The 250,000-nt window shown below is 46.1% G+C and overlaps 1 protein-coding gene and 1 non-coding gene across 2 annotated transcripts; both read left to right on the forward strand.

Moving 5' to 3' along the window:
- Positions 1-89,920: 89,920 nt before the first annotated feature.
- LOC126545432 (uncharacterized) lies at positions 89,921-224,299 on the forward strand. The gene is made up of 8 exons (XM_050193309.3): positions 89,921-90,227; positions 166,465-166,737; positions 175,932-176,026; positions 176,951-177,107; positions 177,229-177,406; positions 210,903-211,898; positions 215,579-215,678; positions 223,425-224,299. The coding sequence occupies exons 1-8, from the start codon at positions 90,183-90,185 to the stop codon at positions 223,441-223,443; spliced, it is 1,863 nt and encodes a 620-aa protein (XP_050049266.1). The 5' UTR covers positions 89,921-90,182; the 3' UTR covers positions 223,444-224,299.
- TRNAP-CGG (transfer RNA proline (anticodon CGG)) lies at positions 186,805-186,877 on the forward strand. Its single transcript has one exon. It is a non-coding gene; the product is annotated as a tRNA-Pro (tRNA).
- Positions 224,300-250,000: the final 25,701 nt, after the last annotated feature.

The raw sequence follows: 250,000 nt of genomic DNA on the forward strand, positions 1-250,000 counted from the left end.
TTCGTTAAATAAATAAAGTTGAAATAAAGAAGCAGCAATTTCATTGAATGATTGAATCTATCATTTTGCAATTTTGGATGAAGAAGAAAAAAAGAAAGAAAGCATCTGAGAGCCAAGATTATGCGAACAAATAGGAGAAAAGCGCGAGGTGATAAAAATCGACAGAGTATCGCTATTTATTTGCTGTATACGTGCAGGCCTACTCTTCAATCATCTGAAAAATGAAACGTATCACGGACTTACGGCTCCGCTCAACCCCTGGTACTGCTTTTCCAATTGGAAAAGCAGTACCAAGGGTTGAATGGAGCCGCCAGGTTCCGTTTACTATCCGCCTATCTTAATTTTATATAGCGCGTAAACTTTAAAGTCTGCATGTACAAGGACACCCAGGTTAATTTTCTTCTTCTCCCCTTTCTTACGAACGGCAATTCGTGTGTGAAAAATTTTCACAATTACTGATTTCGTTTTCCACCTGATATGTCTTTAAGTCATACTAATATACGATATTGAAGCGTAGCGGAGCTGTTGAGGTGAGCTGCAATAGTGACCTTCGTCATGCCGGTTTCTTCTGTCTTAGTAAATCCATCCCCATCTTAGTCCTTATGAATTCTTGGTAATAGAACGGAGCAACGAAAACAGAGAGTTTCATACCATGGGACGCATGCGCTGTGCGTTTCGCTTGTGTACGGAAATCGGACAGGCAAGACCAAAACTGAGTTTGGGTTCTTCCATACGCAAGGCACTCACGTGTCCTAATCTAAAGTTTTCCAATGTGTTCATAGCAAGTTTTAAATGTGTTCGTCGACTGCTGTTAGTAAACACAACACACGTGCTCCAAGATCACTTTTTGACGCAAGGCCATATACACAGGTCCGCGTATTAAATCTATATTGAGCACACTAACATTTGGAGCAACAACATAATGGAGAACTATACTGGCACACTATACAAGACCGTGTGAAGATGTAGTCTAGAAGTGTCGGCGAAGGATGTCTGATGGACGTTCATATAGTTCCGTTTACTACCATGCGCGTTTCCTTGTGTGTGTGTGTGTGTGTGTGTGTGTGTGTGTGTGTGTGTGTGTGCGTGCGTGCGTGTGTGTGTGTGTGTGCGTGTGTGTGCGTGTGTGTGTTTCTGCTTCACTCTCTTTTACTTCTTATTTTCCGGCACCTCTTCTATGTTAGCCGCACATGGAATGTGTTCGAAAATCCTTGATTAGAACGGTTCTCTTCAAAAATGAGAAGCCACCTCGGCACGGGCTGAGCGCGCCCGAAAAGGGCGGCGCCCATTGCCGCTCGCGTTGCATGCCGGCCCCCGCACCCTGCGCCACGAGCGGCGCAGTTTACTTAACAGCAGGTCGCTAAAGCGTTCCGTCAACAACAACGAGCCTCGGCGAAGCGCGCGTGCGCGCAGCCGTCCCTCCAGAGCTGCGCGCTGTCGTGTAAACAGGGTCGTGCCTGGGAGGCGACACTGTGACACAATCCGGTCCCCGGTGCTCAGGAGGCGTCGCGCAGGAGCTCGCGCCGCGGCGTCAACTCGACCCGTGGCAGTGACCCGTGAGCCCCCGTCGCCGAGCGCCGGTGTCAGACGGGCGCCGCACGGCAGCCGCCCGTGACTGATGGGCTGCCACCCCGAACGACGGAAATGCGGCGCCACGCTGGCTGACAAATTAACAGGGCCCGGCAGCCGAGGAGCTCGCGTTTAATCACCGCCGTCTCGCGGCTTACTCGGGTGCAGACCTCAGTGCGTCCCCCCCCCCTCCCTCCGTGGGCAACTCGCGTACACAGGCTGACGCCTGAGCGGCGACACCTGCCCGCGCTGACTCTCGGGCGCGCGAGAACTTCTTGGTGTGTATATGCGCCGCACCGAAAAACGCGATAAACGCGCGTTGTCCTCGCTGGCGTGTTAGCAACGCCCGTATTCGTATAAGTGATTCAAACCAGGGAGAAAGAGTAAATAAAAAAAAATTTTAGCTCGACCGTTATTATACTGACGCGACAAAACACCTTACAATGAGGATGGCGGTGCGCATGATTCCGTTTATCCTCGGAACTTCCCATTTCCGATACCTTCGTGGTCATACTGCTTGCGAAGAGTGACCTACGAAGAAAGAAAAAGAAAGAAAAACAAGTGCGTGTGCGTGTGTTTGTGGAGGGAGGGGGGAGTGAGAGGGGAGGAGAACAGAAGAAATTGATCATGATACACAACATGCTTACTTGAGCCAGATTTCATGGCGTAAAAAGACGGCAGTTGATTGTGTGTGTTCAGTCTTTTGTTCGCAGTCTGGGGCGATCCAGAGGCAGACAAATAGCTTATTACATTTACTACCAATGCGTAAATCTACATATACTTTTTAGTAGTGTGGGTTGCTGGGCCAGTTGGCGCATGCTGGCAGTACATGCGGTTCCAGCAAGTGCAGAGGCGAGCACAAGAAAAAGGAACGAACGGGACAACGCTGGACTCACAACTGAAGTTTATTGCGAATACAGGGAACCCTTGCATTGTATAAAATGCGAATGCCGACCAGTCTGTGATAGTGTTCAGATTGTGGGGAGAGAGCGCAGTAAACTGCAATGAGAAATAAACGAAGCGTTCCTCATCAGAAAGTTGGGCGCGCATATTAAAGATGTGAGTGAACCTTCGGTCCATCTCGCTGAGAATGAACTTCAATTTCTGAATTTACCACGGTAATCCAAGTGTCGTGGCCCTTGTGGGGAGGGGGTGTGCCTAGTTTTTTTTTTATCTTCGACTATAAACCCTGTTGTTGTTCATTGTTTTCTACGCATGGGTGGTGGAGATTTGTGGAATGTATTAGCAATAAACTTCAGTTGTAAGTGCAGCGTTGTCCTGTGCGTTCCTTTTTCTTGTGCTCATGTCTGCCCTTGCTGGAACCCCCTGTACTGTCTATATATGCTAAATAACCTCTAAAATACATCTAAGGTGGCCTCATGCCACATATGCGTATAATGAAACATAGGTTGTAAGATGTATAATTACGCTCAATGCAGTAGTAAACAGAGCTGCCTTAACTTCATTTTTATTCCAACACTGTAACAGAACGCTTAAGAAACTCGAAACGGTTGGTGCGGTAAGGAGGCCATTTTTATTAATATAAAAGCGTGAGAATGTGCGTCGGGGTGCACGAACTGAAATATCCGCTACCAGCCTCTTGGGGGGGGGCATGGAATGGGGCGGGGTGTGCTTGTGAAAGTTAAGCTGGGGCTTGCAATCGTATACGACCACGTGGTTCACGAGGTTCACGTGATAAGATTGTTCATGTGACAACAAGGGTTGCTGAAAAAAAATGGCTGGGTAATCGGCCTCTTCGTCTGTTGCTATACTTCCAAAGAGGTTCCTGCTCATACAACTACCCTGACAGACTGCAATGAGATATAAGAATATGACCTTTCTTGTATTTCTTATACTTACCAGTACCGCGAAATGTGCACGCAAGAGGCACCATCTCAGAGTTATGAAAACAACGGCCCACAGTTAGTTAGTATACCTCTATGTTCTGTTACAGACCCACAACTCAATGAGTGACTCCAATGCGCATCATACCCCATTTCTAAACAAAATAACAGAAAACATAAAATTTGGCTTAATTTATTCATGGTCAGGCAAGTTATCACGGTCTTTGAAAAATCTTACGCCTCATTTTACGGGAAGCGCTTCATAAGAATTATTTAGTTTTTTTCTTTAATTTCCTGTGGTGTGGTGAAGAGCGACAAAAATTTATGTCCTGCAGCAGGACCCACATTATTCTCGAGGAACTTGCACGCTCCTTAAGAGGAAGTTTTAGCTCGGCCCAAACTCCGACGCCGCTTATTCAAATACATGTAAAACGCAGAAATGCTTTTCTGAGAGAACTCCTGGGCCGATTTTAATGAAATCTGCGGCATTTGAGAGAAAGAAGTTAAATTCTAGTGACTGTTTGAAACGTAATATTGATTTATGGCCTGAAACGTTTTACAAATATTTTTATATAACTGTGTGTTTAAAAAAATGGAATCTCGAAGTTTACAAATTTATCTCCCTCATCAAAAACAGATATCGCTGTTTTGTAAATTACATCCATCAAAACATCCAAAGCGGACAAATTTGATTTATTAATTTCTATCTTACGTGAATTTGTTACAATTTTTACAAAGGTGTTGCAAAAGTGATACTCACATATAAGTGGTGGAGTTGACAACCATGTACAATATATGAAATTTGTCCGCTTTAGATGTACTATTAGATTCAATTGATAAAACTACGATATCGTTTTTCGTTGTTGAGTTAGAGTTGTAAACTTGATAGTTTCGTTTTCTGGAAATTAGTGATTTTTGTCAATTTTTATAAAAAATACAACAGCCTGAGTAAAAAATCCGCTTCCGACAGTCACTAGGTTTCAGCTTCTTATATTAAATGCAACAGATCTCATCAAATTTGGTGCAGTAGTTGCCGAGAAGACCGATTTCTACTTTTCCATGTATTCAAATACGAACCTCAAAGCTAACGCTTCCTCTTAAATTCACTGCAAGCTGTTTTCACTTACAGTTATACTTGCAACTACTTGCTCCAGATGGTGTTTCTTTCTCAGCCCCCCCCCCCCCCCCCCTCATTATTATTATTATTTTTTGCGAACATACAAGTTTATTTAAATCTTATTCAGCAAAAGAAAGAGAACATATGAAAGCTACAAAGGTTATGGGACGGGTTTTCCCGAAAAGTGTGCTTGATGCTGGAAGGTGAGATGCGACATTGTTCTATCCAAAAAAGGAATAGTAGTTTGCCCTTTCCGAGGCGTAATGATGAAAAATGCAACCGTAGTTTTGCGCTCTCACATGCCGCATGCATGGTGCGGTTGAAGAAATTCATTGCCATGAAATTCAAAAATTGTGCAGCCCTAATTCTTTAAAGTAACCTGCAACTGGCCAGCACACCTGTGGAAGTTGCGGCGCATGTACTAACATTTGAGTATCGGTACAGAGATGCGTTAGCTTGTATACAGCTGCCAATCGTGATTGCGAACCAGATGATAGCGCGGGCGCCCGTCAATGACCATAAAGGAGATCTGAAAATACAAAAAAAGAACTAAAAGAAAAGAAAGCTTTGAGTATGCGGTCCCTGCTATACATTCGCTGAACTTAACTTACTATTGACGGTTAAACAGGAAATTTCAACGTTGTCTCGACAGAGACAAATTAAGCTAAGCGGTCGACGCTGTGCAACAAGCACATGTATACGTATACGTATACGTGTGACCCGACGCACCGTGTGTGGTTGCGGTGGTCGAATGCCATTACATTATCGTACATGCCTATTTCGTTTGAAGAAATCCTTGCATTTTAAACGCGTTTTCTTCATTGTGTTTATCTACACCTATTCCCCCCCGCTAGCGCATGACGGCTGCGCAACCTCTGAGATCTGTGCAGTTTGGCAAGCATTTGGCGCCGGAACGCGAATGGTTTATTTCGAAGCGAGTGCAAAAGAAGTGGGCACAGTCCTCAGTGCTTCAGAAGCGTGTACCGCTATCAAAGTCCAGTTCCGGCCCAAATAAGACGACAGAGCATGTAGATACAAAAAGAATGTACTTGAAAAAACTTTCAAGGCACCTTCAGCGCCAATGCAGTGCTATTTAAATATTTTCCCGATTAGTTCTGCCTTACTGCGCTGGAATAAGGACATCTTAAAGCAAGAGACAAGAAAGCATTGACTTATGTGCGTTAACGTTTAAAAGCAAAATTGGTGTAATGAAAGATGATGAGCATATAATAACGTTTGAGATACCGTAGAAGATTGTAGAAGGCTCAGTTTACAACATGTGGAGTTCATCATCATCATCATCATCATCATCATCATCATGCTTTGTGTCCACTGCAGGACGAAGGCCTCTTCCCTGCGCTCTACAATTACCACTGTCCTGTGCCAACCGATTCCAACTAGCGCCCGCGAATTTCCTAATTTCATCGCTCCACCTAATTTTCTGCCGTCCTCGACGGCGCTTCCCTTTCTGTAACCCATTCTGTAACCCTAATGGTCCAAGGGTTATCTAACCGGCGCATTACATGACCAGCCCAGCTTCATTTTTTTTCTCTTGATGTGAATTAGAAAGTCGTCTATCCCCGTTCCAAACCGCTCTCTTTCTGTATCTTAACGTTATGCCAAGCAATCTTCGTTCCATCGCTCCTTGCGCGGTCCTTAACTTGTTCTCAAGCTTCTTTGTCAGTCTTAAAGTCTCTGCCCCATATGTCAGCGCTGGTAAAATGCACTGATTGTACACCTTCCTTATCAATGATAATGGTAAGCTTCCAGTCAGGAGCTGACAATGTCTGCCGTATGCGATCCAACCCATTTTTATTCTTCTATGAATTTCCTTCTCACGATCAGGGTTCCCTGTGATTAATTGACCTAGGTAAACGTACTCTTTCACAGACTCTAGAGGCTGACTGGCGATCTTGAATTCTTGTTCCCTTGCCCAGTTATTCATCCTTATCTTTGTCCTTTTGCATATTAATCTTCAACCCCCTCTTACACTCTCTTTGTTAAGGTCCTCACTCGTTTGTTGTAACTGGTCTACATTGATGTTGAATAGAACAATGTCATCGGCAAACCGAAGGTCGCGGAGATATACGCCGTCGATCCTTACTCCCAAGCCTTCCCAGTTTAATAGCTTGAATACTTCTTCCAAGCACGCAGTGAATAGCCAGCCTGTTTCCTTGGTTGACTAAAGTCCAGTGTTGCCCTTATTCAATTGGAGGTTATTTTGGTGAATATTTTATATAATACTGGGAGTAAGCTAATGAGCCTATAATTTTTCAATTCTTTAACGTCTCCCTTTTCGTGGATTAGTATAATGTTTGCCTTCTTCCAGTTTTCTTGGACCCTTACAGTCGATAGACAATTCGTATAAAGAGCCACCAGTTTTCCAAGCATTATGTCTCCTTCATCTTTGATTAAATCGACTGTTATTCCATCTTCTCCTGCCGTTCTTCCTCGTTTCATGTCCTGCAAGGCCCTTCTGATCTCATCGCTAGTTATAGGAATAGTTTCTGTATCCTGTTCATTACTGTTTCTAATAGAGGTATCCTGACTCATCTGGGTACTGTACAGGCCAGTATAGAATTCTTCCGCTTCTTTTACTATATCTACGAGATTGCTGATGATATTACCCTGCTTATCTTTCAGCGCATACATCTTGGTTCGTCCGATGCCAAGTTTCTTTCTCACTGATTCCAGGTTGTGTCCATTTTTCACGGCTTCTTCAGCCTTTCTCACGTTATAGTTACGAATGTCCCTTATTTTCGCCTCGTTGATCAGTTTTGACAGTTTCGCGAACTCTATTTTATCTCTTGAGTTGTACACTTTCATTGTTTGTTGTTTCTTTATTAGGTCCTTTGTTACTTGGGACGGGCTTGCCTACTGGTTGCCTTGGTGTTTTGCCTCCCACTTCAATTGCTGCCTCTGAAGCCAGTCTAGTTACGGTTTCCATTCATTATCTCTATGTCATCTTCATCTCTCTGTTCTAAGGCTGCATATGTGTTTGCAAGTACCAGCCTGTATTTGTCTGCTTTTACCCTTACTGCCTCTAGGTTTACCTGTTTATTCTTCACCAATTTCACTGTTTCTCTCTTCAAATTGAGGTGAATCATAGCCCTCACTAACCTACTGTCATTGCACTTTACCGTACCTATCACGTCTACATCCTCCACTATGCTGGGATCAGCAGAAAGTTTGAGAGAGAGAGAGAGAGTAAACTTTAATGAACACCAGCAGTTCTGTCGGCTGGGCCTAGGCCTCCCACGATTGAAGTGAATTTCATTTCTTGTTTCAGCATTAGGGCTTTTGCAGGTCCACTTTCTCTTGCTATGCTTCCTGAAAAAGGTGTTCGTTATTTGAAACTTATTCCTTTCTGTGAATTCTACCAGTATCTCTCCTCTAGCGTTCCTAGAATCGACGCCGTAGTTGCCAATTGCTTGTTCACCAGCCTGCTTTTTCCCCACTTTTGTATTGAACTCGCCCATTACTACAGTATACTGAGTTAGCACTTTTCTCATCGCTAATTCAACATCTTCATAAAACAGATCTATTTCCTCATCATCGTGACTGGATGTTGGAGCGTAGGCTTGTATTACCTTTAATCTATAGCTCTTATTGAGTTTGATTACGACTACAGCTACCCTCCCATTAATGTTGTAGAATTCGTCAATGTTGCCCGCTATATCCTTATGGATCAGGAATCCTACCCCGTATCGCTTCTTATCTGGCAGACCTCTATAGCAGAGAACATGGCCGTTATTCAGCAATGTATAAGCCTCACCAGTTTTAATCTCACTAAGGCCGATAATATCCCAAACAATGTCTGATAGTTCATCAAAGAGTCCTGATAAGCTAGCCTCACTCGACAGAGTTCGGCAATTAGAGGTTGACAGGGTCAGTTTCCATTGGAGTTCTTTAACGTTAGCCTAAATCTACGTCAACGAACTTTTTTGCTTTTTGCCTCCATCGAATTAATTAGCGCATTATATTTAGATTATATTGAGTTTACATAAAGTTTGTGTACCAATAAAAAGAAATCTTTGGGGGGGAGGGGCAGTTTTCAGGCTTCAGTAATTCCCTTCGCGAGTATCTCGGTCATGTTTCATCACGCTCAATTATTGAAATTGAATTAAGCGAGCTGGGAAATTCTTTAGGTATTTCACGTTAGGCAATGTTTTGTAAGGATTATTATTATGCATGCAGGACGATATATAGAGTTCAGGGCCGACGTGTTTTTTCCAGTTAGCAAGCAATAGGTTGTGAAGAAATTGAGAGTTTTTAAAGGTACGAATAAAACGTACTATGACGTAACGAGTCCAGTGGTCACAACGGACGTATGCGCTAAAAGGAGCTAGAGCGATAGTTTGCATTTTGCGGTCTACGAGCCTGCGAGGTAGACTGTGACAGTGACGTGTACAACTTCTGATCCTCACGTGCCCTATTTCCGTTTCCAAACTCATACATATTTCGCTATTCTCATCTCTTCATACTCACGTACCTTCCCCCTTATACAGGGCAGTATAACTGGACTTTCTCCTGGTTAACATTTCCTGCCTTTCATCTGTTTCTATGTATCTCTCAGCGTTCTTGTTCTCAATTCCTCCCGAATTGATCCTGTGCATCTTTTGGGTTACAGGTGCATTTTTGAATGAATTTAAGGAAAGCCTTTTATTAACCACATTCACTGTACTAAGCTCAATATAGATAAAGTGGGAATCCACAACTGCCATGATGCTACCAAAGGGGCACGTAGCACGTCGCCTACACTCAATTCAGTTGAACGTCGAGAGCATTACTTCCACACTGTAAGCGAAGCTATGAAATTGGTTGCAGCGTATTTGCGGGCGAGAGAAACCAGCATAAAAGATGTAGTAAAGGAGCAGCAACCTCTTCAGTTGCTGGGGAAGGCGTTGGCTGAACCGCCGCAGTAGCTTAATTAGGGGCTGTTGCGTTGCGCTGCTGAACTCGAGGTCACGGGCTCGATCCCGTCCACGGCGGCCGCATTTCCATGTTGGCGAAATGCAAAAACGCTCGTGTGCTTAGATTCAGGAGCAGAGTAAAGAACCCCAGGATGTCAAATTTAATCCTGAGCAGGGTGTCAAACCGAGCAGGAACAAAACGGAAAACCGGAGCTGAACCGTCATTTTCAGCAAAACCGGAACAAAACCAAGCCGAAATATTTTTCGCCATCTTGGAACGGAAACCCACCGGAATATTTTGGAGGAATAGTTCCGAACCGGCTCGGCCACCTGTTCTCGATGAATATTTATTTATTTTATTTATTAGTTACCTGCATCGCCCCGTAGGGCATTACAGCAGGGAGGTTACAAACTTGAATGAATACATCAACAAATTATTTCAACGCGTGGAAAAAAGCATCATTTTCTGTAATATATACAATGCTCGATGGCAAACTGTTCCAATCTCGAACAGTTCTAATAAAAAAAGAATAACGGAAGACGTCACCCCTACAAGAAAATTCCCTGACCTTCAAACAGTGGTCAAGTCGCCTAGATATATAGTGTGGTGCCTGGATATTTTTTCGCGGTTTATGCCTGTTTTAGAATAATAAATATCGTGGAAAAATTTTAATCTGATATGCCTTCTACGATCCTTCAGCTCTTGCCATTTAAGTTTAAGTTTGCTTTCTGTCATGCTAAGCTGCCGGCTATATATAGTGACCAAGAACAAATCTAACTGCCCTATTCTGGATTTTTTCTAATTTGTTTGTAAGCTCAGATGTGTGTGGGTCCCAACAAACACATCCATATTCAAGTATTGAACGTACATGACTGAAGTACAACTGCGTCTTTAAGTTACTCGGTAAATGACTAAAATTGCGCCGCAAGAATCCCAAAACTGATGCTGCCTTATTTCCAATATAGTTAACATGCTTGTTCCATCGTAAATCAGAAGTAAAAAACACACCTAGATATTTAAATTCCTTTCTTATTTTTAGAGTTGAATCATGAATTCTATACCTATAGGGATGAATAACTCGTTCTCTTGTAAAGGTGACGTGAACAGTCTTACTTATATTTAATGACATATCCCAACGCACACACCAGTCTGCTAAGTGTTTAGGTCAACTTGCAGGATTTGTGAATCGGAAATGGCATCTACGACTCTATAAACAACACAATCATCGGCAAACATCCTGAATGAAGACTGTATACCAGCTGAAATATCATTAACATACAACAAAAACAACAGTGGCCCCAACACTGAGCCTTGGGGAACTCCCGACGTAACTGATGCATACTGCGAGGATATACCGTTCAGAACCACAGCCTGTTTTCGCAATGACAAATATTCGGCAATCCACGCTATTATTTTACCATCCAAGTTATAAGCTTTTAATTTGGAGAGTAGGAGACTGTGTGCGACTACATCAAACGCTTTACTGAAATCCAAGAAAACGCAGTCCACAACTTGTTGCTTATCAACTGCCGAGGCTAAATCATGAATAAACTCTACCAACTGTGTATTGCAAGATAAACCACGCCTGAAACCATGTTGGCAGGGACTTAGGAGATTATGCTTAGTTAAGTGGGCCATAACACAACTGTATATTACATGCTCCATAATTTAGCAGGTTATACTAGTTAAGGAAACGGGCCTGTAGTTCTGAACGGAGTTACGCACCCCACTCTTATGTATGGGCACGACTCGCGCTAATTTCTAATCATCTGGCATATCAGTTTCATTGAGGGACTTCTGAAACATCCGGACGAAATAAAAACATAACGCGTCCGCACAGTTCCGTATGATAGCGGCAGGAATGTCATCAGGGCCGCATGCCTTAGCCTGGTTCACATCTTTTAATAATTTACGGATACCATCGACACAAAAGGTGACTTCTGGCATGGGGTCTATTTCAGCAGGTAATTCAAAACAGACAGTACGTGAGCTAGACGGCAAAAAGACAGATGAAAAATAACGGCTAAAAATTTTAACTTTAGACTCATTATCATGAATAATAGTTTCCTCATTTTTCAAAGCAGGTATTGATCTGTTGTCTTTACCATTACGCTTCACATACCTCCAAAATTCTTTGGTATCCCTGACAAGTCTTTCTCCTAGATTAACGAAATAGAAGTCCTTAGCGATGTCGGACTTTTGCCTAAATTCAGTTTTTGTTGCTTTCAGCAAGGCCAAATGCTCTGGCGAATTAGACGCCTTATATCTTTGATAGTTTCGTCGCTGTTGTCGAACAAGGGCACGTAACTCTGTGTTAAACCAGGGTTTGTCTCGAGCTCGCCTACTTGATATAACTCGTGATGGGACAAAAGCTTCACGTAGTTCGAACAATTTCAATTTGAAAGTATTCCACAGTTGTTCGATATCTAGATTATCTGCGAGTGCATCAAAAGTTGGAAAGAACGACTCGAAAGCAGCGCTAATCGCCTCGTAGTTGGCCCTGCTGTAGGTATAAATCTTTCGACTAGGTGTTTTTGCAACCTTCACATACAGAACTGATAAATCTGCTAGAACAACGTTGTGATCGCTCAAGCTTGGCAACACCCGTACATTGTGTACAACATCAGGCACGTTATAGAGCAAAAGGTCGAGTACGTGACCTGTTCCGTCAGTGCGTGATGGCTCGTGCACATACTGATAAAAAGTGTTCTGATCTAAAATATCAAAGAAAGTTGAGTATAGGCTCCCTCGAGCAGTATCCCTTGGTTCCCCAGCTGACCAGTCCCCAGACCAGACCAGACCCCTAGAACAAGGCATTCATTGTTAATAGTTTCAAGAAAATTGGCTAAATGAACTAGTGGTTCTACAGAAGCACCAGGAGGCCTATAAAATGACCCAAGAACAATTGCTTTCCCATTCGGTAGCCTTACTTTACAAAAGATCGATTCAGTTTCATTATCCGGAAATTCCATTTGCACGCTTGGGATACTATTGTGGACAAGAATAAACACCCCTCCACCACGTGCACTATATATCGTGCATATATCAAATTTAAGATAAAAACTCCAAGCTCTACTCATCTCTTTTGATTCCACATGTGTTTGCGGCAACCGACAGTATTTCACCAACTCAAAACTCATAACTTTGTGACGTTAATAAATAAAAATTATTTATTTGAACAAAGCCCGCGTGGCGACCGCACCGACCACGCCCGATCGCACAGCACTATGCTCTCCAGTTTTTGTGCCGTCAGGAACCCGACACCGCGGCTGAATCCCATTGCTGTATCAGTCGTCATCTGCCGGCGATTATCACAAGCGCCATCAGATCTGGAGCACCACTGCAGGCGCCTTCCCTGGCATGCCGTCTCGCGCAGTACTCGTGCCACGCGACCACGCACGCAGCCACCCGCCACGAACACATACGAACACAACAAACCAGCTTGGAGAAAAAAAATTGGCAGTTTGAGATGAAACCCATGCAATGAGATGAGAACCATGCAATGCAAAGTCCTACTCACAATCACAGGTTCATTCCGCATAACTCGTGCGGATCACCTATATAGTTGTGAGGCGAGCAGCTATCCAGACGCCTTTATCGACCTGTTTTGTTGTCATGCTCGGTTTTTAGCTATGGATATTTACCAATCAGCCGAGTAGTCTGTTTTTCTGTATATATAGATATTATGGTACTCATCAATACAGGATTATGTGCCTTTTTTATTAAACTCAAATGACTATGTCTTGCATTTGTAGTTAACAACAGGTTAGGAATTTTACTTCGTTTTGTACAGTATGGACAAAGAGCGCTGGCATATCAAGAATCCAGTGAAGGAGAATATTGACACGTGTACTTATCTTTATCGGGCGACCACGTTTCGCCGCTAAACAACTGTAATCGCACAGCGACGGACGCGCCTGCATGTATCCGACGTTTCTGGAAAGTTGTCGATGCTTCTACCCGGCTGTCTGTTGTCGCCGAACCTTATGTTATCTGATTTCATCGCCTGACGCGAATGGCGTAGAACTTTGTGGAAGGCACGCGGGTCCCAACGATTAGTCTGGAACATTCGATGACTGCTGTATAAAAGCTGACGCGCTGGACCCGCTGATCAGATTTTCGACGATCGCCAAGCGTGTTCGCCGCTATCATTGTGCTATAAGTGTAGCCTGTTTTGTGGGCACAGGTTCGCCCAATAAAAGTTAGTTTTGTCGTTCACAGTACTGCTACTGTGTTATTCAACGTCACGACCACGTGACATCTGGTGGAGGTGCTTGTGCGTTCATGTACCGAACGCCCCCGCAAAGCCGCGATCCAAGCCCGAAGCCCGAGGACAAAACCAACGTCGCCCAAGACCAGCGAGCTAGCCGCCGGCTGCAAGGACTGCCCCCAGAGCACGGACTCCTACCTGAGACGTGCAGGAAGATTGCCATCAAGTCCTCCCCAATGGCAGCCCCAGCATCCCCCGTCGTGCTGCAGCAGCCCAGGGAGCCCCCCACGTTCCGCGGTTCAACATTCGAGGACCCGGAAACCTGGCTCGAGACGTACGAGAGGGTCGCTGCATTTAACAGCTGGAACAGCGACGACAAACTGCGACATGTCTTCTTCGCATTGGAAGACGCTGCCAGGACGTGGTTCGAGAACAGAGAAGCCACGTTAACGACCTGGGACCTTTTCCGAAGTGGCTTCCTGCAGACATTCACAAGCGTCGTACGCCGAGAACGAGCCCAAGCACTACTGGAAACCCGAGTGCAGCTGCCCAACGAGACCACCGCGATTTTTACAGAAGAAATGAGCCGCCTATTCCGCCACGCCGACCCGGAAATGTCCGAGGAAAAGAAAGTCCGGCTACTAATGCGTGGTGTTAAGGAGGAACTTTTCGCCGGTATGGTACGAAACCCACCGAAGACTGTCGACGAGTTTCTTCGCGAGGCCACTAGCATCGAGAAGACACTCGAGATGCGAAACCGGCAATTCGACCGCCGCACCAACGCTACAAACTATGCCGGAGTTCAATCACTGGCCTCCGAAGACCTGCGCGAGGCTATCAGGGCAGTCGTACGAGAGGAGCTTCAGAAGATCTTCCCGTCGTCGCAGCCTCAAGTGGCCTCGATCGCTGACATCGTCAAAGATGAGGTTCAGCGGTCGCTTGGAGTTCCGGAGGTGCAACCTCAATTACCGCAACCCCAATCCGAAGCGATGACCTACGCCGCCGTCGTACGCCGTCAAGGCCCTCCTCAGCGACCGCGCCAGGGCCCTGTAACGCCGCAATTCCGTCGACCAGCGCCGCCGCCGCCGACAGCGCGCCCACCCGTCGCCCAGCGGAGCTACCCGAGGAAGACCGACGTTTGGCGCGCTCCTGACCACCGCCCGCTCTGCTACCACTGCGGGGAAGCGGGTCACGTCTACCGACGATGTCCATACCGGGAATTGGGACTGCGAGGTTTCGCCGTCAACGCTCCGCGCCCGCAGCATGGTGAACGCCCTCGCGATATCGCTGACTACCTCGCGGCTACTCAGTGGAGTTCTCGACGACCGTCGCGTTCACCATCACCAGGCCGCTACCTGTCGCCGCAGCGCCGACCATACACTGGCCCAGCTCGGGGCCGGTCAGCGAGCCCATATCCGGAAAACTAAAAGCAGCAACCGATGGAGGTGCGGTTGCTGTCCGTCGAACTGTCGAAGATCCTCCGCCGCCGACGAAGACGCCGAAGAAACTACCTCGACGACATAACGACACGCCGCCGTCCCGACGAAGTCTGGAAGGAAAGAATGCGACGACGAAAGACGACCTGACGACGTCACATACCAGCCACAAGTCAACGCGACGCAGTCGTGATCCGACGCCAAGACCGAACTGTAATGCAAGACAAAGAGCCACCGACCTCGACGTGCTTCTCGACGGCCACGCAGTCACCGCCTTAGTCGACACAGGGGCTGATTACTCCGTCATGAGTGGACACATCGCCGCCCAGTTGAAGAAAGTTAAGACTACGTGGGAAGGCCCTCAAATTCGTACCGCCGGAGGACACCTCATAACGCCGACTGGAATGTGCACGGCAAGAATTACCATTCACGACCGGACTTACCCTGTCACCTTCGTTATCCTCCAACAGTGTTCACGAGACGTCATTCTCGGCATGGACTTCCTCAACCAACACGGCGCAGTCATCGACCTGAAGTCGAAGTCAATAACTCTGTCGGAAGACCATGCGATACCGTCGGAGAACCCTCGTAGTCACCACGCCTTGAGTGTGCTCGGAGATCAGGTGAGCATCCCGCCTCGCTCCAGCATTGTTATTTCGGTCGGCACCGAAACACCCGCTGACTTAGAAGGTGTCATCGAAGGCGACCAACGTCTACTGCTAGACCGTGAAATTTGCGTCGCAAGAGGGATCGCTCGACTGCACGGAGGAAACACGAAAGTGTTGCTGACAAACTTCAGCCAGGAGTACAAGCACATCAACAAGGGCACGACGATCGCATACATCGAGGAAATTCTGGAAAACAGCAATGCGTTTGTCCTCTCGGATTCCGCCGCATCTACCCCGACGACCATGGTTGCCGAACCAGACTACGACATTAATCCAAGTCTCCCCGTGATTAAGCAACAGCAGCTCAGAAGTCTGCTCTGGCGATACAAAGGCTGCTTTTCGACGTCATCGAGGATTCGACAAACACCAGTCGCCAAGCATCGCATAATCACCGAGGAGTACGCTCGACCACTTCGCCAGAGCCCTTACCGAGTTTCGCCGCGAGAACGTGAAGCTATAAGAGAACAAGTCGACGAAATGCTGCGCGACGACATCATCCAGCCGTCGAAAAGCCCGTGGGCATCTCCTGTTGTGCTGGTGAAGAAAAAGGACGGAACCCTTCGTTTCTGCGTCGATTATCGTCGTCTGAACAAGATCACGAAGAAGGACGTATACCCTCTCCCACGGATAGACGACGCATTGGATCGGCTCTGCAACGCTAAATACTTCTCCTCGATGGACCTCAAGTCTGGCTATTGGCAAATAGAAGTCGACGAAAGAGATCGTGAAAAGACCGCCTTCATCACCCCAGACGGCCTCTACGAGTTCAAGGTTATGCCATTTGGACTGTGCTCGGCGCCTGCAACGTTCCAGCGCGTGATGGACACGGTTTTAGCAGGATTGAAGTGGCAGACCTGTCTCGTTTACTTGGATGACGTCGTTGTATTCGCCGAAAATTTTGACGATCACCTTAGGCGGCTTGCCACAGTACTAGAGGCCATCAAGTCATCAGGGCTCACTCTGAAGCCAGAAAAGTGCCGCTTCGCTTACGATGAGCTTCTATTCCTAGGCCACGTCATCAGCAAATCCGGAGTACGCCCCGACCCGCAGAAAACAGCTGCCATTGCAAAGTTCCCGCAGCCCACCGACAAAAAGGCAGTGCGTAGATTTCTTGGCATGTGTGCCTACTACAGGCGATTTGTCAAGAACTTTTCACGCATCGCTGAGCCGCTGACACAGCTAACTAAATGTGACGTCGAGTTCAAGTGGGAAACGCCACAGGGCGACGCATTTCAAGAACTCAAACGACGCATGCAGTCGCCGCCCGTACTTGCGCACTTCGACGAGCACGCCGATACCGAAATACACACTGACGCCAGTAGCCTAGGCCTCGGTGCCGTCCTAGTCCAGAGAAAAGATGGACATGAACACGTGATAGCTTACGCTAGCCGATCATTGTCAAAAGCAGAAGGCAATTATTCTACAACCGAAAAGGAATGCCTCGCCATCGTTTGGGCCACAGCGAAATTTCGCCCTTACCTATATGGCAGGCCATTCAAGGTGGTCAGCGATCATCACGCGTTGTGTTGGCTAGCTAACCTAAAAGACCCCTCAGGACGGCTGGCACGGTGGAGCCTTAGGCTACAAGAATACGACATCACTGTAACCTACAAGTCCGGACGAAAACACTCAGATGCCGATTGCCTATCCCGCGCCCCCATTGACCCGCCGCCGCAAGATGACGAGGATGACGACGCCTTCCTTGGAATAATAAGCGCGGAAGACTTCGCCGAACAGCAACGAGGAGACTCGGAGCTAAAAGCCCTAATCGAGTATTTGGAAGGGCACACCGACGTTGTCCCAAGGGCATTTAAGCGTGGATTATCTTCGTTCACGCTTCAAAACAACCTACTCGTGAAGAAGAACTTCTCACCAGTCCGCGCCAACCACCTTCTTGTTGTTCCGTCAGCGCTACGTCCAGAAGTACTGCACGCCCTACATGACGATCCGACCGCTGGGCACCTCGGTTTCTCCCGGACGCTATCGAGGATACAAGAAAGGTATTACTGGCCACGCCTAACCACCGATGTCGCCCGTTACGTCAAGACATGCCGCGACTGTCAGCGACGCAAGACACCACCGACAAGACCAGCGGGATTACTGCAGCCGATCCAGCCTCCTTACCGACCTTTTCAGCAGATCGGGATGGACTTGTTGGGACCGTTTCCGACATCAGCTTCCGGAAATAGGTGGATTGTCGTGGCGACGGACTATCTCACCCGCTTCGCTGAAACTAAAGCTCTACCGAAAGGCAGCGCAGCCGAAGTGGCTAAATTTTTCGTCGAGAACATCCTGTTGCGACATGGTGCTCCAGAAGTCCTCATCACCGACAGAGGAACGGCCTTTACAGCGGAGCTCACTCAAGCCATTCTGAACTACAGTCAGACAAGGCACAGGAGGACAACGGCCTACCATCCGCAGACGAATGGTCTTACGGAGCGGCTGAATAAGACCCTCGCCGACATGCTAGCGATGTACGTCGACGTCGAGCACAAGACGTGGGACGCGGTCCTACCGTATGTCACCTTCGCCTACAACACGGCGGTGCAAGAAACAACACAGATCACGCCATTCAAGTTGGTTTACGGCAGGAACCCGACGACGACGCTCGACGCCATGCTGCCGCGCGTCACTGACGAGGAGAATCTTGACGTCGCTACCTATCTCCAGCGCGCCGAAGAAGCCCGACAGCTCGCCCGCCTACGGATCAAGACCCAGCAGCGTACCGACAGCCGACACTACAACCTCCGACGACGCTTCGTCGAGTACCAGCCCGGCGACCGTGTTTGGGTATGGACCCCGATACGCCGGCGAGGACTCAGTGAGAAGCTGCTGCGACGCTATTTCGGACCCTACAAGGTCATCCGACGTATTGGCGCACTAGACTATGAGGTCGTGCCAGACGGCATTTCGCACTCACAGCGGCGCCGCGCACGATCTGAAGTGGTCCACGTGGTGCGCCTTAAACCATTTTACGGACGCTGATGAACTTCCTTAGTTTGTTGTTTTCTTTGCTACGAGTGCTTTTCTTTGTTACTTTCGTTTGTTAGCAGCATCGGGGCGATGCTTTTTAAGAGGGGGGTAATGACACGTGTACTTATCTTTATCGGGCGACCACGTTTCGCCGCTAAACAACTGTAATCGCACAGCGACGGACGCGCCTGCATGTATCCGACGTTTCTGGAAAGTTGTCGATGCTTCTACCCGGCTGTCTGTTGTCGCCGAACCTTATGTTATCTGATTTCATCGCCTGACGCGAATGGCGTAGAACTTTGTGGAAGGCACGCGGGTCCCAACGATTAGTCTGGAACATTCGATGACTGCTGTATAAAAGCTGACGCGCTGGACCCGCTGATCAGATTTTCGACGATCGCCAAGCGTGTTCGCCGCTATCATTGTGCTATAAGTGTAGCCTGTTTTGTGGGCACAGGTTCGCCCAATAAAAGTTAGTTTTGTCGTTCACAGTACTGCTACTGTGTTATTCAACGTCACGACCACGTGACAATATTTTGAGGAGGGGTAAAGCGGCAAATTATTGCGTAGACGCACAGGGCGCCACGAAGCCCACTTAACTTAATTTTTGTAGTTAAGGAAGGAAGGAAGGAAGGAAGAAGTCGAGAAGGAAAGGCAGTGAGGTTAACCAGTTTAGCTCAACCGGTTTGCTACCCTACACATGACAGCGGGATGGGGGATGAAAGATGGGGGAAGGGAGAGAGATAACACATAACACAGCACACACATCGTCAGTTAGAGTCCCTTCCTCTTGCGTGGTACGTGACATCACTGTCACAACCGCTTGTCCAATCCCGTCTCTTTCAAAAATCGAAGTATCCCTTCGTCGCCTTCCGCTGCGATGTCTTCTGTCGGCGACATACGAAAATCGTTTCAAGTGAGAATGGTCTATTGTCAAGGTGCGCTAGAACGGACGCCAGGGACTGTCGCTGAACATTATATACAGGACAGTCGCACAGAATGTGCGACTGTCCTGATTGATGATGTGCATTCACGAAATCTTTCTCATTTCGCATTGGAATGGCCAACAACGCTCTCTGCAATGCCTGTCTTTTTGTAGTTAATGTCGGTGCAAATGGAAACGGGCTGCAATTGCTTTAGGCGGCTAGCAGCCAAGTAAATTGGTATGTGCCTCGAAAGCACCACACATATTTCAACCGCATACCAATCGAATGTAAAAGCGCGAACCCGAACCGTACCCGAAATGTTTCGGTTCGACACCCTGAATTCCGGAGTTACCCACTACGGCCTGCCTCATAATCATATCGCCGTTTTGGCATGTAACGCCTTAGAATTCTTTTTAACGCGATGAATGCTCCATGTACTGCTTTCGCGTGAAGGGCGAAAAAAAAATTGTGATGACCAATGGCATACGAACTTAGATAGTGTTGGCTGAAGAAACCAACTTGCACACACATTGCATGCAAAGCGCACAGCGCCTTCTAAGAAAGCAAAATACAGACAATTGTCGAGCTTTCTGAAGAGGCCATATAACTTATCCAAGTAATATTACACGCCCCTTCTTCCCCAATGTGGGTAGTGGTGCGCTTTAACCAGTCTTAGTGTAATGGGATGCCCCCCCGATGTTTTGGAAAAATAAAATTTGCAACAAACGATTGCTCCGCTTACTGGTGTGTCCCTCTCCAGTGCCCTTTATGGTCATCGGAGAGTTTGACACAGGGCACCATTTGGCAAACTACGCCTTTTCAGAGGCAGTAATACGTAACATGCGTTATACAGTGTATGGCGAAAAGAGTCTTTGGCGATGTCATGGAGACCCTCCAATGAATGAAAGCTCTCGGTGAATCACAGACTCCAACTCAAAGGCCTGCTTCCGCAAAAGTGTACACTAAGATTTCAGAGTACCCGGCTCGTAAATATCATACTAAATATAAAAACTGCGATTAGAGACATGTGCGCACAAGTCCTTTTGCGACCAGCTTGGTTTAAGACGCTTATCGCCGACAAGGGTTTGGAGCCCTGTTAAGATGCAGCAACAAGCTACCACCTACTGCAAACGTCCATGTCAACTCGACAGAAAGAAGGCGTACGTTATCGTTTCATGTCCCTTGAGAAGGCGAATCTGAAGCGCAATGAGTGCTAAAGAATGATAACGCTGTGAGCTTCACGTTGCCTTTTGCGAGTTGTCACAGATGAAACGCCATCTGGAAAGTTCAGGGTTACACTGTGTGCGGCGAACATCGTATAACAAGCCACACAGAATCGCTCCCTGCTTCTATGCAGGCAGGACAGCGGCCATGAGGTGACGCTGCGACTGGAGTGCACTGCGGGCGCCGCGGCAGTTGTCCGGGGGGAGGGGGTGACTCTTCCCGACGCAGACCACGTTGGCGCCTGTGGCCGCAGGAGAGAAACGAGAAGGGGCAAGACGAGCTGAAACAACGTCCAGACAAGCGCGCGCTTATCGATCCTGAGCGGGCTCGACTAAGCCGACAGAAGGCGCGCAGTCAAGATCTGGGCTGCCATGACGTCACGGCCCGACTCCCCACCCGAAGTGCTCACGAGGAGCACCGGATACGGCCCCCGGTGTCAATGTGTCCCGACAGCCCCACCGTGCTGGGGCCTCCCAGGGGTCGCGGAAAACCGTGGCGGCAGCCTGTCGCCGAGGGGCCTGGGACCCATTAGAACACATGCAGCCAACACGTCCAGTCAGAAAAATCTATACCGCGCTCCCATGTTCTGCAAAAAAGCGAAGAGGAGGTATGTAGCACGAAGTGCCACGAGGGAGCCAGCTCCCCCGAAGTACAGAGTACGAACACCTAACCCCATTTGCGAGACACGGGGTAACTTTGTAATAGCCATTTCAGGGAGCACGACGACTCGTATGCATATATAGCGTTGCGCCGGGGACAAACGCCACCGTGTGGTCAGTACCACGACGTACGTGCGGGAGCTGGCGGTGCACTTAGCATAGTTCCGGGGCGCACATCCGAGTGTCCGCCCGTAATGGCCCGCTATCTCCGCTGCCGCAAAGCTCATCATTCTCGCTTAAAACAGGAAAATCAGGCTCACAAAGGAGAAAAAAAAGTGCCCTTACAACAAGAAAGTCAGTGTTCTTTAAATTTCGATACTTTGAACTCTACCGTTTTCGAAACGGGTCCTTTGCGCAGTAGACCACTGCGCCTGACGGATACTGAGAGCAAGCATTGAGACGACCATGTCATATATCTATAAGATATATGTGGATGCTTTTACGATATAACATCTTTAATAAATGTAACACAGCCTCCCAACGGAGAAGCTTGACGGTGCGCGGTTATGTGAGTATTTTTGTGAAGGCACATTGTTCGCAGGTTGTGGTGTAACTTGTCATTTTCTCAGTCTGCGCACCTGCTCATATGAAGCTGATGCTCAGAAACGACCGATAGCTGAGGGCTTAAATGACCCTCGTGAATCTGCGTTGTACTCGATTGCCTCGAGAATAAGTAGTGTCCTCAATCAATCGCTGCGATGACTTATTGCTAAGCTACCCATACGGGGCACTGCGCGACCACATGTTCGACCCAATAGCTCTTCTCGGCTTTCTTGTACAGACAGTGGGCTAAATAAACACCCTTTAATGATGCTTATAGCCAATATTTTGATTCATTCACAACAGTTCATACCATTTTTTTAATGGCATACTTGCGACCCCCAGATTTGCATTTATGGGTTGGCGAACGTGAGCGCGCGTGAGTAGTGTGCCTTTGTGTGTGCGTGTGTGTGCGTGCGTGCGCGTGATCGTTCCCCACCTGCGGCAATTGTTTCGTCATCCACTTTCATTTCTATTAATTTATAATTTCTTTAATTCAATTAGTAGGTACAAGTAATTTCCCCTGTGTTGTCCTTGGCATCTTTGTTGGCTTCTTATGATACATACATACATACATATCTATAAACATATATATATATATATATATATATATATATATATGTGTTTACTAGTACGAATGTGAATGGTGCCCACCGTTCGCTTATATATATGTATATAAAGACACGCAAACCCGCAAAAAAGAAATAAAATAAGGTGTATCTCACAGGTATACGCCTGTGAGATACATCTCTCCTTTGCTTGACAAACAAGGGACCCCATTAAGTGGACTCGCGCAGGAAAGAAGCGCAGGAAGAACACTGATAAGAATAGGTAAACAAGCTAAAGTGTAAAACGAAGATATCTAGTAGCGTGTTTTTTTAATCAGCTCTGGAAGAAATATAGAGAAATACATATGTGTGCAACAATCACAGTTCTTCTGTATCCCTCGTTTACTGCTCTACTAAGTTAAGGGCCAAAGCCGACTAGTATTGTTATTTGGGAAGTTGCGTAACGATGCGTGGGCGCCAGCCCCGCACTCTGCGGTTCTAGACGTACTGCGCCCACCGCGGAAGGTTAGAAAAATACCCACACAAGCATAACAAAGAAGTGGCTACGTCAGGCAGTTAGACTGATAACGGTAGAAGCGTCATTGAAAATACACGGAATTTTTCTGCGCTCAAAGCGGCGTTTTCTCAACCTCCTTTTTAAAGAAAAAGATGTTGATCCATAAATATTCTGACAAAAAAAAAAATGGTTAAATTTGTTAATTTTCGTTTTTCCTTTCTGTTTGGCTGTTTCCTCGGCTATGTCCCTTAGCAGATCAGTTGAATTCTCAACTCCATGTGGCTCTTGTTTCCAGTTGCCAATTTTGCATGAAAAGTGCTGTACAATTAGAGAAAAACCAGGCGATGTAACGGGTGACATTTATATTGCTTATGGGTTTAATGGTTATTGCAGGGTTTGATGATCGACGTTGTTTCGCATGATTTTATTTTCCACCTTATCTGACCTCTATCATGGGTATATGGTTCCGAGGGTATGCCAGCGTCATGGTAAGCCCTCACTCGAGGAAATAATGAAGGAAAAGGAAAAGTTAAAAACGCAACTGGCGTTTTCTCCGGCCGCGACTCGTTCTACGAGCATACAGATAAGCTGATTACGAACTGAATCCTTTTCCTGGTCCCTGGATCAGTCTAAACAAAGAAGGTTGAACTAACGAAGCAATAGCGATGCGCGTGACCGACCGTTTCAATACATGGTGACAACTGAACGCATCTCGAGTTAAGCACGCGGGCACCAAATCGATGAGAAAACTGGCCTTCACACCCCAGGAGATGCCGATAACTACCGCCATCCAAAAGGAGTGAAAAAGGCAGTAAAGTGTTGACCACCGAATGCTGTCAAGTCTCAAGAGATTTGGCGGCGCTTTAGGGATGTGTGTGAGGAGTGGTGGCGCGGGTGGGGAGAGGAGGGTATGCTGCTTATTTTCGGGAGAGGGGTGCCCAGGCGCCCCCCCCCAATCACACACACACACACACACACACACACACATGTCATATATATATATATATATATATTTGTAAGAAAACCTTACAAGGCCTCTACATGGGGCCTTGAGTAAGGGGGGCATAGGCTTAAGTAAGCACATACAATTTCGTAACAATATGAAGGTAGAGAAAAAAAAAAAACACCAGCCAAGTGCACAGCCTAAAAAATAGAGAAACATATTAACTGCATACAGCTGCGTATGAGCACAAAAAGAAAGGAACTCGATAAGTTTATAACAAACGTATTACAGTGCAAGGAAAATGTAGGAAAAATAAACCAAACAGTGAGTATGATAGCAATGGTTAACAAGGGTTATGCGAGTTCAGTAAGTGCCTGAATTTTTCACGGTCAGTTTCCGCAACTACGTTATCGGGGAGCCTGTTCTAGAGACGAATGACACGTGGAATTGCGGACGAGTTAAACGCTTCAGCTTTACCATAGATGCGCGTGAAGCTAAGATGATTGTGTAATCTGTGCGATGTGTGCGATGACGCTTCTAGGTGCAGGGAGGGTTTGTTAGTGTGGTGGGCGTACTTATGAAATAATGGCAAGAGGGCTATGTCGGTACGATTACTTAGCAGCTGAAGTGAAAGGTGTGTGCGTATATATATATATATATATATATATATATATATATATATATATATATATATATATATATATACTATATATATATATATATATATATATATATATATATATATATATATATATATATATATATATATATATATATATATACTACAGACAGAAGAACAAGCAGCGCGCACTCGTTGTTTAACATGATCGAGAAACTAAGGTTGACTTTTGACGTCATGAACATTGTTGTATGAAGGCGCAAAATTAGGTGGACGGGTATCGCGAACGAAAGAATCCTTCAGGCAGTTAGGGCAGGCACAATGCAAGGTTATAGGTTAGGTATTGCAGCCATTACACGAATTACAACCGTTATACGTATTGCAGCACTAGGATGAAAATAGTAAAATCCTGACCAAACCGAGCATTCTGACACAAATACGCGCTAATACAAGTTGAAAGGTTACAGAACCGTGACATAAATGTGCGCTGCACAGCTATCCCACAACACGCTTGCGCGAGAATGGCCAAATAGCAACAAAACATACGAGGTGCTATACACTGTGCACCCGAGGCCACATAGTCCGCGCAGAAAGGAATTACTTCGACCTCCGCGATTTAGCCCGAAAAGAGGAACAGGTAGCCGGTTCCAGAGGTATCTGGCATATTGAGCAGCCGCTGCGGACACGCCCCGGCAATTCTCGGGTTAGCACGTCGCATCGTAAATTTCCCGAGTCGCGGAATGAGCGAAGCCCCGGCGTTCCAGCGCGGGTGAACTCTCCGGCAAGTCCCTTTATCCGCGGCCACCGTGGCGAATTCATGTTGACAAAATATTGAACGGCGCGCAATTGCTCTGCTCAAAAGTACCCGTCCAGGCGTCACAAATGGACGCTTCCCTTTCACGGCCACGACCACAACAGCATCGCAGCGAACGAAACGCTGCTGACATAAAACTCGGCATGCGCGACACTGAGAAGCCCGGCGATGAATGCGCTCATGTGGTGGCTGCCCCTCGAGGTGTAGGTACCATTGCAGTTCCTGCGAGCGACCATCGTCTTTTATTTTTTACTAAGATCCTTTCTATCCCCACCCCCTCCCCCTTCCCCCTTCTGCTCCGCCTCTTCACGGTTCGCTTTTCAGCGTGAATCCAGCAGTGCTAAAAAGAAGGAACACTTACGACCGAGCCGTGACACGCCTTTGGCTTTGGAGAGCGCGGGAAGAGCACGCTGACCGCGGTTGTGGGAGGCGGCACCGGGAAGTAAGGAGAGTCTTTCGAAAGAAACTGGTGGTTTATTGTGGCGTGGGGCCAAGGCCTGCGACCGATAATGCCTCGGTCAAGGATGCCAGCAGGAATAAATAAAACGATCGCCTTTTCTATTGCGCTGCCTCGGGCTTTTGTGCCAGTTACGCCAGACGACGGTCTCGTGGGTCCGGGCCGGCTCACTTGAAGCGAAAGGTAAAGTTTGATGAATTCACGCGCGGCGCAACGAAGCATCGCCGTGTGGAAACTGTGCGCCAATCATGAGCAAACACGCACAGTGTGCGACAAAGGCGCCCGCCCCGTGAAAAGGGCAACGGGGACCGACAAGGGACGGGAATGTTTACAACTTTATTTCCGCCTATGCGGTTTGCGCCATTGTGCGACCCGCGCTACGCAGTTTCTCCAGACCGCACCAGGGTATCTTTCCATAAAGGGACCGCGAAGTGTGCTCAGCACAGTTACGTAGCTTCACTCCGGTTGCTCAGAGAAGCGCCAGCGCTTTAACCAAGAAGGCAATATAGTGAGTGAATGTGCTGTCCGTTTTTGAAAAAAAAAATAAATAAATCAAAGGAAATCATTTTGCCTGAAGGTAAATGCATTAGGAAAACGCCGCTTTCCCGAGGGCCAGTTATATCACGTGTGTTTAAGCCAGAATATCTTCGAAAATAAACGTCGGCTAGCGCCACACGACTAACCTAAGAAGATGGTCATACACATTGACGTTGCTCGGCACGTATCGTGATAATAATGTTGCTGCTGAGAGAGGCCGAATTGATCGACTTACGGTGACATATTCACGACATGGAAAGAGACGCTATATGCCGGATCAATTGCTCCCAAAGCCTGCCAGGCTGATCCCGACTGCAGCACCATCACAACCACCGATTTCACAGTGGCTTGCGTTCCGCGGGCTGTGTGTGTTTATCCTCAAACGTAAACTGCAACAAATCCACAAGAGACACTGACAAGCCCCACAAAGTCCATATGGAAGCTGCAAAAGTTATTGCACGATGGCACAGCGCACTAGAAGGAAGAAGATGTGCAGGAATTCTCTGTATATAGAACTGGCTTACGCAGAGCAATCTGTTCGCTCGTAAGCTTGTAGTATGAACGTTAATACAAATGAAGCCCGGAGGTGCGGGATCAAATCCCTATCGCGGCGGCCACATTTCGATGGGGACGAAATGGAAAAGCACCTGCGTGTACCGTGCAATGGGTGCACGTTAAAGAATCCAAGGTGGTCAAAACTGATTCGGGGGTTTCCAACTACAGCATGTCTCATAATCATATCGTGGTTCTGGCATTTAAATTCCCTGAATTTAATGTTTAATACAAATGTAAATAAGTAAGTAGTAATTATTATACACTTCCAAGTTCACTATTGCTTGTGGAATCGAGGTGACGGTCTGATCAACGATGCCGCATTACAGTCATGCGAAAGACGCGTCCCCACTTTTTTACTCCTCGTGTTTCAACTTAAGCTCATAGTACATATACACACAAATACGGCCCTCAACGCGAGGTTACGTTACTGCAACCCTTGCCATCTGTCACGCTTCACAATTAATGTAAATGCAGGCTGCAGCGCTGGAGGCGTCAACGGCAATGGAAGCATTGACGAATAGCCGTGCATTCAAACCAAATCAAAGAAAAAGCTTATTGCATGTATTGCAAGGCAGATTCCTGCATTATAAATAGAAGTGCGCGTCACCTGCGCGGTCAGTGAACTGTCAAACCTCTATCTGCCTTATACTAAAGAAAAGAAGAAAAAAAAAGAAAGAAAAGGCAGGAAATCACCGTCAACACGTATACATATGCCTGCGCTGTCACGTGCTATTCATTGAAAATTGTCGTTACGCTGCTGGTCTAGAGCGTATGATAATAAGTAGGAATCATTAGGCGCTTGCAATTTTTTTTTTCAACTGAGCTGCCCTTCAACGTTGAGCAAATGATCTAACAGAGTTCAATTTGTGGCCATCGATGCGTGAATAGAGCGAACACGTCAATCTACGTGACCCTCAGGCATAACCAAATAAAGACGTAAGCTACGTGTAGACAAGGAGGAGAGAAAGGAAGCGGCTGAAGAGGCGTCTTCGACGGAGACCGCGTCCGAGCAAATCGGCCTTATCGTAAACATTTACCAAGGCTCCAGCGACGCGAGGGAGCTAATCACCACGCGGAAGGCGCCGTGACGAAAGTTACAATTATCCTGCCACAATGACTGCTTAGTGCCCACGGGCGCGGGGGACTGATTGCGCCGAACAGCCGGTGGTCCTGCGACGCCGGAAAGACAGCAGGCCAACATGCGCGCGAGGCATCGCCAAGCGGCGGGCTCAGACAGAGGAGAAGGCGGCGTTTCCTTCTTTTTCTTTCTTTTATTTGGTTCTCGCCAGTAGAACACCTGCACGTCAAGCGTAATAGCCGGCCGTGGCACGCGGGCATATTTGATTTAATAAAGGACGCCTCTTCGTCAACGTCACCGTGGGTTCGGCGCAATGATCGGTGCTCAACATGGCCGCGGGCAAACAAGAAGAAAATGAGACGCCGCCGAGTCAGGCGCCCGGGGTCAACAAAGACGGTGGTGACAACGGAGCCGGGCTCGCACCCACGGGAGCCTCCTTACCGCGCGGCTCAAGCACGGATCGAATTACCGCTCCCGTGAAGGTCGACAAGGGCTCAATCAGTGCTCCTAAAGACAAACCGGGACGGGGTGTCGGGACGTGGCTCGGGCGCCGCCTTGCACCCTTTTCACGCGACCACCGCCGCCGGGCGACGCTATATCGCGCCGCTTCTGTCGGAGATTCCAGTCCGTCACGTCGAAAACCGCCCGTTTCTCGGGCCCTTCGCCAGCTTCACCAGAAGACACGGCATCTCATTCGAATTAGTTTTTCGGTGCACTGCAAGAAGTGACAATAATGAGCCAAGAATAAGACAAAAAAGAACAAAAAAAAGTTGAATCCCGAATAACGGCCATTTCTTTCCACAGTGCGACCAACATCACAGGTATATATTTCGTTCCATTGATATATATATATATATATATATATATATATATATATATATATATATATATATATATATATAGTAGTAACTGGATTTTGCAACTGGCCACACGTATTTGGAAAGATGAGAAGCGCCACTTCGCGGTTGCCTTTGGTTTATTTATCCAACAGTTTCGGTCGGTGGACCGACATTTTTCGAGGGATGTAGTAAATTCTCGCAACAGTCTCTTCATACATTTAGGTAGAGAAATGCAAAAAGGCAAAAAAGAACGAAAGGACGGAAAAAAAGAGAGAGAAAGAAAAAGGAAAAAGAAAATGTAGAAGGACTGAGGGAGAGAGTCTAGGGCCAGAGAGATTACTCGTCGGTAACGGTGTTATTCACGGCGCATTCGTCACCCCTCTCATCATTGGCAGTGTAGAGGTCGTTGACACGGTCCCCGTTATGCGTGCTTTTATAGGATCGACGAACACGCATGATGCCATTTAGTGGTGGCCTGATCAAACCGAGTAGAATGCGTTAAAACATAAATAAACCTACACACACACACACACACACACACACATATATATATATATATATATATACATACTAGGGGAGGTGGACCTAAGTCATCGCGATCAAGCAAATCAACAGTTTAGAGCCTGACGAACGCCCCGCAAAAAAGGCGAGCAGGTTATTGATCACCACGGCCCGAATTCACAAAATGTTCTTACGCTGAAAGCGTTTGTGCAGCCAATAGAGATGTAGGACATATCATTAGTGAAGGCGATCAACCAATGAAAAACAGCACTTGCGAACGAAAAGCTTTGTGAATTCGGCTCCTGCATTTTACAACCGAAATTTTGGCCGATGTATCATGTCGTCTTTAGACAGTGACCGACCATGCACGCCAAGGACGCCAGCACATGTCGATCAAACACTGTCATAGTACAGGGGCCAAACAAAGAGTCTTAAACGTTCACCTTTTTTTAACCATTATCAGGCCCTCGACTACATCAAGTAGCAGCGGGTACGGAAATTAAAAGGTCTTTTTTTTTTTTCGCGAACGAGTCATACACATGAGGTACACACTAACGCGCCTGACACACACAAAAAGAAAAGAAGTAAGAAAAAGCAGAAATCTTGCCCCCCACACACGTGCAGCCTTGAGATTAGCTTGTTTCCTTTCATTTCTGTATTTCTGTATTAATTTACTTATTTTGTAATATCATTGTGGCACTGAAAGCACTTGTGTGAACCTTATGCTTTCTGAGGTGATCGATGCACATCATCGGGAAGTTGCTGAGGCTGCTTTGTTAGACACGTTTGCTTTCAATGTAACGCCATGAGATCAACAAAATAAAGCCGCACATTTTCGCTATCATTGTCATTGCGGCACGAGCCTGAAAAAGTTGCCCACGGCAGGAGTTGCAGGAATTGCTATAGAAGATGATGCTACTAGAGCAAGATGGCAACAATTTCAAGGTCTGCGATGTAGGCAGTATGCAAACTTAAACCCTTTGCTAAGCATGTTGCCATGGAACGGGAAATACAACGGATAAGCGACTGCTTATCAAACGGCACTAAACTGTTTCTAGCATGGTTTAATTTACAGAAGCTGCAACCATTAGTATGGCATAACTTTCATGCTGTTTTAGCGCAGTCATGTTATTTTCATTGAATAATATATCGGTAAAACCACAACGTTTCGTTCTTATTCAATTTAATAATCTTTTTTTTTGGTTTGAGATTTCAAAAATGGACGTTCGCGTACTTCACGAATGGATGTTCGCAGACTTCCCGATTGCTTTCACGCAAACCGGACAATAACTTAGCTTGATGCACCCCTCAAATAAGTATTTCTTCAGGCCACGGGTTCTATATAGGTCCGACGGTGGCGGGCACGTTTGGATGTGGGAATCATAGCATTAAATATAATAAGAAACAAAAGTAAAAAAAAAACACGAAGAATAGAAAGAAAGAAAATGTCAGTTTTATTCAATTTAGATACACGTCGAAGAAACCTAAGCGGTCAAAAATTTTTCTGGTACCTTCCACTATATATAGCGTTTCTCATAGCTTTCGAGTATACTAGCAACAAGACCGTCATAACTGTCCCCCTCATCCTTCGCTTAATAGGGCAGATGCCGCTTCCTGGCGGCAACTGCAGACCAATTCCTTTCCTTGTCTCCACGTGCTACATATCTTTCATCCCACCTGTTCCTATTGTTTCTACTGTGGGGCCAAACCCATGGTGTACCCTCCACATGAATTGGTTCCTCCTATACCCAACCCTACCCCTTCCTTTTGGAGTCTGCGCTGCTCAGCACAAGCCGGCAGAAACAGCAGCGGCTGATTCAGCGCGCTCGCGAAGTAGCGCATGGCAATGGAGCCCTGGACTGAGGGCCCCACTCATCGAGGAAAATTTCCTACTTGTTTGCCAAATAAAAATTTATTATCTTTCTTCTCTCTGTGTTGATTTGCGACATTAAACCCGATGAATCAGTTAATTAAATTAATTTCTCCAGAACTACGTAATGACAACTAGAACTCCTCCGAATATAAAAATTCAGACTTGTCATCTTGCCGCCTCAGTGGCAAGATGGCGCGCGCGCGCACGCACGCACGCACGCACGCACGCACACACACACACACACACACACACACACACACACACACACACACGCACGCACGCACGCACGCACGCACACACACACACACACACGCGCGCGCACGCAATACACACATACACGCGCGTGCATGAATACATTGCACGTGCCGTTGTGTTAAACCACGTAGCGCCTGACTAATTAAAAATCACAATAAATAATTTTCTACGTGGTTTCATTTTCTCTCACTCTTTTTCTTCTTTTTTTTCCCCACTCAGGTTAGCTTGCATTTGCCGTGTTCATGTCCCCGAAAGAAACTTTGATTCGTTTCATCGACTTTATTCGTCCATGTTTATGAGTTTTCTGTCTGGCGAAAATCAGCTTAGAAAAATAAAATGCGAAGTGTTTTTATTCTTCAACCTAGACATGGGACAAATAACTTGTCAGCATGTCGATGATGTCATCTAGTAAAGCCCAACCGATGCACCCTCTTAAAGAACAGCTCGGGTACTTACATGCGTCTCTGCCCGTCGAAAACCTGTGCACTTACGCAGCGCATAAAGTGGTGGCGCCATCTAGAAACTAAAACATACACTTGTTGCTATTGTAGCGCCATCTATCAAAAAAAGATAAAACTACTAACAAGTGCTGGGAGAAATTTTGAAATGTCTCTCTAGCGCGCCAATTACAAAGCGCCTGGCTCCCCAAACCACCCACACAGCCACGACAACACGCTCTACGTTGTAGAAACACAGCGTTATTTTTTTAGAGTGTATTTCTTGACGACATAAAAAACCATGACGGCACCGCATGCTAGTGAGGGAACTTCAAGGAGCGAATGTCGCTACTCGTATTTTGCATTTGCGTCTTTTCGGTCTTACCAGACGTCTACAAATTGTAAGATGGACCTTACTGTTGTTCTAGGAGTGTAAGTTACCAATCTAGATTAACTTAATATTCGGTTTAGTGTCCTTTCAATTATTACGTACGTCAAAAACGATTCGACAGAACAACTTTTCATTGCAGATCACATGAGAGGCGGGAAAAAAGGTGGGCTTGCCATCGGTTTGTCGCGGTCGTTTATCGCCCATCAACATCACGCGAAATAAGCTTCACAGCTTTCTTTTTGCATGCATACTCAACGCAACCATGCGCAAACAGTCGATTTTTTTTTTTTACGTGTGTTGTAAGACTAATGAAGGGAATGGAACAATTCAGCCGGGCTGCACCATATCCGACGGCTGACAAATGAACATCGGCCAGCAAGAAGGAGGGTAAAGGGTTCAAAGTGGACATTCGCCTTTATTGCGCTGTTTCTCCGCATCGGTACATATGTACCCAAAGATCGGACCGGACGCAGCAGACGCATGCTAGCGCACGTTCGCGTTTATTTGATCCCTGCACTCTCCACCTTGGCAAAGGGGGAGGTCTATATATCGTAACTGTTCTCTTCCTTTGATTCCCCTCCTTTGTTTTCATCCGTCGTTACAGAGTGGCCGCTACCTGGCGGCGCGACGAAGAGCGCGAGCAAGTTTTCGTTCGCTGTTCACGCTCGTGTTGTGCTCGTGTTGAGCGTAGCCGTCTTGGAAAGGGGTTCGACTGCGGTGCTGCTACTCGATCCAAATGTCCAATGGAGCTATAAAACTAAAATTGGCTCAACTAACTCACCCGTGATAGCTGTCAAAACGCGCTGTCAAACGGGACACAGGAGGGCAACCTGAACAACCGATAGAATCGGTGATATCCTGAGACACTAGACATTAATCCGCGCCTATTCGGAACCAGAAAGTTGATGCAAACGAGCCAGTAATCACTTTGTAAGTCTCTACTGGTAGCTGAAGCTATATCGGAAAAACTCACAAAGTCGGGTCACATGTCTCGGCTATCCCAGCTCTAGTGTATTGACGCTGAGGATTCTTTGTCGCGTAACCGTTCTGTAACCGAAAGTCCGTGGTTCACAGGCCGTCTCAACATGCTCTTCGTATCATTACTAGTAAGTGTCCAGAATAGAATTGCTGCTTTAAAGCGAAGGCACTAAAAGGTGAGCGACGCCGATGTCAGTTAATACGATTCTCAGCCCATTGCCCAACTTGGAACTAGTGGTGAGCAGGGCACTTTATAGTAAATTTCTTAATCCTTTCTTCAATGCTTTTCTGAAAATAGATCTGCTCTCTTGATACCTGGATTTCTCAATGCAGCACAGACTGCAAAATGAACTTATTTGTTACATACATTTGAACATTCGGCAGATTGCAGATGGACATTTTAGCCCCAAACACTGTCCCAGCGACCTAGTGATATAACCACCATTTTTATTGAACACGAGCTGTCACACATCCAAGAAAAGAAGGGGGGGGGGAGGCGGGGGTAGGAAAAAAGTTGCGGCATTTTTTAGGTGAATGCATGTTCTAACTAACGTGCAAAGAGGTGTGTCAACGTCTCGCTTCAAAAATGTCGTTAACCCTTTTCTGCTGTCTTGTAGACCTGAATAGAACACGTTTGCCGTGATTCACCATATTGTTTACGATATATGTAAAAACAAAAAAAAAACTTTTTTTCTGCGTGTGTGGTGCTATTAATCTTCGCTTATTTGCTGTGCATCCGCTATCATTTTTTGTAGAACGTTCACGCTACCGCTGGACTATGCATGGATGGTAGGGCCATCGCCAATTGCCAGGCAGTGCAATCTGGCAGACCTTCGTAACGAAACAACTGTTCCTTACGAGTTGCACCCAAACATGGTGTTTGCGGGCTGGCACCGCGCAACAGAATGTGCAGGCTCCAGAAAGCGCGCGACGGCGCACATCAGCCAAAGGGAAGCCGTTCCCCGCTTTGGAGTACTAATGTAATAAGCCTCCCGTGCCGGCCAGGGTCCCACTCCCGCGTGACGGGCAAGCGCCGGCTCTTCCTGGACTGTGCCTCTTTCTGGGCAGCTTAGCGAAGTCGGTCCCAGAATGGTTTGGTGGTTGGTTCTGTTTGAACCCTCCACGTACTTTCTTTAACGGCACGCGCGCGCACACACACACGCACACACGCACACACGCACACACGCACACACGCGCACACACGCACACGCGCACACGCACACACGCGCACACGCGCACACACACACACGCGCACACGCGCGCACACACACACACACACACACACACGCGCACACGCGCACACACACACACGCGCACACGCGCACACACACACACACACACACACACACACACGCACACGCACACGCACACACACACACACGCACACACACACATATATATATATATATATATATATATATATATATATATCAGGACCAATACACTGAATTAATGAAATGAATTATTGAAAATTCCTGCGCCCTCGCCACGTTGTCATGGTATTCGGGAAAAATACTTGTAGTTGGGCTGCAGCTATTGCTGCAAAATCATAAAAAATTATTTGATCGTTACTTTTGCGACTCTTACCTCTATTCTTGATTGAAAGGTCGATGCCAATTTAGTTATAAAGTGTTGTTTCGGGAAACAAGAAATAAAGTCATATAATTGAATTGAATTGAATTACGGGGTTCTATGTGTCGAAACCACGCTTTGATTATAAGGCACGCCGTATAGTGGGGGAATCCGGCATAATTTTGACCGCCAGGGGATCTTTAGCATGCCCTCAATGCATGGGATAAAAGTAGTAGAATATGTACGCGAAGTTCTGACACAAGCAATATTCACTCTAACTCTATTTGCAAGCATCTAAAAGCTTAACTTAATGAAGAACGCAATCATGCCAAACTTGATCTTAAAAATGACAGGGCTCAACGCTCAGACATATATTTACAGTTAGGTCAGTCGAACTGTTCAAGCATAGAATTTCTTCAATACATGCAAACAAATAAAACGAAACAAATGCTTTTGCCTCCTGCTCGCATAAATCGAAAGCAAACTTTGCTTGAGGAATTCTTATATGTTTAATTAGACGCATGTGTAAAGATGTCGAACAAAACAACGTTTCATAAAACAAAGGGGGTACGTACGTCACGAGTACAGTCGGAGCGCGCGCACACACGCACAGCGCAGTATTCCGCGCCAACTGCTGCGCATAGTTTCTTTTTCCATGATGGTGATCGATTCGGCAGCGCTACCTAACACTAGATCATTCTGACCCACTGATCCTCAGTCAGTCAGTAACATGATCTTGGAGATGTCGCTGTCTCGTTCATCGTCGCTCACGTTGTCTTGGCCCAGGTAGTTCCAAAGCAGGTGAATCGGCGTTACCCTCATCACTGTCAACTTTGTCGACGGACACTTTGTGGAATGGCTTCAACAAACTTGAATGTGCTGTCGTGGAATACAAACCGGCGTTCTCAGCACAGAAGTTCATGTCAGTAGGAAGATGTATCAGCAGGAAGTACCTGCGACACAACAAAACGGTCGCGATATTTTACTTAGTAGGCTTCCCAGTGTGCGTGCACTGGTGGACATCTCACCAATACCACATAACCCACCGCTTACCTTAATTCTGGACACTTCTTTCTATCATAATGGCTCAATCCCTTACGCTGTGCTTGTTCGATATCTTTCTTGGCTGCTCGTAAAAGCTGGAAGTTTGATGGCTCATATGCCATGGGAGTGATCAGGTGAACTATCAACTAGTCGACTATCTTGCTCTGACACATATACGTAGAGTAGTTCAAATGCTGATTTTCCTGTTGTATTGCTGACTGACGAACTCAGATTAAATTGAACCTTGCGCAAGTGTGCATCCCAGTACCGATGGGTCGCATACTCCAAAGTACTCGATATCACAGGCACTATATAAAACTCTGTTGATGCGTTCCACCTGCCCATTTGCCTGTGGGCGTTGCGTTGATGTGAATGTGTTCTTGATTCCTCGCGAGGCACAGAACTCTTGAAACAGCTTCAAGGCGAAGCATTATGAATGGTCAGAGATTATTCTGCGAGGAGCTCTATACGCGTCAATAAATTATTCGATGAACTTCACCACATACTCAGCTTGGCTGCTGGGTAAGCACGTAAGCGCACAAACTTAGGTTGCCAACGAGAACTAACAACAACTGATTCCTGAGTGAGCTCTTGATGAATGGCCCTAGATAGTCCAGGGGAACGATCTCGAATGGCTTCTTCCTTGGCGGAATTCGGTTAAGATGTCCCTGACCCTTGCAACTTGGAGTGTTGAGGGATAAGCATTATACACACTGTCGTACATGTTGCTTCACATAGGAGGCCATTTCCTGGGAACCAAAACTTCTGTCTGATCCGTGCGACAGTCTTGTCCGTAGCGAAATGTCCCCCAATCTCGTGGTACTTTACCACAATGAACTTCCTCATGCTTTTTGGCAGTAGAAATAGCTCTTGCCTTCACTGTAAACGGAAATAACTCCGAGGTGGGAGTAGAACGCTTGTCCTCTAGCGACCCCCCGGTTCGGAGTTTATTATGCTCCGTATGATCGGAGTAGAATTTTTACTCCGTGCGAGCGGAATTTTTGCGTGGAATTATGGGAGTTTATTTTTCTGCCTTTTCTTTATTTTTTGCTTTGTAATGGACGGAGTTTTTTCGAGGTGCAACGGGAGTATGAAAAGAGGCATCGCGTGAGTTTGCGTGAACATCTTTACATGCAGAGGCTGCTGGTCAAATTTCGAAATACGCACACGAGACCGCGTCAAATTCGACGAAACAAGTCAATGAAAGCACGTATATGATGACATACATAAACATTTCAGAAATACCCAATGCAGAAATTTGAAAGACATCCGTACACGCGATACTCAAGAAGCAACGGTGCCAGTATATATAGCCACGATACTGTGTGCCTCGAAACCGCCTAGGGAGCAGCTGTGCTGTTTTCAGAATTACGACTCACATGCTCGTTCATACGAGATCTGCCTCGCTGAAATTAACAGAATACCTTAATCAACACAAAACTGTTAATTCAGAATAGTGACAGAAAAAAAATGAATGGCGTAATTTTTCAAAATTATCATGCCATTCTGTGAGTGCTGAAGCGACTTCGCACACTGCCGGCGTTCGCGGCCAAAAAGTAGTGCGTTAGTTACAGTAAGCAAGTAAAATTAAGTGCGTGTGCTTCATAGCAAAATTAAATTTTTGCGATATAGTGGTAGCGTAGCAAGAAATTATTACGTGTGAGCATGACCGCAGCAGCCGACGTAACACCAAAAAATGCGCAGTCATACATGTTATACACCGCACTACTTGCTCTGCGTCCAAGCAATCTCTCTCGGTTGTGAAAAGGAGCAACATTGCTGATCTGTCGAGTGAATCCTTAAACTCGGAGCCAGCAGGCATGCGTCTAAATCAGTGTCTCGGATAGAGCGTAATGTTAATGCAATATAGGAAGCAACGACGTGACCAAAACCTATATGCGCGATAACAATTCGATTCACATCGCTCAATAAGAAGCTTTATTTACAGTACGCTTACTTATGTCCTACCGTTTTTTCTTCGGGCGAGGATATCCGTTCAGAGATACATAAAAACAGTTGCTTGCACTCCGGTCTTTCTCACTGGCAACACAGCACCGCAACGAACTTGGGGTACGCCATTCGTGCGCGACTATAGCATGGATGTCGTCGCTCGAACAGTGGCTGCTGTTGCCACTGCTACGCGGTCCTTTCAAACATTACACCGGACGTTGTCACCATGTATTCTCAAGGACATCCAAGTCGCATTTCACGTACTGAAGAACACAAGCTAGGGTCACGCAGCACGAAAACACAGTCAGAACCTGAGCCGACATCACGAGCCAGTGAGCAGCTTCGATGTAAACCTAAGCCTTTTTCCGCACTTGAAAACGTTGCTCTTGCATTCATCGTTGTCAGCAAAGTGATCAGAGCTAACGTACTTGAAGCTGAGCTACAGTGAGCTTCAGGCATGCCTATAACACTTTCTGGAAGGAAATACTGGAAACAAATTGACGAAACGCTGTCACGGAACGACACTTCACAGATGTAAACAAACCGTCAGCCATGAGCACTGCCGGCTCCGCCGAACGTACCCGGTCGCTGGCAAGGCGCACAGCCTCATGGGAAGCGCCACGTGACCAACCAGTTTCGGCGGAGGGGAGTTTTTTAAAACTCCCTGTCGGAGTTTGACGGGAGAACAAGATATTGAAGCGGAGTAAAATCGCGTCATGTCGCCTTAATACTCCTGCAGCTAGCCAGCGGAGTGAAACGAGGGAATGGCGCTGTTTTGCTCCGATACATCGGAGTAAATATTTCAGGAGGGGAGGTTTTAGGGCACATCACCTGTTAAAAACTCCCAGGTGGGTTTATTTTCGTTTACAGTGAATTGTAGCTCCACGGCTGCTACTGACTTATGCGTCGCGATCGATGGTAAACCGACTTTCTTCAGTTCACCAGGTTCACAGAGTGGCACAGACCTCGTGTTACCTTAACACAGACCTTTTGGTATCATAGAGTACGGCCTCGGACAGGATGGACAGTGACTATTTCCAGATCTTCACGAACATCACCGGATTTCAGCCTGCTGGTCGACAGCTCTGTACTGTCACACGCTGGAACACACACAGAGAAGCACTGGATGAATCCCCTGGTGAGCCGTACACAGATATGTCGTGGAGCAAGACAGTGGCTACTTCAGTGTTAAAACTGCCAGGTAATTTTCCTACTCCTGACTTGAAAATAAAGAACCCCTGCGCAGCTCGCGGGAGAGCGGAGCGTAAGCTAATGAGAAAAAAGGGAAATTCCTCTGCGAAAAGTGAATATAACTGGATAAATGCTGACATGCGTCGCCACAAAAAGAGATTAAGAAGGGTTCAATGGGCTGCTTTTTTGTGAGAGCTTATCGGCGTTTACTCCCATGAGAAGGATATGGGAATTAATCAATAGCCATTCCGGTGTGGGGTCTTCGGTCTCACAGGTTTACCGAGCGCAGCGGGTTCGAGCTTAGCGATCCATAGGGCCGCGTCAGCCGTCAGCCTCTAGCGCCGCTGCGCGCTAGCTCAGGCCGCAAGGGGCTACCGAGCGACGCACGCAAGAACACACTATTGCCCTGAGTTGACGGAACCCCTTTATTGTATCCGGTGGCACCCGACACTGCACAAACGCCCGGTCCCAGGGCGGCGGGGAACCAAAGGGATCCCGCACCAAGGGCGAAAAATACAGTCAGGGGCGCCTGTAGCACGTCGCTGCGAGAGCACTTGAGCCTGTGCTCTCATGCACATGCCGCTAGGAAAAGTCCCGGCGGCTATGCTACTTGCTCTCGCAATAACCAATGGTCCAACTCGCGAGAGCTCGGGCAATCTCCTTCGGCTTGGGCCTCCGATAAGTGCGGCTCGGCGTGGTATGACCTCGCGCGAGCCCCAGGCACCCATTCTTCTGCTTATCGTCGGGACAGGATCAACACAAGGTACGCGCTCCCCGCACGGGAAAATGCACCGTGCGTGAGCTCAAGTCCTCGTCTCAAAGGTGTCGCCGGACGAGAGGAAGCATGTACGTCATGGTGTACGTACGTACTCGGCGCCGTCCCGAGGGAGAAGAGACACGCTACCGCCACCAGAGTAGCCGCCAGGGGCCGCCTCATGACGTTTTACCCCGCCCTCGCCGCGAACCATCGCGAGTGGAGCGCCGCCACTGACAACTGGTTCGGAGCGAGGAGGGAGCGAGGCGTAGGGATGGCAGAACAGGTGAATGCGCCCGCGCAATGGCGCATAGAATTCTCCAAATCCCTACACCGGAAAGATTTGCCCGCACAAGGTTAACAGCTCACAGAACATTTCATTTGGCTATGCCCGCAGTTCGACCCAATGAAAAGCGATGGTCGACAGTATGCAAAAGAGTGGCCTTATGCACATGACCTTAGAGGACGTTGTTTTCCCCGAAGGGCCGGCGGCAATCAGGAAGAGAGTACGACTCCTCATTACCATCCTGCGAGGCACGGAGATCATCGGCGCCTGGTGCCCCACCCCCGACCTCAACTCGTACGAGGCTCAGGCGGAACAATTGTCGGCTTTGTAGGCCAGGCTAACCCCGCCTGCTGCAACATCATCACCACCACCTATAAATAGCTTTCTTTGCGTCACCATCTTTATAGCCATAGTAGAGGAGTGAATTCCTTAGCTTGAAGCCTTTCTAGTTACGTTATTCTATTGGTGATCGTTCAGCTTGTGGCTTTCGTAGTATGCCAATCTTCTGGCGCCATTCAGAGTCTTGCATCTGGATCATGGCAACCTTTTTTTCTACAAGCACAGTGCAATGGACTAGGGCACTACTCGGGGTGCCCAGCAGGCTGAAACAATTCAGCAGGAGCCTCTTCACGTTCCTCGATTGGTCCGCGACTCAGACCATCCACATGCATCATTTTTGCACCTGATCGATGCTTAATTGTGTAGTCATACTCATTTAGTTGTTCGAACCACCTCGTAACTTGTGGTTTCACAGAATTCCACGTGTCCAGATGAACTGTAGCACTGCAGCCTGTCACTATCGTGAACTTCGATCCGAACAGAAATCATCTCATCCTTCCCACCACCCCCACGGTGGCTTAGCGGCTATGGTGTTGCGCTGCTAAGCACGAGGTCACCGAATCGAATTCCGGCCGCGGCGGCCACATTTCGATGATTGCGAAATGCAAAAACGCCCGTGTCCCGTCCATTGGGGGCACATTAAATATCCCCTGGTGGTCAAGATTAATCCGGAGTCCCGCTACTACGGCGTGCCTCACAATCAAACAGTGGTTTTGGCACGTAAAACCCCAGAATCCATCTATCCTTCCCACGACCCATACAGCAGCCACTAGTTATTCTGATGTGTAAAGATGTGGAACAAAACAACGTTTAATAAAACGAAGAGAAATACATCACGAGTACAGTCGGAGCGCGCGCACACATGCACACAGTAGCATTCCGCGCCAACTGCTGCGTATAGTTTCCTTTTCGATGATGGTGATAGGAGAGCAGATAGTTGGGCTAGTCGGTTTAAATGCATACTGAAAAGGTGGCTCGGAGACACGAGGACAAGCCGAGAAATAAAAAGCACAAGCGCTAACTCACAACTGAAGTTTATTCCAAGCTATATATTCCAACGAATAAATAGGAAAACCGAAACAGAACAAAACAAGTCTATCATCTTGAACATCCCGTCTTACCCCGTGCACCCGATTCAGTTGGCCAAGAACCGAAACTCTCTATCAGAGAAGCGGACGGAAGTCTGACTGACGCGCTTATCTCCGCTGATACGCATATATGAAAGGCTTCCTACCTAGCGCTAACACATGTTCGAGCTTATGTTTTGCTGTATCGTAATTCCGCCCAGTCCTTGTGTTAACTACTTGCTGCGAATCCCCATAATACAGCAAACAGTATGGTCGCCTGGCCCCGCCTCAGCAATTGAGCGACTGAAGGTATCTGCAATATTCTTAGCCGACTTAAAAAAACATACAGTCTGTTTTCATACTTCAATGACATGCTTGTTTTTGCCTGCTACGCTTGCATAACTGAATAACTGCGATATTCCGGTGAATCGGCGAAATTAAAAGTGGAATTAGAGAGTCTGCCCAGCAGCTACATCGCCCTCATTGAAACAAATACCGTAACAAGTTTCAAAACTCAATTTTCCATCATGCGAACAAAAGCAAACTTGAAATGAAAAATAAGAATTTCGAGCTGCAAGTGTAACAGTTCATGATTTCATTCTGACAAACTAAGCTAGAATCACTATACTTGAAACGTTGAAGCGGAGTCGAAAGACTTTTCGAAAATCTAATATCCTGACAGATCAGTAGCACTAGAAACGCTAAGCCCACGACGTGAAAGGAAAGTCGAGAAAACTGTTATCGAAATTCTGAGCCCACGACGTGAAATTCGAAAAAACTGTTATCGAAATTCTGAGGTTTGCAACGAAAATGGGGAACAAATCCAACAACGGCGCGCAGGACACGGTGCGCCATCTGGCAACTTGTTCTAAAAACATCCCGAGAATACTTTGAACTATTGCCGCTAGATGGCAGGAGAATAGAAGGTTCTTGAAAGTTTAGAAACGCGCGCGATATGAACCGGTTTCCGGACGTGTGATCAAGACCACTGATTAGTGTAAGGTATGCGAGTATCGAGGCAGAAGATGAAGCAAACCACAGTTTTAGGAAGTCCAACAGCACGAGGGGAACATAATAACAATAAATTGAGCCTTGTTCGTCTGATTGCGTTGGTTTGACAGTGTTTCCTTGCAATTCCGAATCAATAACAGAATTCTAACAAGCTGCGTACAAAGACTTGTCTTGATTATACAATACATAGGCGCCGATCATGGGGGGGGGGGGGGGGGGGGGGGCCTATTTATGCGACAGCGCTCGGGCGACACGAACTGCTGCGGCAGGCGGCGCAACGCGAACTGATGAGGCAAGCAAACCACTGCAGGTGGCGGCGCCAGGTGCGCTCATGGCGTTCCGATCCGAAGCCACGGCTTATTCCACAATTCTGGCGCGTGGCTCATTGTACACGTCACGTGGTCACACAGACGCACTCGTGCCCACCGCTCGCGCGATCGTCGTCGTCTACTTCCACAGCGGGCTGGCTCTATCGTGAAAGCGCTTGTCTTACGTCAAAGAGGGACGGACAGATAGTTTTCTCGTCGGGTAACCATAGAAATGCTTACACATTTAAAAAAGCTTAAGAGGGCAGTATTTCTTTTTGTTTTTTAATGACACGAGCTCAGACATTATTCCTTCTATTTGTAACATTCTCTTAGCAGTGTGACCTGCAGCGACCGGCCGTACTCTGTTGTTTTGTCATTGTTTTGCCTTATTCTTTGATATCTGTCTTCTAGTTCTTTCTTTCCTCCTTTCTGAAGAGTAGGCAGGCGTTGTGCCTCCTCTGGTGGCAGTAGTGAGCCTGCTGCTCACTTTCCCTTTCCTGTCAAGTGTGTATATATATATGTACATATATATATATATATATATAATAACAGAATAATAAAGCTATGCTTTACATCGTGCAAATCATCAGTGATCAATTCTAAGTTTGACGAAATCTTTATAAATCGCCTGTGGCAGATAGCGTAATTCTTGTCGTTTAGCTGTGTTATTCTGAGAGGCGGCCATTACTAGCGCGAGAAATCGGAACACATGTTGAACAAGTTAACGAAAGTTCACTAATTAACTTCTTAATTAATTATTTTACGGCACATATTGCAATTTACGAATTCCTGCCGTTGAGCTTGCAAGACGTATCCACTTGAAACGAATTTCCAGGGTTAGACCACTCTGCAGGTATTATTTTCCAAAGCGTGGGGCGAAATACATGGGCATTCCAGTTACTTTTGCGTTTCAATCAGTGGCGTAGCTAGGTCGTCTGGCACCCGGGGTCCTTAGCTATTCTGTCACCCCCCCCCCCCCACCCCCCCCCCCCCGGGTGTAGTCGAGGAACGCGAGGATATCTACAATTTTCGAGTGTCTTCAGACGTATATGAAACCCCCCCCCCCCCCTTACTGGCCCCGTGCACCCGGGGCCCACGCCCCCCCCCCCCCCCCCCATTGCTACGCCACTGGTTTCAATGCATAAAAGAGCGTTTCGTTAAAAAACGAGATGGCACAACAATGCATTTTTGCGGCGAGTTCGATGGCACATATCTCCAAACTGGTTTCATTCTGGAAATGCATTCTAAGTGGATATGCCTTGCCAACTCACCGGCTACAATTCGTGAATTTCCATATGTGCCATAAGGTACATAATTAAGACGTAAACCTGCGAATTTTTGTTAATTGCAAATGTGTTTCGATTTCTCATGCAAGTAATGTCTGCCTCTGAACAAGCAAGCTCAAGGACTAAAATGATGTTATTTGCAACAGAAGATTTGAACAAAATTCACACACACACACACACACACACACACACACACACACACACACACACACACACACACACACACACACACACACACACACACACACACACACGCACACGCACACGCACACGCACACGCACACGCACACGCACACACACACACACACACACACACACACACACACACACACACACACACACACACACACGCACACGCACGCACACACACACGCAGGGCACCGACTCTCAGCACGAGCGGCGTTCCCCGAGCAAAAGGTGCTGGAGAGGATAGCCTATTATAACGTTCCTCTTCTTCGCAACAATTACCTCCGGGAACGAAAAGGGAGCCGTCCGACGACCTAACAGCTCCTCACTATGAGTGGATCATGGTACGGCTTGAGGCGCTCGAGGTTCACAATGTCGCGTCCACGACGGGGCATGTCCGAAGACGGTTCATCGGGTTCGGTCACGTAGTTGACGGGTGATGCGCGTTGGACGATATAGTAGGGCCCTGTATACTTGGGCAGTAGTTTTGAAGAGAGACCAGGTGCAGCAGAAGGAATCGAGAGGCACACAAGCGCTCCAGAAAGGAAGGTGGGCGCAGAAGTGATGTCACTGCGAGTGCTCTTTTGGCGCTCTTGGTCATTGGAGGTAAACGCTCATGCGAGATCGCAAAACTCTTCAGCATGTCTTGCCGTGGCAGAAATTGGCGCACATTCAGATGTATCCGGCCGGTATACGCCTCGTGCACCACCTATAGAGGCGCCACTGAAAGCCACCTAGCGGACGCTTCCAACAGTACACGCGGGAGCAGTAGCAGACGACAACCCTTTGCAGCAAGGATGGCTGAAGTTCGCGGCTGCGATTTCTCCTTTGTTCGGGTGCCAGGCTGCTTTTTCTGCGGTCACAGCTGTAGGGAAGATGCTGACCTCTTTGCGGGCGGGTATGAACACGATGTTACCGGTGTTTGGGACAACATGGTCCACATACGTGCAAGGTGTGTCCCGCAGACAAACGCCATGAACCGCATTTACATGACGTGGAGCTCATGTTCACTAGCCGATAAATTTTGTTGAGTGATGCGATCTCTTGATGTTTTTTTTTTATTCTACCCTTGCCGCAATGCTGCTTCTGTACCTGAATAATAAGCACCCGTCGTTAGTGCAGACTTATATCAAACAAATCCGCACGGTGCTATCTCTGCATATGCCGTTGTGATTTTTCTGCCGATGAATACATGTGACATTGCCGAATAAGTGCAGTCGTAGTCGCTTCAAGAAGAGTAATTGCCAATTTATTGATGGAAACGCGTGCACTAGCCAACGAAGTCACCAAACACACGGGTTAATAAAAACGCGTGTTAGTGCTGTACTGCCGATGCAATTCTGCTGCACACGCCGATGAACTACCGTTCTCGCTGCAGTTCGTGCAATTTTAAATTCCCCAAGGGAGCTGCTTGGAAACGTGCAAAGCTAAAGACTGACTAACTTTTCAGTACTTTTTTATATTACTAGAGAGAGGTGCCACATGATATATCTAAAGGCAGAGCAGCGCCAGTCAAAGTAGATGAGCGCTGGCAGCAAGGCCTGGTTTAGTCGTCTGCAGCGTAAGTATAAGAAAGAATTCAAATGAGTACAAAACTCACATGCAAGAAGGGACTGCGTTGTGAAACAAACAAATCACTCGGCGTGTTAAGTTTGCTCAGGCAGCATCGAGGTGTGATGACTTCCCAAACGGGACGCGAACTTTTCAGCGAGAAATGGAACAAAAATACCATATGCAGCAGCTATTAGCAATTCTCACCCTGAACTGCATATTTTCTAAACACATTTCCAAAAACGCAAACAATATCTAAGATGCCCTCGGGCGAAAAGAATAAAGCTGTTAAAGAAGCACTTCCTTGGTATCATTCCGATAAGACACAGCGTGATTTATACCCTTTACAAACAAGGCAGGGTGAAAACTTCGCAGCTCAAAAGAATCGACAAAAGTTATGCATGGAGCAACTAGCAACAGTTAAACATGTGCGAAGCCACGCTTAAAATAGATGTAAAAACATGAAGTGCGCGACAGCTGGTGCGAGGATTTACCGCGCCACATGAAACCAACCAATTTCAGTTTATTGCAAACTTCAGTAGCTTTAACATACAACGCAATGCGCTCGTGCAGTCGTGCTGCCTAGCTAGCGCAACGCGGTAAAGAAGCGGAAAACAATATAAGCTGCAAACAGCATTCCGAACTTTAGCGAAATGACTTTAAACCTCATGCTGCACTGCAGACGAACTTCGTTGCTCACGCGTCTAATTATGATCGAGTGGAAAAAAAACACCGACGAGACAAAGGAAAGGATGAGAACAAGAAATTTCCCTTCGAAGCGACGATCTATTTTTGCTACCATTGCTCCAGCTGATGAGGCTTTGCCGGGAATGATTAGAACCATATCGCCGGCAGGTTTTCACCGGTATTTGAGCCCCCCACCCTGCAACAATTATTCTTCGACATTCCTTGAAGCTTTGGCAATCCCACACGTGCGAATGGTGTTGTCTATCTTGCTCTGAAAACGTGAATAAGACATAGAAGCACGATCAACGGCACAACGAACTACGGCGCGCGCCAGGCTCCTCTCCCGCGTGTTCTGCGCAAGGCCGCCACCAGTGGCGCGTCCGTCTGCGTGCACGGCGCGTATAGAGTAGAATTGTATCGATGGCGGGCGACGGGTTCGTGCCATACAGTACGAAAAAGAGTGAATAGCTGGTGGTACTTGGAGTAGCCGTGTTGTCGGCGTAGGTTATGAAGAGCAGAATGACGTCCCAATTTGTGTGGTCAGAGGCGACGTACGTGACAAGCATGTCGCTGAGCGTATCGCTGAAGCGTTCTGTAAGGCCATTGGTTTGGGGATGGTACGCCATAGTTGTACGATGAATGACATGGTACTTTTCAAGATTGGCTTGAGCTACTTCCGACAAGAAGACACGTATTCGATCACTGAGCAGTTCCTGAGGTATCCCATGATGCAGGATTAATCGACGAAGCATGAAGGAGACAACATCACGCGCTGTATTTGCCGGGAGGGCGGCATTTTCGGCGTATCGCGTGAGGTGGTCGACTGCCACAGTGGCCCAGCGGTTTCCAGCCGATGTCAGGGGAAGGGGCCCATACAAATCGATGCCGACGCGCCCAAACTGCCGGGTAGGGTAAGGTAAAGGTTGCAGAATGGCTGGCGAGAGGCGGGGTGAAGATTTACGGTGCTGCCAATCGGTGCAAGAGCGAAGGAACTTCTGAACGTAGCTGTACCGGCGCAAGGAATTCAACGTAGCTGAACGGTGCGGCCGCATGCAGGAAGATGTTGGCGCTGGTCTGTCAAGACTGCGACGATTTCCTGCTTGATCGCGCGGCGGAGTAGAGACATAAAATTCAAGGCAGGCTGTTGTACATGCGGCAGCTGAGCGATGGTCATCAAGAAGAGCTGGCATGCTACTTACGTCCGGAAGAATGCCTTTATTTTTGCAAGCAGCTTTGACTGGTCGGAGATGGTAGCAATGGTAGCCAAACCAGCAATGTGTTCGGCGCGCAATGAAGGGCGACGTGTCAGCGAGCGCTGCCTGCGTAGCTCCTCGTAGCTTTGGCATAGGGTGACGATATCAGTCACGGACTGAGGATTCTTTGCAAGTAGCATGTTAAAAGCATCGTCCTCTACCGCTAACGCGATTCTGCACGCCAGCTTGCGCACAGCAAGGTGACCAAACACAGCCACTAAATAGGTCTTGAACGAGGACCACGTCGGAAAATCGGACTCGTGGTAGTTGAGGGTGACTTCTTCCGCGTGCATTCGGCGAACAAAGTCGGCTTCATCGTGATTGGCGACGGGGAAGCCGCAGGGTGTCCTTTATATCCTCGGCAGCGCTCAGCCAGCAGCCTGCATTTGTGCGGTCATTCAATGGGAGCCGACCTTGTTCACCGAACGTACGCTTGAGAGCAGCCCGATACAACTGCGCAATCGCTCAGTCAATGGATTTTTTCATACTTCGCGGACTTTCTTTGCAACCCAGAAAAAAGGACTACGTGAGACGTATCGTACAAGAAACAACTGGATCGGTGGTTTCTGGAGGTGCTCTACAAATCTGCCTATAATACTTGGAGTCCTCAGCCAATAATTAAATAGCTAGATAATTAAACTTTATTAGTGAGTTATGGGGAAAAATTACCTGGTTTACTATAGGCTATGGCGAACAGTATGTGTTCGGTTCAATTCGCTTCCGACGTGCCTTTTATTTTTAAATTCCTGGCTCAAGTTACGTGGGACACCCTATATAAGGTCTGTACCAAAGGTTCCCGCACGCAGTGATTCTGCAAAAAAGTGACAGCGGCTGTACAAGCGCCGCTATCTCGCTTTCTCCACTCGAATGGGAGCGGTTAACCTCTAGTATGAGCTGCATGGTTGTCTGTATGGCAAGGCATACTAATATCATCATCATGTCTTCAGTATGTCGAAATGTAGATGGATGAATAAAGGGAAAAAATGAGCATTATGAAAATTTTGTGAAATTGGACAAGAATGGAGCAGAAATTCAGTAGATGTTACAAAAGTTCTATGGAAAGGATGGCCTAAAGGAAAGAACCGTGTTCAAGTGGGTCCAGCGTTCTTAGAAACGCATTGAAGATCTCAGGGATGATGCAAGGCCAGGACGCCAATCCGCCTCGTGTGAAGACGAAAACGTTGATCGTGTGCGCTCCCTTGTGCTCAGTTGCTAACCTCCCTGTCTTTCCTTCTCTTTTGTCTCTCTTCTGCTCAGTGACGCAGCGAATGACTGTTAGAAGGATAGCAGAAGCACTTGGTTTGGGAAAGTCGTCGGTTCACAGGATTTTGACTGAAAACTTTGGAATTGAACTTGGAACTTGGAAACTTGGCACATAGTCAGAAAACATTAATAATTTAGTTCGAAGGGCCACGCTTTCTTATACCCCTGACACACGGGCAAAACTAAAGTCCCTTCCAGTAAACCCCTTTTGCTACTCTGAAGGACCCTTTGCAGAAAGGAGTTGCGCCGATGACACACGGCACCGCACTGAACTTCTTTAGATAGTTCCTCAGATGAACGCCGCAAGAAAAATAGCGCTGGCTGTTAAAGCCACAAGAGAGGAAACATTCTTAAAAAGCTGCGTATTTAATTACACTTAGCTACTGTAGAACCTAAAAATATACTGTTTTCATTGTTGATGGCTAATAATGCTTATAGTCGTTTATTTTATTCGCGTTTTTGCGTTGTTAGCAGCCATTTAACTTGGTCCAGCAACTATGTGCAGCCGGAGTTTTGCTGTGCGTCACGGCTGTGCGTGCTGTTTATGCTGGTGATGCCCACGTTTCTGTCGTCATTTTTCACGTCTTTGTCGTCCCTTCCTTAGTGCGCGCAGGCGTAACGCGTTTTATTCAATATGTTATTCCAACAACTGTGGTTTCTTCTGGGTATTTCCTGCGGGCGCTGATTGTGCAGTCTCCATCTCGCGACGTGAACACACCCCATGCGCGCAGCAAACGACGACGACGACACTGCCGGAATTCAACATGGCGGCACTAGCGACGTTATGCGAGCGTTTGAGAGTATAGCTAGAGGAAATCTTCACTATTCGACAAATTGTATCACCGCTAACAATGAAAACATTTTCGCAAGGTAAAAAAAATACCTATGGGCACCGTAGTTGTGTGGCAGGTTTCCTTCTATTGACGAGTTGTGCACGCTGTGTGCGAGAGTAACTCCTTTTCCGCTCGAAAAGTAGTTGCGCGATCTCCTTTCCCGAAAAGGAACTTTGCCGTAAAGGAGATACTCCTTTGTCGTGTGTCACTGCACTTGAACGCCTTTCCGGTAGATGTCCCCTTACCTAAAGGACTTTAGAGTGCCCGTGTGTCAGGGGTATTAGTTTTTACAGCGAAGCTGTTTACGGCTAGGTTCTGGAGGATCTCGTCTGCGTGGACATAGGCGATTTTTCATGCGTGGGATGATCCTGAAGATAGTGCAATGCAGGGCGGACCCGCAGTGGAGAGTGAAGCAGGCGTTAAGCACTCCCCATACGTGGGCCGATCTCGAAGGTACTGCAATTCCGGGCCGACCCGCGGCGGAGGTGAAGCAGGCGTTAAGCACGCCCCATACGTGGGCCGATCTCGAAGGTACTGCAATTCCGAGCCGACCCGCGGCGGAGGTGAAGCAGGCGTAAGTACTGCCCATACGTGGACCCATCCCGAAGATAGTGCAATACCGGGCCGAACCGCTGCGGAGGTGCAGTTCGCCATTAAGGGGCCCACATTCACAGCCTCGCTGGTGAATTCACAGCTTCGCTGGTCATCCTTCATCACAGAGTGGAAGGGCACTGAATTTTTTCAAAGTGTAATTTAACACGTCTAAGTAAAGAGGTAAATCAAGTGGGTCATAAAACATATGTGTTGCCTGTCTTAGAATTCGTAAGTCCTGTGAGGGATCTTTTTCAGAGTGTACATTTTAATGCTCTTGAACTTACACAATCTGTCACTGGAATGTTTGTCTTGGAGAAATACAACCTGTATTTAAGCGTTACGAAAATGTAGGAAGATCTCGGCTAGGTGTCTCTGGCGCACCGGCGTAAGAACCTGCGCCTTAAATGAGTACTGAGATGGTATTTTCGACTATAACATTTTTCTTGCGTTAACTGAAGGTCCTAGACCTCTGAACCCTATAAAGAATAATGACAAACATCGGATAACCGTAAATAATTTAATAGCTTTTCTAGAGACGGTGTCACTTTCGTTTCCTAGGAATATACCACGTCGTGACGTTACGACACAGTATGGGATTGCGTGGCAACAGGGCATTGTGATGTATTTAACGCGATAAGCGTAAGTGGTTCTGTGTCGCAGCAAATCCGATGTCCGCGTCGGCGTCGGCCTCGGCGGCGTTGTTCGTTAGAGAAAAATCGTCCCAAACCACGCAACCCCAACCACGAAGTCTCTCCGCGTGGCGCAGAGGCGTTACTGAACTAACTGAATTTCTCAAGGAAACATTCGTGCGAAAATTCGTAAAGTACGACTTACATGCGACCTACAGACACGCTAGCGTCGGAATGTAATTTGAATATACGAGAAAACCTAATTTTCTTACGAGGAAACTCAAACACAAACCCCTTTTTTTCAGCAGCCGTTTGAGGCCTGTCATAGAGGCCGCGGATGCTAGGTGTGGATACTAGGGGGACCTAGTGAGTGGGTTGTTGTCTTTAACGTAATGAAGTGTGTTGGAGACATGCACTGCTGAAAGCTATAGCGTGCCGCTTTTCAAGGCGAAGTTTAAGCATCCTCCAAGATCTAGACATTCGCTCCGGCTTGGTCGGTCGCCTCGCATATATGCTGCTATATACGTTGTGAAGGACCGAGCGAGTCGAAGAGAGCGCGAAAATGTCGCAATGCCCTGCTCCTCCATACTGTGTAGTGACTTCACGACATAGTATCCTCCTGGAAACGAAACCAAAACTCGCTGTAGAAAAGATATTATATTAAATTATTAAAGGTGATCTGAGGCTTGTCACTATTGTTTGTAGGGTTTAGAATTCTAGGACTTTCATTTAACGCAAGAAATGAATAATCGAAAACATCATGTCAGCCCCCCTTTGAGCTCTTACATTCAATATACCCCAATAAATCGGGATTCTTTTCTCAGAACGTACGTTTACAACCTGCATTATCTTTAATTATGCAAATATCATGCTTGTAAGGTTAGGTCATATCACTCCAGGGCAGACATGTTTAAGTATTTATAGTTTTTCCGACCATCGAAGAGTGGAATAATTAGTTAGCTGGATTGAGCAGACTGCAAGAAAGTTGACTTGTTTCATGAACAGTTTGTCCCCCGGAACTGTGCCTTAGTGGAGCTGCGAACTCTCTGGATAAAAAATAAAATAATGAGAAAAATTTGCGCTAACATACTGTCGAAACTCCTGACTCAATCCTGAGCGATAATGAACAAGTAACGCACTCCGCAAAATACTGCGAAGTAGCAACAAATACCAGAATCGGCAACAAAGGACTCCTGGGCACAAGTTGCGACTAAAAGAATGCTGTATTGATAGGAAAATTTCACACGACAGCGATGAATTCTTGCAAAGAGTTTTGGCCAGTGACGGAACTTGCATTTACGAATACGACACGAGCTGAACTCGCAGAGTAAGGAGTGGAAAATGAAGCATGAGCCAAGGCCAAGAAAATCGCGGAAGAACAAAGCAAAAATTAGTGTGTTTTTGTGACTGCCATGGAGTTGTCCACCACGAGTTTGTAACTGCATGAAAGTCAAACTGCCATCGCCACTTTTTATACGTGGAGGTTCTGAATCGTCTGAAGGGACGTGCGCGCCATGTGCGACCAACTTTGTCGATAAAGGGGCACTGGGTTCTGCACCACGATTGAACACCAGGGCACGCTGTTCCATCACTGAGCTTGAACAACAGCCTCCCTGCTTACTGGATTTATTTTTTTCTTGCTTCTCAAATGCAACTTGGTGTTCTAGAGGCGGAATTTCGGAGACGTGGCAATAATTCAAAAGGAAACGACATCGCTGCTGAAGCGCTTAACAGAAGAGGACTTCCAGGGGTGCTTGCAACAATGGAAGAGGTGGAACCAGTGATCATGTCTAATGAGGAGTACTTTGAAGGTGGCGGCGTTGATATATCTGAAAGCTAGTGAAATAATCTTTTTTTAAACGTGCTGAATGAACTTTTGGGACCGACCTCACATATATACGGTGGTTCAGCTAGCTTGTGCCAAGCTTTTAAAGAAACCCACCTGTGCGCTAGAAGACTGCAAACAACTCAGGATTGTTCAACGCTCCCTTGAGCAACTACAAGCATTTCTATACTATGAGCTAGACGATTAATTAACAATAATTAATGAACACACTTTTAAAGTATTGATTTAAACACAAAATCTTCAACAAAGAAGTCGTAGAGTCTATTGAGGAACATCCTAATAATTTCTTTCTGTGGTGATAGCTGCTGTGGCGTTAATTTTTCCACGCTGTAGAGTGATCGCGCGAGATTTGAAAAAGTAATGCGTGAGTAGGCGCTAGCATACAGTGACATTAGTAACCTCAAACACGCTACCAGCGGATGAACAATTTTGTAGGCAGACTGAACACGTGAATAGGCCTTAAGCAAAGGAAATGAATCGAAGACAGTGGTCATGAATTGAACTTTTGTAGATATATCTTGTCTGTTACTTGAACGTCAAGCTTGGGTGCACGTTGCCCCAGGGCATGCCAGCAATTCGCTGGAGTGCATGAAGCCTCTGCATTGATGTTTCTGATACATACTCCACAGCTCGTCGGCATAAGAGCCTGCTGTCCAAGAGGACACCCAGGAAGAAGACACTAGGAAGCACGCCGGATTGGATGACCTCCCAAGCTAACCTGTAGCCACGCAGCCTTCCGTCTTAGCCCAGGAAGGAGCTTAAAAGACGATTTCTCCGCTGCTCTTGACAGACCAAGCGCAAACAAATGGGTCGGGATAGAAAAGATTCCTGTTTGGGTAATATGTGCAAGAGGCTTGTGACTGTATGCAGAGACCGCATATGTCGTTCGCATATACTGACAGCCTTAGCCGCATGTGGCTACAACAGACTGCATGTCGGCTCAAGTGGCCAACCGGATGCTTCATCAATTGCCGCTGACGTGCCCAACAGAAACGAAATCTGGACGCCTATGAATATCATACATAGGATAGGTCTCCGCTTATCTCTGGGCATTCCATGGGCATCCTCACACAGGAAAGTTATATACGAGGCTCAGTCTCTACCACTACGTCTGCTGACCACCAAGCGCTGCTGACCCAACTCCTCCGGATGGGTGAGCCTTTCTCAGGAAAAGCACTTCTTAGAAGACTCAGCACCAGGCACTAGGCCACTGTTTAATGGATCGCGTCTCGCATTACTGCATGGCCTGGCCGTTTGCACCGCGTATAGTCTCTCCAACTATAGGGAGAGAGCACCGCTATTGCTGCTTTCTTCGTAAACTGAAGAACGGACTCGCACAGCAAGCTGTCATACTCTGGGACTCGAACTAATCAATTAAGCAACTGTCTCGTGGCATGCGTCCAAACAACTACTGCCCTCATTCACTGGCATCACCTAAAGAAATCCCCCCAAAAGGGGATCAAGATAAAGTTTCTGTAAATAACTTCGCATTTTGGCATCACTGGTAACGCAAGAGCAGATGCCTTCGTCAATGAAGCGTTTTCAAGGCAACTAACAGTGAAAGCTCCGGTGAATCACCAACTTCCCTGCCACTTTCGTTCGCTTTGGAAACCACCGCATCAGTCCTGTGTCGTAAAGGGACTTAGCCGCACGGAAGCCACCTTCCTATACAGAGTAAGAACAGGCTCAGCCTACACTCCTGCATGGATGCTCAAAGTCAGCAGTGCTGGTTGTCCATATTGCAGAGAGTGCAATGAAGTTGGTGATATAAAGCACTTAATCTGGTCCTGCAAGCGCTTTTCTCCTCGAGGCTTCTAGACAGCCACGGGAAGAAGAGGGTTTCTTCACGAACGCGTAGAACAATTCTTTCAGGAAGGACCGCGGACAGTGGGTGCAAGGGCGTGCAGCGCATACTTCTCCCATTTCTGGGAGAAGAATGTGCGATTATAGGCAGAAGTAAAGATGCAGATGCACGTGAATTATTAGAAGCCTACCACATTAGGAAACTTTGGGTCTCTTGTATCAGTGACACGTCAGTTGCCCCCTTTCCCTCTAGGAGTCGTTTTATTCAAATAATGTTCCGGGTGCTGTAATGCCCCTTTTTTATGCAGGGTTTTAAGAATTCTTTTGTATAAAATCGACGTACCTGTGTGCACAATAAACACTCGAGAGATAGCGCTCACCTCTTTACCATCCTCCACTTATTTTTGTCGATTTGCGCTAAGTTCATAGTTACTGTGGTTCGTAGTACAGTATCAACCAACGAGCCTAGCAACAAGTATTACTGAGTACGTTTCACTTTTTTTTGACAAAGATCAATTTGACGAAGACCACTTCAAAATGTGCGCTCTGCCCTCCCAGTGCTATAATAATATATACCCTTTCATTTGGGCCCTGTTGTGTCTCTCTCAGAACCACAGCTAATGGGCCACACCAGAGTAGCTAAAGAACCGCACCAAACGCTACGTGGAACATGTTAACATGAGTAAAGACTAGCTCTCGCTAGTCATGAGCAGCTGCTTGACCACTTCTCTCAATGCAAATGCGAAGTGATCAAAGCCAGGCTCACGTCTCTACATCCATAATAATAATAATAATAATAATAATAATAATAATAATAATAATAATAATAATAATAATAATAATAATAATAATAATAATAATAATAATAATAATAATAATAATCAATTAAGCAATCAACCAAACGTTGATTATAGTGCCCAGGAATATCTACGGAGCCTTCGAACTGGTGTACTTAAAAAGTAATATGCAAGATGAAATTTGCAGAGAAGACAAATGGAGTAGATAAAACAATCTGAGATAGAGGAACAAAATAAGGAAGCAGAAAACGAGGAGGTGGCGTAAAAGGGAGCTAATCATGCAACATCATTATGAACATACGTATACAAAACACAGGAAACGAACTCTGAAATTTTTTTTTTTTTTTTTTTTCTGAGTCGAGCCATGGGGCCGTCTCTAAAGCAACAAGGCCGCGCCGCCGGAAACGAGGAATGCTGCTTGGTATATTTTTGCGGCAAGAAAAATTGCACATGATTAAGAAGCTTTGGACAATGTATAATGCCATGGACCACCTGTTAGAAGAACAAAACGTCGGATTTAATACGCCCTAATGTTAGGGGTATGAGTTGAGGCATATTTGGGAGGGCTGGACTATTGTCACCATTGCAAAACGGCAAGAGTGGTGCTTAAAGTAGATATAAATTTATTCTGGGCGCATTTAATGAGTTCTGCATAAGATTTGCACGTTTTGTCCACAACTGGAGAGGCCTAATCTACTAGTGGAAAGCGCACAGTATACCATTTTAACGAGGCAACAGGGGACGGGTAGTCAAGCGATATGTGACAAACAAATATATCAAAGGCGCGAAGGGTATGTTGCTTCGCATATTTAGCACGGGAAGCGAAGCTTGGCGTTTGGTCGTGGCACACACCAAAATCTTTCATTTCATCCACCCTAGACATTGGAGCATCCCGAAAGGTGCATGAAACTTGCAGAGGGTGTGTTTTCCGTGTATAACTTAATACTACCGTTTTGCAATAATTTAAGAATCGCTTATTGTCTGGGCACCTGTTTGAAAGCGAGAAAACTTTTTTTTTGGAGTTGAGTGCAGTTGTGAACACTGTTGACACTCTTAAATAGCTTTAAGTCGTCAGTATAGTGAAGGAAAGAAGAGTGTTGAATTGCTGACGAAATGTCATTAATGAACACTAGGAAGACAAGAGGGCCAAGAACGGATCCTTGAAGAACTCCGCCAGTGATCTCATAGCTAACAGATCTCAGTCCATTAATGCCAACGAAGCACGATCTATTGCTTATGTAATTAGATACGAGGGCAGGAAAAGGTATACCCATTTGCCTGAGCTTTGTAATAAGGAGCTCAATGTAAACTACATAAAATGTTCTACTGAGTTCAAAGTAAACAGCGTTTAATTACAACGTACCAAACTGGAAGCATGGGTCATAAATGTTACCAAATTCGTTGTTGTGGAACGCCTTGATCCAAAGGAATGCTATTCATCGATTAAACTGTTCTTAGCATTGACAGAAAGCAGGGAGTGCAATACAGATTCAAACCCTTTGGATGAAGGCGCAGAGGATGAATATAGGCCGGTAGTTATTAACTGCAGTTTTAGCACCAGATTTGTGCACTGGCACTACCCGTGCTACCTTCCAAGCGCTATAGGAAAGGTCCAAAGTTTTGGGAATTGTTGGAGATGCTTGGGAGAATAGGGACAACTATGCTTCCATACGTTTTAAGCAGTGCGAAGCGATACCTTCAACACCAGAAGAAAGAGATCGCTTGCGGCGCTTCATGTACTTGAAAACAAGGTTTTCCTTGACTGATAGAGTACACACTGTACCAGACTGAGAAGGAAGGTTACTTTAGGTAGAAGCGTCTTTTACACCAAATACAGGACAGAAATGTCCTGCAAAGGCATCAGCAGTGTTCGAGACAACATCGCCATTTTCATCAACAGAACATACATCTTTGACGCTCTTTGTACAAGAGTGAGAGAGCACGTAGCTACAAAAATATTTTGAATTACGTGTCACGCTGGCTTCAATACGTTCAATGTGGTTGTAGTGATCATTGTTATAATAAAAATTGCAAAGACAACGACATCACCTAAATTCTAGTTTCCAGTTACCTAGGCATGTTTGCATCGCTTTTCTGTGTGCGCGGTCTTTCAGCTTTATTGCCGTTTTCAGTTCTTTAGAAAAGTAATGAGGGAACTTTTGCTTCAATAATAATGAAGTACAACGGTTGGAGGAAACGAAAAATGCTGCAGTAATTCTGAGAATCGTTTACTAATGCGTGAGCATTCTTTGACTCGGCTGTGACTTCGCTTTTGATTACTTGTTTAGCTTATGCATGTCTACCCATCGCTACCAATCATCTACTATTACACTATTATAACGATTACATGCGTTAAATTCTTTATTTTCCTTTTTTGTTACGAACTTGACGGGGCGACGGCGGCGTAAGCAGTTTCTTATTCTATTCTTTTGTTTCTTTTTTCTAACGCTACGAATCATCTACCATTACACTATTATAAGGATCATATGTGTTAACTTGACTAGTTATGCATTTATTTTGCAGATATAAGTACCCACGGGACGGACCGATTTTGCTGGGGTACAAGTCAAAGAATGCTTACGCATTAAGAAAGTTAGGTCGGCAACTTGCTTGGAAGCAGTCATCTGAGAGGGTGAGAGCGGCACAGGTTTTACGATTTCCAATATTCAGCTCATCCTGCCCACGGTGGCCGCATTTCGATGGGGGTGAAATGCGAAAACATGCGTGTATTTAGATTTAGGCGCACGTAAAAGAACCCCAGGTGGCCCCAATTACCGGAGTTTCCAGCTACGGCGTGCCTCAATATGAGATCGTGGTTTTGTCACTTTAAACCCCATAATTTAAGATTGAGCTCATATATACGGAGTGTTGCAATGCGTGATTCGACAAACAACTCTACTTTTTATCGCAGCATTCAGCTCTGACCTTCACGTTTTCGCCGCTCTTCACGGACAGTTTACGCGCGTCACATGCGCAGCAAAGGCAGCAAACACGAAACACATCCAATCCAAGCAGCGCAAACAGCAACGAAAAGGTCGCGTGCGCAGCCGCCACGCTGGGGGCGGAATTAAAGCGGCCCTCGGTCCGGTACCCCCGACGTGCGGCCGGACAAGACGGGGGTGCGTGCGGTCGATCACAAATGGTCAATTTCCGCCTCGGAAGGAGAGAGCCACGCTTTCCCCGCACGGCCGACCCGTGGTCCTTGCCTTGCCAGGGGCTGGCGTCCACCAATGCAAAGGGTTAGCGGGATTAGGATTAGCGCTCAGGGCTTAGGCTTCCTTTTGTGCTCCGTCACAGATGGTGATCCGCGACCCGGCGCTCCTAGCACGGTTGGTTAGACACTGTCACTCAGCGCTCGGACCGTAGCTGTTGTGCGCTTTTGATCTTTCAATAAGGGCAGAATGAGAGTGCGCTCGTGCAGAAAGGCTATGCTTTGGGACTCCGCGGCCTCCCCGGGCCGGCCTGGACAGCGGCTTTGGCGCGCTTGAAAAGTTGGGTGGGCTGGGTAGAGATGTTGCTGCCGGACACTACACGCCGCTTGCGGCGCGCTGGTCGCTCGCTGCCGCAGCTTACACGCTCGACGGGGGCAAGTACAGCTGCGCGTCGTTCGAAGACGAGCGAGCGGAACCTGCCACACGTGAAACGCACTTCCCTTCACGATTATTGATCGTTATCGCCTGAAACGGAGCTCATTCGACAAGGCAGCCGTGAAAGCAGCATCTATATTCATGTGTACATAGGATAAGCATCGTTGAATTACCAAAGAGTAAGCCGCGGTCAGTGTTGGTCCAGAAATGCCCAGCGAGTCGAAAACTAATCGCTTACACTTCACCGCCTGTGGTAATATGTAGCAAATTTGTACAGCGTCACTCTAGCAACCGATGATTAGAAAAATCACATGCGATTGAGCTTATTTATTTATTTATTTATTTATTTATTACAATCCGAAGTGAGTGGCAGCGTCGCTGGAAAAAATCATAACACCAAAGAACTAACACTAAATTTTCTCGCTGCATGTTACTTGTACTTCTTTTGAAGATACAGATTTTGCGAAAATGAATCCAATATGAAATGTACATAAGAAAGTGCACGTATATACATGGTAAGAGAAATATCCACAAAACCAGTTCGGCCGCTTGTTACGCTCCTGTAACATGTGAAGGTGAAAGCCTGCAGCACACTTGGTAAATCCGAGGGGTTAGACTTCTTGCAAGTCATAACGAACCGCAGTGTGAAGACCACCTACGGAGCTTTGGGTCGACCTCCTCAACGACACTTGCGAGCAGTTAATGCGCCAAGTATAGGTGCAGCATGCTTGTCGCCAGTAAGTGTTACGAATGTGTGACACAACCTGAACACAATTAAAGACACATATGATTGTTGTACCTCATGACTGTTTACCTGTCAAAGTCAATTTTTAGTGTCGTCCGGTGGTAAGAGATCCTCTAACCACGCACCGTTACTGGGGCTCCGCGGTGGCTTCTCGACGTTCACAGGCATAATCATGGTCTTATGGTCTGTAAAGTAGCAGGACATGTACTGCAAGACTTTAATGGCATTGTAGTTGTGGAACACCAAATCTATGCCCGTTCTCCTGTTTGTATTGACACTCTTCTTGGGAGTGACCAAGTCAAATCCCAGCTCTCGCTCCACTTCGGTTAGAAACACCGCGTTAGTGTGAGCGTTCTGGTTGGAATCACCAACTAGGAACATGACTCGCTGTCTAAGCGTAAGGAGAAGGATGCATGTCAGGAAGCGACTTACTTTTGCTTCTGAGACGTTCGGAACGGCCATGGAACATAATTGTGCGAGGGAGCTTCTATTTATTTCCCGTCTAGACGCCGCGTTTCTGTATACGTTGTATGCGTCATTCTAGTGAATGTAGGCACTTTACGCTTCACTTTGCTGAGACCTTGTAGCCTCTGCGTTACGAGAGGGATGAGCCTTACATTTTTTGCATGCTTAGGGTGTATGAGAATGATAGTTTTGTACTGTTGGAGGGAACGACGCGTTTTTTGGGTGTGAGCCATAGATTTTGTACCATTGGACAGGACGACGCGTTTTTTTGGTTTTTTGGGTATGAGCCATTGCAATGAGCCACTTAGGGCTTTCGCCTTAATATGCCACGAAATATGTCACGAGATATGCCACGAAATGTGCCACGTAATATGCACAAGAGTTGCGCCAATGGCTATATGTATGCAGCCAGTCGCTTTTTCAGTTTTCCTTAACAGGCAGAGAGAGACGAATAATTAAGAAGGAAATCCAGGGAGGTTAACCAAGGACGTGGTTGGGGAATGGGAAGAGGGAGAGAGAGATGAGAAAAAGGAGAGACAAGAAAAATAATAGACCGGCAATCAGTGTGAACACACGTTCACTGACAGTAATAAGCGTTCGTACACTCCAGTTGTCTTCGAGAAGCCAAATTGGTCTTTTGTCGCCTCGCGCATACAAGAGTGCTTAGGCCAAGGTCCCAGGACCTTTTCCTCCCAGAACAGTCTGTCATTCAAGCGGCTGATAATAGTTCGCAGAGCACGTCGTTGAGCGTATAATGATGGGCAGTGCCACAGAAGCAAAGGCATGGAGCTCAACGAGACGGACATCGGGTTTCCTACAATACGCACGGGGAAGGGAGTTGAGGGTTGAAAAGAAAGAATAAGAGGGAACAGTGAGGCTGTTGCTTCATTCGAAGGTGCTCATCGAAACTACAGTCGCTCAGTGAGGCATGTCGACTTTGCACGTATCGCTTTCTGGGCTTGCGACGCATGTGGCCACAGTCCAAGTAGTTATTTCACCGGGAATGATCTCGAATCCGAGTGCTCTAACCCGGTACGGATAGAAAGCACTGGTCGCCACAGCGAGGACAAATGCAGAGATGTCCAATAGATTATTCATAGCCGCAACTGTAGCCCATCCCGATGAGGAATGAATAGGCCTTAAATTGCGAATGCCACACTCTGCCACGAGTGACACAACAAAGTTGCATCGTAGCGGAAGAGGCCATGTTGTGTCTAGAGCTTCAATGAATGGTAGATGTTTCTCAGGCGGCAGTTACAATGACATGGGAAGTCCCAGTCAGATTGAGTGGCGTTACGGGCAAGTGATGCGAATTTTCTGGCATCATCCGTTCTAGACAGAGGTATCCGATGTGTCTGGGCGGTGTCGTGGGTGGAACGATGTCAGCGATGTCGTTGTCGGCGATGCCGCAATAAACCGGGACCACTGAGAAATGATGTACGCTTTGGCCATTTTTGAGAGCGCGATGGTGATCCTCTCGGACCTCGGACCAGGAGGACTGGTCGTATATGTAATGTGATGTAGGCTTGATAGCAGGCTCTGAGGGCTAGCTTGGAGGGCCTGAAATCAATTTCTTTATTCGATATCCTGATACGAATTGATTATTTGAACATGATGATCTGTGGAGCGCGAGCATTATGGGCGATTTAAGCGACAAATCATCTATTCTCGAATTTTGCCACCAATGCGAACCTTTCATGAACGTAAAAATTGTTTTTGTAATCGATGCGATCATGTGTTCAGTAGAGCCAGCTGATGCCCAAAACACGTCCTGTATCTTTCGTTTTTTGTCTTTCGTCTGTCTTGGCGCTGTAACTATGTTCCATAATCGCATTAACCAATTCGCCCAGCTTCCAGTGAAGGTGTCTGCACGTGTCCGCGAGCGGAGGCACGCACGCACACACGCGCAGACGCGCGCACAAGATCAGCAGCACTCCTCAATGTCACCTTCCTCTTATATTCAGACTCCACGCCAATAACTTATCGCTCTTATCCCTACAAAAAAAAGTTAAGGAATACAATCATTTTTGTTCATTCGGGTGTGGCAGTGCAGTACATGTACGAGGCCGAATCACAAAGTCTTTGCCCCTATATCTTTTAGCTGAATTACGGCTGTAAATGCGAAGTCAACACATCCATTCCCAGTGGTGGACCTTCTTGGACCGGCCTGGCCTTATCTGCAGGTAGCTCCGCGGCACGGCGCTGCTGTCAGTTGTTGAAGATGGCGGTTATGCTTCACACTTCCACGGCATTCGAGCAACGAAGTGTGATTCGTTTTATATGGAGCAAGGGACGAACGCACATCAAAATCCACAGGGAAATGCAGCCCACGTATGGGGAAAGGTGTCTCGCTTTGAGAGGCATAATAAGGTGGTAGTGTTGTGAGTTCGCAAAAGGCCGTGAAGACTTGCATGACAATGAGCGTTCGGGGAGGCCACGTGCGTCGCTGACTGACGACACAGAGGCATCTCAAATTTAGTGGTGCGATGGGTCAAATGCCTGAACCGGTGTGGGGACTACGTGGAAAAATAATGTAAGGTGCATAGAATAGTACATATATTTGTAATTACCTGCATCTACCTTATTTTGGCTAATAAAAAATAGGGGCAAGGACTTGCTGATTCGCCCTCGTATATGCGACTGACCCCGTGACTGGTTCTGCACATTCTGGCAGGCTGAAGTCATATACAGCTCCTTCCAGAATGTCCTGGATTTGCTGCTGAGCGCAGGTGTCTCCTTGACAGACTTTAACATAATGAAGAACAGTAGAGTAGTAGCGCAGGCATAACTTTTTGCATCGTAGAAGCAGAGTCCTTTCGTACTTAAAAAAAAAAAATATGAAAAAAGAGTATTCAAGGACTCTGGCAGAAGTGCCCAACTCGCCATTCTGCTTCATTATTTCCCCCCAGAAGGAACCAGCTTATTTAGGAGGGATGTCTCAGCTCTTGCATAAGCTCCTCACAGATGTCGATTTAGTAGAGTGTGGTAATGATCATTGTCATGATTTGTTAGCGTTCGGCAGCCTTGCGGGCTGACCAACGGCGTAGAGGCACCTGGATGACTTGCATACACACTGAAAGCTTGAGCCATGTCTGCATCGACATGTTCGCTGGCTTTGTCCTCATGTTTAGTGTTTAATGGTGCACCTATAAGTTTCATGTTCACTGACCGCACACTAGTTATAACGTTCGCGTTTTTGCAAGGTTGCGAAGTTATGGAGCTCTCGCAGGGCGCCCTGAACAAATTTATTTGTTTATTTATTTATTTTATTTATTTATCTGTACTGCCGCGAAAGAAGCACTTTAGCAGGAGTGGGTTAGGTTAGGTTAGGTTAGGTTAGGTTAGGTTAGGTTAGGTTAGGTTAGGATATAGACAGCAAAATAACATACAGCAATAAGGATGGTGTGCTAAGACCGTACATCTTAGATGGCAGATACAAAACTTCGGGACGGGCACGAGGGAATAGAGCCTGGTAAGGAATTCCACTCTTCTATGGAACGAGGGAAAAAGCTGAATTTGACCATATTAGTAACATGCAAAGTAGGGCATCAAGTTTAAGTTGTGCTGTCGTCTCATCCATGACTCTGGCGCGAGGTTAGTAAAGTTGTTCTTTCGAAGTCTGACCGAAGAGTTGAAGACGCTGTGCAAGAAACCTAATGATGCTGTGAGGTGACGTGAATAGAGCGAAGTTAATTTCAAGGAACGAAGTACAGAGTAGGGTGAAAAGTCACGATCATAATGGTGACATATAAATTTTACATATTTTTTCTGATTTGCTTCTAGCCTCCTAATCCCACACTGCGTATAAGGGTTCGAAACGACAGATGCGTCAACAACAGGACAGATTAGCGATTTCTATATTAGTAGCTTAGTATCTTTTGGACGACGCAACGAGCTATAGAAAGAAGAATGATAGGTGTAACGTAAGGAATCAGAAAAGAGCAGATTGGGTGAGCGAACAAACGCGAGTTAATGACATCTTAGTTGAAATCAAGAAAAAAAAATGGGCATGGGCAGGACATGTAATGAGGAGGGAAGATAACCGATGGTCATTAAGGGTTACGGACTGGATTCCAAGGGAAGGAAAGCGTAGCAGGGGGCTGCAGAAAGTTAGGTGGGCGGATGAGATTAAGAAGTTTGCAGGGACAACATGGCCACAATTAGTACATGACTGGGATAGTTGGAGAAGTATGGGAGAGGCATTTGCCCTGCAGTGGGCGTAACCAGGCTGATGATGATGATGATGATGATGATGATCTTTTGGAGAGTTGGATGGTGTACGACGTAGGTAACCTAATTTTTTAGTGCTTCGTTATATAAGTAATCAATGTGCTTAGACCATGATATGTTATGCGCAAATATGACACCGATATACTTATACTCAGATACCCTACCCACAGTACGGTTATTGAAGGAGTGATCAAAAAGAGAACATTTGTTACAGCAGGACATCAGGATGGTTTCATCAAAATCAATGTTCATTTGCCAGGCGTTGCACAAACTGCAAAACCTAGCAAATGACTCCTGGAGGCGGAAATGATCATTAGAACACTTAATCACTTCATATAAAACCCAGTCATTGGTATGAAGATGAATGTTAGAAGAGATGATAAAAAGAAAATTATTTATGTAGATTAAGAAAAGCAGTGGCCCAAGAATGGAGCTTTGGGGCCCTCCAGATGTCGCATCAATACCGTTAGAGTCGGTCATCATGTAAGAGACGAACTGGGAGCGAAGCGAAAGAAAACTTGAAATCCCTTTAACTATAGTTGAGGGTTACTTAGTACAGCGTTAAGTTTAGCAAGAAGTTTAGAAAGTAATACTGTGTTAAATGCTTTCAAGAAATCTATAAAAATAGCGTCAACCTGGTTGCCTACATCAAGATTAAAGAATATGTAATGCGTAAACTCAACTAACTGCGTTGTCGTACTAAAATTACTCGCCGTGGTTGCTTACCAGCTATGGCGTTGCGCTGCTAAGCACGAGGCCGTGGGATCGAATCCCGGCTGCGGCGGCCGCATTTCAATGGGGGCGAAATGCAAAAACGTTCGTGTCCCGTGCTTTGGGGGCACGTTAAGTACCTCCAGGTGGTCAAGAATAATCCGGAGCCCTCCACTACGACGCGCCTCATAATCAAAGCGTGGCTTTGGCACGTAAAACCCCAGCATTCATTAAGGTTAAAAATACCTTCATTGTTTATGTCAATGTCCCTGATTGCTTCAGAATAAACTATATTGGTGAGAGAAGGACTGACGTTGTTGTCGGGAACAAATACGCATTGGAAATGCTTGTTGGAAGGATCTGATAGTAGTGAGTAAAAGTGATAGTAATTGATTTCGCAAGCCGAACGCTTGCGAACTCAATTTGAATGTTTTTTTAAAGGTTTATATAATATGTACGAGGCTAAATGAAACGCCTTGAAATGTATTCCAGTAATTGTTTCTATTTGGGATAAGTTATTTGTTTGATGCATGATGTTCCCTGCTGTTGCCTGCTGTAAAAGGTGTGAGACCTTCGTCAAGCGTTTCTCGGTTTTAGTCTCATACTTTACATCAACCCCTGTATTGATGGGAAATAATAATAATAATAATAATAATAATAATAATAATAATAATAATAATAATAATAATAATAATAATAATAATAATAATAATAATAATAATAATAATAATTAGAATTTACGACGTTCTTAACAGATCATGCAGTTGAACGCGAAAAAAGAAACTTTAGGCCATTTGCAGCTTAAAATTAAGTTCATTCCTTGCCTTGCGAAATCTATCCAGGGTTATGAGATCGTTGGTTCGTTTAGGAAGCCTAAGTTTACGGACATGACGAGACAAATGCAAAATGTCAGGAATGATCCAGGGAAGCCTTAGCATTAATTTTCTTAGTTTTAACAGGCACAAATAGTTGGATACATGACTTGACAAGATCCTGAAAGTAATGAACAAGACAATTTATATCCTGTTTGCCTGATAGAGTACGAAAGGTATTGAAAGGATCAGCTAAGAGATCAGTAATGGAATTGTCGCCGACACGAGTGAAGTCAGGGAAACTAGCAAACTTATAGGGTGATTTGGAGGTTGGAGGAGAGAGCGATAGCAAAACGCGTTTATGATCTTAGAGTCCCTCAATTACCTCGCAATTAAGGTCATTTTCGGCTAGACCAGCGCTTAAGAAAACTAAGTGAAGGATAGAATTCAACCTAATTGCACTAGAAACAACTTCAGTGAGCCAAAAAGGACAAGAAAATATTTATTAATTCATTACAAATTGCTACGTCACGACCTGTTGTATTACTTGATGGCCAGTGGATGCCAGGGGTGTTGAAATCACCCATGCAGATAAATCGTTATGAAGCAATGTTAGTCTTGCACATGAAATTTGCAATAGCATGAAGGACACCAAGGGAAGAACCGGGCGGCGATATATAACGCTAATTACGATATACTCATTATTCAGGAAAATCTTAGGCCACACGTATTCTGTATCCGAGGACGAAGGCAAAACTGAGAAACGAAGGTCGGAATGGATAAGCAGTGCGACGCCGCCGCCAGTGCCGTGAATCGTGACTAGGCGCATGGCAATAAAACCGGTTGGAGTGAACTCGGAGTCCTAAACATTACTATGTAGTCATGACTCAGTGATGCCAATAACATGAAGGGAATAAATAGAAATAGGAGAAAGTAAGTCTGGAAGTTTTTTAACAGTACTGCGAGCGTTAATGATCAAAATGACGAGGTTATCGAGATGGCCAGAACGAGGTCAGGTAGTGGATGAGCCGGGAGTCGAAGACACGGGCACGTTAGGTAATGGTTGATTAGATACTTTTACTAATGTGTCTGAAGTGTTGATGCGATTAACTGAAGATGTTTTAACTGAAGATGTGATATGAACCATCGTCGGGTGTCCCGTGTGCAGCCGAGTTTCCTTGCTTTCTGCATTTGTAATGTAACGATTATAAATCCGATTGTCACTGGTAGTTGGCTATAAATCCGCCAACATCGCCAACTTTTGCGCAGCTATTGCGGCTATGGAACGCGCTTCTACTACGATGTCACGACCCCTGTCCTCACGTTACCGGCAGCGAGTGATGAGGCTGTAGGAGAGAACACACGTAGTCTTTCGTTCGAATGTTTCTAGCCGAATATTACCTGCGCTCAACACCGCTCACGTGATCCACTCAGCTGCACGGGAGAAGCAGCAGAGGAATCTGTTTTAGCTGAGAGTTTAAAGCGCACGGCAGGCGTGCGGTATGTGCTGATCGAGCATACAGGTTCTTTATCGCACCACCTGGTTCTAAAAACTTGGACTGTTAAAAACAGTGTAACACATTTAGTACTTCTTGGCCCGAAGTAATTTTTTAAGTTATTTTAATAATTTAATAATGAGATTTTTAATAACTGAGGCGAAGAGAACTTCATCTGTGATATTGCTGGCCACGAACCAAGGGCGAACTGCCTTAATTGCGGCTACCCCAACCTGTCAAACTGTTGCCCTCTGTAAATAGGCAATGCTACATTTTGCTGGAGGTTCGCTGTACTGCTATATGCTTCAGGTTGGAGCTTCCAAGCCGAACATTACCACCGACTACTGCTGTTCCTACCGTGTCCACCGACGTTTTTGAGCAATCAACGCGCTCGACGGTCATCTGTAGTGGCGTCATCAGCGGTACTGAGGTGGAGGACTGGTTGGGCTCCTTTGAAAGTGTAAGCGCCCATATCAAGTGCGATGATTCTATTATATTTACGAGCATTTCTTTTTGTTTTTTTTGCAGCGCAGAAGTTGTACATCTCTTCTCTCTCTCTTTCTCCATTTTTCAGCCACGAAGCAGATATTCCAATTTGGTCTGCGTTCAAGGCTACCTTGATGGCATCATTGTCTTCGCGCCCGATTTCTCGATCCACCTCCTGCGTATCCAGGGGTGGGTAGGTGCCACATTTTACTGAAACTCTGCAACAGCAACCATAAGTGCGAAAGTGCGCTAATGTTAGTCAAGCTGATGGCCGCCGTCATCACCATCAAGTCATCGTCAGGCGTCTTCCTCGTCTTTAGCGTCATCCTCGTCATGGGGGAAAGAAAAACAAAATTCTACCCACCACAGCAACAGGAACACATTACGCGGCATCCGGTTATGTGCAGTCGGGAGCTGGATGCACTAACCACTGCATTATCACGCGGCTTTGACGCTTGGTAATTTGTGCAGAGTTTTGCATCCCGCAAACTTTGATAGTGGTGGCGCCTGTGCATGTATTTCGGCGGCCACAACAGGCAAACTGAAGCGGACCAGGCCGAAGTTGTGTGCATCACAAAGATGAGGTTGGATGGTTGTTCCTCAGTGAGATGGCGCAATCTACTCCGAATGAACAGCCCTCTTCTTGCGTGTCCGTTGTGAGAGCCTGCTGCTGTCACGGCAAATAAGTTCAGAGCCAGACGAAGTGCTCAAGTCTGATTAAATTTTGTTTGTTTGTCTTCTTCCTTCACACTCAACACCTGAGTCTAGTCCACTCCTTATCCTGATCTTGAAAAAGTTAATTGCCCTGTATCTATTCTTCATGCCCGAACTCAACTAGCTAAAAAGGTGTCGGCTGTCCTTACCCTCAATTCTTTTGCGTTTCAGTACTAAATTTAATCTTTATAACTGTGCTTGTCCTGCAAGTGAAATCTGCGGAGCTAAATGGATATTGGTAAATAACAAACATAGTTGCATATACTCTCATAATTTAGGTGCAGAGCTGGGAACTCTACACTGGTAACTTAGCATGTCACATGGACTTTCCTAGTACCTTGGCCCTGTTACGACGTGCCACAATTTATAACTGTTGCAGTACAGCAGCAGCTTTGTTAAGAAATATGCGCTCTTTCTAGCTTCCTACCCTGCCAAACACCCTACATTGTGGTTGCATTATTTGTAAATGAATGAATGAATGAATGAAACTAAATAATAGTTTATAAATAAATGCCATCCCAAATATCAAAACATCCAACAGAAACCCACACCACTTTAGCGCTTTGCGAATTGATGCACTGATCTGAAGATTAAGCTGTACGTAAAGCATGTAGCGAGATCGCCGCTCCTGGTGCTTTTTAATAGCTAATGGAGTAAATGTTTTCTTTTTAATTTTTGTCTTTGGCTTTCATGTAGCTGAGTAATGGCAAGGAATCTTCATGCAGGCAACTAACAGGATAAATGAGGAAAATCAGAAACGATAACGAATATTCATTCAAACGATCAGTAAATGTAGAAACGATAGGTAGTTGGGCTTTTGGGAACAAGCGATTAAATGAGAACCACTTAAATGAAGTTTGAAAGGTCACTTTTATGTTTGTAAGTCGTAAAAAAAAACCTCGTCACTAGGAAGGCTCAACAGAAATAGGTCCAAAAATTTGTAGCAAATGGTTCAATAGTTGAAGAACATGGTTAAGACAATAAAATTTAGTTGGACATGGATTATGTGTCAGGAGAAAAGCTTCAGGTGACGGGAACGTTAAGGTATGCGTAACATAAGGGCACGCATTTCAGCAGAATATTTACATGTGATTTGTAGAGAGATATATTATTCTTCGAATACCCTACGCATGACAACTGACATATATCTCCTAATTTTCAGAGTGAGCTACTTATCTGGAGATTGGTGCATGGGCGACGACGCTGTATTTTTGCGACTCACTTGGATAGCCTCCTTTAATCGCCATATGCACTTGAGTGGAATTGAAAGTTAAAATGCTTTTGAGAACGAGCGTGATATCTATTTAAGAATTACTGCATAAACATTTCACGCCAATTATGGTAGAAAATGGGAAACAAACTGTAGGATTACTCCGTGACATGACGCCGCGAACAGATGGTCGAAAAAAGAAGAAATACCGCGATCAGAAAAGTTCGGTTAGGCAAGTATGCATTGAGATTCGCTGTGACCATCGCTACCGTTTCATTGTCAGCTTTCCCACCGTCCGTATCTTGGCTAAGTACAACGCGTACTTTCCTGTGGCAGCGAACGAGCTATGTCGCTCAAAAGTGAAGTCTTCGATAACGTTGGGGCTCCGGTCACTGGAACCAGGCTTGCGGACCACGCACGTACCGCCCAAAGTATCAGCTCCCACGTTGAAGGTTAATAACTGTCCCCTGTTCCCACTCTCTTCATTTACCCCCGTCACCTTCCACCCTTTCCAAAATCCATTCACCCCAGGACTACAAGGACAAGAAATTGAGTCAAGGATTAAACCACAACTAAGAGAGAGATAAAAAATCTGGCACCGAAACACTGACATTCGCGCCACTTTCTTTATGCCCCCCCCCCCCCCCCTTTTTTTTTTCCAGAAAAAGCAGTATGCATACTAAATCACTGTGCTCACAAGCGCTATCTGCCATAGCGCCGCAGTTTTACTCTCGCGCTCAGGATTAACCCAAGAGCATTTCATGAACTTCACGGAACGTTGGCATGGGTTAGGTTAGGTCCTGCTAAAGTCCTGCAAACGTAGTTTCGACAACACCTCCTTGATGACAGGTAAATCGTATGACTGTTAAAAAGAAAGAGAGAGAGCGAGAGAGAACCCAGACGACACCTTCCAGCGGGATGTTGAACGCCAAAACACTGCAGCTTATTGAGTGCACATGTTATTAATAAAAATGCTGAGGAAAAGGGCAAAACTGCTGATGTAACGTGCTTGAAGGCTTTATCCACCACTGTCCTGATTAACTCACGGTAGCTTCAAGATGCGTGGCACCAACCAGCAACAAAATAACAAATTAGAGGAGAGAACAAATAAAGCTAGCAGGAACTTTGATTTCCGCGACGCTGCATGGTTTTAGCCCGAGAAGATGGCGCGAGGGAGCAGTTCTGGTGCATTCGGGGACCGCTTTTTCTTTTTTGATACCTTTCAGGCACCAGTTGATTCTGTTGATTGAAATCTTAGTTTCACTGCAGTTCTTTCATCTTCGCTGCCATAAAAAGCAGACATCTGCATAATAGATTAAGAACTTTGAATCCTTCAGTGAGTTTTGTCAAGATTACATAATGTGGATTCTATTTGAAAATTCCCTACTAGAACAGAACATATGAGAGCACCAACTATTCAATGTCTAGCACTCTTGAAAATAATCTGTCCAGCCACTTGAAAACTATGTCAGGTGCAAGATATTTTGAAAAATAAATGAAAAATATTATCCCGCTACATACACTACGTACGACTACTGACACCAAGCTAAAACATCCAACTGCCTACATTTTTACTCGTCTTACCAAAACATTTTGCACATGTTACCCGAACTTACAGTACTTGTCCAATGAGAAGTGTTTCAAGATGTATGCGACACATTTTAATTATCATTGCTTTCAGGAATTGCGTTTGCTGTTGATACACTATCTCGATCTCGGCGTACCCGGTGCTCGGTCGGTAGTTTTGTTCTGGCGCTCCAGTTTTCCTCTATTTATTTGCTTTTCGTGTATCAGCAACAGGCAACGACGTTTTTGCTGAACTGTTAAGACTCCTACTCTGCTGGGAGATCCTCCTCGCGGAGCTTGCTGTGGAAGACATGGTCTTGGACTCGTCTGGCGGCCAGCACAGACCGCCCTCGGTTCAGAAGCGCTTCATTTCTTCAGTAGGATAAAACGCTGCTGATTGTGAGCTTTCTGACTCAAGATGGGAAGGTTCGGAGCCTTTCATACCTGCCAAGCACCGCCGTCCAAGGCGGATGTCTCCGGCATCATCCTCAAGCGAATCGACTATCATATACAGCAGCATCAAGACTACGACAGTAGCTTTCGAACCCGTCGACGTGATGGTAAGTGTGAATGCTATCTCCCGACAGAACCTTAATGATTTCTTCTTCAAACTTGCCCCTGGACTAATCCAAAAGGTTCGCGTGAACCCCTGGAAAAATGTCATTGCCGCCGACACAACAGATGATAAGATGATGCAAAATTTGTCTGGTTTGTTTGAAACCTGTGGTGTCCACACCCTATGGTGTGCTATATGCACTCCGCAGGGTGTGCATATAGCAGCTGGTGTCGTATCTGATGTCGACTTGCGTCTCAAAGGCGACGTTTTAAGAGCATGATCGTTTGCATGTCACCATGCAAAATAATTAGCGTTCGAAGGCTGGGTTCGTCAAAGTGTATGAAGATACTGTTTGCCTGTTGAAAGCTGCCTAGTCATATAAAGGCTGGATTTGTGCGCTATCCTGTTCGACCTTTCGTACCATGGCCCTTACGATGCCATACGTGTTTTAATATTGGTCATGTTCAGGGCTTTTGCGCCAGAGATCTGGTCTGTGCCAAATGCGGTAGGAATCACCATGTAGATTTCTGTGAAAGTCAGGCATATCGGTGCCCTAACTGTAATGGCGAACATTTGGCAACAGATAAAGGATGTCCCTCATTGAAAAATGAACTAAAGGCACTAAAAGAGAAAGCCAAAAGGAGTGCAGCAGGATAGGAAAGCTCGCGTCGCCGTAGTTCTGGTCCAGTGACTGGAAAAGCAGCGCGTTCAAAGAATGACAGACACAACGCATCGAAAAGTAGGGGGCGGACCTTCTACCTCTCAGACTCATCGTGGCCAGCACTACCATCGAAATCGTCGGAACAAGTTTCTACAGAGACTGTGACCACAGTGGAAAGCGCTGCAAACACAGTACCTAAACGGGTCTCAGCCAACGATGATGTGCAACTTGTCAATCTTCTGAAGGTGCTTGTCAACATCATCAGATCTCTAATCACCGGTCGTCAGGCACCAGTAGCGTCAGCAGCAGAGCAACTTTTGGAGGCCCTCGTTCCAGTCATCGACGGCTTTCACTGGACGTTTAACCGGAAAGGATTTTAACAGTTGTCAGCAGCCTCGCCCATTTGTGCTGCGATGGAACGTCCGGTCGATGCGACCGTGGCACGGTGATCTAAAAATTAAAATTAAATTATGGGGTTTTACGTGCCAAAACCACTTTCTGATTATGAGGCACGCCGTAGTGGGGGACTCCGGAAATTATGACCACCTGGGGTTCTTTAACGTGCACCTAAATGTAAGTACACGGGTGTTTTCGCATTTCGCCCCCATCGAAATGCAGCCGCCGTGTTCGGGATTCGATCCCGCGACCTTGTGCTCAGCAGCCTAACACTATAGCCACTGAGCAACCACGCCGGGTGCACGGGGATCTAGTTCTTCGACTCATCGCTATGAAGACTCCATCAGATGTTAGAGCGCTTCAGGAAACTAACGTAAGGAAAGACGAATATCGACTGCCAGGCTTCGTGGATGTCCACAGTAACACTCGATGAGCGGAACCAACCTGTGCTCTATCCAGTGTGTGGACGCGGCGCATACACGAAATGCTTTAAAAGCATCAGTGTACGTACGTGCTGACTTGGATTTCACAGTTCTTAACACAGACGACATCTGTGATGATGAGTTTGAGTTTGCAGCTGTTACTGTCAGCCTCAGAGGCGTGACTACGACGGTCGCAAATATATACAACCGTTAAAACTCTTGCTTGGGCTACAACCTGCCTACACGTTATTCAGATACCTCACTACTTGAGTGCTTAGTGCCTCGGTGTGGTGCATCGTTTTCGTTATGCGGAGATTTTAATGCCCGCTATCCACGATGGTGCAGCCGTTCCCGAGACAATCGTGGGCCAGAGATTAACGAGATCCTTATCAAGAATGACCTGCAAATACTGAATGACGGTTCACCTACATTTATAGGTAGAGGAAAGTAGCATTTCACTATCGACCTTGCGATATCAACGAGAGATGAGCGCTTAGCCTGGTCATGCGAAGCTGACCCGTGGGGCTCAGATCACCTACCCATTTGGTTAACACCAACACCCACTGCGGGCCGCCAGACTGCCGTGTATACAGTGACAAACTGGGACAAGTTCCGTCAGCTGATCTCAGAGGCCCCATCTCATACAGCCTGTTCAAACTGATAAGTGAGTGTTTACGAGAAGCTACAGTACAACTAAGATCGAGTATCGGCAATCCAAACCCCGATCTAAAGCTTTTGCGGCTTCGCGCATGTCGACGCCGCGCTTATAGGCGGGCACAGAGCGCTAAACGACACACCGACTGGACTATGTATAATCGCATTGATGCAGCCATACGGCGGCATACAAAACAGCTTCGTCGCAATAGCTGAGCAGCCTTATATTCTCGAGGACAGTGGGTTGGGAGGTTAGTCGGTAAGACATCTTTTGCGTATTTAAACTGCGCTAGGGACGAGACACCGAGGTAGAAGAAGACAGACGAACGCAATCCACCGTGTTCGTCCTGTGTTCTTCTACCTCTGTGTGTCGTCTCTAGCGCAGTTTAAGTTCACAAAAATAGCTTATGTAGTTCGCTGCATACTGGAAGGGGTAAGTGTATGGCGCATACCAAAGGCTCTGCGCACTCCGGAAATCTGAAAGAATCCTACGGCTGCATTGTGCATAGCTACTGGCCAGTCACCAAAAGTTCTAGCGGAAGCATTTGCAGACCTTTTTGTCTCCCCTGTATCCAGTGGCACCACAAATGGTGATCTTCCTTCTTTGACAAGTCAGACTACCAGAATGGCTTCCTATACGGTCCAGCCTGGCAGATGGACGAGGCAGACTTCACTTTTGAGGAGCTGCGACACGCGCTCAGCCTCTCCAAACGCCGCACTACTCCAAGAGAAGACGGTGTGACGTATTAAGCATTGCGGAACATTAATAAGAGTTTTAATGAGCGTGTATTGGATGAGTATAATGAAGTATGGAGAACCACTGTGATCCCTGCTGAATGGCAATCGTCCGTGGTGATATCACTTTTAAAGCCCGGGCGCCCTGCAAGACACCTACAGGCCAATATCCCTAACTTCAGATGTCATCAAGTTAATGGAACGAATTACACTTAGATGTCAGGCTAGAGAAGCTGAATATTTTTCCTGATGTCGTAAGTGGCTTTCATCGCCGCCGTTAAGCTCTGGACAGCATCTCAGACCTTTTCTCAGCGTTTAAACTTGCCATAGGAAACAAGTATTCCACCTACATGCTCTTTCTAGACATACAGTAAGCTTTCAACTCGGCTCCGCATAAGGCGATTATTCTCGCTCTTGCAACCGCGCGAATTTCGGGTCGCCTGCTCTATTTTGTGCAGAACTTTCTGTCGGAACTCCGGATGAAAGTGCGTGTCGGAGGAATAAAAGCGAATCCCGAAAAATGAAGTACGGTGCTCCACAGGGCAGCGTTTTATCACCGCTTCTGTTTAATACCGTACTCGCCGCCCTTCCAAGTCACTGGCCTTGGGACAGTGACTTCCCTGTGAGCATAGCTGTATTTGCAAATGATATTGCTCTGTGGATAAGCGGACCTTCGCACCTTGGTCCGCGGCTTCGTGCAACCTTGCAAAGAGCTCTAAACGCGACTTCAGAGTACTTGGGTGAAGCTGCTATGCAGATATCACCTGCTAAGTCGGCTGCAACAGCATGTCACGCTAAATAACACGCTCTTCGAACAATGAGCCGAATGTACCTTGACGAAACGCCGATAAGCTGGGTGGGACAACACCGTTATTTGGGCTTAATTGTGGATGGTCGCACCTCCTGGCGTCCTTCTGTTAAATTTGCACGACGCCAATCGCACTCCCTCCTTAAGTATGTGACCGCCTTGAGTGCTAGAGGTGCTGGCTGCTACCAAACAACGGCTCTCCAGGTGTACCAGTCATCATGTACTCTCAGGCATGATGTATGTTTTACCAGTCCTGAACGTACCACCTAGTATGATGGCCCAACTGTAATGAGATCATCATGCTGCCCTTGATGATGATTGGCGTTTATTGGCGCAAGGGCCAGAAATGGCCAAAGAGCGCCAATGCCATGTTAATAGACTGAGTGCCCTTGGTAAATGAATAATGATAATCGAGGAGTGGATGAAACACGGCTGTATAGAAGGCTAAAAATATTCGTTGGAAAGTGCATAAATATATTTGTAAAAAACTAGACAATGATACATGACATATGCTATGGAGTAACGATGTACTACGTAGGGGTGATATCCTATAATATGCTGCTACAGGTAGCACTACAGCCTCACCATGGCCCTTAAGCACAAGGGCCCGGAGGCCTGTGCCATACAGGTCGCTACTATCGCAGCATCAGCCTCTTGTGAGAGGATGTGCTATGAATATCGTGGGCTTATAACGCGCAATAAATCGACATCTTGTAAACAATTTTAAATAGATTTATGATTAAAAGTTGGTTCTACTTCAAGGAACAAAACCGATGAGGATGTATCGCGTTTAATGGCGCAAGAGCCAGTTATGGCCAAAGAGCGCCATGACATATGGTAATGAATTCTGTAAGTAATATGCATGAAATTATTAAATTGAGTTGTAAATGCATATGTGATCTGGCTGTAAGGAGGCCTAAAAGACGGGTCGCTGTAAGCTGCGTAAAATAATAAGCACTAAAATAATGACAATGACTCATCATAAAAATGGCATAAAAGATTCGGTATGAATAAGTGATATGAAAGGATGCATTCAAGTACTCCTGCCTCCACAAGGCTCTTGAAGTAAAGCAAGAGCTGAGAGACACGTGCTGTAAAAGCTTATGTCAGGGCAGCTACGGCCTCAAAGGCGAGGCTGTGCTACACACGACTCGGCCAAATGATTTCTAACATATTAACTTCATCTAAAAAGCTAAAAACTGTTTCCAGGTTAAAAAGTGGCTCGTTAGTAAGAAAAAAAATTTTGGTTGAAGTGGAATAGGCTGATGATACGCATGATGAAAGTACTATTTACACTCAGTTTGTCTTTGTCTGCACTGGATGCGGATATGGAGAACATCACGTTGCCCTTCGACTGATGCTTGGATTACCTCGTGAGGCGCAATCTGTTGCACTATACTCACTGAAGCGCATCAGTTACCCTCACCCGCAGTGGTTGCTCAGTGGCTATGGTGTTAGGCTGCTGAGCACGAGGTCGCGGGATCGAATCCCGACCTCGGCGGCCGCATTTCGATGGGGGCGAAATGCGAAAACACCCGTATACTTAGATTTAGGTGCACGTTAAAGAACCCCAGGCGGTCGAAATTTCCGGAGTCCTCCACTACGGCGTGCCTCATAATCAGAAAGTGGTTTTGGCACGTAAAACCCCATAATTTAATTTAATTCAGTTACCCTTGAGGCTGCAAGCAGACCAGAGAGCTCTATATCATATTGAGCGTCTGCACCACGCATCGAATGGTCAATCGCTCCTTGATCGTCTCATTCACCACCTGTTATCTCGCATGGGAGAAATGGCAGCATTATTTATGAATATCGCTGACATTTCTGAACATGCTGCTGCAGTTATGCCCTCGCCTCCAAAAGATATCACCAAACACCTTTTCCGCATTTACCTCACAATCCCTGACATACACAAAAAGTCTGGTATGCCTGTTTCGGCTATATTCCAATTGGCTCAGTCTCACATGCTCTAAATATTTCCAGAATATCTTCAAGTATTCACAGATGCATCCGTACACAGCGATGGTCAAGGTGCCTCTGCAGCTTTTTTTCTGCCCTTCGACTAAAGTACGACGTATCTTTCAAATACCCAATCCAGCCTCGTCAACAACCGCGGAGCCAGCAGCGACTGATGTTGCACTGAAATACGTGCAAGAAGAGTTTACCGCATCGAAGATTGCGATATTTACGGACTCCCGCACTGCCCTTAGCAGGTTACAACGCAGGCAGATTGATTGCCCAGGTATGTGCAACACTATTGACTCTGCAAACAAAAGTTCATCACGTGGGGTATCTCTCATTGCTCAATGGATACCTTCACACGTAGGAACTGCATTGAACTTGCGCTCATAACAACTGTGACTGCCCAGGAATTTTGTGCAAGCTTGATGACGCTCGTCTGCTGATTCGTTGCCACGTACTCAAGCAGCATCCAGACCAGCGCGTCGCGAATGGAACGTTCCCGTCCCGTGTTCACGGTCGAGGCTTGCCTCGTCGCGCTAGAGCGCAACTACTCGAGCTGAGGGTTGGCTGTGTGAAAGCATGCGAACGTTTATACAGACAAGGACGTGCGGCCAGTCGATGGTGTACGTCTTGCGGCTGCTACAAGACACTTCATCACCTGGTATTGCAGTGTCCCGCTTTGAGTGCGCAGCGCATGTCGCTAGTGAGGGACTATAATCTCCTTGGCCTGCGGTGTACGACACTCTGCGAATGTTTGTATCCGGGTGGTTGTGCGTCTCAACGCGATCAGGCTCATCGCACTCTACTTACTTATCTAGAACTAACTGACTAAGGTTAACTTTTGTAGATCAGACACTATTTCTTCTATTTAACATTCTGTAGTAGCATGAACTTCAGTGACCGGCCCTACCGTGTGTTCTACTTTATTCTTTTAGATTTGTCCTGTTCTCTATCTTTCCTCTTTACTCCTCTCCTTCCTATCTTCCGTTTCTATGTTTCTGTTACCTTCTTTCTGAAGAGCAAGCAGGCCTTGTCCCCCTTCCGGCGGCAGTTGCCAGCCTACTGTTCGCTTTCCATTTCCTGTCAAATGATATATGTTTTCAAAACAAATAATAATAATAACCAGTTGTGTACATAGCGCCTTAAATACGCGAAGCTTTCTTTGCCTTGTTCTTTGCGATAGGTATATGTCTGTTCTTTTCTCGTCTCGCTCGTCTACTATCTATGTTGAGTCAAGAATCGCCGTGTCGTAGGCTCACGTCGAATGTTCCGCGTAGAAATCATGCCATTGCAGTCGTACGATAGTTCACAACGCGGTTGTCGTCGAGCGTTGGAACACGGTAAAAAAATGTCAGTTTCGTTGTCTGCGCGTGCGACTGAATGACATTGGAACAAGCAGACGAAACGGAAGCTATACGGTACGAAGTAGAACAAAAGCACGCATACATTCGGTTTGTATATTCTATTATTTCTCTAAACTTTATTTCGCCTGTTGAAGCAACAGATTACACAAATAAGAGATGTTGCCTTGAATAATTCTCGAAATCACGTGTCACTATGGGCGACGTCACAGCACACAAATGTACGCAGGCGCACTTGCGCATATACGTCACCTTTCCGGCTGGTAGCGCGGCGCCCGCGAGAAGGGCTAACGGCGTTTGGTTTGAAATTCCAGCTCTTTCCGCGGCGCGTAGCGATAATGCTTAGCCGACACGATCGTTAGCGCGCTTTGTATGCACTGCGTCTGTCAGCTCAAAATGGCTAGAACTGGTGAGGGGCCCTTTAAGGGAAAGAGAGAGGCAGTGCGAAAGATGAGCAGTGAAACGAAAATTACTTCCCTAAATTTTTAGGTGACATACGTCCCTGTCACAGTGTATATCGTAGGCCCTCAGACTGCAGTGCCTTGGCTGCCTTTAGCGCATACATCAGTTGTGACTATGCTGTCGTAATATTTTTTGTTCTCATAGTGGGCAGCTGTGCAGTGTCTCTAACGAGGTACGCAACACCTGCATCTCTGTGCTGTATAACTCGGGTGCGATTGTTTCATCACAGCCGCATGTGTCCCAGACAGGGCTGCCAAGTTGGCCCATCCGATATAGGAAATGAGTATGACTTGATAAATGCGACACCACGCCAAAGCCGGCATCCAGGTAGTAGATAGATCTTCAAGCCAGGAGCCTGTGAATCTAGGTGACTGTTTGTGAAACTGGCGGGAAGTTACACAAGACCAATGTACATTGATGCACCATTGAGTGAAGTGTAGCTGCTGCCTCCGTTCTCGCGAGTAGAATTCAAACATATCCAATGAATGACAAATACACGATATGAACGCAATGACAACTTATGAATGACACAACAATAAAGTGACGAAGACAGTCTCCACGCAGATACATTGAAGAGATGTAATGACAACTAACCTTGCCTCGTGGCGTAAACAGCGAACTAAACTCGATGCCGAAATTGATGATGATGATGATGATGATGATGATGATGATGATGATGGTGGTGGTGGTGGTGGTGGTGGTGGTGGTGGTGGTGGTGGTGGTGGTGGTGGTGGAGATAATAATGATGGGGATGAGTGAATTCCCCTGCAGAACAGGGTGGTGGCTATGTGCCACCACACTCCAGCATACACTATTTAAGTTCACATGTAACCATACTATAGCTAAGAAAATTTTAATCCTAACTCCTTGATGTAAATGCATTATCATTCTAAGCACATGCGCTATCTTTATTTGACATAAATCAGGTTCTATACTTATGCGCCACCAATATTCCAAACGTCTCTTGCTTCTTTACTGCGTTTATGTTTGCCCGTTCATTACAGTCTTTAAACTTCAAGGCTTCATGGAGGCTGACCAGATTTTTATTTACATTTGGAGGTATATACTGACATTCTAGCAAGATTCGGATAATTGTCTCCATGCTACACACAGATACTGGTCTTGGGTAAATCTCCTCTTTTAATTTTGTGTACTTAGTCTGCCATAGCATAAAGAAGAAATGAACTGCCCCTCCAGTTATCGCACTTGGGCTGCTAAGCAAGAGGTCGCGGGATGAAATCCCGGCCACGGTGGCCGCATTTCGACGGTGGCGCAATTCGAAAGCACTCGTGTACTTAGATTTAGGTGCACGTTAAGGAACCCCAGGTGGTCCATATTTTTCCGGAGTCTCTCATTACGGCGTGCCTCATAATCATATCGCAGTTTTGGCACGGTTTTGGCATCCCGTGTATCCTTGTACCGCTTCATTTTTAGTTTTTTCGTAGGTTCCTATAATGCTAATCTGCCTACTGCTCTTTGGTTTGCTTCAAGCCATGACTGTACTTCCGATCTTAAACATAGCACAATTCTGAATGTAAGTCCCGGTGCAATTCCACCATTCCACAGTCTTCTGACTACTCAATATTTGTTATAACCCCATAATGATCTGTGCTTCATCATCGCTACATTTTTTCTGATTTTTACTTTAAGTACATCATCGAAGGTTTTTAGATACATTGTTTCATCGTTTATCTACACTCCCTGGTAATTGTATTCATTTACTGTAGGTAACTGGCAAGCCTATATTGTGACACTCTGATCTGCATTGCCATTAAAAACCACGAGGCGCGATTTTTGTTAAATAAATGTGACCCCAGCTTCTCTCTCCTGTACTCAGATGTAGGAAGCGGTTGAATATCACTCTGGTTACCTGCTAATAAGACAATTTGGTCTGCATTCACTAAGCCCGATAGCCATTGTTAAACCACTACTCCATTTTGTTTATGTGAGAGGTTAAACCTTATTTTACTCTTCCCTAACGTTTTCTCCGTTCTCCTTGAATAGATTATAAAACGGAGTGCCGACAATCGACAGCCCTGTCGTAGATCTTTGTTAATATTTACTGTTTCATTTTAATTAAGCCCTGCTACGAAATCAACTTTATTTTTTCTGCATTTGTCCTTTAGTAGTTCTATTATGTCTTCATTCACAAACTCTTCTCTCAGGCTATTTCACAGAAGCTTCCTGCTTACATTGTCATATGAACCACTTGTCTTCAAGAAAGCTACGTATATAAGTATAGTTTCACCCTTTACTGTTTCTATACGCTATACTACCACAAATGGGTTACTATCTAATCACCTGCCCGCTCTAAAGCTATTCGGTCCGAACCTCGAACCAGGACTAATTTTCTTTCAACTACGAAGCTTTGTTTCAAGAGAACCCCATGTGGGTTTCCTTTGTAGCTTCATGCTACATACGGGTGGATGTAAATTTTTCCTTTCGTGAAGCTATTCTGTAGTTCTCCTAATACTCCGTCAAGCTCCGTCCAAGTCATGAAACTTTCACGTAATCAGCTATATTACTGACATTATAGCAAGAAGCCAGTGCGATTTAATGTTATCTTTGTTTCATTTGCTTTGTAGATCACATTCATTAAGCTACGGCACCAGTTATCCGGGATTTGTTTAATGGTTATACTCTTGTCCAGTGCTTTTCCTGGCTTTCTCCCCTAGCTCGTTAATTATTCAATCAGGAATTTTGTCTTGTCCTGTCACTTTGTGCCTAAGAACGCTCCACATTCTCTCATTTATCTTTCTCAAACTCCTCATTCTCTTAGGTTTCTATTCTGAAAGTATGTCCACAGACTCAGATTCCTAATATTGTTACCTGTGCTGATGAATGTCTCCTCTCTGGTTGTCCTTATGTATACATATGTGCCTCATCACTTCATCTGCAGTTAGTTTAATCCCCTAGCAATCTGTCACATATTGCTGCTGAGTTTCTGTATTCCTTCCCAATGTTTTCATACCTATATATATACTCGGGTAACAGCATACTAGGATGCATCAAATAAATAATTACTACAATGTATGCACCCATGACATTACCCGCTGTGGTTCCTTATTGACTATGGTGTTGGGCTGCTAAGCACGAGTTCGCGGGATGGAATCCCGGTTGCAGCGGCCGCATTTTGATGGGGGCGAAATGCAAAAACACCTTCCTACTTACATTTAGGTGTAAGTTAAAGAACCTCAGATGGGGCTCAGATCGTTGTTTTAGCACGTAAAACCACAAAATTTAATTTTTTACACATCACATTACGAGCGACTTCGGTAATAAAACAACAACATGAATAGACGATATCGCCAGTAAGCAGTATCGGTTGTCTCGTAAGATGTCAGAGCCATCAGAGCTTAAACAAGAAAGTTTAAGTTTGGTATTTCATTCCATAAAAAGAAAAAGAAGAAAAACATATTGCCCTACATATAAAATCGGAAACATTGGAAACCGGCTTTAGGGAAGTGTAGTGTCTCTGAAATTTGTATTCAAAGGGCGACACAGATGAAATAACAATTCCTAAAAAAAAAAGCTCTTCCACACACGGACCATGCATGTCGGCCATGCTCGAGCATAAACGGTGCCATCGAATTTTCTATTAAGAATCAATGGTATGACCACCCTTGTTGAATAGTTGAGATACGATCGAGTGCAAACCGCTCACCTAAAAAGACATTCGGCCATGCTCGAGCATAAACGGTGGTATGGAATTTTCTATATAGAATCAACGTATTCCCACCCTTGTTGAAGAGTTGAGATACGATCGAGTGAAAAGCGCTCATCTAAAAACACATTCCGCCATGCTTGAGCATAAAGGGCGCCATGGAATTGTTTATTTAGAATCAATAGTATGCCCACTCTTGTTGAAGAGTTGGGATACGATCGAATGCAAAGCGCTCACCTAAAGAGGCATTCGGCCATGCTTGAGCATGAACGGTGCCATGGAATTTTCTATTTCTTTCTTGTTTTTTTTTAGCGTTTTCCTCTCTGTCATCTTTCTAACCCCTATCCCCCATCCCCAGTGTAGGGCAGCAAACCGGAGACTCATATCTGGTTAACCTCCCTGCCTTTCCTCTTCATTCTCTCTCTCTCTCTCTCTATTAAGAATCAACGGTATGCCCACCCTTGTTGAAGAGTTGAGATACAATCGAGTACAAAGCGCTCACTTAAAAAGACATTCGGCCATGCTCGAGCATAAACGGTGGCATGGAATTTTCTATTAAGAATCAATGGTATGCCCACCCTTGTTGAAGAGTTGAGATGCGATCAAGTGCAAAGCACTCACCTAAAATCACATTCGGTCATGCTCGATCATAAACGGTGCCATGGAATTTTTTACTAAGAATCAACGGTATGCTCACCCTTGTTGAAGAGTTGAGATACGATCGAGTGCAGAGCGCTCACCTAAAAACACATTCGGCCATGCTCGAGCATAAACGGTGCCATGGAATTTTCTATCAAGAATCAACGGTATGCCCACCCTTGTTGAAGAATTAAGATACGATCGAGTGCAAAGCGCTCACCTAAAAAGACATTCGGCCAAGCTCGAGCATAAGCGGTGCCATGGAATTTTCTATTAACAATCAACGGTATGCCCACCCTTGTTGAAGAATTAAGATACGATCTAGTGCAAAGCGTTCACCTAAAAACACATTCGGCCATGGTCGAGCATAAACGTTGCCATGGAATGTTCTATTTAGAATCAATGGTATGCCCACCCTTGTTGAAGAGTTGAGATACGATCGAGTGTAAAGCGCTAACCTAAAAAGACATTCGGCCATGCTCGAGCATAAACGGTGCCATGGAATTTTGTATTAAGAATCAACGGTGTGCCCACCCTTGTTGAAGAATTAAGATACGATCGAGTGCAAAGCGCTCACCTAAAAAGACATTCGGCCAAGCTCGAGCATAAACGGTGCCATGGAATTTTCTATTAACAATCAACGGTATGCCCACCCTTGTTGAAGAATTAAGACACGATCTAGTGCAAAGCGTTCACCTAAAAACACATTCGGCCATGCTCGAGCATAAACGTTGCCATGGAATTTTCTATTTAGAATCAATGGTATGCCCACCCTTGTTGAAGAGTTGAGATACGATCGAGTGCAAAGCGCTCACCTAAAAAGACATTCGGCCATGCTCGAGCATAAACGGTGTCATGGAATTTTCTATTAAGAATCAACGGTATGCCCACCCTTGTTGAAGAATTAAGATACGATCGAGTGCAAAGCGCTCACCATAAAAGACATTCGGCCATGCTCGAGCATAAACGGTGCCATGCAATTTTCTATTAAGAATCAACGGTAGAAACCGCCAACATTGCGCTCATGGGCAGCATTTGTGTGGGCATGCCTTGGGTTTCCCTTCCCCCGAAATTCACTTCCTCACGTCATGATGTCCAAGGAAAAAATGGAAATTGTATTTTGATATACAGCCTTGTTCTGTCGTTTATTTTCACCCTCACTTTTCACTCTCACTCCAACATCCCGATGTGGCATGAGGCACGCCGTAGTCGGGAACTTCAGATTAATTTTGACCACCTGGGGTTCTTTAAAGGGCATCCTATGCATGGTACCCACGGGCGTTTTTGCATTTCCCCACCATGGATATATGCGGCAGCCGAGACCGGAATTTGATCCCGCGTCCTCAGACTTAGCAACGCCACGCCGAAGCCACTACGATAGTTTTTGTCGTGGTTTTATTGCGATAGCAAATATACGGACACTGCCGGCGCATTTCTGCCTTCGGAATTGCCGTGAGGTCCCGTATAAAGTCCAAGGGCGATAAAATCGTCGCCGCGCGCCGTATACCGTATGTGCGGGTGAAAGCTTGCGAGGGTGAGCCAGCGATCGCGGCTCAATCTCGCACATGGAAAACAGGAAAGTGGGGAGGAAGCGCGCCGCCTTTCGTCGCGCGCCAGGCTTCGGGGGGAGGGGAGGGAGGTGGGCACGGTCTACTTCAGCCGGGCCGCTGGTACAGAGTCCGCGCTGCGCTGTGTATTCGCGGCCTAGTTCGCGTTGATGCGAGCGGCAGCACGAAGGTCAATTCGCTCGCTGCTGCTGCCACGTTTCCTAAGTACAGCGATTCTGACAGAGAGCGAGTTTACGCGGTCATCGAGAGAGATGTGTTCCTGTCTACTTTTGCGCACGTGACACCATGCTTTTTAATTTATCCTGCCTATGTTTACAAGTTAATACGCCCGAGAATACTATCCTTACTTCGTATAGCTGTCCACTAGCTTGGATTCGAATCGATGCTTCACCTTTCGGGAGAAACTGCGACATTTTTGTTGTTTTTCTTAGTTAACCCTTTGAAATAGCCAATCCTTTCTGTGGCCGGACTTCCCATATATATCGCTGCTGATAAAGAAGGAGGAGGAGGAGGAAAGCTTCACAAACCTCCCAATTAATCGTAAATTAATCGTAAATTACTTCTTTATAAATCGTTAGTTCGTACTAAACTGAAATATGCTGCATCGGTCTGGCATCCCAGTCAAGAGACGCTCATCTATCAACTTGAATCTGTCCAGAACCGGCCAGCTCGCTTCATTCTTTCTAATTATCACCGTAACTCCAGTGTCACTGCTATGAAAGCAAGCGTATCATTACCACTGCTATAACAACGTAGGAACATATTCTGTCTTTGCCTGTTCAATCAGATATATCATGACAACCCCATTCTTAAGAATGAATTGATAACCCCCTCTTACTACGTTTCAGCTCGCATCAATCATCGTCATAAGGTTGATATTCCTTCATGCCACACCAACCATTTTTACAATTTATTCATCCTCTGTACGTCAGCAAGCTGAAATCACCACCCCCGATCTGTCATCGAAATATATGATAATTCTCAGTTCAAAGGTCCTTTAACTAAACTTCTGTTGTCATAAACACAAGGCTATTTTATTACACCAATCTTATTAAAAACAGGTTTTCCTGTTTTGTAGGCATATATCATGCTTTGAGCGTCATTTATCTTGTTCTGTTTCTTTGTTGCAAAAGATCTGTTTATGCTTTGTATGCTCAGCTGACTTTTTTCTCTCCCTGTGCTGTGCGCTATTTATTATTAATTTCCTTCATTCTATTGCCGTAACCCTTTCGTTCTTTATGTTCACTTTTATATACTTTTACTGCTGTTCTTTTCCCACTTACTCGAATGTAGCCCACTCTCCTCTGTAATGTCCTTGGGCCTTGGGGTAATTAAATAAATAAATAAATAAATAAATAAATAAATAAATAAATAAATAGTGGGGAAGTTAACCAGTATGGCAAATCTTGTATGTAACCCTACGCTGAGGGATGGATTAGGGAGAGGGGGACAGATAAGAAGAAAAGAGAGAGAAGTAGAAAGACAGACAGTAGTGATAAAATCATGATGTAGGAAAACCATCATGGCAGAAATTGATTTGGGAAGGTACTTTCAGTATTACGGTTGCCTTTAAATGCCTGAATGGAATTTCTGGAATGGATGTTCTGCCATAGAGGAATATAGGTTGCGACAGAGTCACATAGCCTTATAGCTGCGGGGCTGAGTGGACTCGATGGACGCGTCCCACAGTTGCCTACGTTATTTTACTAGAAGATGTCTGCAATACTGCTTCTCAAGAAGAGTGCTGCCCTACTCAGCAAGCATGGTACGCAATTAATATGTATAACGTCTTATAGTAATTTGTCGATGACATTTGACAGTCCTGTTTCTTGTACCTTCAAGACTACGCCTCTTATTTGCTGGCTTAAAGTTGCACAGCTATTTGGCATTTTCGACGTATCATATACTTATCGTTAATTGAAGTTCTAAACAGCTAACCTCTCGAAAAAATCGCAAGCGCCAGAGCGCCTTAAACAGTTTACTAGGGGTGCGATCTTGTACGCGTTCCAAAATAGAACGGAGGCGGTTCGTTCTTTACGTCACGAAATAGGCGGTATGTTCCGTTCCGTTTGTCCGATAGCAGACGACACGGAATGATTGACAGCAGATATCACGTCACACTTGACGTCATGGCGTTCGGCATGGTTCGAATTGACGAATCGTATTTGGCTCGGTGGAACGAACCGCCTCCGTTCTATTTTGGAACGCGTACAAGATCGCACCCTAGATTACTAGTTTCTAGGAGCCAGTTTCGGTTTCGCTTCCCAACAAGTGGATGCGTCAGGAAGCCATGAAACACTAGCTGGCTCCGTTCCTCCGATCACTGGGGCTGCCACACGCAAGCGCACCCAGAAGGCACGTGACCAGCACTCTAGTTAATTTTTACAGCGACGCTGTCTATGGCTAAGATCTGGTCCGCACGTAGACCAACAATTTTTCATACGTGGGCCCATCCTGAAGATAGTGCAATACCAGGCTCACCCGCGGCGGAGGGGAAGCAGGCTTTAAGCACTCCCCGTACGTGGGCCCATCCCGAAGAGAGTGAAATACCTGGCCGACCCGCGGCACAGTTCGCAATTAAGGGGCCCACGTACACAGCTTCACCGGTCACCCTTCTTTACAGAGTGAAAAAAAAAAAAAGAATTATGGGGTTTCACGTGCCAAAACCACGAACCTATTACGAGGCATGCCGTAATGGGAGACTCCAAAAATTTGGACCACCTGGGTCTCTGACCATTGACGAAGCGCGACGAGGAGTGGCATTGGAATGGAATAATTACATTATCCCGGCCCTGCTATCACCTCTGAAACTTAAAGATGTTCGAATAGTGAAATTTTCGAATGGAATTGAATACCAATATTCGAAAAATACCAGATTCGAATATGGAATCGAATACCGTTTAGTTTCTTCATAATAATAATAAAATACAACAAAGAGGATAAAACTGTAAAACGTTTTATTTTCTTTCAACGCACGTATTTCTATGCTTCTAAGTCTGCTCATTTGGGCAGCTTGGTAGTTCGAAAAAGTCGCGATACTTCCAGTTTAGCTTACAACGGCAACTTCAGGAGGCCGGGGTGCCATATGCATCCACCCTCTTCCATAAGGCATTCAGGCTGCAATAATTATAGCAGACATGTATGCATGATGGAGTATTCGAAGAAATCAAATATCAGAATTTCGTATGAAAGACTTCAATTCTAAACAGAAATGTTCTATTCGTATTCAAAATTTCGATTGTTCGCACAACCGTACTGAAACTCCGAAGTCTCATATGGCGGACGGTGAATCAAAAGCTGCTCACCATCAGTGTCCTTCTATGAACTATGAAATTATTTCCTGTAAAAGACGACAGGTGATTCCCTGCCTTGCTAATGGAATATAATTGGAAAGGCTCATATTTCGAAATATAGCATATGATGTAGCAACAATATAAACATACTTGAAGTAACCCAAAGGAGCAATGACCGAAGGATCGAGAACATTGGTACAGAAGAGCGAATATGGATACCAAAAAGACCCTTGCTCTTTTGTCACCCGTAGTACAAAACGCCCCAGTATGCGTTGGCAATATTTGTAGAGAACGCTGTGATTTCGACCCGACCGCAGCATTCGCAGGGGTAGAACGGGGACGCCATATCCAACACGGGACATGCTTTCTATATCCTACGTACAAGTGCGGGCAGCTCTGCTTTCGCACTTGATCTCTTTTGCCCTACAAAAACCCGAGCTTGTACCACTTGAGGGCACAGGAACCTCTGCAAAGAAAAATGAACAGCAGGGGAGCCAACCGAGAGGGCATCGTAGCCCCACTGCTGAACCATCAACTCCGTGTCCCAGGCTACGTGAGACGAAACAGCGAAGCAGCCGCACCGAAAGCCTAAGCTCTGTACTCTATCAGCCATGCCCTTGACACCTTGTACGCATTGTACGCCAGGCGGGCGGCAGCGCAAGGCTCAGCAAAGAACCGCAAATCCCAACTTTTCATTTTCTTGTTCCCTCTCCCAACACGCCGTTCGCGCGAGGCTCGCTTCCCTCCTGCGCCCATGGCACAAGCGCCGAGACCTCGCGTTGCCGCCGCAGAGCCCGCCGAACGCACAAACACGGCCGCGCCGGCGCTGCTGCGTGGGCGGTCTCAGGCGACAGGCGCAGGCGGAGTCTGCGGTTTGCCGGCCGTCAGTCAAGCGCGCCCGAGGCGTGGCTTTGCCTCGTGCGGCGTCAATCAAGGAGCGCTCGAGGCGACGCCCCGCCTCCTGCTTTCCCCCCTCGCTACCCCCCTCTCGGAGGAACAACACCGCGCGACACGGCAACTTGGTTCCCGGTTTAGTTGGCGGCCAGAGTTTTATCCACATGTCGCGTCGGTGTCCCGACTCAGCTCCGAGTGTATCTGCTGCTCGTCAAGAGCCTCAGTGACCGGGCCTTCTTTTTATATTGCTGCCTTCCTCTTAGGCCGCTCTTTCTGCCCACCTCGCGCCTCTGGCTGGCCGGTCCATGCGCCAGGTGTTGCCGAGAGAACTCGGCCGCCGACCGCGCAGCAAGCGAGACTGACGAGCCCAAGTTGGGGCTCCCGGCAGCTTCTAGATAACGGCCGGCACGTAGATGTCCTACGGCCAATTCGGATACTCCTACCCCGCATCGTCACAGGTGAGTGACAGCGTCCAGGCCGCGTCCTACCGTCGGCGCAGCGCCCCTGGCCGCGTTGCGCGAGTGCCGCAGACGGAGAATCACTCGCGCGCAGTGCTTCTCTGCGCTGCGCGCGGCGCACGCCGCCGGTGCTCGGCCATTCCAAACACGTGTCGCCGGTGATCGCAATCTCTCCACGCCGCGCCTCTTGACCACAACCGACGTGTCGCAAGACCGGTTTTCAACACGATTGCTCTCCCCAGCAATGCTCGCGCCGGCACGTCGAAGGTTGATAGCCGACGCGGTAAAAATGAATGAGTGTGCCCTGCGAAATTATCCCGGTGCGCATGTTGCGAATGAAGCTGGTGCCGAGACAGAGCTGCGCTTGTCGTTACAGTCTGACCTCCTGTCACAACACTTGTTTTCCTCTTAGTATGTCGATACAGCGATTTCGTGCCTCTTTGGGAACCCTGTTTTCTCACGTTTTCCCCCAAAACTGTTAACGGACTTGCGTCTACGGATTTGCGCTATCTGAGTCTTAAGGGTATGCACGCTATATGCTTCTGGTACAGTTTGAATGCTACAATGTGCAAGTTGCTCGAGGTAGCCCAGGGCTAGCCGAACCACGCTTAGCAGTGCAGTTCATTTCCGAACGTCCATTCATGAAAGAATATTCATGAAGACAGACGCGAGGTAAAATGAATGCAAAACATTGAACGGGAAGTCAAGCAGCGTCTTGCTGAACTGAATGAAGGGAATAGTGCACTGCCTTGCTCCTTGCACGCTGTTTGCAAATTCTAACACACCTGCTCATTCTACAACTATCCGAGGCGACGTAAGCAACTATCCGACGCGACGTTTGCCCGCTTTTGCAGAGGGTCGAGCTAAATATGCGCGTCTGCTTGTCTGTTATCACGGACATTTGCATAGTTAAGGCGCGCACAGTAACCTCCAATGCTGAAAATTTTCTTTCATACAATTTTAACATGTGTCTTTAAAAACGACAAAACGTTAAACGGAATGTTTCTGTGATTGTTGAGAAAGACGAACTGGCAGGGAAAAAGAAAACTTCCATCAAATACAAGCAGGACTAACGTTTCGTATATGCATTGAAGAACCCTGATCTAGAATATTGAAAGTCTGGCAATGTTGTCACAGCCTTCCGTGTTCCTTTTTACTTTATCGTAAAGAATATTTGAAAACTCCATAGTCAAATTTAAACCACTTGCACAAAATTATGAATAGTTTCACCACGCATGCAGAAAAGAATGCGTACTTTTCAGGCGATACCGGTGTCATGAGGAGCCCTCGAATCTGTTCATATCAGTTGAAACAACGTGCAGACGGCAATGTGGAAGGTAACCGAAGTATAGACGCGCGGTTTATTCTAGAATCACCCATGCTTTTACACCCCTGAACGATACGTAACTACGGGTGAAGAAGGCCTGTGCATCTCTCCCACAGGCTCCTATTTCTCCAGATAACAAAAAATAAGACGCATTTTAACGCATGGGCCCGGTTTCGCGAAGCACACGAAAGAAGTTGTTAATGCTGTATGCGAATCAGTATACACATGGTATACCTGATACGGTCTCCAAAACGAATATGCAGGGCTAAAGCTATCGAAAATAAAGGAAGCTGCAACTCGCGCAGTGAACCAAGTTTTAAATCGGCACATGCTATATAGGCAAGAAGCAAGCCGGGCGAAGCAAGAGAACTGTGCGAGACATATGCATGCGACACTGACAGGAATCCCGGTCGCGTATATACGAACAAATCTTCTGACTCATGATGATTCGTTCTAACTTCCCATAACGGTGGCGATTCAATGCGAAAATGTTTGTGAGGCTTAAAACCTGTAACAAAAGAAAGAAAAAGCCAACAAAATCAGAGAGAGGGATGGACGTTCTTGAGAAATGACAAAGCTCCATGCCGAGGCGTGAAAACTATTGTACGAATATACTTTCGGTGGACTTTCTGAAACAAGTACGGCCGTCCTCATCGGACTAAAGTAAAATTAGGCTTCAGAAAGGGCATTTCTTTTTTTAGCACAGGATTAAACTTTTCGCTATTTTTGAGAAAGCCGAGATGCAACCGACCATCCTGAGCTATTGTATGGGGCCCATACACGTGCATAGAGCTTACGACAGAGTTCCGTCTCAAGTTTAGCCCACCGCTCAGTGCGTGAATCCTTATTTGGCTTGTGATATAGCGGTAAACGAACGCCCCCCCCCCCCCCCCCCCTCTCCGTCCCCTAACGAAAATGTGCAATAACTGATATATGTACTACCACAAGACTATAGCAGTTAAGCACGTGATTTCTTTGTAATAAACTCTTTTAATTAAACTTCTAGAAGTGATGTTCTAAGCCACAATTTTTCCTGCACTGACTATGGTTGCGACGGGACACTCGAACAAATTGATCTTGTAAGCCCTATGTGAGTGCCAAAAAAATAAAGAACTGATGTAGAAACAACAGCACGTTCCCTGCACTGTGTTTCGCCATCGGTACCATGTACCAACAAGCAAAATTTAGAATCCCCCATCGTTGCACTTTTACATCTTTAAAGCTAACACTCGTTCAGCCCGATTATGCAGGTTTTCTTCTCTGGAATTTGTAATTGACTATTCGAAGTGGAGCTATAGGGCATACGCATACGAGCACGAACAATAACGTTTAATCCGACACAGGCCGCGGCCACGGCTGAAATGTCCCACTAAACTTTGTTGTGCGTACTACAGAGATGTGTGTGCCTTGGCCCGATGATCTTTTGTCTTTACACTGTTAAAAGCTGGAAACGCAATTTGCTCTGTCCATCAGTCGAGTTCGTACCTCCGTCCTTCCCACTGTGTACGCCATCGGTCGTCAAGCCATCTCGTCAGCTTCAAATTTCAGCCTCAGCGTATCGCGAACAAAAACAAGATTTCGCCCATCACGGCCCTGTGACATCGAACTTCTTTCTGCTCCTGGGACAATTCGTGTCGGCCGCCGGGCACTCGAGCCAACGCGCATCATTGAGGCTTGGTATTTTGCGCGCCATGCAGGCTCTTCGAGTGGTTCCGTCTGGGCATGCATTTCAAAGGCCGCAGCGTGCAATACTGTAGTGGACGAAGACGACGTTGCGCGCGCATCGCAAAGATGTCGTTCTTGAGATGACGGCGATCTATCCGTAGTGAAAAGCTCTTGCTGCCGCAGTAATTGAGTTTGTGCGCGGCGGAATAGCTGAGGTCTGGTGCCTTTTTTATCGTGCTTAACGTTTTCTTTTAGAAACGCGCATTTGCGTCCCGGGGTAGAAACTCCGTATTACATTTTTCTTGCGCGGCTTTTCAGCATATACGCTGCTCTTGTTGCGAAAGGAGCAAAAGGAGGATGCCAAGAAGCAGTACATAAAAGATGGGTGAATACTCGAATAAGAATTGTACATTACAAACTAACTTTTTCATATTAATGCTCAAACAGAATATATTCGGTATTTTTTGTATATTCGAAACAAACCAAGCACTTCGCAACAACCGACTGCTAAATTCGAGCTAATGCTTTGAGTATGCTAAACAAGGTATCGCAAATAATCAGAAGTGAAACAACGACAAAAGGTTTCGAAGCAATGCATAAACAAAATGGGTAAGGCAATTAAACTTTGTTTTCGGTTTTGCGGCGAAAGTCTACGTGACAACCTGTGATTTTTTGCTTGTAGTCTCTCATTTAGTATTTTTGGCGCTGCAGTCATGTAGCTGTTGTGTATTTTACGCTACAACCATAACTTTTTTTCCTTGCAATAGGCCCTTTTTCATGTGTCTAAGTACACAAGTCCTGCAGCAGTTTTTTGTTTTGTTTATTTCTTGTTCCACAACTTGTGATCGTATTGCGGCTACCATTTATTTAACATCTTTGGAAAGTTATACAGCAGTCATTCATTCTTGGAAGGCCTGGTTGCAACCGGGCTCTAAATATTTAGAGAGGGTATCCCTGCGTTTTTTTTTAATGACAATTAGTGATCTTTACAATTAGTCAGTATAGGCGTAGTACCGAATTACAGTCGAACGCCTCAATAGCAAACGCCTTTACAGCGAAATGGCTTGTATAACGAGGAGTGATTTTGTCCGGGCCGAATTCCTACTTGTGGACGCGTCTACAACGAAGACCACTACAACGAATTTGTCTGCACGACAAAGGAATTCAGGGGTCCCTGATGGCTGATTTGCTGCTTTACAACGAACGGCCGCGTACCGGTGGCGCCACTGCCCTCCGCGCGTGCATGTATCAGCGAGGTGCGCTCTGCGCTATAGCGCTCACGGCAGCGCTAGCGACGCACGAGCGTGCCCATGTCAGTAGTCCTGATACAATGATTCAGAGATCGGTCAACTCATACGCTGCTTGTTATAACGCATCAGCTGATGCGACAGCTGCCGAATGCGTCATCGTTGATGACGACGTGATGGTGTGACCGTAACTGACGACCGACGACGTCTTTAATACTCTTAATACTTTAATACTCTTAAGTGCGGAAAGGACGTGAATATCAACGAAGTGAACTGTGAGGATCGTGCTGCAAACGAACCAAAAATATTGACTGTAAGGGAGGCGATACCACCCCCCCCCCCTCAGCTTTACTTTGCATACCTACCTCCTGCGTGAACCTCGATGCAATAAGGTTGGCTGCAGGCGCACATTTTGCTGCAGTCGCACATTCTATCAATGTGCACAAAAAAAAAAATAGCAACTTACTTCAGAATACATCACTTAAATTTGTGTTAAATATCATAACTTTTTTTTGTTGTTATTGAACGTGCTTACCTGCTCTATCGTGAATGAAGTGACCTAACGTAAGAATTTGATTGTCCCAGGCACTTCGTTATCAAGGCGTTTGAATGTATTCCGAAATAAATATTCCTACTGTATATATATATGTGTGTCTCCGTTGGACAATACGATATTTCATACTTACTATTCGTATTCAATTCATTTTCGAAAAAAACTGATATTCGTCCAGCTATATACATATATATATTTCCAATTGAAAATATTTGGTTTTGCCTTAATAACGGCTCTTCACTAACAGACCGGAAGAATAATACTTTACAGGCAATCATCTGAAAGCACATGAAGGCTTCGTTTTTGTGCACACGTGCGCCAATCTCAATGCCGCGCCTGTAAATCTCTGGGTGGCAAAAAAGTTAGAATTCTGCTCTGACGAATGCCTTATGTTCGGACAACCACTATTATTATGAAGTTTATCGCTCTTCCTGCAACGATGTACCGGTATATGCACGCAGTTAATGCGCTGTCCTTGTAATGTGTTCGTATGAAGTTCGCGCTTCGCACTCACTCGCGTCTTACAAGCGTCGCCTTTTAGTGTTATTTTTTTTTTTGTGTGTGCCGTTGACGATCTATTATTGCTGTTTCAACCAAACTAACCGACCGTGCTTCCCCCATTAAAAAAAAGAGAAAGCTGGCGACAAAGGCTGTGGGTTAATGTGCAAGCGACCCACGTTTGACCACTTGCCACGGTTGTGGAATTATATAGTGGCAAAATAGCAATCGGGACGCACTCGCACTTCGCAAAAGCTCCAGTATTATAAGGCTCACGGTAGCTTCACGTTGAAAGCTTGCACGCGTAATAAGAAGTGGTGAAAAGATGGAATGGAAAGATATGTTTGGCTGCGGCGTACTCGAAGGTAGGCTTGAAATGCATTTTTTTTTGTGTTATCAACATGCTATTTATACTTGCCATTTTATTCAGTATCTTGTCAACCGGTGGGAGGCAAACATTCGCGTGTAATCGTGCATGGTCTCAAGCGAAAGTGTTCATGGTGGTGAAACACGAGTCCTATAGGATTTGGATGCTACCCTGCCATAGACTCTGGCACATGTCCCTAGCTGATTTCCCTCTACCTGCCGTGGTTGCTCAGTGGCTATGGTGCTGGGCTGGTGAGCACAAGGTCGCGGGATCGAATCCCGGCCACGGCGGCTGCATTTCGATGGGGGCGAAAACACCCGTCTACTTAGATTTAGGTGCGCGTTAAAGAGCCCCAGGTGGTCGAAATTTCCAGAGTCCCCCCACTACGGCGTGCCTCATTATCACAAAGTGGTTTTGGCACGTAAAACCGCATATTTTGATTTGCCTCTCCGATTCTCCTGTATATAGCATGTGTTATTGTGGCGTGACGTCCTCGATATCGTGTTTCCTGCTTATTGAGATCCTTTGAGTTGTCATCGCTATCACCTTGATTGTCGTCACCTTTTCCACTGCGACTACACGTTTAAATGCTGCCCTAACGTCTTCCATTACTGCGCCTGCCCTGACGGCAGCGATAAAGTGTAATCGTTATACCTCACGTTTCGCCACTTCGTTTTCGTCGTCGTGATAATTTACAAGCAGCAGCAGCTGCTCCGAGAGCAAGCTGAAGGTGATTAACGATGACTGAGCGTCATTCTCTAACGCGAGAGATTGTGTGTTCTAGTCCCATGTCGGCATTGTTGTTCAGAATCTTCTTTTCTAGGCGGGCGAGGCTCTGCAAGCCCCCAGTTAGACGATTCCAGAAAGAGGACGTAAATCGTTTGGTCCTTGCTCCATACAACTTGGAACGACAATGAGTGTACGCGTATCTAAGCGCATGCAGTATATGTATCACAGAAAGAGGGAAAAGGTGTCTTCCTAGCTTGGCGCTGCTGGCAAGCATGTAGCCGAGAAAGATCGCCCACGAGGGCTAGCGAGAACAGTAAAGGTTCCGAAAAAACACCTTCATGTATATCATCTGTCGACGAATCTCGCGCACATAGGTAAACGCGCTCGCATGTAAAAAAAAAAAAAAGTAAAAAATAAAAATAAAATAAAAATCAATTGAATTCATTAGTTGGAGATTTTGTTAAAACATACATCGCTAGTTTTACGAAACTAACGTATGGTGATAGTCTTGCACACACCTTTATTATGCGGTGTTATGAGTAATATGGGTGCTATTTAGGTGTAAGGAAGGGAGCACACTCGAAGAACGCCTTAAGGTTGTTAAAATGTTTCCTGTATACGAACTGCATTGCAGAGACGGGCCCTGATGAGTAATTTAAAGAATTGTTAGTGTAATTCGAGCGTGTAAAGTTATAATACCATAACAATTTAAATGCTTGCCAGTAGCAACTTAGGTTCCATTACAGTTGATTTTTTTTTCAGAGGAGTTACCCACGATAATTTTCTCTCTCGCCTTCACTTCCCTTATCACGTTCTTTCGAAAAGAACAGTAATGAAAAAAAAAAAATGGAACGCACCCAGCACGGGATCACTTTGAAAGAGCGGCGAATGTAAAAACATTAGAGTTGCAACTAGCCCACTTCGAGGGAAGGCGGGATTGTAATATAAATTACATTTATTGCCCAGAACCTATATCTGTGGCGAGAGCGAGGTGTATAGTTTAATAACTGAAAGTAGACAGAGTTCCCAAACTTTCACTGCCGTAATCGATATAACGAAGAAAAACGTATAATACATAGTCGTCATCGTCGTCATAGTTATGAAATTATTTGACCGTGGTATTTAGAATCAATTTCGCACAAAGGAGGAGTTAAAAAAAAACACACATTTTCCCAAAACGTATACACTCAGGCAGAATCCCATGATACCTGTTTCACGCCAACAAGGCTACGCGCTGGGAGAGCTATTACTACATGGTAAAATGCCACGAAAACCAGTGAAAAACAAGACTATTAAAAGCATTCGTTCTGCGTACTCCTTGTTTCTTGTGTAAGCGTTTCTTTCGCTGGTTTTCATCGTAGTTCACCGTTTCACGTCTTATCGGAAACATTATAACACGGAGGACACAAGACACAAGGGCGAGAAACACGAAACACCTGACCTAGTACGTGTGCCGATGTCTCGCAGATTTCAATGTTTCCTTGATCTTTAACTGCAGATTGCGCGTTGAGATTGGTTCAAGCAGTGGCATTGCCGAAATTACGGTTTGAGTGGCAGATGCAATTTTCAGTCACACAACGTGTGGATTTAATTTTGTACAACCGCTCACCTCGTTGGTTCTTGCTCGGCAGTAATCATTCGCTCCTGAAGAAACGCACAACTGGCACTGGACCTGCATAATTTGGCACATGAACAGCCAAATACTCATATTTAAATTCCTAATTTCGCAACATTTGGATGTACGGCACTAAGCGACATGCATCTAACAGCCACATCTACCCTACAGTGACGCTTCTGTTGCAAAAATCCCCTCGACAATGGTAACCTCGTATTCGATATTGCTGCCATGCCCGCTCGCTGTAAGTCAGACAAAACATAAGTCGTGCTTGTCCGTTATTGTTGCACATGTTGTTTGACGTGCTTATTTTTTTTAATGCTGTGAAAATTTAATAAATATATACGTTAGTCACAAATGAATTCCAAAGGGTGCATGTGTTGGCCAGCTGGTACATCATTAATATGTTAAAATAGAGCGATGCACACAGGACTGAAAGAATACGAAAAGATGAACGAACACAAACTTATATCTGATAACCCGGTGAATTCGCTCCGCCCCAGTGGACCGCGGCACATATGTAAGGTCAGCGTCAGTCACTTCCAAAGCCATGAAAGCACACGGCGATAAAACACTACACGCCAAGCATAAAATGACGCAAAACAAGACGGGAAATGGAAAGCAACCTCAAGCATGCAAGAATAACAATTTAGAATAAAAACTGCATGCATCGTGCCCAATCTTCAGCGTAAGAAATCGATGTTATTTTTATTCTGTCAGTGAAACAGACGACGCGCTAACATCCCCACAGAATCCAGCCCCAACCCAAACCGCTTCGCTGCTTCAAGAACCTTCGTTCTCAAATTGTTCCTTTACTCAAACTGCCCCGAGTACAAAATGAACACAGGACAACTTGAGGAAATGTGCGCAGAAGCACGAGTTAACTTGCATCCCCACCCACAAAAAAAAAAAAAAGAATGGAAAAAGAAAAAGAGAAAGCTCGCTCGCACTGACACCTGCAGCACCCATCGAGAAAAAAGAAGTATTTACATTAGAAAGGGGTAAAAAAACTATCAATTTTAAGAAGATCTGACGATCCTCCAGTTAGCATCTTCCCGCCTCAAAGCAGTAAATTTTATTGCGAAAGTTTAAACACTGCCACATATACTCAACGACAGCATAGGACAATGACAATATGCGACACTAAAATTGGGAATGCTGAATGCATGCAAGCGGTTAGGAAGCGAACAGAGCGTATGATCTTGCATATTCGCGTACAGGCAATTTAACTCGAAGCATAAATGAAGTCATGTCTTACAGGATTGTCTATGCACACTGCGCCGAGTCGATCCCGTGAACGACGGGCTCCGTCGGTTAATTTTGTATACGTATGTTCAACCTGTTCATTAGTTATGCATCAAATGAAACGATGAAAACGAAAGGGGAAACTTAAATAAACGAATTGAGGAAAAGACGGTGACATATAGGAGAAAAAAGTCACACAGGCTTCGATATCAGCCATTCCTCATTTATGCAGCACACCGTCCGATGCCACGCTGTAAAACGGAAATGCCATGCGATGCGCCCACGAGGCAAACGAAAGGTTCACGCCAACCCTTGCATATAAGCGGCTGCCAAGCTGCTAAACTCCATTAAGGAGAGACACGCAGGTTTGTTATCGCTTTTCGTCTGCTTGAGTATAAGTCACTAGCGCGAAGTACGGGAGAATGAAGGGGAGCGGGGGGGGGGGGGGGGGGGGGGGGGGTTCGCGGCAGGAAGAAAGTCTGCCGCGCACATCTTGATCGGGGGCATTGCTTTCGTGAGCGAGATTAGGGCTCATCGGCCGGGCCTGCAGATCGCTCCTCGGAACGCGCGCGCATCTCGCATGCAGCGCACGTCGGCCCGGATGTATTGTGGCGAGCGCCGTCGAGAAGCGAGCAACAGCCAGAGGCGTCCGAGCGCGGCCGGGAGCCGTCCCGCCGGAGGCGCAGGCTGAGGGGAGAAAGGTGCGAGAAGGAGACCGCGCAGCAGACCGAGGAAGGCTCTTAGCGGACTTGGCCCACACCTGGTAAAGTACGCGTTAATTGTGTGTCTATATACCCGCGCAACTGCCCGATAAGAGTTCTCGATCGGGGGGACGCTTTTCCGTTGCGTAGTGGCGCACCCTATACCTGGTTCTCCTCGAAGATAAGCGCGCGCGCCGCATCGTTACGCACGCCGCCCACGGGAAACGCCGCGCCCACCCACTTATCTATCCGCTCACTGAAATTTGTACGCATGCTGGTCGCAAATGTCGAGGCGCGCCGTCGGGGAGCCGTGTTATCCTACATGAAATCAGCGTTGTTTTACAAATATGACCGACGCCATAATAAACTAACCTATAGCAAGAACGGAACGGCATGTCTGTACAGTTCGCTTTTTTTAATTAAATCTTTGGCCATGCTAATACAGCTGAACAATTTTTTCAGGATGAGGTAACGGCGACTTCAGTATCTTTTGACAAAGTTACAAAGTACACGTACTACAAGAGGCCACACCTTGGATAACGATATAGTCATGTCACGGCATTCGAAACATTACTTGCCTATTTTGAGCGTCTATTCGCAATGACCCACGTGTGCTTATCACGGAATTAAACAACCTCGAGATGAATGAAGCATTTATACTCCACTGCTTACTCGGAAAGTTTGCTGTCTCTTAGTAAATCGTTCAAGGCCACAAAAGAACAGAACGTTATCAGTTGCCCGGAGCACAGCAGCAGCAAAGAGACTATTAGGCCTACCAAACAGGGTGCCGACGAGGTGATACTAAAACGCCGATCTGAGAGAAAAACTTGCAAGCTTACATTTAGCAAGCGTCCATTCTCATGCTACAATGCCAGTGCACGCAAACGAAAGGAGAGAACAGAAAACTATACTATTCAGTTGTGTGAACGCGTACAACAGAAGGTTTTTCGCGTCACAGCTATTGCAGTGCGGCTCAATATGCCAAGTGCGAACGGTGTGCGTCTTGTGACATGATTGACCATCGGCAACTATAAAAATGCGTTATTTTAGAAACTCTGCCAGACTGGCGATATTCTCCCCTGACTTTGAACACGGCTGTGCCTTTGTGTTCTTGACGAATGAACTGAACGCGTGACTTCACAGGGAAGACCCCAAATTCAGGAGAGCACGTTGTTGGGCGAGTCGGTCGTACATACTTAAGGAAGGGAACTGCGCTAAAAAAAGACACGGACGAGTAATTGCGCCCGTCCATGTCATTACTCGTCCGTGTCTTTTTTAGCGCAGTTCCCTTCTTTAAGACCCCAAATACTGTGGATACATAACTTGCATCATTTTATGCTGCTCAGTTCTCATCATCAGTTTTCTCCCTCCTCTCGTTTCATTTTTCCTTCACTCCACTCAGGTTAGAGCTTAACGCATCGGGCCGACCCCTCCACAGTTTTATTTCAAGTAAACTCTCCATCTGAGTTGTTGATTCATTGATCTGAAAGAGGCCGTACACGATAGGCCGCTAGAAGGTGATATCGTTCACCGTTAACGATGCCCAGAAATGACCCTGTCATGTTTCTACCAACCGCTAATGAATGTAGAGAGACGAAATGAGAAAGGCACGAAGGTTAACCAGATCAGAAAATCTGGTTTGCTACCTTACACTGGGTGGGGGGGAGGAGGAGAGTGTTTTATAAAGAGAAGAAGAAGAAGAGAGTATTACCTATTATCCATATTGATAACAGTTAACACTGTACTCGGTGCTGAAGTCGAGTATGCAGGTTGATTGTCTTTAAGAATGGCAACAACGCATTCATAGCCCTCTGCTGTGATGGCTTATGACATCTGTATTCCAAAATGAATGTCACTAAGCTTACCGTTTGATGTACGCGCTGTCCGCGAGACTGCCCGGACGCGCGTCGCGAGAGCAATCGGCCAAGGTGCATACTCAATCAGAAGTGGTCGCTTACGATACACACGGTAATTTTGCCGACATTCTTTGGGGAAAGCTCAAAGGATTTTGATGCGCCTTGACACGACAGCCGATTTGAACCGAATGAGCATGAAGCTATTCTTCCATTGGAATGGGACAACCTTTCATATAGACGTGATTGCTGTAGGTCAACAAACTCGCGATGCGGTGGCGACAGATAGATGTACAAACAAAAATTACGCTCACTTGTTGCGATTTTTCTTGCCTATAACCATTAGCGTAGTCAGCTTACCTATGTGTCCTTTAAAGGTCTCCTTAATAGGGGCTGCCTTGGAGGGCAGCAGCTCATTATAATATTGTCTTCCAGAACCAGAACTCTACATCGTCGGAAATAGTAGTAATGCGGTGGACCAGCATGATATCAACATTACTAAATAAATGTGGAATATACGGTATGCTTCACTGCAGACATGCCTCAGTGAAAACATGTGATTACAGATACAATGGTAACATCTGCGGGTCAAGATTCACAGCAGCGGTGTATATCAGAGTTTGGGTGATGATTGGCAATACTATAAATTATCAAACTAATGTTAATTACCTGTTAGACTTATAACTCTTAGGCATAGGTGCAAATAAAAATTGCGCTATTGAAGCCAATAAATCCTCCCTGAACACAAATAACATTAAAGAAATAATCCATTAACTGCTCAAGGCATGCTATTTAGTATACATACAATGATATACCGAGACTAGCACAAGTCTTGAGACAATGCACCGCTCTCACAATGGCATCGAAATATATGGCGTTTCGCACCCTTCCATTTCGCTCAATGTGTATACTGGCCGTGCACTGCATATTGCCGAGCAATTTCATTCGAATATTAATTTTTTTTCTCAAATATTTTGGACAGGCGTCGATACAACATCTAGTATGCATTAGGCATAACAAAAATGTTACTACACTTTCCTCTGGTCACGTGATGCGAAGATAATGCAGAACTTTACGCTGGCAAGAAGCCAATAATTGTTTACTTTGGTGGCAAGAGGGAGCAATGCTGACCGAGGTGGCAAGGCAAGATTTCAACAACTGGATGCTGAGGAAGGAGCCAGTAGCCGATGGTTTTAACTGCGGAAGAAAGTCACTGAAAACCACGACCGCAGTGGCGTCGCTGGGATAGAACTTAAGTAAGAAGACAGAGTTTTGCACAGATCGAACCCAGCAGATGGCTAATCAGCGAATAACCGCCGTGCTTACTGACGCGCTTAAAATAAGACGTAAAGCGCGCGTATATAAAAAAGACACAAAAATGCAGCCATGAAGAAGGTGGGACGAAACAACGCCCTCAGGGCGCATGTGTTTCAGGCGTTTCATCTCTTTTCAGTACCGTTCTGTGCGCATCGCATATACAGGGTGTTTCAGCAAAGCCTTTCGAAAATTCTTAAAGGTTACCTGTGGCAGATAACACAATTTTAACACAAAAGATGAAATGCATAAGCGACTAATTAACAAAAATTCACTAATGAAGTACTTAACTAATTACTTTATGGCACATATTGAAATTTACAGATTCTAGCGGGTAAGCGATTATGCATCTCTTTTTTTTGAGCAAGTAGTGTCCGCAGCTTCGAGTAGATCACCTCATCAACTAGAATTGTGCTATCTGTCACAGGCAACCCTTAAGAATTTTTGAAAGGGTTCGCAGAAACATCCTGTAGAATGTGCACATATAAAATAGGCGCAATGAGACGCACTTTCAGAGCGAGGTTAGGAGGGCACAAGGCGTAATGTGCTACAGCTATAGTGAAGAACTTACTAAGGGAGCCTTCTTCATGGGCGCTTTATAGAGAAGCGTTCTAAATACAAACTGAAGAGAAAACACGCTTCAAGGGTTTGTTACTGAGAAGGAGCACTTAAAAACCCAGGCTTCAATGTATACCATCATTATTACATGGGAACGGTAAATAAAACTCAGACTGCACCGGTATGAGGTTGAATACAGGCACTCAAAAGGTTTTGCTGACGCTAGTCCAAGCAGACACCACGAGAACGCGCAGCCTTCTTGGCAGGAGAATTTGTTCCCCTGTTGACCCTGCTGACGGTGGCAGGTATACTGCACGCGAGCACGTTTGTCGAGCAAAGTATTTGCGCGCGCGGACTGAACTTGGTAAAATTTCCCGCTGACACCCGGCGGGACAGTGAAGTGGCAAGCAGGGGTGGCCGCCTTGCTGACTGACAGCTGGCTCAGCACTCACAGCTCGGCAAACGCGCGTGACAGTAGGCGATTACGTCGTGTGCCGCCCTTCGTGTTGACGAACAGCCGCGACGCGTGGCACACAGCGCGAGACTTATGGGCTCCACACAACGCAACCGTTTATCTGCCTCCCCGCGCACTGCCAAATTTGCAAGCCAGCCGCGTCAGCTATTTTTCTCGTGAACCTTTCATTCTCTGCTGCGGATTGTTTTTTGGGTTACCCGAGATACTAATAGCGACGCAGCGCTAAACGAGCACGAGCGATAGGACAGTGTCACGCACGTTTAAAAAGCGGCCGGTGTGCCAGTCTCAGATGTAAGCCGCAGGCCCGCATTCGATAGACAGAAACTCCATCATATTCAAGCATTGTGGCCACACCTGTAGTAAGAAAGCCTTTCGTGAATGCTCTTGTGGGATCGACCAAAATGAGACGATGTAATAGTTAGTGCCCTTCCAGGAGTAAATAGTATAAAAAAGCATATTAGTCAGATCGAAAGCTTGCGCCTCAATGACCCTCAACTGTTACCTCATATTGTTAGTACACTCCACTATTGTGCGTGTTTTTGTATAAATCTGTTTGTATAGACGCGCACCCACACGCATATATATATATATATCCATATATCCGGATGCACGCGATCACATATGAAATGACAGAAACAGAACGAGCTTATCTATCCTTTCTTAAAGGCTGCTAGATAAGTCTTGAATGCTAACTATATTCATGTTATTAAAGCAATTCGCTGCAAGAAGGTGAAAACAGTCATTTGAAGCATACAACTGCCACAGAAACGTAATAAGGGCGAAACACCGTTTTTCTGAGTCGAGCGTATCGGAGGGCAACGTAATCTTGGAGCAGGCTGCTTGGCTTATCACGAACTAAAGATCCAGTGCAAGCGAGACAGGGCTTGCACCGTCTTCTGGCTAGTCCGTGTTTTTTCTTTGTTTCGTTCTTTTAAAAGGATAGAACACAGGCACGAGTCCTGGTTTTCGGTGTTAGTCTTCGTGTCCTTGTCCTTGCCTGCGCTTGGTCCTTAGTTAGATTAGAAAAATATTAAAGCAGCTAAGTTCCGTTACTTTCGAATGCAGAGGCACCTGAAAAGACAAGGACAACGCGATATCGATATCACTAAATCAAAGTGCAAAATATGGAAACCGCAGGTAGCTTCCTTTGCAAATGCTTGCACCAGTACATGCATCAGGTCGAGGCACTTATGCATCGAGCGGAACAATCACCGGACACGCCTGAACGTCAGCCTGAATGTTTAAACCCTCGCGCGGACACGCAAATACACAGCAGCAACGTTTAAAATAACGTACTTGAGTAATAATCGTGGCAATTTTAGTCCCGGGTCCCTGACATATTTTCCAGCACAACGTACGTATAGGTGCAGAAAAAAAAGCAGTAATTTTTTTTTTCACACAAGGTAAAACATGCGAGCAGGATTGTTCAGCATCGCGCGGTCATAATGAATCGTGTATCTGATATAAATAACGCATGAGACGGTAAGCAAAAGGAGAGGCAATGCGCTTTCTCGAAACACGCAATGTGAAGCGTATAAGGAAATAAAGGATAATTCTGTCATGCATTCACAGAGCCTCCAGACACAATCAACCTTAAGCATATGCGGCGTCAGGCAGTAGCACAGGAAGCGAGTGCACAGAATACAATCTGTCACAGGGGCGGCACGCACGCACCGTCACAGGCGCTCATTGCGTGTGCACCTATACGGCGCGCGAACGTTTGTGCTGTTTGGTGGCGCTCGATGTACATATGCAGTGAAGGTCGGCGCACCGGTGGCCGCGTTGCATACTGACGTGTGTATGCATAAAGGTACCATGCGTCTGACATGCAGTTGGACGAGAGAACACGTCTGTCACGCCGAATACGCGTGCAGACGTCAGAAGTCTTCCCGATTAGTAAATACGCCATATCGTCCTTAAGCAACTGCGCCTGGAGCGTGTATATACCTCCCCTAGATTAGAGGCATCGCATACCGCTGAGCGAACTTTGCGATCTTCATACGAGCACGCCTGACTCCTCGGGCGTCAGTGCACGGCGCACGCTGCAGTGTGCAAGACGAAGGGAACTTGAATGGCCTTAGCTAACATGGTTATAGACATTATTTCGACATTGCCAAGCCAGGACATAGAAGTATACGAAATAAAAAAGGAACAGGGAGTGATACGAGTGCTTCAAGCATAGAAATGTTTTTAAAAGCCCAACACCTTCGTTACGTCGCCTGTGGGCAGTTGCTCGTACTTGGGCAGCAGCGTTTTCCGTTGGGGCATACAGATGCGGTCGGCTCAGCGCAGAAAACAAGCGCTAGCAAAACGGATCGCAGGCTCCATTCGCAGAAGTGCTCCCGGGCGCGGACTATTAATAATACGGCGCTGTTCGCGCCGGCAGCGGGCCAGGAACACGAGCAAGCCGCGGACACAGGCTTCTCGCCAATAAAGCTGCGCTGAGCGTCGGTGTATACCGCAGGCGTCGGCTCGCCGCGGCGCATTATCTCGCGCCGGCGTTGCGCGCGCGTGGAGCGTATAGCGTAGCGTTACCGCGTCCGCGGTGTCGCGCACGGCTGGAAGCGGCTTCGATCGCGTCGCCTTGTTGTTTGCTGAATCAAGCAGCGCCAAGCGTGTCGCCGACGCGCAGAGGGGAAGACCGCGCACCACGCCCCGCCGCGCTCGCCTCACCCCTCTCTCTAGCTTTTGTCTTTCGTATTATTATTTTTTTTCTGTGTTAGTTTTCTTTCTTGGTTGTGGCGCGTCCTGTGAGAGAGGGCAGCCCGTGTAGAGAGGGCGGCCAGTGTAGCGTTGTCGTCTTTACTCGGCAATAACGTAATTTGAGGACCAAGTGGGCCGCTGTAAAAACGTCAGCGGCGTCCTGCACGACGGATGGCTTCAAGCTGGCTGGCGGAGGCGAGCTGCACAGCGGCTTCCGCAGCCACAACGGTCCGCACACACGTGTAGTGCCGGCTCGGTGGCGGTCAACGAACATTATTGTAAGTGATATCCGCCCCGCTCTGCACACCGTTTCCTCGTTACGTGGTTAAGCAGCGCCGAGTGGCACGCGGTGGATCTCCCTGCAGGGTGGGAAAAAATCGATAAGTTCCTGCTCTAAGCAGTGCTAGCCCGCGGGAACTGCACGTTACAAGCTACGATGCTCGCACAGATCGCTGAGTATGTAAACAGAAATACGCAAGCTTTCCTGTAGGACGTATAGGCGGGGGGCCCAGAAAATTAGGCTTCCTAGGCGTGCCAGTATAGTATAAGGAAAGCCGTACCTGAGGCCCGCAGCAATTTCAATGAATACATGGCTTTCATTGTGGACACATCTATCTATCTATCTATCTATCTATCTATCTATCTATCTATCTATCTATCTATCTATCTATCTATCTATCTATCTATCTATCTATCTATCTATCTATCTATCTATCTATCTATCTATCTATCTATCTATCTATCTATCTATCTATCTATCTATCTATCTATCTATCTATCTATCTATCTATCTATCTATCTATCTATCTATCTATCTATCTATCTATCTATCTATCTATCTATCTATCTATCTATCTATCTATCTATCTATCTATCTATCTATCTATCTATCTATCTATCTATCTATCTATCTATCTATCTATCTATCTATCTATCTACTTTTTTTCTATCCTTTTCCGTTAGCAACGACGAAATTTCACACGCACACGCAAGCACGCAGACGCACGCAAGAGTTGCCTTGCGTGCTGCGTCGCGCCAACATCTCGCACCCACGTATATTTAGAATACAATCGAATAAGTTGAAGCGCTACCCTAACTTTGCTTTCACTGTCCATGCTTCACCCTTCGGGCAAAACTGCTGAATGTCTTTCTTGCTACCACCGAGCTGATATCGACGAACGTTGTCGGCGGCCTGAAGAACCGAAGTTAGGGGTATACCTTCTTCAATTCTGAACACTGTTATTGCCAAGCAAATTCCGTGGTACATATTACCGCCTGCGCGGAGAAGTCACACATTTAACCGCTGCTAGCAAGCATATCTATCACACCACGGAATGTTAGTACTTGTTTTTTGATAATTAAGAACACTCAGAACTGCATCCGTGCCTTCGCCATACATACTCGCACCCCCACAAAGATGTTACGAGGAGGCAGACACAAAAGGTAATCGTATTTGCAATCTATTTACAAGGCGATCAAGCACTGAACCACATGATCGAGAGCACGCGCCAGATCAAAAGCGTCTTCTTCGTCGACGCCTCCTCTAGATGAATAGGATCATGACAATACATATCTTCAGCGCAAATATGAGCAAGCGCATGTCACGCTTAAGATATGGATGCCTCAGTTCCTCGGCATGATAGGGAGCACGCGTACTGCAATGTTACAGCGAACGTACAATCAAGGTGCTAAAAAGATCGACGTACGCGTTGAAAAAACTTCAATTCTGAGAAGCACGTACGCTTCGGCACGGATCTGTAATAAGCAACAAGAACAAGGCAAAGAATGAAGTCATTAACATCGCTATTTCCAGCCAAATCATTTAGGGAAGTATACTAAGTTTCTGTGTATCTGAAAAAAAGAAAAGAAAAGGCAGAACGAAATGTGCGTGCGAGTTTTGTTGTTGCAGTTGTTGGTGGGGAACAACGTTGAATTATTTTTACGTAAGCACCTTTTTTAGAATGTATATCTGTGTATTTCTTTTCTTCTTGACAACAAACAAAGACTCACCAAAGTTTTAACAAAAACAGAGCTTATGACGTTTCGCTCTGTCGAATTCACGATTGAAGAAGAACGCAACGAACTAATTGCCTTCCTCGACGTCCTTGTTCAACGCTCTTCTGGAGGCTGCTCTACGACCATGTATGGAAGCCCACACATTCGGCGAAGTACCTCAGCTTTGCCTTATGCATCCGATGGGACACAAACACTCTGTGGCGGCTTCTTTGTTCAAGCGACGAAATGGCTCAGACGAATTCGCACGAAGGCGGGAGTCCAAAAAAGTAAAACATGATCTCGCAGGTAATGGCTACGCTCGCCAACTGCTACGTCAGCAGGAACGTCGCTCCACAGAACCTTCCAGAACCAAACCGACTCATCATATGAAAACTGCATCCATTCCCCATGCTCCCGGCATAAGCGAAACACTGACAGGAATTTTAAAGAATTATGACATACAAGTCGCACACGTGCCATCATACAAATGAAGAAGCCAACTGGTCCACGTGAAAGACCTATTGGTACGTGAGCGCCACCCTGGAGTTATATATAAGATAACTGGTCAATACTGCAGCGCATCGTACATCGGACAAACAGGCAACTTCAAATGGCGTACCAAGCAGCACCAAAATGACGTATACCTAAGGGACACACCGCAGCCAACGCGCTGCACTCTTAGACAAAGGTACACCCTTTGGGGTGTATATCTGCCACACAATGATAATCGTCATCTGCCTTGTTTGCGTTTCCTTACTAGAAAACGCCGCGCTCACTACTTTCCTGTCGGGAATGCTATATGTCATGCTGATAACGCGCATTTCGTTCGTTACTGGGAAGTACAGGGCTCGCAGCGTTAAATAAAGGAAATGCGGACAAGACAGATGACGATTATCGTTGTGTGGCAAAAGGGTGTAATTTTGCTTAAGAGTGTAGCTGAGCATCACCTTAACACGGGTTACAACACTGATTGGAATTCTGCGACTGTCATCGAGACGGAAAAATCACTATCATCCCGCCTTCTTTTGGTATTCTTATCAATCCAGTCGGCGCCTCTTACACTTAATCGGACACGTGGAAACCTACCAGAGATATACATCAGGTCGTTACGCCATCTACTACGAATGTAAGGCACGGCCCAACTTGTCTCGCTTTTATGTGGAGAGACCCGTAGGGGACTCCAAACGTCATAAACACAGTTTTTGTTCAAACTATGGCGAGTGTTTCTTTGCTGTCAAAAAGAAAATGTACACCATTCGCCAGACGTTGTTCCGTCGAACCCTGGACTATGTCTCTGTAGTGTATGAGAGGAAAAAGTTGCAATCGACGCTTTTGTCTTCGCGCTTCAAGTTCTTCTCAGTTCGCAACATTTACGCAGCCGGGCTTGAGCGTCAGTGCTTCAAGCACATATACAGATTTCAAGTTCGCTGTATAATAGCTGTTTTAATACTTTTTCATAGGGACTCCGAACTCTTTTAGCATATTCAAGGACAAGACAGATATACGTTTTATGGACAACTATTTTCACTAATTTGTTTTCATCGCAGAGGGGAACGGGTATGCGTGATTCCACGCCCCGTTTCCAGACCGACGCAAAAGAAATCAGTTTGACGCTACGGAGCAGTTAAAGTTTAATGGAGGTATCAGATACCTGCCACGGTGACTGTCTGGCGATGGCGCTCTGATGTTCAGCGGCCTCACAGAGGTGCATTGCAAGAACGCTCGTTCACTTAGGTTACGTGCACGTTTAAATATTGCCAGGTGGACAAAATTAACCAGCAACCATCCAGTACGGCGACTCTCAAAGCGCAGGTGTTGCTTCGGGAGAGTTAAACTACATCAACAAAGCAGAGATGCAGAGGCCGATAGATGGAAACGCACTGTGAATAAATAGGCTCAAGCCAGGGGTAAAGTGCATCAGGCAGGGCTTGCCGAACCTGATAGGTGGACACACCTTTTATTTATGTATAAGTCAAGTAGGAGATACAGATAATACCTGATACGGGCAGCTATGCTCAAAAACGGTGGGCTTGAAAATCAATCATCTAAACAAAGGGTTGCTCGGAACGACACTACCACATGAGAAAAAAATGAGCTGCGAGCATCGCGAACTTGCGCTGCTCGGAATGGCGTTGAATAACGCTCGCGTTAGGGTCTCTCAAGCACACAGCACGCGGCTTTGTTCTTGCGCCGCTGACGTAAGGTGTCAGTGTCATATTCAAGGCTCCTTAGAGGTGCAGAGTCTAATCATAGCACGTCTGGAGACGCCGAGGCAAGCGAAGCAGATGTTTATACAAGACAATTAACTTCGCCACATAATTACCTCCTCGTTTGTGAACCGTGATAGTGCCGGTAGCTGCGAGGCGACCCGGTCTCACGGCGCACCGTCATCAACGCGAAACAAAACGCGGCGGCAGGCGTCGAAGCTGGCGGGCGGGAAGGCAGCAGCCGGCGAGCAACGAAGCAGCCACTAAAAGACCTGGCGCGATCGCGTCCCAAAGCGAACCCTCGACTCTCCGCCGTGCCAGGAGTGGACCAAACACCTGGTGGTAAAAACGGGAAGCTCATTCCCTAGTCACGTCACGGACAGCCCTCGGGCGGCGTGCCTGCGTCGCGAGGGCGAAACAAAAGGGCCCGAAAAGAGCGTTAAGTGACTGCCACCCAAGCGAAGTCGAGCGCGGTGCGTCTTCGAGCAGTCCTGCTGAGCAGATGCCCAGCCGAGTTTATAATGGCGCGCGTTCCAGCACTGCGCGTCGCACGGCTGCCTAGGCTTGCTCGCGAAAAATGAGCGTTGTATTCCCCCCTCAGCGGTTACCTTCGTCGCGCCGTGACAGGAAGTAGCGGGCGCCCGCAGCCGCCGGTCGGGAGGACGGCTCTCGCACTCCTCTCAATTTCATTACCACCGCGGGGACTCCGTGGGCTCTGGCCGGGACGCCGGTAGCGATCGGCCGATAAGCTTGCGCGCGCGAAGCCGCTTCTTCGGCCTCCCTTGCGGCGCCGCTCGCTGTGGGCAGCGGCGTATATCGTGTTCGCTATCAGGCGGGAACCCCTCGACGCCCGTCTAATACCATGCAGCGTTAATGAGCCCCTCGTTGGGCGCTCCTTCGCCACTGCATCCTCTCACCCCGGAAAAGCGCAATTTGAGCCGAGTACACGACAGCGACCGAGCTCGCGTGTCAGTGTGAGAGACGCTCGCAGAGCACGCGCTCACATCCTCCGAGTGGCTGTGGTGTTCCTCAGATTGTGGTACCGATAATGTGCCCCTTCATTCCTTGCTCATAACTTGTGAGTGAGGTCAAGGTGTCAATGCGCACGAAACTAGAGTACGACTAGAGAAAAAAATTTAAAGAAATATGCCGCCTGTGGAGAGAACGAAGACCCCTGTAAATTTGTTTTGCTGTTTCTTTTTTTGGCATCACGGATGCGCGGATGTGTTGGCCACTCTCGCGGAGTTAAGCAAAGACAGAATGAATGGCGTCGCATGGTGCGAACAGTTTTAAAGCGAAGCTTTCTTTGCCCCTTCTTTAGACTTTCCGGGCGCTGCTGTTGGGGGCTTGCCGCACGTTGCATCCCGGCCAGCACCGCCACGGCAACGTTGCGCAGTTTGTGCGTATGGCACGTGCTGTGCTTGCTTTCCTATGCGACAAAAACGCAGGTACTGGGCTGTGGAGGTCGCGTGCTGGGCTGTGATAGTGTAAACATTACAATCGTCCAAGCCTGAAGAGAGCGCTTGGAGCTGGCGTCTAAACAGCGTGCTGGCCAGTTATGCAGAAGGACAACGTAAACATGCGCCAGCAAAATAGCTCCAAAGCGTGCACTGAGCGTCGAGGACACCCAGGCCTTAAGAAGCGTCGCGCGGAACAGGAGCGTCTTCGCTACGCAGCGAAACGTGGTGCAGACCGCGAATGTATGTATACAATAATACATACAATTATATTAATTTAATTACGTACAGCCCCATAATTCAATTAAACTTTAACACTTCTGCCACGTTGCGATGTGCTGCGTGAGGCAATGATAATGCTCAACCCTCTGAAACATAGTGAACAATTACGCACAACAACGCCTCAAACAAACGCGTCTCCCTGTGGAAACAGCAGTGGTGCACGCAAGGTAAAGTGTAAGGTGAGCTCACCACTCTCGTATTGGACTGAACACTGAAGAAAGTACGCATTCGCCACCAACATCACCTCTAATTATCGGGAATCAAAGCAAACAGCATACAAAGCTTCGCTTACATCGAGTCCCACAGTGCCTGGGATCACCAATTTTTTTCTGTATGCAACATGTACGCTACATGCACGTATGTTGCATGTTCGGGTTGCTTCCTTTTGCTTTAATACTCACAGGATTATAGGACGCATTCTCATGAACAAATGGTGTAGGACTATAACTGCTCATAATTTGCTGAATAGAACACGCAAAAATAAACAAACAAACAACATACAGCGGGGAAAGAAAGACCGACGGAATTCAGATATTCCGGTCATGTTCCAGCTCGGACTTTCTCCCAAGAGCATCAACAATACCGAAAACAATAGATCAATGGAGTCAGATTTTACGACTTCACCTGTGTTGTCTTCTAGTTGTTTTCATAGTAAACAACGTGGCTAATTTTGCGGCGTCCTCATTAGTCTAAACAAACACAATCGGTTGAGGGAAATGCAAGTACAAATGACGAAATATTTAACGACAAACATAAAGAAATAAATATATGCACAATTAGGCTGGAAGGCCAACCGGCAGCAATACCTGGTGGTTATTTTCAAAGAGAGTAATATTATTTAGTGTACATGCCCGTTTATCCCATCGGTGATGTAGTGCGAGCTAATGCTAGACAAGGGTATCATTGTTAGCTTGTTTTTCGATAAAAGAATAGTGATCAGATCCGCCCTTTGCTTCATTCTTTTTTTTCTTTTTGACCTGTACATCCATGTGTTTGGATTGTTCTGAGAAAATGAATCGACCAATCTAACACCAAGTATAAATATCACAAAACACATAGCTGCTATGGCCGAAACCCTGAAGCGTAATAGTTATTGAAGCGTTACATAGTGGCGAATGTGGTGTGTGTGGTTTATACGTGGCTTTCCGCAGCGGCACAATTGGGACAGCATGGGAATGTTGAGAAACACAAGCGCTGGCTCATATTGGCATATGACTTAGCGCATGATGCGACTACAGCTGCATAAATGCGCTTTTCCGTTACAAAGCCGCTACGATAGAGTGTTAAGGCTTTCTATTTTGCCCTCTGTGTATAAAATCAAAATGTATCACTATTAAAACATTGCAAATCATGTGAAGCACGCCGGAAGTGCAAAGTTGGAGCTACAGCTCTCGCTCGTAAACGCTCTTCGTCTGCTCGCACCACGCAACAAACTACAGCGATGCTACCACATTGTTATGAGGTTTTCATGTTCAACGATAAATCAAAATTTTACAGCGGATAAAATCCTCTGCAACTTCGTAGCAAAAGCCCAAAATAATACCAAACCACGACAGCATGCAAAGCCGAAGCCAGCCAGAAGACTAAGCTCACAGAACCGCAGAATTCCGCCCATGGTGCAATGCGCGATTCGACAAATGCCATTCTGAAGCTGCTCTTGTTGCGTAGCACTTGGGATGAACGACTGCGGCACCATATTGTCTGTAAGTAAGCTGTAAGAGACTATATGACTTAGCTATAATGCACATAGTGCCAGAAAGCAATATACGGCTTTAATTTAAAGCGTTAGAACGGATAAAATAAAAGTAATGTGATTTTTCCTTCACTTACGTGAGTCATAATTTGTTCGGAACACTGTAAGGGGTATTTGGTGTGCACAAGCATGCACTTTATGTATTTTCAGCCAACCGTTATACAAGTTTCGTAGCTTATCACGTTTCTGCTACGCTATACGCTTTTGTATTCGCGTGCTCTGGATACATCGCCTCCTTTCCGTATCGCGCGGCTATAGCATTGTACACGTATAATTTCAGCTTGCGATCGATCACTTTCTGACAGCTGCGAGGTTAAACAGGGCAGGCAGAAGGTATCCGCGAACAAACCTCGCAATCGGCTGCGGGCGACATCTGTGCTGCACGCTCCTTCGTTTGCGCGCTGCTCCCGCCACCACGCAGTGCGCAACGCTGCGGTGCACTCTGGGGGCGTTGCAGATAGCTGGATAGAATGAACGCGCGAGAGGCGGAGGCCTGGATGTACCGATACACCCTGTGGCGTCAACACTATAGCTTGGGTGCATGCGCAGTTTCTCTACTGGGAGCAAGGTCAGGTGGTGCCTCTGCTGCGACGCGCTGACCACCGCGCTGAGGTTGAGATAGATCGCCAAAGCTCCACCGGATCAATGATCAGTCAGTTTCCAGTCGTTGTACATTTGCTCGATTGTGTGCGCCTCACTTTGGCAGTAATATATTCTGCAGTTTACTTGAGATGTATATTACTTGGCTTTTGCATAACAAAGAGAACGGCATACTGTTTTCAGTGGAATAACGATCATTTGAAGAATAAAGCAGCCAGTGTGTCATTGGTCATCTTGCTAAATTTGAACTTACTGAGCAATGTTTTTACTTCATTAAAATGGGTTTAACGACGACATCGATTGCGCACACTTTTATGTGTCTTATACATTCTACAAAAGTAACTCGCGACGTTTCATTTGCTTGTTCCTGACCGTCATCGTCGTAACTAAATTCACCAACTGCATGTCTTCTGGCATCCGGTAGTACGCTTTCCACTCTTCTAAGCTGGTTTACTACGCTGACCTGTACAGAGTATAGGCATATATGAATGGCTGCCTTTGATTTATTAAGTGGGCTCCGCCGTCTGATCGGTTATGTATTCTACTCATTCTGCATAAGACGATGTGTTCGACTACCTCGAATCGCCTGTTGAAGGTAGCCATTTATTTTATAGCGAGCAAAAAGCACTGCACAACTTGCCAGAGTATAGCTTAATGGCTATGGTGTTGCGCTGTTGAGATAGATGTCGCGTGTTCCATCACGGCCGCGGCGGCCGCATTCCGATAGGGGCTGAAAAAAAAAAGAAATATAAAGAACGTTCGTGTACTTATATTTAGGTGCACCTTAAAGAAACCATGGTAGTCAAAATTATTACCAGAGTTTCCACTACAGCACTCCTCGTAGTCAGATCGTGTTTTTGGCACGTAAAACCCCAGAACAAGTTTTAAAAAGTATTATGCAACGCTGTTAAATTTTGCACGTTGTGACGAATGGACAATTTATTTTTTATTAGAGAGTCTTAGGTTAGGTGACACAAAGCCGCCCCCCAGCGTTGGGGGGACGCAAATCTGATTGTGGGCGCTGCGCTCTTTTGTGCTCGCTTTGGGTTATATTGTACGTCAGGCGGTTTGCGTCCCCCAACGCTTGGGTGCGGATTGCGTTCTGTAACCTAAAGCTCTCTATTATGTACAGCATATAAGCGATATCTTCTCTGAAGAGATAGTAAGTGAACCACTGAAGATGATCGGTCAACGCCTTGTGATGCACCTGTACCGTTTGGTGCCAAAGACGCCTTTAGTATGTACAGTGTTTTTTTTTTTTACTTCAAACATTAAAAAGAAAAGCCAATGTACGCCAACGCCAATGCCAATTTCAGATACGCCAATGTATGAAAGCCTCTAACCCTACAGCTAGAATAGAACTGGCAGAACTTTCGAAGTTAATCAACAAGCGTAATACAGCTGACATAAGGAAGTATAATATGGATATAATTGAACATGCTCTCAGGAATGGAGGAAGCCTAAAAGCAGTGAAGAAGAAACTAGGAATATGCAAGAATCAGATGTATGCTTTAAGAGACAAAGCCGGCAATATCATTACTAATATGGATGAGATAGTTCAAGTGACTGAGGAGTTCTATAGAGATTTATACAGTACCAGTGGCACCCACGATGATAATGGAAGAGAGAATAGTCTAGAGGAATTTGAAATCCCACAAGTAACGCCAGAAGAAGTAAAGAAAGCCTTGGGAGCTATGCAAAGTGGGAAGGCAGCTGGGAAGGATCAGGTAACACTAGACTTGTTGAAGGATGGTTAGCAGATTGTTCTAGAGAAACTGGCCACTCTGTATATCCAATGCCTCAAGACTTCGAGCGTGCCGGAATCTTGGAAGAACGCTAATATAATCCTAATCCATAAAAAAGGGGACGCCAAGGATTTGAAAAATTATAGACCGATCAGCTTACTGTCAGCTGCCTACAAACTATTTACTAAGGTAATCGGAAATAGAATCAGGAACACCTTAGACTTCTGTCAAGCAATGGACCAGGCAGGATTCCGTAAAGGCTACTCAACAATAGACCATATTCACACTATCAATCAGGTGATAGAGAGATGTGCAGAATATAACCAGCCCTTATATATAGCTTTTAGTATTTACGAGAAAGCGTTTGATTATGTAGAAACCTCAGCAGTTATGGAGGCATTACGGAATCAGGGTGTAGACGAGCCGTATGAAAAAATACTGAAAGATATCTATAGCGGCTCAACAGCCACCATAGTCCTCCATAAATAAAGCAACAAAATCCCAATAAAGAAAGGCGTCAGGCAGGGAGATACGATCTCTCCAATGCTATTCACAGCGTGTTTGCAGGAGGTATTCAGAGATCTGGATTGGGAAGAATTGGGGATAAAAGTTAATGGAGAATACCTTAGTAACTTGCGATTCGCTGATGATATTGCCTTGCTTAGTAACTCAGGGTACCAATTGCAATACATGCTCACTGACAGGCTCAGTGGCTATGGTGTTGGGCTGCTGAGCACGAGGTCGCGGGATCGAATCCCGGCCACGGCGGCCGCATTTCGATGGGGGCGAAATGCGAAAACACCCGTGTACTTAGATTTAGGTGCACGTTAAAGATCCCCAGGTGGTCGAAATTTCCGGAGTCCTCCACTACGGCGTGCCTCATAATCAGAAAGTGGTTTTGGCACGTTAAACCCCATAATTTAAGTAGAGGCAAAGCAGACGAGTGGGTCTAAAAATTAATCTGCAGAAAACTAAAGTAATGTTTAACAGTCTCGGAAGAGAACAGCAATTTACAATTTGTAGCGAGGCACTGGAAGTGGCAAGGGAATACATCTACTTAGGGCAGGTAGTGACGGCGGATCCGGATCATGAGACGGAAATAATCAGAAGAATAAGAATGGGCTGGGGTGCGTTTGGCAGGCATTCTCAGATCATGAACAGCAAGTTGCCATTATCCCTCAAGAGAAAAGTGTATAATAGCTGTGTCTTACCAGTACTCACCTACGGGGCAGAAACCTGGAGGCTTACGAAAAGGGTTCTACTTAAATTGAGGACGACGCAACGAGCTATGGAAAGAAGAATGATGGGTGTAACGTTAAGGGATAAGAAAAGAGCAGATTGGGTGAGGGAACAAACGCGAGTTAATGACAACTTAGTTGAAATCAAGAAAAAGAAATGGGCATGGGCAGGACATGTAATGAGGAGGGAAGATAACCGATGGTCATTAAGGGTTACGGACTGGATTCCAAGGGAAGGGAAGCGTAGCCGGGGGCGGCTGAAAGTTAGGTTTGCGGATGAGATTAAGAAGTTTGCAGGGACGACATGGCCACAATTAGTACATGACCGGGGTAGTTGGAGAAGTATGGGAGAGGCATTTGCCCTGCAGTGGGCGTAACCAGTCTGATGATGATGATGATTAAAAAGAAAAAAAACTAGAAAAAATTACTGGAATCACGTAACTACAGATCAGTCATGTTCCCTGACGGACAGTGCTTAAAGGAATAAACCAAATAATTCAATTCGCTAATTACACTAATTGCGTCAATGAAATTCCTCACTACAAATTTTATTGGAAATGCTTATTTTGGGAAGTTGAAAAGAATAGTCGTAAAAGTCTAGTTCCGTGTTCCTACATTTAAATATGGGAATGTAAGCCGAAATAATTGATGTTAAGTTATTCGTCCAATTGACATAGTGAAGGGATTTGAGTAAGTTTTGTAGACCTTTTTTATCTAAAGTGTTGTAAGTAAAAAAAAAGAAGAAAAAAAGAAAACATTGTGTACACGTGCGGCTGAGAGAGCACGCCTGCGTGATTGCCATCTGCTAAGGTGTTTGTCCTCTGAACGCGAAACGATACCTGCGACTATCAGCTAAAAGCCCTATCTACCACTTGTTAAAGTTAGAGGAAGGAGCAAACACTATGACTAACCCCTAGCATAAAATTGCGTAGCAGCCCTGATTGGATTGGATTGGAGCCAACTTTATTTATGCCTGCAGTTGGGCGCTCGCGCGCCCCCACGAGGGCCTACGTCATCTTCGAAGTCGCCGTTACTCGGCGCGGGTCTCCGCTCGCCGTTGCCGGCTCACTGGGTCCATGCCTTTCGAGCGCCTCGAGGACCTGCTGGACGGCCCAGAGCTGATCGTCGCGGTCGTAGCTCTTCGCGGCTGCCTCGAGCCGCGGTGGGAGCGTTCTTGATTTTGCTTCTTCTGGATATTTGACGCAGTCCCACAAGATGTGCGTGTAGTCTGCGGTCTCCCTCCGGCAGACTCTGCACATATCTGTCGGATATGTCTCGGGGTACATGCGATTCATCAGTCTCAGGCTCGGTAGCGATCCGGTCTGGAGGTGTCTCAGTACTACCGCCTCCGCTCGACTCAGTCTCGGGTGCGGGGGTGGGAGAGTCCTGCGAGCCAGACGGTAGGCCTTCGTGATTTCATTCTAATCCGTCATGCGGTCCTTGCTTTCGAACCACGTCGGACGGTCTGTCGCCGGGGCGCGTTTGGTTAACACTCGTGCCGCTGCGTGTGCCATCTCATTATGGTTCTCATTGCGTTCCGACACGTCGCCCGCGTGCGCCGGGAACCACTTGAGTCGTACTTTTCGTTCTTCTAGTTTGACCGCTCGCAGTACGCGCTCAGCCTCCCTGCAGATTGGGCCTTTGGCGAAGTTTCGCACCGCCTGTCTTGAGTCACTCAGCACCGTGTGGCAGTCTGCGTCGGCGATGGCCAGGGCGATGGCTACCTCCTCCGCTTGTTCCGCTCCGGCGCTTCTCACGCTCGCTGCCGTCTTCGTGGCGCCGGTTGACGCCTCTATGACGACCGCTGAGAAGGCGTTCCGTTGGTATTCGGCCGCGTCCAGGTACCGCGCGTGTTCGTCGTTGGCATGCTGGTCGATGAGAGCCTTGGCCCTCGCCGCTCTTCTTCCCTTGTTGAACTCGGGATTCATGTTCTTCGGTATGGGGTCGATTCTGGTCTGGCGTCGGACCTCTTCGGGGACGGGGAGCTTCATCTCCACCTCGTTCGAGCGTCTAATTCCCAGATCGTCCAGTATCTTCCTCCCGGCTTTGGTCATGGACAGCCGCTCCAGTTGAGAGGTCCGTTGCGCTTCGGCTATTGCTTCGAGCGTATTGTGTATCCCGAGTTGTAACAAGCGGGTCGTGCTCGTGGACTCGAACAGGCCCAGCGCCGTCTTGTACGCTCTTCTGATGAGCACGTTGACTTTGTTTCGTTCGTGTTGCAGCCATCTGTGGTAGGATGCAACGTACGCGACGTGGCTGATGACAAAGGATTGGACGAGCCTAATTAGGCTCTCCTCTCTCATGCCAGCCTTTCGGGAAGTGACTCGTTTGAGGAGTCGAATCGCGTTGGCTGCTTTTGCCTTGAGACGGGTGATGGTTTCGCCGTTTCTTCCGTGCTTTTCGATGACCATGCCTAGGATCCTAATTTTGCCGACCTCGGGAATCACGTTGCCGGATTTGGTGACGATTCTGATTTTTTTCGTTTTCGCGTTGTCTGGTCTTGCCTCTGCTGTTTTTGGTAGGTGGGAGTATAAGCTCCGATTTGCTCGGCGAACATCTCAGTCCGGTGCCTTCCAGCTGGTCTTCTATTGCGTCGACGGCGGCTTGCAGCGCGCCCTCGATGTAGGCGTCGCTGCCACCGGTCACCCATAGCGTGATATCGTCCGCGTAGATGGTGTGCCTGACGTCTTCGATGTGCCCGAGCTTTTCGGCCACTCCGATCATTACCAAGTTGAACAGCATCGGCGAAATGACCGTTTCCTGCGGTGTGCCGGTGCTCCCGAGCTTCTTCTCATGCGTATGTAGGTCGCCTGCTCGTAGCTCGACGGTCCTGTCCGTGAGGAAGCCCTTGATGTAGTTGTAGGATCTTTCGCCCATGTTGAGCTTGGAGACTTGGGACAGAATCGCCGAGTGTTTCACCTTATCGAAGGCGCTCTGCAGGTCGAGCCCTAGGATTGCTTTGTTGTCGCGGGTGCTGCCGCAATCATCGACGATTTAGTATTTGAGCTGCAGCATCGCGTCCTGCGTGCTGAGGTGCTGTCTGAAGCCGATCAAAGTGGCCGGGTACAGCCCTTCTCGTTCCAGGTAGCCTTGCCACCTGTTGAGCAGGACGTGCTCCAGCACCTTGCCCACGCATGACGTGAGCGAGATGGGCCGGAGGTTATCCGTGTCCGGTGGTTTCCCCGGCTTGGGGATCAGGATGGTCTTGGCTGTCTTCCACAGCTTTGGCAGCGCACCCGCTCTCCAGCACTTGTTGTAATATTTTGCGAGGTTTTCAATCGAGCCGTCATCGAGGTTCTTGAGCGCCTTTTTCGTGACGAGGTCCGGGCCGGCTGCCGACCGGCTGTTGAGGTCGTGCAGGGCGGCGCGTACCTCCTCGACGTCGATGTCACGATCGAGCTTCGGGTTAGGCAGGCCGCTGTACGGCGCGTGTTGTTCAGTGGGTGTAATCGGCAGGTATTTGTCGTTAATGCGCCTGGTGACTTCATCGACGCCGTGTGCTGAGACCGCCCGATGTATGAGCCTGGCGAGTCTGTCCCTTTCGTGCGACTTGGTCTTGGTTTCGTCGAGCAGATGCCGCAGCAGGTTCCACGCCTTCCCGCTGTGCATCTGCCCGTCTGCCGCGTTGCAGATCTCGTTCCACTGTTGCGTGCAGAGAGCGCGGCAGTGATCCTCGATCGCTCGGTTCAGCTCCGCCACCTTATTTCTCAGTCTGCGGTTAAGCCGTTGTTTCTTCCAGCGATTGAGTATCGACTGTTTGGCTTCGATGAGATGCTCAAGCCGGCTGTCTACTTTGTCGATCTCCGCGCCCGTTTCAATTTCTTTGGTCGCGTCGCGTACGCTCTTGGTGATTTCGGCCGTCCACGAGTCGATGTCTTCGATCTCGTTGTCACCGTCGCTCTTCTGGCTTCTGGCGTCTCGAAAGGCATCCCAGTCTATCCATCTGTGTGTTTTGATGCTGGTGTCGTTGTGTTCCGGTATGCCGATTTCCACGATGGTGTGGTCGCTGCCTAGGTCGGTCCCCGTGTTTCTCCAGGTGATCGCACCCCGGATGTCGTTTTTGACGAACGTGAGATCCGGAGTGGTGTCCCGAAACACGGAGTTACCAATTCTCGTCGGATGTGTCGGGTCCGTGATGAGGGTGAACTCGAGTTCCGTGGCGTCTTGGTACAGGTCGCGACCGTTTGCTGTGTACTTGTTGTTGCCCCAGGCAGGGTTCATCGCGTTGAAGTCTCCGCAAGCGATCAGCGTGTTGCGGCCCGATGTGGTGCTGGCTCTGTGCAGTAATGTTTTGAATCTCTGTTTTCTCTGCGATGGGTTGCTGTAGACGTTGAGCAGAAATATGCTTCCTTTTCTCTTCTTGCCCGGGATGATTTCGGTGAGTGTGTGCTCGATCTTGATATTACTTTGCAGCTCGTGTTCGACGAACGTGAGTCCCTTCCTGACCAGGGTGCACAGGCCTCTGCCGCCGGGCGGTCCCTTGTGCACTCTGTAGCCGGGGAGGGATGGTGCGTCGGTTAGTGTTTCTTGTAGTAGTATAACGTCTGGCTTGCGCGCGGCATGTACGATGTGCTGTTGGATGACTGCCTTCTTCCTTCCGAAGCCGCGACAGTTGCACTGCCACGCGGTTACACCTGCTGCTGCTGGTGTTGCGTTGGCGGCCATGATTGCGTTGGCGTGTACGGGGCTCCCTGGTTGGGTGGATGCTGCGCGAAGAGGGGTGCAAACGTCGGGTGGCTTACTATCGGCTGTAGGGTCCTTTCGAAGTAGGCGAATCTGTTCGTGTTCTCGGCTTCGTAGGTCTCCATTGTTTGTTTCGATGCTGTCACTGCTGCGATGTTCGTCGTGATTAGCTGTTCGAGTTTGCTGAATGTCGCTTCGAATTTCGTTTCGAGGCTGTCGATGCGATCGTTTTCTGTCTGCGTGCGCGTGGCCTCGATGGCTCGCTTCTTCGGTGCCGGTTCTCTATGGCTTTCTCCTGGATGTTCGTTGTCGTTTCCTCGGTCTTGCTTGTGCTTGGCGTGGGTCTCTGTAGAGGCTCGTTGTTGCATAGCAGCAACTGACGGATCTCAGCGATCTCTTTCGTGAGGTTGTTGATGGTCCCTCGCAACGCCGCGTTTTCTTGTCTTAGGATCTCATTTGCCTCCCGCACCTTGTTCATATCTTCTTTCTTCGAGGTTTCGGTGATTTTCTGCGCGTTCCTTATATTGTTCCCTTTCGCTGCATCGACCCAGCTCACTCGCTCACGTGAGGGTGAGGTTTTCCTGCTGAGGCTTCTCTTGCAGCAGCTGCTGTCTCTGGATTTGGGCGCGCGGTTTTCCGATGGGGTCCTTGACTTTCGACCATCTAGCGGCTTGTCGAGTGGCGGGAAATCGCTCTCCGACAGCAGCTGGTGTTCGGCCTGTCGGCGCTCCCATTGTCGCTTGCGCGCTACGTAGAGGATCTTGTATTTCGCCTTGCACGCTCGGTCTCCGGTAGGGTGTTCGTCTCCGCACAACTTACATTTTGGGGTACAGCGATGGTCTTCTGTAGGGTTCGCGAGTCCGCAGGCCAGGCACGTCTTGATTGTGGGGGTCGGGCACACGTCCTTGCGGTGTCCCACTCGGCCGCAGTGCTGGCAGAGGTCGACCTATTTCTTGTAGAGGCGGCATGGTGTCAGGGTGACTCCGTATCGGACGAAGTTCGGTACCTTGGGTCCCTGGAACACCACAATCGCAGTGGTCGTGCTTCCAATCCTTTTTGCGGCCACTGCTAGCGGGTTCCTCTCGTTGACGATGTTCCTATCTAGCTCGTCGGCGCTCGCATCGATGGGGATGCCTCTGATGACGCTCTTTACGGTGTCGTGAGGTGCCGTGCGATATGCGCTGACCTCGTAGGGTTTGCCTTGAATAGATATTTCCTGGATTTTAGCGTACCTTGCCGCGTTGTCTTCGTTCGGTGTACTGACGACCATGATGTTTTGTTGCGTGTTGGGGCAGATGGTGTCCGCGGCGCTTTCCTCGCTCGTGATCTTGGCCGCAGCGAGTATGGCCGCAGCGACGGTGGTGGTGCCGGTCTTGACGATGTCCAGTCCCCCTCTGGGTCTGACAACTATCTTGGTTTCTTCTAGTGGCATGGCTGGCATGCGTGCTGCCTTGATGGCCGAGGCTCTGACGTTCTTGTAGAATTTCGACCTCGTGCTTGTTTGACTCCCGCCGGGTCCGTCGGGCTTCGACATGCGTTCCCCCGCGAGCGTCCATCCGGCGTCGCTGTGGTATTCCTCGGGTGATATCTCTTTTCCTTGAACTTGAACGCACATGTGATTGTCCACGATCATTGTTGTTTGAGAGGGCGCCTCCATCTCGGAGCTGACGAGCGGCAGCCGCCGGGATGTACGGCAGGCCGCTGTCGGTGCGACGGTGTTGAGCCTAGTGTCCGCGGAACACGCCTAAGCCTAGCAATCCTTCGCACGGCGGCAGTAGAAGTAGTCACGAAATGTGGCAAAGAAAAACGCACCTCTGAGGTCAGCTGGTATCGGTCGATGCCGCTCGCCTTCACAGACCCATTGGTGCAAGCAAAACTTTGGTTCGAGGTAATTAGCACTGCGTAATTGGCTAGCAATCACGGAGCCGATCTCTGACTAAGGACGAGCGCTTCTTCGTCGTCGTCCTATATAGCAGCCCTGACACTTGTAATATGCATTTCACTCGTTTCGTCGTTCACAAACGCTGTTCGCGGTGACTGTTTACCATATAGATCTTTCTTTTATTGCTTTCGAACGACAATACGATATGTATGTAGCAGATACAGCAATTATTCCTATTCAGGTGGATTACTTGCGCACCAAATATCCATGTTTAATCATATAATTAGCCTAATTTCATTGACAGCTATTCTAGTTATTCATGTTGGGGCACATATTGCAATCGTGTAATTGAAGCCGGACAGTAGGTCTTGTTTCTTTAATCTGCCTTGAGAGTAAATACAGGAAGCTAACCGTGCGTTGTTTGTGCTTGTGGGGATTCTCAAATCCCCACAAGGTACAAGAATTCTGCGCTGCAAAAATGGGAACAGTTGCGTGCTGGTCCGCGATTAATACGCATAGATGTCACAACTGTCAATAAGAGCTGCATTCAACATATTCAAGTGAGAACTGGTGTTGCTTTTGATTAAGTCAAGAGCTTGCACGGTGTTAAATGCACGAGACAGCATCTGCGCTATAGCCCTCCGGACAGCGCGAAGGGTTAATTATCATGGGAAGGCGCTGAAAATACCGGACATGTTGCTGTTGCTGTCCTCAGTTGGGAAGTCTCAACGCTTGTGCCACGAGTGGTAGGGCCTGCTCGCGATCAAGTTAAAGAATGTCTTGGAAAGATCAACTGCGATTAGGCGTTGCTTTAATGACACTTATTTATTCGTAATTGAAATAATGGACAGGGACAATTTTAACACACGTGGCGTAGAAGAAACTTTAAAGCACTTATAGCTATATTGTGCGATTGTCCATCATATGAATATCAGAGGCTTGCCCTCGGACAACTTTAGGGAAATTGGATGACAAGCTATTTGCAGAAGACAAGATCCTGGCACCGTGGCCTCCTGCGTCTGCGATTTGCAGTCACAAAAGTGATGTAACGTTTTTTGAGATGCACCAGCATATATAGGACCGCTTGTGAGGCACTGAACGATGACCGCTTCAGCGTGTATGTGTATCCGTGATGTGAATTTCTTTCCATCATTTTACTCATTTTTTAGTCCTATGTCCATCTTCCCTACTGCACGACAGCCGACCTGGCTCAACCTTTTTCGTTCTCACTTCTTTCTTCTAAATGCCCCCGTGCGTAACATATGCCATCGATGGAGGTAGCTGTCTCGAGAAAGAGAGAAGAAAGCCGCACTCGATCCACTATGCAGCTCGTAATTAACTCTCCATCCTTGCACGGTCGCTGAAGATTGTAGCCAGATAAGCAGGGACTTGTAATTAAACGGAGCATTAATGAGCTCGGAAACGTCATTCGCTAATGAAGCGCATTTATTCTTTCTCACCGATAACCATCTGATGTTATGTAGCTGTTTGTCCGACAAGAATAATACCAGAGTTGAACCTCAATGCCTCAAGGCTACATGACATGATAGCTTGCATATGTGTAAAATAGAACACGCGTCGCGCCTGTAAGCAGACTTGTCGCGTGGCTACACAGGCCGATTGTGCGCTCCGTAAGCCGTGCAGTGGACAGTGCAAAGCCCTGCAATGGATACATGTATCACCTGTCGGCCCAATGCGGCGTTCACGGCCTCGTAAAGTGAGCTCCGACCACGGACCGTGTGTTGTCATTCATAGGTAGTGGCGGTGAACGTGTTGTAAGCAAGAAGCTCAAGAGTGCACAAAAGCCCACAGATCGCCAGAATGGGGTCACTATATTGAAACTTAAATCAAGCAATGCTTATTTTACATTCCCTATGCACACACCTAAAAAAAAAAAAAAAAAAAAACAGGTGACACACCGTGCACAAAGTGGATAGCACGAGTTTATTAATATTAATTTCTCTTGCACCTCAAAAGCGAAAGAGCACATAAACGCATGAAGAGCAGTACGCAGGACAAGGCGCTTTCAACGGTCAGCGCTTGTCCTGAGTGTTTTTTTTTTTTGTGTACGTCCCTTCTTGGCGCTTGAAGCAAGAATGAAGCACAAAAGCCGTCGGGTTCTCCCCGCCGTTATCGACAGCCTAAAGATTGTAGATCGCAGCCCAAAGCAGCTGCTTCGATAAATTAGACTCCCGATCGCGTTCCCGACCAGGCGTAAGGTATAGAGAAAAGTTACAGAAACAGCAAACCGACCAGCCACGGTTCGTCGGTTTGCTATTAGCCATCGAAATACTTCGGGATGGGCCCTTTTGGCATATCTCTCGTGCTGCGTCTTTAGATCTGAAACATGGAAAATTTGACCCCAGAAATAGGCAGGCATCCCAAAATGTTAGCTAGGAAAAACAACAAAAACAAAACGAAGATACCGAAAATTCAGAACACTCTCGGAAGGCTACAGTGCAATAGAAAAGCAATAACAGAGCAAGCCCGTGGACCACTGAAAAAGTAGAAGAAAAGAGACACTATAACGCTACAAGAACAACACAAGTATGAACAGCACATAGCAACGTAGAGAAATTTAGAAATGCATATAAACGCAAGGAGTCACTGCCCATCGAGTCACTGTGCACGAGAAAATTCCGTAGGGCTTTGAGATCATATCTATGTCTTATGATTTAGTTTGATGTGTTATTCTTATTCCATTAAAAATGTTGCTTTATTTTGCTAGAGATGCCGGTTTATGCTGCGGACATTGGAGTTTGGCTTTGCAACGATCTCAGTAGCACAGCATAGCCGATGTCCTGTTTCATGGTGTTTAACGCCCCAAAACAACACGTGGGGGCTATGAAAGACGCCGCAGGGGAGGGTTCTACAATAAATTTGACAACCGGGGATTCTTTAACGGGCACCTAAATATTTAATACACGAGGGCTAATGCGTTTCTTGGCCGTAGAAATGCGGCCTCCATGACCGGGAATTGAACCCGGTACCTCTTTCACAGAAACCAAATGCTGTGGCCATCTGGGCCAGCACGGCGAGTGCAAGCGGATGTCTACAAAATCTCTAAAAGCAATTAGGGTCATGACGCAGCGAAATTGTACTTTTAACCCAGCTCGTTTTCTTTTATTTTTTGGCTCAACAAAGAATGACAGATTTCTTCTATTCTTTTAGAACTCACAGCATGGGCTCCACCAGAGTGTGCACGCTCTACACTTTTCGCTTTGCCTCTGATTTCCTTCATAGAATCTTCTCTGTATAAGAAAGAATTATGAACACACTCTAAACTGCGCTTTGTAAAGGGAGCAGGGATAAATATTTAAAATAGAGAGTGTGTGTCGTATATACAGACAGCAGAGGAAAACGATTTTGCATTTTTTTATGCGCACTTTCACGTGTCCAGGAAGTCGTGGCTCCACTGTGCGCTAATACCTGAAGTCCCACGTGTGGGACATGCTGATTTCACACACTGTGGAAATTAACGTTTTGCGAAAAATTTTTCGGGAATCTTACCACTTAGTGTCGCTCGGGTTACCGCAAAGTGCTACCTAATGGTGCAACGTGCCCGTGTAAGGCGAGGAATTGTGTGTGTGATGACAGCGGCAATGGCGACAACGATGGCTTGACGAAGACGGAGATGGCGATCACATGTTGAGCAGGGGCGTAGCCAGGGAAGGGGGGGGGGGGGGGGGCTTAATCGGTGGTGGCGCAACATGTTGACAGTGACTTTGCTGTCGCCTGGCGACTTTCACATTTTGTAGCATTTGAAAAAAAAAAAACAGCTGAAAGGAACAAGATTCGTTTCGGACGATGACGTGAAAGAGTCAGTTACAGACTTTTTGAAGCAGCAACCCAAGCAGTTTTAAGAGACGGGAATCACACCACTCGTTAGTCAGTGGGACAAATGTTTAAATGCTCATGGAGGATATATATAGTATACTTTTAAATAACGTACCCCGTTTGGCATATATTCGCATTGGCTCACTTTCATTTGACTCGCTCTCGTATATTTTGCAGAACTCCTAGTTTTTATATGTGCTCTCTATTGCGACTATAATTTTGGTGCTATTACTCACAATACACGACCGCTGACAGCTGCTCCTGCGCAATACATAGTAACAAAGGACAGCGTCATTGAGATTTTTTCCTACCCGTTGCATGTGTACAAAAATGTAAACAAGGTTCTTGAATGACAAAGTTTCATTAAAATATTTGTCCTCAACTTGTTCATGGGCTTTATATTTTTCATAGCGGCATGCACTGCTTTGCTGGTTTCGAACTGATATAGTTCTAAAGTTCGTGTGATATTTTCTTTACTTATTAAATCGACAGAAAACATGGAAGCATCGATATCAGTTACTTTGGGCACAATTTCTGAGATATACGAGTACGTTCCTTTATGAAAAAATGCATATTTTACTTGTCTTGACAGTGCGCGCAGCGTTTAAGAATTCGTTCGCAGCATCTTTGGCAACGGCGATGCAGTTACTATTAATGTATTTGATCCCTCGACAAATTCTGTAAGGAGGAGGCCGAGCTTCTGCAATCACTGCTCTCACTGCGTCTATCTGAAGAAAAAGCTAGTCGCCATTGCTCAGGTGTTCAAATTTCTATGCGGGAAAAACTGGGGTACACCAGTCCATTCTATGTTGCAGCTGTACAGGGTTTTGTTTCTCGGACTCCTACGTTACAGCCTACCAGTGTTGTCAAATGCATGCAAGACGAACTTTCGCGCCTTAGAGCATACAAGGTCAAGCCCTACGCACGTGTTTAGGGCTGCCTCGGTGCACCTCAACAGCAGCAACAATCGCCATCGCAGGAGACCATACAATCCAGACACATGTAGCTGTCTACTCTCTCAGAGCGCACATTCGCCATCTGTCAAGGATCCCCGACCATCATTTGGCCTCCCTACCAGCCGAGAGACCTCAAGCGACCTTTCACGAGTGATTAGCGCTCATCAAGAGTACATACCGGCATATTTTACACCGGCGGCGAAGCCTTCCTCCCCCCTGTGGCGCCTGCGACAGCCTCAAGGGAATTTTGCTATTCCTGGAATTACAAAAAAGTCCAATCATCCATCGCCGGCTCTGAAGCAACTTACGCTCCTATTACTGCGCGAGACGTATCATGACCGCATACATATATATACCGATGGTTCGACCTCACCTACCAGCTCAACTGCCGCATTCGTCGTTCCAGCCAAGAATGTTACAGTTAAATTCAAGTTGTCGCACACGACTACATCTACATCGGCAGAACTTGCAGCTCTCCATGCCGCTATGATGTACATCACCGAAGAGCCAACAGAGAAATTGGTCGTATTTTGTGACTCTAAGGCAGCCCTTCATAGCATCAAGTCCGCATTACGTCACAGAACTTACGAGCAAATGATATCTGAAATCAGGGAACTGCACCACCATGCTCTGGAAAGAGGACACCACATTATATTTCAGTGGATTCCTGCTCACTGTGGCATCGTCGGCAACAACCTAGCTGACAAGGCTGCCCGGTGTGCCCACGAAGATACCAAGACGCGTCCAACACCTTTGGCGAGGTCGGACGCTGCCAGAGAACTTCGCCTACTTGCGCGCAAGAAGACCCAAGGTCTATGGATTTCAAGTGGCTCCAATTGCAGATTACGTAAATTGGACCCCACGCTACGGCTACAACTGCCATCTAGCATTTCCCGCGGCGAAGCAACATTGTTTTGTCGATTGTGGCTGGGAGTGGCGTTCACGAACGCATACTCCTACCGTATGGGAGTGGCCGAGAGCCCGATGTGCGCCTCCTGTGGGTGCGAGGAGACCATCGAGCACCTATTGTGTACCTGCCCTCGCTACGATGTCCAACGCCTCTCTCTGCGCGCAACTTTACGCAGACTGGACTCGACGTGCGTAGATAAAATTAGGGGTTGAGTTTTCTACCCTTCCTGAACGAAGGAAAAGAGCATTACTATTACCATTTTCACTAGTGACTGTTAATCGAGTCAGAGAGAGAGACAGGGAGAGGCAGGGAAGTTGACGCGGTTGCTTCTTGTTTGGTACCCAACATTGAGGGAAGGCGACAGGGAAACTCAGTGGGTAAAAGAAAATCACAAGAAGTGATGCGAAGGTGCAAGTGTTCAGAGCGCATACAAAGGCGGTTCTACAGCTGAATGCTATAGTAACTCTCCAGCCACCGTGGTTGCTTAATGGCTATGGTGTTAGGCTGCTAAGCACGAGGTCGCAGGATCAAATGCCGGCGACGACGGCCACATTTCGATGGGAGCGAGATGCGAAGACACCCGTGTACTTAGATTTAGGTGTGCGTTAAAGAACCCCAGATGGTGCAAATTATTCCGGAGTCCCCCACTATGGCGCGCCTCATATTTAGATCGTGGGTTTGGCACGTAAAACTCCATAATTTTTAGTAGCTTTCTGCATGGGTGATTCTCGACAGCAGAGTCTCATTATCTTCTGTGGGCGGTCTGTTGTCCAATCAGCTCATGGTAGCAAGCACTGTGTCGGTCGCCGAAGGTAAGGCAGTGGCGGAGGAGAATATGCTGAATAGTCTCACAACCCCAAAGGTTTTACGATGCGCCGTCCATCATGCCGATACGAAAACATTAGGCGCGACACCTCGGCACAAACGACATACTAAAGTCACTTCGCAGTGAGACTGGTGACATGAGGTCGTCGAAGACGCACCAGAGAGTCAAAGTAGTGGATATGGCAGCCGGATAACTAAGCACAATTTCACTGGTTTAATGCAATGCGATAAGGAACTAATTGAATTTGTCCTGAACGCCATATTTACACCAGCTAAGCTTCTTGATGGGCGGCTCGCGCTGCCTCGTTGGCACTGTGGTTGCCGATTATGCCACAATGAACCGGCAACCAGTGAAATATAATGGTGTGACCAGTTTTTACAGCGTGATGATAAGCTTCTGTAATTTCAGAAACCAGCTGATCGTAAGGAATGAGATGTGCATACTTTGTAGGGTGGAAGACGAAGTGATTCTTTGATAGAACGCTTGTACTTTGATCTCTGCTTTTTCTATTTATTTCCCTGCATTTCTGGGAGTTGCCGCTCCCTCCTTGGAGCAATGCATGAAGAGAACTCCGAGGACCTTCCTGGTGCGCAGCTGTCAGGTCAGATAATGTAAAGGAAACGAGGAAGCACGTCAAGCGGCACAGACATCGAAGCCACCGACTTATGCTTGGACAGCCACGACTCCTCGGATGATGACTCCAAAGTCGTGAAGAGTAGAACTACAAAAAGAAAACTACTGCAGGCATCTTCGTTGGCAAGTGCTTCTATCATGAAGAGTGCACCGCAGCGCTGGCCGCACACGGTGCTCTTCATGCCCCTTGACCCAACGACAAATTTGCGCCTCCTAAGCAGGCAGGTCCTCTCTTCGTTGCTCGAGAAAATTGCACCAACTGAGATTAAATACGTGAAAATAAACTCGCGCAAAAATGTACTGGCAGTTGACGTGTTACACTGAAGCGCCCTGCAAGGCCTGCGTAGTATAACTGAGATCGGCAATGATGGTACCAGTGATGGTACTGGCGGCGTCATTTATGACGTAGTCGTTGCCATCCCGAATGACGACTTGCCAATACTGATCAAACCAATGACAGAAGACATGTTCCTTACAAAGATTTCCATACTGGGAAACACACTCTTTGTGAAGATTTTCCTTGAAGGAGACAGCCTTATTTCCCACGTCATAGTAGCACATGTGTGCTATCCAGTACGACCATTCGTGCCGAAGCCCCTCCAGTGCTTCAAGTGTTGCTAGGTTGTCCTCGTGAAGGATATGTCTGTGCGAACAGCGTCGTGTGCACGCGGTGATCTGAGGCCCATTCAGAAGACACCTGCAGCCCAGATGTTCCAAAGTGCCCTAACTGCAGTGGTGCTCACAAGGCCTCATCAAAGGATTGCCCGCGGGTGGGGAAGGAATTCGCGATCCTCAAACGAATAGTGCGGGACAATTCAACACATCGAAAGGCTACTGCTGCTCTTCGGCGACGTCGGCATCGACACCGAAAACGTTCACAAAAACCGCAGCTGGCAACCCTTCCGTCAGAAGGGTTGCCGCATGAACGTATAGCGTCACCAAGACGAATACTAGGAAAAGAAACAAAGCGTAAAGACTGGCCCGTCCTGAAGAATGGCCCGAGTTACCGAGGGCACAACGCGCTGCTGAGCTACCTCAAAACGCACCGACCTAGACGGCACCGACCTAGTGACGTTGGCTGATCCAGGTCATCAACAATTTGCGGTGTCTCATAAATGCCATTCCCGCTATACTGAGAAACATGAAAACTCTGTCTGCCCAAAGCGCGCTGCAGGTGCTGGATACTTTGAGTGCTTTGCTTGTAGCCCTTGGCTGAAATCATAGCTCGCCAGAAGCCGTCGTTTCTCGACGAGGTCCAGAACGCGTCGATATTTCAGTGGAACGCCAGAGGACTTAGGTGACGCATGTCTAACTTTCGACAGTTTGTGTTCATGAATCAGTTCCAAATCATCGTAACCTGCGGTCCCTTATCAGCTTACGTCAGACTGTCCGGGTATGAGTGCTTCATGTCCGCCACACACGGAGAATGCAGCAAAATCATCGTTTTCATACGACGTGATCTTACGTGGTCCATCATCCCGTGCCACCTGACCATGAAAACCGGTACGTGTGTCTGACAGTGAAGAAATGCAAGCCCACTTTCACATCAGTTGGGGCCTACATATCGCTCGAGTCGGCTGGACTGCGTGCGGTTACGGCGAACCACGACAGCGACTGCACAACCTTGGAGACTCCACAGCCTTGGAGCCTTGGAGATTTTAATGCCCACCGCTATCTCTGGGGAAGCTCTAAGATAAACTCGAGGGGCAGAAGATTAGTGTCATTGGCCTCCGAACAACAACTGCGTTAGATGATGGAAGCCCCACCTTTCTTCGTGAAACTGGCTTTAGCAGGTGCCTGGACCTGAACCTTTGTTTCACGCCCCTTCACTATAAAGGTCAGGTGGTTTTCGGATACAGAAACGGGGGGAAGCGACTACCTCCCCACGTAGGATTGAAGAGCTGAGGGGCTCCAAGTTAGCCGGCGTCACCCAGTGTATCGACTGGCCGATGTTCAAATCAATTGTCGAAGACAGCTGTCAGGATGGCTTGTCATCTAGCCTAGAGGACACTATAAAGGGTGCCCTATAGGCTGCTACGCATTCGATTCCGAGAACATCTACAAGCACCGAATACAACATTGAGCTGGGGAAACTTCGTGCGGTTCGTCGCCGTGCAGAGCCAAGATACACGAGGAAAAGGAAGCCTTTATTTTCATCAGAGCTTCGAATTACGTGAATTATTGTGTTATTTTTTCTGCCATTTGGCATGAGGTGGCCGTAAGCCCTTGATTTTCGGCGATCTCCTAAGCCCAGTTGACGGTCCGCAGTTGAAATGCGGGATCCGAGCTGCACACCGCTATTTCCCATTCCGAAGTGTTATTAAGTTGATGTTCCGCCCTGACCTTTAGCCCAGTGCGCGTTTTACAGTTGCTAGTAGGTACAGCGGGGCGTGGCACTTTTGATGGCACTCAACGTTTCTGCGCAGGCGCGAGTAAGAGCGGGCGCGAGAGAGAAAATATGGGGGCTTTTGCTCTTTGAATATATGACTTAGCCTAGGCACTACGGAGGAGGTTGCTTAGTGCGCGTTGTGTTCGTTTGTCCCCAGACATGCCGGCATTGCGGAGTGCGGTCGAGTTAGTTAATACGCTCCGCCGCTGGCTGCCCGCGCAGTGAGGCAGTGGGCGCGGACGCCGCTTGGTGATCGCTGTGTCTGAAGGGACAATTATAATTTTCTGACTGGTGTTGTATAAGTCGCGGGTCGCTTTTTTCGTCGCGACGATAATCTCATTTTTTTAGAAGCACTGCTCTAGGAGGGCACATGTAACCGGCAAACGGAGGCCTCAGGAGAGCACCTGAGGTTATATTAAAGCAGGCGGCGCAGGATCTCCGGGGCACCCAAGCGGTAGCGGGAGGATCAAAGCTGGAAGCAGGGCGGCCCGTGGGTTGGGGCCGCGGAGGCCGAAGCGTGCCAAGGGGTGTTCGCATAAAAAATTGGCTGTGCGCGATAGCGGACAGCCGATCTTATACTCCTCTGGCATGCGCAGGCCTTTGCGAGCCCCAACCCACGGACCAGTCCGGGTTCTAGCTTTGATGTCTCCGTTGCCGGTTTGGTGTCCTGGAGGCGCCGCCAATAATGCGAAATAATGACACGTTGTTTTCATTAGCAAAAACATGATTGAATTGCGTCGAGCCGCCAACTTGCGATGCTAAGTTCAGCACTTCCGCGCCCCGCGACTTCTGCCGGCGCGACTAGGGGCAAGCGCATACAACGCGCGCCAAAAAACTCCTGTGTAGTACCTAGGCAGAGTCGTATTTTCAAGGAGCAGAAGTCCCCACATTTCCTCTCTCGCACCCGCTCTTACTCGCGCATGCGCGCAAACGTCCGTCGCCTCCACAAGTGCCACGCCCCGCTGTACCTGCTAGCAATTGGAAATACGCGCCCGGGGCAGTTGCTCAATACATGTGTCAGGTCCGCCTTATGGACGTCACAATTTTTGCATTTAGGTGAGAAGCAGCCGGATATATTAGTGAGTGCTTGTAATGGTTGGCAAATGAGCCAGTCTGCAACTGTCTCCAGGTAACCTGTCGCAGTTTACCCAGTGATTTATGTAGAGGGGTATTTTCGTCTACATTCATGGTAGTGCATAGTAATGTCGTGGAACCTCACCATGCGATCTCTCACTGAACGCCGGTCGAGGCCTCCCACCGCCCGGCTGACGAAACCTCAGGCATATTTGTGTGCAGTCTCATTTCCTTGGTGCGAGGAATGTGCAGGGACCCAGATGATTTAAATCTGATGATCAGGTGGTGGATATTTGTTTAGAATTTGCAGGACCGGTTTGTGGATTTGGCCACTGGCAAAGTTTCTAACTGCGGTTTTAGAATCGCTAAAAATTATTTTCGCGGTGGTCCTATTGATAGCGAGAGCTATAGCTGCCTCTTCTACTTCCTCTGCATGCCGGCAACTAACTGTGGCTACAGAGTGGGCCTGGTCTCGATTGTTGACTATGCTTATAGAGAAGGCATCTCGACTTAGGTATTCCGCAACGTCGACGTGGACGGTATCCTGCAGGCCCGAGTAGCGTTTAGTAGAGCTTTATCTCTCTTGCTCTCCTTCTGTCCCTATGATGCTCGGGATGCACGTTTTTTGGTATTGGGTCCATACCTAAATTATGTGGTCTATTAGTGGGAGTTTACATATGGAGGTGCGTGTGGATTCATATCGGATCCTCAGATCCTCCAGTATGCGTCTTCCTACTTCAGTTTTGGATAGCCTCTCCAGCTGGGCTAGTTTGTGTGCCTCGGCCAGCTCCTCTAGGGTACTGTGGATTCCCAATTCTAGGAGCTTCTCATAAGCCGTGTATCTAGGGAGGTGAAGGGCTGATTTGTATGATTGTCTAATTAGGCAGTCGATTTTCTTCTTTTCGGCCGGGTAGGGGAGCAGGTAAAGAAGGGATTATACTATCTGGCTCAGGACGAAGGCTTCGACAAGTTGCCTGAGATCCGCTTCCTTCATGCCTTCATATTTGTTTGCTATTCGCTCAATTAGCCTGTTTGTTTGGCTAACGCACCCTATGATTTTGTTCAGGGTGACTGCAGTCTTTGCGTTGTTGTGTACGTGCATCCCCAAGATTCTAAGGGTCTGCACTTCTTGCACATATGTACAATATACCATCACCTTGATGTCCGGGTGAGGTGTTTTTGCTTGTGGTTGAGCCCTTATAATAAGAAGTTCTGATTTTTGGGGAAACATGAGATACCTATTCGATACGCATGATATGACACTGGGTCTGCTCCTGCTTGTAGTGTTTCCTCTATCTCACTATCGCTTCTCGTATTAGCCCAGATCGTGATATCGTCAGCGTATAATCAGTAGATTTAACCAGTGATTGTGCTAAGTGGGGTAGCTAGCGGTGGAGTTCCCTGTGGAGTTCCTTTGATGTCAAGTTTCAATGTAGAAGATGCGATAAAGCCTAATGGAGTTCGGCAGTCCTGTCGGAGAGGAAGGCTTTGATGTAGTTGTAAGTTTTAGCCCGACATTGAGTTCCTCCAGCGCAAGTATGTATTGCTTCATGCTTAATGTTGTCAAATGCTTTTGTTAGATCTAAGGCTAGGACAGTCCTAGTTTTTTTTCCTGTGAATAGGGTGTAAAACGTATTCTGAGAGTCTTAGCATGATGTCTTGTGTTGATAGATTTGCTCTAAAGCCTATCATAGTGTGCGGGAAGTAATTCTTCTCATCCATGTGGCTCTGCAGCCTGCTTAGAATTACGTGCTCTAGCACTTTGCCTAAGCAGGAAGTGAGAGATATGGGCCTGAGATTCTGCAAGTCAAGCGTCTTTCCCGGTTTCGGGATGAATACGAGATTTGCATGCCTCCAGGATGAGGGGAGTTTTCCTCTTTCCCAATATTCGTTGACGTATTTAGTAATGCCTTCTACCGAGGTATCATCAAAGTTACTTCGTGATTTGTTTGCAACCCCGTCCGCGTCTGCAGCCGAGGAGGTACTGAGTCGTTGAAGCGCAGCTCGCACTTCTGACTCTTGGATCTCCTGGTCCAGTTTGTATTTCGGGGTTCCTGAGTAGCTGACAGAGAGACTTTGTTTGATGTGTCTACGTATCTCTGCTGAGTTCCTCGACGAGAATTACGGGCTCTAGCACTTTGCCTAAGCAGGAAGTGAGAGATATCGGCCTGAGATTCTGCAAGTCAAGCGTCTTTCCCGGTTTCGGGATGAAGACGAGCTTTGCATGCCTCCAGGATGAGGGGAGTTTCCCTCTTTCCCAATATTCGTTAACGTATTTAGTAATGGCATCTAGCGAGGTATCATCAAAGTTTCTTAGTGATTTGTTTGCAACCCCGTCCGCGTCTGCAGCCGAGGAGGTACTGAGTCTTTGAAGCGCAGCTCGCAATTCTGACTCTTGGATCTCCTCGTCCAGTTCGTATTTCGGAGTTCCTGAGTAGCTGACAGAGAGACTTTGTTTGATGTGTCTACGTATCTCTGCTGAGTTCCTCGACGAGTTTTTTTATCTGTGAGTGTTTGATTATGTACTAGTCTAATGATGTTCTTACTTTGCGCTGTTTTGCTGTTCTCCGGATCCAGCAGGTGTCTGAGGAGGTGTCAAGTATCCTTGAGGCCAAGTTTGCCACTCATTTAGACGCAAACTTGACCCAATCGTTGCCTGGCAAGCTGTTGTGCACAGTCTTCTATCTCTTTGGATAGCTTTGCAATTTTAAAGCGCAATGGCCGATTGAGTTTCTGCGTTTGCCACCTTCTTTGCAGACTGTCGTATGCTTGCCACATATGTAGCAGCCTACTGTCCACAGTGTGTGGTGTCTCTGAGGATGGGATTGATTTGGTTACTGTTTTAACATTATTGATGAGATCTTTGACCCATTCCTCTAGGTTGATTATCTCATTCACTGCGTTTTGATCTCTGAGTCGTGTGAATTTGTGCCAGTCCGTAATTTGGACTGGTTTCCTGCCTCTACCTCTGAGGCTTATGGTAGTTATAGTAGTTGCCGCTATGTACTGGTCGCTACCTAGGTTCATGGTGTTCTACCATGTCACTTGACCTATACACTTTGTGAGCGTCAGGTGTGGAAGTGTGTTAGCCTGTGTGCTCCTGCCAACTCTGGTTGGAGGGACTGGGTCTGTGTGTAGCATAAGGCGCGCGTCCTGGATGCAATTCCTGAGGTGCATGCCTTTCTTATTATTGCTGTGTATCCCCAGGCCATGTTTTGTGCATTATACTCCCCCACTATGACTAGAATATGTTTAGAAATTTTAAGTGTCCTATTTGTTGCTTCGGTAATGGTGGGGTGTCGTCCCTTTCGTTTGCTGTATACATTAAGAGTGAATGTGGCGGGTATGTTTACCGTTTGTGGAATTAGTTCTACTATAGGAGACAGTCCAAGTCAGACATTTCTAGGTCATGTTCTATGGCCGTTAGATTTCTCTTGACTAATGTGGCGATTTGGTATTTCTTTGAAATTTTGTTTTCGTAGGTTTTATAGTTCCGGAGTTTACCATTGCCAAGTGTCTCCTGCAAGGTAATAATGTCGGGGTTTTTTTCTTTAAGGTTTTGTATGTGGAATTTCAGGTTACTTCGTTTTCTTCCGTAGCTTCTACAGTTCCATTGCCGGATTATTATGTCATTATGCAGTGCCGCCATGCTGAAGATGGGGGGTTTTTGGACGCTGCCTGGCACCTGAAGTCGTTGCACCCTGCTCGAAGGTGGATGTGAAGCTAGCAAAGATTGCTTCTTGTTTGCTTTGTCTAGCCTCAAGTGCTTCGATTCTGCTGGCAACTTGTGCGACAAATTGTGCGATAAATTTTGCTCCAGCATGGATTTAAGTTCACCCACGGGGTCTTTTTCAGTCAGTGGAGGTCGCTTTTTTTTGAAGGTGGCGCTATGGGAAGGATGATTGCGAAGAGGCTGCGGATGCAGCGGCGGTGTTAACTATTTGTTTTGATGCTGTTTTCGTGGGGTAGTATTGAATTACAGAGCTATTAGTTTGCTCTCTGTTCTCAGTTTGTTATTTTCCTCATGTAATTGAGTGACTACGCAGATTAGGCATTCATTTTGTCTTTGTAGGTGTTGTATTCTTTCGTCATCTGCTTTGGACAGGGAGGTAGGCAGACCACAGTTTACTTGTTTTGACCGGTCTTTGGAGATGCTTCTGGCAGCAGGGACGTTGGCCTGCTTCGATTTCCCACTCCAGGGCTGTGTGGGGCTGAACTGGACCGGCTCCTTCAGACGTGTCCGCCATTCTTCTTACTCGGGGGTGCAGGTAGGGTAGCAGGTTTGTTTTGTTTTTCCTAGCGAACTTTGCATCTTCTGGTCCCAGTGACGTGATCTCCCTTGCCGACGATGCATTTCGGTGTGCAATCTGGTTTTTCTTTCTTCGGATGGTTTCGTCCGCATCGGTAGCAGAGCTCTTTCTTCTCTTGCGGGCACACATCCGCTATATGTCCTGGTCTCCGGCAGTTGAAGCACGCTTCACAGGCGTAGCATCTCACGACACCATCGAAGAGGTCGATGATCTCCGGCACTCTTATGGTGTTGACGCAGATCATCAGAATAGACTTAGTCTGTCCCAATCTTCTAGCTCCAGCGATTTAGAAGTCCTTGTCTTTGTTACGCTGTTCGAGGTCCCGCCAAATTTCGTCGTTGCTGTGACCTGAGTATATGTTAGCACAGATACCACGCACAGACTCGTCTGGGGGTGCACTGAAGGCATTCAATTCGAAGGTTTCGCCTTTGAGTTGGATGTTCCTGATAGCAACGTATTGCTGCGGTCTCTGTTCTGATGGAGTTGCGACGGTGTAGGAGTTATTTCCAGGGTTAACACGGGCCTTGTCTTGTCTCTTCGCATCTGCGACGTTAACCATTGCACCGGAGGAGTTCGATGAAAGTAAATTTCTTCAAATTCATTCCGCCTTTCGGCCTGGACACAATTTTGAAGCAGGCTGGAGATAATGTCGGCAAAAGCATCCATTGTGGAATCATGCGGGTCCGCACGGCGGGCTTTTTAGACGGTGGCAGTGGCTTAGTGCTCGCTGTCGACGTGGCTGATGAGGAAAGTAACAAAGACTCACTTTTTCTGCGGCGGTGGGCCTTCTTCTGCGTTTGAATGGCAGAGATCCATTGGCTGGCGTCGTGATACTAGTGCAGTGAGATCTCCAACCCGTCTGCGGCGTATTCACGTGGTATACCAGTCCACGGCTGCCATAGGCCCGCTAGGCCCTCTCGTACGGGTTCGGCACAAAAAAAAAGACAAGAAATAGGGCCAAAAAGTACAGTCCGTCCCAAAAATTGGTAGCGGTTCCGGTCCTTAGATAGTCACAAATACTTTAGAAGTGGTTTTGAGCTCATATGTATCAGAAGGCCGCGCACAGAAAGCAAAAACGACGGATCCCATATGAGGCACCTCCGAAACGTCGTCTTCTTCCGCGAAGATACGGGCGTACAAATTCTGTACATGACATGAAATTGGCCACAAGAACTCAAAATAAAATTCAGCATCGCATGGACAAACCTCCATCGCAAAGATGGATGTCGTTCTGCGAGTCTTTGGATCCAAGAAAACCTTTGTCTCACAAATGGAGAACTGTTAGTGGCCTCTGTGGAACCCCTCAGCAGCATGACCCTTTCAAGTCTTTGGCCCTTCGCTAACAATGCAGAGAGATTGATGTCGCTGACGATTTCTGCAGGAGGATTGCTGACGAAACTAGATCAACTGGAACATCGACGCTCGACCACACACCGATTTCACGCGACCCCCGCATGGAAAGTCCTTTCACTATCGACGAACTCGAAGCTGCACTTGCCTTGTGCAAGCGTTCATCATCGCCAGGTCCCGACGGTATAACTTACCGTGCCCTATGTATACTTGGTGATGAGGCTCGGAAAGTGTTCCTGCTCTTGTTCAACAGCTTCTGGCCGACATGTACGGTTCCCCAGGAATGGAAGACCAGTCGTCAAATTCCACTGCTCAAGCCTGGCAAGTCGCCTGCAGACATTGCATCATACAGACCGAATGCGTTTGCCAGTTGCGTCAGAAAGCTAATGGAGAGGATGATTCTAGCACGGCGAGAATGGTACCCTGGACATTACCAGTTATGTCCAGACGCAATGGCCGGTTTCAGGCCTGGTCGTTCTTCCATAGACCACGTTATCGACTTAGTGACGTACGTCGAGCACCAGAAGTCTTGCAAACGATTATCTGCTGCCTTATTTCTGGATGTTAAAAGATCATCCGATAACGCAACACCCGAAGCGATGTTCAGCATTTTAGAGATAGTAGGACTTAGCAGCAAAATCTATTTCTGGATTAGTAGCTACCTACAAAAGAAATGCATGGTCCAACCTCCTGGCATTACAGTAACCGTGGGGTCCCTCAGGGTGGAGTACTGAGCCCAACGATCTTCAATCTAACACTCATTGGACGCGCCGACATCCTTCCATGCACCGTTAGGCTCTCCATCTATGCCGACGACATCTGTATTTGGACGTCGGGTGTGACGCAACTTCAGCTTCGCCCGCGGCTTCAGAAGGCAGGCACTTTAACATCATCCTACCTTCGAGAATAAGAACTTAAATATCATGTGAAAAGTGTGCAGTGGTGGCATTTTCCAGGAAACCAATGTCTCCATATGTGATATCCGTCGATGGACAGTTAAAATCGTACAGCAAAAGTCACAGATTTTTAGGGGTGGTCATTGAACGAAATCTCTCCTGGACACCTCATCTGAATTATGTGAGAAAACGTCTGACGGGAAGCCAAGTTCCTAGCAGGAAAGACCTGATGTGTCAATACAATCTCTGCTGCAATTGTTCAGGGTCCTCTTTATTGGGTTCCTGCGGTACAGTCTACCGGTCATCCCCAACACCTGCAGAACTAACCTGAAGACAATCCAAGGCATCCAATGCCAAGCCCTCAAAATATGCCTAGTCTACCGCGGAGCACGTCAACGACAGCAGTTGCTGCAGTCACTCAATATTACATTATTAGAATGCACATTACCAGTGAAACAATGCGTGCGCATATGAAAGGCCCCACACGCCGTTCAGTGTAACTGTCTTTCCGTGCCTCTCTCAGGTCAGGTTACGCATCTACGGCAAGACCTTCGATTCCTCTATCGTGTGTGAGCCGTACTCAAGTAAACCTAACGATCCTACGAAGTCAGAAAAAGTCGGTCTTATCACCATGTGCACTCAAGCAACTTAATTAACTCCTCTTGTACGAGAACTACAATGACCGCACATACGTCTATACTGATGGCTCAACTGCATCAACCAGTTCCGGTGGCGCTGTGGTTATAACAACAATGTGAATAACCCAGCAGTTAAAGACTTCCCATATAACTACGTCTATAGCTGAAGAGCTCGCTACTCTCCGCGGTGCCCTTCATGTAATAAATACACAAAGTCCTCGAAAATGGGCAGTCTTCTGCGATTCAACGCCGGCCTTACAATGTGTACAGTCGTTTCTCTGACATGGAACTGTTATGACTGCAGTAGACAACATGCTGTTTGTCATGCGTAAGAATAGAATGCGAGAACTACGCTGGGAAGATAGTCGGAGGACAGTTCCCACGTGATGCTGGCTGTTGCTAAACTTTCCCATAATGAGCTACCCTCGTCAGAGAAGAAGCGCCACAAAGGGAAGAAATAGTTGCCACTCTGGGGGATGCAGAGACTACGAGAAGGGCTCGTGGACTTTCCCGGAAGAAAGCCCCCCCTCCCCCCCCCCCCCCCCGAAATGGTGCTTGCCCTATGCTGAAAAACAGCGGAGAAGACCAGTTGGGAGTAAAAGATCTCTCCCATTTCCACGGCCAGCTAGACCCTCTCTCTGCCTTTGCGCTCGCTGGAACTTGGTGGGGTCGATGGTCGAATATTCCGTCTGCGGCAGTGTTATTTGTGCTTTTTGATTGGATGTTGTCCTGGTGGCATTTCACTTGTGTGTGATTGGCTACCACCAGCAGGGAGGGTTGGAACATACGAGCAATAATCACGGTGCGGTGATAAAACAGGCTGCTCTGAGCCATGAAAATTAGGCTTATCGAGACGCTCGTTGCTAAATACTTGACTTTCTGCTTTTCCTATTCGACGATGTAAACAAGTTTTGAAGTGCCAGTAAACCTGTTGGTTTTCGTTTACCCAACTTCCGAGCTTCTGATTTCTTCAACCCGAAGCCTCCGCCACGCTACCATATGGAGCCGGGTTCGAGACATATCCTAGCGCCGTAGCAGAACTCACGATCTGCTGACGTGTGAAATCGTGGAACTTATCCATCACTTTGAAGAAAAAGGCCATGATATCTCTTTTCAATAGATACCAGGGCATTGCGGTATCATTGGAAAGGACGATGACAAGGCATGCAGCTCGGACGTCAAACAAAGGAGACCGCTGCGTCCCCATTCCTCTCTCAAGGACCGACGCGGCGAGACAACTTTGCATTCTAGTACGCACGCTCTCCTTAGCTGAGTGGAATACCGCACATACAAGGCGCACCAGAGTGCACAGACTCGGATCCCCGGCTGTACTGCACCGACGCGAAGCGTCTCTTCTGTGTCGGTTGTGGCAGGCAGTTGCCTTCACGAAAGCTTATTCAGCATTTATTGGAATGGCTGACAGCCGTGCATAGGATCTCTGTGCATGCGAGGAGAACACTAACCACTTATTGTGCCACTGTCCTTAATTTGAAGCGCCGAGACAATCTATGTCCAACGCATTCAGGAAACTAGATGATCGTCCTCTGAGTGAACAAACAGTACTTATCGCACGCGTAATGCGAAGACGTGTGTTCGTGCCCCATCTGCGGCCAGTTGTTTCTTCATCAACTTTTATTTCCATTAATTTATAATTTCTTTACTTCAATTAATAAGTACATGTAATTTCCCCTATGCGCTCCTTGGTGTCTTTGTTCGCTTCTTATGGTATGCCTATTAAAAAAATGGGGCCGTTGGTTTGCTTTCTTCTCGTTCATTGAGATATATGAGTACGTCAAATAAAGTAGTAAGAGATGGCAACAGTGTGCGTATGGAATGGTGTACTAAAGCTGAAATTTTACTGAGCACGAGGTCGCGGGATCAAATCCCGGCCACGGCGGCCGCATTTAGATGGGGGCGAAATGCGAAAACACCCGCGTACTTAGATTTAGGTGCACTTTAAAGTACCCCAGGTGGTCCAAATTTCCGGAGTTCCCCACTACGGCATGCCTCATAACTAAGAAGTGGTTTTGGCACGTAAAACCCCATAATTTAAAGCTGAAATTTGGTCTAGTTGGTTATTTATGATCGTTGGTTTTTCATGACTGTACTAAGCTGGAAAATTCAAACAGTTACTGCGAGGTGATGCCGAAGCAGAGTTAACTACACGAGGTGATAATTTTTAAGTTTTACAGAAAATTTAAAAATTGCCTGTGGCCAATAGCATAATTCTAGGCCTTTAGCTGTATTATCCACAGGCAGACATTGCTTGCAACAGAAGTAGAAGCACATATTCAATTATTTGACGAAAATTTAGTAATTAGCCGTCTAATTAATTACTCTAGGCACTATTGCAACTTACGAATGGTAGCCGCTGAGCTTGGAAGGCATATCTGCTTAGGACGAATTTTGAGAATGACACAGGTTACGAAATATCTGCCATCAAATTAGCGGCAGAAAAGCACTTTTGTTCCAGTACTCTTTTTTCATAACGCTATTTGATTAATTGAACCACAAAAGTAACTTAAATGCCCATGTTATATCATAAGAAGCCAACAAACACTGACACCAAGGACAACATAGGGGAAATTACTTGTGCGTAATAAATGAAATGCCCGCGTGTATTTCATCGGACACTTTGGAAATGCATATTTCGAAACTGGTATGGTATGGTGAAACTTTATTCTGGTCCTTCCGAACGCGCGTGAGCACGTATCGGGCCGCTCCCACGTCGGTATAGAACGGTGTCGCCCTGAAAATTCATTCTAAGTGCATACGCCTTGGAAACTTACCGGCTACAATTTGTAAATTACAATATCTAATGTAATGTATTTAAGAAGTTAATTTGTGATCTTTTGATAATTAGTTGTATATGTGCTTCGATTGCTCGTGCAACTATTGCCAGCCTCTTTGAATAATCCAGCTCAATGACTAGAGTTATGCCATCTGCCACAGACTATATTTAGAAATTCTGTAAACATTTAAAAAATATGATCACCTGCTATTTTACTCCTACGAGCCACACTGGCTATAGTCTTGAAGCCCATATTTGCTACAAACCGTCTGCATATTTCATGGGTACACCTTTTGACACATTTATCATGCATCGTGGTAGTGAAATAAAGCATTTGCCTAATCAGTCACGTTTTCAATGCAGCAGTAGTAGCTTTATCCTTAGGCGTGCGATGCATTCCGTTCTGCAGTGCTAGTCTGGAATGCAGCGACTCAGCCAGTGAATTGTGAGCCGGAGTATTATACCCATGTACATACGCACTGAGTCGTGCCAAGTGTCGGTGCTTGCAATTGCCATTAGTCTCAGCGCTTTCTTGGCTACTTTTTCTGCTGTGTTCATCAGATTGGCGGCTTTTAGTGAAGTTGTTGCTGCTTGTGAATTTGCCGCTCGGGAACTCTGATCAGGAGCTCTGATGTCTACTATGTCTGTGAGTCTGGTACTAGAACTGTATTGGTTCTAGTACCAGAACACACACTGCCCTGGTATCGCAGAAAAAGATAGAAACGCCGACGGGGCCAGTATATATGGCGCTGTCACCACAACGGCGGGCAATATGTATACGAGAAAAGGCGGCTATCTATAGTGTTGGTTGCTCTTTCTCTAACAATCTTTCTAGAGGTGTGCAAATAGTAGTTTTTTGAGACCGAATCGAATACAAATCGAATACGAATCGAATAGTGCGAGAAGCGAATCCAATCGAATATCGAATATTTTTCGAATAGCTTGCGGATAATATACAGCATCCTCACCAGCAATATCAAACAATTTTCACGTCGCGCATGGTATTGAAGACACTGGGTAGTTTCTGTCATTGCAGTGCCAGTTAAAAAGCATGCTGTATTTTAAAAGCACTAAAGAGAGCCTTAAGAATAACTAAAAAGGGTGTTTGCAAACTCAGCGCTCTTCTGAACATACGCGGTCATGCATTATCGCATAATTTAAGAAACGCACCCTTACCACCCAAATAACGTTTGTGAATGCCTTCGCGCCTGACAGGAATTTGCCGTCGGGCTACACCGACGTGAAGCGTCTCTTCTGTGTCGGTTATGGCTTGGAGTTGCTTTCACGAATGACTACTCAGCACAAATTGGAATGGCTGATAGTCCTGCATGTGATGTTTGCGGATGCGAGGAGAACATTGAACGCTTATTGTGCCATTGTCCTGAATTTCAAGCACAAAGACAATCTTTGTCCAACACATTGAGGAAATTAGATGATCGTCCTCTGAGTGAACAGACGTTACTAGAGCACCGTCCCGACCGATCATCGGCTCAGAAGGCCGTGAAAGCACTTTTGTGTTTTCTCAGAACTTCTGGTTTGCGCGAGAGTCTTTAACTCAAGTGCTGTCCGTACACGTATCTACACCTTCTCTCTCCCTTCTCTCGCTTCCCCTTCTCCCTTCCCCCAGCGTAGGGTAGCCAACCAGACTATTGACTGGTAAACATCCCTGCCTTCCTATATTACTCTCTCTCTTCGCACCCAAACCAGATAGAAATGTGGGTCGTTTGCGGCGATGGCGGAGCGAGCGAAAAAAAAAAAAAGAAGGCCCTTTTTCTCTATTTCGAATGGTCGCAGCACATGGTGTGTGTGTGTGAAAACTTTTTTGTGATGAGGTCCGGAGGCTCGACTTCTCAAGCCAAGGCGGGCCGCTCCCACGTCGGCACTGTCAGGCCAAGCCTTTCAGCGACATCATGGGCCCTCTGGACTGCCCTTAGTTGGTCCTGAAACAATGGGCTTTGAATCCTTTTCTCCCACTGTGTCCATTCTTCAACGAGGTGCCACTATTGTATCAAGTAGTTGCAATGAAATGCCTTCGCATTTAATACTACGGGAGAACACATGGGCTGCATCTATATATAGTATCCAAACAATTCTCGCTGCCTAATGCCATGTCTAAACAAAATTTTATTGCGATTCATCGTGCTTTTATCGGAAAAGCCCAGTGCCTTGAACGACAGCATCCTCTGCTACAGTATCTCCACTGTGAAAGGACTAAAAGTCATCGTATTTGTGCTTCACTTTTACGTTTGATCATGCGCAGTCGACAACGTGAACTATTCGAAAACTATTAAAAAACTTTCGGGATTTTGAATAGCTACTACTCGATTCGCGGACCGAACCAATAGGGTAGCATTCGATTTGTTATTCGAAAGTTTCGAATATTCGCACACCCCCAACTATTTCTGTTCAGGTCAAACAAAATAAAGCTTTTCCTGTTATGCTCAAATTTTATCACATAGAACCGCATTAAATCCTGAAAAGCCGCATTTTTATGCTGAAAAGTAACATAGAATACAACACTTCCCTTGTCTGAATGAATGAAAAAAATGGCTATATATTTTTTGGCCATAGACGTACCTATAAATGTAGTACCTGTTAGTGTAGTTTATGTATGGATCGGTACTAGCAGAACATTATGGATCCGCATGGTCGTCATGTATTTATTGTATTTACTTTACCTCGATTAATAAAATTCAATTCAACAATATTCTCGGAGGGCTATACGTAATAGACTATGAGAATGTTGCCTGCCACCACTGGTTTGTGTACGGTCTTTAGATCGTGTGTGTTTTTCTCCCCTCTTTTTTTTTTCTATACCATTTCTCTTTCCACCGTGGAGGGCAGCCGATCAGAATTGCCTGTGCTCAAACTGAGTGCCTGAGAAGTTGATGACGCCTGCAACGTACTCAACTAGAATATGAACTCCTGTCAGGCTGTACTGACGTACCGACGTATACCTACTACAATGCTGCTGATTCCCTTGAATTCACGTATCATGCATGAATTTAATGAAGTCTGTCTGAAAGCTGGATACATTCTTTCAGCTGGAGAGATAGTTATGCCTTCAATTTAGGCAGCATAATGCGTATATAAGTTGACAGAGAGAGAGACCGTATTATATGTTGCCATATGCCACAAAAGCGCCATGAGAACCGTAATTTTATTGCAGACACAAAAAAGAAATAATAAAAACAAAGCGGTCTTAACGTTACTAAAAAAATAAGAAAAAAAAAAGGGAAACGCCGCACAGCCAGTTTAATCTGTTCTACCCTCTAATAATGTCAGGTTTCGGTCTTACTTTTGCTACACTCGCTTACTATGTGCACTGGCTGTGTGCGGGAGACGCATTTTTATTGACACAACCAGCTGCATTTCCTTCAAAAAAGGAACGCATACACATCTGTAAGCGCACACGCATGCTCTGCAGGTGCTGCGCGTACATTTGTTTTGAGTTCTTTGACTTGATAAGCGTTGTGAGCGTGAAACGACATGGCTGTCTGCAGACCGTGGCGCAGCAGGTACGACACGTAATGCGAAATTCCGTCTTTGCGGAAGACGCCGGATACAGTCAGACTGCAGAAGCTACTTCAGCAGTGATCGTACAAGCCAATAATCCTAATAATTTTTGCAAACTGTCTTTTTACATGAGAACAATGGCGGTGATTCCCTTTTGCAACGATGTTACTTTTCTTGGCATTCATCTTAACCGTACCATTACATTTCGCTATCATTCCCAACGTATCAAGCAGAAGAGTGCGTTTTATATCCGTGCATCATTCAAAGCTCGCCCCCCCCCCCCTTTTTTTTTCGCGTGAGGCTCTGCTACCGTTGTATTATGCTTACATTCATAGTCACATTAATTGCGGCGTTGTTTCTTGGGGCAACACGTACGCTTGTCACTTATCAATTCAACATATCCAAAATCAGTGAATACGCATTATCACTTCTAGCTCCACGCAATCAAATGCGTTTGTGTTAATTCGCACGTACAATATCTTACCTGTGTTCACTCTTTGGGATGAATTACCATCAACTATAAAACCCTGTACTTCTCTTGAAATCTTTAAAAATTACCTTAAGCATCATTTCCTGTGATAACTGTACTACGATCTGGCGGTGTTTCTTTGACTTCTGTCTCACACGTCATTTCTTGTGTTTCATCCATGCTTTCACCCGACTTTCTTTTATAACGTGCTTTTTTGTGTTTGTTTGATTTTAAATGAAATGTATAATAATGTATTTGATCTGTCGACGTTATTTGATAATAACGCTCATTTGCTGTCTATAGATATCAACATCAATGTTGTTATTACTAACAGAGGGTCCCATTACAGTTCTTTCACTCTGGGGCCCTCGTCTGCATATTTGTGATGTTGTAAACACTTTTTTTTTGGAACCAATAAATATGAATCTGATTAATGTATTATACAGGGTGATCATTTTTAAGTTTTATGGAGGTTTTAAAAATAGCCTGTTGTAGATAACATAATTTAACTCCTTGAGCTGGATCATTCAGAGAGGCGGACATTATTTGCACAAGAAATTGAAAGACATATTCAACTAATTAAAAACACTAATTATATTTTTAATTAATTACTTTATGGCACATATTGTAATTTATGACTCCTAGCCGGTCAGCTTGCAAGGCGCATGGGAGGTGGGGCTAGTCAAGCTGCATCAGCGCAGCTTTTTTCCCACTTTCCACGCCACAACTGTTCTGTGTAAAACACACTGTACTGTTTGTGGTGAAAATAAACTTCAACTTCAACTTCAACTTCACTTGGAATTAATTTCCAAAATGCCACCAGTTTAAAGATATGCGCCATCAAACTTGCCGTAAAAATGCACTGTTTCACTTACTTCTTTAAGAAAACGATCTCATTCGCATTGAAGCACAGAAGTAACTGGAACGCCCATGTATTTCGTTCCACAGTTTGGGAAATAATACCTCGAAACTGATGTCATCCTGTAAATTTATTTCAAGTGGATACGTCTTGCATGCTCATCGTCTACAATTAGTAACGTGCAATATGTGCCGTAAACTAAGTAATTGAGAAGTTAATTAGTACATTTTTGTTACTTAGTTGAATATGTATTTCTATTTGTTGTGTCCCAGTAATGTCCGCCTCTTCGAATAATCCAGCTCAAGGACAATAATTATGTTATCTACAAAACGCGCCTTTTAAAAATTTCAGAATAAATATCCCCCTGTACATTGTGGATATATATTAGGCACTTTTGTGCATGAAATTAGCAATATTTTGTACGTAAGGGTGTCCAAATAACAAACGCGTTCAATCGAATCGAATACAAATATTCGAGAAAAGCGACGACCGAATATGGAAACGAGTGCCGAATACTTGTTGTTTCTAAACGAAGTTAAATACGAAGGTTGCGTGCTGTCCATTTGGCAAGAAGAAGCTCGCTATTTGATTCTTATAATGGCTTTAATAACTGCACATCCTGTAAACTCAGAAGACAGTAAATGAGAAGCAATCTGAAAGGGATAATAACTGGAGACACAATGAAACATAGGAACAGAACGTCACCAGATATTGTAGCGTTGTTTTCTTTGAAATAGTTGAATGCAATGTTAGAGAACCGCACATCATTTGAAAACAATTAGGGCATATTGAGATGGGCCAAAGAATAAATTGCTTTGCGCAAATCGAGAAAGAAAACTCGTAGGCTGCCTAATGTGGGCATTATTTACTACTCTTAACTATTGGGAAGAAGGGATGCGTTCTCTCAGGAACTGGTGCGTCTGCGCAACAACCGTGGGTTTCGTGCAGCCGAACCATACGTAAGATGCTCCTCTTGAATCATTCTCTCTCCCCACAGGCTGTAATAATGGTTGCTATCATACAATAATGCAATTGTTTGGCTGACCACGTTGCCAGTGAACGGGAACCTAAACAATTTATAAACATGTTCATGAAACATGTAATGTATTAACGCCTGATACCTTACTTTTCATTCATTGTGTTATTTGGTTGAACTTACACGTATTTCCTGCTGTCCCGTTTTCTTTCTCAATTCTTTTTCATTGTTTCCTGCGCCAGAGCTTGTTTATCCAATCTAACATTTTATGTATTAATACACCGGACCTATGGATGTCAATATTTTCGAACATTGCCCTCCCCCTCCTTTCGTAATACACCGCAAAGCTTCATTAAGGGTACAATAAATGATAAGGATGATGATATAATTTAATGTATTCAAACAGGAGCGAATGTTCGATAACTTCGAATAGAGGTTTTTCGAATCCAATACAAGTCGAATAACAAAGACATTTTGATTTGTATTCCAAATTTCAAATACTCTTCCACCCTTATTTGCACGTTTAGTCTTTTGTGTTTGACACAAAAAAAGAACTAAATTCTGACGTTTTGCGTGCCAAAATGGTGATTTGATTATGAGCCACGCCGCAGTGTCACTCCGGATTAATTTTGACCGCCTGGCGTTCTTTAACGTGCACCCAACGCACGGTACACGGGCGGAATCAGCAGCGCAACACCATAGAAACTGAGCTATCGCGGTGTGTTTGACTTAAGGAACAGCTTCACTTCGCATATCGTCTAAGTACGTGGTTAGAACGACAAAAATCTGGAGGACCGAGGAGGTTCAGTGCGGGCTTAGTAAAAGCAATATGAAACTAACATACGAAGGACGTTCCGAAAGTAAGTTTCGTCATTTATTTCCTCATGCAAACTGTATTGCAAAAAAAAAAAAAAAAGATACACCATGGCATCATCAACTATACACCTTGCACTATTTTTCCACATAGTCGCCACCGACATTAAGACATTTGTTGTAGCGCGCAATCAATTTGAAGAAACCACTCTAGTAAAACTGGGTGCCCAGCGATGCAAGGCCTGAGACATAACCTCTTCACCATACACGATCTGTAGGCGTTCAAGGATGACGGACACACTAGTCACACATGCCCATTCATACCGGATAACAACAGCCGGTACTTCCATTGCCGACTATGTTGTCAGCACGCAACTGTCTGCCATTGTGATTTGTACAACGAAACAAACATAGAGGGAATTGACGGTATTTTTTTAAGTAGAGTTTATTTAAATGATGGTTAAATGTGCGATAATTCTTTATATTCTCAACAAAAGAAAAGGGATATGAAAGTCAAAGAAAAGACAACTTGGGGCCGCTCGCTCCCAGGGATAGATTTCGTACATATGTACACTTTTATGCAGGAAAGTGGACCGGAGCACAGTCATTCTATGCATATACATTGTTTGTATACACATTGCGGCCCGTTAGCAAGTCACTTGAGATGCGCAGCAGGAATATTATTGTTGCAGTTTTGATCATCTCTTGTCTTGCTTTTGTTTTTTTGCGTCTTAATTAGGTTTGTAGATGGGTGTATATTTCAATCGCGCGGTATATAACATTTAAAAGGTTAACACTCAGCGTCAAAGACAAGGGGGAAGTGGGCATCTCTATTCGTAGAGCATCGCACACGACGTGCGGAAATTGTGGACGATGTGTTTATAACATCGCGGACATGTTGATATACATTACGAGACTGTCAGTACAAAATTAACGGGCCATAGTCGGCTACACACGGTCTTCTTACATAGTCATCACATCGTACGGTGTTTCTGGAAGAAAAGGAACGACAGCTTCCGAACTGTGAGTATGCCAAAACGGCGATTTGATTACACCCCAATGACAACACATGCACGTTATTGACGACACCCGTTTTAGCGCACACAGCTAAAATCTGAAAGGTCCGGTCCCTTTTACGCATAATATGCATAGTTTGCTTCTCCAGCTAAGCACACGAGAAAGTTCGCGGCCGCGTACAAAATAGCGCTATGAACATGGCGAGCCGACCCTGCAGGCCGTCTTATACTTGTGAAGCCAAGGGACTGCTCTCTCAACGAAATAACAACACACGCCGCCACGTTCTGGGCGAACATGGCAGCGCTAGCCTGTCAGAGCTCTGGCACCTTATGTCGTTTTAATCCCGAACGCTTGTATTGTATTTTAAACTCGCGATGCCTGCTTGACACTGACGCGGTCGGTACGCTCGCGTGCAGGCGAGCGTGCTGGAAGCTGGAGGGCGCCCACTGGGTGGGGAGGGCGCTGGCCTTTTATAGTAAAGCTGCGTCGTTAAAACCTCGTCTCTTATAATTCAGTTACGCTCGGCTTGCCCCGAACTAAAGGATAAGCAAGCGGAATGGGGGCGGAGTAACCGTACGGAGGGGCTGTCTAAGTGCGGAAGTTTAGGCAATGTGTCGCGCCTCCCACGGAGAGTTGAGCGCGCGCTGATGCGAAAAAAATAGGATGCCACAGGCTCAAGAATGGATTGCATGACTCCGCTTTAAAGCAGCTCAGCGCCGCTGACTCGGACATAATCCGTATAGAATTATGATGTCTTTATACTGCTGGCATTTGAGTGAAGAAACACTATACGGCTTTTCAGTGTTAGCATGCGCTTTTAATTTTGACCTAACGCTATCAATACTCCTTGTTACTAGCTATTGCATGCACTTTTCCACTAACACGGTTCATTAGAGAATAAAAGACAGCCTGGGAAAATTTTGTTCTCGTGATCAGCTGGGAACTTGGATCTATAGTTCCCTTTACTTATACATTGAACTGACGCTCATCAAAATGCGCATAGGTAAATAATTTAGTTGGACTCATGACAATAAACTAAATACGTAGTTGGAATACGATTGGAAAACAGAAATCCAAATGGAATTTTTCGAGGAATTCCAACAGTCCGTGCATGAATGACCATCGATTTATATTGCATCAAAAATAAAAGGAAATAGAAAGGGTGGGAGGGCGGAGTAAATCTTAAATTGAATTCTTGCGATTAACGCCCCAAAACTGCTAAGTGGGTTACGTGAAACGAGGTGGGGGGGAAGTGCTTGGAAATAATGTTGACCACATGGCACCATCCGATCGAAGAAACGGTACACGAGCGTTTTTGCATTCCTCCCCCATCGCAATGCGGCCGCCACTGCCGGGATCGAACGCCCGGACTCTTGCTCAGCAGCGTAATGCCTTACCTGGTGTTAACAGCGCAATACGTAGACGGCACACGAGACGAGAACACGACACCACAAGCGGCGCTGTCAACATCCGGATGGAAAACCAACAAGCCCAAGCTGCTATTCTAGAGTAACGCCTTAGCCACTGACTCACCGTGGCAGGTGGGAGAGCCAAGTAAACGTTAGGAAAACAAAGAATAATAATAGATAAGATGTTATTACAGAGGTATCCGACATAATCAATTGGGCATTTAGTAATATCTGCCGTTCATGTGTACTGAAGCTGACTGTACTGATTCATTCATTTCTATGAAAGTTGTGATGTACGCTGAAATGTCCTTCTAATAATGTAACGTTTAGCTTATTTCTGTGATTTGTGACGTTTACTGACAGCTGTAGCACAATAAAACGTGAATGAGTGAGTACTAACAGCAACAAGTTACAGCTGACCGCGTTATCGAAAGTGCTGGGAAACAAAGGCTCAAGGGCTGTCCACTTTTACTATGATGGAGAAATCGTCCCAATCTGATTGGCATCACATGTTACCGCACGTCATATTAGAAGTGCTAACGCAATTAAATAGGTAGTAAAACACCGACAACATAGATCAAGTGATAGCACAAACTCAGAAGTACTATTTCTTGTTTAAAAATAGGATTATTCATATTCCAAAGCTCTTTTGCATGTGAAGAACTATGAATGCTCAGTTCAGTTTTGAGCATTAATAAACCCACATCGGGGTTTGCTGCTTAAGTGATTACACAGACACATTACATGTCATTACAGGGCTCTTCTCATAGTTTTATTATCTGAAAGCCTTATGCAGAAGCATAAAAGAAAAAATTACACAGCACGACACAGACAAACGTGACATGGCTGATTAACTTGTGTCGTGTCCCATTGTCACGGTCCGTTACACCATTCCATTCAGAAAGAGCTCATGTACGGGAAGATGATGGCACCGCCTAGTGGGTGTCATCACTTCAGCTTTTGTCTTCTGTGCCTTTTACACGAGCACGGAAACAGAACGAGGACATGCGCATATATGTGGGCATAAAGTAGGCTATTGCACACTACTCGCAGCCTCATCATTGTTTGTTTTTTTTTTGGTCCAATTTTGTTTTGACTTCGTTGCATTTTGAGCATTTTCTCTGGTTCAATGAAGCGTGCAAATGAGACATTTGTTGTCACAGTATGTTCTGGGTTTTTCTATGGAAGAACTGAAGTTCAAGGTAGCAGTAGCGCAGAGTATTTGTAATTACTTTTCCAATCCATGTTAGCGTATTTTGGGAGCGCAAATAATAGCTTAATTCATTCAGTCATAGACGCTCACTTGTGCTGGCCAAACTTGACAGAACGTTGGCTTACGCGACAACTGTTAGTAATGCTACTCGGAAGGTCATTTCGTATAATGAAATTTACGGCACTTCACTTTTTGTTCATAAAAGCAAATTCGTTCTGTAAGTTCCTGGGCCGAATTATACGGTTTAAACCGCCCGTGATTACAAAAGAAATAAATAAAATAAAAAAAATAAAGAGCGGACATAGAAAGGCTGTGTCTATTCTGCAAATAAACCCAGAATCACAACATCATGCGTCATGCAGAGGTCGTGCGTTCGACTCTCAGCGGTGGCATATTGCATTTTCTTTCACTTTTTTTCTTATTCATTCTCTTTTACTAAAGTTGATAGGCTTTTCGCAGTTTTCTTTATCATTGTTATTTGTTTACATCGAGGAAAATAGATGACCATGAACATAAGGCGTCGTACGGCACCTGATTAGGCCTCGCATCTCGAGCCGCATCAACCCGTACATTCTGTACATGAAGGGAAACTAAAACTGAAGCATTGTAGAAAACCCAGGGGTTTTGCTATTAAGTGATATAAATACTCATGGGGTTTCTTGATCTAACATTGATAGAAAACACAGCAACGAATTCATCAAAACAGGTCACAGGACCATATTAGCTCTAAATCCCGCTCAAGACATAGCAGAAAGTCATTATTATCTAATCTTCAACCACGACTAGAAAATCAATGTTCAAAACATGTATGCGAAATAAAAGAGTAATTCACTACAACAAGCATAAAAGTTGAAGGTTCCACAGGCATTTGAAAAAAGAAAACACACACACACAGCAGTGTAGTAAGAGAAGGAAGAGGGTTGCTTGCTGCAGGTGGAGAAAGCTGCAACCTCTCAAGCTCGGTAGTGCTTGAGGCCCGTCGCATTCTATCTGGCAACATAACAGCACCTGGAAGCACAAGGAACCTAAAACAGAGCGCAACAGGCTACGCTCCATCCATTCCACGTCGAACCACACGGCTCACCGATAATCTCCAACTGTGCAACGCGGAGGAACATAAGGAGGAGCCAAAGCACACCTCTGTTAAATATCCAGTATGCTCACAGGAACAAAATGTCAGTTGCGCTTGAGTGGGCGGCCATCTTGCGCTTCGGTCCACCTATTAATAATTTACGTTCTGCGTCAAACTCGGAACACTCTAATAAATAATGGCCGATGTCACCGAGAGCTTGACAATGCTCACACGACGATGGCGCCCTTAGTGCTGCGTTGCACCGCCAAGCTGGATTCGTGCTGACCCTGTGCGGAACCACAGTCCACCAGCTATGGGTATTATTATATTATCATATGGTAATGGTATTAATTACCATATGATATTAATATGGTTATTAATATATTAATATTATTACTGTGGTATACACTGATTGGTTAGGTTACAACCTTAGGCAGATTCTTGGCCAAAGTTAAATCTACACACGGCCGTCGTTGAGTTACTTGGATTGGTGTGGCACTTCAAGCTAAACTCTTCTAGCACACATCCCGTGAATCATTTCTTGTCTGGTTTCGAACGTCTCCAACGATGATCACAGGGCTAGTGTCATCATGGCTAACCCATGCAAAGACCGTGGTCATGAACTTCTCGACATCACACTTGGGTGTGCCTGGATATACACAGAGAAAATCAATTCTGTCTTTCGTTTGTACGGCACAGGCATCCCCACAGTCGGTGGCATTGTCCTCTCGCGAGTCAAGGGTGTATGGTTGTACATACATCTTGTCCTCGGTGTATATGGCAACGCCTCCTGCCATGTTCATGTGCTGTTCACTATTCCAGTTTACCCATCGACTTGAATCAATACACTATCATTGATTTATTTCATGTATTATTATTATTATTATTATTATTATTATTATTATTATTATTATTATTATTATTATTATTATTATTATTATTATTAATTTTATTATTAATATTATTATTATTATTGGCGGAGGGCTTGAAGCCGCCTTCACCTCCACCACGGGTCGGCCCGGTATTGCGCTATCTCCAGGATCGGCCCACACTCACCTTTTTTTATTGTTGACGCACAAACACGAAAAGTACATGGAACCCTAGCCATATACAGCTTCGCTGTAAAATAAAGCTCCATAATATATAGCTTATATGGCCTCAAGACAAAGTGCCCTGCACCCGTACTTTCATCGGTATGATATGTGCTCGCGCTGCACACGGTTGCAGGTGCAGTTCTAATGCCTTGCATACGCTCAGTATCAGCTCCCTCGGCTGCCGGTACCGTCTATAATACGCTGGTCGACCGATGAAGCAGTCGACCGCCAACCAACGACGAAACGCGCGTTTCATTCGCATAGGATCCCTGTCAAGGGCACGGAAAGCTATGAATGCGGCCCTAAAAAATGCGGAAAGAATCCGTGGCTACCGAGACTCACGAATTAAGACAGAAAACATCACTACAGAACATCCACACCTGCCCTGCAAGTTTCGCTGCCTATCACACTTTGGCATCGTATCAGCGTTCATCGTTTCTTCTTGGCTTCTCCTCAGCTGATAAAACCCGATGATGCCTCGCAGCAGGTCGAATTGTTTTGCAAGTCCACGCAGCCGCATTCTGACATAGGTGAATTGCACAAAGGTGCGTACATATCACCTTTGAAGACCGATAATAAATCATAGGTTGGCGATGTCAGGGCACTGGGCGCATATATATATATATATATATATATATATATATATATATATATATATATATATGTGTGTGTGTGTGTGTGTGTGTGTGTGTGTGTGTGTGTGTGTGTGTGTGTGTGTGTTTTCCTCGAGCCTCTGCACTCGACATAACCAGACGCTCACTAAATTCAAGGATTTATCTAGAAATTCTTAAATACCGTTAATGCACACATTCAGTGCATTGCTTAATAAATAGCAATTTAAACACATCGTACTATTATAGGTCACTGACAAGGACGCATAAGAGCCTTGATATGAGGTGGCGCACATGAGGGTGTAGTTCTTTCACACCGAACGCACGTTAACCATTTAGAGCAATGGAAGGATGGCGTCATGTAACATTCTATATACTGGATTGTAGGCCGCTTTAAGACGACGCCCTGCTCACCTATTATACATGAAGCTTCATGGCGGCATGGACCTTTGTAGTTCATTAGAATTGAGAGGCATAGGCCAATCTGACAGGTGTCATTCGCCCAAAAGTTGTTACCCACGGAGAAGAGCATTTGTCACTTTCCTTTAACGCGATTGGCCACATAAGGATTCTTGCTGCGATTATTCGTTGCGTTCGTGAGGTGAATTTTATTTCACAGCATCAATATTGTTCAAGCAGTCCACATGATTTTCGTACCAATGGTGGTACGTGATCTTATTCGCCATTGCTATTTTTTATGTCATCGTATGGACGTCCCGTTTTATATTATAGGCATAATTTCAGTCCGTCGTACGCATACATTCACTCACACCGCAGGCCACAGGATGAGCAACATCGTGGGCAGACACACTACGTCGCTTTGACTTGGTGCTGAATTAAAACTATGAGCAATATAATAGAACTCTGAGGCTAACAGCGCGGAAGACGACAGAGAAATGCACAACAGCAACAGCCTTTCATAATTAGAAAGGTCTAGGCAATTTTTTTTTGCATTGTTTTATCTCGCATCGAAGATTACAACCTGAAAAGCACCGGAAAAAAAATCATCCGCAGCCATATGAACGAGAGAAAGCTCAAACTAGGAAAAAATAAGAACGATACAAGTGCTCAAAACTCATCAGTGACAAACTTGACGGTTCTCAGAGACGAACACCACACTTCTCTCTGCTACCACCCAACAGACTGTCATGACGAGTATGAAAAGTCATGCCATTGCTCGCGTAGAGTAACTCAGCCTATCAGACATCAAGCAGAAGTTCGCATCACAGCATTAATGTTACTGGCTTCAACAACAGCGCACGCCCACTGCAATTATGGACTAAAACTGCTCAATGCACTTTGAGATGACAGATGAAAGCGTACCACAAAAATATTAGCACGCGTCATCCTCGGCTATCAGTTGTGGCCTCTAGCTAATCGGCTGCAACAGCCCGTTCCGACAATTACCGGGCCTGCGTAAGCTCGAGCTGCGCAGATAGACATAATTATGTTAGTAAGACTGCTACCCGCCTATCGTTTAAACATCGGTGCTCAAGTGAATATGTAAGAAATAAATTACTGAATCTTCTTAATTAGCTGTAGGACATTGCGATATGTCGAGGAAGTAATGTCCGCCTCTTCGGGTAATTAACCTGAAAAGGCGGAAAAGCGCTATCTGACACAGGCAATTAAAGAAATCTGCCCGGTCTAAGTACAATCGGTGGTGTATTTGTTAAAGATGATTTATTGCTAAACGTTAGCGAGAAGCTAGCACATCAATACGATTCTTGGCGCCGGCAGCTCTCGATCGACATTCGCTCCCTAGCAATGAGATTGCCTACGAGAATACCAGCTGCTAAACTGCTAGGCGAGTGGTTGGGTGTTATGGGAAATTCTCATAATACAAATACATAGAATTGGAGTCACGGAGTGTGTACTGCACATTGCCCACGTGTTTCTCAGCGATGGACGCATCCTTGCTCGTACGTGAGGCACTAGATAATATGTGTACTTGTGATCGCGATCTAGCGCGATCTAGAGTATTAACTCCAGTCTGTCTAAACGTACCCCTAGCATCCCACTAACTCGGGCAGAAGAACAGGAGTGGAAACATTTGTCTACACAGATGACATCGGCATCAGGGACCTGCGTAACACCCTTGCTATACAAGCCCACTAGTCAGGGCTTGGTCCTTGCTACAATGCCTCATGACCTCGAGCGTACCGGAATCTTGGAAGAACGCTAACATAATCCTAATCCATAAGAAAGGGGACGCCAAAGACTTGAAAAATTATAGACCGATCAGCTTACTGTCCGTTGCCTATAAAGTATTTACTAAGGTAATCGCAAATAGAATGAGGAACACCTGAGACTTCTGTCAACCAAAGGACCAGGCAGGATTCCGTAAAGGCTACTCAACAATAGACCATATTCACACTATCAATCAGGTGATAGAGAAATGTGCGGAATGTAACCAACCCTTATATATAGCTTTCATAGATTGCGAAAAAGCGTTTGATTCAGTCGAAACCTCAGCAGTCATGGAGGCATTAGGGAATCAGGATGTAGACGAGCCATATGTAAAAATACTGAAATATATCTATAGCGGCTCCGCAGCCACCGTAGTCCTCCATAAAGAAAGCAACACAATCCCAATAAAGAAAGGCGTCAGGCAGGGAGATACGATCTCTCCAATGCTATTCACAGCGTGTTTACAGGAGGTATTCAGAGACCTGGATTGGGAAGAATTGGGGATAAGAGTTAATGGAGAATACCTTAGTAACTTGCGATTCGCTGATGATATTGCCTTGCTTAGTAACTCAGGGGACCAATCGCAATGCATGCTCACTGACCTGGAGAGGCAAAACAGAAGGGTGGATCTAAAAATTAATCTGCAGAAAAATTAAGTAATGTTTAACAGACTCGGAAGAGAACAGCAGTTCACGATAGGTAGCGAGGCACTGGAAGTGGTAAGGGAATACATCTACTTAGGACAGGTAGTGACTGCGGATCCGGATCATGAGGCTGACATAATCAGAAGAATAAGAATGGGCTGGGGTGCGTTTGGCAGGCATTCTCAGATCATGAACAGCAGGTTGCCATTATCCCTCAAGAGAAAAGTGTATAACAGCTGTGTCTTACCAGTACTCACGTACGGGGCGGAAACCTGGAGGCTTACGAAAAGGGTTCTACTTAAATTGAGGACGACGCAACGGGCTATGGAAAGAAGAATTATGGGTGTAACGTTAAGGGATAAGAAAAGAGCAGATTGGGTGAGGGAACAAACGCGAGTAAATGACATCATAGTTTAAATCAAGAAAAAGAAATGGGCATGGGCAGGACATGTAATGAGAAGGGAAGATAACCGATGGTAATTAAGGGTTACAGAATGGATTCCAAGGGAAGGCAAGCGTAGCGGGGGGCGGCAGAAGGTTAGGTGGGCGGACGAGATTAAGAAGTTTGCAGGGACAACATGGCCACAATTAGTACATGACCGGGGTAGTTGGAGAAGTATGAGAGAGGCCTTTGCCCTGCAGTGGGCGTAACCAGGCTGATGATGATGATGATGATTGGAGAGAAATTGTTCTTGCTCTTTCATGGACGGAACCACGGGATACGATCGAATTCGAGCAGTTACCAACGCTCTGTTTGGGAGTGACTGGTGTGGCGGGACACTTCAGACCCCGTAGCACTGTGATGATGATCGCGTCGAATGTTCCCCTATTTTGCACCCGGGGCATACACTGAAGCAGCCGCCCCAGTGTATGCTACTCTGTCCTAAATGGCTGCCTTCGGCGCTACGAACGAACGAACGAACGAACGAACGAACGAACGAACGAACGAACGAACGAACGAACGAACGAACGAACGGACGGACGGACGGACGGACGGACGGACGGACGGACGGACGGACGAACGAACGAACGGACGGACGGACGGACGGACGGACGGACGGACGGACGAACGAACGAACGAACGAACGAACGAACGAACGAACGAACGGACGGACGGACGGACGGACGGACGGACGAACGAACGAGTGAACGAACGAACGAACGAATGAATGAATGTATCTTCATTGCCCGAGAGGATGGTGGCTCTTAGGTCTAATTCAGAGTTGCGGGGAAGTATACGGGAGTGCTAGTGCAGATGGTGGAAAAAACAAGAGGGGGGTCGGGGGGTCGGACGCTGTATCGACTGCCACTGAAGTCACCCACGGGCATTCATGTAAGCTAGAATGTAAGCGCTAGGAAATAGTGCATAGGAACTGTGTCTGCATGTTATTGGATGACCTCCGACAAGTTTCGAATAAGAAAGTTCTGGATAACGCTGAATCACAAACACTCCGCCTTCTGGCGACTCAGGCTACGTTGAGTTAGCTCCTAGTACTATACTCGGCCCTGCCCGACAATCATAAATATTCGTCGTATTATCGCATTCCATAAGGCTTACGCTACGCAGGCAAGAAACAACGGATGAACCTGCATGCGACAGTTTTCGGAGCATGGTATCCGGGAGAAAAAAACATTTAGTCGCAGACAGTCTATCCTCAGCAGAAATGAAAATTTTAATGCTTACTTCCACTTGTGACACTGCACTTCTCAATTCTAGGTTAACTGGCGAAGATTGTAAAAAAATTGCGTTTCTCAATTCTTGTTCTGTGAAACCTTTTGGGTCCGGCTGTACGATCGAAAATGTCATCTACAGCCCGAGTACCACCCGAATGCATTCTAAGCCACCCGAATGCATTCTAAGCATTCGGGTGGTGCTTACAAGAACTTAGCGAGTGGCTCTATCTAAATAAACTTGACTTAAATAAAAAAAAAAAAACGAAATTTACAGTTTTTTATTCCAAGAATAAGCAAACAGATTACGACGTAAAACTTTTTTATTCTGGATCGCAACTTGAACATGTCTCAAGCCATTCGTTTCTGGGTGTTACATTTCACAAAAACCTAAGCTGGACAGAGCACATAAATAAGGTACGCACTAAGGTTGCACGATCTGTTGGCTTGCTACAACGGATCCGATGCTTTGTGCCTATCAGGCTTATCATACAATTGTACTTTTTGTTAGTGCACTCGCATCTTAGCTACTGCCTCTTAGTATGGGGAAACGGTAATAAAACAGATATAGAAAAATTGGCAGTACTGCTACGGCGAGCTGTTCGGTTGCTGAACTTCTCGAAACAATACGTAGGATCTTCTATACTAATGATGCGCTACAACATTCCTAATATTAGAGACTCTTACAAAACAAAGATCTGCATACGGCTATTTAAGGAGATCTCCAGCAACAGGGAACTATTTTCAACTCTTTACCTGAGTAGAGGCACAGGATACAACCTACGTCACACATCAATAGTAATAAAGAAACCAAGGACAAAATATGGCACGCAAACGAACGAATATGAAACCATATCTTTATGTAATACGTACCCTAACATTGTTGACGAAGCTATAAATTCTAGAACAATTCACAAATTTAAACATGCAATACAAAACATAGTATTTTCAGATCACAGTGTGTCTAACGAATGTTAATAAAGTTTCTTTGTTTAATGTCAATAGTAATGTTATTAATGTTCTATTCTGAATGTATAACTTTTGTTAATAACAGAATGTTCTTATTTTTACTGTGCTGTATTTATTTAGTTACTTGCTATTTGGCAAACGGTTGATACTTTTCAATGTGTTTAAAATTTCGCTGTAAATAGTTTTGAAGTTTTGTGTCCTATTAGTTGTACTTTGTTTTATCAGTTGACTGCTACTTCTGCTGCTCCAGCGAGGTAAAGGCCTTAGACAGGAGGATTACGCCCTCCTTTTGCCTTACCTTGCGGGCAAACCTTGTATTTATGTTGCCCAAATAAAATGAAATGAAAGAAAGAAAGGCCTTCGTTCCATCTGTCGAGCAAAGTATTTATTGGTCGATCTGTTTACCACAGTCTACCCAAACTACCTGCAAGACACACAGGCAGGTTACGCAGAGTAACTGCACACTATTGCATTTGGTATCTATTTATATTTACCTCTTTGCTGTAGTTCCTTAATGTTGACGGCCAAATTTTTTGATCACATCGATCATGATTCTGAATGATGCCGCCATAAGGTGCCGCTTTACATTAAATGAAGACTCAAGTAGGCTAGGTGACGATTTGTCCCCGCCCCGTTTCAAAGGAGATGCCAATGAATCATCATCATCATCATACTCCCAGGCCAGAACATTGTACAGCCCAGCAGACCGCTTGCATATATATATATATATATATATAGACCAAGGAAAGCATAGGGATCATTCGCTGGGGTTGAAATTGAAATGTAGAAAATAATGAGGGGTAAAGGGCAATGAAAGTGGAAGAAACGATAGCTCGTCGCTGGTGGGAGCCGAACCCACAACCTCCGCATTACGCGTGCGTTGCACTACTAATTGTGCTACTACGACGGCTATCAATGCGGACGCTATCTTGGTCATTTATTTGTACTTGATCTAGCCCTGTGAGTGCCATTGCCACTCAGGGTCATGTTGAGCGGATGAGGAACATGCTTTTTTTGCACGATAGCGTCACGTGACACCTGAACTTGGGCTTAGCTCCCACCGGCGACAAGTCATCTTTTCGTCCAAGTCAAGTAACTACAATAATGCGTTGCACTAATAGTTTTGTATAAGCAGGTGTGTAAGCGGGGTTGACCCCTGCAAGTGACCATACTGCAGTGAACTATAAGGTATCGAATAAAGCCTGCCAACTGTGTGTCCTGAGTGCCTATCGCAATGCGTCTCACAGTTTTAATTGATTGTCCGCCATTCTCACATTGCCACTGAACGTGAACTTTCTGTATCTTAGAGCTTTCGGTACCCTAGGGCCTGTTTAATGTAAAAAGTCGTTTCGCTTGATCTGTTCCCTACTTCTGCACCGCTCGCGGCTGGCCCATCCTATGACTGCAACGTGGAGCGCTGCTTGGACCATTGACGTAGTGCGAAAAAGAAAAGAATTGAAATGTAAACGTTACATCATCCCGGCCTAAGTTTCTTGCCGGTCGAACGTGATTGTTCAGCCTATCACCATAAGGTTGTTCAATAAACAGGCATCTTATCACTACAATTGTCTCGTTCGGCCAACTCGAACCTGCCTTCACCAAAGAACTCAACTAAATTGCTTAAATCCGGAAGGTTCGAGACACGCCTGAGGTTCTGCTGCAGTGTCTCAGCGTTACAATTGAAAGTTCGCGCGCTTTCGACAGATTATCCCATGCTCTTCACATCCAACAAGTTGAAAATCGCATTCGCATGGTTTCTGCACGACAAGTGCTGTGGCATGATGCCGCTGGCCGTCGCCATTTCATTGCTGTGCTTAATTTCTAGATGATTCGTTAGTTTGCGCTGCTGTTATATTAAATAGATTGTACCAACTCGCACAACAGCAAGCTCTCTTGAATCCCGGCCACGGCCGCCGCACTTCGTTGGGGGCGAAGTGCGAAAACACTCTTAGATTTAGGAGCACGTTAAAGAACCCCAGGTGGTCCAAATTTTCGGAGTCCCCCATTACGGCGTGCCTCACAATCATAAAGTGGTTTTGGCAGGTAAAATCCCATAATTTAATTTTTTTAAAACTCTCTTGAAGTTCGAGTCAAGGAACACAGGTAGCTGCGAGCGCACCCTTTCTATATGTCCACTGTCATATGATGTTCAGCTTATTTGTAGCTGTAACAGTCCATGTTTTCATGAACAAAAAAGTCAGTTAAAACACTTTTATTCGTTAGAAGTGAACTAGACAGATTTCGAACAGATTCTACTGTACGTGCAGTGTAATCGGGACGCATGCATCACGTGGAGATGTCCTCTCGCGAGCACGTCGGAAAGCATTTCTTGACAGTGGCGTTTCTTCTCTTCAGTTGATGACTGGCCAATGGGTCGTAAACCGCGGCTGATGTGTCTTGTGGTGTTCGCAGTTGCTGGTGTCCGGCGGCGCGTCCTCGCCCAGCTGCGCCGAGCCGTCCTCGGGCGCCTCTTCGACGTCAAGCGGGAGCGGCGGCGCTGGCGGCGGCGCGCCCGAAAGCCCCATGGCATCCGAGCAGCCCGTTTGCTACGAACCATCCCGGTTCTTGTATCCGCGGCTGGCCACGGGCCTCGCCGTCAACGGCCTCTACCCACCCTCGTACGCCGACCAGTCGGGATACGTGGCAGCACTGGGCACCAGCTCAGCAGCTTTCTACCCTTCCCTGGTGAGCGCAATCGTTGCAACGACGTGCCGCCTGAACCGGGCTCAGTCCTGGTTAACCTCCCTGCCTTTCCTTTGTCAGTTTCTCTCGCTTTATCACTTAGTTTCGGTGTCGGTTCCCGGTGGTTAAACACATAAACACAATTGACATGGTGTCATTTAACACTACGTCAACTAAGGCGGTGTCAGCGTTATTGTAAGAGCTGCCTTCATGTCCGTCAAAGCCAACACATTGACCCAGTGACATTAATACGGACCTCATAGTTCGTTTTCTTTTTTTTCTGACCAAGCAATGCTGACTAAATTGCAGCCACCTAACATTGAACACGCAATGCTTTTGACGTCATCAGGGGCCCTATAACGTAAAACTTTTCCAATCTGTTTTTATTCCAATCTCTTGACGTCAAAGTTACGTAACCAACGACGCAAGCATCGGGCGGCAACCCGCAGGGTTGTTTGAAAAGCCCAATCAAACGCGCTTCTCGTTTGTAGTATGTCACTCTCTTTAGCCTTCAAAGCGAATAGCATTGCCTACATTGAGCAGTTTTTCTTGTCTAGCTGGCTGAGAAGAAGCGAGGAGCACACGCAGATGGAGAGAGTTTCGATGGGGCTGAGTCAGCACAGCGAAAGTAGATAACCGGATGAGGAGGGTGGTGCCGGCGTCTGCGATTGGTCGGCTTCCGCTTAGTTGGCTTGCGCTGGCTGGTCTAAAATCGCGGCGGCGTGCCATACGGAAGTCTAAAAATGTCTCTAAAACGGATCCTCAGCAAAGAAGCGTTGGCAGAGTGGTGTCGTACACGTGTAGAACAGTGTCGATAACGTTGTATTCCCACGCAACTTATTTTATTATACGCAAATAAATCCATGCTCCCCGGCAGCTCCGTGTATTTAGTGCCACAGTGATCGGCGGACAGCCATCTTCTATTCCTTTCGGAACGGGGCAGTCTCCCACTTTCCGAAAATATTTCTGTTTTATTCAACATATTAAGGCGCCTTTAACGCATACAGCTCACTTTGACGCGATGAGTTTTCGCGGCTGTGTGACGTCGCGTGACAGACAGATGAAGCCGGCGCAGCCAGAAAACGTTTGACCAGTAGCAGTTGGCCAAACGACGCCTTTATCGCTAATGACGAAAAAGGCGTCGAATCAGGAATTATTATTTTTCTTGCGTTTGGTCTAATCATGCATAATCAGTGTTCACATATCATGTAACATGGGGCGTTTACACCGTTCTCCTGACGTCGCGAGACAGACAGGCGCAATGGATATGGGTCGAACATTTTTTGACCAATCGTGAAGGACTGATTGCAGAATTGGAATAGAAAAGTTTGGAATAGCTTTACGTTATAGCGCCCCTGCTCAGGGTGAGAACCCAACGGTTTTTGATCACCACGAACATGTCAATTTTTACTTTGCTCATAAAAGAACAAGATCAGAGGCCGTTTTCTCGTTGAGTAGCTTTTGGGCATGCGATCACTTTTGCTAGATTTCGCGAGTGTTCGTGTATACGAATGACAGCGTTAATAAGGATGCCGCAAATACCAATGCTTTTCATTTTTCATAAATTAGGCAAAAATAACGAATGAATTTTGTTCACTGAATCTATGTGCAAATTCTTGACAGCCTCAGAAAAAGTAGGAAGAATCCTGAAATACCACAATTTACGAGCTTAATAAAGATATTCAGATAGCCTTTTCAGGTTTTAATACGCAGGCGCGTAGAAAGGAGCGTATGTGTGAGGCAAAGAGGATACTGAAACTTAAAAAAGAAGTGAACTCCGAAGTAATACACCAATATGAGGCCATGTACATCCTGCGAGGTATCAGACTGCTCATTACAATGGTAACCAAGTCTCTTGCTTTGAAACGCACCCAAATATTTGGTGTCACTACGAAGCCATACACAAGCGGGGGCTGATTGGTAGGTAAGGTTGTATATTTACTGTGTTGTACAAACTCAACGACCTGCGCGGCCTGACATCCTTAACTATAATTTTCCCAGGATATTTAGTCATACGATAAACATCATACACGCCTATAGCATAGGCTCATGTTGGTTGAGGTATTTACCAGCATGAAACTCAAACATGACCCATAATGTCAGGCTACTGAGCATGGATGTCCCAGTCCGTATCGTGCAATAATTATTTTCATTCGGGTTTATTTTTATTTTCCTTATAATCGTTCCCATTTAGTGACTGATCCCGCTGATTGCGACGGCGTGGTTTAGTTCGAGTCAGTGACGAAGGCCAAAAACAATAGATAATGAAAAGAATCGTCATAAAATACGGCCACTGAAAGTAGTTTCCTAGAGACATGCAAGCAATGATATAAACGCGTGGCCCCAGTTTTTTATGGCAATGAAAAGAGTTTTACAAGGTTCTGGCACGAGGTGACGACGACGGCTACTCTTTTCATGTCGATATTGGCAAGAAAAATACAATAGCAAGAAACGATCAAACGGCTCAAAATAATGCCGTTCTCTCACCCATGTTGATTTTTGAGTCGCTGTACCGGCCAGTAGACGAAAACGATAGGTACTGTTCGCATCAATTACGTACGTATGAAACACGGCGCCGTATTACTTCTTCTCGTTGTTGTTGTTGTCTTTCCTGTTCTCAATCTTCTTTTTCTTCTTCTTCTTCTTCTTCTTCTTCTTCTTATTATTATTATTATTATTAGTAGTAGTAGTAGTAGTAGTAGTAGCAGCAGCAGCAGCAGCAGCAGCAGCACCAGCAGCAGTAGTAGTAGTAGTGGTAGTAGTAGTAGTAGTAGTAGTAGTAGTAGTAGTAGTAGTAGTAGTAGTAGTAGTAGTAGTAGTAGTAGATTGTTCTTTAAATTCTTAGAAAAAAATTAAACTGCGCCACTGAAAACAAAAACAATGAGTAGGCTCAGTGTTTTTACTTTGCGAGGCTACGTTACCGTCCTCTACGGGAGACGATCTATAGCTAATGATGAGCCTTGTATATTATACACTTTCTTATTTGAGACAATGCTTTATTGATGCCTTTGGAAAGCGTCCGATAATTTCAATGCACTCTATTGCAAGGTCTTCAATATCGTGCGGAAGTCAAAAACAGAAACGGTTGTGGAAACGAGAACAATGATTGATACAAACGGGAGCACCAAGTATCGCACTATCGTCGCCCACACTAAGTGCGGAAAGCTCTAGATTATTTGTTTTGTTAACTACCATAGCTGATATTTATTATGTGAAAGAGTGTGTTCTGGTGACACTTTTCTACCGTTTCGCTCGTCTTTTCTTGCCGCAAACCGCACTCAACCTGGCAAATTTTCATAGCGCCTTTAGTGCAGGAATGTTCCATTCGCTTACCGCTAAGTGCAACAGTGCCACTTTGGTGGCGAATTAGATGGCGTGGAACACGCGATGCGCTACTGTTTTCTTGTGAAATTTTTTACTGCATTCGTGGTTCCAAAAATGGCCATTCAAGCCGAGATAAAACCACTTCCGCAAGGCTGCAAAGAGAGAATTTCCGTGTCTTACGGCACAGCGACGACGAGCATGCCGCGAGAACTGGTCCATGCGATGGCGTGAAAACGTAATGGAAGAGAGGGACAAAAAGCGCGCCTTTATGGATGACACTTAAGTGCGATTGTGAATACAATTGTGAAGTCATCTCTTCTTCAAAAGCCAAAGCACAAGAGGTGTCAGCTGGATGCGAGAAATGGTTGCGGCGCGCACGCGCAGCATTTCCACGGCCAACGACGACAGCTCTGCGTGGCCATCGGGAGTGCACATTCATCCAAACAGCCACGAGCGCAATCCGTGCGCCGCACGCATCGGCGACGCTCGCCATAGGAGCGCACGGATTCGAGGGCTACGTGCGGATAGCGCCTGCGTGCGTACCGAAAGCATAATTTATGCGGCCACAATGCAATCCGCGGCCCAGTGTATTCCCCGACATAGCGATATGCAAGCGCAGACACGCCACGCTACCTCTGAATAAGGCACGCGCCCTCCGCGAAGCGCAACGGAACCGCGGCGTTGATAAGCAGGCGGCGTGAGCGCGCTCACAGGATAGCATACATTAAACATGAACGTGGAGTGGAATCAGGTTACACTTTACCGACAGCTCGCGCTTTCTCTTGCGCAAGGCTGAAGGAATAGTCCCGGACTGCTGCACAAGTGACGCCTCCCCCCACACACACACACTTCCCGGCCTGCGTGGAGCAAAGCTGTCCGTCCGAATCTCGGTTATTATTCTCTGAGCCCTACTCTACGCTCTGCGAGGAAACTAGCCACCTCGTCGAGGCAAATGCAGCCTTGCGGCACACAGGTCACTGTAGCATGCACAACATTTCCTCTGAATGAGGAATCCGAATATCGGTTACCCTTTCTTACCTTTTTCACGAATTTCACTGTCCTGTAGTTTTGTGAGACTGTTGTTAGTTTCGTCGGGTAGTTTAGAGAAAAGAGAACGCCGCACAGCCAAATGATCAGGGCGAGCAGGCCAATACGACGAGAAAGAATAATTATATTTTTCGCGTCGTTGACGCGAATCAAGATGCCTGGCGTTCGACCAAGTGTGAAGGCGCTGTGCGCATGATATAGCAATTCCTTTAATTTTTGGAAATCTTGTCTACAACAGGTACGCTCACTACTGGTCAGAGGGCATAAGGATGCAGAAAGTTGGGCTAGTTGGTGTTGATGCATTTGCTGAGACATAGTTACTAGCGCTAACAAGACTAACGAAAAAAAAGTTTGGACAGGACAGAACGCTAGCAGCTCTGTCCTGTCGAAACTTTTTTGTTCGTTAGTCTTATTAATGCTAGTAACTATGCCTCAGCTCATGCAAGCTGTCCTTTTCGCTACACGAGTAGGCGAAATTCTGCTGGTTCATTCAACCATGTATAACAACTCTCTGTGCACATTTCTGCAAGAATAATGTGTCTATAATCATTACCTCGTAGAAATGTGTGTGTCATTTCGCAGGTTTATTCAACGATAAATAACGTTACTTCACAGGGCCACTCCCGCAGGCATTCCCTGGTACTCTAACGTCGACAGCTATGCTCTGAGTTTCTTTCTTTTCTCTTTTTTTTCTTTTACTAGACTGTAATCGCCAAGAAGCCGAGTAGCCTCACTTACAGACTACATTGCCAGTAAACATACCGAAATACATGCCAAAGAAGGGTGGACAGAAAATTTGACTCTAGAAGATGAATGAGAAGGAACATGTGAAATTACATGGTACATTAGCCGGCACCACACTGGTTCCAACCTTGATCAAGTACTTTAGTTCATGAGCCTTCCTGAATTTGCGATTTGTACATTACAATTTTTGCCAGTCAATTGCGGAAGAGAATATTTTCGGTTATTTCAAGATGCAGCGGTGTTGTTGCACTTAAAAAGCGTAAAATGTTGATTGTTAGCTAATGACACACGGCTGAAAAATTGCACGATTAAGGTGCAAAGAAAGAGTATGCAGGAATAAACAAACACGACAGGCCTACAGCCTCACTTTTTCCTGCACAAAAATACTGACCACTGCTCAAAACTGCAGCATGCTGTGAACACGTATTCTGAAGCAGCTTCTGGGTGATCTAGATAGAGTGGAAGTTAAGCGCATAATTTCGCAAGCTCAGTCACCCTGGTCACTTGTTGCAGCTGCGCATCTATTGTTCTTACTAGCAAGGAGCGCTGAAAACAAGAGAAAACAAGGTGAAGAATAATTACAGGCAAAAAGAAGCACCCAAAGAAGGTGTTCGGTGTAATCAGCTACGCCACTGCTGAGTCCCTATTGTCTCATCTTCGTGGCCACGGCATGTTTCACACGATGAACTTGTCTGGCTACTGACAGAACAAAAGAAATTTTGGGCTGTCATGTTATTAACGCTGGCTCAGGCTTTAGTTTCATATTTTGTTTCTTCAGACAATTTAAGTTGTTGTATCTCAGGAATTCCCCACTTGCGTATTCTAAACCAACTAGTATACGTGAGCAGGTTAGACTGCCACAGAAAGTGAGACTGTTGAAAAGTTCTCTTCACCTAGAACTAAAACTCGTCCTCTTTTCTTTCTTCTTTAATATTTATCTGAAATAAGATAAGATAGGCGCCCGCCTTAGCGTGTTGACAGGAGTTTTGCAAAGACATCAAAATGCTAAGCAATGGAGCTTCAATAGAGCGAGGAGCGATGTGAGGCACTTGTACATTTCAGGCGACATAACGATTTGTATTTTGCACTAACACAGTTATGTTCCCTAACTGACGGTGGTCGTCTGCAGATGACGAATCGCATGAAATGCTGCCTAGACTCACTGGGTGCTTTTTAAAACGCCTTGTTTTCGTTTTCTGCGTACACAGTTATCCACAGTGACGTCAAGATTTAGATTAATCTTCACTAATTGCATTGCCTCTCGCAGCTGAAGAAAGCGGAAAATGGGCCATCATTAAACCCATTACGGGGGCACGAGACATGCCCACCGACCGGCACGCACACTAGTTCCTAAAGCAGAACGTTAGAGTAATTCGTAAAACAACCAAGCAAACACGCTCTTTCGGAAAATCTTCGATGGTCAGGAGAGAGCAGCCGGTCGGCCGCGGAGGCCGTTGAGTGAGACGTCGTTATACGGAGCCGCGATGGCGAGCGGAAGCACCGGCAAGACAGAGCTACTACTAGGAGCGCAATTTAAGACCTTCGGCTATTAGCGTCCGTTCGGCTACGCCGCCGCCTTCTGTGCGGGATGACAGCGTGCTCGCAGCACATGTGCGGTAGCCATTTCAACAAGATCTGCAGCGACAGACGGAGAGCAATTAGCAGTCGCAGCCTCCATCACAAAGTCGTAAATCTTTTCTCTTCCCTGCCTCTCCTTGCGAACTTCTCGTGCCTGTACTTAAGGCCATGCGCAAGAGTTTCTCGTCGCCGCAAGTATGCTGGCAAACGCGTGGAAACGCTCCTCGGCTGAGCCGAGCGGTGAGACACTCGGGTGCGCACGGAACAACCTTGTGACCTGCACGTCTCGCGGCGCATCCACGCGTCCCGAGCGCTTTCAGGCGGTGGTTCGTGACTGTCGCAAGTGCGCTCCGATTCGAGCTTTTCATACAGCAGCTGTTCACGGTGACCGCGAGTCGACGAGCCGGCGTTTTGGAGGATTGAACTATTATTTCTCCAAATTTGCGCTATGGTGGTAGCGATGTTTCGTTACAAGCTACGAATTTCTCCTTTTGGAAACCCTGGCTATCGATATCACACACACGCACGTTAATACCTCTATTTCTCAACGTCTCAAGGCGCTTTTGTCTTTCGGCCAGATAACATTATGATGGCCACATGAGGTTTTCGACGTGCCCATGCCTCGTCACATGAGGCGCATAGCAGGACACGCCTTTACTTCGAGCAAGAGCACTCGTCGAAGGGCACACCTTGTCGTGTGCTCACAACCATTTTCAATGCTATTAGAAACGAGGATCTTCTTTGGTGTAGCCGCAATATTTCTTCATGCGAAAGAGAGGTCCTTAGCGCATTTCTATTGTTTAGTTTCTAAAAACGAATTTCAATTCTTGGCCTCACAAGTCTCTACGTTGAATAGCTTTTTCATGTTCCCCGCGGAGCAGCACACCTATAGGTGACATATGGGTACACCCTCGTTAGAATCTCTATAGAGGCGATCACCATGCATCGCTGGTTAAGGTACCGCGCTGTAGAGAATGATACTGAACAAGAAGATTCTGGGCCTTTTTCGACGTTGTTTTAAATAAGCTGAGCGACATTTTTACAGACAAATGAATATTTGGGGAACAAACGTCACTATTATGTGGAGAAAACTGAATTTCCATTTAAACTTCTTACGTGACATTTTCGTATCTTTCGTGCTAATTTTTGCACACGCCTCACCGCTTATTTGGTCTTGTTCTGAGGCTGCTATTCGCCTATTGGCCCTTTTTCCATCCGATCATGCGGAGTGCACAGTGCACAGTGCTCTATAGGCAGCTAATAGTTAGTTATTTCAAGTTCTCCATGAGTGAAAGGTACACTGCGCGTGTGGAAAGCTCAAAAGCCAGCTTCGTACAGGCCGAAGTGTTTTTGGAACATTTTGTGAGCTTTCTGTGGCACTTCCATCACTGCAAAGGCGTTTAGACATAGAAAGGCAGTGCCTTCTGACAAACACACTAAAGCTCCATGAATACCATGGTACACAAGAAACACTGCATAGCCTACAACTGGTTTAGTGTCGTGCCATAGTATCCCGCTTTAAAGTGAGGGCATTCTCCCTCCAAGGAAGATGACAGGAACAGAAGAATACTCCAGCTGACGCACTGAACAACTACACTTCCACAGTCCTTTGCAATATAATTGACAGCTTTCGTTTGGTTTAAGGCAAATGACTCAAAGGCTTGCGTTGTCGCAATTTTCCTGCACAGCTACTGACGACACGACGCCCCCAGTGCAAGAAAACAGAGACTGTGCCTGCGGACTAGCTTATTCGAAATATTTAGGACAATCGCTAACTGCTATAGAGGCAAAATTTTAATATGCTGTATGTCGTTTATCTTCAGAGAAAAATTACCATTGTCCAAATTAGAAATGCTTCCAAGGCTCTCATATTTAGCGATCACGCCAGTGCAGTGTTTTTAAATGCGTGTTCTTGAAAGTAAGTATATATGAAATGCAGGATCCATGTAAGCTTTCTGGGTAATGTAACAAGGATAGACACTTTCTTTGTGTTCTTGTATATGTGCACACAGCATTCATTTTAACAACATTCGAGGTGAATCTTACCCATGATGAAAACCCATGGTACGCAACCATCATGAAGCTAGACGTAGTAGTACATGACGTGTAATCTTAGAAAGCATCTGTAGACGCCATTATCAGTGGTGAGCGAATTGAAGTGAATTATACCAGCGTTTCTCATTCCGTGTGATATGCTTGAGCGCCGCATGATAATTTGGCAATAAAATAATGAAAGAAAAAAGCAGATCAAAGGCACATTTTGGAATCTATGCGAAGCGAAAATATTGTGGAGCGGCTAATTATACGATGAAACGCTTCATCATCAGCAACGTGTCCTGCGGTATAGCGATTGCGTGCCAGGTCGTAATTTGTGAACTGCGTATATGAAAAGCGTTCAGTAGGGAAGGAAGAAAGCGTTCTTCAATAAGAACAATAAAGGTAGCGTCCGTTTAGTTTATTTACCAAAACAAGCGGCTTATAATGGCCTTCTTTTTTGTCAACAGGACAACCGGGCAACCTGGGGAACTATTCCTCAAGCGGCGGCGGCTTGCTATCCATATGACCCTGCTCTGGCTGCCTACAGCCCCTATGGCGACAGGTCAGTAGTGTAGTCAACGTCAAATACCGTTTGTGCTCTAAAAGAACTTCAAGATAGATGAAAGTTCGTATACTTAGTGATGTGATTGAATAGCATCCATCGACTTTTCTCTGTCAGTCCATTATTTTTGGTCAATAAAAATTGCTGCTCAAGTACATAAAGTATTGGTCTGTTATGCTCTGAATTCATTCATTGAAACACTCGGCACTGTATCGCCGATTGCAACATTGGTAGGGCACGAAAAATAATTTTGTTTCTCTGCGACTTCCCTTGCAAGCACGCCATGAAGGCTAGTAAAATGGCCCGACATCGCTATAATGATAATGATGTCGTTTGTCGTGAAAGTTGTGTGCACTTCTCCGTATAACCCAGAGGTCTGCACCACATTGTACTATGTATACCAGACTATTAAAGCAATATTGTTGAATTGGAAAAAGGGGAAAAAGGGGGTCTTGCGGCGTCAGTTCAGAGGTCATAAACGTATGTGCAGCTGTTCACAGAAGTTCTGGGAACCTAGAAGCCACAGTAATCATGAGTTTTCTGGCAACCTCTAACGCATAACTATTAGTGAAGCGCGGTGCACATGACCGCATGGACGAGATGACGCTGCTCCGTTCCCAAGCCCGTATACATGATTGCAGACCTTAGATGGACATACAGTAGGCCCTTGATTATGCAGCCAAGGATGCATTCCGCTCGCGTGCGATACGTACGCAGTGCACCCGTTCGCTTCCCTTCACATTATGTGCCCTACCGCAATAAATAAATAAATAAATAAATAAATAAATAAAGGAAGGAAGAAAAAGCCTTTTTGTGGTTTGCGTGTTGCTTAAACGTCTGTGAATAGCCGTATGAACTCTAGTCGTGGTCTTGACTATCTCTACACGTCATGCATGAATGCGAATATTTTTCTCTACTTTTTAGGTATGGGGCAATGGATAGTGCAGCACGGCGAAAAAACGCTACACGAGAGACAACCAACACGCTGAAAGCCTGGCTGTATGAACACCGCAAGAACCCGTACCCAACGAAAGGAGAGAAAATTATGCTGGCAATAATCACCAAGATGACTCTAACGCAGGTAAGAATTTGGCTCGGGAATCTTGCCTGCTGAGAGTGCGATGGGTTGCACTGGTCATGGACTCCTGTCAAGCGGGAATGGTAGACAGGGTGCTAAAATGTGTGGCTACTTTATACTGCAGGTGTCCACGTGGTTTGCGAACGCTCGGCGGCGACTCAAGAAAGAGAATAAAATGACGTGGGAGCCGCGTAACAAGAACAATGAATCTGGAGACGACAAGGCGGATGGTGGGGCGTCCGACACGGACAACGACTGCGGTGACAAGGTGGAAAGCGAAGCTCAAAGGGACATCAAACCAGGTCGGTGATCTCGTTTCACATTAAACCGGGCTAAACATTACTTATACTGAATACCATACGTTGAATAAACCGCGAAGCGTCCGTAAATGATTATGTCTCAGTCGATCTGTAAGTTCGAAAAAAAAAAAAAAGATTGCTAACAGTTTTGCTTCTGTGAGGGCGCTGTCAAGCGCGTGCGAGTGAATATGGCGATTTGGTATAAACGAATTGCACGCGTGGTCCAAGCGGTTGGTTGTGGTGACACCGGTGCAAGTGTACGCCATGCCTGTGCGTATTATGTCATGCTCATTGGTCATGCCCAAGTAGCACGTGCCTTTATTACTTCTGGGGAATAATAAATGTACCATATCCTTACCGAAATGTGATGACCAAATGCGAGAATACGAGAATATAATATTTTCTGATGGCAACAAGCTTTCACGACGTGACTTTTTTTTTTAAGCTAGCCCTGCGGCTTAACTGCGCATTTTGTTCAAGTTGTCGTCCATGAGTCAACTCCTGTAGCTGTCGGCCTGATGCGCTCAGAGATTGGTAACTGTCAGCATCCTTTCTCGAGTAGCCCTCGTTTCTAGGCAGAGCTACAACAGGTAGTGAATGTCCACTGGACCCTAGGCCCAGGGGATGGAAGGTGTAAGGGGTGCCCCCGCCTACATTCTACGAAGAGAGACTTCCTCATTCGAGAAATATAACGGGGAAGGGAGCGGACGGACTGGTGATTAAGACATGTGTGGCCCTACGGAGAAGTAATTTTGGAGCTATAAGGTCAGAAAGCCGATTCGAGGGGAAAGTACCAATTGGGATTTTGGGTGCGGAATTATAGCGGGTCATTTCAGTCCACTATAGATCCTTATACTTGTTCTGACGATGTCCCTGCACCCAGTGCGCATAGATGGTGAATGGGGATGACGTGTTAAGGTTGTGTTTTCGCGAATTCGTGACATATTACAATTTATTTTGTGTGTGTGTGTGCGTGCGTGCGTGTGTGTGTGTGTGTGTGTGCGTGTGTGTGTGTGTGTGTGTGTGTGTGTGTGTGTGTGTGTGTGTGTGTGTGTGTGTGTGTGTGTGTGTGTGTGTGTGTGTGTGTGTGTGTGTGTGTGTGTGTGTGTGTGTGTGTGTGTGTGTGTGTGTGTGTGTGTGTGTGTGTGTGTGTGTGTGTGTGTGTGTGTGTGTGTGTGTGTGTGTGTGTGTGTGTGTGTGTGTGCGTGCGTGCGTGCGTGCGTGCGTGCGTGCGTGCGCCGGTGGCATACGTTTGCCGATTTTTGTTTAGCTTAACGAAAGCAGGCAGCCGGCATCACCAATGATGCCTATATCTCCTGCACGCACGCGTATTAAAGGTGTCAGTCGCCAGCGAACAAACACTCGGAGAGTTTTCGGAAAGCATAACGTGACAGTATAGTCAGATCAAACTTTCCTCCTCGGGGCCGCTTCAAGGGCCACATATTCTGTTATTGTGAAGCTGTTTGTATACGTGTGCCTCTTCCTACGTTATTCGTGGTCATTCATTTATTTTCCGAAATGCGTTCGTGTGCACCTGTTTATATAGGACAGAGTATGCTGTTTCCTTTTCTTCTAAACAGCTGTATAAATTATGGACTACATCGTGTGACATACGTAAATTACACAGCCGTTGCCGCAAAAGCGTGCGCCATTTAAGGTACAGGGCGCGGAGAAACGCAACATATAAGAGAATAGCAAGAAACGAACGCGCCGGAGTTATACATTGTGCTGTTTTCCCTCGTGCTTGGTTTAACAAAAGAAAAAGGGAGAAGGACAGTTCTGTGATATAAAGAAAACATATCTTTTAGTATTCAAAAATTACAACCGCTAACAGATGGCATAGTCTGGGGCGCCCCTATAACTTAAAGCTATTCCAAACTTTTCGATTCCAATTCTGCAATCTGCACTCCAGGACTGGTAAAAAAAAATTTCGGTCCACCCCGACTTCGACTGTCTGTCACGCGACGTCACGAAAACCGTGAGAACACACCATTTGATATTATATGTGCACGCTGCTTATGCATGATTATACAATAAATAAAAATAAAAAAACATAGTTATTTCTTAGTCGACGCCTTTTTCGTCATTAGCCCTCTACTATTGGTCAAGCGTTTTCAGGCTGCGCTTACTCCACCTGTCTGTTACGCGACGTCATAAAACCGCGAAAACTCACCGCGTCAAAGTTACATGTTCGCGATGAAGACGCATTAATATGCCGAACAAAACTGAATTTTCTTTCTGAATAGCCGGGCAGTGCCCCGTTCCAAAAGGAACAGAAGACGGCTGTCCGCCGATCACTCTGGCACTGGAAGTCGGCGCTGCAGGGGAGCATGGATTTATTTGCGTATAATAATTTATTTTGTGTGGGAATATAACGTTATCCAGCCCTTTCGGCACATATACGACATCGCTCTGCCAACTCTTCTTTGTTGAGGATCTGCTTTAGTGGCATTCTTAACCTTCCGTTGCACGCCTCGGCGATTTTCGACCAGTCATCGCAAGCTAAGTGAGAGGAAGCGGACAAATTGCAGACGCCGGCACCACCCTCTTCATCCGGTTATCTACTTTCACTGTGCCGGCTCGGCTCCATCGAAGCCCTCTCCACTTCAGCGTGCTCCTCGCCTCTTGTCAGCCAATCAGATAAGAAAATTTGCTCAATGTAGGCAATGTTACTCGCTTGGAAAGCAACAAAAGTGACCTCCTATAAACGAGGAGCGTGTTTGATTGGGCTTTTTAAAGAACGCTGCGAGTTAGCATCCGATACTTGCGTCGATAGTTGCATAAATTTGACGTCAGGAGATTGCAGTAATATTATATTGAAATAGTGTTACGTTATAGAGTACGTGCACAATATCACTGCGCACACAATCTCTATTCGCCACATGAAGTTTCGCCGTTAATGCCTACTTTGTTGTCAGTTCAGCACTCTATGAAAACGAAAGTGCAGATAACAGCCCGTTGAGTTCAGAACTTTCTTGCTTGCCTCGGAGTGTTACAGCACAACTCAAGTAAAATGCACCTAACAAGGGTCGGACTTCATGCCAATGTCTCAACAGTCACAGTAACCTATCTCTTCTTTTTCTTTTTTAAATTTGCCATGATCGTTCATGCAGATAGAAAAGAATCCCTGCTGAACGGACTGACTTGCTTGACTTGTGAGGAAATCCTTGACAGCACTTTCATATGTGGTTGCTGCTGCGGTTTTATTCGACGCCAGCAGGTTCCAGCAAGTCCGACGGCGCATGCGTTCATGTGTGACACAGATATGGAATACGAAAAGCACATACGTTATATAGCTAACAGAGCGGCGCATTCATACGGTCAAGCACATGCGGGTGATCTGCATTTAACGTTTACACAGACGGAGTTTGAAATGTTAGCGAGAGCTTATTTCTAAATATCTTTTACAGCGCCAATGCATGTAGGAGACGTATATCTGGGGAACCTGATGGTCACATTGGTGGTCAACTGTCTCCAGCTAATTCTAGTTCGTACCGCAGGAAGAAAAAAAACAACAACAAAGGAATCATATACGTATAAGAGAGAGAACGGTATTTATTATGATAGAAAAGCTGAGGAGTCGGCCTGAATCAATAATCTGACCTGTTACTCGGCGTTGGGGGAAAGGGAATGGGTGTAGGAAGATGATTACGAGGATGAAAATGGTGGTGAAAATCTTGCACGCTCCAAGACTCTTCAAAGTCTCTTGTCCAGTCCGCTCTCACACAAAAGTTTGTTGAGAGCCTTCAGACTATCAGGCTGATGACGAGGATCAGGCGAAGGTCCCAATAGAACCTTTTCAGTTAATGGTCCAACGACGAATTTTGACAAGATGTCTGTCAGCGATTTCCTCTGTACATCAAATCGCGGGCAGATGCACAAGAGGTGTTCTGTCGTCTCAGGAACACCGAATTCCTCACAATTCGGACTGTACTTTTCATTTATATTTTTCTTTTAGCCCCTAAATAGTTCATGTCCGCCTGGCCGATGAGATGTAGGTAGCGCCGGGTGAAGGCCACACTAGTCGTATTCTGTGCAACAAGCTTGCATTACACTTTTTCATGTTCGGTGGTATCCGTATTTTCATCTTTGGGTCCAATTCGTGAAGGCAGTGATGACGATGACCTAGCGAGGCCCACTATACTGCGGTATTATTGCGCAGAAGTGTGTATACCAGGGCATTAGTGTCTGGTCGTGAAAATGGGATGGACACTGGCGTGGCATTAATGTGGGCCATCTTTGCCTCCGCGTCCGGCGAGCTCATTTCCATGTAAGCTACAGTGTCTCGCAATCCACTGAAACTTATGCAACGGCCAGCTCTTAGGGCGACATCGGGTGATTCGGTCACCTCTTGAGCAAAGACATAGTAAGGTCCTCGTCTAAGGGCAGAATCGATCACCGGAAGTGCCGGCTTGGAATCGCAAAATATAGTCCAAGTCTGATGCGGTTCCATCGATATATAACGAATTGCCTCCCGAATGGCAACAATCCTTGTGGCCGTTGAGATAGTTTGGTGGTCGAGATGGAAGCGCTTTCTGCATATTCGGTATTACGAATGCCGCGGTTGAAGTGGTTGCTGACACCGACCCGTCAGTAAATATATGTATGGAAGTGGCATATTCTTCAGATATATGGCTTAAAGTAAGTTGTTTATGTCCACATGAAGGTATACGCGATTTTTTCCCGATTCCGGGAATGGATAGATTCACCACACTTCTTGACAAACTCCACGCTGGTACGGACGCTGCTTTTGCCACAGTAGAGCCTGAGGGAAGGACGCTCTCATGACGCGAAAGAGATTCCGAGAAAGTGCGGTCTGGACGTAGAATGCGAATGGTCGATAAAGGGTGACGTTCATGGCGGGTCAACAGCCGAAGATGTACCCTTATAGGTTCGCATGAGAGATAAGCGTCTATATAGGAGGTACACGTGCTTCCGCCCTTTGTCAAAGTGCAGCGTGGCAGACCAAGACATGTTCTCAGGGCCTGAGCTTGTAAGCCCTCTAGTGTACGTAGGCAGGAGGGGCGAATGTTTGTAATAATCGGTAAACTGTATCGTAAGTATATAGCCACCGAAAAGTGATTCATATAGATGGAGCAATGATCTCTCTGACGGGCCCCCGCTTCATGCCGGCTATATATTTAAGCATGTGTATGAAGCTGCTTAATTTGGACTTAAGCATCGGCACTTGCTTCCACCAGGACAAGGTTCGGTCAACCATCACTCCTAGAAAATATGTGGTGCGTTACGTACGGTATGGCTGTGCCGTTAATCGTAATCTGGTAGCGGTGCATCGCCTAGCGGGTAAAAGCAAGGGCCGCGCACTTCGCAGCATATAGGTATAAAGACACAATGTATGTGCGACCGATATGTCATACACCAAATAAAAACAAAATAAAACAAAATACCATATTCAAAAGAAAATGTGCCGCCAAACTTATAAACAGTACTGTAGGAATGTAGTGGAATTACTTTTCGCAATGTGAAGCATGTGAATTTATAGTGCGAAGCATTTTTTCCCCAATTCATACAGTCATGCTCTAAATACGAGGTTCACTCCTTATAGCCGCACTAATATATCTGTGCAAGGAACGGAAAAGGAGCGGGCGGGGTCCGAACATTATAATCATCCTAATAATCATCAATACACCGCCCCAACTGTCACCCTAATGCGACGATTGCCATGATGATGATCTCGTCTTTCTGTTCGAAAGATTTATAAATAGCTGACGCAAGCGGCTCAGAGCACTTAGGCAATACCGTAGGCAGAAGTGCGCATACCCAGAAATCGATCCGTCTTCGGATGTTACGTACGTACACCTGACGATTGGCGCCGGCTAACTTTGGGGCCGCTGTTTCTAATTACTCCCTGTTAGCTATGCTTCCTAACTCACGTTAAAAATATTATAGCAAGAATACAGGTGGATAGACTTCACTGACGAACTTTAACGAGTCGAAAAGATAAAAAAATGTTCCTCGGTATGTATTTAATATACCGTGACAATAGTCTCGGTAAATTACTGTCATTGATTTCTCGCGACATTCAAACCACAGCGTTGTTAGCAAAGCTAGCGCATAAAAAGATTGCGGAACAGTGTACTTGCTTTATACAGCGTTACGCCAAACAAAAGGAGCGAATCCAGTGACTGAGAAAAAGCAGCGCACTTCTTGCAGCGTTTGGTCTCAAGTGGTATATAGATCTTGCCCCAGCTCCATCGCAGCTTCTACCCAAAGAAGTGAAAGCGAGAGCGTCGGTTTCGGCAAATGTTTGCCACCCGTTCCAGGAGATGTATCACCGCCAAGGAGGTTGTCACTGTCCCAACACGCGTGAATTTTCCGGCGCGTAATTGTTGCCGTCTCGCGAGAAAAATAAAAACCATCGCAAGCGGCGGTTACTTGGAAGAACAATTGCAGGCGATCACGAAGGCTATCATGCCTAATGGCTGTTTTCCGCTTTGTGTTTCGCCAAAGGAGAGGGCGAAGAACCCAGTACAAAAAAAAAATAATAAAAGAAAGAAAACAGCTCAGGAGAGGGGGGGGGGGGGGCGAGCGGTGATTCGCCAGTTGCATCGCACCACCCAGCAGCTAGCTGCTGTGTACGCCATTTCCGTGCGCTGGTTGGAAAACGAGCCCCTTTCGTACGTTGTGACGTGCCGTGACTAATTAGCATTTGTAACGAACGCCACCCATTACTCGTGGATGCAGTGGCAGCACAGGAACCCTCGTTTCCAAAGCATGCAACCATCGGCTGCATGAATCGGAACGCTACAGAGGATCCTGTAGCCGTGTTAAACATGAATGAAACCAGCGAATAGGCCATCCCGGTAACGGCGATAAGGTTGATGGCTGGCGAAACATGGCATAGGCCCGCTTGCTTTAGCCATTGAAGATAAAAAAGAAAGTACGAAAAAAGATTATTGTGACTAAGTGTCGAAGTATAGCAAATATTTCGAATGACGATAAGACATGAAGTTAAGAAGCTGTTCTTGTGAACTATCCTGCCATTGTGTCACAATACAGGGTGTGTCAGCGAACACTTTCAAAATTGTTTAAAGGTTGCCTGTGGCAGACAGCTCAATTCTAGTTTATGAGCCGGTCTACTCGAAGCGGCGGACACTAGCTGAAAAAAAAATTGAAAAGCAAAATTGACTAATTAACAAGAATTCACTAATTAGCTTTCTAGCTAATTATGACCCATATTGCAATTTACAAATTCTAGCAGTGGACTTTCGCAAGGCGGATCCACTTGGAACGAATTCTCAGGATGACACCAGTTTCGAGATATAAATTTCCGGACTTTGAGGAGAAATGCATTGGCCTTTCTGTTACTTGTGTGCATCAGTGCGTGAAACGACGTCTTGTTAACAAATTAACTGGAACGCCGGTGCATTACTCCGCAAAGTTCGGGAATTTATATCTCGAAACTGGTGTCATCCTGAGAATTCGTTCCAAGTGGATCCGCCTTGCGAACTGCACGGCTAGAATTTGTAAATTGAAATGTGAGCCATAATGTAATTAGCTAAAACTTAATTAGCGATTTTTTATTAATTAGGCGATTTCGCGTCTCAATGTTTTTTGCAAGTATTGTCCGCCGCTTCGAGTAGACCAGCTCATGAAGCAGAATTGTGATATCTGCCACAGGCAACTTTTAAAGATTTTCGAAAGTGTTCGCTGAAACACCCTGCATGTTTCGATACATTTTCCTCCCTCGATGCAGTATATTCCAGGTGTATATTCTTTAGAGTGGACAGAATTAAACGAAAAAACGGCTGCGACATTTAGAATAAATCTACTCATTAAGCAGGATTACTCGAAGAGGCGGACATTACTTAAACAAGAAATAAAGATGCATAATTTACAACTGTACAAAATTTTACTAACCAGTTTTTTTACTACTCTAGGGCATACATTGCTATTTATTAATTGAAACCAGTGAGTTCTCAAGGTACAGCCACTTGGAAAGAATTTTGAAGCTGTAGCACAGTTTCGAAATAAGCACTGTCAAATTTCCGGTAAAAAAGCAATGTCTTCCCGTTTTATTAAAAAAAAAAACAATTTTATCTATTGAAGCACAAAAATAACTGGAACACCAGTGTATCTCGTCGCACATTTTGGGAATTGTTATCTCAACACCTCGGAATCATCCTCGGATTTTGTTCCAATTGGATATGTCTTGTGAACCTATCGGCTACGATTCGTAAATTGTAATGTGTGGCGTAAAGCAATTAGTTTAAATGTTAATAAGTGATATTTTGATACTTAATCAATTATGGATTTCGATTTCTTGTGCACGTAATGCCGACCTCCAAGAGTAACACACCGGAGAACAGAACTGCGCTATATGCCACTGGAGATTTTTTATAGTTCTCTTAGTTCTCAGAAAAAGAAGGATGAGAAGAAAAGACACCCAATATGTATTGTGGGCGCAATATAGTTGAGAATGCGTCGCAACAAGAAACTAGTGACGCTCAGTCAGGAATCGCAGAAGTCTTCCATATTTAAAGCACTGACGAATTCATTTCTCAAAATGTGTGGGCTGGTACTGATGGAGTCGAGCCCTTATTATCGCACTCTCGTCCCACGCGATTCGTTTGATAGATAAGTAGCATCTTCTGCCCGTACTCAGGACCGACTTTCTTATTTCTGTCTTGTACTCTAGTACATCACGTAAAGCTTGGGATATAAAGGCGAGCCCTCTATATGCATGGAAGTATGCTTACTTCTTTTCCATATTATGTTTTCGTCGTCTGCGCCTGACATGTCGTATTATCCTGCTCACTATATTGAACATGCAGCCACGTTTAGCCGAGTTCTTATCGAATATACTCAAATTTTGACTTGAGCAATGGTCCATAACAAAGTATAGGCACCGCTTGGGAGTCGAGATCGAACCTGCCGGCTTATAACAAAAACCTGAATGCCTACTGGAGCCAGAACGTTGTATATTGGCACAAGAACAGTGTGCGGATAAATAACATGTGCAGACAGGGCTTAATGTCTGCTCATATATATATATATATATATATATATATATATATATATATATATATATATATATATATATATATATATATATATATATATATATATATAAATATATATATATATAAATATATATATATATAAACGAGAAGAAAGGGGGTTAACCGAGGGGCCCGATGTTTATTAGTCATATCATAAGAAGCCAACAAACACTGACACCAAGGAGACAACATAGAGGAAATTACTTGTGCTTAATAAATGAAATAAAGAAACGATAAATCAATCACGTTCTCGTGACGCCTGCGGCAAAAAGGACGTTCCACGTCCGCCGCCTAGGTCTGTGAGTGGTGGCGCTGGCTAACACTTCCAGGGTTCTACTACGACACATAAGTACCCAACAAAGTGGATGGGGAAACGGCGCCGCGGTAGCTCAATTGGTAGAGCATCGCACGCGGAATGCGAAGGTTGTGGGTTCGGTTCACACCTACGGCAAGTTGTTTTTTTCATCCACTTTAATTTTCCTTTATTTATCGTTTCTTTACTTCATTTATTAAGCACAAGTAATTTCCTCTATGTTGTCCTTGGTGTTAGTGTTTGTTGGCTTCTTATAACACACACACACACACACACACACACACATATATATATATATATATATATATATATATATATATATATATATATATATATATATATATATATCAGCCGATTACTTGCGATTCAGTTGAATTGCCCCGCAAAAGGCGCTAGTAGTGGTGATAAATAAAACTTCCAGCGCTTGTAGAATGAGTGCTGCAGTGCTATGGTTGACTTGCGAACTGAGAGCCGAGCCCCTCCTTAAAAAATGTAGGGGGAGCCGCACCCCCTGACTTTAAGCCCTGTGTGGGGACCAATCACGTGTGCACTTTTTTGTAGACGACATCAGTGTTGCTTTACAGCGCATCGTGGATGCGTAACAAATGTTCGCACCATACCGTTCCTCTAAAAAGATTCCGATGAACCAGCGCCACGAAAGCAAACCACCTGCACACGGAACTCAAAGCAGGACAGAATTCCTAATCCGAGTTGTTGTGGTTCCCGGTTGTGGTACCCAGCTACGGTGCTAAGTCCATCTAAGTCCGTCTGAGTCCTCGGTAGTGGTACGGAGCCCAGATGAATGGACAAATTAACGTGGAGCCTAAGAGCCTAGTCATCGACATCGTCATCCTGAAAGACGTGCACGTGGCCACGATACACCAGTTTGAGAAGTAATGTACTACGTGAATGATGGTTCAATCGCTGGTGCCATTGGCAGTAAGAAAAACGGCCACGATAAAAGCAATCCGCTGAGCCTGCACAGACAGACAAGTGGTTAAAGGGCAACTCCGGTGTTTCTTTTTAACCATATTAAGATATTTATTTACTTACTTTATTTATTTAGGTACCCTAAAGGCCCCGAAGGGCAGTACATAGGGGGGGGGGGTGCACTACAAAATTATTGTGCAAAATATAGAAACACTTGAACAAACAAGAAGAAAAATAAAGATAGGAGTTGGGTAAAAAGAAAACACCGTGGTATAAAGCAAGTTTAACGACACTTTCAGGATGCTATTCATAATTAAATCAGGCGCAAAGAAAGAAATATTGCACAATTTCGAATGCGCATCAATAGCAGGAACACTGAAACGGATCTCGGAATTGGTAAGCACTGTAGTATAATATAAAGGCTGAGTGACACATTTAAATGTGCACGAGTAAACAAAACAAGACATTATATAATTCTAAGAGACGCATACACACAAAAATAGCCGTTATTCAGGGAAATGCTCCAGAACTTCTCTTTGAAAACTGGCTGCATCAGTGCAAGTGAAAATGTTTTCTGGTAACGCGTATTCCATTTGTTTATGAATTGCACTAGAGGTGAACATTGGTACTTTATTGTACGAGCAAATATGGCTTGCACTTTGTGTTCATGATACCACCTGGATGAAATGTGGTGTGCCGGTTTAATATGATTGGTTGCAAATGTTGACTCGCCGTAATATATGAACGAATGTTAAACGCGAATATTTGCGTCGGGTGTTCAGAGCGGGAATGTTGATGTTGCTTTTTAGGAAGGATACGCTCGTATATGGTAAATATAAAGAAAGTATGAATCTTACCACCTTATTGTATACTTACTCGATGCGGTTCTGCAATGTAACAGTAATTGGGTGCCATATTATTGATGCGTATTCTAACAAAGACCGGATGATATATGCGTAAACGTGAAGCTTCGTTTCCGAGTTGGCAGGATACAAACGATGTTTTATTAATCCTAATTTCTTAAATGCCTTCTTGGTTATATATTCTATATGTGTGTGCTAAGTTAGATCCGTGGTTAAATAGACGCCCAGGTACTTGAAACTTTGCACTCTCTCTATACTTGTATTGTTTATTGTGTAAACGTTTAGAGGTGTACGTAAGTGTAGAAAATGTAATAAACTTTGTTTTTTTCTATGTTTATCTCCATATGCCAAACCTTACACCACTGGCTCAGTTGCACTAGGCCCGTTTGTAAGCTATTTGTATTTAAGCGTTTGAAAGCTATTTGTATTTAAATGAGTCATAATGTGTGAGAAAATAATGTATTCTAAATGTTTTCTGCAAATACAGGTCAGTCATATTGGTCGGTAATTATTAGGGCCTGAGCTATTACCAGATTTGAATATGGGTATGACATGAGCCATTTTCCAGTCATCGGGAATGCTCCCGCAGTCTAAAGACTGTTGAAAGATGAGCGACAGTAAAATGGATGAAACGCGCACTCATTTTCAGAAGTTTAGTGCTGATCCCGTCAGGACCAGGGTTTGAATTAAGTGGCAACAGCTCAATAGAATGGGCTACGCCTGATGCTTCTATGGTTACTTCTGCGCATGGGTGACGAAGAGCTGAATTAGAGCCCTCACGAATAGCCTGGAAAGGTGACTCATTGGTGAAATTTTCAGAAAAGTAACTATTAAAGACATCGGCTGTGGCTTCAGTGAGGACAGCGTTACCGCCTTCGTCGTTTATTAAAGGAACTGCGTGTTCATCTTTAGGATTGATCACTAGCCAAAATTTTGTAGGGTTAGTTTTAATTAGTTAGGTAACGTATAATTAAAGAAATTGTCTTTAGCCTCATTAATTGCTGTCTCAGCCGTAGCGTGTGCCTCTTTGTACTTTGGCCAATCACTGTCAGCGGTTGTTTTGCTCGCTGTTTGGTATGCTCTCTTTTTCCTATTAAGAAGTTTTTTAACATTTCGTGTGAACTACGGCGCATCTGTTCTGGTTTTAATGGTTATTTTAGGGATACAAGCAAGTTCAATTTCTTTCATTTTAACGCGGAAGACGATCCAGTTCTCATTTGTTGTCCGGGTATTGAACGTGACTTCGAACATGGGGTCGAACTCATCTAACATTCGGTTCATTTTAGTGGTGTCAGCTCTGGAATAGTTTAGTATATGCTTTGTGACAGTAGATTTTGCTTCGAGGGACGGTAGAAGTGTACAGTGAACGAGTCTGTGGTTGCCAATTTCTTGACGTACATTTGTACGAGCTTTGCCTGGAGTGTTTATGAATAGCAAACCAAGAATATGTTCGCCTCTAGCCAGTTCGTGTACCAGCTGGACCAAATCGAACATGCTTATTGTGTGAAGAAAGTGGGACTACTCGTGACGATTGGTCGAAGAGTTCACAAAGAACGTGGTCCAATTTATACCGGGTAATTAAAATCGCCGCCTAACATTAGAATGCATTGTGGATGCACGATGAACACGTGCTCTAATGAGTCATGCAAATGATCAATGAAGTCCGACTGCCTGCTAGGGGGGCGGCAACACGCACCTAGGACGAACGTGATGCCTTCATGTCTAAACATAACATACAGTAGTTAAGCGGTGTGTCAATGGGCATAGGTGACGGCTGATAATAGGCCCGTATAGCGATCATTACACCTCCTCCCCTGCAATCGCTCCTATCATTGCGAAAAACTTTCAAGTTACTCGGGAGGAATAGTTCACCGTTCGGTATATCAGCGGTTAGTCATGTTTCGGTTCCGATAATATCCGCGGTACATGTGCGTATCATACTTATCACTGCGTCTAGTTTAGGAAGAATACTGCGGAAATTTGCGAGCAGCACAGAAAGAGGACCATTTACGTGTGGCCTTGACTTGCGCAATGACCTTTGTCATTTAGGAAGACGGGCCTCCTGTACGGCTGTCTCGATTACCCTACCAAAGACTGCGTTGTATTTGAACGTGTTACCATGTAGCTGACGTTTGTTAAAGCTAACTGTGAAACGTTCGTTTTCCTTGAATTCGTTAGACGTAGAATGCGTTCGTTTTCGTTTTCCTTCAACGTTCGTTTTCCTTGAACTCGTCGCCTAGCAATACCTTGGGCTCGACATTTTTTTTAGTTTGCTGGCATTGCGCAGTACTTCTTTCTTCAACTTGAAGTTTAAAAACTTTATGGTAATGGGGCGATATTGTGTGGTTCGACGTATACCAATGCGGTGAGCTCGTTCAATGTCGTTATCCTGTAAGTGCAAACCTAAGTGAGCTGAAATAAAATACCTTATTTTCCTTTCAGTTATTGCGTAGTCCTCTTTTTCTTTCTCTGGTAGTCCCTTTATCCACAAGTTGTTACGTGTCGATTTGTTATTAAGATCATCTACAACGTCCCCCAACTCCTCGTTTGGCTTTGATATGGATTGCCTTACTTCATTTATTGTGTCATGGACAGAACCAACATCATCCCTAATTTCGCGGATGCCACCAATGTCCTGCTCGATGCTACTAAGTTGCGCTCTTAAATCTCTAATATCTTTTTTTTTTCTGTTAGGGTAGTCGTCGTTTTCTCAAATTTTCCCTGATTGTCATCCATGAACTATTTGAGGAGGATAAGAACGTCCTCAGTCTTAGGCCCAGGGTTGGACTCGACATCACCAGCACAAAGGAGGAGCAAGGCAAAGCACAAGCAAGCAAGCGCAAGAGAAGGTCTCGGCAAAAGTACACTGATACCATTTACAGGGCTGGTAGCTAAACTTTGGCGCCCTGAGCATGGTCAGAATGTGCCCATACGAGCATGATACATGCTGAGATCAATGGCCATGGCGCAGATTTCATTCGCATTAAGAAAACTCTTCAAGCAGCCAAAGGGGATCAATGGCCACTCAAGTACAACCACACTACAGAACAGCAACTTAGCGCTTGTAGCCTGTGGTCGCAAATCCCGGAGATTCCGTGTCGTTCCGCTGTTTTTCTACCGATGTGGCCTCGGCATCAACGCTGACGTCAGCAATGAGCGGAGGCAGCGCCACCAGCCGTGACCGTGGCTTGGCAGTTCATACGATATATGTATCTTGTCTTCGTAACTTGATGGCAGCTGGTAAGACAAGGCGACGACGTGCGCACGAGGCAAGCGTCGCACACCTATAACAAAGCAGAACAGCAACTTAGCGCTTATAGCCTGTGGCCGCAAATCATGTCATTTTCAAATGGCATCCACAGTATTGTCACCGGTAGGGGGGTTCAATTTGCTTAGAAATTCATCAATAATTTTAAATAACCAATAAACGGCATACCGAAGTTGAAACGGGTACTTGCTGTCGTGTGACGTCACGATGAGTCGATGACCTTGGATCGTACACTACCATAATATAAACACGCAAACGCGTGCTAAACACGCAGTACACGTGGTGCTAACACCAAAGAAGCAAAGCTGGTGATGACTCCTGACGACACAGGGAGCTTTTACCGATCTTCCGAACTAGACAGTGGCAATTTCAGCGACGATTTCAGCAAGGCGAAGAGCGAGAGAGAGAAAGAGAGGAAAGGGGAAAGGCAGGGAGGTTAGCCAGAGGGGACATCCGGTTTGCTACCCTACGCTGAGGAAAGAGGGGAGAGGGAGGTAAAGTGATAACAAATTAGAGATAAAGAAAGAAAGGAGCACAGACATACAATTACAGTTGGTCACTGTCGCCGCACACTGTCACCGCACAGCACAGTAGCACTTGCAGCACTATGAACATCTGTTCATGCTACAACCGCTTGTCGAATTCTGTAGCACTTAAAAACTGCAACAGTGCCCTCATCACCCTCTGCTGCGATGGCTTAATGATGGCGGCATTTTAATATAAGTTCCTCTGTTATAGGTCTTCGGTCGAAAAAAAATTAAAATTAAATTATGGGGTTTTACGTGCCAAAACCACTTTCTGATTATGAGGCACGCCGTAGTGGCGGACTCCGGAAATTTTGACCACCTGGGGTTATTTAACGTTCACCTAAATCTAAGTACACGGGTATTTTCGCATTTCGCCCCCATCGAATCTTCGGTCAAAGCGATTTCAGCAACAGTGGCGGTGTAGTCTCGGATGTCACAGACACAGGGTGGCCAGTAAAAAGCCATGATTCGGGAACACGCAGCTAATCTTTAAAATTAATTTTCAGGAAAACTAAATGACTTGCAGCCATGTTGTTTGGCACAGGTAATCATAGTACAAAAGAGAACGTATATTCGAAATTTTATTAACATCAGTGGACATCGAAAAATTGCCGGAGTTGCCCTTTAAATACACTGTGGTGCTTCGGCACCGCCTATGAATGCCGCTTCTATCGGTGCTGAACTTCTGGCCATCCGAGAAGCAACACACTGAGTGACAACCGCGAACCGTTGCCGACAGTGGTTACGATAATACATCAGGCCTCAACTCAGCCGTTAGAGGACCTGAACATTACACAATGTCCACTATTTGGCAGAAGAAGTTCACCTCGTGACTCCGCAGGCGCCCGGCCTGCACCGGGCACAATGGATTCCTCGTGGCATTATTTCCACCTATATACAAGCTGACTCTGCTACCGACAACCCTTCCCAATTGTTCCCCAAAAGGATTCGCTCGACCGCAATGAGAACCTCCGCTGCAGCACACATGATATTATTCCGCTAACTGGTTGAAACCTACGTCCCGGCAGCCAGGAGAAGGTGGCGTTGTGGACGCTCCATGTGGAGAGAGCACTGCCTCCATCGATCACATGCGCCTGGCCACAGAACTTACGCTCACTATTTGATTATGCGTGTCCATATTGATCGGCTTGCCCGTCGGCAGCTACCACTATGCAACTCTTGTGGTCGTGCCCTGGCCTCAAGTGTATGGTGCGCCACTACATGCGAATAATGAGCCTTTATCCTAAGAGACCACAAGATAATGATTCTTGACTTACTGAAACCCACTGTCAAGCCCAATTGATATATATTTCCCAAACCGACCTACATGGGTACATATCATATATCCCTGCACAAACTAAAATAAATAAATAAATAAAGAGGGAGAGGGGGCAATTCTGAAGTTTCAATCGAGAACTATTGATATCGTAATGTGATGCTACCTGGGCAGTGCTGTCTGGGCCTATTATGTTGTCCGTGTCTAATGTGCTGGGAAAACACCGAATATTCAGTGGAAGCTTTCTGATAAACATTTCAACACGTACAATCGGGGTTCTTAGGTTATGGTGGCATACACATTGGTCAAATATGACCCCATGATCACGTGGGTTTCTTTATTAACAGTAAGATATTAGAAGTTTTACCACTGAGAGGGCAGCTATCTTGAAATCTAAGGCAATAAAAACAATAAAAGAAAAAAAATAACGGAAGAAAATGTATAACAAAACACTACCGAAACAATTAAGTCCACGGACTACTAAGAAAAATGGACAGAAGGAAAAAGAATGAGAAACTGCAAGTGTAAACATGCAAGACGCTAACATGCAATATGACACAATATGCAATAGCAAAACAGAGCAAAAATTAAGACGTGGGCACAACAACAAATAAGATGATGTCGTTTTCTTATACGATGCAAGAATTATGGCCTGTACGACCCCTCCAGGCGTAAGCGTCGTATGAGCTTGTCTAATACACGGTCTCTTAGAGGATTTCGAAAAACCGAAGCAAAGCGGCAATGCTGTAAAATAAAGGCGACATCGCCAGCTCTTCAAACCACGCTGCCTATTAATTTGAATTGCAAAGCACAAAGGAGACGCTTCACATCAGATGACAAGGCAACAGGTGTCGGTATATCTCTAGAGTATCTGCTGCAGCCACAAGTTCATCCGCTACTTTTTTTCTATACTGAGCCGATAGTTCGAGTTTACTAAAAATAAATCCCACAACTAGAAAATGCCGCAAGAGTTAGTGAGTTAGCAATTTCAGAAGTGAGTGACGAAGCCTCACACGGGAAATAGGCTGCTTTTTGACTCAGACAAACTAAACCATTTGCTGAGGTATGCAATGTCGGCAACGTGTGAAAGAGGGATGCTGGGTTTTTTCTAAGGCAGCGACGCGAAATTTGCGCACATATTCTTAAATGATCAAAGAAGCTGACACTGCAATATTTCGGGAATTAGCTTTGCGAACTGCAATTGTGATCTTTTGCGTCCTAACTTAAATCACCAACAACCACCTAATGCATCTAACAGATGAAAACAAGGCGGAAGAAAATACGCGTAAATAATAGGGCAGACAAACGTATACAGTGGACGCATTGATAATTTTTAAAAACATTTGTACACCAAACAAGTCACTGCACATGTTTAGTTTATTCATTTGCATCACGCGTTCATATCGTCATAGCCACGTGTTACAGTCATCAGAAGAGATAGACGGGCAATGATGAAAGCGAACGGTTGCAGCAAGCAACTCTAGCCAAGAAAAAAGCCTGAATGGTTTACGGGTTGAGTCCCTGATACAGGACGCACAGATCAACTTCCTGTCCTGAAAAAAAAAAAGAAAAAAAGGTTTTGCGACTTTTGAAACAAAAACAAGGAAGCACGAACTTCTCGCTCTGCCTCCCTTCATTGTCGCTACAGGTAACACAATGATCACATGGTTCTACAACTTGCCACACGCCTTCATCTCTTTGCACCGCACGATTCGTACAAGGGGTTTTCCAATGGCCCCGCTGTCTTAGGAAAGCGTTCTTATCTGGTCCGCGCGACGAAGCATGACAACGACCGACGGTTTCCTTATGGCGAAGACGTTTAACAAGGGTTCCGACGCAACTGTGCCAATTGCAGCGTCAGACTCGTCACAGACGACAAATGCGACGACGACTCATGTACGCACTGTGCATCTCGTATTGAGACTTTAATCACGTGCATATAAATAGCAGACCATTATCACGAGCGTCCCCTCCGCGTGTCGGTCGCGGACGTCTACGGAGGCCAGCCGACAGCGCCACTTCCGCTACGGTTCGAAACGAGGCTCCCTTTCTTCTGTTCGCGGCTCCATTCAACCCAACGGCCTCCTTTCCATACAAAACAGTTCCTCAAAGCTTCCTTCGCCTTCATGGACCTCGTCTGTGCAGCATGCGACGACTCTTTATACCTTGCACGCATCCGTGCATATGTCACAGCATTACTGAGATCTCAGCTGACATAACAGAGGCGCTGCACCGAGTGGCTTATGCAGGATAGAATGCAGATAAAGCTTTCAATCTTGGATGATGCGATCGCAACGGACATTCGGACCTCTCTGTGTGGCTTGGTAAAATAAAAATAACAATTTAAAAAGATGACGTCAATAGAGCACGAGCTTCCACGCACATTCAAGCTGTATAGTCCGAACGCTCAATAACCGATCACAAGCGCGACGTTCTGCGTGGCCAGTCTCAGAGAAAATGAGGCGTTGCATAGAGCGTTGCGAGAAGGCAGGTCCACTAAATATGGCCGCTGCAGCGGGGCCGCAGGGCACGCACGCACGGACAAGCGAGTAAAAGGAAAGCCGACACGGCAAGATAACTAGCCGGCGCGCTTTGCCTTCACGCTCGATGACATGCGTGTTTGCGAGTGTCACGGTTCACGCTACCGGCCCCGAGTAATTGCAAAATATCACGTTACCCCTGTATCAAGAGTCGGGTTGTGAAAGGCCTATTTTTTTTTAGTTAGCATAGCATTACAAGACATAACAAGAATAGACAGTAACCAGGCGCCCACTCCGTTCGTTGTCATCGCAGCAGTTCTGATACGGGCTCAGAACTTATTTGGAAAGCATAAGTAGTCAAGCTTCCTAATAAATTCAGAAAGCAATTAGGACCATATATTTCTCCGAACTTCAGTACATCTACTTTCGGCGAATGGCACTGCAGCCAAGAATGCCTCGTGCACAAGCTGTCTCTTTTATAGTTACATGCGAAACGCGAACTCGCATACCGTTCACGGGACATCTCTGTCTTGTGCTCGTGACGAGGATCTTTTTATTCTCGAACGGAGTCGCAATATGCATGAACATTAAAAACATGCTGGAAGTTGCTAGAAATAAGTGCCTACTGCATGGCATTTCTCGCTGCGCGCCGCACGCACGTACGCACGCACACATACACACAAACACACACACACTTCGTGAGCTTGGCAACAAGTTTAGAATAGTTAAGTTCAACCTGGGGTGGCCCCGTCAATTCCTAGCTGGCACGCAGAGACAGCAAGAACATTTATTTTCTTCGTTTATTGGAGAACTCAAGGCTAGGTCGGAGGAGTGGCCTGTACCAAGAGGAGGACATCAGCACCAGAAGGAAATCCTTCACTCTTATGTCGGATACTCTTCGGAAAGTGGGTCTAGAAGTGAATATTGAAGTAATATCTATAGGAGGCTCAACTCATTTAGGTTGATAAGAAGATAGGAGGCAAGTCACAGCGCATGACAACTACACTAAACATTGTGATCAATAAATCATTTATCGTCCTCTTGATCTGCCTCTATAAGCACTATAGGGCATACGTTCCAATGGCAGATGGTCTGTGAATGGCTGCAACCACCTTTTAGCGAGTGGCGTTTATAGACAACTCACCCTGCAACCAACCAGACCCCTACCGTTAGTCCTTTACAGCTTTAATGCTTTTGGGCTTAGGTCGAGTTAATATATATAAAAAAATATATATTTACATGTTGTCACCTCCGCTTGTGACGATATGTAGATACCCGCAGTCCAGTGGCATTCATTCCCTCGACACAATTGCTGTGGACATCGGTTATGAGCCCAATACTCCTCGGTACGTTTAAGGATTCCCGTGGTATCATGAGAACCTTCCGTTACTCATGAAAAAATATGACAGCACTTCACTGCTGCCTGAAGAGCTCCTAAATACTCTCGGGCAACCTTAAAGGGCTCCCCGTAATTAGAAGAAGCACGCAGCTTGCATGCAGCATCAGACGCACGCTGTCCGCAGCACACGTCATTGGCAAGCAGTGCATGCGAGACACTTCAACTTAGCGAGACTTCCGCGAGAAGGCCTTTACTAAGTTCTTTGGAATGTTCTCATTTGTCAAGTAGACAACCTGGAGTCCTCAAACAGAAAGTGAGGGAAATAGAGACGGTCAATTGGACGAAAAGGATCGAAATAAAGAAGTCCATGGGGTTTTACAAAGATGCCAGGCAAGAAATCGGGAAAGAGAGTCTTTGCGACAAATTTTTTCTGCTAAAACAAGGCTCAGGTGTTGCATTTTGAGGCCTGATCTGGTTGCTTGCGGACAAAAGCACGCAGGAGCAACTGGGTGAGACATGTGTCTGCTGCAGAAAAAAACCCAGAGACGACTCCGCACATTCTGATAGAATTCTAAGATATTATCTCGAGCCGCAACCGTCGGCTATGTCCACCTTCCACTAGGGTTCACAGCTACCCGCGGCGGTAGCCGAGTGGCTATGGCGATGCGCTGCTCAGCTCGAGGTCGCGGGTTCGATTGTGGCTGCGGCGGCATTTAAAAAAAAAAGAAATGAAACCTGATGGGACCGTGAAAAGGGTAGCGGTAGAGATAAGCTTTTAAAGTATTAGTAAAAAAAAAAATGCTGGGCAGAGACGGGGCCACGGTCGTTACAGGCATACGTAAGTTTACATGATAAAGTAGGGATAAGCAAAGCGCTAAACTGCAATACACATAGTAAAACCCGATGTGCTCAAGCAGGCGAGGTGTCTATTTTTGGTCACCCTGTTTCGGCACCAATGTTGTAGGCGCCGCGTGTGGATCAACGCTGTGGATTGAGCACGACATGAGCTACACGGAAAACCGACGGGCTTTGTCAGGGACCTATGTGGTTATTATCTGTTCGCTTGTGCGAAGCGGCTATGGCGTAGGGATTTTAACGGTTTGTTTGAAAACGAATGATGGTCATTTGGTAGGCACAGTTAGATGTCTCTTTAACACGTGCCGTGCATGAACCAAAGCTGAACGAAAGAACGAACGAGCCGGATCGAGCTACTTTCTAACTAATAAGGGTTGCTGCCAATAAAAGCAGTTTAGAGAATGCCTTTTCAGAAGGGTTGTCGTGGCGCGAGCTACTTCATAGTGAGCGTCGTAGCTCAAGGGCCATTGCTGCGGGCAGTGGCAATGCGTAGGAGCGGATGCGAAAGGTGCGTCACATGTCGTGACTCCTTTGCGCCAGTTTACCATGCGGCCCAAGCTATAGGCCCCTGTGCTTGCACACGCGTGTTTACACTCGTAATAAAACGGAGGTTATCGAACCTGTTATTTCATTAATTTCCTACTGGCGAAAACATTTGAATTGCGGCTAAACGTCCTTCTATATGAGAGTTCAGGACCTCTAGAATTAGTTTCACTGCGTTTGCTGCATCACAGTGAAGGCTTCTTTCCACAAAACGAAACGATTGTTTAGACTGAAAGAATGTGTTTATATGCGTACTTTTTCAGATTGCACGTTCCCTGACTTCGAAGGAGAACCGTGTCGCAACTTGTAGCTGCCTGCAAATCAGTCGGTTTCAAAAGATGACGGCTGTAATTTGTGCACCAGAATTGGCGCGCAGATCCTTGTTTGGCACTCCGTGTTCTCTAACTGTGTTTTCAAACGATTACTCTGATCCTCAGGTTTAGAGTTAGCAGATGCATACACTGTAAGAAATCAATGTAAAAAAAAAAATAAAAACCGAAAATCTCCATTTTACTAAAGAAAATTTCTTACAGTCGAAGAAGCAGAAGTTATTTGATTTTTAAAACATTTTTTTTTCTGTTTATATAGTCAGACAGAATTTTTCTTATTTTAACAGAATTCTTCCCTATAGAACAACGCGAAAAAGTTGTCATCAGTACTGCAAGCGAAATGAGATTTGTTCGTCTCTTTACGAATGTTGACGAGACACGTCTCGTTAACATTCGAGTGCATCTTCACAGGCCACGCGAGTATAGACAGATAGATACAGCTACATCCAGGGGGAGTTATGTGGCTCAGATCATGATTATATCAACTCGTAGAGTGGATACTGTATGTGTCGCGTACAGTCAGATGTTTTGGTGCCACTTGTCTTGTCAGTGGTCAAATCTCACATGTTCTACGTAGCGTGCTTTTCTGCACATGTATGATCTGCTACAACCACATCCCAGCACTTGACTCTTTTGTACTACATGAAAGCTGCAGTAATTAGGGGAGTAAAAGTTACTCCCTTAATTAAAAAAAACTATGAACAGTTTTTTCTGTAAGCTTACAGGAAAACAATGAACAGAATATTATGGTGAAATAAAAAAAAAACAGGCTAACAGAAGAGAGCGGAATATATATGTTACAAAAATGTCCATACTTTTTCTGTTTCTTTCTTTTTTCAGAAGAAGTTTTGGACAGTGTAGGACACCTGTAAGTCCTAGCCGCAGAAATGACTCCTAAACCTGATCTCGAACAAGTGTGCGTCCGTGGTGCCGCGGCGCTTACGGCACCAGCAACGTAAACATTCACACCTCACTTCAACAATTGGCGGCATTAATCTCCGACGTGTCCGTTCATAGCGAAAGCCCCTTGACGAGAACGCTAGCAGAGCAAGTGTGACAGTCGTCGTCGGAGCTGCTTCCGCGAACATTAATTCTGAGGTAAAGCAGCCATACGGACGGTTCCCTTGGTGTCATTGGCCGCCTCCGTTTCTTCATGATACGACTTTTATGACGGAATATTTGCAGAACGTAAATGGCTCACAGCACCACGGGATAACACTGCGGTGCTGTGACAGGGTTTTGCGTCTTGCAAAACACTGTCCCGGCACACTGGTGGTTAGACTTCGCTGCGCCCGCGATGGCTCCCATCCCCGCTCGCCAGACGCAGCCGCAGGAGTCACGTGGTCCTCTCTTAGCGAGGTCTCGCTTGTGCTGTCAGGCTGTCACTTCGAAGTCGGCGTAGAGTCACTCGTCGGTCATGTAGCGCTCAAAGCCGGAGGCTGACGCTCTACGAGAACCATCCGAACATACATGGTGCGCTCGATTTCGACCACTCGAACGCGCAGCCACTTTTCAGAGAGCTCCAGAGTGTTCGAAAGTTGCGAACAGGTTTCGTTTATGAGCTTATATATATATATATATTAAAGGCAACCTTTAAAACATTTTGAAAGTGCTCGCCGAAACGCCCTGCATATATAGTGTGAACATTTCATCGTTGAGTACCACTACACGCAATCAGGACCTGTTAAAGCTTAACAAAGGGGATGAGGTACGCGAACCATCGTATGAGTGAGCTGGAATCTTGATCGATGCAATACTTACGAAAGGCTTTTAGCTACTTTGGTATTTTCACTGCAAATCACTTCTAAAGTGGAACTCTTTCTGTGGTTGGAAATAAACAAAGCTCCGCGTTATAAAAGAAAGCTCTGTGAATAAATGAGCTTTGTGAAAATGCAAGACGGTCTCGCGCTTTATTCAATTTGCAAGCAAACGGGGCATGCATAAGCGGTCTCTTGCTCAAATTTTCTGTAAATTTAGTATCATATCACTCAAATGTTAAAGCGGGTGTGTTAAAAAAAACTAAGCACTCATGTTTTTTATTTGTTTTTCTTTCTAATCGATACTGTCAGCCGCCCTTTGGTTGCCAAAGCAAGAGACGATACAGAAATACAGAAAGTGCAACAGAAACAGCAGTATGAGTATGGCTCAAACTGTGCTCTGACAAAAACGAGAACAGCTGCAACAAAACAGTAGAAATATGTATCGCAATATTATACGATTTGGAGTATTTACAAAATCATCAAATGAATAAAGCCAAGATGGCATACTCGCCAAGAGACACGAAGCAATTAACGCGTATGGAACGTGGCGCTCCCGTCTGGTCGATTATGATAGTGTGCGGGGTACGCCTGTCATAACGGACCGAACGAAAGCAGACGGTGCATCGAGAATATTTGAACTTCATATTTCAATCACCATTTGCACTGACCATTAGAATTAGCGCTATAGGGCACAACCCAATTATTGAACTGGAAGGGACTCAAGCGTTCAAAGCGCTTTTTTTTTTTTTGCTGCTCCCACGCAGTGCTGTATCTTTCATGAAAAAGAAGAGTATTTTTTCTTAGAAGTAATGTTTAGTTGCGAACCAATCACTCTTTGGGTTTCGGCGAAGATGGCAATAAATGATAAAACGTTCAAAAGTTGGTGACACACTAGACTTTGATGATAGGATTTCAGTCGATCTGCATGAAAACGCCACAAGCACGCTGTAAGGCAGCGAGAAATTATATTCTCCTTTATTTTTGTTTGGGAGATACTGCACAGGGGGCGCACCTTAGTTTCATAATTAAAGCCCTTAGAAAATGAAATGGTTGACCTGCGCACCGCTACAGACCATTTTCGCGGCGATCCCGTGGGCGCAGCCATGTTTGATCACGTGGTTACGTGTCTATTGCTTACTTCAGTTGCTTCCGTTGCCTCCGTATTTACAATGGATGTGCGTAACGCCCTGGTGCGGCTCAGTAAACCTACGTTTCGGTAGATATCGTCGACAGTGACTGACTGAACGACACGAAGCTTTGGCCACAGCTTTAGAGGACATGTAAGCGCTTTCTGAGCTCATTACGCCTTGTCCAAACGGCGCGAGCAGTGCGTAGCGTGGTTGCACTGAACGCGGCGCTAGAAATGTGTTCCAAGCTATCCAAACTTTCCGCTTACGAATTAAATTAGGATCAATGTGCTTTGCTCGCCGTTCTTTATTTTCAAACACTTTGAAGCAGAAGCTGGTCATGTTTCTGACTCACTAAAATTGCTCGGTGCGGTCATTATCCGATTGTTCATTTTCTGCCTGATGGCTCGCGAGTGTGCTTAGTTGCGATGGATTTATTCTTGCTGCGCACAATGACTCGGAACGTAGATGCACTGTACTTTGTAAGAGCTTGTAGCAAAGAAGCATTATCGCTAGTCACTCGCTTGCTCTGTGGACTGTGACGAAACGTGACGCTTCGAAAGCTTCGAACTTTCAAGTGCTGTCGGTGTAGTCACCTTCACGCATGCATGCTTCGGCGAATGATTCAAGTGCGCGCCCATTCACTTATTCTTGACACGTAGGCGATAGAGTGGGTGTAAGTTTGCATGTGAGTTGGGGTAGATGCGTGTAACTAAGGTGCAAAAAACTTACTCTGCCAGGAAGCGGCTACTCACTTTGTTATTGTGTAACGAGTGATACTTTTGCCGACATTCCAGGGTAGAAGTCACTTCTTTGGAGGTTAATGATACAACGCTTCAGGTGCAGCAAAGGTTTTATTCACAGGGAAGTCCGTGCATCGCGAAGGGCCGCCAACACAGGCAGTCCTAATGTAGCAGCGATCCGTGATCTTGGTCAAACAGATTCATTTCATTTTTAATATGCCAGTCATTATTTTTGCAGCCAACTAGAGCACAGGTCTTCCCTCTACCGCGCCACATTTTGCAGCATGAATGGAGCCCAATGTCTTAGCGAACGCTCATTTGCATTTCCAACAGCCGATTGCACAGTTCTTACGCTAAAAGCGTCCGTACCAGCCAATAGTGATGTAGGACATATTATTTTGCGAAGGCGATCCCCCAATGAAAAGCGCTTATGAACGAAAATGCTTTGTGAATTCGGCCCCGGGTGTATAGCTTTGCTTATTTGGGCGTGTTTTCGTATTTTCTCTTTTCACGAGCTTCACTTTACGGCACGCTTCCGCCTGTGTCATGACATGCTTCAGCCGGCATGCTATACGTCATATGAGTCCTGCGACAAGGCTAACATGTCCAGTTAAAAATTAAAGCATTCAGGTATGTCTACCACACACTACACCTCTTAAATCTATGACTAATTCAACCCTAATATTCATAACGGCACACCGCGGGCCCCCAGGAACATCAGCACACTTTTGTTCTGTGCTGAAACTCGCATAAATCAGCTGCAATTTTATTCAAGTGATGGTCGCGAATATAGTAGCAGACAGGCACACACGGGCACAAACCATTTCAAATTTTGCAACTTAGATTAACTTAGTGTCCACAAGTGGTATCGCAGACCAATATGCCGATGCTGCTCCGCTTAAATAGCACTCTGTCATCGTCTTTATATGTGCTAGTTGAACAGCGACGGCTAACTTTGGTGACACAAGATTTTTAACTCAAGTACTTCGAGCCGCCACCTGAGGCCACCCAAACAAAAACTGCCGGACCATTCTTTAATAAAGTTTCTTCTTCTTCTTCTTCTTGTAATTAAACTGATCCCATCTTGAACGGTTGCAGTCGCAATACAAAAAAACTTGGAGGATGCTTAAGCTTCGCCTTTGAGAGTGGAACGCGACAGCATTACCAGGCCCCGTTGACGCCGACACAGGATATTCTGCGACATGGGGCCTGGTAGAAAACAGTGGTGCGCCGATCCCGACAGCAGTGCAGGAATGAGCAATGGCTCATACCCCCGTAAGGCAGAAGCTACTAGCAGTGATTCATCAATGGCTCATCTCATACCCCGGTAAGCAAAGATAAAGGGGTTTATGTTTGAGTTTACGGGTAACTGAATTATGTTTTCTCATGTATTCAAATTATTTTCTCGCATATTCAAATTACAACCCGACGCTATCTTGTCTGTAGGCTGTGTGTAAGTCGGACTTTACGAATTTTCTGACGTATTTTACTTTGAGAAATTTGATCAGTTCAGCAACGCCTCTGCGCCACGCGGAGTGCCTGCGTGGTTGTGGTTCGGAATGATTTTTTTTTTTTTTGACGGGCAACACCACCGACGGCGGGCGCCAAGGTCGGATTTTCTGCGACACGGGGCCCTTAACGCTACCGCGTTAAAACGCGCCGCAATGATATACTGCTTCAAGCGGTGACAAGAGCGAAAGCATGCCATCCGGTGACTTATTATTTTGACAGATGAAAGGGTTTTCGTTATGATCGTTTCTCGACTTGTCCGCCACACGACGGGAACATTTGACGCCAAAAACTAAGGAAGGAATAAAATGGGGAGAGTGCCTTTGAAAGACTATGAAGACGAAAAGGAGTGAGCGGAGGCCATGAGCACGGTGCAATACTGGACGCCTTTTATCGCTGGAACATTAGTTGGCCGCGCCAAAAGCATTGCAAGATAGGAGAGTCGGTGCTCCTGTCTCGCACACCACAGCTGCAAAGGGTCACAAAAGCGCTACCGTGATTTGTGAAGGCTACCGAAATGCGCGACCGCTTGCGATAAAGAGCAGATAATTTTATTTGTGTTGGAGACATCAACGCTTCCCTCCTGTTCTTGCTAAATTTCCACGCCTTTACGATTTCCCCAATGATAGGTAGCCAACCGACATCAGTCCCCTGGTTAACGTTACTGCCTTTAATTTATCGTTACCTCTATCTCTCTCTCAGGAGGCAAATATTTAAATTTTACGCATGCGCAAGCCGCACAGCTTACCAGAAAAAGAAAAAAGGCAGGAATACCTCCTACTACCCTACATACACCCGGCCCGTCATCTTCCTGGAAGAAAAGCAATATACACAGACAGTCCTTGTCAAGTGGCAGCCAGTGTAGTACGCCACTGCCTTTTGTGCTTTTGCCAGTGTTATCATAGCCATACTCGAGCTACATCATGTTCTGAAAACAAACAGGTTAAACTTCGCGAAGGCTGCCGCTCAAAACTAGAAAAAGAAAGAAAGTTCGCATTTGTATGCATGTAAAAGATGCAACCTGAACATTCCACGAAGTCGTGAAAAAAATGTGGCTATTACCAAAGTCCATACAGTACGCTAGAAAATTTCTGCGACGGTTCACAGCATCAGGGCCAAGAATTTCTTAAATGCGATTTTTGCCAAATTCGTGGCAACAGGGGCCAAAGTGAATAATAAACCATGTAGCTCCCGAACAATTTAAATGAATGAATTCTGAGGTTTTACGTGACAGAACCACGATATGATTATGAGGCGCGCCGTAATGGAAGACACCGGATTTGACTTTTAACGTGCCCCCCAATGCACGGGACACGCATTACGCCCCCATCGAAATGCGGCCGCCGCGGCCGGGATTTGATACCGCGGCCTCGTGCTTATAGCAACGCAACACGAAGGCCGCTAAGCCACACGGCGGGTCCCCAAACCATTTAATTCGATCATTCGCGTGAACACCAATAAATATTTGCTAATGCTATTAAATAAATGTCCATCGCCAGAGTTCAAGAGACGACATGGGTAGAGAGAGATAACATTTTAATGTAAGAAAAACAGAGAGGTCGGCTGATTCATTTCTGGCCTGCTATACGTGTTATGGAAAGAGCGAAAAAGAAGGAGAGAGAGATACCAGGGAGGACGATGGCATTGTACATGGAACTTTGTGTACGTGCGATATGCACACATATTCTGTGCTCACACCTCATCAACGTCACAATGCGCAGGCGTCTGTCATGTAGTTCTAGAGCACGCAGGTAAGGTTGCTCTCCGGTAAAAATGTCATGAGGGCTCTTGTTGCTCGCAGTGCACCTTGATACTGTTCCATAGCGCTGGTATGTTTGGCTCCGAAAGCGGTTTGTCGTCCAAACCAGACAATATGGCCTTAAGTGTCTGACGTTTTGTACGCTTTACAATATTTAATGGGACCTCATAGTAGCCTATACCGCTCAGTGAGTGCAAATCAGTGCGGCTCCGATATTAAAATGTACACAATCAAAAAATGTACACACTATGAAAAATCGCAGCTAGACAGGTCGCATATGGTATCCGTTGCATATCCTGGAAAGCTATAGGCTTCGAAATGCCGGCCCTCTGAGGGCTGCTTTGCCCCAAATTTCACTGTGCTCTTACAGTGCCAATTTTTTTCTGCTCTTACCTACGGCAGACGGCTTCAAAAGCGAGTGCAAAAGCGATAAGCAGAGCGCACTTTGAACCGAACGCCGTTACCTTGATCGCTTCATTAGTCGCTTGCTTCCGCATTAACCTCTCACTACTGTGAGGTGCAACCGGGCCAAGTTAGCAGGAGAGCCATAATGGCAGGTTTATTATCATTAACTCGGCGTACTGGCGAGAACCCTGGGAACCATTACGCGGACTGAAGCCCCGTGAGGGCGGTGGGCAGAGCAGAAGTCGAAATTCGAGCCATCAGTGTGAAGCGAGTGCCCTGGGATCCGACCCTCATATGACTTAATTAGAGGGCCCCGGAGAGTCCCTTACCTTTCCTGCAGGGATTCCTTTTGCGAGCTCTTTGGAGGATAGCGTGGGATGGTTGGCCCCTCTTGCAGACACCTCCAGTGGATCGAAGATCAGTCCCTTGTTCCTGGTCGTCGCTAAAGAACACGCGTCAGTTAGCGACAGATAAGTAATAATGCTCTCTTGGCCGCTTTTCCTCGCTCAGCTCCAGGTCCCACACTCCCTGCCTGGTTTCGGTACTTCTTATTTAATACGATAATGTGCGAAGAGCGTATTCGAATTATTATTTGTAAGATTACGCAGTTAATTCCTAGTGAATATTTTAAATTGTCTCTGTTTTATGTTCTATACTCATTGCGGCTATGAGCTATCTGTCATCGTGATGAAAGCGAGTTATGGTGATGATTTGATACAAATCTTTCCCGTGGCACAAAAATATTTTGCATATCCCGCATTGATCTAGAGCCATTCTAACTACGTCATATTTGTTTTCTAATATATTCTTCACTTTTACAACAGCGCGGCTTAATATAAATGTACAATTTATTCTCGCAAGCAGTAAACATTGACAAACGAAGAAATGACAGGACACGCTTAGCGCTTAAGTGTGTCCTGTGCCCTATTTTATCCTTGTCTGCAACGTGCTACGTTCACTCCTCGCAATTAATCGCAAAAAAAGAAGAAAGACGCCACCACCATTACCATTACCCACTGAGCCGATCCCAACGCTGAGAGGCTGACTGAAGTAGCCACTTTGGATGGCCAACGCCTACTGGCGGACTTCATCAGCGCAGCTCTGGAGAACATTGTCAGCGAGGCATGGACCGAGTGACTTGTTTTTCTTGCCCTCCTCAACTAATCAATAAAGGTTTTTTTTATTATTATTTCTCTCTCTATGTATACATGCGGACAAACAATTTTATGTATCGGATCCCGTTTCACTTCATCTAGGAAAATGGCTTTTCTCTTTTAATTTAAGATTTAATTTACACTGGAAGGAAAGCTTGGCAATGGAAAGAAAAGAGGTAAAAGGCAAACAGCAGTAATGACTGCGCTAATTGTGGCACCTCGGGAGCTTCGGTAGAGTACATCGTCATCGAATGCTCAATGTCTGGCCAGCGTCGAAGAACACTCATCGTCGTCTTGGCGTCTTGAATAGGCGCCCCTTACTTGTAAAGAAGACGCTTGCGCCTTTGTCTTGCCCTTTTACACAAAGAAGCTGTGAAAGCCTTGCGTGATTTTCTTGCTGACAGTGACCTGATAGTCCATTCTGAATAAGGCTGGTATACAATATTTACCGAGCATATTTTATCGCACTTCAACGATGACTCTCTCGCATCAGTGACATTTCGTGTGCTTTGGACGGTGTGAAGTTTTCCCTGCCAATTTAACACCATGGCGCCTTTTTCGCGTCAGTGTTATTGTTCTAAAAGCGAAGCTTTATAGGGCTAGGTGAAACGAAAATCCGCTTGTCCGCGCCTGTGTACAGATAACTATCATCAGCAGCGTTGAGTGAGTGAAATAACCTTAATAGGTCCAGAGAAGACGCAGGGACCCCACGCCACCTGGCTAGTCCCACGTAGGGACCGCCAAGCCGACCTTGACGGCCCGATCGCGGGCACTCTGGACGGCAAGGGTTTGGTCGTTGAGTTCGGGGCTGCCCAAGAGCGCAGCCCACCTATCCTCGCTGAAGGAGGAGCTGATGGCTTCGCACTCCCACAACACATGGTCCAATGTTGCCGTTAGTCCACAGGCAGGGCAGTCCGCACTGGGATACCTTTCAGGGTATATTGCACGAAGAACCGCAAGGTTAGGATACACACGGGCTTGTAAAAGTCGAAGGGTCACCGCCCGCGCCCTGCATAAGGCGGGGTGCGGGATGGGGTATGCCCGTCTTAACAGATAGTAGTGTGCTGTAACCTCATGGAACGTGAGCAAGGGTTCATCGCGGGGCAGGGGGAATGCGGAGGCGGCGCGGTCAATGAGTCCTCGCGCGGCCTCGTGCGCACCCTCGTTAGGGTTAGGAGAGCCCTCAGTCGGCCCCAAGTGAGCGGAAAACGGGTCGCTATCTTGTACACGCTCGAAAAGCCGACGTTCGATTTCGCCTCATGCGATTGGACTAGATTGGCCTAGGCTGGGATATCGGCGCAGCCGGGACAATCGCGCGAGGCGAAATCGAACGTCGGCTTTTCCAACGTGTACAAGATAGCGGCCCAAGTGATAGAATGCGGAGAGATACTTTTGGCGCATTGGCTCGAGCGTCTTCGTCTTCTTCCACAGCTAGCTCGTTGGCGCCCCTCAGCGCAACCGCGCGAACGCTCTCGTGCCACTGCTCCTGCATTCGTCGTCATCGCCTTCTTCCACAGCTGGCTCCGTTGCCGCTCATCATTTCAGCGTAGAATTTCACTTTTCTGTCGTTGTAATGGGGAGGGCGCTTTTACGGGGCTCTGAGCCATTGCTTAAGGGCTAGCCGTAGCAGCCGAATGTGTGTGTAACCTCATTAAGAAATACAAAGACGTAACCAATAATTGAGAAAGACTTTAATGCACCGTCGAGATTAACCCAGTGATAAATACCGGGGCCGCACGTTTCAGCTTCGCTGGTTAACCATCTGTACGGAGTGCTTGGTCGGTGTTTTTTTTTTTTACGCTTTTTTGTGACCTTAAGTATAGTAGGATGTCTAGAGCCTACAAATGCTCTTTACGGGTCATGCGCTGGCTCTACAATACACATATGTATTTATTTACAACGTTGTGTTATGTTTCCAGTATATATAGTAAAGGTATTTTTTTTCCTTTCTTCTTTTCTTTTGCGTATGTAACAGTTTAAAATATTTTTTTCTATATTTTTCTCTTGTTTATGGATTTGTTTTCGAGTTAAGCATTGTTTTAGAGCTTTTACAAGCATCTAGTAGACCGTAATAAGTGTTCATGCGATAATCTCCATTGGATATCTATCGGAAAACATTAGAAAACATATGAGCAACAGTTACAGTTCGGAAAAATGACGTCACCGGCAAGCACACTCTTTTTGGTTATACATTTATTTGTATTCAGAAAGTTCGTTGCTCATTTGACAGCATAAACGCCTTTGCGGTCTTTTTTTATAAGCTCTGATGGCTGAAAAATGCCGAAGTACAGCCGTCCTGTTTAGAAGACGCCATGCAGCAGACGTTTGGTTCTTCATTGGTGCTTCCATACAAATATACTGGATGAAAGCCGAAGTCTTGCTATGAAGCTGGGTTGCTAAAATCAACGATGCGAGCCATTTGAAAGACGTTTTCTTGGCGCCAGCTTCAGTAAGTGTTGCGCTCCTATGTTTCCTGAAAGGAAAGAGCCAATATTTTTCTGCATGAGCTCAACACGAAGAGGGCTTTCGAGAGAAAAAAATGGATGCATCATTTGAATTATATTACCCTGAAGATGAATGAAGTCATTCAGATGACTGTGATGTCGACCTAAGTAAAAGTCGCTTGATTGACATTTTAGAGCATTTCCAAACGACTCACCAAATTTAACAATCATGCGCGTTCTATGGAATGTACGAGCACTGTAACGAAGAATAAAAATTTATGGTGAGGCAATCCACCAATGAAATGAGGAGGGAGCCAGCGCATTGCTGCGTGACTTCGCAACTCGCGAAGCAGACCAGAGTATCATTGCGGTAAACATAGCCACAATAATACACTATGATATTTATAGTTCTTGCGCTGCGTATATGCTAATTAGGAGTTCGATAATGTGATGTCATTGTTGATCATCTTTATAGATATGGGATATGATTTAATATCCCTCTTGTTGACTATATTTAAGGGCATATTATTATTGAACTTTAAGTTCACTGAATAATGTAATGTTCAGTAGAACGTCTAACTGTAAGTAAGTGTGCTTTGACAATTAAAGTCTCGTGCTAAATTTGTTGGTTGTTACAGTAGCGCCGCACTTACACAACATTATGACTGAGGGCTGAAATGTTCCTCGCTGCGTCGTTCCGGAGCCTATCACAAGGATATTCCGCCATTCTCCGGGATATTATTTTTAAACAATAAATGCAGCCTTAGCACGCACACTCTTGAAATTGGTAGTGTATTTTTCAGATCAAGAGATCTCATTATGAGGATTTGTCTTCTGTTCATTTTTTAACAGAATTACAAGATGCCGAACTTGACGCAAGAAAACCTGTCATGGAGCGTGGTGATGCTGGCTGCCTGGATTTGCAGAGCTTGACACCACACGGAGGCGGCCACGGGTCACTGTCGACGCCAACTTTTTCGTCCTACTCAAGCAAGAACATCCCTGTGGCGAACAATAGCAGCAACCACAGCGTTCATGACACATCTTCGGACGATGGCAGCGGGCCCATCTCACCGAGGATTCAACGTTCCTCTCTGCGCCACCACGGCGCCTATCACGATGACCGCTCATCGGGAAACTCTCTAGTCATTGTGGACCCTCTGGAAGGTTCTCGACCAAAGATATGGTCACTGGCGCAAACTGCCACGTCAGACAGCCCACCCGGTATGCGCCGCTCACCGGCTCCGCCACTCAACGATCGCTATGGTTTTCAGCAAAGACTAGTCAGCGAAGCCAACGCTGGAACGGCAGGGGCAACATCTGGCTACTACCGCGACTTACACACGGATCCGAGCTTCATGTCCACGACACAGCCCCTACATGCGCAACTGGGCCACCAAAGTTCTAAGCAGTCTGCATCCTGGATCAATGGCCACTCTCCTATGGCTCCATCATCAGCATCTTCAGCCGGCCACACTGACGTCCTCAACCTGACCCCCGAAGGGTCGCCGACTTCCTACGTCTTGAGCCGACCGAGCATGGGCTGCATATCTCCCCAGCCACCGCAGACAGCGTTATCGACAGTTGGGCGGAGGTTTGCCCTCGCGGAGGAGAAAGAATCAGCAGCGGCACGCCACGAACAGTGCTTGGTGAAACCGGAAGGCAGCGTGTACGAGACAAACGTGCACGATATGGCCGTCGCAGAGGGGGCGAACTTTTGCCGAAGGCAGGCTCTGATGACACTTCAAGGGAGCTGCCTCACAGAAGCTGCCACCTCAGCAGCGCTGGCTGCTTCTCGGCTTCCGGTCCACTCGACCTACATGACTGCTGGAGATAAGATCGAAAAAGGTAAGATGCAGCCTCAGCGCCGCAACATTTCCTTTCGGGGCATTTACTCATTATGCGTACCTCGTGCAAGACAGAAAGTGCGTTCGAAAATCAGACAACTCTCAGAGGCATTGTATATGATACGGACGCGCCGCACCCTCCCTCTAAAAGGGTGAAGGACACATTGTGAAACCTTAGGGACTAACTAAGGCTTGGCGACTATACCACCAGCGTTTTCTGAATACATAAGTGCTAGCTAGAGTTTTGTACGTGTAGAGTCTCTTCCTGAAGCGTGGCCTCTTACCTACCTTCTTCAGTCATGCGTGCAAATATTCCCCTCGTCCCCCCCTTACATTTTTGCTCGCACATTCTGGTATGCATATATAGGATACAAGTGCGAGACTTATACGTCAATCCATGCTAGTTGAGACAACACCATTGCCGTCACCAATCAGGCAGCAAACCTGGCGCATTCCACAACTCTATTGCCTTCGACGTACTCTCTTCGCCGATTTGAAGTGTGCGTGATTTCATGTATGGCAAAGGGGGCAGGCGAGGAGGTGCTTGGAGAGCTTTGTTTATATCGATGTCGTGAGTAAGTGTTCACGACAGGGAACATAATTCGAATCATGAATGACGAGGGAACTAAATTACGATGTGTGCCTTGACGTTCCGCAGCTGCACATTTGGTTATGGGGGACGCTATAGGGACGAGGTCAGGATTACGTGTGATCACTTGAGATTCTTTAATGTGCTGCCGAAACACGATAGATGGGCATTTTTCATTCCGTTGCTATTGGAATTTGGCCGCAGTGACTAGGAATAACATTGGCATCCTTGTGCTCAGCATATGAACGCCACAGCCATTAGGCCACAACATTTGACTGATTGTAGAACTATTTACTTGCCACATATTAGGTAATATGAAGGCTGGTCTTAAGTGTTGATTACTTAAGCTAACTTAGTGAATTTCAGACAATATTCGAGAAAGAGAGAAATGGCATTCTATCGATATTTGAAAGGGCCCTGATTAAAGTGTGAACATAACAGTTGAGACTGTACTCTTAATCAGGACACAAATTCATCACACGTGAAAAATTATTAATAACAACCTTTTAAACATATAAAGACACGACTCAGCGAGAGGTGCGTAACTTTCTCCAACCGAAGTAGTCAAATATGCACCAAGTTGTTTACTTTGTCCAGATATCTCTTAGGCAAGACCTATTTGTCGAACCAGTTTTCCTGTAGCTATGAGATTTTGATTATTTCTCGAAATAAAGGAAACGTCTCACAATTACATCTCTGTCTTTGATCTGCCTTTGGACGGCCTGAAGAGCAGCAATAAGTTGTGCCTCTGCCTGGCAGTGGCCAGCCTATTCCTTCCCATTTTTTTCTTTGGGTTTGCTTCTACATACAACCTAAGACTAATAACAGTATATCGGTCATCACTCAGTGATTGCCTGCGCTTTACATTGAGCCTAAATCGGTCATGCGGGCTATGTTTCCCGCTAAAACAGCTTAGCTATACTACTCAGTTGCTGAACATGGTTTTCGAGCTTCTTCGCACAACACGGTATTAGAGAATAATATCCACACCTTTCGCTAACAAATGTCACCAAGTAAAGCACGGTCATTAACGAATGTCTTTTTGTTGGATATTACATTGGCTTTCATGCAATTTTTCTAAATCATTCCAACAAGGGTTCATGACGAGACATAGCAGACCCAGGTAGAAAGCTCGTGCATCGGAAACTCGTGGAAGGCTTCAGTCCATTTTGTACCTGCGCTTTCCCCCAAATCTGCGGACAGGCTAAAGTTTGCGAAGCGCTTGGCTGTTCCGGCTAAAAGCCTGCCTGGCGACTGTTGAGCGAGGGCGCTTTTCGAAGCCCTCTGGAGAGGCAGAATCGACCGGCGGATGTGCGCCGACTCGCGCTGAGGAAGCCACGGTTGCGGAGTGATCTCCTCGGGGACCTAAACACAAACTTTGTCTCCGAGGCCAGCCTTTTTCCGGCAGGCAGTTTTCCCCGGCACACTCAATTAAGGCGTCAAGCAGGTTACCCGGAAAACCATACGCCGGTGGGGGAAAGCGAGACCGTGAAGGCGGACCAACCGAGCGCGGGCGGCAAAAACATGCGCCGCCACCGGCTTTTTCGCGAACGCGTGGCGGTGCGAGAGCTTCATTTAAATATTCAGAAGGAGCCCCCTCTGATGGGGCTCCATTAATGGGGGCGGAGCTTGCAAATTAACGTCGGCTGGCTTCCCCCCTTTCTTGCCACCGCGCGCCGCTGCTGTTCTCTGGGAGTGCCTCACCACGTGCATCGCGACGAGTCCTACTGGCGCGCCACTATTCAAGACCGCTGCGCTGGGGAGAGGGCTGCTCATAAGCGTGACTGACATCAAAGGAGGGCTTTTATGCGCCTAATGACAGCGAAGAGAAACGCTACGCCGCGCCAACCCCAAAGCATCAATTAGGGTCGCCTTGCCGGCCCGCCGCGTTCAAACTCTTTCAACGGGCTTTCATTACACTCGGGGCACACAAACGCAGTCCCGAGTGCTCATGGGCTGGTCAGGTCACTTGGCCCAGCAGCTCTATCAAGATCGCGACTGACTCGGGGCCACGTATTCGATAATCATTGCAGGCACACGAATATTTTCTTGTACGCCTTCGTGGCCGTCTTGGCTTGTGCATGGGGACGGTTTAAGCGCACGATTTCACTGCCTTGAGTCTTTCTTAATTGAAACCGGTCAAGCGGCTAAATATTTTCGACGAGAACTTACGGCAACTATAGTGCTGCAGTGCCTTTCAGCAAGCTTTCAGACTCATGGTCTAGCGTCGTGCCTTTCGTATCTTGCTGTTGCACGCTTCACAGTCACCGCTGTTTCACATTCGACGAAAAGCTTCCAGCTATATCGCACTCAGCGTCACCTACTGCAGTATGTTTGAATTTAGCGAAGCGCTTATTCCGATGTTTTGCGGACATTTCAAGACATTTCGGACATTTTTTGTCTGGACATTTACAAAGGTAGCCTTTCCATCCTTGTACCATAGTCACTAGGACACATGTGAAAGCATACCCAAACGGGTTGCAACTTAACGGGTTGCAACTCAAGTGGACATATTGCGCGTCGTTCACAAGCATGAAGTCTGCAAACGCACTGGTAATCTCGTGCGGAACCTCACGTGATCTGCTTATGTAGTAGCTGAAAACTGTGGAAGAAAAAGCCATTGCCTTCTCAAAGCACTTCGCCAGTAGTCCCAAGGTATCTAGAATTTCAGACCACACTTCACCGGTGTTGCGCCACTCTGCCCTTATGTCTTCCCTATTACTTCATCCTTTGATAAATCATGCAAAATATGTGCCATGAGTGCATAGTCACAAGCTCACAAGTGATGTGATGTGGGCGATATCCACGCAAAGTGTACTCGTGTTTAGTAACTGAGGTAACGAACTTCGCGGACGCATGCATTCACCTTCTGGGCCAGCTTTCGGTGTACGCGAGCTCGCAAATGGCCTGCAAGTGCGGGAATTACATTAACGCTTCCTCGCGCACACGGATTTCTGCTAAACATAGTAGGGGAATGAGGGCAAGAAGTTAGAGTCTCGCTAGTTGTTTTTACACACTCTTCTTTCTTTCTTTTACGTGGGGAAGGAAATGAGAGAAGGTAACTTTTGTTTCTTGTTCTTATGCCCTTACAGGTAAAGTTGGATCTCCGCACTTGCAAACTTCAGGCATTGGTGGCGGAAATTCAAGCTCCTGTATGTCCAATAGCACAGCGTTCAAGCCTGTTCCTAAGAGGTAAGCGAGCAAGTTCTGCTTTTGTGAACGCAGCATCAAATAAAAAAAAACTATATAAAGAAAAACAGAACGATAGAAGTAAAAGAAGGCGTATATTCCAAAACAAAGATAGACTTTCCATGCATTGGGTGATATCAGGGTCGTTCAATACTTTTTAATGCCTTCTTTAGTGATCATGCCACTAAGCTGCCGCTAGATGCCCCACTGCAGACAGGAGTGCTACGATCAACGCCGGTGTCCGCTTGCTCTGGAGGTTTCCTTTGTAGCGATCGACCCGTTCACATGGTCTCGCAGTAATCTTTTAGTTGTTTCGCATTCTGGTATTCCCCTCACTTGCGTGGAACAAACATATGAACAAAGCTTCGCGGTGAAATTAGAGTTTGCGGAGTACTTCAGTGACGAAAGGATGCTCTCTCGTGACTACGTATCGGCGGCATAAAGGAATCCTCGTGTTAAAGACGTCTATTGCGTGGCACCTAAATATTTTTGACAGATTTTATATGAAACGTTTACTTTCGGCATACCATACGGCATTAAACGTCCTCACAACTAAGCTCACAGCTGCAACCACCGTGCTAGAAGATGCCGTTGGAAGCAACTGCACTGGACTTGCGATTCCCTCACCGTTTACCTTTGCGCAGAAGTGTCGCTATAGATTTACACCTGACGCTACATGACGCATGACATCCATTAAGCTGATGTTGCCGGCATAGGCATCTGGGTTTTACAAAAATTACCATGCGCACCTACCTAACTATAGTGGTGGTGGTAAATTGTAGCAACAGGCGGGTTTAGCCTGGCGATCAAGGCCGGCAATTGCTCCGCCCGAGTGTCGCTATCTCTCATATGACGTTTACGTTATTAATACAGCTCTGAAGCGCAGCCCAGAGCTATATTTACCAGATTACTCCTGAACGTGCTGAGAGCTTGACGTTGTTCACGAAGGCTGAACAGTTCGATGGGATAAGCGCAGCGCAACCTGATCACGATTACTGCACATGAGGCGCCCGAGCGAGTGCTCTGTTTGTTTCGACGCCCTTTCTGAACAACAACAGCAACAACAACAACAACAACTATTCTAAGCTCAAAAAGCGCCGGGTGGGCGGGCTCAGGTTGTGATTTTCCTTTACTTTTGTGATAACGGCCGATCTGTCTTTTTTCAACAATTAAGCAGGCAGGCGTTCAAACACTCGCGGGATGTAGCAGCGCAAAAGACGGGACCTAGTGCAGACGAAAGACATAGCCCTGTCGTCTATACTTGGTCCCGTCTTTTGCGCTGTTCCATCCCTTTCAATGTGCACCAACCAGCCCAGTTCAGCGCACTCAAACACTCGCTGAATGGTGTCGGCCCGTAGCTTCGTTTTTTGGCGCTGCAACGTCACAACAGTGCCTTGTATGACACGTTAATTGCTATACGAATCATGTCTTCTGTGCATGCGAACGTTTGGAGAGTCGATAGAGAAGCTCCAGGTTCCTGGCCGTGTTATAGCCCGTTTCCACTTCTCTCGCGATTCGGTGTCACTGGGCAAAGCGAACGAGGGCACCGCTTCCGCTTCGTCCGTCCTTCTGTAATCGGAATGGCAGTGTGGTAAACAACAGGTCTTGTGCATCATTTATCGAGCTCCTGAGGACCAGCTGAGATTCTCCGCACACGGTAAAATGCAGAAAGCGCGCAAATTCGCGTCGGCAACACCACCTCTCAGCTTTTGCGCTGCTTAATTGCTGAGTGCCCCCTTACTAATGGCGGTGCCGCCGCTCAGTCATGGTTGGCAGCGTACGACGCTCTCAGCGTGACGGAGAAGTTTCGTGACCTGTAAAAAAGTAATAAAGGACTGGTGATATCTTTGCATTACCATTATCTTAAGCAGTACTTTAAGCAATACTATTATATACATAAAGCATGCTATATGCACCTTACAGTTTTTAAACAACAACGAGTGGTTTCCCTCCTAGCATTTTTCGTTTCATTTATCTCTCTATCTTTCTTGGTGGTACGCAAGGCAATCGTTTCTGTATGACAGATGGTGACACGACAATATGTTTTTATTCGACAACTACGCGTGACGTCAGAGTGTGACTCTTTAAACGTCCTGTTCCGATCCAGGAGTTAAAAGGCTTCGCACAATTGAAAAGCAAGGCAGGACACACTTGTATATAAAAAAGAGCTAAGTTCATTAATGAACAGAGCTAATTGTGCGTTGATAGAAAGACCTTTTCGAAGCCGTGTTGATTTGGTTAAATAAATTCACGGAAAGAAGGAATTTGACGAGGTGTTAGTCAATTATATGCTCCATCGCTGTCGAGCATATGCATGCGAGAGACGGGTCAGTAACTGTAGGAGAAAGAGGAAATACTTTTTTGATTTAGTTTTTTAATGGGGATTGTCTATCCCACCTTCTATTCAATTTCTTATACTCAAGATTATAAGAACTGCCGAAAAACATGTAGCCCTAGAAAAATACAAATAGAGACTACAAAGTATCTCGCACTCTTCGCTATTTTAGAATTGATACCATGTTGGTGTGTCACTATCTGTCATACAGAAGCTTGAGAACAAGTTAAGGACCACGCAAAAAGTGATGGAACGAAGAATGTTAGGCGTAACGTTAAGAGATAGAAAGAGAGCGGTGCGGATCAGGGAGCAAAAGGGAATAGCCGATATTATAATTGACATTAAGAGAAAGAAAGGCAGGTCATGTAATGCGCAGGTTAGACAACCGGTGGACCATTAGGGTTACAGAATGCGTGCCAAGAGAAGGGAAGCGCAGTCGATGAGGCAGAAGGTTAGGTGGGCGATGAAATTAAGAAATTCGCGGGCGCTATAGTTGGAATCGGTTGGCGCAGGACAGGGGTAATTGGAGATCGCAGGGAGAGGCCTTCGTCCTGCAGTGGACATAAAATATGATGATGATGATGATGATGATGATCATGATGATGATGATTATGATGATGATGATTGACACCAGGAGATCAGGTTCGTTTGTAGGTATATCACGAATTTATTTCAGGTATTACACAGTTATTCATTTCGCAAATCCAAGCGCCTGACGGGACAGAGGTTAATAGTTTTCAAAAACTGTTTTCGGTTATGTAGCCTCATGTCAGGTAAGGTCGAACGGAAAATTTAATTATGGGTATTACGTGCTGAAACCATGACGATTATGAGGCACGTCGTAGTGGGGGACTCCGGAGTAATTTTGACCAGGCGGGGTTCTTTAACGACAAGCCAACGTGCGGTACCCCCCCCCCACGGGCGCTTTTGCATTTTACTCCCATCGAAATGCGGCCAACGCAGCCTAGGTTTAATCCTGCACCCTCGGGCTCAGCAGCACAACACCAAAGCCACTACACAACCACAGAGTGTAGGTAGAATGGGAAATAATAACGCCTCGTGCTGGTCGCAAGCGAATCATTTTTCAATGCCGCAACATCTCTGCCGTCCTGATGGGTAGTTTAGTAATTTTGGTTCCGCAAAACTGTCGCTTTTATGTTTAGCTTTATTTGAGGGGCTTGCATCATTCACTGAACTTTGGTGATCCTGACCGGTTAGTAACCGTGAAGGTAAGAATGCAGGATTGGGTTAGCGGTTGGAATTTTCGTTTGACTTTTCGAGCGTGTAGCGCTGAACTTAATTGCTGTCTTTTCAGTCGGGAACTAGTCACAGAAAGCAGCCATTCGCATTAACAATATTCTAATTACCTTTATTGCAAATTGTTATCGTTTTCGCATTACTTCTTTTGTAGTTCTGGCAGATAACAATCATAAGTCGCTAGAATAATTACGTAATCACTCAATGCAGTTAGGTTCATGGGCGAAGAAACGCTATAACGATGGGAAGTTGTAAACAAGCCTAAAATGTTAGAGGTATGATCTACTTGGCGCGTCCCTGTAGTGATGACAAATTACACATTTTGGTTTGCTGTGCTTAAGGCCAAATCGGTCCATTTAATACCTGGGAAGTTGAAATGATCGAGCAGCGGCAATTGGAACGTAATGAGACCTTGCGGTGGTTAAGTGAAGCACGTCGAGATATAAGCGTTAGGTTGACCATGATAATGAGTGCCTGTGATAACAAGTCGGCAGAATTTGTACTTCAGCAATAATATAGCTCGCCCCTTCACCTGTATTAAAGGTGGTAACATCATGTATGCATGCGTGAAAACAAATGGATTTATGGAATGTGTATATTTTTCTTGCAAAATATGCCCTGGCAAGCTTACTAATCTTGTTTGCAGTTTTTTTTTCTTCCGATAAGAAATTTCGCACAATAACGTAGCCCATGGCAGTGAAGTACATTGCAGTTAAGTGGTTTAATGGTATTGCTGTTTTCGATATAAGTTTAAACGCATAACGAGTTAAGCTCTCAAGGAAGCTTTCTTATTTCTACGTTTTGAAGCCACCGTCGCTGAATACGTTGTTTTGAATTTCTTGCTTCCCGCTGTGTAGCAGCAGAATGTATATATTTGCAACTCAATAATATTTGTGATGTTTAACGTGCCAGAGCCACAATATGATTATGAGACACACCGCAGTGGGGGATACCGGATTAATTTTGAGAACCTGAGGTTGTTTAACGCGCACCCAGTGCACGGTAGAGGGGCATTCTTGCATTGAGCCCCCATCGAAATGCGGCCGCCGCGGCCGAGATTTGATCCCGTGACCTCGGGCTTAGCAGTGCAACGACAAAGCCACTATGCCCCCACGGCGGGTAATTTGCAACTTCAGTTTTAGTTATAGTTTATTTATGCAATTCAGTGGTGTACATTCGTGTTGGAATATGCAGGAGAAGGTCTTCGAGCGTAGAGATGTTCGTAAAATGTCCTATCCGTAAAAGAATGGTGTAGTACATTTTTAAAAGCAGCAAAGAACAAATACTACAAGGTTTGAGTAGATACTAGCATTGGAAGTGTATATTGTTGTAGTAACAAACAGAACGGCGTTTAAGAAGACGAGTCAGCAGTAGTGGACACCGAAGAAAGACGAGGTCTTCTTGGGCGCATTAGTGTACCAGGTGGTTTATTGTTTAGACTGCACCGCGTTCGGGATCGCACCACATTTTTGGACTCCTCTATCTCCGGGATCGCCTTATATTTTTCGTTGAGTAAAGCTACACTTCCGCCCTTTTTCTTTCTTCTATACGTGCACCAGAAAGCCTCGAATCGCCTCATTTTCTCGAAAGGGGTCAAAAAGTGCACAGCCAAATACCCAGACCCCGTGAACCCCAAATCGATCTGAAGTTTTCAAAGAAAGCCATGTTTTTAATAATAACAAGCAAATGCAAACTAAATAAGAAATATCTCATCGATTAGACGACTCGCATTAATACACAAAAAAAGCCAACACTCCAACGCATAAATATGGCAACAACATGTAGCATGTAATGCACCATACATCAGAAGTTAGCTATTTAGCAGAAAAGAAAATTCACGTAGCGATGGAGGCAACCTAATAGCTAATAGGAAGTTATTTCAAAGAAGATGAAGACGACGGAGACCTCGTAACCGCGAAACTCTTAAAAGACTCAAAAGTTTTCACTCACTCACTCACTCAAACTGATAATGCCAAGAAGTGGGCAGTGTGTTTTCCGTAATTGGGTCGTATGAGAACATTTTTTGGGGCTCCCACTTTGGTATGACTTGCATTACTGAGATATGGGGTTTACAATAAATGTTTCCAGGAAGAAGATGTTTAAGTGCCCTGAACAAGGTGATCGAAAGATTATATTTAACGAAGTTATTCATCGGTAATAGTATGTCGTTATGAACGAGCCCAGAGGCATTACTACGGAAGGGACTAAATGTAAAGATTCTAATGGATTGGTTTTGCAAATGTTGTAGCGGTGGTAAATGCGTCATGCATGCATTGCCTCATGTTGTTAGCAATAATTTTTCTGCCTTTGGATAAATACATAGTACATACACAGTACATAGTAGATACAAGCAAAGTTGATGTATCGAAATACAGTCAAGTCTTGAGCAATATTTTTATACCAAGGACTAACTTACGTTTTAAGTTAGCAATATGCTTTGCGTATGTTAAGTTCGAGTCCAATGTTACCGCCAGAAATGAGCAATCAGAAAAAGCATAAATGACATGGTGCTTGAAATTAATTGATGCACTGGATGGCGGAGACTTTTGACTGGTACGGACAGCATGAATGATGTTTTGGAAGGGTTAATGTCGATAGAGTCAGACCGGCACAAGTTCAAAATATTCTGTAAATCAGTGTTTAATGTAGTGGCCAGAGAATAGATATACCAATGGGTAGCAAAGGTTGTGGTGTCGTCTACGCATAAGAAAGCTTCAGTTTGAGTATGAATAAAGTCGGAATAACAAGAAGGCCAAGTATTGGAGCATCGAGGCACTCCTTTGTTAGTTGTAATGAATTCGGAAAGCGTTGAATTAATGTAGACGGCTTGTTGTCTGTTAGCTAAATAGCTTTGGATAAGTGATGAGGCAGGGCTAACAACTCCTGCTGCAGAGAATTTAGCTAAGACAATTTGACTTATCGAGTCGATTGGTTTAGAAAGGTCGACGAAAACGGGTTCAGCCTACTTTCATTCGTTGATAGCACTTCTCATGTTATTGGTAAAAGAAAATAAGGCAAGGTCAGTAGAGTATGCCTTTCGGAAACCAAATTGATTAGCTGATAAAGTGTTGAAGTTCGAGAGGTATTTGTTTTGGCGCTTCTCAGTGCACTTTTCTGTTACCTTAATAACCATGTCAGTATTGTTATGAGGCGATAATTCGGTCCCTGTTTTTAAACGGTCCCTGTTTTTAAACGGTCCCTGTTTTTAAACGGTCCCTGTTTTTAAATACCTGAATAATTCTAGCTGTATTAAGTTGCGCCGGGAATATTCTGGTTATAAATATCGCATTTCTTATGCGAGACAAAAGCCCAGCGATGTGGTGAACTATTACTTTTATGTTGACTGAATGGATATCATCGAGGCAGGGGTTGGTTATACCTTGACATGCTGTATATTCAACTGTTGTTCAAACTGGCGTGTGCGCGAACTCACAGCGTCTTTCTTTCGCAACGCCCCTCCCCCCCCCCCCCCCATCCCTCTGTCTCTCTCAACTCTTTATTCTCCCTTCCCGTTTCCCAGTGTACTGTAGCCAACCAGACGCATTTCTGGTTGATATCCCAGCCTTCTTTCTTTCTTTCCTCCTCCTCTTGTTCAAACTCACTTTTACTGTGTAGTGTGTGTTTCTCGTGAAACGTTTTGATAATGCCTATTTTTTCTATCTATATTGTTCTCTGGCGTAGTGATTCTTTTTTATGTGTTTTTAGCTACGAGCTCTGGATAACAGGTTCTTCAGTAGCCAAACGCCCCCTACTGCCACAGATAACAAATAACACGAGAAATCTTCGCTCTCTGCTAAGGAAATGGCCATGTTCGATTGATGATAAAGTAAGTCTCGCTGCTAAGCGAAATCCTAGAAAAGATGTCATGGGCGCTTATAGGGTGGTACGCAAAGAAAATGATCGGCCAGGAATCTTCATCCGACAAAATGAGAATGTAATGGTCACTTAGTTCCCTCGAACTTGCTGGATGAGTTGGTATCCCATTTTTGAGGCAAGCAGCGCGAAAAATAACAACACTATTCTTTTTTTTTCTGCCTGCCTCTGCTTTCTGTCCCGTTATGCCTCAAGAATAGTTCCATCGTTGCAAATAAAGGTTACCGCCGTCTGCTTCGCCGCTGTAAACAGTGTGCTCAAAGAAATGTTTTCTTTCTTCGCAGTGACGTCAAGTCCATCTGACAAGAAGAAAGTGGTACGGGCAGCACCTTTTGGCTTCAAGATGAGTTCAAGGCGAGCGTTCCGCAGGAGAGCTTCTAGAAGCAACGTAGCCCCACCATCCTTTAGTCGCTCCTCCTGGGGGCCCTTGTGTGTCTGCAGTGGAAGAGAGCTGGTGTTGCGCAGATAGTGTTCCGATAGAAAAGCTTCGGTGGACTTGTGCTGTGAACTTACGCCACTGCTTGCTCGAAGTTCTGTGGAACAGTGCGCAAAAACTGCCAGTGGGTCGTAGTGTTTCCCATCGGCTCATCGTCGAAGGTGGCAACTACCAATTTCTTTCTTTTCACCGGGCCCGTCCCGGCAACACATCATGTTCATCCAGGCAGAAGAACGGGGCTTTTCTACTGCTCGACATGCCACGCAAATACTAAAGTGCTCTGATGGCAGCAGGGAAACACACCTCTAGTGCACGAACTCGATACAAGAACGCGCTGGAGACGTAGCAGGGACGGCTCTGTTCAGCATTCTATATATGCCCTGACAGTCCTTGATGAACGTTTAGTGCTGACTTGAGACAAGTGTGATACAACGCCTGCTTGAATTTCATTCGAACTCTTGTGAGCGTCTCTATATTCTTTTTAATTTCGTACGTTTATTTCTTCGCTCTTGCGATTCACAACACGTCACTTTCAGCAGGTTTATTGTGACAGCGGCGGGAAATTTGCACGAGAATCCATGAAAGAGCTAATGTGTTTCTTTCATTTTTAAGCTTCCTTTCTGCCCTCCGATCCGAGTGGTTTCATAACTATATATGCATAACATTCAATCTGCACGCGAACAATCGACATGTGGCGATCATTGAGAAACGTATATATATATATATATATATATATATATATATATATATATATATATATATATATATATATATATATATATATATATATATATATATATATATATATATAATACCGCTTTTTAAATATAACATGTTGCTGCTGGAGTTCAAAGTTGATGTGTTTTTGTGTAGGTTTAGCATTTTGTACATAATATACATACCTGCAGGCTGTATAAAAACGTAATACGCTTGTGTACATACATGTATTTGAGGGATGGTTGCTGTAAACAAACGTGCTATGTACTGCACCAATGCTCTCACTTTAAGCGTTGCTTTTTATTGTTCTAACCAGATTATTGAAGGCAAGGGCATTAGGGATTGTTGTTTGCCCGCATATTTTCAGTAGCCCTGGCTATACGCCGGTGACGGCAACCTCAAACAGCTCTGAGAATTGTTGACAGACACGCCTGTGTTTACCCCTCCCTATGCACTCCCCATAAAGGAAGCTTACTGGAGCTCAACACTAATGCAATCAATTTCTTCGTTTACTGTGAACCGAAATAATCGAAACTTGCATTGGTTTACGGTTAGCACTAGAGATGTTCCTGCTCGAGAGTATTGATGCTGAAAACCAAGAGACTTTGCGGCACATCACCAACATATAGGTTTCGTTATTGAGGCTTTGATTTGTATGTAGTACCTAAGAATGATGGCTGAAGTATCAGAGTTATTGTCTTTACTGCCACTTTTGTGCAATTTCTTTTGTTTTAGTTTTCCAGAAGTACAACACGGCACGCAGAAGATAGTCATATAGTTGAGGTATAATTTGTTGAATACTGTCTTCAGGTCTCTTTTTTTGCGAAAGGAAGCTTATACGTGTTACAGTGGCTACGTTTACGGTGTTAGATTTCTTTTTTCCTTCAAAGAAACCGGGTCATGAGGCCTCCCTATTTTCATAAGATGGTTGCATAGGACAAGGCACCAGAAAGCATAAAGGCACTTCGAAGTCCACAGCAGTGAAGTAACCTTCTGCACGGTTTTACCGTCTTGCGGCAAAGTGGCCTCTGCAGGCGTAACGACAGTTAGCTCTGCAAAATATTTATCGCGAGGATTCAAAGGCTCCTCAAAGATGCGCGTATAGGAAAACTCAGCATCAAGGCTCAAGGAAAGTCTAGTTCACTGGAATAATCACTGCATCCATTGCAACCATAAAAAAAAATATGTGAATTTCGCCTTATTCTGTTCCTCAACCACTGCCTTGCCTCCTGTAAAACTGTCGCTTTCTCTGCGGTTTCCTAGTCACGAGAGACATATGCTTCGATTTTAGGACTTCACCGCCACCAGCCTCAGTGCTGGTTTGACAGTGATGACGAAACATCGGCCGATGCTCACCTGTAGAAGGCAGACGGTGTGAAATTTGCGATAGTAAATAAACACAGAAATAAATTACTCGTAAGTGACCTCATGTGGCTCTGGCGTGTTTTTCATATGCGTGGCATATACTACGAGGGGCAGTCGCCGAACTGTACGCAATGCAGCGAAGCAGTCGGTAACGCTCAGTGGTATATAACATTAATAGGTACTGATGGGCTAGTTGGTGAGACATGATTTTCAAGCAGCGCACCTGAAACTGACACGTTCATGCACGCATGACACCCTTGCCCACAGGCGCTGGCACGGTACGTACACCGCGCCTGCGTATGTCCATTTTCATGTATACGCGAATGTGTCAGTTTTAAGTGCGCTGCTTCAAAATCATGGTATATAAGATGTTAATGCATGGAGAATTGTGTAACGCGTGCACGTTTGGTATACCACATAGTGTGGCTGAAAGTCGCGAGAACATGATCCTGCCATTACTCCGCTATAGCAGCTTTAGCGTTTATATATATACATTTCTACTCAAAGCACATTTATTTTCTTTAGTTTTCTTTCACGGTTTTTATGTTAATAGTATTTTTCTTCTCTTACATGCAGCAGCTTCGCCATTAACTTAAGGTAACTTTATGTTCTTGTTGAAACCACGGACGGTGCGCCGCATCGAGAGAATGTTTTCAAACTATTTTAGTACCTAAATAAGAAACCCTTATTCTCGACTAAACCATCCGCAATCATATATTGTTGGGAGCCACTGAGACTAGCTCTTGCTAATATATGTGGCCTTTAGGTACATTTAAAAATTAAGATTCCCAATATATCTCGTCCTTTAACAAAATGTATCACATTATAGCGAGCGATTGATTCCAGCTTAAACTTATATTCACAGAGAAAACGTTAGCAAATCAGGGCCGCCGCGAGGCAACTATATGGACTTGCAGATACCAATATAGAAGAACGCGCAGGCGTTCTTCCACCGCAGCGTTGGAAGATATTACATTTGTACCCGCTACAGAAAAAAAAGATGCAACCGATTGAATTACAATTGCTTTATTCAAAATTGCAGTTGACTGCAGTAACCATGCAATTACTACACCACGAAAGTAATTGAGCAATGACTAAAAAGTAATCACATGCACTTACGTTACTCTCCTCCCAACTTTTAGTAACATAGCACCAATACAGCAATTATACCAAGCTGACCTGGCTATTTTAGCGCGTGCTCTGCAGCACTTCACACGTTGTTCATCTTCACTAACAACTGCGTTTCAGAATTTTCGTTGGTCATCTTCACTCGTTTTCTTCTGAAGCCATCAGCAGCGACATCGAAAGCTCTCGAAATGTGCGCGCTGGTGGGAAGGGTGGTGTTGTAACGTACCGACACCCTTGCCCACAAGATTGCCATTGCTCAATATGCCGCGACGCTCGCGCCTGGGCCCTCTATGAAGCGCAGCGCTTTAGCGTTGCAATAGGGCTCGGAGAAGGCGCTTCTGGTAAGGCCAGTGAAAAGCGGAAAGCGTCGTCTATAGTTATTTCCTGGCATCGTCGTCCGAAGTGGCCATCGCTATGGAGCCATAGCAGGACCGGCGCAATTCGCCGGCCAACATCTGGCGGAGCGTTAAGATGAGAAAACAAACACTGGGCGCCCGGGTTTGCTTGTTTCAACAGGCTGCGGCGTGGCATGACCGCGGTTGTTCTAATGCAGTATGCGCCAAATTCAAGCGCTCATGCAAAGCAGCGTCGGTTGTTACAGACCATCTCGTCAATAAAGCACCTGGTTACGGGTAATTGGTTACTGAAAAAAAGCAATCGATTACAAGGAGTGCTACTGAGAAAAAAAAAAAAGTTAATCGAATAATTACAAAAGCCACAAAAATATTCAATTATTACAAGTAATTAATTACACGCGATTCGTTACGTTCTAACTTGGAGAGTACCCTGGCAGGGAAAAAGCTCAGTTTTTTTGTGGCGGCTTGCGTGGTACGTTATCTTGTAACTAGGTGCACTTATGCGCCCAGAGGGCCCAACTATACATGATCGTGTCACTGTAAAACTACACCTAGCTTCATTAGAGAAAATAAGCATATCAGCTTCTAGCTATAAGCGTAATACTCACACTTGCGAGCCGAGCTATAGTCCCATAACTTGTGCTCACTGTACCTTATGTGCAGACCTCTCATGTTTATCCATTGAAATTCATCAAATGACATCGACAGAGTATTCACATCAAGCTGTTGAAAATGCTGTGTACATCTACAAGGAACTAGAGAGACGAATACTCGAAAAAGAAAAAAAAACGCAAAATTTTAGAAGAATGTTTCTTTGTTTGTTTTCTTCTCTTTTTGGATTGAATCCTGGGGTTTTACGTGCCGAAATGACCATGTGATTATTAGGTATGCTCTATCTAGCAGGAGTCTCTGGAAACGCAAGAGTGAAAACACACACACACACACACAGAGAGAGAGAGAGACAGACAAACAGACACTCAGGTCACAGCCGTTCAGAGCTCAGGATAACAGTTAACACGTGTCATTGGTGAAGTAGCTTGTGTGGGTTTGTTGTCCTTAAAAAACTGCAACAATTCATTCGTAGCCCTCTGGTGCGATGGTTTGTGCGACCGATATTCCAAAATAATTTGTTCAGATGCTACCGCATCTCGCGAGCGATTGTCTTCTACAGACAGTCCAAATATTTTTGTGCGACCATCGCTCACCAAATAAGCAATCTTCTTGTGAAAGTCGAGCGAAAACAAAGCACCGGAAATTATATAACCTTCTTTCATAGTTCTTACGCAATAATAATAATAATAATAATAATAATAATAATAATGACGACGACGACGACGACGACAACGACGACGACGACGACGATGATGATGATGATGATGATGATAAAAAGCTCGCTTCAGTCTATAGATCGCCCTTCTGAAGACATCATGCAGCTCGGCTTGGCTTGGCTTTAGGTCTCATTCCATCAAGGAAAGGCTATAAAGGAAGTTCCTTGCTACCTTTAGCATTCGAATTCTATGGAAGCTTTCATGCTGTCGTTTTCCCATTGAGGGCTTCGATTGCGCAACATGAAACGACGAATTCCTACCTTGAAATTTTGCAGCTTATGCGCATATGCTTCCTACAAGTTGTTTGATTCGCTAGATTTGACGCTAGAAGGACGCTTTCAACGTTTTACGATGTGGCGCCACAAGCAGGCGGCAAAATGCAATATACTTATGGCTGGCCCGTTGCCGCCATTCAAAACACCTTAATTCACCCATACAGCATGTATAAACCCGGTTGCACCATGGCTAACACGCAATATGAAGTTCACTACGCTCCGCACTACAACATACATTACTTCCATACAAGGAGAGAGAAGGAGGGAGAGAAAGGGAAGGAAGGGTAGGCGGGGGGGGGGTCGCTATATCCTCAAAGCTCATCAGCCCAGAAAACCGCACTGGCGCTTCTTCGACAGTAGCTGAAGGCGACAGACTTGGGTGCTCGACAGTAGACACGCTGCACCTTGGTTAGTACGAGGGAATGACCAAGACTCATGTCTTCTCTCTCTCTGTCTCTTTCTTTCTTTCCCCCGTCCCCTCCCCGCCTGTAGGGTAGTAAACTTCCATACAAAGTGCTGTAATAAACTAAGGAGACGCATGCGTACAGGAACGCCGAAAAGCCTCCTTTACCTGAAAAACCAAAAGAGCAGCTCTCAAGGTCTACTTTTGAGTATTCCTAAAGACAGTAATAGAGTCGCCGATGAAGTGAAAATGATGAAATATTAATTTCAACGTCTTGCCATAACCGAAGAAAAAAATCTCCATGCGTGGATCCTTGTCTGAAGTTCTTTGCGCTTCGCTATATGCTATATCTAAGGATATATTTCTAATCGTCCCAAAATTTCAGGGAAAATGTGCTTTTTCGTGGTTTGTTTTTCATGCCACTAAATGTTCTGAAGTTTTCCATACCGTCATAGCGCCTCGTATACGTGGGTGAGTACTCGATAACCCACCCTAAGCGCCTTTAGAGTGCAACACATATATACTATGAGCCCGTCCGTTCTGAGTGCTCGTGGAGCACACGAGCAGCTAGCTCTTGTCTAATTGGGTGACGCCTAGTGGCGACTGCTGCGGTTGAAATAGTGCGCTCAGGTGCAGTTGCAACCACACAACTGTGCAAATTGCTCTTCGCGAGCTGCGACGCTTGATCAATGCCTTCGTTTTGGCAGGTCTGCTGTTTACTGGAAGGCGCTGCCTCACTGTGTTACAGAATTAGTCACCAGCACTGATAACGTGTGGAATGCAATAAATAGTGCGCTTTTCTGGACCTCGTGCTTGGCAGCGCAACACCATAGCCGCTAAGCCACGGCGGCGGGTGTATGCGGTCGTCTGATTTGCGAAAAAAAAAAAAAAAAATAGGGCAGTTCTCAGTGTACTGTTTGCCTACACGAGCATCTATTTGAGCTATTCCTGGCTAACGAAGAGCACGCATATGAGCTAAATGAGCGGGCACAATATTTTTCTTCATTCTTTGCGTGATTATACAGCGTGCGTTACCACTCTAGTCGAGTAATTCGCGAGACATCGCCCTCAGCTCAATAGCAGATCCGGCATATAGCAAAGGGGCTAATCGAGCGTCACTGCTCGAGCAAAGTAGAAATTTATAGCAATAATTTCTTGCAATTAAGAAAAGTTAATATGGAAAGCAAAATGTTGCGGGCATGGCCAAGCAACGTGCGCAGTACTGGACAACTGGGCCTGCATTCAGAAGAAAGCTCTTACGCTAGGATTGTTCGTAAGAGCGAATTCCGTCGAATCCCCATGCTGGACGTATTGTTAGCGAAGGCGGCCGGCCAATAGCAAAGCTCACTTAGGAACGAAAAGCTTTGCGAATACGGTCCCCGTTTTGCCATGCACAGGGCGTACTATATCGCAAACCCAGCAGCAGCCGCCAGCCGTATACACGGGAGCGCGTGGGCCGCTTGCACGCTTAGCAGAACAGTAAATGTGTCTGTACGTTTTGCGCTTGTTTGCCTCTTCAGTTGAACCTTTTGGCACAGAAAGGCAATACTGTCGGCGAAACGCTATTAAAAAAGCTCTAGCATGAACTTACGCAGCGAGGCAGCCCTCAGCCGAAGCTGTAGTAGCAATCGTGCCGCACGCATTATCTGTAGATGACTCGGACCCATCTGTTATTGCTTGCGACGCGTTCATTTGCATGATTCTCCCGCTGGGGATTGGAAAATGAACCCGCAAATACGGACGCGGGCCACCCTGCACGAAAACAAAAAGGCAGCTTCAAGCGAAGCTCAGTGCGGAGAGGCACGTCAGGGCAATCACGGGACTTGATCAACCGCAGCCCCAGAGAGACCACCGCCGCACTCGCGGGGTGCCATTGGCCTGAGCTGGCTCCACTGTCGGTGCGGCGCGTCCATGCGGCAACCGATATTTCGGCAGTAGCGCCCAGCGCTCCTACATACATCGGAAAGGCGGGTCTCTTGAAATCATCCTTCACTCGACAACCCGCCCCGTTACCACAGGCTGCCGTGGAGGCGCATCGCGAAGGGAAAACTTCAAGTGCGCCTTTTAATATCACTGTTGCACCACGGTCACACAGAAATCCATTTGAGCTGGGAAAGCTGCCTGAACCTACAGACAGCTTGAAGCAAGCAGCCCTATTTCGGACAAGCCCAGTGAAACTGCGATTTAAAGCGGCCACGTATTTCAAATTCCTCCCGTTTCAAATTTTCTTGCAGATTAAGTTTCAAACGACGGGGAGGAGTTTATCGATGGAAAGAAGCACTGCTCCTGCTACTGAGATACCAGTTTTCAGGTCGTGCGAGACGTTCATATCATGTACCCCTGAGGTCAAGTAATTTAGATAGACTATCCCCGACAAACATGCAACCGTACACGAAGATACGTGTTCTGCACATACATGCTAGACGATGGCTCGTGCTCTGTAGCTCTAAGCGAACTCTAAACAGGCCTCTCGAGTCAACGTAAGGAAAGCTGTCAAATAAATATTTCTTTTCTTCAAGCCTTTTAGCACCTTCATGTTGCCCTGAAGTGAGCAAATATCAATGTGTGACAAAGGTAAACAAAGCAAATTGCTTGTTAGAGAAAAAATTCACCCTGGATTGTTAAAGGTGTTAATTATCCTTAATACCGTAAAAATAAAGAACAGCGTAGAATGACTGCACTAAAAATTGCCCCATGCCCGTATGGACGACAAACAATGGGGTAAACCGATCGAGTTCCATTTTTACTAGCTGAAACTTGATGGCCATTCTTTACGCATGGTTGCACAACGAATACAAGCTGGAAAAATGCCTGTATAAGGGGCACCTTCAATTTCTTCCTATTCAACGGAGGAATCATAAGTCGTGGTGTGATATCAACCTTTGTCATGTTAGTACGCACACATCTATTAGAATCTCTGTCATGGCACGGAAAATCTGTCCCATTTTTACAGTGTTTTTCCTGAGGATAATAAGTCACGCATCCACATGCGAATAGCACGAATGCCTACAAAATAATTAAAGCACAGGGCAGGGGTAATTGGAGATCGCAGGGAAAGGTCTTCGTCCTGCAGTGGACATCAAGATGATGATGATTATGATGATGATGATGATGATCCAATTAAAAAGCCTGCGCGCTTTGAAAGGTAAAGAGTTCAATGGGGTACGTGGCATACGCTCAGCACTAGCGCCTTTTTGAAATTCAAATTTCAAAAGTTATTGTTATCGTCAACAGGTTGGGGGAGACAGAATAAAATAAAAGCTGCAAATGCGTGTTGAAAAAATTTGTGGATCCCACGCACTGTGGGAATCAATGTAAGCGAATCTTTTCATGCCGATTGCTTTGATTGACGATAATTAGCGGCGAAGTTGACGGCGAATGTGTAATTCCTTCAGCGTTTAGTCCAATATAGGAGAGTGGTGAGTTGATGTTCAACGTTACCTTGCGTGCACCACTGCTGTTTGTCTGCTTAGTCAACAGAACACACAGGGCGAAGTGTTTGCGTGAGGCGTTGTTGTGCGCCATATTTCATAACCTCTGAGAGGGTTGAGCATTATCATTGGCTCACGGGGCATATTGCATTGTGGCAGAAGTGTAAAATAATAATTGAATTATGGGGCTGTGCGTAATTCAATGAATTATTATAAAATTGTACGTATACATTGATACATACATTCGCGGTCTGCACCACGGTTCGCTGCGCAGCAAGGATGCTCCGGTTCCGCGCGACGCTTCTTTCGGGTGCGAGTTTTCTCGACGCTGAATGCACGCTTTGGATCCGTTTTGCGTACGTGACCAGCACGCTGTTGAGATGTCAGCTCCAATCGCTCTCTTCATGCTGACGAGTGTAATGTTTAGACTATCACAGCCCAGCACGCGACCTCCACAACCCAGCATCTGCATTTTTGTCGCATAGGAAAGCAAGCACAGCGCATGCCATACGCACAAACTACGCATCCCGGCCCGCGGCGGTGCTGGCCGGCCGGCCGGCCGGCCGGCCGGGATGCTCATGATGATGATTTAATGGCATCCTCTTTAAAACGCTTATCTCTAGTGCTGACCGGCTGACGCTTCCGTCCACTTTAAAGCCAAGCGCTTCGGGAAGGTGCACGTTAACTACAGTTCTCACTGGGTGAATCCCTTCGCAATCCCGGGATGTGTAGGGTGCCTCATGCCCAGAACGCCTTCGCTGGCGTCGAGGCACCGAAGGATGTGCGAAGGCGAGCGCCATCTGGTGGCGTTGCAAAAACCCAACGGCACGCGTTGCAAGACCATCACAGCGCCCGGAAAGTTGGGAGAAGAGGCAACGAAAACTTCGCTTTAAATAAATGCCATCCCAAAGTAATGTCTTAATTATGTGCTGCCTGCCTTAAAGAACGATATTATGGTTCAAAAGGCGAGCGCTTTTTGTTCACTGTAAAGCGTTCATCATGCGTGCACCCTGTCTGCCAGCGTTTGGTTCTGCAGTTATGCTATCATCTTTACTTTTCCGCCCAGTCTCAAATATTCCTGTCGCGAAAATGTTCTGTTACTGCATTTAGACTCCATTAAGGCGTTTAGTTACGAGTGCTTGATTGGTACTCTAACGTACCATAACAAGAACTGCACATAGAAAAAACAAGGAAAAGCATAAAAAATCTTCAGTGTGCAGTCACTGTAGCGTTATTTCAGCACATCGTGTCATTAGAAGCTACGTTCGCACAAAACATGTGCAATGTGCTTTCTGGGTCGTAGGCGTGTGTTCTGATCGGTTTGCCTGCTCCACTGAACACTGGCGCAACAAAGGATAAAGAAAACAGCAAGGGTGCTGTTCATCAGTTCATTAGTTACAAGCTGTGGCGACAGCTCTCCCGAACCAAACAAAGGACGAGTGGATGAAAGGGACATGGGCATAGGCAGGCGCACAATAATAAATAGTCGGAAACAGTAGGGGTGCGGGAAGGAACAAGAAGAAGACGTTTCCCGCGGTCAAAAATATCGGGGAGGAGGATACGAGACGAGTCCAGTAACGACGTGACATGTCCATCAAAAGGGACGAACCATTGCGGGGTTATTGATCCTGCGCTCACTCCCGCGTCCGAGCCCTCGGCGAGAACACTGCCGACGTGGGCACGCGAAGGAAAACAGTTCTCCCATCGCCCTAATCCCATTTTTCCGCCCGTAAAGCAACCGTTTCCGCTGTCCACTGGCGCCATCCACACGCAGCGCTCTGCGGAGCTCGCGTGGGCCATAACCCTTAACTGAAATGACTCAGTGACCAGAGCAAGGAGAGGAGGGGGGGAGCAATATGGCACTCGCCGGCCTCGCCGCTTTGTCGACGACTGGTCCCCATGGCGGCTCTGAGTAATACCCCGTTCAGCCCCGCCGACGCCCGGAAAGCAGCGATTTGCCCCGCGTTACCACGGGCGGCCGGCGACGAGCGCGGCCGCCGTGCTGGGAGGGAGACCGCGGGATCGCGCGCTCGCGCCGAGGCTCCCGCGCTGCACGGGTGTGCGGGCGAGTACAGCTGCACGGGAGTAGAGCAGCAGTGCGCCAGTGTTTTTGCCCTCCCGGAGCAGCGCGGCGCGTGGGAGTCCGCCCCTCCTCCTCCTGCTTCCCTCCCTCCAGCCCTCAACCGCGGAGACCCCGCGGCGCGTGATAAATGAGACCCTCGCTCGCTGAGATGACAACGGATGCCGGGGAGACATTTTTGCTCCAAAAGACGGGGAAATGGCCGCAACCGATGGACAGCGCCGGACGGGGACGACGGCGGCGACGCGCGTGCGAGCTGCCGATGAGGCACCCAAGTGGCACGAGAAGAAAAAGAAAATAATCATGATAATAATAAAAAAACTGAAGGAAGCGGAACTGGATCGGGAAAACGATTTCCCGGTTTCCGGAGCGGCAATTATGACGCTATTGTGAACAATGGGTGGTTTCCCCCCGCGGCAAGTGCCTCCTGCGCGTGCGCTCTTTCGGGAACCGCAAGAGTGAGCATCGCTGGCTCTCTATCCATTTCCAGTTCAGAATGGGGATGAATGTGAAAAAAATGTTCAGGCTTGAAATGGCCTTTTTTTTAAATACAAGGACAAACTGGACAATTCGTGGCCATTATCTGCGGATGACAGAGGCCTGCGCATGTGTGTTGTTTGCAGTTTGCTTTTTTTACTTGAAAAAACGTCAACCTCCTCTGGAGAAGTCGCAGTGTACACCCACTTTGTAATCGCGCAGGCCAATGAACAGTAGCAGAGCCTGCGATACCGTTTGATGCGATAACAGCGGACATCATTATTTTTTTAATATGATCTACAAGAAATAGTCCGAATTATTATGCAAAAAAAATGATGGGGTTTTACGTGCCAAAACCACTTTCTCATTATGAGGCACGCCGTAGTGGGGTTACTCCGGAAATTTTGACCACCTGGCGTTTCGTAACGTGCACCTAAATCTAAGTACAGGGCTGTTTTCACATTTCTCCCCCATCGAAATGCGGCCGCCGTGGCCGCGATTCGATCCTTCGACCTCGTGCTTAGCAGCCCAACATCATAGCCAGTAACCAACCACGGCAGGGGAAGTATTAATGCAAGAATAAACTAAAACGATGCTGTTGCTGCGAAGCGCGTCTCGCAAGCGATGTGATTTTACTATTACTATTTTAGGGGCTTGTCAGTATTAGAAATATCGAATACAAATCGACTAGTTTCTGCTATTCCATTCGTACTCGACTCGAAAATTCGCTACTCGCAAATGTGGAACATTCGCTTCTTTCGAACATATTTAAGGCATAACCACACTCATTGGAGTCTCAAGGAAGAGAGAACGATGCAAGTGAGGACTGTCCTCAATGATAATGCCGCAGGAGAGCTGCGGTTGCTGCACAGAGGCACCAGTTCCTGGGCGAACGCATGGGAAAAATAACTTCTGCCTAATCCTTTTCTAATACTTCAATAAGAGTGGCTCGCTTTTATATAGGCAGCCAACGTACGAATTTATTGTCGCGGTTTATTATTTTGCCAGTCTCATTATGTTCTCCGTCCTTTAGAGCAATGTGCGATGCTCTAGTGTCACACTTCTGCAACGAACACAACCCTGTATGTGCATCTGGGAACATGGTGTTCCCTTGTTTCGTTTTTTTCATCATTATGGTGGCCCAGATGACTGAAGCAATTGTTCCTGGTTTAGAAGCTGCAGCTCCGTTGTCCGCACGCCGAATTGCGAGCGGTATTATATACGTTTGTCAAATAATGTTGCAAATGAACTCCACGCAGAGTTCATACTTTACTTTGTTTACAAATAACGCAGTTTAATAAACGCAGTTTTTCTGAAATATTCAATTCGCAAAATTCGCTATTCGAACACCCCTAATTATTACTGGTTGTCGTCATAATTGTAGTATTCAGTGCTGATAGCTTGCCACAGACCATTTTGTAGGGTTTAGATGAAAACAGTAAATAATATTTATTGGTTCATTATATGCAATGGACCGCATTTTATTTTCGTATTGACTTGGGCTACGGGACCATTCTTCGTTGTTTTCTTCATGTTTTCGAAAATTAATTGACGCGCAGTAGGAAGCTAGGCGATATCCTTGAATGATGTAAACACAGTGACAACCTACTGTATACAAGCTCCACCCACAAAGCCGCACTCCATCTCTCATCTGCGCCTCCGTGCTCCAAAACAAATACCAGGAGACGCCGATATTCGCCTAAGCGCTGACGTCACGGAAATTAGTGAACGTAAGTGGCTACACAAATTATCTTTGAGTTGCACAGCGGTGTCTCTGCCACCGCATTCTTAGGCTATCGTGGACTATAGGGACTGGAGTAGGTTTAATACTGGTGTGCACTTAATCTGGGTGATCCTGACATATAAGTTATATTACATGGTATCCACTTCATTTTAAGATGGTGGAAAAAGTAAGACAAGCAATTATGCAACATTTGGGGAAGAAAGTGCGCAGTTACCGCATGCATGACTGCTCAATCTAAAATGCGGACTTTACAGAGCGCCTATGATTAACCTATGCATTATGTTAATGTTGGCGCAATACTTAGGGTTTTCGTTTTCTTTTAAGCTTAGAACCATGTACTATATTTCCCGACAGGCATGTGTGTTATCGAATCATGTCAATATTCTTTACAGGGCTAGAAAAAATTCCTTGTTGCACAGGTACTGTGACAAGCTTCGCGTTCCCAAAGGCAACCTATAGACATGAGCAAGGGAGCGCATGCGCAGTGGTTTCGCTGAAGTGACGGGCGTACTTCGCACTTGCCACGAGAGCATAACTTTTCGAATGTGCATCAACTGAAAGGTGTATTGACGCTAACACGATATTGCGATCGTTAAGCCATCATGTGATTCATGGTTAGTACTCCATGGCTTTCTCAACGTTGTGGCAATAGATTTGTTGACAAAGCGCAATGCAGCTTATTTTATTGTTCTTTGTAGCTCAGTTATGATGCGTGCTAGTTTCACAACGTTTTTCTTAGAGCCATTTACTTTCATAAAGTTACATTCAAAAGTAATTCGTCCCATCGCGTAATTTTCAGCGCATATCTAAATCACTATACACTTCGAACACACAAGTGGAAGAGGCATTTTGTTCCAGCAAGGACGTTGCATTTGCAAATGAGAAGTGTTTCTATTCCTCCCCAAGTTCCTCCGCGGTATACAGAGCTGTAGTATAAATGGTGAGCCGTGTGGGTGTGATAGCAGGACAACGTGGCATGGATGGCACGCAACCTGTTGCTCCGCGGCTCAAGTTCGTCCTCGCCATTAGCCTTCGACATGTTACCAGATGCCCTTGTACAATTCTAACCGATGTATTGTGACGGGCTTTAGACATTACCGCACTTGACAAGTGGCGCCCGGGCGGAACAGTCGCCGGCAGCTTTTGCAAGGCTAGGTCTGCCTGCAGTAAGCGCCATTGCTCCTCCTCTACACTTTGATAGGCATGTCGCTTTTGCGCACACCGCACAGAAAAAAGACAGCAAAACAGAAATCAGTGCATGAAGCACAACCACAGAGACTATAACAAGGCACGTGGTTCAATCTGGCTGATGCTGGGATAAAAGAGCTCTCATGCGCCCTTTCGAACTGATAGACAGATGGCCGACACATTAATGCGGATAACAAAAACTGCAAGGTGCCTCGATGATTTCTCGGCACAACTGATCATTGCGGCTTGTAAAAATGACTATACTGTCATACACGGAGGAGCATCTCCATTTTATGTTTATTTTTTCGTTGCACTGTGGGTACGAAGAACCTGATAGTGCAAGATATACACGTTACAGGTCTGGCTGACTCATTCACCAATATTTCTTGTTTGGCATTCGGGTATAGTGATATACTGGCCGGGTGTATCAGCGAACACTTTCAAACATTTTTAAAAATTGCCTGCGGCAGATAGCACGATTCTAGTCCATGAGCTGCGCACGACGGCTAAGCGAGCCTGACGACGAAGAACGTGCGCGAGGGGTGTGCAAGGCGAAGGCGGTAAAGCAGACGGCTTGGAACTGATATCCCTCCAATCGACAGCTTTTACCCTGGTGGCGTGCCTTGTATGACCCTGTTGACGTCACGAAGTGTGATGAAAAGACCCATAAAGGATGAACAAGATCACACGCGAATGTCTTTGTTTGAAACATCAGAGGTGGTTTAGGCGCCCTTTAACAAATCCAGAGTTGACCTTGAAGGTGCAAGAAAATTAAAAGAGTGATCGAGATTGTACGCCACTGAGGTTTCGCGCAGACTCGCTTTGTTTGGTCGTGCACTTGTAGCACCCAACGCGGTACACGGCCTCGTGCGCGACCGACGGTGACACTGAACGGCGCCCCAGTGACGTCAGCAAGAGGACTCGCCTTTGTCGTCTGCTACGCTCCAGCTAGAATAGCTGCATTTGCGTTCGTTTGCTCGCGCTCCGACTGCGTGCTGGCGTAGCACGGGGCTCTTCAATTACTACATGTATTTTTTTTCTCTAGTATGAATGTAAACTTTGCGTCGACTAAGCGACATTGTAGTTAAAATCAAATTTCACGTGTGGCTCATAGTTCTAGTCATTTGGTATGTAAAACTTTTGGTGGCAAGAAAAATCTCATAATTTCAGTGACAAGGGGTTTATCTCGAAAATTATTTAGGTTTGCATGATCAGACTATATTAGTTAAATGCACTTTTAGAGGACCAGAAACCACTCGCAAAACAACACTTTATCAACGTAAGAATAAAAATATTATTAAAAAAAACGCAGGAAGACCTGTCAACATTTTATTGCGCACGTCTGCGTTCCAATTTTTTCCTTGTCTGTTTAGCGCACCAGCTATTAATTCAGTTAAGTACCAGCAGTCCGAAACTTCTTAATTTTCTTGTTCTAGTTTCAAATACGTATGACGCACTTAAGGAATAAAGTTCCTTGAAAACTGTAAGCTAAGCAAAGGTTGTCGCCGGTTTTTGTTACGTGATAGCACTAATTCCAGTGCTATCGAGTCTAGCCGTGAACAGTGCCCGATAGCCATGGCGAGAGTAAAGAAATAAAAGCAGGGTTACGCTGGGTAGACTAAAGTACATGCAGGAGTGAGCTGTGCCACGGTAACCAAATTATCGTGTGCAGTTCAATTATCTTGTGCAGGTCAGCAATCCAGCACAAGACTGCGTAACTTAGCCTGTTTTGCGCATTAATTTTATCCGCCCTTCTACCAGACGTTCCAGACATTTCACTGCAAACCTGCGCAAGGGCGGTGGGCGCTACACATTGAAATGCAGATGGCAGCGCTTCTATGCGAGTTTGGTCAATTTTCTCGTATTGAAACCAATCCTATAAGCTCAACGAATTGATAATATACTCTCCTGGGCAGTAGATAACCTCTATCGTAAGCCCCCCCTCCCCCCCCCCCCCTTTTTTTTTTTTTTGCGATAAGCGTATAGGAACTTCCTGTTGTTAGGCTAAGTGAAAGTTGCACGAAATGTCACGCAAATTTTGGATCTGACACGCAGCCACACAATTTCTGTTTTCGCAATTTCCCCGTGCTTTCTGAGCAGGTTTGGCTTGCATCTTGATGGATCACTTAAAGCTGCTGTTCCATCACTTACGTATACCTAATGCAACATTTCGCGGAAAAACCACATTGTAGCGAAATATCGCATGTTTGCTGTAATGCGGCTAAAGCACTGCATTCATTAACGCACAGCAGCGACCACTTAATTTCTTGGCAATGGCGTCCAACGTCTTTTGCGATATGTCTAAAGCGCTGGGCAGCAGCAAAATTGAGATTTCCACGCCCAGAGGAGCGGGCCATCGACAACGCCAGCGCGCGCTGGGCACAGATAAACACTGACTTACAGCTGCAGACACTGTAGCCGAAGGCCAAATGCCACAGTTCATGTAAAGAAAGGGTCGACAAGTTGCCGTGAGTGCGCCACAACCACGGAAAAGTCATGACAAGAAGCACACGCCGTACGCGCCGCAATGGCTAGCAGACCAGCAATCCACACTAAGCGTAGTCGCCATGCTGACTCCCCTCGATTTAGCAGCGAACAGTGGTCCGGAACATTCCGTACATATACGTACTACAGACTGGCAGACTCACATTTCAAAAACTCTGGCGGGGCAGTTCGGGTTGCAATCACGTAGCGAGCGCACGCACGGAGTATGAAGAGCTAAGTCACACGTGAGAGGGCCCCACTCAAAGATTTTGGGCCCCGTAGATCTCGGGAATGCTGGAATACGCGAGGTAGCGGGCTCGATCCATGCCACGGCGGCCGCATTCCATTGGGGGCGGAATGCAAAGACGCTCGTGTATCGCGTGCATTGGGTGCAACGTCAAAAACCGAAAGTGGTCAAAATTGATCCTGATGTCCCTCACTACGTCATGCATCAAAGTAAGATAGTGGTTGTGCCACCTAATACCCCAGAATTTCATTAATTTTTCTTCAGCTGGGGCCTACGTGTTAAGCTAAATGTTAGAGTTGTTAACACTGCACATGTACATGTGGTACATGTGCATAACATGCAGGCAATGCTGCATCGTCATATTTATGCGTAGTGGTGCTTTGTTTTACGCTTTCGGCACACTGAATAGATTTTGCGCCGCATGGGCGCAGGGATCGGCTGGCTGCTTTGGTGCGCCGTGACGTTTCCACATTTTCCTATTCACAACCTGTTGCCATGGAAACAAAATAAAAGCGTTTAAAGAAAATTCCCGCGAAATGTATAAGAAAGCCGCGAAATGTATAAAACAAGGGTTGGAAAGAAGGCTTGACGCTGCGATCCTGAATTTCACAAAGGGTAGGAAGCCTGAGTAGCTTTCACGAACTTTAGTACACTAAATATAGTAAAGAGGCGCCATTAAACTACAATAAAAAATAAGAAGAAAGAAGGAAAGAAAGGGACGCTACAGAGCTCAGCACGATAATCGTAAAGTATCCGTATTTCCCATAAAAATTATGGGACGGCTGCCGCAAGGGGAGCAAAAAAGGAACGAAAAATTGCTTCCAAGAGAATGCGCCCCTAATGAGGTTCTCTATTGTGGCCGCGGTCGCGTGTGGGTCACGTGCCGTTCCGATGGACGAAGAAGGCAGCCGGCGTGCCAGCCCGCCCCAACGCCGCCCCCATCAATATGGCGGCACCTTTGCGGGCATTTCTTTCACGGGACTTTATGGTGCGTGCCGCGCGCATCGGGCGCGCCTCCCGCCAGCCTCCCTCAGCATTAGGGACACATTAGGGGTCGTGCGATGGTAACGCCGCACGACCCGACGTTGGGCGCAGTGAGGCGTTCGCTGAAAGCTGCACTCGGTGGTTCAACTTCGTGGCACTCGATGAAGTGCTGGCACAAGTGCCATGTGGGGGTATATACGCTCAGAAATAGGCCAGGTTCATTGAAAGGCGGAGCCTGACATGTTAAAGTGACGATAAAGATAGCGAAGATAGGGAGATTGCTCCAGATTGCATGTGTGACCAGGGACGACGCACGGGCAAATCTCTTCCGTGACTGATAATTAAAAAAAAAGTGGGGTTTGACATCCCGGAACCATGTGGGTGCGTGTGTGCGTGCGTGTGTTTGGGATTAAGTCTGCGGAAGCCTGCAAGATGGAGGAATTTGGGAAAAATTGTCATCCACCAGCACGAAGCGACGAAGGAAACCCAGGAATGGGAATAATTCTGATCTACCAGAATGTTGCACGAAACTACAATGTGTGAAGGAAATCTATACGAGTTTCTCAGAAGGAGTGCTTTGTACTTGAAAATCAGCGGATCCCACTCATATGTATGAATCGGTAAATAGGCGAAGCCTTCTTTGATGTTTAGTGCAATCTCTTCATTTCCCTTCTTTACTTTTATGTAGCCCAGCGCCTCCTCACTCAGTGCCCGTCCTGGTCCTATTTTGTTCGCTTAACTTTTTTTCTCCTCGCTCGGCTGCTTCTGTTGACGGCTTCTCCACTTCTTGCCTCTTGTTGTGCTTGTCTGTTCGGGCTCCTATCCAGTGGCACGCATCTCTTCTGGGGGATTAGCCAAGAATGGTCACGTACCCAGTGGCACATGCTTAGCTGCACATACCCAGTGGCACGAGTTGTACAATCTGCAAGACAGCAGCATCCAGCACCTGCAAAGGGGGGGTGGGGGGAGGCAAAGGAAGCTCCGCTTAAAAATTTTTCCGGATCGAGTTTTTCTTTATAGTCTCGTGCTACAGTTATTGGATGGAGGAGAATTTTCCCCTTTCAGACACACGCACAGACACACACCTCGCGTATTGTTTTCTAAGCGATTGAAGGTTATCTCTCCATGACGACCACTGCTCCCACTAAAGTTTTTCAACCGACAACTTGCTGCTTCATAAACGCTCATCACGTCTGGATCACAACTTGATGGGGCTAATGATCACTCACGGGCAGGTACAATGAGGTGTTCTGTTTATATTGTCACCGTATCAACACTGGCACTACGGCATACATAGGCGCCGACTACGGGGGGGGGGGGGGGGGAGAAGCCCTTTCCAAAGTATTCCGGAAGGGGGAACAGGGCCCCGCTGCCCCCCCCCCCCCCTTAAGTGTCATTACCAGAGTTCTGTTACGCACAACCTTTGAAGTTTCTTTTGAGTTGCCTCTAACTTTTCACTTAAAATTTTATTGTGTGCGCAAACGATGCGCGCAATCGAGAGCATTTTAGTTTCATTTGTGATCTCGAATCACTCGAGCAGTAGATTACGCGCATTCTCGTGAGATGGCGCTAACAGGAAGTGTCGCAACGGCGGCGCGACGGGAAGCGAATATGAATGACACAGTATTTCGGCGGCGAGAAACATCACTGACTGTGGACGCCGAACATCCCAGTGTGAATAAGACATGAAATGAGAAAGCACTACACGCGAGGGACCGATCAAAGGTAACGCTTCGCCTTAAGTATTCCAGTATGCCACACGGCGTTCAACTAGGTGTGGCGTCCTTGATAAAGGAAAATGTTTTGACCGACAGACACAGATAGCAGGGCTCCGCTGTAATCTACGTGTTGATTTGTCAGTGCCCAAAACGTTCCATTGCATCGCGAGAGAGAGAGAAAAAAAGGAGGGGTCACGCGGTACGACTCGAGGGCAGACGCCTGCAGCGGATACAGCCTAGTGGCAAGTTGCACAGCACGGAGCGTTGCGGAGCGCTACCACGCTCAAAAATCCTTCGTTGATGTTGTCGGTTGCACACGTGCTTCTACAAGAATCTCGTTGCGATCGGGTGGCTCTTCTCGACATGCCTCGGTACGTTCGTCAGCGCCAGTCTTGAGCCGCCGAGAGCGCGATGTACAGGAGGCAGCATACACCCGCAGTGCCCGTAACGAAGCCCCACGATGAACCTGGCCAGCCTCCTCAGGGGCCACGCTCCCTCCGCGCTTCTCTGTGCTATCCCCACGCTATCGCGCGTGCTGAGTACCCTCCGCACGAGGAGCATGCGAGGCATGCGCTCCATCCAGCTCTCGGGTGCTGCTGTACGCGCTTTCACCACGGCCGTGTTGAGCCCCGGATGTTCAGCCCTCAGCGTGTTCACTGTGTGCTTCATGTGAGCACACGCAAAAACACAATGCACGGGCCGTGGGCCCCCCCAATGGGTTAACAACAAAACCTAAGTCACCTCGCTTCCACATTTAAAATGAAATTTCTCGCTCTAGCGTGATGCCAATACACACCGCGGCAATTTCAGCAGATGTCCACAGTATTGTTGAAACTCCTTTTCATTCGCCCATTATCCATGGCATAAGCACCTGCTCCTTTTAAACATCTAGCAAACATGCCTCGACAGAATACATTCACTTTAAGAAGTATATCGACGATAATGACAATTATTGAACTAATAAAGCGACATAACATCAGCATTCGATTGGATGGTTAACTTCCGACTCCTTTCACGTTACTCAGATGCCACAGGGAAAGCCGTTTGTCAACGGTGATGTCGCAAAAACGGTAGAGTGTGAAATAAAAATGTAAAGAGCGGCAAGTGGTGACGTCAACATGCATACCACTTAGCCTAGTAGCCTCTTAAAGTTAGGTAGTCGAACAATAACGTTACAAGAAACAAACAAACAAAAAAAAAGGCTTTCAATGTAATGCCACGTCACATATGCATTGCCCTCTTCAAGGGGCCGAGTACTTGCGCAACACGAGATTACTCCTTCTTACTGCGGGCGGCGAAGCACGCCGCTGCCGCGGGCGACGGCGTTAATAGAGCCGTCAAGGAGCAAGCTGAGCCTCGCAGGTCTGCAAGCACGTCGTCTGCGAGACCACGGACCGGCGTCTCCCGAGGAGGAAAGTGCAATTCTGCCGGGCTGGCCTCGCGTATTGCTTTTATCCGCGCGCTCATACATCAGCGCGTGCGGGACGGACAGTAAATCACGCACTGACCACCGCATTAGGATCCCCTTTTCCTGCCCGTGACCTGGCCGCAATCAGCCGTCACTCGCTTATGGATCACCGCGTCACCAAAATTGCACTTAATAGATGAGCCACGTGACCTGCTCCTCCGCCCAGCGGCACCCATAACCGTTTATGCGCTGGCGACCTGGTGAAAGGACGCCTCTCCGACCGTAGGGCCCTGACAACGCGGCACGTCCGACAGCGACACCCAGACAACACAGTTCGCTCGGGAAGCGGAGTGGGGGGTGAGAAAACAACGCGTTATTCATATTAGTGGGAGGACGACAGTATGAGCGACAACACGTCTCCCTTTCGAGCGACAAAATTCCTGTCGCGATTCCTAACTGGAGACGGATCACTCTGCGTTCCGAAGCACCCGCTCAGTGCGTAAGGTTCGAGGCGAGCGAAGCAGTGTGCTCGCCCCCACTGTTGTTTCGTATTACACTGAGGACAGTGGCACGCACACTGAAAGTCACTCCCCGGCGGCAAGCGTTACCGGCCCTACAAAATATTATAAGTGAGGAAAACAATAAGTCAAGCAGCTTGCAGAAGCGCGCTTTTCTTATTGCTTTCAAGAGAAAGGAGAACGTGTTCATTTGCTCTAGTGTTGACAACAAAAACCGACACAAAGAAAAGAAAGTAATGCGCATATGTATTTGTACGTTTCAACAAATAAACAAGTTATGGCTCTATAGTGATATATATATATATATATATATATATATATATATATATATATATATATATATATATATATATATATATATATATATATATATATATATATATATATATATATATATATATATCAAGCACAAGTAATTTTCCCTGCGTTGTCCTTGGTGTCCTTGTTGGCTTCTGAAGTTATGATTAATAAAAATCGGGCCCCTCGGTTCCCTTTCTTCTTGTTCATTACATAACGAGGGTCTCGAATCCGGCAACACTGATGCCTTCACGTAGCATGTGTGGGTTTATTGACCAGTTGCCTTCATCCCAAAAAGATTACGTACTCCTGACGCCTGCGGCAGAAAGGATGGTCCACATCCACCGCCAAGGCTTGTGAGTGGTGGCACTGGCTAACAATCCAAGGGTTAGTTCTAGTAGATAAGCATAAATACACGAGAAAAGTGGATGGGAAAACGGTGCCGCGGTAGCTCAGTTCGTAAGAGCATCGCACGCGTGCACTCGTAATGCGAAGACGTGCGATCGTTCCCCACCTCCGGCCAGTTGTCTTTTCATCCATTTTAATTTTCCATTAGTTTATGATTTCTTTAATTAAATTGGCAAGTACAAGTAATTTCGCCTATGTTGTCCTTGGCGTCCGTGTTGGTTGGCTTTTATATGATTAATAAATATCAGGCCTCTGCGTTCCCTTTCTTCTCGTTCACACACACACACACATATATATATATATATATATATATATATATATATATATATAACTTAAATCTGCATAACGCAGCCGTCAGTTGACGGGCCAGTGAAGAATAAATCGACGCCGCGCTGACGTTAACCCTACGCCACGAAGATTACTCCACTGTTGACCTGCACATTGTTTTTTTTTTTTTTTCAACTGCAAAGAATTATTCAGCTGCTAGCAAAAATGTATGAGCTGCGCACTGTTTCTTCAATCACATGGTAACCTAACGAAATACCAGAGTGTTAATTTTCTTTTTAGCACTCGAACAAAGAGAGGCACATAAGAAGTTTAACGCTCAGCGGGACTAGACCCGCCTCCCCCAACAGGCGCACGCATAGAAAAGAGTGGTTCAGTGCCATCAAAATCAGCAAGGTACAATTACTTAATGGCTTAGTATAGTTATCAATCTGTGAAAAAGAACGCAAACACACATATAAAGCTTCCGAACATTCCGCTATCACTTTTTCTCTCATCTCTGAGGTGAACACCCTATAACTGCAAGCTGGTGCGATCGCCGTCTTTTTTTGATGATGAAGTACTTACGTGATCCATTTTTATGCAGCGCTCACAATTCGACGAAGGACGAAGCAGAAACACACAGGATAGGCGCTGTCCTGGCAATGACTTAGCAGTTCACTGCCGAGAATGTGGTTGTATCCCACATTTCAGCGACACCACGGTCTTATCGAGGCACCAAGCCCGGTCTTCACGTGAAATAATTGAAGTATTTCACATCAGAAGAAAAGGGGATGAATGTGTCAGTCAACCGTCAATTAGACTATGGGGCAAGGAATATGAACATATGATTGGCACGTGCTGCAGTGTCATCTAGGAGCTGATGATGCGCTTCAAATTTGAGTATGCGCCAAGAAGGGAGAAATGCTTCGGGCGGATGGGGGCAGGGTTCGTGGCGTGTTCAAAGATTACGGATCGCTTTCTTTCTTCATGTTTTTCAGAATAGATGTCACTTGAGAACAGCGCACGTCCCGTATGTTTCTGCTTCGTCCATAGTCAAATTGTGAGTGCTGCACAAAAATACATCATGAACGCTCACCAACTCGCTCGATTTTATATTCTCGTGAAGTACTTTCACCCTTTGTTAAGATCGATGACCCACAACATTCGCATGTTAATTAGAGTTATACCATGGATGCGAAGACAAACTATTGCGCTGTTTTACGCAGAACTGGGAAAGTCAACTTTAAAACGAGACAAAACACACACCACACAGAGTGCGTGTGTGCTGCGTGTTCTGTCCTGCTACGAAAAAGTACACCATGGTTTTGTACAAAAAGGCGCGTTTAGCCAATAAAATTGTCAACTCGCCCCAATCACAGCGGATACAAAGACTTCACTCGTCTAAGTAGTCGTCCTTGATCTACGTAGCCATGAACATATGACATACATAACAACGATCTTGTCGCTAGAGGCTCGTCAAAATTTTCAAGTACCAGTGTACACTCACTATTTGGCTCTGTCTTTTCTTTCTTTGTTTCTTTTTTTGTGCAGTTAACGCTTTCAGATTGTAAAGCGTTCGGCTTACTAAGCTCGTGCCACTAGCACTTGCACTACATATAAAAAGTTATCGTCTGAAATGCTTATCTTCAGAGTTCATGAGGAGCCTTTTCTTCTCCTCTTGTTCGCTACAAAATGAAAGCAATGAAACAGAAAAGAGGCAGCAATACAAACAAGTTAAGAGCTAGCTCCTAATTGGCGGTACGAGGTAGCGCACGTTCATACAGACCTGAACTTTTCTTGACATTATTAATGTTAACCCTGTCGTTGGATGCGCAATGACCGCAAAACAAAAGATAAACCAAAAAAGCACATACAAGTATCGAGAACTGCATAAAGAATAAAAGTAAACTCATATAGGTTGGCCATAAAACCATCGATGCAAAACACGTGAGATCACGCGCTCCAATATAGCGCACGTCCGCAGCGTCCGTTAAACCTGGCGTAGATAAATCACCGGTTCCTGCGCGACCGGCCAAGCCGCCAAGCACGTGAGCCTGTCAAACGGTCCGCTTCTTTCCTCCGCGTGCCAGCCGAGAGGACGGCACCGCCTACACGCGAGATGGCAGGGTTCGCCGAGCGCCGAGAAGCGCGCCTCCCCACCCACGTGGAGCAGAGTCTTCGGCCATTGTTGCGCTTTTTACGCAGCTCTCCGCTTGTCGGAGCCGGTACAATGCGTCAAGGAGAAGCGGCGGCGCCCTTACGGCGTTTTATTGCGTGCGTGCGTAAGCGACTCTAGTAACACGACGAAGGCGCTGAGCAGTTCTCGAACGACAATCGGTAAAGGCAGAGCAATGCGGGGGGCATCAGATGCGAGAATACACGCTAGGACGCTCTGTTTTCACCCTTTCAACTTTGGGCGCGCCGTAAGGGCGAGGACTAACCGTATTCGGAGCACCAGAAAGCGGCAAGAAATAAAGGAGTCAAGTTGTTAATGGAAGCACTTTGGAATCGAGAGCTGCCTGAGAGTGACGGAGATAGGCATCTGAAGGGGGCGCCAGGTGGGGTCGAACGGAGCCCGCTGTTGCCCGGGCCACCCTGCAGTGAGTGAGCAGGGTCGGCCGCGCGTCCGTACGGAAACGACTGCGTCCCCCTCTTCCCCTCCAAGTTGCATACACATCGTCTCCTCTCCGCCCCGGCTCGGGAAGACAGAACTGAACAGTGGCATGAAGGTCGGGGCTGGTAACTTTCAAACGTCGACGTCTCTGTGTCGCTACTAGCAGCGAACTGTGGCAGAAAGAAGGCTGCGACCAGTGGAGATTGGGATCTTCATGAAATCGTGAAGGAGTGGAGAATGGACAGCAGGGAGACATCGCTTAGGAGAGATCGTATCTCTTGCGCTTGCTATATGTACGCTCGCGCGCGCAATGAGCGCTTCCGCAGAATGCCTGCAAGCTTTGTTGTGCCAACTTGCACGCTTGGGTGGGTGACGCACAATGAGGCTGCGAGCTATAAGCACGCCGACATGATCTCGGCGGGAGGGGTGGCGTAGCTTTGCTGTCTTCCGAGCTAAGGTGACAGGCTCTGTCGAAGGGATCGAGCCATGGGAGCGCCCGAATAAAGCAACCGTGGACGCTTTTTGAAATAACATAGAAATACGAAAGGAATGCTGCGTTTTCCGCTTTAACATGAGCGTAGTCAGACTCCTTTCCTAGGTATAATATATGAGCTACAATAGAGGACACAAAATGAAATGGCTCATAGCCCAAAAAAGAAAAAAAAATTTGTTACACATGCCGCTACCAAAAGGTATATAAACACACTGCAGCATTAAAAGCACACTAAAGCAAATATTAGGTCAAGTTAAATTGATAGGTTAGTGCTTGAAAATCTCTAAGGCGTCAATATTATCGCGAACGGGGCCTTAATAATTGAGAAACTAAGGTAAATGCAGGATATGATAAGAGACTCCCCCGGGACATTCAAGCACTTGCCCGATGACGAAAACACTCCTCAGTTAAATTCTATCACTAGTACTCAACCGCTCGTAGCAAAAAAAGAAAAACATAATTGTATTGTATTATCAGACGAAATAAAACGCTAC

Source organism: Dermacentor andersoni, chromosome 1 (genome assembly GCF_023375885.2).
Source record: "Dermacentor andersoni chromosome 1, qqDerAnde1_hic_scaffold, whole genome shotgun sequence".
Taxonomy (NCBI): domain Eukaryota; kingdom Metazoa; phylum Arthropoda; class Arachnida; order Ixodida; family Ixodidae; genus Dermacentor; species Dermacentor andersoni.

What these genes read in the sequence shown, in the direction of transcription:
- LOC126545432 (XM_050193309.3), top strand. Translation starts at nt 90,183, where the DNA reads ATGTCCTACGGCCAATTCGGATACTCCTACCCCGCATCGTCACAG. An exon ending in CCTACCCCGCATCGTCACAG is followed by an intron (nt 90,228 to 166,464) that starts GTGAGTGACAGC and finishes TGGTGTTCGCAG; the next exon opens with TTGCTGGTGTCCGGCGGCGC. An exon ending in TACAGCCCCTATGGCGACAG is followed by an intron (nt 176,027 to 176,950) that starts GTCAGTAGTGTA and finishes TCTACTTTTTAG; the next exon opens with GTATGGGGCAATGGATAGTG.